The sequence below is a fragment of the Narcine bancroftii genome, chromosome 1 (assembly GCF_036971445.1).
Source record: "Narcine bancroftii isolate sNarBan1 chromosome 1, sNarBan1.hap1, whole genome shotgun sequence".
Lineage (NCBI taxonomy): Eukaryota > Metazoa > Chordata > Chondrichthyes > Torpediniformes > Narcinidae > Narcine > Narcine bancroftii.
In genome coordinates this window covers 362,194,561-362,482,918 of record NC_091469.1, presented here as the reverse complement: position 1 = coordinate 362,482,918, position 288,358 = coordinate 362,194,561, and the positions used below count along the sequence as shown (strand labels likewise).

Below are 288,358 nucleotides of genomic sequence, written 5' to 3'. Positions count from 1 at the left end.
TTTTTTTTAACATTTATAACTGATGCTCAAGGGAGGAAGCAGATGTAAAAGATCTGAGATTTCTTGACCTTGTGCAGTTCAAAACTTTTATAATCATGGCTGGCTTTGCTTTTCACTTCCATATATCCCTCTGCATTATCAATATTCACAGTTTTTGCAAATTACTTTTGTTTTGCATGTTATTTTATTTAGAGAATGATTTGTTAATTATAATTCACTGAGCGGTCTCCATTTTTTCGAGTGACATTGCTGTTCGACAGTTATTTGCAGTTTTTTCATCCACGTTTTTTTAATTTTTGCCAGTTTAGCTAAACATTAATTAGCCTTCGTCAAATCCAGAACCTGGACTATACTGTAATTCATGACACAAACAAATCCAGCAGGGAATTCAGGAGTAATTCCTTCATGCAGAAGTATAATTACTGGTAGATATGAAATTCTCCCCTATCAAAAATGGAGGTGATTATTACATAAGGAGTGATTATAGATGATATAATGATGGGATAAGATGAACAAAATCATAGGGAGATTAATCTTGAGTATGATTTTGAGCATAATGTCTGAGAGGAAACCGACAGTCCATGAACTCCTGTTTTTAGGCCAACAAAAGAACATGTGATTCTACCAGCAGAAGCCTACAGCACAGTGCAACTTCAAACATACGCACTGTGTCCAAAATTAAGGTTAAAAAAAAACAAGTATATTCCCTTTTTCTGCACTGCTGTAAAGAACAGAAGAAATTTCAATGAAGCACTGTCATTTCTTCTGCTTTGCATACTCCAGTTTGAACAGCCCTGAGTCCAGGTTAAATCACTCTGAGACACTGGCAGCTAATTGCCATTGAAACATTGTTGCTCAGGCCTGAATTTTCTTTATGTTGTAATCTTCACAGAAGTATAGAACAGTGGTTCTCAACCTTTTTCTTTCCACTCACATACCTCTTTAAGTAATCCCAATGCCATCAGTGCTCTGTGATTAGTAAGGGATTGCTTACGGTGGTATGTGAGTGGGAAGGGAAGGTTGAGAATTACTGCTCTAGACCCAATTGTTACTGAAATATTTTGCTTGAGAAAAATTGTCATTGGCTCATTTCCTTTGGAGTTATGAAACTGTGCACATAACGAGCCAATTAGGTACGATTAAGACAGTGGTTTTCAAACTTTTTCTTTCCACCCACATACCATCTTAAGCAATCCCTTACTAATCACTTAAGGTGATATGTGAGTGGAAAGAAAAAGGCTGAGAACCACTGCTCTGTATAGAACATAAAACTTGTCCAACTTTCAAAATGTTAAAGAAACTTTGACATTTTTTGAGACGTGTGCACCATCTCCTTTTGCTAATTTTTTGATTTAGTCTCCCCTGTTGCATGAACTGCACTTACCTATTCCTATGATTTTCAATCAGCTTAATTTTCGATAATGTCTTAATGCATTTAAGTCTGTTAAATTCATCTTTTTCATTAAAATTTGCTGCTGTACATTCCTTCATACTCTCTTTTCAAATAACCTTTATTAGTCAATGTAAAATGTGCACTTTCATTCTCCATAGGCCACTATCTCTTATTCACTCAGCCTCTTCATTCTACGTTTACATCCTATCTAAAGACATCAACTCTTTCAGGACTTACAGCGGTTTTCATCCCTTTTCTTTCCACTCACATACCACTTTAAGTAATCCCTATGCCATAGGGGCTCTGTGATTAGTAAGGGATTGCTTAATGTGGTATGTGGATGGGAAGAATAAGTTTGAAAATCACTGTTTTAATCATACCTAATTGACTCGTTTTGTGCACGGTTTCAGAACTTCAAAGGAAATGGGCCAATGACAATTTTTCTCAAGCAAAATATTTCAGTAACAATTGGGTCTAGAGCAGTGATTCTCAACCTTCCCTTCCCACTCACATCCCACCTTAAGCAATCTCTTACTAATCACAGAGTACTGATGGCATAGGGATTACTTAAAGTGGCACATGAGTGGAAAGAAAAAGATTGAGTCCCACTGACTGAGGGTTTTGTTTATGTTCTAGGTTGGTATAAACACTTGGGGGTGCTACAGATCATTAAAAAGCTTTTTCATTCTTTGTCTCCAGAAGTCAGCACTAGGAAAGTAACGTGAAAATATTTTAAGTAGTTTGAATTAAAAAAGGATCTACCAGAAAATAGAACAGAATTGCTTTAAACTATCAATAGTTACTGTCATCAGTGTGGTTTACTAAGGAGATTCAGATCTGAGAGAAATCTCACACATGTAACTAAGTCTTCTCTTACAGAAATGATTGAACATTACAGTTGATGAATATCCTAGTGCTTTACATAAACAAATACATTTTTAAATTGTGTTATTCATGATTGGTTGTAGTTAATTTGTATTAATCATATTTTCATCCAATTACTTCCCACTCATGTTTTAAATGACCAGCTCATCTTTTAAGTATTGCTCGGTAATGTAGTAATCGTTCTGAATTTATGTTACTCGTAACAAAAATGAAGGAAACATGTGTTAATTCCTCTACAGACATTCCCAAATCCCTCTGCACAACATGATGCTGCAATCCTTCACCATTTAAAGAATAATCTTCAATTTTTTCTTCCAAAGTTGATGACCTCGCATTTACCAACATTGTATTCCATCTGCAACTCTTGTCCACTCATTTAACCTATCTTATTCTCTCCAAATTTAGATGCATTATACTTGGACCCCTTCTCCAAATCATTAATGTTACATCATGATTTTCAACCAGAGAAATGCTCATTTATCCCAATTCCCTACCTTCTATTGGTTAAGCAATCCTCTATCAATGCTAATACTTTACCTCCAGCTCCATGCATTCTTATCATATGATTAACAGAGAAACAATATCCAGTAAGCAGAGTAGGACAACAAGACCGAGGCAGTGAGAAGAAGGGAGGAGAGATTCTGTGGACTGAGCGATGCCAAGGTACAGTTAACTAAAAAGGACAGAGTAAAAGAAGGGATAACCTGGATTATTGGCATATATGTTTACATTATGGTACCTCATCAGTAATCTAGGTCTTCTTCTTCCTTTGGCTTGGCTTCGCGGACGAAGATTTATGGAGGGGGTAAAAGTCCACGTCTGCTGCAGACTCGTTTGTGGCTGACAAGTCCAATGCGGGACAGGCAGACACGGTTGCAGCGGCTGCAGGGGAAAATTGGTTGGTTGGGGTTGGGTGTTGGGTTTTTCCTCCTTTGCCTTTTGTCAGTGAGGTGGGCACTGCGGTCTTCTTCAAAGGAAGTTGCTGCCCGCCAAACTGTGAGGCGCCAAGATGCACGGTTTGAGGCGATATCAGCCCACTGGTGGTGGTCAATGTGGCAGGCACCAAGAGATTTCTTTAGGCAGTCCTTGTACCTTTTCTTTGGTGCACCTCTGTCACGGTGGCCAGTGGAGAGCTCGCCATATAACACGATCTTGGGAAGGCGATGGTCCTCCATTCTGGAGACGTGACCCACCCAGCGCAGCTGGATCTTCAGCAGCGTGGACTCGATGCTGTCGGCCTCTGCCATCTCGAGTACTTCGACGTTAGGGATGAAAGCGCTCCAATGGATGTAGAGGATGGAGCGGAGACAACGCTGGTGGAAGCGTTCTAGGAGCCGTAGGTGATGCCGGTAGAGGACCCATGATTCGGAGCCGAACAGGAGTGTGGGTATGACAACGGCTCTGTATACGCTTATCTTTGTGAGGTTTTTCAGTTGGTTGTTTTTCCAGACTCTTTTGTGTAGTCTTCCAAAGGCGCTATTTGCCTTGGCGAGTCTGTTGTCTATCTCACTGTCGATCCTTGCATCTGATGAAATGGTGCAGCCGAGATAGGTAAACTGGTTGACCGTTTTGAGTTTTGTGTGCCCGATGGAGATGTGGGGGGGCTGGTAGTCATGGTGGGGAGCTGGCTGATGGAGGACCTCAGTTTTCTTCAGGCTGACTTCCAGGCCAAACATTTTGGCAGTTTCCGCAAAGCAGGACGTCAAGCGCTGAAGAGCTGGCTCTGAACGGGTATACTTACATCAAACAACAAAGTAGCTTCTGATTAATAATATTAGTTAATGATCACACTAATATGATCAATTATATAAAGCATTGATTCAATGCTGAATGATAGAATCTTTAAAATACATAAGGATTCTTAAATTGCTCATGATGGGCAATTCAACTCTGGTGGAGTCTGCAAAGACTGCCATTTAATGTCTAAAACCCTTGCATGGATAACTACATCAGACAAACCTGAAGACAATATTTCAGCATTTTTAACCAGACAGATTTGGATCATATATGCTTTAATTTAGTCTACAAATGCTCATGAGTCTCAGGGCTAAACATTCCTCAATGCCTGAAAACATACATTTGGTAAGCATTGGCGTAAGCCTTGAAAACAAAAGAAATAGGTACAGAAGTAAGCTATTTGATTCTTTGAGCCTGTTCCGTCATTCACTAAGATCATGGCTGATCTTCTATCTTCATGTCATCTTCTTGCACAATCTCTATTTCCCTTGATTCAATTGAAATCCAGGAATCTATTGATCTCCATTTTCAATTAACTGAAGGACTGAGCAAGCACACTTCTTCAGATTAAGGAATTACAGAGTCACAGAAAATGTCTGGAGGTGAACCTAAAAGGCATTAAATCCCATGGACCTGATGATCTATACCATACAATTTTGAAAACAATACCAAACATTCTGGTAATGATCTGCTAAAATTATATGGATTCTGGAATTGTTCTGTGGATTGAAATGTACCAAATTGTAATTTAAAAAAGGGGGAGAGGAAAACTATGGGAATATTAATTTGAATGATAAGGAAAATGGTGAAATCTATATTGGTGAATGTAATTACAGAACACATTGAAACAAGTGATAGGATTTAGGATGACATTGCAGATTTGTGAAAGGAATATCCTGATTCTATTGAAGGGCCACAAGTTAGCTTGAGTGGTGAGTGTAACAATATTTCATATCTGATGCTGTCCGTAGGGACTTTGGTGTATTCTCCCCATGTCCACTCTGGTTTCCTCCAATACTCCAAAGTGTATGGTGTCTGTTGTGATGGAAAATTTGGGAATGATTTTGGGAGATAAATTGGTAAAATTAGAGTAGGTGACCTACACACGCTTTAAAACAGATCTTATTTGAAATACTGGAGAATTCATATCCACCGTACTTTGAAGAAGAACTGTGAGGAATGCTATGGACATTTCACAAATAGGTGTCAATTGAAATGATGTCATGAAATGAATGGACTTTTGTCTTGGAAGAAAAGCCAGAGCCAGATTATCTCTTTTGGACCTTTTTGCAAGACTTTTGAACTCTCTGTAAAGTGCTCACTTAGAGGTCATTGAGAGGTTATTATTTACCTAAAACAACAGATGGACCAGAAGACTAACTACTATTGTTTGTTGAAGAAGGTCAGGGGTCTTGCAAATGAGAGAGAGAAGGACATACTGCTGGCAGTTTTGTATCTCAGATAGAGAGAGAGAGAGACAGAAGGGAAACTTTGACTGTGTGTGACACAGGAAGCTATAACAAGCCAGGAGAAGTTTGCTGGAACTGAAACAGAAGCTCCAGAGTGGCGGATGGCTGGAAGTGCTATCTGTCTGATGTTTCTCTTGGAATAAGTTGAACAGAAAGGAACTCAGTGTAGCCTGAAAGAAAGAGGTTATCATCTGGAGAACCCTGATGGGGTAAGTTTCATCAGCAAGACATTGAGGTGACTAATGGTGGTACCTCAGCTGTGAAAATCCTGGAACAACACATCTCTCTTGGCAAACCTACAAGAACCTTTCTAATCGGTAACCATTTACCTTTCAAGCACCAAAGTCTGGTGAACTTCATACATGTAAAATTCTGTGCACAGTATAAGAATTGCCTGCAACCAGTGAACTTGGAAGAATGAGAAGTGAGATTGAACTGTGAACCAAAGAACTTTACTTAAATTTACACACACATTACATACACATGTGCTTAGAATTAGAAGGGGGTAAAATTGGGTTAGTTAATAATGATAAGTTATATTTTGATTCTGTTTTCATGTTTAAAGATAATTAAAATCAACTTTTGTTTAAGTAACCATTTGTCGTGGTGAATATCTAATGCTGCTGGGTTTTGGGGTCCTTTGGGCTCGTAACCCTGTAAGTTAATTGTATTTGGACGGCACAGGATCATGGATCAGAACACCCTGTAGCCATGCTGTATGTTTAAAAAAACTTTTAAGGAGACGTCTAGTAAACTGATAGAGGAAACCAATGGATGTGATCCATTGAGACTTTCACTGGCTTTCATGATGTTGACAATAAGTTATACAAGGTACATAAAATATTTTCAGATCAAAAATTTGCACACTGATCAAGAGATGTTTTAATTGTTCATGTCCATTTTGAGTGATTGCATCCATCTTTAATCATCTTCATTTCTTTATCTCTCTCAGCTCTTTATTAAGGGGAACCTATTCTTCTTTGGAACTCCAGAGTTCCGTCATTCACTATGTGACTAAGATGCCCTGCTCCCTGTTTATTAATTCACACTCAGTTCCACACCTTCCTTCTTTCTGTCCTTCGCTAGGTCTATCAACTATTTTGTTCTATTTACTATTTCCATTACCTAATATTAACTACCCAAAAGCAAAACATTGCAGATGTTGAATATCTGAAACAATGCCTGCACCTTTCTTTACGATTAAAACTTTCACTGGAACTATTGAATATTTCCAGCAATTTTGGTCTTCATATTTTCTGAGGCCTCACATCATAATGTAGCTGAAGATATTATGAAAGTCATAAGAATTAAAGTGCTGTGCACTCCTTTCTGGGCCTGGTGATATTTCATGCAGAACAGGCTACAGATTTCCTTGGCCTTTCTCTCATGTGTTCTCCCTTCCCCATTATTTGCCATTGGAACAAGAGATGAGAGGTACAGTAATGTGCTAATGTGTGCCCAAAGCATGTACATAGCCTCTCTATTCCCTAATATAGCTCTGCATGTTTACTTCAACTCCTCTGGAAATTGATGGGAAATTTGCACAGGTAGTTCAAGGAAAGACCATGGAATCCTTCTCAGAAAGGGTTAATTGGAATTATATATGCTATATTATTGAAATTACATCCAGTACTTCACAATAAGATTAAAAAAGCTTGGGAATTGGAACTTCAAGACCCTTATTGGAGGATATATGGGATAAGATTCTTAAACTGGTGAATACATCTTCACTATGTGCCCAACATTCATTAATCCAATTCATGTTTACATGTCCAAAGATAAGATGACTTGTATATTTTCTAATATTAATCCTATTTGTGACAGATGCAAATCTGATATTGTTACATTAACACATATGTTTTGGTTTTGTCCATCTTTAGAAATGTATTGGAAAGAAATTTTTAATATCTTTTCAACTGTATTTCAGGTGGAGATACAACCCAATCCAACAACTGCTCTTGTTGGAGTTGTTGAACCAGACATAGGGAATTTTTATGTACTTGTGCAATGGGTTGTGGCTTTCTCTACATCACACATGTCAAACTCTGGCCCGTGGGCCAAATTTGGCCCGCGATATAATTATATTTGGCCCACAAGATCATATTAAATATATATTAGAGTTGGCCCGCTGGCCGCCGCACCAGTATAACGCATGCACACTGAAGGTGAAAATTAAGACGCCAGAGGTGTGGAGGGATCTCAGAATCCCGAATCCCAGGGATCAGAGCGCCACACTCAGCCCGCCCGGCTCCCGAACACACAGACGCGGCTGGAGTTGAGGACCATCCTCACTGGGTCTGCGCTTCAGCGGCGATGCCGGACCAAACGTCTCGTTGGCGATGCCATCCCCCTCACTCCGTGCGCGGCGGACCCTGCCTCCCGTTCCTTTTGTTGGAGACGGGCCCGGCGCCATGAGATCGCAGTTTAATCCCTCTCCAACCATGGGAGGGGGGTGGGAGCAACGCGCTCTTCTCAGCCAATTCCTCCACCTCCCCAGACGCCGGTGTTTCAACAGGGGGTTCGGGTGCCCTCGTCAGGCGACCGACCTGTTGGTCCTAGACAAGGGGAGAGCATACAAACTCCACACAGACAGCACCTGAACTCGGGTGAACGTGAAGCTGCGACCCCACATTCCACATCAGGACTGTGTGTAAGATTGGGAGCAGTGAGACGGAAGCTTATTTTGTTCCTGTGATTTAAGCCTTTCTTGGGGTGGGGGGGGGGGGTCCTTCTCTGACCACTTGCCTAACAATTAACCTAATCAGATGTGGAGTTACCACAATACAACAGTTCTCAACCTTTTTCTTTCCACTCGCGTCCCTGTGCCATTGGTGCTCTGTGATTAGTAAGGGATTGCTTAAGGTGGTCTGTGGGTGGGAAGAAAAAGTTTGAAGACCACTGCTTTAATCATCCTTCATTGATTCGTCATGTGCACTGTTTCAGAACGCTAAAGGAAATGGGCCAATGACAATGACAATGAAAGAGTTTATCCAAAACTATTATTAAACATTTTTTTAATAAGAAAAAGTTTAACATTACATATGTTGAAAGAAGAGAAAACATGCAGATGTTGTTGAAAATTTTCAATAAATATTTAGTTCGGCCCTCGACTTAGTCCAAGTTTTTAATTTTGGCCCTCCGTGAATTTGAGTTTGACACCCCTGCTCTACATTATTGGCTTGAAGAACCATCTTATTCAAATGGAAAAACTCAACCTCTAACAGTGTTTCAGTGGTTCTCTCATATTATGTCCTGTTGAAGTTTAGAAAAAATTAGATATAATGTACTTGATTCATCAGTGAAATTTGAAGATAAATGGCGACATTTTATGTCTTATTTTGGCTGAATCTCAGATAATGACGTGACCAAATGCTGAAAGGTGATAGAGAGGCCAGGGGACATAGTGTCAACATAATGACCTCTCCCTCAATATCAGCGAAACAAAGGGGCTGTTCATTCATTTCTGGAAAAGAGAGAAGCACACATCCCAGTATATGCCAATGGTGCTGAGGTGAAGGTGGTGGACAGCATCAAATACTTGAGAATACATCAACAATCTGTCCTGATCTAACCACGTTGATGTTACAACCAAAAAAAGACATCAGTCTTCTAAAGTTCTACTTTAGAACCATCAAGTCATAGAACATTACAGCACAGAAACAAGCCCTTCTAGTCTGTGCCAAACTACTTTTCTGCCCAGGCCCACTGACATACACCCATTCCATAGCCCTCAATACCCCTCCTATCCATGTATATCCAAATTCATCTTAAAGGTTAAAATTGAGCATTTATTCACCACTTCACCGGGCAGCTCATTCCACACTCCCACCATTCTCTGAGTGAATAGGTTCCCCTTAATGTTCTCCCTGAACTTTTCCCCTATCACTTTAACCCATTTCTTCTCATTTTTATATCACCTACCCTCATTTACTCTGACTATACCCCTCATAATTTTAAATACCTCTATCAAATCTCTCCTCATTCTTCTATGTTTAACCTTTCCCTGTAAATCACATCCTCAGGTCTGGGCACATCCTAATTAATCTTCTCTGTGCTCTTTCTACATTATTATTATCTTTCCTGTAGTTAGATGTCCAAAACTGCATATAATACTCCAAATTTGGTCTCACCAGTTTCTTTTACAATTTTACCTTAACTTGAAAGAAGGAAGCATATGTTATATAAAGGAAGCAGGAAATAGGAAAGACTCATGAGAAATATATAGTAGCCAGGAAGGAACTTAAGAAATCAGTTAGGAGAGCTCAAAGGTGGCATGAGTAGGCATTCTATGCATATGTAAAAAACAGAAGAATAATGAGAATGAAGGTGGGTCTGCTAAATTATGAAGTAGAGGGCATATGCCTGGAGGCAGAGGAGGTTGGGGAGACCCTAAATAAATACTTTGCTTTGATATTCACCTTTGATCAGGGTGAGGTCGAAATAGAACTGGCCTGTACATTGGACAATGTGGTTATTAAGGAAGAGGAAGTCTTAGATCTTCTTAAAAACATCAAATTGATAAGTCCCTGGGGCCAGACACAATATACCCCGGGTTGCTGTGGGAAGTGAGAGAAGAGATAGCTGAGGTGTAGCAATGATCTTTGAATCCTCTTTGGCCTCAGGGGTTGTGCCGGAGGATTGAAGAATGGCAAATATAGTCCCCCATCTAAAAAAGGTGTGCAAACTATTGGAGAGGATTCTTAAGGATAGGATCTGTGAGCATTTGGAGAAGTACAGTCTACTCAATGATAGAATGGCTTTGTGAAGGGAAGGTTGTACCTCATGAGCCTAATTAAGATTTTTGAGGAGGTATCAAAATAATTTGATGAGGGTAGGGTGGTAGATGTAGTCTACATGGATATAATCAAAGCATTTGTCAAGGTCGCCCACAAGGCACTCATCCAGAAAGTCATGAGGCATGCAATCAGTGGAACCTTGGCTGTGTGGGTAAAAAAAATTGGCTTGCAGGTAGAGAGTAGTAATGGAAATATTCTGCTTGGAGTTCAGTGACTAGTGGAATGCTGCAAGGATCTGTTCTGGGATCCCTGCTCTTCATGATTTTTTTTTATAATTGACCTGTATGAAGACAAGTTGTGCATGACACAAAGGTTGGGGGAGTGTGGAGGGAGCTGAAGGTTGTCGTAGGTTACAAGAGGATATAGACAGGATGCAGATTTGGGCAGAAAAACGGCAGATGGATTTCAATCCAGATAAATGTGAAGTGATGCATTTTGGAAGGACAAACCAGAAGACTGAGAATAGGGTTAATACATGGTTACTTAAAAGTGTTGATGAACAGAGGAACCTTGGGATTCAAATCCATACATCCCTCAAGGTCACTGCACAGGTTGATAGGATAGTTAAGAAGGTCTATGGGATGCTGGGCTTCATTAATAAGGGGATTGGATTCAAGAGAGGTCATGTTGCAATGACAAATCTCTGGTAAGACCACACTTAGAATATTGTGTACAGTTCTGGTCACCTCATTATGATGTGGAAGCTATGGATAGGGTGCAGAGGAGATTTACTAGGAATTGGCCTGGATTCGGAAACAAGTCTTATGAGGCAAGGTTTGTAGAACTGGGACTTTTTCTTTGGACCATAGAAGGATGAGAAGAGACTTGATAGAGGTTTACAAGATTATAAGAAGCATAGATTGGGTGGTCAGCCAGCACCTGCTTCCCAGGGCAGGAATAGCAAACACCAGAGGACATATGTACAAAGTGAAGGGAGGGAGGTTTAGGGGAGACATCAGGGCTAAGTTTTTTTTCTTACACAGAGAGTTGTGGGTGCTTGGAATGCCTTGCCAGGGGTGATGGTGGAGGATGAAACATTAGGGCCACTTAAGAGACTCTTAGACAAGTACATGGATGAAAGAAAAATAGAGGGGGAGTTTAGTACTTTTTTTTAAGGAATATATGTATATATATATATATATATATATATATATATATGTATGTATAAGGCCAATATCGAAGGCCAAAGTACCATGCTGTAGCGTTCTATGTTCTATCCCAGCTCCTAAACTCAGTACTTTGATTTATGCCAAAAGCTCTCTTTACAAACCTATCTACCTGTGATGCCACTTTCAGGGAACTATGTATTTGTATTCTCCAATCCCTCTGTTCTACCACACTCCTCAGTGTCCTACCGCATATGTATTTTCTTAGTGTGTCCTTCCAAAATGCAATACTTCATACTTGCCTGCATTAAATTCCATCTGCCATTTTTCATTCCATTTTTCCACCTGCTCGAGATCCCTCTGCAAACTTTGAAAATTTTCCTCACTCTCCACAACAACCTCCAATCTTTGTGTCATCTGTAAGCTAGCTGATCTAATTTACCATATTATCAACCAGACCATTGATAAAGATGACAAGCAACAATGACCCCAACACCGATTGCTGAGACACACCACTAGTAACAGGCCTCCAGTCTGAGATGCAATCATCCACCACCAGTGTCTGGCTTCTCCCTCATGGCTAATGTCAAATCCAGTTTACTACCTCACCATGAATACTGAGCATCTTGAACCTTCCTGACTAACCTCCCATATGGGACTGTCAAAGGCCTTACTAAAGACCATGTAGACAACATCTACTTTCCTGATAATCTCCTCGAAAAACATGACCTACCATGCACAAAGCCATATTGTCTATCCCAAATCTATTCTTGGCTATCTAAATACTTGCATATCCGACCTCTTAGAACACCTTCCAATAATTTACCTACTACTAACATCAGGCTCACCAGCCTATAATTTCTAGGGTTACTATTAGTCTTTTTCAAACAATGGAGCAACATGAGCTACGCACCAAACCTCTGGTCCCAAAACCATAGCTAAGTTCATTTTAAATATTTCTGCCAGGATCCCTGCAATTTCTGCACTAGCTGCCCTCAAGGACCAGGGGAAAATCTTGTAAGGCCCAAGGATTCATCTACCATTATTTGCTTTAAAACAGCAAGCACTTCCTCCTCTTTACTTTGCATTGATTCCTTTAACTCACGGCTTGTTTTCCTTACTTCCCTTGACACTGTGACAGTTTACTGAGTAAATACTCATGCAAAAAGAAAACATCTAAAATCTGCCCCATCTCTTTTGGCTCCATACATAGCCAACCAAGAGGACAAATTTTGTCCCTTGCGATCATTTTGCTCTTAATATATCTGTAGAAATCCTTTGGATATTCCTTCACTTTGTCTCCCAAACCAACCTTATGTCTTCTTATAGCCTTCCTGATTTCTTCCTCGTTTTTTTCTTGCATTTATATACTTTTTAAGTACCTCATTGGCCCTGTGTTACCTATACCTGTTATACATCTCTGTCTTTTTCTGAACCAGATTCCCAGTGACACTCGAAAATCAAGGTTCCCTCTGCCTGGTAACTTTGCCTTTATTCTTGACAAGAACATATAAAATCTGTATTCTCAAAATTTCACCTTTAGAGGTCTTGCACACCCTTGCCAGAAAACAACTTATCCCAATCCATACATTCTAGATTCTTTCTCATTTCCTCAAAATTGGCTTCAACCTGAGGCCCAGACTAATCCTTTTCCATAATTAACTTGAAACTAATGTTATTATGATCACTGGACCTAAAATATTCCCCTACACATACTTTTATCACATTTCCTGTTTTGTTCCCTATTAGGAGATCCAGTTTTGCACTCTTGCTAGTTGGCACCTAAATATATTGATTTAGAAAATTTTCCTGAATACATATGACAAACTTCAAGCCATTGAGTTCTTTTACAGTATGGGAGTGCTAGTCAATATGTGAAAAGTTAAAATCTCCTACCTTCACAACCTTAGATTTCCTAAAGCTGTCTGCTATCACTCTATAGATTTGCTCCTCCAATTCTCATTGACTTTTGGGTGGTTTATAATATAACCCCCATGAGCACCTTCATACCTTTCTCATTCCTCAGCTCCACCCATATATGAGCCCTCTGGTCTGTCCTGCCTGAGCACAGCTGTGATATTTTCCCTGACAAGTAATCCCACTCCTCCCTCTTTCACGCCCCCTGCTATATCACAACTTACCATCTGGGATTCTCAATTTCTTCCACAGAACCTCTTATCTGTTCCCCTAATTATGCAATTCCCCATCATTACAACTCATCTCTTCTCCTCCTTTCCCTTCCCTTATTAGCCATAAGACCAGATTCTATGCCAGAGACCTGATTATCATGGATTGTCCCTAGTAGGTTGTTTCCCCCTCCCCCCAACAGAATCCAAAATGGTATACTTATTATTGAGGGGGATGACCACTGGGTGCCCTGCACTGCCTGTCTGATCCCTTTCCCTCTCCTGACTCAGCCTCTTCCTGCCTCCTAGGTCTGATAGCATCCCTGTAACTCCTGTCTATCACCCCCTCTGCCTCCCAAATAATCCAGAGTTCATCCAACTCCAGCACCAATTCATTTACTCACTTTGTAAGGAGCTGCATCTGACAGATGAAGTGGTCAGGGATACTGCTGGCTTCCCTGACGAACCACCATCTGTATATATATAAAAATGCCCTTACCTGTACGTACCTGTTGTATCCATTTTGTTCCACAAATAGAGTGGCGCTTACTTACTTCAACTCCTGCACCACCACCTCAGCCTCTTTTCGCTGGAGACCCTTGTGTCAAAGCCTTACCACTCTGATGATGCCCACTCTCTTAATGACCTTTCCACTACACAGTCCTTCACTTTACTAGTGATGCTTGGGTCACCTGACCTGGATTGCCCAATCAGGTTCTTCCTGCTGAGACTCAGAGATTTCAGAAAATTCGTCATGTAACAACTTTTACAGATGCCTCATCGAGAGGATTCTGCGTGTATTCATCACAGCTTGGTATGGGAACTGTTCTGCCTAAGACTAGAAAAATCTGCAAAGTGTTGTAAATGCAACTCAGGCCATCACGCAAACCCACCTTCCCTCCAGCTCCATCTACAGTTTCTTGCTGTCTCGGGAAAGGTGCTAAAATATTAAAGGAGTCATCCCACCCTGATCATACTCTTCTCCCTGCTTCCATTGGGCACACAATCTCCAGATTCAAGGATAGTTTCTTTCCTACTCTTATCAGACTCCTGACTGAATCTCACAAACTGGAAAAATACGATGCTTTACAGTGGAGTGAAATACAAAGATCTGCAGATGCTGCAATGGCAGTAAAAACACGGAAATGCTAGGGGAGTTCAGCAGGTCTTGCAGCGTCCTCTGAAAGTAAAGATAAACATTTCAGGCCTATGCCCTTCTTCATGGTATGAGTAAAAAGCACCCAGATATACTTGAATTGAAAGGCAAGTTAGAAGGAAATGGCAGGGGAGGAGTACAGACCAACAGACTAAAGATCTGAATTGGATCTGGATGGAGGACAAGAGAGAGGAAAGGTGAGTATTGATTGGGGGAGGGGGGTTGGCTCTGTGAATGTAGAGTTAGGTGAAAGGATTCAGAGAGAAGAGAGAGAGAGAGAGAGAGAGAGAGAGAGAGAGATTAAAGGAGATATAGGGAGAGATGAGGATGGGCTAACAGAGACTGGAGAAATCAATATTAATGCTATCCAATTGGAGAGTGCCCAGACGGAGTATGAGATGTTGTTCCTCCAATTTGCAGGTGGTCTCAGTCTGGCAATGCATGAGACTATGGACAGATATGTTGGTAAGGGTATTGGTTGGGGAATTGAAATTGGTGGCCATTGGGAGATCCCTGCTACTGCAGTGTTCAATGAAGCACTCTCGCAGATGCGTCCAGTCTCTTTGATGTAGAGGATACCATAGCGGGGCTACCACTTGCAGTAGATGACCACTGCAGATTTACAAGTGAAGTGGCAAATGACAGAGTGATCAGAGGGGAAATGAGATGGTGAACGGCAGACAACTTGAAGCTCAGGATTATTCCTTACACTCTACTCAGATGCCCAATCAGTAGTTGGTTTCTGCATTGTAGAGAAGATCTTATAATAAACTCTGAATGCAGTGCAATAGATTGTGGGAAATGCAAATGAACCATGGCTTCACCTAGAAAGACTAAATCGGTCCCTGGATGGTAGGAAAGGAAGAGGTCAAAGGCAGGGTGTTGCACCTCTAGTGGTTATACAGGAAAATGCTGTTCATTGGGATCTGGTTGAGGGGAATAGAAAAGCACACAATTGTTCATTAAAGAAGAGGTTAACACAATTGTAAGAAAGGACATCAATTTAGGTAATGTGGAATGCTTTCCTCGTTTTATTTTTGTGACTAACAGGAATGTCCAGTTTTTAAATTTAATTTTAGTTTAGACATACAGCATGTCTACATATAGGCCCTTCCAGACCACGAGCCCATGCCGCCCAATTGCACCCAATTGACCTACCACCCCTGTACATTGTGAAGAGTGAGAGGAAACCAGAGGACATGGAGGAAATCCACACAGACACAGGGAGAATGTATAAACTCTTTATAGACAGAGCCGGATTTAAACTCAGGTCACTGGCTCTATAATAGCATTACATTTACCATGCCACCCAAAGTTTTTTGAAGTTCCTTCATATGTTCTTTAAATACCTACCATCGATTATCTATCATAAACCCATTAAGTGTACATTGTCAGTCTATCCCAGCCAATTCATGCTTCATATCTGCATAGTTAACCTTTATGTTAAATTTAATTTTTAAAAATTCTCTGAATTGATGGCTTTATCCTCCATCCTGATATAAAATTGCACCATATTGTGGTCACTCTTCCCCAGGGGGCATCACACAAGACTGTTAATTCATCCTGCCTCATTACACCACTCACAGTCTAGGATAACCTGCTATCTAGTTAGTTGGAAAAAATGTAATGGTCGAAGAAACTATCCCTTCACATTGCAAGAAATCCTCCTCCACTCTACTGTTACCAGTTTGATATTCCCAAAGTATATGCATATTTATGTCACCCGTAATAACTGCTGTACCTTTATTACGTTTCCCTTATTTCTTGCTTGATGGCTTTCCCAATTTCACCACTAGTTTGTTGATTTGTACACCAGTTACAATCATGTTTTCAGCCCTCTGATGTTCCAGAATTCAACCCATACTACCCAGAATACTGTGAGGTGGCTCCAGAGATAATGGATGCATCAATGATTATTTTTCTACATTCTTTGCACTCTGGATGGAGGCTGGCTTATGTCGCATGACTGTTTAAGAAAGGAGGGAGAGAGAAATCAGATAATTATTGATTTCATTAATGGGGAAGATATTGGAATCAATTTTCAAAGATGTCATTGTTGCACATTTGGAGATTAATCCAAGTTAGCATGGATCTATGAACGGGAAATCATGCTTGACAAATCTTCTGGAATTTTTTTTATTATGACAAGAATAGAATGGACAACAATGAATCAGTTGATGTGGTTTATTTGGGCATACAAAAGACTATTGATAGGATCCCACACAAGAGATTAGTATGCAAAGCTGGATAACATTGTGCAGGATGTGGATAAAAAAATTGGCAGGCAGGAAGCAGAGGGTGGCAATAAATTAGTTCTTTTCAAATTGGCAGGCAGTTACTAGTATTCAGTGCTGTGACCTCAATCTTCTACAATATACGTAACTCACCTAGATGAAAGAATTAAATGTGATGTCTCTAAATTTGCAAATGACATTTACCTGAATGGCAGTGCAAGCTGTGAGGCAGATTCCAAAAGACTGCAGGGTGACTTGGAAAGATTAAGGAATGGAAAAATGCATAACAGATGCAGTACAATACTGACAAATATAAGGCAATCCACATTGGTGGATATTTGCCTGAATGGTGAGAAATTAGGAAAAGGGGAGACCTGGGTGCTGTTATGCATCGGTCATTAAAAGTTGGAATGCAGGTACAGCAGAAGAAAGCAAACAACATGTTGGCCTTTATTGTGAGGTTTTGAATATAGCAGTAGGAAGTTCTTACTAAAGGGCCTCATATTGAATATTATGCAGTTTTGGTCTCCAGAGGAAAGACATTCTTGCTATTGAGGGAGTGTAGACAAGGTTCATCCGACTGATTCCTGGGATGGCAGGACTGATGTATGAAGGACTGGCTAGAATTTAGAAGAATGACAGGGGATTTCATTGAGACATCTAAAATTCTGACAGGACTGGACAAGTTAGGTGCAAAAAGAATATTCCCAATGTTGATGAAGTCCAGAACAAGGGGAGAATTTGTAGTAGTCAAAGAAAGGGAGTTAGATGTGGCCCTGTTGAGAGAAGGTTCAAGACATACGAAAAGAAGGCAAGAATGTAACTTAAGTCACATGATCAGACAGATGTGGATTACTGTGGATTCCAGTTGAAGAGAACGTGTAAGCCACTGAATTACCCTTCATCAATGGGAAGTGATGCAGATAAACATCTAATACTTAAAGCAGCTATGCCTTCCTAAGAACCCAGTTGGAGGCGATTTAACAGTCATCCAAAAGGCAGTACAGGTTGTAACTCTTTAACCCAGCGATGTTGGGATCTGACCATTGCCAAACCACAGAAAATGCCGAAAAACAGAAATTGACCCCTAAGGGAATCCTTATTAGCACTCGCACCATCTTCCGCACCTCTAGGATGACATCTTGAAGGGCTAAAATACAGCTGAACAAAAAAAATTAACAGGGCTGTATCTCCAAAATCCTCGACTGTAGTATAAACAGATTTTGGTGCATTAGCACTGATAATTGTACCACCCCAGTGGCAGATCCACAAACTAATGGCAGCAGATTCAAAATGTGCCAGACCACAGGAGTTGCTGGACCACAGAGCACCAGATTAGAGAGGTACAACCTGTACATCCAACTGTGCAGAAGTTGCTCACTGTGGATTTGTAGCTGTGACGTGTATTTTTCTGCAGATTAATGGTGTGGCTGTAATATTTGTTCTTGCAGATCTGTCCTGAAAATTGGGTTGAGATATAAATTTCTGCAACAATATATTGCCTCACACGAAACCTCTTTCAAATTCTCAAATGAATATCTAACCTGATACTTCTGAGTGAAACAGTTAATAGGTACTTTTTCCACACAGTACTTAATTGGGCTTTTATTTATACCAGGAAATTTTTTTCCAGTTTTTCTGGCAATTTCCAGGCACAATTTCTTTGTTGATCTCCTCCCAGTTTTGTTTTCAACTAGATGACAATGGATAAATGCCAAAGACCAGTATTACCAGTTTAATAGCATTGAATGCCTGCAAAAAATCATTGTATCACAAAGCAAGATTAAGCAGTTTACCAACATTCCACATGTTTTATTTGTTCATTTCCTGACAATTTCAATATAAAATTCTCAATCTATCGAGACATGATCCCAGTGTTTTGATGTTTTTTACAAAATTAAATAAGATTAGCAGTGAAAGGAACTAAAAATTCTGTTCACTAGATCCCACAGGAGAACGGTGTTCAAAGGTAACAGAAGTCTTAAAAGCAGGTTACAATAGCGAGTATTAATGTTTCTAAGCAATGTTGAATTCATGGGTTAATGGTGAAAAGTTGATGGTGGGGCTTTTTCCTGCTGAACAGCTACAGTAGTGGGATCATATATTTTTACAGCATGGAAACACCCTTCAGCCCAGCTTGTTAATCAAAGTCGTCACATTTGCTTGGATTTGTCCCATAGCTCTCTAAACCTTTCCTTTCCTAAATGTCTTCTAGATGCTACAATTGTACTCCCCTTTACCATTTCCTCTGACAGCTTTTTTGCATATACCCACCAACCACTGTGTGAGAAAGATGTCCAAAAGGTCCCTTTTAAATCTTTTCCCTCTTACCTTAAATTTCTTCTTTCTAATGTTACATTTTTCTACCCTCGAAAAAAGATTATTATGATCATTCATCTTATCTCTGCCCCTCATGATTTTATAAAGCTCTGTAAGGCCCTCCTTCATCTATACTCCAAGAAGAAATGTCTCAGCCTATCCAGTCTCTCCTTATAATTCAAGCCCTCAAGTCTTGGTGATAATCCTGAGACTCATTTCTGCATCCTTTCCAGTTTAATTAAATTTTCCTGCAGCTAGATGATCAGACCTCGGGATGTCGCAGAAAACTTAAAGGGGTGATATCATTGCTGAATTTGTTGATGAAATAGAGTTTTATTTGGTTATTTACTTTTCAAAGGTGATGATTACACTCAAAAACAGGTGCACAATGAAATAAAATGACAAAGGAATTGTTTCCGTTTCTTCAACAAACCAGGAATTTTGTGATCAAATTAACATTTTCTATAATCAAAATGTTTTATATGACCTGTATAAAATCCAGACAACAGAAGAAAGTTAAAAAATAGAAAGTGGCATGGTTAGTGCACCACCATTACTGTGTTAGTGACCCGGGTTAAAACCCAGCACTGTCTGCAAGGAGTTTGTACGTTCTTCCCGTGTCTGCATGGGTTTCCTTCGGATACTCCTGTTTCTTTCCACACTCAAAAACGTACCGGGGTGTAGATCAATTGGGTGTATTTGGGTGGCACGGGCTCATGGGTCTACCATGCTGTATATCTAAATTTAAATATTTTTACTTTATATTTAAATTTTAAAATGTAAAATTTGAAAGTAGGGCACAAATATTGGGAGAAGTCATTGCAAAACAATTAATAAAATTGTGGAATAACTTGGGAGGAACCTCAGATAGGAGAATTATAAACAAACAGGAAAATCTTAAAACTGGAATTGTCAACAACAATTACTATTTATAAAGGAACTTTAAAATGAGAATCCCTCAGAAGGAGCATAAGAGCAGGTTTCAGACACAGGTGAGACGAGGCATGAGTAGAATCCATCAGTTATGGGTTTGTTTTGTATTGTTGGCAGGATCCCAGCAACTCCAGAAAGTATCCCTCTGAGGTAAGCTTTAATTTATTTCACAACTCAGTGGTAAGCCTTTCATTCTCCCCTCATCATCTCGTCTTCCCATTCTGATGTCCCCACCTGCTTCTAAAGGACATCCATCATACCGGTGCCCAAAAAGAGCAAAGCGACCTGCATCAACAACCATCAGGCCTGTGCTTTGAGAGAGGTTGTGGAGAGAATTAACTCCTGTCTCAGGCATGAAGCTCTTAATTATGCAAATTGTTCAATCCCTGGTCACTGGCTGGTATTAATCTCAGTGATTTCAGATTAAATTTGCATGGGTGTTCACAGTTTGAATTTAGTGAGAGTCTATATGTTCTAGACTGAGCTTTTACTTCCATTGGTGTAATTTATTGAGGTCAACAGATATTATTTGGTGAACATTGTTTAGCTTTTACTGAGTGAATATTGGTGGTGTTGGACAAACTGAGGTATTGGGTCACTCATGCCCATATGGCAGAAACTTGGTGAGCTGGCTGGCTGGCAGAATTTATCAAACCAAGCAGCATCTGTGGAGGCAAAAGAATGGTCAGCATTTCAGGTTCAGTTCCTGTATCAGGGTTGAGCATGCAGAGGAATCATAGCCAATAATTAGAAGTAAGAGGGAGGGGTGAGATAGGGGCTGGTAGGTGATGTGGGAAAGGATGAGTAAAAATTAATTAGGCTTGTATGTGCTGAGGGGTCAGGTGGCGGGGTGGGGGGGGGGGGGGGGGTGGTGGGTACGACCAAATAATCAGATGGAGGATGATGGGCAAATAGAAATAGGTGGGGAGAGGAATGGTCAACCAAGAAATCCACAAACTGGTCCATTTCTACCCATGGATGCCTCTGACCTGCTTAATCCTTCCACCAAAATTGTAGAATTTTACTCAGAATGTAGATAATGTCTTTGGTTTTGCCCTTAAGTCCCCAAATTTTTGCAAATGACACTGCAATTATTTATCACCCAATAAATTCTCGGGGTGGGGGAAGAGAGAGAGAGAGAGAGAGAGAGAGAGAGAAAGAAGGCTCACAACTTTTTTGCATATTATCACCAATCAAATTTTTTCCACAGAAAAAAGTTCCTCCAGCAACTCATGATTGCTTAAGATGCCAGAATCTACAGTTTTTATGTTCCTCAGTTAGATGGGTCTTTGGATGATAGGCAGATGGAGCATGGGGGAATAGGAACAAAGACTTTGGATGGACGAGTGGGAGTGGGCTACTAACACATGGGGTGTGGGTTCCCTGAGTGCATCAGCCTCATTTCGCTCTGGACAATAAGCATGTGCCTTGAACTGCGAGCAACCGCAGAACATTCTGACCTGGCTTATGGGAGAGTTCTGTTTTATTCCCGGACTTTGCAGGCACTTTATGGCTCTCGATAAGAAGCTTTCCTTCTGGCAGAAAGATGAACAAACCAAAATCGTAGTCTTTTATTTAGAATGCGGATAATATCTTCGGTTTTAACTTTCAGTCCCCAAATTCTTTGGGATGACACGGCAATTAGTTATAACCCACCAAATTGGCAACAATTGAAGCACTGGGTTTTAATTGGAGTGTTTTCAGGAGGTGTTTCTTTTAAGGGTTTTTTTTTCTGTCCCTCCCTCTTTCGCATGCCAAGATCCTGGGGTGAAGCCAGTGGACAGCTCTGGGCTTGTGCAACGGCTGCCTTAAGGCGATGGACGAATTGGACTACAGAGGTATGGTCATCATTCGGCAAGTGGCTGTCCCCATTTCATGTTTCTTTGGAACCTCCATGACACATAATGTTTAAACGAAGTTGATTTTGTGAAATGATGGTAACATGTATTGGAGAAGAATGTTTTGAAACTTTAAAGTTTAATGCTAAATTTATAATATTTCCAGGATTGTTTTGCTGCTGACGTCAATTAGAACCCCAAAATGTGCATTTTATTATTAGTCATATGATAGGTTATTGATTCACATTGGTCTGGACTGTGAACATTTATCTCGTGGACATAGCCATTAGTCTGAGATGACAGAGCAGCAGTAGTGGAGCTCACTGGAGAGAGAATGTACGGTACTGTACAGATGCTGTCCTCCTCTCCTATGAGGAAACCCTAGATGTAGTTTGACTGAGTGAAACCTACTAGAAAGTGTAAAGTGACATGAACATAGAGAGATTACAGGGATACTGGAAAAACAAGCATTTGGAAAGAAAGGTAATATTCTGGGAGATTATTAAGGGAAACACAGAAAATTAAAGATCAGATGGGGATTGAGGTCCTCCACATTCATAAAAAAGGTGTTGCTGAAATTATTAGAAATCAGAATCCCACAACTTGTACATAAGATGTAAATAAACAGGCTGTATTTTTCCTTTAAAAGCACAATGCTGGAGAAACTCAGCAGGTCATACAGCGTCCTTTATATAACAACAGGTAACATACATCACTGACCTTTTGGGCTTGAGGATACCTTGATGAAGGGCTCAAAAGCCCAAAACATCCATTGTGTATTTTTACTGTTGCTATATAAAGGACGCTGTTTGACCTGCTGAGTTTCTCCAGCGTTGTGTTCAACTATGGTGTCTTACTATTTTATTTTTTTCCCTTCCCAGTTTTGATGTTGCGTCTTGAATCTAATATGTTATCACGGTTGCTTTGTCTACAGTTGTTCCCTGATTTTTATGAGCATTTCCATCATTTTCTGATTTGAGATACTGGAACATTTGAAGTAAAAATAATTATGGAAATCCCCAGCAATCAGGCAACATGGAACAAAAATGATAATGCCTTTACTGTCATACACACAAGTACAATGTACATATTGCTGAAATTCTTACTTGCTGCAGCCAAACAGGTCAATAGCATAAAAATCTCCAATAGTATAAATTATCATACAAAAATGATAATAAATATAAAGATAGATAATATTCAGAAGAGAAAAAAAAAAGTGGTGTTTCAATAGTGTGGAGAGGTATGTTGGTGGTGCCGGAGTAGTTTACTATTAGGATAGTAAGGAGAAATTAAAGGCCTGATAGCAGTTGAGGTGGGGGGGGGGGGGGGTGGTGAAGTGTTCTTGAACATAGAGGTGCTTGACCAAACTTCTGTAGCTTCTTTTCAAAGACATCAGTGAGAAGAGAAACAATCTACAGAAAGTGAAACTGAGTTAATAGTCAGATCTTGCCACATGAATTTGCCATCTACCTTCTCTCCCTGCTATTTTCCAAGGTTGGCCTTGTTTTTGCAGCTACTCTAGATGTAAGCTCCAGGTCTTACTGTTGCTGTTATCTCATTGTGCAGTGGGTGAAGGCATAAAGTTTTCTAGCAGTGGATTAATCAGATTATCCTGAGATCCATATAATGGGGGCATAAAAAATGGCTGACAAATTAAATTATTTAAACATTTCAAACTTATCGTAAACAATAAAAGAAAAAGTACTTTCATATGTTTAAGTTACAGAAATTAAATATAAATATTTTAATATTGAAAGAGGGTGGGTAGATTAGTGCAGGCATTAGTGCAACATTATTGTTGTACCAGCGACATGGGATGAAATCCAGCATTGCTTGTAAGGAGTTTGTATGTTCTCCCATATGAGTCGGTATCTTCCATTTACTCTACTTTCCTCCCACCCTCCAAAAATCTATGGGATCCATTGGTATATTTGCATGGCACAAGCTCATAGGCCAGAAAGGCCTGATGCCATGCTGCATGTCTACATTTTTTTTTAATTAAATGAAATATAAAATCATTTAAAATGTAAGAACTAAACCATAATTTTCTGGTACTTTTTCAATATAGGTCATAATTCATACGCCAGCTGTGATCAGGTGGGGCTGCAGGCAGTGGGAGAAAAACACAAACAGTTGATAACAAAAGATTGTTCTGGGGAAAGGATAAAGAAGGGAGCAGGTGTCAGCATCTCTGAAGGAAATAAATCATTTGAATGGCTCAAATTCATCTACCTACCCGTAGTAATTGCAATTGTGAAACATAAACAATAAGTTGGAAGTCAGCCCTTGCTTAATGTCCCTAGTTGGTTGGAAATGTGTTGATAGGACCACTGCAGGACAATATTGAAGAATCACCAGTCTATCAAAAGGCTGATTTGTACAAATGCATATCTTCTACCTGTTAGGAGGGAAAAAAGAGAGTATGAATGAAATAGGATGGGTCTTTTAATATGTTGGTTGTTTTCTTGCAAGTTCCAAGGTCCATATATCCTGCTCTTCTTCCTAATCTTATTTTCATATTATTATAAGGAATGAATTATTTTCATCAATAATGCTATTTAAAAATGGTGGTGCTGTCGCTGGTGTGGACCCACAGGGAGTAGAGACAGAGATGCCCCATGGGTTCCTACTGTCCTGTCCAAACACCGACTGCTCCATATAGGCTTTAAATGGTCTGTTAAAAGAGCTGACGGAGTTTTATTTTGAAATTTTGTGACTGCCTGGCCAGGGCCGTGACCATTAGAGGTTGCAGACTCCAGGGAAGCAGAGAACTGGTGCAAGGCACCAGAAAACAGGGAGAGCACCTCCTGTTTGAAAAATAGGAGATGTCCCTACAGGATGGTGACCACGGCAGCAGACAAATAAACACAGACAGCAAGCTATTGCTGACTCAAGGTAAGACCCCATGCAGGTTGCTGGTGACTGCAATCAAAGGACTTACACCAGGCTGCGGGCTGCTAGAGACTGGATCGAGACTGGCTGAAGGGATACCATGTATCAGAACCAGGATGCCAGGAATGCTGAAATTTCCTGTCGGAGGTTTGGACCTGGAGTTCAGGTTGCTGATCCTTTGAACTGAAGTCTCAGTGGCTAGAGTGCTGGAGGTGAATCCATGGACACTCAGTGGTTCTGGGGGGACTCTATTTGCTTCTCTTTCTTTGACTTCAAGGGGCGCTGGACAATTTATGCTGATGGCAAATCTTTATCTTCCTTTAAAAGGTACAGGGATTGATAGGGACAGCATGGTTTTGTCAGGGGTAGATCATGCTTGACAAACCTGATTGAGTTTTTCGAGGGGGTTACAAAAAAGGTTGATGAAAGGAAAGCTGTGGATGTTGTCTATTTAGACTTTAGTAAAGCTTTTGACAAAGTTCCCCACAGGAGGTTAGGAAAAAAGGTGGAGGCATTAGGTATAAATAAGGAGGTAATGCAATGGATTCAGCAATGGTTGGATGGGAGGTGTCAGAGAGTAGTAGTGGAAAATTGTTTGTCCAATTCGAGGCCAGTGACTAGTGGAGTTCCTCAGGGATCGGTCCTCGGTCCACTATTGTTTGTTATATATATTAACGATCTGGAAGTAGGGGTGGAGAATTGGATAAGCAAGTTTGCAAATGATACAAAGATTGGTGGTGTTGTGGACAGTGAGGAAGATTACCGTAGATTAAAAGGTGATTTAGGAAGGCTGGAGGTGTGGGCTGAGAAATGGCTGATGGAATTTAATACAGATAAGTGTGAGGTGTTACATTTTGGAAAGGCAAATCTAAATAGGTCATATGCATTAAATGGTAGGGTATTGAGATGTGCAGAGCAACAAAGGGATTTAGGAGTGATGGAAAATAGTACCCTCAAGGCTGATACTCAAGTAGATGGTGTGGTGAAGAAGGCATTTGGAAAGTTGGCCTTCATAAATCGCAGTATTGAATTCAAGAGTAGGGAGGTTATGATGAAATTGTACAAGGCATTGGTGAGGCCAAATTTGGAGTACTGTGTACAGTTTTGGTCACCAAATTATAGGAAAGATATAAACAAAATAGAGAAAGTACAGAGAAAGTTTACAAGAACGTTGACAGGATTTCAAGGCTTGAGTTACAGGGAAAGGTTGTGCAGACTAGGGCTTTTTTCTCTGGAGCATAGAAGATTGAGAGGGGACTTGATAGAGGTGTTTAAGATTTTAAAAGGGACAGACAGAGTAAATGTGGATAGGCTTTTTCAATTAAGAGTGGGGGAGATTCAAACTAGAGGGCATGGTTTAAGATTGAAGGGGGAAAATTATAAAGGGAACATGAGGGGAAATTTCTTTAAGCAAAGGGTGGTAGGGATGTGGAATGAGCTTCCAGAAGACGTGGTTGAGGCGGGATCATTGGTTACATTTAAGGATAAACTGGATAGTTACATGGAGAGGAGAGGACTGGAGGGGTATGGACCGGGTGCTGGTCAGTAGGACTAGGAGGGTGGGGATTTGTTACAGCATGGACTAGTAGGGCCGAACTGGCCTGTTCTGTGCTGTAAGTGGTTATATGGTTATATGGTTATGGAAGACTAAAGTCAACTTTGGGGAAAATTTTATTACAAGACAATAAAGGAATCTTGAATTTCTTTGCATTACCTGTTATTTATATTGACTTGAATGTTAGGAATTCTTAAAATGAGCAGTAATCACAAAAGGCTGTTTGGCAAGAGATAAAGCATCTGTTGAACATGTAGATAAATTTTTGTTGGTGTGTAATGGAATAGATTGTGGTTCAACCAGTTCCATGCAAGACTTGATTTGAAAAATTCTCCAACCTATGACAACTAATTAAAGCTATCGCTATTTGAAACTAACTTGAAAACAATGTACTTTGCCATATAAGAAGAAGGATCAGAAGTAGGCCATTTAACCCAACAAGTCTGCTGCACCATTCCATCAGAGCTGATCCATTCTCCAATTCAGCCCCACTCCCCTGCCTTCTCCCCATAAACTACTGATACATTGACTATTTGGATATGTATCAATCTCTGCCTTGAATACACTCAATGACTTGGCCTCCACAGCTGCCAACAGTGGCAATTTCTAGAGGTTCTCCACACTCTGGCTAAAGAAATTCCTCTCCATCTATTTTAAATGGGTGCCTTTGACAGAATAGGTTGTGTTTTATATTGTATATAGATATGATTTTGGAAGATAAAATGTGGTAGGTTTTTTTAAAGTGTAGGTCACATACAATCTCTTCAAAACAGATCTCTTAAAATACTGGAGCTCAGTTCAAGCTAGACAGGCTGCTCTGAATGGTTTTGCAAAAGCTTTGGGGAGTTCCCAAGGGACTTCGCTAATGGATTGTTGTTTTGAAAAGCAGCAGATGAAATAACTCAGAGGATTAGGTTGGGAGCTGCAGTCTGTCTGAGGGGAGGTTGCTATTCTAAGGGAGTCATGTGGTTTTTCAAGCAGAGAGGGGAAAAAAGATGAGAGAGAGAGAGATTCAGTTCTGCAGTGCTACAGTCAGCGGACTGGATGAGGACAAGCTGGCAAGCTTGTGGAAAAAGCCCATTTTGAAGATGGGTTGTGAGTGCTTAGTTCAGCCTGGTCAAAGCCATTGTGGTCCATACAAGAGGGGACGACTGGCTGCCTAACATTTCACTTGAAGTAAGAGAAACAAAAAGGAACTCTGTGATGACCTGAAAGAAAGATGTTATATTCTGGAAAACCCTGATGGGGCAAGTTTCTTCGGCAAGACACTGATGTGGCTGATTAAAAGAGATCAGTTTGTATCCAGGAAACCAACAAGAACCTCCCTGAGCTGTAACCATTTATCTTTCAAACACCAAAGCCTGGTGGACAGAATAAGAATTGCCTGCAACCAGTGAACTTGGAGGAATGAGAAGTGAGATTGGACTGTGAATTAAAGAACTTTTCTAAACTTACACTCACATTACATCATATGCTTATAATTAGAAGGGGGTTAAGATAAGTAGTACTGTAAATAAACATGAATAATGTGTTCCGTGTATAATGCGACCCCCCCCCATTTTTGATGGGATAAAGGGGGAAAAATTTTACCCCTGTTTATAATACGACCCCCCCCATCATCCACCTGAGTCGCGCTGGCTTCTCTCCGCATGGCCGTTGATTTGCGATGTCGTCTCTCACAACCCCCCCCCCCCACCCCGGCTGAGTTGCACTGGCGTCTCTCAGGCCCAAATTGCGAGTTGCAGAAATTTTTTAAAAATTTTTTACTCATGTGTTTAATGCGATGCCCCCCCCCCCCCACCGGACCCTCCTATTTTTGAGGAGAAAAAGGGGGAACATTTTTCACATTATACTCAAATATTTATGGTAATTAGTTAAAGTTTGATCCTGTATTCATGTTTAAAGATCATTGAAAGCAACTTTTGTAGAAGTAACCATTTGTCTTGGTGAATTTCAGTTGCTACTGAGTTTTGGGGTCCTCTGGGCTCGTAACAGTGCCCTTCAATCCTGAAGTTATGCTCTCTTCTTCTTGACTCTCCTACCATGGGGTAACAACTTTGTCACATCTACTCTGTCCAGACCTTTCAACATTTGAAATGCTTCCATGAGATCACCCTCATTCTACTGAACTCTAATTACAACTTTAGAAAAGCTGTCAAATATTTCTAATATGCTAATCCCTTCATTCCAGGAATCATTCTTGTGAATCTTCTCTGAACTCTCTCCAATGCCAACACATCCTTTCTTAAATAAGAAGCCCATAACTGTACCCCATACTCCAAGTGAGACCTCACCAGTGCCTTATAAAGCCTCAAGAATATCATGAAACTCTTCTTGTATCCAATTTACCTAGATATCAATGCCACCTTTGTCACCAACTCAACCTGGAGGTTAACCTTTAGGATTTTGTGCAATAGGGCTCCCAAGTCCATTTTTACCTTTGAATTTTCTCTTTCTAAGTGCACGACCATACACTTTCCAACACTATATTTCATTTGCCAATTCTCCTAATCAAAGTCTCTCTGCAGCCTGTCCATTTCCTCGTCACGACCTGCCCTCCACCTATCTTAGTATCATCTCCAAACAGCTGGAAAGCTACTTATTCTGTAATCCAAATCATTAACATATAACATAAAAAGAAGTGGCCCCAACCACGTGGAAAACCACTGGTAACTAGTAGCCAACCAGTATCCGACCCCTTTATTCCCACTCCATTTCCTGTTGATCAGTATATTTCCTGTAATTTTATAGGGTCTTTTCTTGTGAAGCAGACTCATGTGCAGCATCTTGTCAAAGACCCTCTGAAATTCCAAATATACCATATGCACTGCATGTCCTTTATCTAGCTTGCTTGTTGTTTCCTCAAAAATTGCAGGAGATTTGTCAAGCAAGATATTCCCATAAAGAAAACCTGTTGACTTTGGCCAATCTTGTCATACACCTCCAGGTACTTTGCAACCTTATTGTTGACTATTGACTTCAACCACTTGACAATCACCGATGTTAGGCTAACAGGTCTAAAATTTCTTTTCAGCTGCCCTCTCCATTTTTAAATATAGAAGTTCAAATTTTCCAGTCCTCCAGAATCATGCAAATCTATTGATCTTTGGAAGATTATCATCAATGCCTCCACCTCTGCATCTTTCAGAATCTAAGGCTACATTCCATCTGGTCCAGGAGACTTATAACTATATAACAATTACAGTATGGAAACAGGCCATCTCGGCCCCTCTAGTCTGTACCAATTTTAGTGATCTCCTCTAGTCCCACTTACCTACACCCTGCCCATAACACTCCAATCCCCTCACATTCATGCACCTATCCAACTTTTTCTTAAATGACAAAATTTACCTTGCTGCAGCCACCTCTTCCGGAAGGTCGTTTCACTCAGCCATAACACTCTGAGTGAAGAAGTTCCCTCTCATGTTACTTCTAAATTTTCACCCCCTAACCCTTAACTCAATGACCCCTCATTACAATCTCACCTACCTGCAAAGAGAAGAACCTAATCACATCTACTCTATCAATCCCGCTCATAATTTTAAATACCTCTATCAAATCCCCCCTCAACATTTTACATTCCAATGAATAAAGACCCAGTCTAATCAATCTTTCTTTGTATTCTATATACTGTATCCAGGCAACATTCTAGTAAATATCTGTAACCTCTCAAGCTTATTGATATCCTTCCTATAATTTGGGGACCAGAACTGCACACAGTATTCCAATTCCTGAATAGTCTCAACATCACTTCCCAACTCCTATATTCTATGCCATGATTTATAAAGACCAGCATACCAAAAGCCTCCTTTACCACTCTATATTCCATGGATTGATAAATCCCAACTACTACTCAAGGAGAAGAATGCACATCTTGTTGCAGTGCTAGTGGTGGAGAATCTTACCCCATTCACACTGGCAATTTATCCCAATAATTAACTGCCTATCTATCAGTTAAGGTGCCAGTGTGAATGTTCATGAATCATCATGCAGGCATCAGATCACCCTGGGGATGGACTGCCTAGCGAGGGTGGTCTGATGCCTGGGTGCCAGTTAGCCTAGTGTGAAAGGGACATGGAGTATCCTGGGACAAATTAGTTGAGGATAGGTGCCTCTCTCCCCTGCAATGCCTGGTGGTAAGTGTGAATGGATACAGAAAACTGGCTAACAGTGGTCCAGTGTGAATGGCAAAACAGCTTCTTGAACCAGTTCGTTGAACAGCCAATTTACTGATTAGTTAACATGGTGAATGAGCAATAAATAAGGGAGGGTGATTCGTTGATGAATAAGGCAATACACTTGGCTGTTTTCCACTGGATAAAGCTTATTCGCTCTCTTAGATATTGCACTCTGAGTCACATGGAAACCATTTTCTAGCACCCTTGGAATGATTGGAAGTCTTTTTATTAAGACTCAAAGCCCTGACTGCAGAACATGTTCACATTGCTATAATGTGTTCTTGCAGCCAGTGTATTTTAGCAACACAAAATGTGAATTGCTGCTTTACCTAGAAAGAATACTGAGTCTCTTCATGGCTGGGATAGGAAGGAAAGGGAAGGCATAGAATAGCAGAATTTGCATCTGCTTTGCTTGCACGGGAAAGGTTCATGCCTCAGCTCTTCTCTGGTACATTGATAAAAGTATCAGTACTGATCTCTGCTTTCATGGATAATTCTTCAATGTTAATACTGAACCTCTTCTCAATTTCACTATCCATATCTGAACCTTCCTTTCCTTTTCTTGTCTTTTCTACTTCTGTCTTAAAGAGATAGTTTAGCACCAGTATTAATTACAACCTATATCTCTCCTTACTATCCATGCTATTTCTCTTCCCACTCTATTTCCTGTGAAGATTCCACTTCATTTGCCTGGTTCTCTGGCTCCTCTGAATCTATTCTGATGACTATCCTATTTTTTTTTCCTTAATTCTCCCCCACCATTCTTGGCAAGGCTCTCGATTCCATTTCTCCTATTTCTTCTCTCTATCCCCCACATCCTGCCCTTTTCTCACTACTAACCTGCCTACAGAATGGGAAAAATTGCAGGATAGGCTGAACCCGGCAACATTTCACACTGCACCATTATTTGCAGGTCTACACTTAACCTATTCAGCTTCCCAAGCACATTTCCTTTGGTGATCATGATTCCTGACACCCTGGAATATCCTGAATGCTATAGATGTCTTCCACAGGGAAGATAAGCAAACTAATAAGTATCCTCCATTTCCTTGTCTTCCATTACAATTTCCCCAGCATCATTTTCTATTGGTCTTATTATCGACTCCCACCATTTTTTTTACTTATAATATATTTTTAAAAATTTTAGTATCATGTTTTAAATATTATTTGCTTGCTTCCTTTCAAAGTTGATCTTTTCCTTCCTAATGGCCTTCTTAATTGTCTTCTGCACATTTTTAAAATCTTCACAGTCCTCTATCTTCCCAATAATTTTTGCTTCCTTGTATGCCTATTCTTTTGCTTTTACTTTGGCCTTGCCTTCTTTAGTCAGCCATAATTCTCATTTTTTAAATTCAAATACCTTTTTTGAATTTATAGCTGTCTTGTACCTTCCTTATTTCACACAGAAACTCCAGTCATTGCTGCTCTGCCGTCCTCCCTGCCAGTGTGATTTTTTTTTCCAATCAACTTTTACCAGTTCCTTTCCTCTCTCATACCTCTGTAGTCCCCTTTGTTTCACTGCTACACTGACACATCTGATTTTAGTTTCTCCCTCTCAAACTGCGGGGAAAATTCTATCATATGATGATCGCTGCCTCCTAATGGCTTCCTTACCTTCAGCTCTCTCTCTCATCAACTCTGGTTCATTCTACAATATCCAATCTAGAATTGCTATTTCCCTGATTACTCAGTCACAAACTGTTCCAATAAGCTATCTTGAAGATGTTTGATAAATTCCTGCTTTTAGGATCCAGCACCAACTTGTTTTTCCCAAATGTGCATATTGAATCCCCCATGACTATTGCATGCCCTTTTGCATGGCAACTCTATCTCCCTCTGTAATTTTCACACGGCATCCTAGATACTGTTTGGAGGCCTGATAACAACCCCCATCATGGCCTTTTTACCTTTACCATTTTGTATTTCTACCCACAAGGATTCTGTATCTTCAGATCCAATGTCTCCTCTCTCCACAGATTTAATTCTATTTTTGAAGAATAGGGGAGACAGAGAAGCAAAATAATGTTTTATCCCACTATTAAATATACAAGTGCTGAGATTGGCTTCCATTTGTTACCTTATCAAAAAGTCTATACCTCTGACAAAAATTATGGATGTCAGAAATATTATTAACTTGGAGTTGATCATAACCATCACAGTTATTAACTAATATCTTCGAGTATCCAGCAAGCAAGAAAACTGAATGGCATCATCCCAAAATTATGTCTCATTTCAAGAGACAAGGTAAGTTGTACACCTAAACAACTCGCCAGACTGGTATTTAAATGGTCACTTCCTTGTCTTTTTGGCCTCCGTTCCATGGCAAAACCTGCAGGAGTAGTGGAGTCCACTGAGTTGATAGGGTACGAAAGTTGTGCAGCAATAGAAAAATTACAGACACAAAAGACCACTACTTTATATCATGCCCTAAGTGAACATCAACTGTATGAAGAAACAATAGCTATGTAACTCTGTCGGTCTGTACTTTTTTTTTCATATCTGCATATTTAGGCTTAATAATGTCATAAAATAGAAGACGCTGATATTTGGTTAGCTTTATTCTGCGGTGTATAGTCATGGGTTGAACAGTTTTCCCCACAGTTCTAAAGATTGGTTTGATTGTCCTGGACAGTATATTGGAGGAGGGTTAAGGAAATATGAATATTGATTGTATAATCCTGCAGTGATGCAACTTTCAAGACCTCTGGTTTGTATCATGACTTAAATTGAGCACATACAAGATAAAGAGAACTTTCTATAGGCTGAATTAGAAAGTTGAGCATGGTTGAAGAAGGCCAAGTATGGTAGATGTTGGCTCCTGCATTTTTCTTGATGCATGGTGAAGCTTCGGTCCACTGCATCTGGATAGGTAGAATGCACACCACTGGGAGAGGGCAATTGAGGCTCAGACTGATGCTGACCGACTTTCACCATGGCAGAACCGGGGAAAACCTATCATCAATGCAATATTTATAATGATACATGAGGAGGCCTTTGGTCCATCAGGTGCATATCTCCTCCATGGGGTGCAAACCCTTCACCCCATTCCACTCTGTCCTTATTTCCATTTACCCTGGAAAAATCCCCTCTTAATCTTTTTATCATTATCTGCACCACCTATTAACAATACCAGGACATATTTCTGATACAACAGGAAACCTGAGCACCCAAAGAAAACCCATGTCTCACCATCAAGACATGCAGACCTGCACAGACAGCACCCAAATTGGGATCAAAATTGGAACCGTGGAGCTATTAGGCAATAGCATTAACTACTTTGCCAATCAGTCTTGTCTCCTTTATTGTAAATGATCACACATGTGGCATCTCTGAAGTCCCCTCTGATGTATTGTCCTAAATTGCATACAGTCAGTGGTTGATCAATTACAGAATTAAAGGTTTCAATGCCTTGACCAAGGGAAAGCTAGTTGTAATTTTACAGCTTGTGGATGTTATTTATGCATTGTTCTAACCAGCCAAATGTTAAATCCATTCTCTGGCTGAATAATGTACTACAAGACAGTAAGCTAGTTTGGCTGCAATTTACAATGATCATTTGCACGAACCACCCACCAAATGTACCATGATTGATGAGGGGTTATCTCAATTTTCCAGGTTAAGCCTTGGAGTGTAGAGCCAATGGATCTGGTGGAGTAAGAGGTTGTGAAGGTGACAGTTGGTGGGAGGGAGGATGTGGAATCCAACTAATTTATTTTCACAAAATATTTGTAGGAATTCATTTCCTCATCATCCTAGTGTTAATTCAGAATTGGTTGTTTTCATGAATCTTTTGGGATAAATTTCTGCAGATTCTTCGGGGGGGTGGGGGGTAGACTTGAGCAACATTTTTAACTTTTTCCACAGTTCTGCAGCTCCCCAAAGTAGAATCCCTGCAGAAATTCATCTTTTTATTTTCCCCTGACATGTTTGTTCCTGGTCCTAGTTTATTTCCTGCTGTTATCCATAGTGTGTGCATGTGTCAAAACAAAGTAATATTTACAAGAACTATTCCTTGAATGTGACAGTAAAATTGTTGCTTGCTTCTGGTAAGTCAACAAATATGCAGTGATACAAGAGCAGGTGTCTAAATCTAGTTGGGAAGAACATACTTGGTTACTATGTTAATTTGGAATGTCCTTTGAATAGGGGTTCAGGTGATTCAGAGTACTGGCATGTCATTTCAGGCTCCAGCTGGTTATATTTTTGAGCAACCAAGTGCAAAACTGTATTGTGGCATTTTCTTTTTGATACTTTATCTTGACTTTCTTATTCAATTTACATATAGAAAACAGAACTTGGAGCTATCTCAGATTTGGATTTATTGTCAGAGTACATACATGACATCACATACAACCCTAAGATTTTTTCCTGCAGGCAAGGCAAAATTATCACATTGTATTGCAAAAAAAAAACCACACAACATAACATGTGAACCATAAACAGATAACAAATGTAAACAAACTGCAATATGGAGAAGATAATGAAAAAAAATGCACAATTAAGAGTCCTTAAATGAATCCCTGATTGTCATTGAGGGGTTTGATGGTAGAGGGGTAGTAGCTGTTCCTGAACCTGATGGTGCAAATCTTGTGGCATCTTTACCTCTTTGCTGATGGCAGCAGTGAGAACATAGTGTGTGCTGGGTTGTGAAGATCCTTGATGATTGCTGCTGCTCTCCGATGACAGCATTTCATATAGACGTTCTTGATAATGGGGAGGGTTTTGTCTGTGATGTCCTGGGCTGTGTCCACTACCTATTTGGTGGGCTTTACCCTCAGGTACCAGACCGTGATGCAGCCAGTCAGCACACATTCCACCACACCTCTGTAGAAATTTGCTCAGTTCTGACTTTTTTAGTCTGTTTGACCCATTGAGTTCCTCCAGCAGATTGTTTTTTTTTGGCTCCAGATTTCATCTTGCGGTCTCTTGAGTGTCCTCTAATTTGTGATTTTTTTTGGATTGAACCCATTTCTTTCCTCACTGGTCTGATTTCACTTGCGCTCCATTCTATTCTGATCTCATTTGGGCTTTCAGCTTCTCTCTCCTATTATGACTGCCAATTCCAACTCCATCAGTAAGACATTTTTTTGCTCTGAAGAGGCATGATTTCCAAGATTTAAAAAATATCAATTTTGTTGTAGACTCCCTGCTTAATCAATAGTACTAAAATTCATCCAGGATGACGATGATGTTGTTGTCACCTTGAAAAATTACATTGGACAAATTTTATTCAGGGTTGAGAAACTAACAACAAATTTCAAGCTGCAAGTTCCTATCTACAGTAAAAACCTCTGGTATTTGGCACTTATGAGGGTAGATGTCGGATAAGTGAATTTTCCAGTTGCTTGAGACTTTGTTGAGAGATTGGTGAACTAACCACTAGGGACACCAATTTTAAACTTTTGTGTTTTTTACCTATTTATTTGACACTTTAATTTTGCTGGTTGCTTGAGGCTACCGGTTGCTTGAATTCTGGATAATGGGGTTTTACTGTACTTACATAATTGATAGCAAATAAACTGTATTTGTGGAAGCAAAATTCTGGGAATATTTTATTGAGTGGTGAATGAAAAGACACACCAGGAAAGGACAAGACAGCATGATTAGTTATTGATCCCATCATCAAAGAGAATCGGGGACTGGTAGTTTTTGAGCATTCATGATTCTCTGATGCAAATAAGAGAAGTTTCACATAGAAATATGCAAACATATGAAGACATCATAATTTGAAATATTTAAAGTAACAATTAAATGAAAATCATTACCCACCTTTCTTCAAGTTACCCATTTTACACATTTATTTCAAAGGGTCTGCTGTACATTTGCCTGCTTATCCCTGAGGGGGTCCAGTAGCTATAGCCATGAAGGTTGCTCTACACCTGATCGCAGAAGCTTAGATATTGGCATGGCTGCCAGCAGACCCCTGAGAGTCTTGGCGAAAAAATCATGGTGATTCATGGTTATTTACTGTGTATGGAGTGGCAGGGTTAGTCACATTGGGGGTGATGTGAAATTGACAGGGGATAGCATCAAATGGGGAGAAAATTTTAAGTCTTAGAAAAAGCTGATGAATGAGCTGAAAAATGTCAGATCTGATTTACAAAGTGGTGTATTTCTAAGAATGAACAAGTGTAGAATTATAGACATTTATGGCTAGGTTCCAGAACAATTCAACCATGAATTGACTTCCAGTATGATTTTGCAATGTTCACTAATTTTGCATTAATATCTTTTGACTGCCATTCCATTCTGTTGTACAAATGTCTGAAAATACCAGTCCAATCATCTTTTGTTTCTTATGTATATTAGATATGCAAGTTAATCTTGTTTAGAGGGAGGGGTCTGATTAATTGGAGGCTTCCTTTTTTCCCTTTTTGTTTTTTCTTTTGAGATTGTTTTAATAAAAGGGGTTGCATTGAGAAGGGTACACATAATTTACATTATGTATGATTAAGGTATTATTTAAGAAGTACAAATTATCTGTCTTGTATTTCAATGACAATCAGGGATTCATTTAAGGACTCTTAATTGTGCATTGGATCAGTATGTTTTTTTTATTAAACTCAATAAAGATACTTTAAAAGGAAAGAGTCTCTCAGTTCTGGTATGCAGGCATTTTGAGCTCATTTTTTTCATTGATTTTCACTTTCTTCATTTCTATTGCCCACCCTATAGGCACTTCCTTCCAATGTTTCATTGATATAGATAATATCTGTTATTTGAATTATGATATCAATCGTGGTAGAAAAATTAATTATTCTTTCCACTGCAATCACTTTCCACCCGATATCTTCAATAATCCCAATTTTGAGACCTATTTCCCTATAGATTAGCCCTTTTTCCACTGAGATCCCAGTTAATTGGTCGTGCAGTGTCCTGGGATAGGAAGCCATTTGTGCTTTTTCCAATGGGCCACCTTTACTCGGGGCACTGACTTCTTTTCCACTGAACACAATTTCTCCCTTGCTTTAGGAAAGTCTACCATCAATTGGAAATGGGTGACTTTCTGCTGTTCTTTTTCCATTGGTTTAATCAGCATGCTGGCATTAGCTGACACTGGGGATACGAATAGGGGTAGAGACCGTCAATCCCCAGAGTGATTTGACACTGGTGTGCTAATTGCTTTCTTTTTCCACTGGACTCTGTCCCAGTTAATTCCTGGGACAAGTTGCCCGTGGAAAAGGGACTAAATAAAGTACCCAAATCATATCAGAGTCACTTTTAAATGGAATATATTAATATTATAGTTCTGCTCTTTATGTGCTCATACTGCAGCAAACATTGAATATTTTGGATCCTCTCCTCCCCCATATGGTCTGAACACACCAAGTTATTCTGAGGTATTTTGTTCAAGATCTATTTCTACTCTTTCACTTGTAGTGTAAAATTTAAAGTGGATTGGAAAATTAGCATGTTTTACTGAAAAAAAATCTTTATAGTCAATGCAAGACAACAATTAAAAATTCTTAACCTTCAGACATAACAACATGGATATGCATTTTCATTATCTAAACCTACTAAATAACCCAGCATTCAAAACACAGCATAATTCTTAAAATATTATATATTAAGTTATAAGGACTAAATCTTTAGCAGGTTTACAAAATGTTTTTATTTTTGGTTGAATCAAGGTCCTATGAGGACAAAGCCATGACTTCTAGCTTCCTCCAGGCACTCATCTAATATTGTCACATTATGCAGAGCATAATTAAACATACTGATGCGATTTCTGGGTATAACATTAATTTAGCAATGTACATATCTAACCAAATTGCATGAACAATAAAATCAATGTTAATTTCATGAGGGCAATGAGAATGAGCCACATTTCAAGTAAGCAGATCCAGATGAAGGTTTTTTCCCCACTCCAATAAAGCATCCATCTCCCAAACCCACTTTTATTCTCCGTTTTGAGCCCTGTTTTCCTCTATATCTGGCACATTCAGTGGGGCTATAATACATCAAGATGGGCCTGTGTTGGAGTGAAGCTTGGTTTGTATCAAACGCCACTTTTTGCCTTGCTCCAAAATTTTGGATTTTTCTAAAAGAACAGGTCTTGACCCAAACTTGGATTATCTCCAGGCCAAGGCTACTCCATCAATATTCATTATATGATTTCAGTTAAACTTGGTATGATTATGATTAAAGCGGGAGATTGATCACAATAAATTTGAGAGCACAAGTTTATTTTGTACCATTATTTTTGTAATTTTTCGAGGATTGGTGACAATATTGGAAGTTTTTAGCACTACTTTATTCAGATTTTATTTTCAGATTACGATATCACTTACAATCCTGAAATTCTTTTTCCTGCGGTTGAGACAGAATTGCCACTTATCAGTAGTGCACAAAAAATTGTAAACATGTAAACAAATTACTAAAATTGTAAACAATTATGCAATACAGAGTGAAAAACAAACAAATAAACAGACCTTAAATGAGTCCGTGATTGAGTTTATTGCTGAGGAGTCTGATGGGTTTAGGGGTAGCAGCTGTTCCTGAACCTAGTGGTGTAAATCACGTGCACCTATACCTCTTTCCTGATGGTAGTAGTGTGAACAGAGTGCATGCTGGGTGGTGTAGATTCTTGAAGATTGCTGCTGCCCTCTGATTGATTAAATGATTTCTTAAACATTACTTCTGTTCGGGATTATATGAGATGCATTTATTAAATGCTGCACTGTTCACATTTTATTATTGAAGTTAACATTGTTTCTATGCATGGTAACAGCCAAAATAATTTACTGTGCAAATAGCTCAGGTGGAAGAACTGGTCCTCTATGGTTCCAGCAACCTTGGTTTAATCCTGGCCTCGGGTGTTGTCTATGTGGAGTTTGCAGGTTCTCCCTGAGACTGCATGGCTCTTTCCAGGTGCTCTGATTTTCCTCTCACATCCCAAAAATGTACAGGTTGGAAGGTAACTGACAACTATACATTGCCCCTAGTGGGTAGGTGAGTGGCAGAGTTTGGGGGTTGGGGGGGGAATTGATGGGAATGTAGGAAAAATGAAAGGGTTTTAGGTATGATGCTCCATGGTCAGAATGGACTCAGTGGACAGGAGGACTTGTTTCAGTACTGTATCTTCCCATGACTGAAATTTGAGTAATGAAAATTAAATTTTCTCATTTACTTTTTCAGGTTTCTCCTCCTTACCCTATTGAAATCCAGAGTGATGTGACTATTGGATATCAATCCAACTACCCATCATGTCCACAAGGACCACCACCCATGCCACATCTGCAAAGCTCACCATACTCAGTTAACTCACAACTTCCTTGTGCCCCTCCCCAATATTGTAATTACCCAAAGGTTATGTCTACTCAGTCAATGACCATCAAAAATATCAATGCTACTGTTCCACCTCAATTGTACCTTCCTTTGAAAAGCAGCAGACATTGATGTCATCATATGTGGTCGCCCAGCAGACTTTGGCACCACATGTGGTCGCCCAGCAGACTTTGGCACCACATGTGGTCGCCCAGCAGACTTTGGCACCACATGTGGTCGCCTAGCAGACTTTGGCACCACATGTGGTCGCCCAGCAGACTTTGGCACCACATGTGGTCGTCCAGAAGCTTCCTCAATCAAATTTAATGATGCAATCTACATCCAGCAGTTATCAAACTATAAACAACATCCAACAGCCTTCAAAAAGCCTCAGCCGAGAAATTGGAGGTATCATCTTGTCTAAAGTTACAGAGCATGTGATGACTCCAAAACCAAAATATAAAAAGGTAAAGGTTCCATTATTGTCATGTAACATAATTAGCTAAACTTCATTTTGATGTCTGATGCTACTCAAGACATTTCCTGAATTGACCCTTTCATTTAAAATGAGGTCAGAGTACTTTTAAAATGATGTCAGAGTACATTTAAATGACCTTTTACTGGTCCACATTCAGATTAATAAGCACTGAATTTGCCATGGTTACCTCTTGGGTTTCTATCTCATAACCTTCCAGAAACATTCAGTGTAGGGGAAAATACTATGAAGCATTACAAAGATAACGATTGAAACAGAATCAAATAAGAGGGGTGGAAAAGAGTATACTTTGAGATGGATCTTAATGATGCTGATAGACATGCAACTCTTTCACATAGGTTCAGGAAGGTAGTGAAGTGAGAAGGTGTGGCAGTCAGAATCTGGCAAGAAATTATTTGTTCATAGTTGGGTTAGTGTGTTGATTTAAATTTGGTGGCACTTAAGTTGTAAAAGTTGAAAATATTAGAGCCATGAAGAGATTTTGATTTTGATCCCAGACCTCTGCTTCATTTGTTTGACCAACTTTTGTCCCACATCACAAAAATGTGCCAATAAATAGGTGAGTGGCAAAAGAATCAGTAGGAATTTATTAGAGATGGGAGAGAGAATGAGATTGCTCTGTTGGGAGCCAGCATAGACCAAGTGGCCTCCTTCTCTGTCATCATCAGTAAGGAAAGACACAGATGGAACAGAAAACACCAATTAGTCAGTGTTTAGTAACTTTGTGAGATAGGTTTGGAAACCAGAGTTTGAATGTGCTGTGGTTCAGAGCCTTAAAAACTGCCTAGCATAGGTGATGGAATAGTCACACTGCAAAGGTGGTAAAGGCTAGAGGAGATGGTATTAGATTTGAGAGGAAGAGAACATGGAGCAAGCAGCAGAGATTGGAGGCCAAAGAACACAAGAGGTTATGAACAGTTTAACTGTCAGTGGCTGAAAATATAGGTGAACCCATAGCGAGGGTGCAGTAATCCTTGTGGAACCTGACCATACATCTTCAGTTTCTTTCCGTTGGATTCCTGACAAAGGGCATAGGAACAAATTATTGGTTACCTTTAATTTCCTATGAAATTAACATGTAAACAAACATGTCCTGCTGAGATTTTCCAGCATTTTTGTGTATTGTACTCAGCCCAAATATCTGATGCTCTTGTATTGCACTTCAGCTGATGTCACAGGGCCTTCATGTAGCTAGGGAAGAAGGGGAGACCCTGAAAGGATCCTTGGAGTCCAGGTTCTGGTGCTATGTAATTACACCACTAGGTCACCAGGGGTCATCCCAGTGACCTTGTATATAAAGCAGTTCAGAGCTACAGTCTAGCCTTCCAGGTTCGTCTTGCAGAGAGAAAAGACTTCTTAGTGTACATATTAGTTTATTAAAGCTGTCTTATACTCGCACTGTTGGTGTGGTTATTGTCAGCACATAGGTAGCTAGGATTAGAAGTAAATAAGAAAGCCTGGCTTAAGACGTGCCAGGTAATTGTGGGTAAAAGACCAATATGCAGCAAGAGTTCCAAGCTGCTCTCATTTACCAGTTGAGAGATTAACATGATTCTGTTGGCTAGGGAAGATGATATGAGCTAATAGGTCATATGTGGGCATGTTATTTATGATTTCTTGTACATTGTTACTACAATATTAATATTTATCTCTGTCATACTCCAGAATAACCAAGTAACAATCATAAATGGAGGAAGCAGTTTGATCATAGATGAAGATGGAATTGGCCATATCATTTGAATACATCTCTACAAAGAACAGTGCATGATACTACAATAGCTGTCATAACTGTTACAGTAAGCATCTACAATCTTATTATCTATCCTTGACACTCATTAGCAATATCATGACTGAATCCCTCATCATCAGTATCCCAGGCATCACTAATGGCCAGATGCTAAAATGAATCAGCCATATAAATCCCATGACTATGTAAAGGCCAGGTATCCTGTAGCAATTAACAACCTACAAAATTAAAAATTTTAAATGTATTTTCTGTAAATTTTATTTAAAGAATGATGGATGAAAATCTTTAATATGCAGAATTTATTAGGAGTCTTTTATTAGGAGTCTGTGTTATTTTTAACATAACGTGAAATAGAATTGTTTTTCTTAGTGGATAATTCCTCTTGTATTTTTAAATTCTAAAGATAGCACCAAATCTTTAATACACAACTAACATGGACTGATAAATGGCAAGCAAAACTTAAAATTCACAGGCAATTACCAGTTACACCAAAAGAACACCTACCTTTCACATTAAATGGAAATGCCATCACTGAGTGCTCCATCAAAAATATCCCAGGGTTCACCATTGAACTGAACTAGTGATATTGATTACTACAGCAGGGTGAATGACTCTCTTCCTTACATATCAATGCCTTTCCATCAACTATGTGACTGTAATGGAAAACTCTGCATGTGGCTCGATGATTGCAGTGCAAGCAACTCTCAAGAACAGTGACACCACCTAAGACAAAACAACCATGCATTCACATGCTCACTCCTGCACTGTGGCTCCAGCAGGCATCATCTATAAAATGCACTGGAGTTACTTTCCCAACATTTCCCAAACCCTCAACTTCCACCACCAAGAAAGAGAAGGATTTGGAGTGTATGAGAACATGGCCATTATAAGCCCCCCTTCAAGTTCATGGCAATCTGAAGTACATCATTTTTTTTTTAATAGTTGTAGGGTCCAAAAAATCTCTCCACTCCCTATAATTCAGCAGAATACAGTAAAAGGCCCATTATCAGGAAATCAAGCAATGGCAAAAAATGCAGAAAATAAATAAGTAAAAACAAAAGTTTAAAATTGATGCCCCTAATGGTCAGTTCACCAATGATTGAAAGTGAAATCTCATGACTGGAAAATTCATTTATCTGGTGTCTACCAATCCCAGAGGTGCCAGATACTGGGAGTTTTACTGTATCTTTTTTGAAGGGCAGTTTAGGCCCATCTATGGCCCTGCCGATGTGTAGGGATGTGGAGGTTCTAATTCGAAAGGGGACCATGCGTAGATACATTTCTGCAATGTATCTCCTGTTCCAAAATGAGGACCTGAAAATGGGACTCCATAAATCAAGGCAAAGATGGGAGTCAGATTTTGGAACATCAATCCAGGAGCAGTGCTGGTCCAACTTGTGTCAGGACAGCGTTGACAGCAATCATTAATGCTAGATATAGGCTGGTATAATTTAATTTCCTGCACCAGCTACACCTCACACCACAAAAATTGCATAAGGTAAAGTCAGAGATTTCAGAATTGTGCTTTAGATGTGGCATGGAGCCATTCAACATGGCTATGCACCAAGGTGAAACCCTTTTGGATAGAACTAGGGGACATTCTGAAGAAAATTATGGGGGGGGGGGGTGGAATATCAAAATAGTATGTAATTTTTTTTGTAATTGATGATTCTAAAATATTCACAATGAATACTAAAATACCATCCAACTTCATTACCTTTTTCTCTTCATAGTGACCTCAAACTTCTGAATCCTTTGGGTCTTGAATTTTCTATTGAGCAACATTATTCTCTGATCCTCCTACCCTCACTCACATCTCCCTCCTGTCACCACCAGTTTTCCAAGGCTTCTCTGCTGAGCAGATGAGTGGTTTAGACTACCAGAAAAGGCTGACAAAATATCATTCAAGGATAGAGCCTATAAACATTGATCTAAGATCAAATTGAATTGTTTGTTGTCACATTGTCCAAAATAACTTCCTGTAACCTCCTCCAGATCAGTGGTTCTCAGTCTTTTCATCCACAGGCCATCTGCTACTTAACATGGGCTGGGGGAATGGAGGTGTGTGGATGAGCTCAAGCCTTCCAACTATATTTTTGTCTGGGTTTGGCAGAACAATTCTGAGAATTTTCACTTTTGCATTGTAAAATTTACATATTACCCATTTATTATATTCATAAAATTTGTGTTTGCCATTTCACTCTAGCACACTTACAACAAAACCTTAAACCACAAATAATCCATGGATCAGGGTAAGAAACATTGCTCCGGATAATGGAAGTACAAAATGAATTTTTTTTAAAAAACCTTTGAGTATACAGCCTTTCCAATTTTCCTCACACTTCTAAGATCTAATATAGTTTTTGATCTCCAAATAAAGATCCCCAACATCAGAATTTTTGCTGAAGGTCTGAAGAGCTCTTTTTCTGGATACACAAAGGAGACAGCAAATGCTGAAATGTGGAGTAACAATCTGCTAGAGGAACTCAGCAGGTGGAGCAACATCAGTTTGGAAAGATTTATGGATATGATGGGCTTGGAAGGTACAGATCAGAATACCATATTGTTCAGCATGGACTAGTTTTTCTATGCTACCTGACTCTGCAAATGGGAGAAAAGGATTTGTCAACACTTTGGACTGGAACCCCTTAGCAAGACAATTAAAAATTCTATTGCTTTATCAAACTTTTTTTATATGAGAAGCTAACAACTGATACCAAGACAGATGGGTTACATCTCATTATTATATCATAAATTCTGTCTTTGTGTCTGCATTGCGTGATTTCTTCCAATTAGAATAGTACATTTTTGGTTGGCTCTTAAGTTGCATTTATGTCCCCCTGCATTTTAAATAAGATCTGCAGAGTCTCCAAAGCTTCTGTTTGCTTCAGGTAATAATCCACAGTAAATGTAAAGATCAGGATCATAGTTTCCAAAATGCTCACAGGCAATGAAATTCAACAAGTCTACCAAACTGATTAGACAACAGTGCTCTTCCAGATCTTACAAAAAAAACCTGCCCTCTGACTTCAACTCATCACAAATTCTTCATAGGCATTCCACTGAGATTGATGATGACATAGTTATTCTCTAGTTTCATGGCTTCCAAGATTGCTCATGAGGCCAATGTGAGAACTCCAGATTCTTCAACAGATGGTGAAGTAGTGGCTGATTGAACAGGTGATGGATAGTTTTGGAAGTGATTCATTTCTTTTGCTATTGACACAGGCATCTATGTCTTCCCAATGCATGGCTTTGAGATCCTCAATATCATGTTAATTACGCCTAATCGACTTTGAGTGATCATGCACCACATCTTTCCTGGAGTGCTCCAATGGCAGACAATAGAGGTTGCAAGCTTAAACAGCCTACATCACTTTCAACAGACCATGGAAGCAGGCCCTTTGGCTCATTGTCTATGCTGACCATCCACTTACACTCATCCTCCATTAATCTTTTTTTTAAAGAATTCTTCACATAAACTCCCCCAGATTTTCTTTGATCAACATTGCTCTCTCTTTAAATACACACCAGCATGTTCTTAGGGATGTAGGTGGAAACTGGAAGAAGTCCATGTGATCCAGAGAACATGCAAGCTCAACACATGGTATCTGAAATCAGGAAATGAACGCAGCTCTATGGTGCTGTAAGGCAGTGGCTCTTTCAAAAGGCATTTGGACAGATATATGGATAGGAAATGCTCAGAAAGATAAGGATCAAATGAAGGCAAATGGGACTAGCCTAAAATTCTAATTTGGTCAGCATGGCAAAGGTTCTATTCCATGCTGTAAGACTGTAATTCTACTTGCCTCACCTCTGTGGCAGACTGGAGAGCTGAGAGGATGGTCCATGTACTACAAGACAAAACTCTTCTTCCTGCCTAGTGCTGCTGTGCAACACTGCTCTCTGACATCACTGCCTACTATGTTGAATCAATTTTGAGGGCTCACTCTGACATACTGCATCAGGATGACTTCATGGTACCCACTGGCTCAATCTTCAACTTAAATGAGACGGGAGACACAGCATTAAGTAAGCTTCATCACTACCTAAATAAGTGATGACCAGAGCCCTTCTTTGAATGATCACCCAAAACTCAAAAATCAACATTGTTGAATATGCTAAAGATACTGCTCCAATAAGTGGGACTGCAGTTCATCACACTGACCGACACATTGCAGTGCTCTGACCTGAGTTCAAAGCCTTCCCTGTTTTTACTTTCACATGATTTTCCTCTGGATGTTCTGATTTTGTCCCACAGTCCAAAGATGTACAGGTCAGTAGGTTAATTGGTCACATGGTTGTTATGGGGAGGCACGGGTTTGTGCGCAGAAGGGCCTGTTACTGTTTATCTCTTTAAAATAAAACAACCTGGTATAAAGTCAAACATGAACAAAGCTGTAAGCTTAATAATTTTGCAGAAATCCATATTTCCTCACAACATAATTTGGCCCATTGAATTTAATTCTGACTCACTGAGCAACCCCAATTCACCCAGTGATTTCTTCCATAAATTATTCTCTTTGCCTTTCCATCAACTTCCCCGAAATTCTACCGCTCACCATTATTAGCATTTCATTAATGATTCAAAATAATCATGTTCTACCCATCAATGTGTAGACTTAAGCAATTTTGGTGACGAAACCTATGACCCACCTAGCTTCTGTGCATTGTCTTTTAATTCATTCCCAGGATGTAGACTTGTGAGCAAGTCCAATTATTATAGACAACAATTAGTTTTGACAGTTGAGCGACTTGTAAGTCATTTGAGGACAGTTAAGCATCAACACTTCGAATTAGCAACTTGGTAACCATATGAACTTTTGAAGGAGCAAGCTAAACTTGGAACATAGTTTTACAAGATTTAGAGATTTAAAAAATAGATTTGAATATGCACCAATGCATACACAATGTTATCTAAATATTTGATTATCTTTTATCCTTTACTTTCTGCTTAATTATTGGGGAAGGATTTTACAAAATCACATTTCTGGCATGCAATAAAAATGAAAAGTTACATGTACATATATACCAATTTGTGTGGTGGCTGAGGTAGCAGCAAGCAAGCAGAAACAGACTTTATTCCAGTAAAAGTCTGAACATAGTTCATGCCTTGGTGGCTCCCTGTGTAACTGGCTCAGGAGAAGCCAGCTTAGGTTTATATTCAGGTCAGCTAATTGACAGCTGGCCAGCTGGAGTCAGTCCCTTAGGTGGTCTTCCTGCAGGTACAGAGATCACCCCCTGTAGTAGCTGGTGGTCGTATCACCACATTCACCCCCTTAAAATTAAGTCCTGGGGGGGGGGATATAAAATGGTGCTGGGTGGTATTTACAGATTCAGGCAGTCCAGCGGCCATCGGAGTCTCTGGGAATGTCGCAGGGTCAAAGGTTGGCAAGGGCGTGGTTTCCTGAGGGTTGGCTGAGTCCAGTGTAGCTGTGGAGGGCATTGGTGTGGGTAGAGTGGTGTCTATCTGTACGTCTGTCTGCATGAGGGTGACCGGATGGGTCTGGTCCACTAGGAATGGGGCCCCTCTGGAGGAGAGGAGGGAAGAGGTCGGCCCCCGCATCCTGGGTGGGGCAAAGGTACCCATGGTGAGGAGGTTGGGCCGGTTAGTCATGATGCTGGAGAGGTGGGGCCCCTGCTGGTGCCAGATCCCTGGTCAAGATGGTGTCCTCACGGCCACTGGGGTACCTGACGTAGGTGTCGTTCTAGTTGGCGTGGAGGAGGAGCTGCTCGACCAGCGGGTCGGACTTGTGGGCCCGCAAGTGTTTGCAGAGGAGCACCAGTCCTGGAGATGTGAGCCAAGTTTGGAGGGAGACTCCAATCACTGATTTCCTGGGGAACGAGAAAAGGCGCTCATGAGGGGTCTGATTAGTAGCCATGCACAAGAGCGACCTAATGGCATGGAGTGTTTTGGGGAGGGCGTCTTTCCAGTAGTCAATGGACCAGCCTTTGGATCTCAGGGACAGAAGGAATCCCTTCCAGATCACCCTGTTTTCACGCTCCACCTGCCCATGGTCCCTCAGGTTGTAGCTAGTCGTGTGACTAGCTGCAATGCCTCGCGCTACCAGGTACTGGTGTAGCTCCTCACTCATGAAGCCGGACCCCCAATCACTGTGGATGAATCATGGTAAAGATCTGTGCTAGTGCCCTGATAACGTAGCTCTCGAGGTGTCAGGGCAAGGGATGGCCAAGGGCAAGTGGGAGTATTCATCTACGACTGTGAGGAAGTAGGCATTCTTGTTTATGGAAGGGAGGAGGCCCTTGAAGTCAATGCTAAGCCATTCAAAGGGCCGAGTGGCCTTGATGACGTGGGCCTGTGGCGGGTGGAAGAAGCACAGTTTGCACTTTGACTTCATGGTCCTGACTTCTTGTACGGTGAAAGGGATGTTCCAGGATTTAATGAAACGGTACAGGCACGTGACATCCGAGTGACAAAGGGTGTCGTGCAGCGCCTGCAGTTGGTTGGACTGCACACTGGTGCAGGTCTGGGATAGGGTGTCGGGAGAGTCGTTGAACTTCGCCAGTCTGTACTGGATGTTGTTGCTGAACATGGCCAGGTTGATCTTTTACAAGATCATTCTTGATCTTGCCCTTATGGGTGGTGCTGTACATGAAAGCCACTGCACTCTGGTTGTTGAGGAGGGTGAACCAGTGGCGGACCGCTTCCACAATTGCCTAGGCTTCCTTTTCAATGGCAGAGTGTCCGAGCTCAGAACTGTAGAGGGTCCTGGAGAAGAAGACTATGGGTCAGTCCCCTTGGTTGAGGGTGGCCACGAGGGCAACATCAGAGGCATTGCACTCCACCTGGAATGGGGTGGTCTTGTCCATGGCAGGTATCGTGACATCAGCAATGTCTTGCCCGGTGTGAGCGAAAGCTGCTTGGGCCAGTAGGTGGACATTGACCAAAAAATGGGGACCCACTGGGAGTAATAGGAGAAAAGCCCAAGGCACCTGCAGAGGGCCTTAAATGTGTGGGGGAGGGGCAGTTCCATTAGTGGATGCATGTATACTGGGTTAGGACCAATGACACCAGGTTCCATGATATACCCTAGGATGGTGAGGCAGGTTGTGCTGAAAATGTACTTCTCTTTGTTGTAAGTGAGCTTCAGCTCCTCAGCTATCCGGAGAAATCTCTCCAGGTTGTCATTGTGGTTCTACTGGTCATGGCCGCAGATGGTGACATTGTCCAAGTACAGGAAGGTCGCTTTTAGGTTGTGCCAATATACCATGCGGTCCATCTCTCACTGAAAGGCAGAGACCCCATTAGTGACCCCAAATGGGTCCTGATGGAACTAGTAGAGGTGCCTGTCTGCCTCGAAGGTGGTATGTGGCTTATCCCATATATGAATAGGGAGCTGGTGGTAGGCCGACTTTAGATCGATTGTCTTTGCATGAGCGCCTGTTTGACCTACACCGGGATCTGCAGTGATTTTAGGGGTGAGCTGTGCTGGAGGCTGCAGTTGACTCCTCCTCATACGGCCCCTCAGTGACGGTGGTCATGTGAATTGGTCAGGCAGAAGGTTGGGAAAGTCAGGCATTGAAGACCTCTGCACGATGAGCTGCAGCCTCCAGGAAACGGACTACCTCCATTGTAGTGAGCTATCTCATTGACCATGTCGACTGTTCTGGGTAGGAGGTAGGCATCCAGTTGGGTGTACCAGTTTATGGTCTGGCTATAATCGACGAACATCCTCGGTTTGCTACCCCCTTTTACCACTAGGACATGGGCTCTCCAGGGACAGGTACTGGGCTCTATGATACCTTCCTCCAGAAGCCGCCTCACTTCTGCCTTAATAAGGACCCCGTCGGCCGTACATTAGCACCTGCTCTTGTCAGCTATGGGCTTGCAGTCTGGCATAAGGTAGTTGAAGAGGGATGGAGGGGTTACCCATAGCATGGAGAGGCCACAGGTGGACTGGGGGAGGTCATTGGGCTGTGTGCTATGGAGTGTGAGTGGGCGGGAGGGGGCCACCGAATGCGAGGCTGAGGCTTTGGAGGTGACACTGGAAGTCCAGCCCTAAGAGGACTGGGGCACAGAGCTGGGGCATGACCAGGAGCCTGAACTCTTAGTATTTTTCCCCTCCCCCCCCAAACTGTCAATTCCACTGAGCAGAGCCCAAGGGCTGTGATGGAGCGGTCCTGGGCAGTGAAGGCGATGGAAGTTTGTGGGATAGATTTTGAGTTTTAGTGTCAGGGCTGCATTCGGGTGCACGAAGCTCTCAGAACTACCGCTATAGAACAGGCATTTTGTTACCTTCCCATTGACAGCGATGTCCATCAGTGAGGACCCGAGTCCACAGGAAATGTCCTCCTTAAGGTGGTAGATGCTAGGTTCATCTCGGGGCCTGAGTCACTAATCCCCAAAGGAAGTGGCAAGTATCAGCCAGTGACTTCCTTCTGGGGTGTGGGGTGCGCCCATGTTGACCATGTCATCCCATCAATGTGCAGCAACAGTTGGGGGCAGGTTGGCCAAAGATGGTGGCACCTGGTGGACACATGTGGCATCGGTGTGATTGGGTGACCCATCCGGAAGTGAAGCTGGAGATGATGTCATCCGTGCAGGCAGAAGTGATGTCTTTGGTGCATGTTGAAATCCTCTAGAATAAAATGGTGATGCCCAAGGTGAGCACACTGCCTGGGTGTGGGCTGGTGTCTGGGTCGGATATAACATCAGAGATGAGGGAGGAAGTAATGGGATGAATAATGGCATCGCCCGGACCTCGCACGTGCTGGTGTTCAGGAGGGCTACTAGCTTGTCACAAAGGGAAAAATGGGCTTTATTCCCGCATCGGGAGCAATGCAAGTTCCTCGCTGGATAGTCTTTGCATGAGCGCCTGTTTGACCCACACTGGGATCTGCAGTGCTTTTAGGGGTGAGCTGTGCTGGCGGCTGCAGTTGTCTCCACCTCATACGGCCCCTCAGTGACGGTGGTCGTGTGTATTGGTCAGGCAGAAGGTTGGGAAAGTTGGGCATTGAAGACCTCTGCACGATGAGCTGCAGCCTCCAGGAAACGGACTACCTCCATTGTCCTGGTAAGTGAGGCAATGTTTTCCTCCAGAAGATTCTGCCAGGTGCTCCTCGATCACAGACCTCACATGCAGGCATAATGTATCAGTGGCTCCACTTCCCCTTCAGTCACCCCAGTCTGGGCCAGCCATGGGCAGGCTAGCTCATGCAAGGTGCCCAGGTAAGCATCTGCCATCTCACCTGGCTGCTGGATCCTGATGCTGAGCAGGTATCTGGCATAGACCACATTTGTCGGGGACTTGTACATGATCTCCAGTACTGCCATCGTGGGTTCATAGTTGGTGCAGTGCTTGATGGCCTGGAAAGCACATGGGCCTGGCTTGGTGTGGAGCACCATGAGCCATTTCTGGTTGGTGTGTAGCGTGAATAAAAGCTCTCACGACAGGAGGTAGAACAAACACTTTTATTAGCTTATAGCTATGGGTAGGATTTCACAGTAGTTTTCAGAAGGGTTTTGGGTTTAGGCAGGAAACCAGGGTTTTATGTGAGCAGATGGGGGTGGAGCCAAGAGGTGAGGCCAGCCATCAGCACAACACACTACCAGTGAATCCCAGTTCACTGCATTCACCCCTTGCTGCAGAAGTTAGAGTCTGTGAATGAAGGCAGAGAACATGGGTTCAGAAAAAAAATTGAAAAATACAGTTATTTACAAATTTAAGTGATTCAGGGGTCTGTAGATCCTGGTGGTGTGCCTTAGCATCAGGGGGCCTTGGACTCCTTGGGTCTCCTGGTCCCCTTATGAGAGAGGAGAGGTGGGCTGGGGCTCCGGCTCAACAGTAGAGAGGGATGCACTTTCCACCTGAACCGATCCCCCAAGGCCCTGACTGGGGATGGCAAAAATGAGCTCCGTGGCTCGCAGGGCACTTGAGGCAACGGACCCTCTGCTCCAGCGGGTGCCAGGTCCCTAATGGAAATGTTGTCCTCCTTGCCATTCAAATACTCCACATAGGCGTTTGTGGAATTGGCATGGAGCAGTTTCACCCTTTGCACCAGGGGGTCAGTCTTGGTTCTCCTCACGTCCTTCCTGAGAAGGATCAGACCAGGAGTGGTGAACCAGGTTGGGAGTGTAGTTCCTGATGCCAACCTTCTTTTGAAATTGAATATGAGCTTGTGAGGAGTAGCATTGGTCGTGGTACATAGTAGTGACCAGATGGAATGGACCGCCATAGGAAGGACTTCCAGCCAGACTCCAGACTCGTGTCTGGAAGGCCTTTTGACTTCAGGGCCAGTTTGACAGCCTTCCAGACCATGGCATTCTCCTTTTCAACCTGCCCATTACCCCGGGGGTTATAGCTAGTAGTCCTGTTGGATGCGATGCTCCTCACCAGCAGGTACTGACGTAGCTCGTCACTCATAAAGGATGAGCCCCGGGTTACTATGAATATAGTTGGGAGACCTGAACAGAGAGAAAGTGGAATCTAGGGCCTTTATGACTGACGAACTGAACGTTGTAATGATAGTGATCATATTTGCATGGCCACTAGCAAGACGCTCAAGATCAGAGAGAGTACAACATGCTTTTATTCAGTAAGAATAACACACAATAGTCTTTGGACTGAACTGGGGTTTTGGCGTGGATCCAGGGTTTATATTGGGATATGCGGGGGTGGAGTTGGGGGAGGAGCCAGTCCTTCAGACATCAGATCAGTCGTGATTTCCCAATTCACTACACCCAACTATCCTCTTCCCTGATTAATTCTCAGCTTTTTATCCTACTCTTCTAATCCATGTCCACCAATGGCCCCTTGCCCCTTTTTCCCTTCTCTGCCTGTCTTTTTATTTAGGCACCTTCCTTCTTCTTGGTCGATCTTTTCAAAAGGCCCAGGCCTGAAACATTGGTTTTCTATCTTTGCCTCCTATAGACGCTGCATGTCCTGTTGAGTTTCACTGGCACTTTTCAACTACAATCACATTAACCAGCATGCTCTGCCCTTCCGTTGTTTAAAAGGTTTTAAAATTCTTTAATAAAACAATCAGTGCATTTAACCTGGTGAATTCTTTAAATTTGTTTTGTTTGTGGTCCCTTTTTATAACAATTTGAAACAGATAGTCTGCTGAACACTTGGATGTGATGACCAACCGTAGAGAGCAAGGATTTTACATGGATTATTGAGTGATGTGAGATCGTTGAAGAACAAACATTTCCAAATTCCATCTGAACATTCTCCAACCAGACTTCACTAACATCAAGTTCTTAATTTTATGTTAAACTCCTCCTGGACTCACTCTCTTTCCATATCCCTCGGTCTCCTTTCCTCCACTTCTCCACCCACCTCAATTCCCTCCATTCAGAGAGCTAACCACCCCTTCTCAGCTTTCTTCTCTTCTTCCCTTCCACCCCTATCCACCTATGACCTCTCACCTGTTAGCCCGTACTCTTCCCCTGCCACTTCCTCCCCTCTTCCCACTTTTAAAATTGGGCACCTTTCTGCTTCTTTTGCTCATATCTCGTTGAAAGGCTCAGGCCTGAAATGCAGGTTACCCTTTACTACCTACAGATGTTGTAACACCTATTAATTTGGACAGAATTTTTTGTGTTGCATTTCCAAATTGTAGTAATTTGTGCATGTGTGAAAGGTGCTGAACAAGTCTCTCAGGGGTCAAACAGTCACTGCTTCCTCATCGGTTTCCTGTTATATATGTATGATTTATAACATCAGCAGTACGGTTATCAGGCTTCTTCGCATATTTTGAGATTTGTGGTTCTTCCTTAATTACAAAGTGTACTGCACACCAAATGATTCAAAGATACTGAGCACATCTGTAGGGGCTACTAAATTATTAGATGCTAATGGTCTCCTCCATTCTTATCCTAATCTGAATAAATACTTTGATGAACATCTTCCGCAACACCAGTGGATCTATTGAACTATGGGAATAGCAAATAACTCTTCATATTCAGTTATTAACGTGCACCCTGTGGTGGTAAGTTATTAGACCATTAGGTGACCTTGGTGCACCTGGTGACCTTGCATATATAAACCGGTTGCGACTCATCCCCCTTCATTCTGGCCTAGGCTTGCACAGAGGCAAGGCCTAGCTGTATATATTAGTCTATTAAAACTAGCGCTTTACTTGCACTCTATCTCATGTGGTTTGATGCTAGTCGTCATCACCCCCTGTACCAACTAAATTGTTAAACCACTGATAAAGAAGAAAATGATCCCTGAGCATCATGTAAATCACATTCAAACTACTGTGTCTTTCAATGGAAAGTAGCTACAGATTGGGAAATTAAAAGCCTTTGGCCTGTATATCTGAGATGCACTTGAAATTTATGCAATTAATTTTGAAGGCAACTCTGAGTAATTCAGCAATAATATATTTTAAAAATGGACTGGTTAATCATCTGTGTGGAAGCAGCATCATTTGTATGAATGGAACTGCCATGGCATGAGAGGACATTGATCTCCAGATGAGAGCGCTGCAAATTGATTGCTCTGCTCCCTTGTGGCTCCCTGGAATGACCCTCTAGCATTAACATTAAAATAGAATAAGTCTTATGCAGTTGGTGGGATTTTGATTAAGATGACCATATTTTTTTGTTAATTTTATGTGTAAATTTGTACTCTGGTATGCATAAATTCTGCTGATAATCATGTACATTTCCATAACATTGTTAGTTTCTTTGAAAATCATTTAAATAATTTCAGGATGACATAACAGAAAATAATTAAACAACTTATTTATCAAGACAGATATAATTATGCCATAGCATTCAACAGTTAATGCTGCTTTTCACACTTAACTATGGTTTGAAATAACCATTAATTTTATCACTATTGTGTTGCTAAGCAACAAGGTGCAAATACTGCCATGGTGTCTGCTCCTTTTGCAGAGAATACTTGCTGTGGATTCAGCAAACAGAATCTTACACAGTATCAAACCTCCAAAAATAGTTAGAGACTGATAACATCGTACCCTTTCTTTTACAAGAAATTTGCCAAATTATTTGGAAAAGTTATATGATGCTTAAATTTCTTAAATGACTTAATTTAAGTTGTTAGCCTGGAAATATTGCATGCTAATATTTAAAACACACATTTAATTGATTGGAGCTGAAACACTTAGGGAGCTTCCATTTTAAAGATGCTATAGAAATTGTTAAAAACACCATCAACTTCACTCTGCTTGCCTAATTAATTCAAAGTGCAGTGAGGAGACATATGGATTGCAACCAATGCTCAGTGAAATGAAAAAAAATTATTATCCACCAGTGTTAATTTGAAGAAAACTTTGCAGTGACAGCTAATTATTTCTACAAAAAGGTCCATAGATCAGTCAGAAAGAATTGGACAGACCTTAGGATTGTGAAGGGATAATTTTGACATATCTCCCACCTTTAACTTTGTTTCCTAATGCAGAAGAGAGAGAGAAAGAGAGAGAGAGAGAGAGGAGATGGAAATCATGGAACTGTATTTGTTCTAGTGAAAACACGCAGACAAGGAGAGAACACAACTTGATTTTAAATATATCAACATCAGCTTTGAATGGTGTATTAAAATGAAAATAAAATTAATTACTTTAAACCTCTGAAGATTCTCCCATACTGAAGAAAAAAATAGTCTAACCTTTTTGAACAATTTATGGCAATTCATAAATTATAAACTAGGTTCCAATAGCTCCAGAACTAAACTAGCATGTAAAGTTATTTGTGAAAATGGCATTCAAACCGAGTGCTATTAAGGGCAACAGCTAAAATATTATGAAGCATTGCGCTGAAATTTAGCAATACTAGAACTGATGCCGATCAGTCTCTTTTAGTCTTGCTCCCATTATTCTCTCCGCTGCTCTTCCTGCAATTTAAAACTTGCTTGGTTTCTAAGTTTTCTCAGTTTTGATGACAGGTCATCAGCCAGAATAATTGATTTTCTTTCTTTCTCACAGATGTTGCCTGCCACGCAGAGTATTTCCTTATCTCACTGGCCTATTGACATCTAAAAATATAGCATAATGAGACTAAAACATTAAAATGACTTATCCCTAGCAGCCCATTCGTTCTAATTTCTGAAGGATGCTGTCATTCAAACAGGTGTAATACATTTAAGGTGGTTGGTTTCTTCAGAAACACACAAAGATCAGCGTGTACAGAGCCGTTGTCATACCCACGCTCCTGTTTGGCTCCGAATCACGGGTCCTCTACCGGCATCACCGACGGCTCCTAGAATGCTTCCACCAGCGCTGTCTCCGCTCCATCCTCAACATTCATTGGAATGACTTCAACACCAACATCGAAGTACTCGAGCTGGCAGAGTCTGCAAGCATCGAATCCATGCTGCTGAAGACCCAACTGCGCTGGGTGGGTCACGTCTCCAGAATGGAGGACCATCGCCTTCCCAAGATCGTGTTCTATGGCGAGCTCTCCACTGGCCACTGAGACAGAGGTGCACCAAAGAAGAGGTACAAGGACTGCCTAAAGAAATCTCTTGGTGCCTGCCACATTGACCCCCGCCAGTGGGCTGATATCGCCTCCAACCGTGCATCTTGGCGCCTCACAGTTCGGCGGGCAGCAACCTCCTTTGAAGAAGACCGCAGAGCCTACCTCACTGACAAAAGACAAAGGAGGAAAACCCAACACCCAACCCCAACCAACCAATTTTCCCTTGCAATCGCTACAACCATGCCTGCCTGTCCCGTATAGGACTTGTCAGTCACCAACGAGCCTGCAGCAGACGTGGACATACCCCTCCATAAATCTTTGTCCGCGAAGCCAAGCCAAAGAAAAAGAAAAGAAAGAATACATTTAAGCAAATGAAAGTGAAAGAAACAATGTACAACTTCCAAATCCATTTATACAACTGCACGCAATGCTACCGCAAATTCCTCATTGTACTCACAAACAATGGATGGGTTGGTACCCATTTTTAGCCATGGTCATTTCAGAGATCTGTAGTAAGAGTTAGATATTGAGAAAGTTTTGAAAGTCATTACTTTATTGTTTTTGGATACATGAACATTTACATATAATCTTTACTGCCAGTAAAATGCAAATTTTAATGACTAACTTTATTAACAAAAGAGGAGAATTTTCTTTCTGATGATTACTGGCTCTGAAAACAATTACATAGCTGTATCTGTCAATCAAGGAGAATACTTAAGTTATGATTCAAGGTGCTTCAGAAAATTGTTTTCTTTATATGACCTTTGAAAAGTAGACCTCCCTTTAAATTGGCTCTGGCCACTCAGTTGAATGTTCTATCCCTTAAAATAATAAAGAATTTAATTATGTTGACAGGAGACCATCATTAAAAATATCTGAGCGCTAATACTGAACTGAATTGGATGGTGTAATGTTGATCCACCCTCTGCCAGTCCTCCTGCTCCCCAGTCTTTTTTCTGGCCGGGGTCTAAAACAAAAGAACATAAGTAAAACTTGAGAAGTGGGATATTTAAAGGAAACTTGAGAGGGAATTTTTTCAATCAGAATGTTTGGAATCTAGTATGCAATGCCTGAGGCACTGCTGAAGTAAGATTCGCAACAATTAAGAAGCATCTGGACAAGTATTTTAATCACCAAAGGGTAGTAAACTGTAGACCAAATCGGGGTAAGTGGGACTAGTATAGGTAAGTAGAAGAAGAAGAATCAGCATTTATTGCCATGAACATATGTTACGGTTCGTTGTTTTGCAGCAGCATTATTGTCATTACAGGTGCAAAATGGCCATAAATTGCATTTTTTTAAAATAAAAAATTGGTACAACAGAAGAGAAAAGTGAAGGAGTGTCTGTGGTTCACTGTCCATTCAGAAATCTGATGGCGGAGGGGAAGAACCTGTTTTGGTCATCACAATGGTTAGCATAAACATGATGGGAGGAAGGGCTCTTTCTCTGCTGTATGTCAATGGCACTAAACTATGCAAGATTTGACTCACAGCATCAATTATAAAAGAATGCTTTTTAAATGAGAAAATCAATGGAACCTGAAATCTGAATAGCTATGGCATCTGTAGACTGGTTACTGCTTTAAATATTGTGATGTGAGTGGAATCATGAAACTAAGGCATGCTACAATCAAATGACAAGCAATAATTATTTCCAGAGATGACAAATACTAATTTGCAGCATTCCTTCTTCCGCTCTCATTTAAGTTTCAGATTCCAGATTTATTGTCAGAGTAGATACACATGAAACCCAGAGATTCTTTTTCCTGCAGGCGAGGCAGAATTACCACTTACTGGTTGTGCAAAAAAAAAGTACACAGTTACACATGTAAACAAATGAAGAAATGTAAACCTGGAGAAACTCAGCTGGTCAAACAGAGCACTTTATCTTCCAAAGATAAAGATACATAAACAATGTTTCATCAAGGTATGAAATAATGAAGGTAGGCACCTGAAAAAAAATGGCAGAGGAGAATCACAGTCCCAAAGGCAGGAGGTAATAAGTGACAAGGGAGGTAGGGCACAGCAGCAAGCAGGGGGGAGGCTCTGTGAATGGAGAGGGAAGGGGGTGGAGAGCTGGAGGAAAGAAGACAAAGGGAAAGGGAATGGAGGGAGAATGGAGAGTAGGCTTGTAGAAACGGGAAAAATTTATAACAATGCCATTTGATTGAAGAGTGCCCAGATGGAAAATCAAGCATTGATCCTCCAATTTACAGGTAGTCTTGGTGGGATAGTTCATGAGGCCATGGGAAAAAAATATTGAACCAGTTGAGGTAAAGAAAAATAGTGGGGACGTAATGAAGCATATAAGGATAACCGAGGAGGTAGTGATGGCTGTGTTGAAAAAGATAAAGGTGGATAAATCTCCGGGACCGGACAAAAAAAGACACTCAGGGAGGCTAGTGGACAGATAGTGGGACCATTAACAGAGATATTTAGGATGTTACTGGCCACGGGGGTAGTGCCAAAGGATTGGAGGGTGGCGCATGTGGTTCCGCTGTTTAAGAAAGGGTCTAAATGTAAACCTGGGAATTATAGGCCCGTGAATCTGACGTCTGTGGTGGGCAAGTTGATGGAAAGTGTTCTGAGGGATGGTATTTACAAATATTTGGAGGGACAGGGATTGCTAGGGAGTAATCAGCATGGTTTTGTCAGGGGTAGATCATGCTTGACAAACCTGATTGAGTTTTTCGAGGGGGTTACAAAAAAGGTTGATGAAGGGAAAGCTGTGGATGTTGTCTATTTAGACTTTAGTAAAGCTTTTGACAAAGTTCCCCACAGGAAGTTAGGAAAAAAGGTGGAGGCATTAGGTATAAATGAGGAGGTAGTGAAATGGATTCAGCAATGGTTGGATGGGAGGTGTCAGAGATTAGTGGTAGAAAATTGTTTGTCCAATTGGAGGCCGATGACTAGTGAAGTTCCTCAGGGATCAGTCCTCGGTCCACTATTGTTTATTATATATATTAACGATCTGGAAGTAGGGGTGGAGAATTGGATAAGCAAGTTTGCGAATGATACAAAGATTGGTGGTGTTGTGGACAGTGAGGAAGATTACCGTAGATTAAAAGGTGATTTAGGAAGGCTGGAGGTGTGGGCTGAGAAATGGCTGATGGAATTTAATACAGATAAGTATGAGGTATTACATTTTGGAAAGGCAAATCTAAATAGGTCATATGCATTAAATGGTAGGCTATTGTGATGTGCAGAGCAACAAAGGGATTTCGGAGTTGTGGTAAATAGTACCCTCAAGGTTGATACTCAGGTAGATGGTGTGGTGAAGAAGGCATTTGGAATGTTGGCCTTCATAAATCAGAGTATTGAATTCAAGAGTAGGGAGGTTATGATGAAATTGTACAAGGCATTGGTGAGGCCAAATTTGGAGTACTGTGTACAGTTTTGGTCACCAAATTATAGGAAAGATATAAACAAAATAGAGAGAGTGCAGAGAAGGTTCACGAGAATGTTGACAGGATTTCAAGGTTTGAGTTCCAGGGAAAGGTTGTGCAGACTGGGGCTTTTTTCTCTGGAGCGTAGAAGATTGAGAGGGGACTTGATAGAGGTGTTTAAGATTTAAAAAGGGACAGACAGAGTAAACGTGGATAGGCTTTTTCAATTAAGAGTGGGGGAGATTCAAACTAGAGGGCATGGTTTAAGATTGAAGGGGGAAAATTATAAAGGGAACATGAGGGGAAATTTCTTTACGCAAAGGGTGGTAGGGATGTGGAATGAGCTTCCGGCAGACGTGGTCGAGGCGGGACCATTGGTTACATTTAAGGAAAGACTGGATAGTAACATGGATAGGAGAGGACTGGAGGGGTATGGGCCGGGTGCTGGTCAGTGGGACTAGGAGGGTGGGGATTTGTTAAGGCATGGACTAGTAGGGCCGAATTGGCCTGTTCTGTGCTGTAAGGGGTCATATGGTTATATGGTTATATGGATGTGAGCATGGGAGTGGGGCACAGAAGTGAAGTGGCTGGCCACTGATACAGACAGAGTGAAGGTGCTCAGCGAAGCAATCTCCCAGTCTGATGTAGAGGAGGAGCACTGGATGCAGTAGATGGCTTCTGTTGATATACAAGTGAAATGTTGCTTCACTTGAAAGGACTGTTTGGGACCCCAAATGGTGGTAAGAAATGATGTGAGTTCAAATGTAGCACCTCCTGCTGCCACAAGGGTAGGTGGAGGGGGAGGGCGAATGTTGAGGAGAGATGAGTGGAAAAGGGAGTCATGGAGGAAGCGGGTATGGAAGGTAGAGAGGGGAGGAGAGAGGAAATGTGTCTGGTGGTATGATCCACTTGTAGGTGGTGGAGATTACAGAGGATAATGTGCTGGATGCGGAGACTAGTGGGGTGATAGTCAAGGCAAAGGGGAATCTGGTATTTGTTACCTCTGGCGGTAGAGGGGGGGAGGGCAGGTGAGTGGGAAATGGAGGAGATGCGGGTAAGGAGTGAGTTGATGGTGGTGGAGGGGATGCCATATTTGTGGAAGAAGGCAGACATTTCAGATAATCTGGCTGGAATACCCCATCTTGGGAACAGATGCAGTGGAGATGGAGAAATTGCAAGGGAATAGAATCCTTGCAAGGAACTGGGTGTGAGGAAGTAGTAGGAGTTGAGGAGGTTGTAGGAGTTAGTGGGTTTGTAAAATATGTCTGTGGAAACCATGTCTCCCAAGATGGAAACAGAGAGATCAAGAAAGGGGAGAGTATTTCCAGAAATGGACCAGGTGAATTTGAGATCAGGGTGGAAATTGGCAGTGAAGTGAATGAAGCTAACGAGCTCATCATGGATGCATGAGGCAGCCCTAATGTGTCATCATTATTGAGGAGGAAGAGTTGAGAGGCATTTCCTGTGTAGGCTTGCAGCATGGATTGCTCCACAAAGCCCACAAACAGGCAGGCATAGATGAGATCCACACGGTGAGTGCCACTGCTTGACACTCTCCAACCAGATTTTGTTAATATCAACTTCTCCGGTTTCTGCTAGCCTACTCTTCATTCTCCCTGCCTTCCCTTTCCTAATGCCTTCTTTCCTACATTTCTCCATTCCCTTCCCACTCCAACCACAGATGCAACCTTCCTCCCCCTACTTGCTGGTGTACACTGCCTCTCTCATCCACCTATTACCTCCTGCCTTTGGGACAATGCTCCATCCTTTCAGTTTGTTCAGGTTCCTACTGACACTTTTTCGCACCTTGATAAAGGACTCAAGACCAAAACATTGGCTATCTATCTTTATCTTTGCTATATGAAGTTCATTGTTTGACCAGCTGAGTTTCTCCAGTATTGTGTTTTTACTTCAAGCATGGTGTCTGCAGACTTTTGTGTTTTACTTCAAGAAATCGACACTGACTGTGTAAAACAGAGCAGAAAAAAAATCAATAAAGTGAAAAAGAATCCTAAAATGTGTCCCTGATTGATTTTATTATTAAGGAGTCTGATGATGGAGGGGTAGCTGCTGTTCCTGAACCTAGTGGTGTGAGTCTTATGGCACCTATACCTCTTTCCTGATGTTAGAAGTGAGAACAAAGCTTATGCTGTGTGATGTGAATCCTTGATGAACGCTCTTGCTCTATGACGACAGCATTCCCTATAGATGCTCTCCATGGTGGTGATGAGTTTTGGCTGCGATGTCCTGGACTGTGTGAAACATTAAAGTCTGCAAATGCTGTGATTGTAGTAAAACGAGACTGAAATGCTGGAGGAAGTCAGCTGGTTTTTTCAGCATCTATAAGAGGCAAAGATATATTGCTGACATTTTGGGACTGAGCCCTTCTTCAAGGAATAAGCAGAACAGCCAGAAGCAGGAAATCTCAGAAAGTATCAGAATTCAAACAATGGGGGAGGAATCCAGACCAACAAAAGGTATTAATTGGATATGATAAGGAACAAGGTAAGAATTTATGATGTTTGTGCGAAAGGAGATGGAACGGAGAGACAGAAAGTGAAAGGCGATGGGGGTGGGATTGAGGAGAAGCTGGGGGCAGGGTTTAACAAAAGCCAGAGCCATCCGGTTGGAGGGTGCTCAGTCTGGCAGAGCATGAAACCATGGACAGACATATCAGCAAGGGAATGGGATGGGGAATTGAAATGGGTGCCCACCGGGAAATCCATGCTTTTGCCGCGGACAGAGCCGAGGTGCTCAACAATATGATCTCCCAGTCTGTGTTCAGTCTCTCCAATGTAGAGGAGACCACAATGGGAGCACCGGATGCAGTAAATGACCCCTGCAAATTAGAAGTGAAATATTGCTTTATTTCAAAGGACTGTTTGAGGCTTGTAGTGAGGGAGGAGGTGTAGGTGCAAATGGAACATTTCCTCCAGTCACACCCGTAAGTCCCAAGAAGATGATTAGTGGGGAGGGTGGAGTGGACAAGGGAATCACTGAGGGAGCAGTCCCTGTCGAAGGTAGGGAGGGGAATATGTCTTGTGGTGGGATCATGTAGTAGTTGGTGGAAATGGGGTAGGAGGATGTGATGGATGCAGAGGCTCGTGGGGTGATGGTGAGGACAAGAGGAATCGTGTCCTTGTTGTGCCTGGGGGTGGAGGGGGCCAGGGCAGATGCGCCTCATCCTGGGTGCAGATGTGATGGAGAAATTGAAAGAATGGAATGGAATCCTTACAGGGGACAGGATGTGAAGACATGTAATCAAGGTAGCTGTAGGAGTTGGCGGGTTTATAGAAGATTCTTGTCAAGCGTTTGTCTCCCAAGATGGAGGCAGAGAGATCGAGGAAAGGGAGTGTGTTGTTCAAGATGGATCAAGTTATGTCCACTACCCTTTGGAGGGCTTTATGCTCAGGGGTATTGGTGTCACTACACATCTGTAAAGATGGAGAAATTGAGAGAATGGAATGGAATCCTTACAGGGGACAGGATGGCAAGACATGGAGTCAAGGTAGCTGTAGGAGTTGGGGGGTTTATAGAAGATTCCTGTCAAGCGTTTGTCTCCCGAGATGGAGGCAGAGAGATCGAGGAAAGGGAGTGTGTTGTTCAAGATGGATCAAGTTATGTCCACTACCCTTTGGAGGGCTTTGTGCTCAGGGTGTCACTACACATCTGTAAAATTTGTCAGGGTTTCCAGTGACAGATGGATTCATTATCATTAGTAATATTAAAATTGAATAAAATCTATGTGTATCGTTATGATTTTGATCATTTGCCAGTCTTTGTGGAAACAGCTTAGAATCTGAGGTTGCAAGATTAAACGGTTACTGAAAATTGCCCCTCGTGTTGAAGGGAGAAGCAGAATCTGGAGGGAGCGGCAGAGCAAGTGTGGAGAATGGAATTCGATCAGAGTGGACGTGTGCATTACATGGTCAGCATGAATTTTGCCAAGTCGTGTATCAACTCGGGAGATGTGTCCCCCACCCAGAAGGGCGAACACAATTTTTATTGTTGGACTCCGCATCCTCGTTCTCATTTGGACGCTGATCCCGAACTCGTTCTTTCGGTGTACTTTAAAGTCATCCACCGAGTTTGTTTTCCTCAGCTGTCTGCACACTATTTGCTGAATGAATGAACTTGTCACTGAACGCCGACGTGTTCATTGATCACCACGGAACAGTTTAAAATTGGAAACTTGCAATGCAAAACCACCGTTATCGATAATTCGGGTTGTTTTTGTTAAAATTAAATTACGCTGGAGTTTTTTTTTAAATCCCACCAAATCAAACGTCAACAAACAGTAGGCGCAGCTTCTCTCCAACGCTGACATTTCGCGCTTGCTTCGCACACTTGTTACAGAAAATAAACAAGCGGCATCGCAGCTCCAACTCGCGGACAGCGAAAGGCGGGAGGCTTGGCAGCAGCGGAACTCTTGTCTGGGGAGCTTGTTGCCGGCGGAAGGCGGCGAGTGTGCGGAGCGGAGGTGTTGGGTCGGTGAGAAAATTAAACCGCTGGCGAAAAGCGGGGAAGCCGAGGAACGATGGTGAGTGTCCGGCTGGCGGGAGAGGACGAGCACGACGACAGCGGGTCAGGGTGGCGGGGAGTTGGCGCTCTCAGCCCCCCCCCCCCCCCCCCCCGGCCCGATTTCCCCCTGACTCACGGCTGACTCGAGCCGCCGCCATGTTGAGCTCGGCGGTGCCGGAGTTCCCAGCCCAGGAGCCACCGGCTGCGCCGCAGGGCCTTGTTTATTCTCGGGCTGAGAAGCTCGTGGAGCGACGGGGCCAGTTGATCATGGCCGAGGTCGGAGTCGCTGGGGAAAGGGGGGGGGGGGGAGCAGGAGGTCCTGGTGGAGGAAGCCTAGGCCCAGGCCTTCCTCGTGTCTGTGGCGCATTAACGAGCAATCGAGTGGCTGCCTCGACCTAGTTTCCACAACATTTGTGGATCGTTCTGGAGTTTTTATTTAAAATAGTCCCCGTCCTACAGGCCGCATCTCGGCTTTTGTTGACTCGGCGGCCTTTGTGCCAGAGTGAGCTGTGGGAGGAGATCCGCCTGGAATGAACGGATCGCTGGTGACCCTGCTAAGCCAAGTGAGGTTTCCAAATCTCCGGCCTTTCATTTTAAACCGAGAATTGAATGATTATAACATTTGTTCAGTTGCTGGGATAACAAATTAAGTTGTGGCTGAAAGAGTTCAACTATTTGTCATCTCGTTGACTAAGTATTTTTGTCTTGCTATTGCTGATTTCAGAATCGTTTTCCTGATGCAGCCTTGGGATTTAACCCCCCCCCCCCCTCCATGTTTGCTTCATACAATATTAATGTGCACAATGTTTTTGTTTTTACGTTTTAACAACTTAATCAGGTGGCTAGAAGTGACTTGATTAATCATCCCAGCTCTTTTAGCTAGTGTTTTTTTTTAATGATACTTTATTGTTTAGTTATCTAAATCTTGCAAAAGAACGTTGTGCCACTGTACTTCAAACTAGCAACACCTATAATTTTTAAAAAGGAAATGCTGGAAACCATATTAATCAAGAGAGAAACAGTTAACTTTTTCAATTGGTCGCCTTTCATCAGACTGTGTGACAGTTTTTAAAAAAATGCTGATCAAGGTTCAACCTAAAGGTTAATTCTGTTTCTCTTACTGCTGACCTGGATGTGATGGTTTTCAACATACTTTCCTTTTATTTTAGATCTCTAGTATCAACAGTAGCCCATGTATGCAAAGTTGTTGAATTTGGAGCTACTATTTTTCTCAATCTTTTTTTCTTCGGGACCGTTAAAGGTAGCAGAAATGTTTGGGATCAGTGGATTCAAGATGATGCATGTGCTGATTTTTCAGACGGTATCTCTGCACCAGATTCAGTGATCTGATCTGTGTGGAGAAAAAAAAAACTGAAATGGCAAAAAAGACTTGGAAAAGGCCGTGTCCATGAGGAGGAAAGATCTGATTTTTCACCTTTTACTGGTGATGTGGGTCTGCTTGTGAACCATTCGGCTCTATCACAACCTCCGTGTTCAAATAAATGAAGGATAAAGCCAAATATTGCATTCAGACCCAACCTTAACAACCTTGCAAAATCCACAGAGTGAACATCTGGGAACTGGTATTTATGTTGATCCCACAGGCTAGTTAAGTAACAACCTGATGTAATCATATTCACAAAATTGTAAAGTTGCATGCCAGATTTGTTCACAATGCTGGAGTACATCCTGTATCACTCCAATGACAGACTTGCCAGAGTAGTAACATTTCAGCAGGAGAAATGGGTTCTAGAGTCTGCAATATTGATTTCTGATCCCTTGATATTTCAAGTCATCCAGCTAAATGTAAGGCAAGAAATCTTGATAACTTGTTATTTTCCCTCAGCTGATTGTCTTAATCATTTAAGTCCATTTTGAACATCACTTGAAAGAAGCACTTTGTAATATCATTTGAAAGAAGCACAATGTAAGATCATCCAGGTTGGGGAATTTCAGTGTCCATCCCCAATAATTGACTGACACACCTGATTAAATCTGCATTAATCCCTAGATTCCATGAAGGTGAAGAAATTTTGTTTAATCTTTGTTCTGAATGGCTGATTTATTCTAAAATCCTTGTCTTGATATTCCAACCAAGGGAAAAATCAACCCCACTTTTCATTTGTCAAGCCCTGTTAGAATTTTGAATGTTTTAAATTAATCACTTTCATTCTTTTAACTTGAATATAGAGCTGATTATTCTAAACTCTGTGTGACAACCTTGAGGGGAGGGGGTGTCAATCTAGTCAACCTTTACTATGCTCCATTAATAAGCATTTTCTGAAAGATGCAAGACAGTATTCTGGTCCACAGATCTACTGTGCCTTTTAAGAATGGATGTAGACTTACCAGACCCTATGTAATTAAAAAAAAATTCACATAATGAAGGCCAGTATTCAATTTCCATTCCTATTTGGTTGTTATCTGTGCATGTTAATTATCATTGATTCATGTGAAAGGATATCCGAACCCTCTGAACACTCCATACTTCAAGCTTGCATCATTTAAAGAAAATGCTCCACCTTTCTGGTTTTTCTGCTAAAGTAGATAACCTTGCATTGCATTCCATTTGTTGTGTTCTTGTCCATTTGCACTAATTGGAGTTTGGGGGAAAATCTTGGAGAAACAAAGTTATGAAAAGAATAGATAAGGTAGAAGTGGAGAGTTTGTTTCCACTGGCAGGTGGTACTAGAACTGAAGGACATAGCCTCAAGATTTGTGGGTGTAATTTAAGGCAATTGAAGAGGAACTTATTCTCCCAGAGAATAGTAAATCTGCAGAATTCTCTTGTGGAGGCTGCCTTATTAAGTGTATTTAAGAAGCATAGATTTTTGAATAATAAAGGAATTAAGTTTTGTGGGATACGAGGTGAGTAAGTGGAGTTGGACATGATCTTATTGAATAGCGGAGCTGGTTCAACAAGCCAGATGGTCTACTCTTGCTTCTTCTTTTGTCTTTACATTTACTTAACCAGTCGATTAGCTCCCTGAAGTCCTCAACATCGTTCTCGCAGTTCATAATGCCACTTAGCTTTCCACAATCATCTGTGTACTTGGATATTTTGCACTCCACCTTCACTGGTTATAACTGACCAAGCTGAAAAAGAACTGTTTATTCCATTGCTTTTGCTTGTTTTTTTCACCTGCTATATTGTCAACTTTGTGCTTTCTTAACACTTAATAATCTTGTATTGGATATTATAACTTATAAACCTTAAAAAATCCAACATGTGAGTCAAATATGAGCCAACCCACATTATAAATAAACTTATTGACTTTGTCCTTATCTGCCCAATTATTATGGTTGCATCGGTTCATGCAGCAATTGATGAATGATTGCCATGTAATCTTTGTGGAGGAACAGTCCTATTTACCAACTGAGGGCAGCCTCCATGATGTGTGGTGCAATCCTTTTGATAAATGGGCTAGCTTCAGAACTGATTGGTTAGCTCATAACTGGACATGAGGCTCTGTGGACCAACAGTAGCAGCAGAGAGGTATTCTACGACCCTCTGTATTCTTGTGATGCAGCATCTCTTACTCTAATATCTGTATCAAGGCAATGGATCAACCATGATTCAATGAGGATGACTGCAAGGTATATTGAAAGCAGTATCAGGTGTATCTGAAAAATTGATTATTGCTAGTGTTTAATAACTAATTCTAAATGGATTGGATCTAAAGACTGCAGTCATACTGTCCCAAGTCATGAACTCTGGCAAACAATAATGGAGGAGAGGATCCAAGAGCATAACTGTCATAAGTGATAGTAGGTCCTAACAATAAGCTAAGCATTTGTAGCCATGTTCTATCAAAAGTGCCAAGTGGATGATCATCTCGGCTTCCTCTTCATAAAGGCCATTCCTAAATTGGTTTGATTCACTTAACGGGATTACAAAAATATCTGACTGTACTGGATAGAGTAAAGACTATCCAGACAATATCCTGGCTATTTATTTGAAATAATGAATTAATTAAAATAACTGATTTCTGACATCACTGGAAATTGATCAGTATCTCCTGTCTATAAAAGCAAGACCAATCTATTCCAGTCAAACAGTTTTCAACCATTGGGAAGGTTAGTGAGGGCATCCTGAAATCAATGCTTTGAATCAGCATGAGTCCTATCACCAATGTACTGTGGATTTTGCAAGGATCATTGATGTAACTTCTTCACAGCCTTAGACCAAACCTTGTCCAGAGTTCCTTGCACCTCAACTCTCCGCCCTCCACCTATCTTCATATGATCTTTAAACATGCCCATAAAGCCATCAGTTCTCTCATCTAAATCATTTGCATACAACGCGACAAATAGTGGGCCCAACATCGACCACTGTGAAACACCATTGTTCACCAGCAGCCAGCCAGAAAAATCCTTTTTATTCCCACTTTCTTCTAGTCAGCCACATTTCTCTCCATGCTAGTACCTTTCCTATAGCACCATGGATTCCTATCCTGTTTGATGGTCTCGTGTGCCATTCAAAAATCCGAGTAAACAATATTCATGGACTCTTTTGTTCATCCTGCATTTTTTTTTACATGTTGAGAGGCCATGGCAAGAAGGGAAGCAGCCCCACAGCAAGTTTGTCATCAAGTTTGTACACCTTGACGAAACGGCATTCTCTGGTCCTTGGTGTAAAACATGCAGACACAAATCAGACATAACACACATACGGACAAATAATACATACAGTATACAGGACAAGTATTTTATTTATAAAAAAAATAAAGATTATTTTGTACCAATGAGAATCTCAGATGGTTAATGTGAGGAGCTCCTTTGGTCATTCAGCATTCTCACTGCCTGTGGGAAGTGACTTCCTCAAAGAACAACAGATTGGTCAGGCAAGATCTCCCTGAAGGATACAAAATGCTGACTTCAGCCTATTTTAGTTTTCAAGCTCTAAGAGATATTATCCTTGATAATGAACTCTAAAATTTTGCCAACCACTGAAATTGGGCTAACTGGCCTATAATTTCCTGACTTTTGTCTCCCTCAAGAGTGGAATGACATTCACAATTTTCCAGTACTCTGAAACTATTCCTGAAAAATCACTACTAATGTGTTTACTATCAATCACTTCAGCTATTTCCTTTAGAATCCTTGGGTGTAATCTGGTCCAGGTGACTTGTCCATCTTCAGCTTCACAAGCATCTTCATCTTCTAATAGCATTAATGATCTCTTCTACCCACCTCACTGGAGATTAGCAAAATTCCTATTAGGTTCATCTATCATTTTTTTTTGTTCCCCTTTGCCCTTACCCCCACACCATTTTCCAGAAGTCTGATTCCCTCTCTTTAACCCTTTGTATATTTGAAAAAAAAATGTTTTACTGTCCTCTTCGCTACTTTCACATTCAATCTTTTCTCGCCTTGTTGGTTTTTTTTGTTGTCTTCTGTTTTTAAAACTGCCTAATACTTTGGCTTCCCACTCATATTATGCTCTCTTTTCTTTTATGCTGTCTTTGACTTCCCTTGTCAGCCACAGTTGCCTCACCCTCTTTTTAGAATGCTGCTGCTTTTGAGATGAAATTATTCTGCATCTTTTCAATTATTCCCAGAAACTCCTTCCTTTACTGGTCTACAGGTTTACCTTCTAAATTCCCTTTTGAATCATCTGTTACTTTTTTGTTCATTTAGTTAACCTACCTGGATTCTCTTGCTATTTTTGCTGCCTAGGGCACTCTCAAGCTTTGTGTCCTTTGAAATTATCCTGCACACTTGTGCATTAACGAAAATAAAAAGCTTGTCCTTGGTGCTGATTTCAGGGAGTACAACTATAACATCCACCTATCTGATTTACCATTGAACATAGAACATTGCAGCACAGTATAGGCCCTCAGCCAACAACGTTATGCTGACATATATAAACTTACTCCACAATAATTCCTTCCCCACTTCACATCCATAACCTTCTTATCAATTTGCCTAAGTTTTTTTTCTGTCCCTCTTGTACCAACCTCCTCCACCATCCATGATAATGCATTCCAGGCACCTGACGCTTTATTGGGGGGGGGGGGGGGGAATGCCACTGATGTCCATCCTAAAATACTTCATTCACCTAAAACAGATGTCCTCTGGTAATTGCTATTGACCCTCAGAAAAAAGGTGGTGACTGTCCACTCTATCTATGTTCCTCATAATCTTCTAAACTTCTATTAATTCATCTACCATCCTTTGTCGGTCCAAAGAGAAAAACCTCAGCTCTGCAAACCTTGCATCAAAAGACATTCTCCAGTTGAGATAACATCCTAGTATATCTCCCTTGCACTGTTAAAAGCTTCTATATCCTCTCTGTGATGCGGCAATCAGAACTGTATGCAGTACCTTGAGTAGTTTAATGAGAATTTTATAGAGCTGTAATGTTATTTCATGGGTCTTGAACTTCATCTCCTGATGAATGAACCTTCTTAACTACCATTAATTTAAGCAGTAACCAATTCTGGGACCCTATAGACTTGGACCCTAAGATCTCTTTGAATCATTCTTAAGAATCATTCCATTAACCATATAATCTGCCTTTTAAATTCGACGTTCCAAACTGCATTACTTCACACTTGTCCAGATTGAACTCTACTTCTCCAACCAAATCTGCATTCTATCTATATCTTGTAACCTGCAGAACTATCCACAACACCTCCAACCTTTGAGCCAACTGCAAATCTTACTAACTCATTTCTTTGTCAAAGTTATTTATAAAAATCGCCAACAGCAGGGGTCCCAGAACAGATCCCTGCAGATCACCAATAGTCACTGGTCTTCAGGTTGAATATGTTCCATCTACAACCACCCTTTGTCTTCTGATTCCATATCCAAGGATTCCTAATTCTCATGTCTCCTGACTTTCTGAATGAACCTACCGTGGGGGACTTCGTCAAACACTAAAATCCACATGCACCTCATTCTCCAGCCTACCTTTATCAATTTGTTTTGCCACCACAAAAAAAAACTCAATTGAGATTGTGAGGTGTGACCTGCCCCTCACAAAGACAAGGTGACTCTTCCTGAGAATACTGCTTCTCTAACTGCTCATAAATCCTGTCCCAAATAGTTCTCACCACCACTGACTCATTTAATTATAATTCCCAGGATTCTCTCTTGCCTTTCTTAAACAAGGGATCTACATTTGCTTTTCTCCAATCCTGTGGCCAAGGGGGTCACAAAGATAAGGGCAAATGCCCCAGCAATCTCTCCACTTATTTCCTGTAGTAACCTCGGGCTTTGAATGTCAAGAAGATCCAGCACTTTTTCTTTCATAACTTTGACATGCTACAACTCATTAGCCTGTTTGACACCCCCCCCCCCCCCCCCCCCCCCCCATACCCTGATCCTTAATTGGTCTTCTCCTAACTGAAGTCATCCTTCTGTTTTCGGGTTTGTGTAGAATGCCTTTGGGTATTGCCTTTGCACCCTTAATTTTGTTAGCAATTCTTCTGTATGCAATTAACATGGTGAGACAATAAAAAAATAATCAAGGATAAATGTTTTTTCTTTCAAAATTGAAGTTGTACATAGATTTGTCTTGGGGAGATATTCTTGTTCAAAGTAGAGGTGGAGGTGAGGTTGAAGAAGAGCTCAATATCATGGAATTGTAGCGGCAGCTACCCTGCTACTGAAAGAACAAAGGGTTGAGCTCAGTGAACAGAAAACTGGTTTATTGCTGGCTGCCGGGCTGGACTTGTACTCCCAGCCTGGACCTGGCTGACAACCGCGCTGGGGGGCGCCGATGTCACTCGGGCTTCACGTGGTCCCCCAGCGCGGACTTCTGAGCCCGGTGCTGAGAAGGGGAAACCCATGACGGCGCCATTTTGGCTGGCTGCCCTGCCGTGTGGATTACAAGCGGGACCGGTTCGCCTGCCTAGTGGCATGCTGCCACAGAACAAAATTTGCAAGAAAACGACGTTTTTAAATTTAGTCAAACATACAGCATGGTAATAGGTAGGCCCTTTTGGCCCATGAGCCCATGATGACAATTGACCGACAACCTCTGATATGTTTTGAATGTCAAGCCTTTAGTTTTTATTATAACCAATGGCTGAGTAACTGCTTAGCTCCAGTTTGCTGCTGTTCATTTGATTTTCAGTAACATATGGGGTTCAATTTTAGTGACTTCAATATTTTGTCAGGGGTTATCAATTTGCTAGGTTTGATTGACCACATCTAATTTGAAATTGACTTTTTTTTCTCTCCCATTTACTTTGTTTAAACATGATCCTTATATAGTGGTTTCAGCTTTTTGATAGAACCCAGTGGGAGAATCAGAGGAAGAGAGGGTGAGCAAATTTAAGTTCTTGGGAGTCACTATCTCAGACGATCTTTCTTGGACCCAATTCACTAAAGGCATATCTGTGCCTCTACTTCCTCAGAAGTTTGCGGAGGTTTCGTATGATACCAGAAACTCTGGCAAATTTCTACAGATGTGTGGTGGAAAGTGTGCTGACTGACTGCATCACGATCTGTCATAAAATACCGAAATGCTGGAAGAACCCAGCTGGTCCTTTCAACGCCTATAGTAGTCAAAAATATTTTGCCAATTTCAGGACTGAGCCCCTCTTCAAGGAATAAGCAGAATAAGCCAGAAACAGGCAATCTCAGTCTCAGATCTGAAACAATGGGAAGGAATCTAGACCAACAAAAGGTGTTAATTGGATATGATAAGGGATGAGGTAAGGATTTATCATGTTTGTGTGAAAGATAGAATGAAGAGACAGATAGGGAAAGGTGATGGGGAAGAAGGGGTGGGGTTTAACGAAAGCCTGCAAACCAAGTATGGCCATAATGTCATAATTCCACGTGACAATCTAAGCTCGTCTGCCTAAACTGTCGGACTCTGGCTTTACCTTACTCTTAATTTAGTCTATGTGTGGTCTGAGTCCAGCGTGTTCTTTGAATGAAGTGATAGGAGAAGGTATTCGGTTCAACAGTCAATTTATTACACAGCACAAGAATAAAACTTAACAGAGCTCTGGGTCAGTCGTTAGTTCATAGGTCATCTGCACAGTGAGCTATTCCCCAAGACTGACCCCTGTTGTCCAGTTGGCTCAGTTTATATAGGTCAACCTTATCATACAGAATAAAAGTTGGCTTCCTTTGCTAGATTTCATTATCATACAGAACAAAAGTTGTCTTCCTTTGCTCGATCTTTTTGCATAAGGGTTATCACAAGTCATCTCCTGTTTTGCAGATATCTGGGGTGTAGCGCTCCCATCTTAATCCTCCAGGCCAGACTATCCTGTTGTTTTGATCAGAAATTAATTCATCCCCAGATATTTCTAATCACCATTCTGTTCCTGTCTGGCCAATTTCTGCTGTTCTCTTTAACACCTCCTCATGCCTTAATCTTCCTCATAGACTGGTTTTCCATTCCCTTTGTTTCTTGCAGGCCATTCTTTGTTCTGGTCTGGCCTGTGTCTCCTGTGCTACTCACCACCTCCTTCAGTTTGAGCATTCCTCCTAAATCGTTTTATGCATTTCCTCTCCCTGTATTTGGGAGCAGACCATTTTGCTCAGCCAACTTTGCTCCATGCTGTGATTGCCACTTAATCACATTCCTCTTTTCCCCTGAACCATGCAGTAAATATAAACTTATTAATTAATCATTTCTTTCATAATGTTTTAACCCCTACCCGGTCCCGGAAACTGGTGCCCCGTTTGTAGTTCATATGGAGTAAATCCTGTCACAGAACTTACCGAACTCCTTATTGACATTAATGCCAGGGGCAACGCATCCACCCAATTTAGTTTGGTCCGTGCCTGTACTTTCCCGATCTTACCTTTTATTGTTTGGTTCATCCTCTCCACTTTCCCTTGGGATTGTGGATGGTACACCGTTCCAAAGGCATGTTTCAATCCCAACATTGCTTCTACCTCCTGTAGATCGTTATTCTTAAAATGACTTCCATTATCGGTCCTAATTTTTCTAGGAAATCCATGTCTCGGAATATACTGGTTGATCAGGAATTTACTTACCGTCCTTGAATCTTCTCTTTTGGCAGGGATTGCCTCTGGCCACCCTGTGAACACATCTACTGCTACTACGAGGTATCGATAGCCACTTACCCTCTCAATCATGTCTGTATAATCAAATAAAATTTCCTGCCCTGGTAACTTAGGTAACGGGAACTGTCTTTCATGTGGCTTTACAGTCGCCTTGACATTGAAAGTTATACATACCTCACACTCTCTAATATGGTTCACTCCCTTTTTTCTGAAAAAGAACACCATCAATTGTGTGTGCTTTTTCAGAAACATCCAAAAAGAAAGGTAGTTTATAATTTGGAATCGCAAAATCTATAGCTGTTGTAAGAGCTTGCTTCAACAGAATAAAACTCATCTCAGCCTGTGCAGTCCAATCAAGTGTAGCTCCCAGATTCCTCATCCCCTGCTCATTCACCAAAGTTCGCAGTGGATGTGTCAACTCACCTTACGATGGGATAAACTGCCTACTATAACCTGACAAACCCAAAAACGAAAGCATTTCCTTAACTGTCTTTGGTTTTGGATGATGTAGTATCGCTGTTCGATGTGCAGGGGAAATCCCTGTGCCTTTCGACATTCTACCTAAAAAGGTGACCACCTGTCTGCAGCATTGCAGCTTTGAGCGAGAGACTTTAAAGCCTGCCTTGAACAGCTGCACTAGCAGGAGACAGGTGGCCTCCAAACAGGAAGTATGATCAGGTGCTGCTAATAGGATGTCATCTACATAGTGGATCAGAACTACCCCACCTGGCAGTGCTAGCCCCCCCAGCTGTTCTTTCAACACCTGATTGAAAATCCCTGGAGATAAGATAAAGCCCTGCGGAAGCCTAGTATACCGTAACTTTCTACCTTTATACGTGAAAGAAAACACATCTCTTAATTGTTCTGCCAGTGGCAAACAAAAGAAAGCATTCTCTAAATCTATGCAAGAGAACCACTTGTGGTTAGGGGTTAAAGCAGTCATGGCAGTATATGGGTTTGGTACTGAAACTGTGGGCGTTCTCACAATACCATTGATGCGCCTTAAGTCATCCCGATATTTGCCCGTGTCATGTTTAGGAACAGGTAAGATGGGTGTATTCCAACTAGAACACGAATGTTCCAACACCCCTGAATACATAAGGCTATCAATGGTATCTGCCAAACTTCCCTCAGCTTCAGGTTTGTGGGGATACTGCATCTCCCAAATTGGGGTGTAATCTGACAGTTCGAAGGTTATGGGATCAACCTGCTGACAAAAACCCACATCTGCTGATCCCACTGACCACAGGTTCTCAGGGAGAGAATCTAGCATAGGGGCCGAGTCGGGGTGATCCATCTTCTCTCTACCATGAAAGCGTTCAATCTGTTTATGCTCAAGGAGGACTCGATCATATATTGGGGCCAAAATCCTGTATGCCTGACACGATGAGGAGAACTGCACTGTCGGTATTTGGGTATCGGACCAGTCACTTAGGGACATCAAGTTCTGACACATCGGTCCCAAATCTTTTGCCTGGTGAGTAGTGCCAATTGCAAGGGTGACATGAGGAATGGCCTCACCTGCCATCACATACCATTCCAGCTGTTCAGATGTCAGTGCTACTGTAGCGGCCACTCCCTCCTTTCCTACCACTATGTAGTCCAAATTAATCTCCCATTGCATGCCCTCTACCTCTTCATAAAAGGCATGCTGATACATTTCATCCCCATCCCTATCGTAAAAGAGGGCCATATGGGGGGGGTCCGAGGGAGGGGTATACGGGTGTAACGTCTGGATCCACGGCTTCCATTGATTATAAAGCTTTAGCAGCCCTCCCTTCTGTAGGTCTTCTGGTTCCATAAGCCCCCAGTAAATGTCAGCCCATTGTCCCTCAGACGCAGATTCTCCAGCTGCCGCCAACAACATCTGAGAACCGGAATGAAGTGTAGTTAATAAACAGTTCATAGAATGTCCATTTGGAAAGGTGACCTCTATTCCGCTGGGTCCACAAAGGATCGATGCTCCGCACCTCACCAGCAGGTCTCTGCCCAAAAGATTAGTAGGGCACCTGGCTGACAAAATGTATTGATGTGTAAAAGTCTGTCCCGCCACAGAAGTGACTAGTGTTGTAGAAAACGGCAGATTTTCTGGTGTACCCGAGAACCCTATCAGCTGGACGCTAGAGGATGATGTTTTAGCTTGAAACTCAGCGCCAGTGAGTGTTGAAAATCTGGCTCCCGTATCCACTAAAAAGGATACTTCCATGTCCATTACTTTAATCTGCAGGAAAGGGTCTGCCAACCTAGCCTGCTCGTGGGTGCTCGGGCTCTGTTACTGTGGGCAATATTGCTCCTCCTCTGTCAGCAAAGGGAATTGTCTCTTCGGAGCTAGAGCCACATGGGGTGCCTGATGTACCGGGGGTGGCACTGACGATCTCTGGGGCTGGATCCAATGCTCATTTTGTGGTGGTCCATATCCCCTTCCCCCAGTGTCCTGAGGACCCCAAACTAGGGGGCAGTCTCTCTTCCAGTGTCCTGGCTGACCGCATACAAAACATACGGCTGGCTGCATTCGTGGAGCACCCCGACCTCTCCCTCTTACACGGAATCCCCCCCACTGGACCTCCCGTTCTACCCACATAGGTGGGACCCGGTGCCCAATTTGGGGCCAGGTGCCAACTCGTATTATTCCCTTGTGGTGGCTGCTGAATCATCTGGTTCGCACCCTTTGAGGAAATCTTTTTTGCCTCGTTTGCCTTTTTCCTAGCCTCATCCAATTGAAGTTTAAGGAGTTGCACTTGTGCCGACTCCGTAGTTTGTTTGACCTCCTTTTGCTTAGCCCTGTAACGTTTCATGTGATGGGTCAAATGTTTTTCCCATTGCTCATTCGAGCAGCCAGGAATATCAGGGTTATTCTCTAACGCCTCCCTAACTACAGCTGGCAGTCCGCTCGTTACTGCAGCCCTAAAGAGTGTAGTCTGCAAGGGATCTGTGGCTGGGTGTACTCCTGCTTTATCCGTCCAACTCTCCTTACACTGACTCAAAAAAGTCGAGATCTCCTCATCCTCCTTTATGGAAAAGGTCAGGGACTGCATGACACCGGGGGGAACGGGAAACTTATCCCGCATTGCCCCTCCTACTGCAGTAGCATGTTTGGCAAATGGCTCGGCATCGAGGCACCTAGTGATTCCTGCGATCATTTCTACCTGCTGTATCTCCCACAGCCCAAGCTGTTTCCCCAATAATGCTCTCCAATCCCCTATGGCTATCTTATGTCCCATCGTATATTGGCAGAACTTTCCCATCCATGCTCCACCTCACTCAGTCGGAGGTGGCATTTTGTCCAAAATACAATTCATGTCGGTGAATGAGAAGGGTTGATACCTTTCCCCAATTTGCGGACCCTTATAAATTAGCGGCATTTGTCTATACCTTTCTGGAAGCCGTACTTCCTCCCTGTCCCGCAACACATATCCCAAAGGGGAGCAAGGGTTCTCCTGACCCTGTCTTCTGTGTGTGATCATGCTTCCCCTGATCGTGACTGGCTGTTCCTCCTCTTCACTCTCAACACTCACACTAGCTATTTCAGTTTCCTCGTTCTGCTCTCTCTCCCGCTCCCATCTGACACTCGCTGGGTCATTTCCCTTCCTATGTTCCTCTTCTTGTCCCAGCTCTCTCTCATCTGTTTTTCCCAAGCACCTATTATTTTCCCTTACTGCACATATATCGTTCTGTATTTTGTGCACCCATTCCTTGGTTTCCTCCACTCTCTCCTGTGCAACTCTCTTAAGTCTCTCCTTCACCTCGTGTAGTTCTGGACCTGTTAACTCAGTGACATTCACTATTCCCTCACTTATCTGCATTGTTGGCATCTGGGGAATAGGATAAGATGGTGGCAATGTCTCTGGTAACTTTGGATATAGCGGGGCTGACGGCTTAACCTCCCCCGTTTTCTCCTTTGTGATAGGGGATCCCTTTTTAATATCATGTTGAAGGTTCGCTTCCACAGCCATGTAAGCCAATGTCATATTGTGTAAATCTGCCCTTCTCTGTTCCTTCACTTCTTTCTGCTGTTTAAGCCTTCTTCTATTCCATATAGATCCTTGTCCCTTTGCCTCATGTTCCCGTACCTCCTTTGCCGCTTCCCTCTCGGCTTCTCCTAAGTACATTACCAGCTGGATTTTTTCAAACCCTCGCAGTACCTTCCCCTGACTCTGCAGCTCTTTACATATCTGTTCGTACCGTGGCATAGCCTGTACCTCCTCTCTCTTCGGTAATCCTCCCAGTAATTGATTCCTTGTTTTTTCCCCACTGTCGGTTTACAGATGGGAGAACCCATCTGTCTTCCCCGAACTCTTGCCCTACATCCCTAATTACTCCTTCCATCTTATGTTCCGATTTTTAACCCTTTAGACTTCGTACTTCACTGGGTCTCTCCCCTGGTAGGATTTTTCCACCCTGCAATCTACTTCGACCCTTCCCACATTATTATAAACACCAGCGGCACACTGTACACAATTCTAAACAAATACTTATTATAAACAATTATGATACACTACACGATTCTTAAACAGATACTTATTATACACTACTATGGTACACGATCCTTAAACAAATACTTATTGTACACTATTATGATACACTATTCTTAACCAAATACCTATTATACACTATAGAAACAAATAACTATAACACAATACACCTTATTCTATTTGGCCAAGTGTCTAAACCTATATCTCGAGATCGCTACGAGGGGACTCTAACCTCGTTCTACTAGGGCGACTCTAACCCCCTTTTTCTACAGGGGACTCTAACCCCATTCTACTAGGGGGACTCTAACCCCATTCTACTAGGGGGACTCTAACCCCATTCTACTAGGGGGACTCTAACCCCATTCTACTAGGGGGACTCTAACCCGCTTTTCTTGCAGGGGACTCTAACCCCAGTTCCTTACGGGGGACTCTAACCCCCGTTTCTTCCAGGGGACTCTAACCCCCGCTTCTTACAGGGGCTTCTAACCCCTGAAGCTTTATTCTTTGGCTTTAACTCGGACTTTTGCAGAATAGTGACAACACACAATTTTATCGTTGCCAATAGCAGAACTTCGTTTAAACAGGCGTCTGCTTACCTCCTTTTGTTGAATGGCCACTTGTTGTTATCACCACACCACAATCGACCGGTGTTTCGTATCTTTTTCTTCTGTCACTTCTCCATCTTCATCACGTCGGGGTCACCAAATTGTCGGACTCTGGCTTTACCTTACTCTTAATTTAGTCTATGTGTGGTCTGAGTCCAGCGTGTTCTTTGAATGAAGTGATAGGAGAAGGTATTCGGTTCAACAGTCAATTTATTACACAGCACAAGAATAAAACTTAACAGAGCTCTGGGTCAGTCGTTAGTTCATAGGTCACCTGCACAGTGAGCTATTCCCCAAGACTGACCCCTGTTGTCCAGTTGGCTCAGTTTATATAGGTCAACCTTATCATACAGAATAAAAGTTGGCTTCCTTTGCTAGATTTCATTATCATACAGAACAAAAGTTGTCTTCCTTTGCGAGATCTTTTTGCATAAGGGTTATCACAAGTCATCTCCTGTTTTGCAGATATCTGGGGTGTAGTCTTCTTTGGCTTGGCTTCGCGGACGAAGATTTATGGAGGGGGTAAAAAGTCCACGTCAGCTGCAGGCTCGTTTGTGGCTGACCAGTCCGATGCGGGACAGGCAGACACGATTGCAGCGGTTGCAAGGGAAAATTGGTTGGTTGGGGTTGGGTGTTGGGTTTTTCCTCCTTTGCCTTTTGTCAGTGAGGTGGGCTCTGCGGTCTTCTTCAAAGGAGGCTGCTGCCCGCCAAACTGTGAGGCGCCAAGATGCACGGTTTGAGGCGTTATCAGCCCACTGGCGGTGGTCAATGTGGCAGGCACCAAGAGATTTCTTTAGGCAGTCCTTGTACTTTTTCTTTGGTGCACCTCTGTCACGGTGGCCAGTGGAGAGCTCGCCATATAATACGATCTTGGGAAGGCGATGGTCCTCCATTCTGGAGACGTGACCCATCCAGCGCAGCTGGATCTTCAGCAGCGTGGACTCGATGCTGTCGACCTCTGCCATCTCGAGTACCTCGACGTTAGGGGTGTGAGCGCTCCAATGGATGTTGAGGATGGAGCGGAGACAACGCTGGTGGAAGCGTTCTAGGAGCCGTAGGTGGTGCCGGTAGAGGACCCATGATTCGGAGCCGAACAGGAGTGTGGGTATGACAACGGCTCTGTATACGCTTATCTTTGTGAGGTTTTTCAGTTGGTTGTTTTTCCAGACTCTTTTGTGTAGTCTTCCAAAGGCGCTATTTGCCTTGGCGAGTCTGTTGTCTATCTCATTGTCGATCCTTGCATCTGATGAAATGGTGCAGCCGAGATAGGTAAACTGGTTGACCGTTTTGAGTTTTGTGTGCCCGATGGAGATGTGGGGGGGCTGGTAGTCATGGTGGGGAGCTGGCTGATGGAGGACCTCAGTTTTCTTCAGGCTGACTTCCAGGCCAAACATTTTGGCAGTTTCCGCAAAGCAGGACGTCAAGCGCTGAAGAGCTGGCTCTGAATGGGCAACTAAAGCGGCATCATCTGCAAAGAGTAGTTCACGGACAAGTTTCTCTTGTGTCTTGGTGTGAGCTTGCAGGCGCCTCAGATTGAAGAGACTGCCATCCGTGCGGTACCGGATGTAAACAGCGTCTTCATTGTTGGGGTCTTTCATGGCTTGGTTCAGCATCATGCTGAAGAAGATTGAAAAGAGGGTTGGTGCGAGAACACAGCCTTGCTTCACGCCATTGTTAATGGAGAAGGGTTCAGAGAGCTCATTGCTGTATCTGACCCGACCTTGTTGGTTTTCGTGCAGTAGTGCTCCCATCTTAATCCTCCAGGCCAGACTATCCTGTTGATTGGATCAGAAATTAATTCATCCCCAGATATTTCTAATCACCATTCTGTTCCTGTCTGGCCAATTTCTGCTGTTCTCTTTAACATCTCCTCATGCCTTAATCTTCCTCCTAGACTGGTTTTCCATTCCCTTTGTTTCTTGCAGGCCATTCTTTGTTCTGGTCTGGCCTGTGTCTCCTGTGCTACTCCCCACCTCCTTCAGTTTGAGCATTCCTCCTAAATCGTTTTATGCATTTCCTCTCCCTGTATTTGGGAGCAGACCATTTTGCTCAGCCAACTTTGCTCCATGCTGTGATTGCCACTTAATCACATTCCTCTTTTCCCCTGAACCATGCAGTAAATATAAAATTATTAATTAATCATTTCTTTCATAATGTTTTAACCCCTAGATTCCAACAAAACTCTAAGCGACATTTCAGGCTTGAGGCCTTCATAAAGGTATGAACAAATTGAGACAAACACCTGAACAAAATGGTGGCGGGAAGGTCGGGGGAAGAGCACAGTCCCATAGGCAGGAAGGATAAGGGAGGGAGGGAGGGCACACCAGCAAACAAGGGGATGGGAATGGCTCTGAATGGAGAGGGAATGGATGGAGAGCTGGAATAACAAAGAGGGATGATGAAGAGAGGGAAAACAGGGAGTAGGCTAGCAGAAACCAGAGATTGATGTTAATCCCATCCACTTGAGTTATGAGAAGTGGAATAGGCTGGGACTTTGTTCCCTGAAGTGTAGGAAACTGAGGTGTGGTCTTTATAGAAGTTTTTAAAATGTAGAAAGTGAGTCAGTTAGTCTTTTACCCAAGGCAGGAGTGTGTAAATCTAGAGGGAATGTATTTCAGATGAGAGGGGAAAGATTTAAAAGGGATCTGGCGAAGGACCCATTTTAACATAGGCAGTGGTAGGTGTGTGGACTGAGAGGCCAGAGGTAATGGTAGAGGCAGATACAGTTGCAAAATGCAAAAGACATTAATGTGTAATGAGGAAAGGTTTTGAGTGATATGGGTAGATGCGGACAGATAGAACTAGTTTAGGTAGACAACTTAATTGGCGTGGAAATGATAGGATAAAGGTCCTATTTCTGCACTGTAAAACTCTATTTCTGTCTAAATCCAACCTTGCATAAATTCTCCCATAATCTTTTTTTAATCAATTTCAAGATAGTGGTAACAATAAATTAAGAAAAAATGGTATTAATTTAGAACTGTATACAATATATATTTTTGTTTAATTATGCATCATGTTTGGACGAAATGAAAGAATTGTCAGAAGCATAAGCAGAGCTAATTATACAATATGTGTTGCTATTAAAAGTGGATGTTTCTGACCCCAAAATGAGCTTTTTGATAGATCTTGGGAATACATCCCTGGTGTTACATAGGAACTGACTGTACCTCTGTTTGATAAGATAATTGGCAGTTTCCAGATTACTTAAATAACCCTCAGCATTGTGAAGAACACAATATACAAATTGTTAGTACTGAGAACCTGGGATAGGGGAAAAAAATCAAAGTCAGTTTTGCATAATGAAATGTTTTCTTCTGAAATTAGTAAAATAATCATATTAATGAAAATAATCACTATATATGTGAATGCAGTATTTAAATCTTGGTGCAAAGATTTTGGAGTTTCAGGCCATCCATTAATAAAACTGTATAGCAGTGGTTCTCAACCTTTTCTTTCCACTCATGTACCACGTTAAGTAATCCCTATGCCATAAGGGTTCTGTGATTAGTAAGGGATTGCTTAATGTGCTATGTGAGTGGGAAGAGAAGGTTGAGAATCACTGGTCTAGACCCAATTGTTACTGAAATAATTTGCTTGAGAATTGGCCCATTTTCTTTGGAGTTATTAAACCGTGCACATAACGAGTCAATTAGGTATGATTAAGACAGTGGTTTTCAAACTTTTTATTTCCACCCACATACCACCTTCAGCAATCCCTTACTAATCACAACACTTATGACATAGGGAATACTTAAAGTGGTATGTGAGTGGAAAGAAAGAGGTTGAGAATCACTGAGGTATAGCTTGACATTCTATCACTAGCTCTTTGGAAACTAGTTTAGGTTGCAGTATCTGTGTCTTTACCCAGATTCTGCTCCCTTTTGGGAAGTTACTAGATCTCGTGTTGTGTGAGAGAAACCTACTTTATCTGTGCCAATTGATCTGTGAAAAATGCTAATTGTTAATGGCAATTTTTGGAAAGTATTCAACTAGCAGTCTTTATAGAAGCTAAAGTCAAATTTTCTTGATGAGGCCATGCTAATGAGAGAGGCTTCAAGACCCTGCCACACTTGCATCCCAGTAAATTGGCCTTTCACACTAGACCACTTCTAACTGGGACACTAAATGCTTTCACACTTGCAAGGATTTATCCCCAGTGTTTGGTCTATCCTACCTTTAATTGGAAGTGCCTGCAATGTTGAGGCCGGCAATCCCCTCTGTGAGATTATGTCATATGATGCGGGCGTTAAGCAGATTTTGCCTTCACACTTGCTACTTTAAAGGCCGATTGGCGTTCGATTCCTGGGATCACTGGGAAGTGTGAAAGGGGCTTCAGATAACTTCAGCAACTCAGAACTATGTAAATTGAGGCTCTAAGGCAGGGGTGTCAAACTCAAATTCACGGAGGGCCAAAATTAAAAACTTGGACTAAGTCGAGGGCTGAACTAAATATTTATTGAAAATTTTCAACAACACCTGCATGTTTTCTCTTCTTTCAACATATGTAATGTTAAACTTTAGGATATAACTTTAGGAGGATAATGTTACAGGTCAGGAGAAGGTAGCTCAAGTTCACCCTTTGCTTGAACTGAGGGAAACCTATTTGGTCCCTGTGGAGATGTAGTCAGCATTCACAGGCTGTGTCCATTTTGGCCTGCATCAGGACTCAGCATTTCCTGCTCACTCCTCAGGCTCTAGGCCTCTATTCACCCTCGACCCACCATCCCTCTACCTGACCAGTCCTTTACCCAACCTCTACTCACCCCTCACTCCACTCACTCTGCCTCTACCCACCCCATCCTATACACGCCCCTCTACTGCCTCTCCCCTCAATCTGTTCCTCCCTCTACCCGTCTCTCACCCTCTAATCACCCCTCCCCTACTCGCCCTGCCCCTCCCCTTTTATCCACCCCTCCTTCTACTCATCCCTCCCTCTAACTGCCCCTCGCACCACCATAACTTCCCCTGCCCATTACTCCTAACCTACACCCTCTGCCCACCCCTGCTTATCCACCCACTCAGGCCCAGCGCGCTGCCGATCAGCCTTTGCGGACAGCCACCATCTCTCTCTTCATGTGCAGGGGCCGAACCAGCCGTCCCTGGGGTCCGTGCGGGTGCAAGCGCTAAAGGCCGTGGCGACCGGGAGAAGTGCGCTCGCGCTGTGGAAGGGCCGTTTGGTGCCAGTCGCGCGGGGCTCGCGCTGCCCGGGGGTCGTGCACAGCCTGCCATGCCCGTCGCGCTGACAGGAAATCACAGGCGCTCGCCCATCCACCGCACCGCTCGACAGGTGGGAGAAGTGACTGGTTGTGCGGGGAGCCTTCCAACTGGCTTGCCGGCTGATGACATCGACAGACTTCTCGTGTTACAATTTCTCGTGTTACAATGGGGAAGGATGTGCAATGAAGGGGGAGGATGGTGAGGGTGACATTACCAAAAAACAGCATCGGCTCTCGCTTCAGGACGGGCCACCTCTAATACATTTTTGAAATAATCTTGTGGGCCAAATATAATTATATCGCGGGCCAAATTTGGCCCGCGGGCCAGAGTTTGACATGTGTGCTCTAAGGGCTATCAGTGACATCGTGATTGTACTTAACTGGAATCTTTATTCTCACAGTACAGGACATCCCTCGATTTACTTCAGTAAGCATCCTCATTTGATGAATGAGCATGATAGGTATATCTAAAAGTGAGATTGTGAATGTCAACACTTGTTTTCAAGAGTTTAAGCAACAGTCTGCACATAAAGTAAAAGGATCCTAGTTTTAGTTGCTTATCCAAATACCATCATTGGCACAGTGTTAAATCTAGTATTCATGCACCCCTGGAGTTTTGGAGTTGTTTGTTTTGCCCCTGTAAATCACTTTGGGCTTTATTCCATCACTGAAGATGCTTGTTGGTTACTGTGCCTGAATACTGCAGTGCTTTTCACAAGGAGCGGACATGGGATATACATCAGGATATCTGCAGCCATTTTGTTTTATTTGTGTGAAAATGAAGTCTGGTGATGCTGGAATTGGAATCTAAAGCAGAAAATTCTCAGCAGGTTGTGCAGTAGCTCTGGTGAATCAGTCACATTTCAAGCCAGTTATGTCTCGTCACCATTTCTAAACAAATGGATTAAATAGCTATTTAATCCAATAGCTATTGGTTCTCATGTTGTCAACATTAACTTCCTGTATTTTGCGAAGTGAAGAAATTTCTTAGAAATGTTGAATGTGCACAATGAGATTCCTATAACTATTGATTTTCATTATTGTCTATTGTATTACATGATTCAGCATTTTACATATTTTCCCCTTGTAGCCATTTGCATCATAAAGGCTCTCACACTGTCATTTTTGTCACATCCTTTTACTTATGCATTTACCTATATAGTGCCTTGATAAGTAAGTTTTGGCAAGCTGCCATGGTTCATTGATCCTAATTAAGATTGTGTCAGTTATTGTATGTATGGCAGACTATGTTTCTAAAGTATCTGATGCAGGTATCCTGAAAAATGTGTAATGTCATTCTTTGTATATGTCCTAGGTACGTAATCTAAAATAAATCTTGTATACAAGAATTAAATGTTGACTACCACTGATGGCCGCACTATGAGTTTTGTATATTGCTCTGTCCTTCTAATTGTGACATCATTATTAAGTCTGAAGAAGACTATGTCTTTGGGCTGCTATAAAAAGCTTAGATACCAAAAATGGATCCATCCCTCCCTACTAATTGCCCCCTTTGCACCTACTTGTGGTTACAGGAAATGCTACACTCACCCACATTTCCTCCCTCACCACCATTTGGGACCCCAAACTGTCCTTCAAAGTGAAGCAGCATTTCACCTGTGAATCTGCAGGGGTCATCTGCTGGATCCAGTGGTCCTGTTGGACCTCCTCTACATTGGAGAGATTGAGACACAGAATTGGAGATTGATTTGTTGAGCACCTTCGCCCTCTCTCTACTGCAATAACAACCATTTCAATTCCCAAACTGACATGTCCATGGCATTTCCAAACTGAGGTTAGCTGCAAACACCAGTCTGGGCACTTTCCAACCAAATGGCATTAAAATTAATTTCTCCAGTTTGCATTAAATCCCTCCCTGAGTCACTTGCTTTCACTACCCCTCTGCCTCCTTACCACCAGCTCTCCACTCCCTTCCTTCAATATTTAGAGAGCTACCCCTTACCCTTTGCACATCAGTTTTTTTCTCTACTCCCCTCCCACCCATATGTACATATGACCTCTTATCTACCTGTACTCCTCCCCGCACCTTTTTGTGCAGGTGCCTGCCTGCTTTTTGCTCATATCTTGACGAAGCACTCAGGCCTGAAATGTTGGTTACCTTTCACTTCCTATGGATGCTGTGTAACATGCTGAGTTTCTCCAACTCTTGTGTATTGCACTGCAATCACAGCTTCCTGTTTAACGTCTACTCATTCGTGTAACATAACACAGACATAAGGAATTATCAAGAGAATGATTTGACATTTTTTTCCTCGTGGCAATTGAATCATGAAAAAAGTGGCTACTTGGAAATGTACCATTTTTTAATCTATGAATAATGAAATATGGAATAATATTTGCAAACTGTTGCACAAAAATGAGAAGTGGTTATTTGGATGAATGAAAGGAAAATATTCTGTGAAAAATTAGTAATGTACTAAGCAAAATGAACAAATAGAGAGGTAAAGAAGGGGAATGGCAAAGGCAAACTTTGAAATGGGGGGAAAAACAAATTGGTGGAGTTAGGTAAAGGCTCTTGACCTTCACATGTGACCCATTTCTCAATCAATGTTGATTTGATTGTAGAAGAGAGATTAGATTAAAAGATAGTTAGAACTTCCATATGTATGGAGTATGTATGATTCATTTTAGCAGTGCACTTTTATCCAAGGTAACTTGAGATGCCTATAAATAGATCTTAAAATAAAATACATCAATGAAAATGCCTTTTGCAGTGTTCTTGAATATTGAGAACAATGATCTTTTTTAAACAAAAGGTATCTATGTTAACAGGAAAACACAAGGATTGCATATGCTGGATCTTTGAGCAAAGAGCTGGAAGGACTCAGTGGGTTAAGCCAGGAATCGATGGAGAGAAATAGATAGCCATTGTTTTGGGCCGGACCCATTATTGAGTCCAAAAAGAGATGGGGAGAAGCCAAGAGGTGATGATACTGGACATGAGGAGGGAGAGATGGAGAGTCAGATTGGTGAGGAGAACCACTAAGATATGGGGGGGGGGGGGTGGGTAGAGGGCAGGATAGGGGAGGCATAAGAGAAAAGTGAGAACAGGAGCAGGTAAAGGGTAGATTTTATAAACTCCAATGTTGACTATATATACTTCAATGTTGACTATACCAGAGGTGCCACTTTTTCACACAGAGGATAGTGCATATATAGAACAAACTACCAGATGAAGGGTACAGTTGTGACATTTCAGACATTTTGGACAGATACATGGATAGGGAATGCTTAGAGAGATATGGACCAAATGAAGGCAAATGGGACGAGTTCAGGTTGATATCTTGGCCGACCTAGATGTGTTGGATTGAAAAGCCTGTTCCCGTGTTGTACAGATCTATGATTACTTGTCTTTCTTGGCAACTAATGGCATTTAAGTTTAAAGAGATGGGGGTACAGGGGTGGGGGGGGGGAAATCAAAGTAAATATTTTATTGCAGGGTTAAGATTAGTTTCCATGCTCCTTTTCTGATCTTTTGATGTTGAGTGGCATTCAGAAACTTGACTCTTGTTTAAACTCCAGTCCTGTTTACAATGTTATGTCAGTCTGTGTATATCAGATGCAGTAATTTTTGAGGCATGAGAGATTAAATAGCAAATTGATTTTTTTTGGCATAGCTTACTGCAGCTGCAGTAGTATAATTCATCCAACAAATCGTGATTTTTTTTTGTGCACTGACAGAACATCTCTTCTTTGCTATGTATATTATGCCTGGTGCACTTTAACTTGTTATTATTCCCCAGGCAAAGTCTGTGTTTCTATTTGATAATCCTCTTTTGAATATTTGATCAGCATTACAAATCCTCATTGGGAACACAAGCAAATCTTATTTGTGAAATTTTAATAAAAATCAATCCAATTGTTAAGGGCATAAATTGGTTTGAAATATTAAATAGTTAATATATAGTACTGTATTATATTTTGTTAACACCATAGTGCATAAGTTGGATTAAAAACTTAGACCATATTAACTTGTTAGTTATGGTACTTGTGTTATGGGGGGAAAAAAATCTTTCTCTCTTAACTGTTACAATTTGTGTACAGTAGTAAATTTAATTTTATTAATGCAGGATATTATAATTTGGTTTAAAACAAATGAAAATGTACTGGTAATTTTAGAAATATTTTTGTAACAATCCTAAAACAATAAAAATGCTCGGTTATAATTTCCTTGTTTGAAACTTTTATTTCTGTTACAGGTTTGAAGAGTCTGCCAAATTTTGGAGGAAGTAAAATTCATTGGCTTTTAACAGTGGGAACTTGACAGGATTTTGTACAGCTACATCTCATGGAGGAATAGCTATAACTTGCTATAGAAATCTACAAGGAAACAAAATGTCATCAAACAAGAGCCAAAATCCACATGGGCTTAAACAGATAGGCTTGGATCAGATATGGGATGATCTTCGAGCTGGCATTCAACAAGTTTACACCAGACAGAGCATGGCTAAATCGAGATACATGGAACTCTACACGTATCCTATTGTATTGTTATTGCCATCAGTTTGTTTCTTCTAGTTTATTCTCCAAGAGTTCAAGTATGGCAGCGGGATCCTCAAGGTAGTATAACTGAAAATATTTTGATTTATAGAGTGCATTCTTGCACTTTTTTTGCTTTACAGAACTTGCCTTTGAAGTACAATACATTTTAAAATGTATCCATTCCAAGTAAAATATTAAATGAACTGAAGCACTTTTATAAGCTATTTGTCCTCCAATGCCATTTTGAGGAGGCTTTTGCGGTTCTGTAGTTGCGATGCAAAGTACGGAATAGTTCATTATCATTGCTCTTTACTTTAAAGCTGTTGATGACAGCTGAACATTTGTGATATCAGCAGCGGCTAGAAACAAAAATAAAGTACTGCAGATGCTGAGACTCTCAAATAAAAATGAACAAAATGCAGAAAATAATTACAGAAGAGACACCATCTGTGAAGAAATAGTGAATTAACAACTTGTGAATTAAGATCAGAAGTAGACCACTTAGCCCCTCAAACTTGTTTTACATTTCAATAAGATCATGATTGATGTATTGTAACTTTCATGTTTTAACTTGCTTGTGGTAATCTTTCATTCCCTTGCTTGAGAAGAATCCATCTTCTGCCTGAAGAAATATTCAAGAACTCTTCTTCCACCAACTTTTGATGGTATGTTCCATACACTCAATCTTTAGAGAGAACATTTCACTTCTCCTTGTCTTAAATGGGTCACCCATTATTTTCATGTAGTGACCTTGAGTTTTAAATTCTCTTTCAGCAAGGCATTAATTCCAAACCCACCCATCAAGACCCATTTTGGATCTTGTATGTCTCATTCTCATTATTTGAAACTCCAGTGGACACAAGTCTAGCCTGTACCACCTTTGACAATTCACATACGACACCTCATCTATTCTAAGGATTTGGTCGAATTACTTCCAAGAATTAACAAAGTTTCCTTAAATAAGAAGATCAGTTTTGTACAGAGTACTCGTGATGAGTACTTTTGTCTGTGCCATACTTAGATGAAGCTTAATCTCTCTACTTTGTCTTCATTTTCCTTTAGTTTAAAAATTATGATGTTTTGGCTTTCCTAATTAATCATTGTATCTGCTAACTGACCATTTACAAATTATATATGAATATATACAAATTTCACTGCACTTCAGAACTTTGTAGTCTCTCGTCAGAAAATATGTTGTTTTTGTGTCACATTGGCTGGTTTTACTTTTCAGGCATTGTACTCCATTCACCAGATCTTTATCCACTTGCCTAACCTACCTATATCATATTTTCAGCTTTAACTCGCTTTGTAATAACTATACAGTAATTACAGCCCGAAAACAGGCCATCTAGGCCCTCCTAGTCTGCACTGAACCAAGTACTCTCCTCTAGTCCTACCTACCTGCACCTTGCCCATAACCCTCCATTCCCTTCCCATCCATGTACCTATCCAATTTTTCCTTAAATAACCAAATTGATCCTGCTGCCACTACTTCTCCCAGAAGCTTATTCCATACAGCCACCACTCTGAATGAAGAAGTTCCCCATCATGTTACTTCTGAACTTTTGCCCTTTAACTCTTAACTCCTGACCTTTTGTATCAATCTCTTACCTTCAAGGGAAAAAGCCTATCCACATCAACTCTATATATCCTCCTCATAATCTTGAGCTGCTTTCAGGTGCAATCGCTCTGAGAATGCTCCTGCAGAAGCGGCTGCGGGTGTGCCCGAATGGATGTTCAAGTGGCAGCGCTGAAGGTGCTGTTCTGGCAACTGAAAGCGCCGGCTGCAGGAGAGGCACCTAGGAGTGAACACCGGCTCCTGTCGACTCTGGCCATTGTCCTGCCTGCTATCAGGGCTGGGGCACCCAGTGCGGGACTTGGGGGCAGGGGCGACCGGCGCAAGACGTCAGGGCCAGGGTGGCCAGCACGGGACTTCGGGTCAGGAGCAGACACGCCCCAGCCGCGAAGTCCTGCGCCAGCCACCCCAGCACCAAAGTCCTGGGCAAGGGCAGCGGGGAGGGAGGTGTCAGGCGCGGGGAGTTGGGTCGCTGGCTGATTGACATCAGCCTACACCCTAGCAGCCACTTTTAGGCTGCCTCTTTTAGGTCCCTCAGGGGACTGCTCGGATGCGGAGATTATACCTCCCCAAGGAGGGTTGGGCGAGTACTCCTCGGGGCCGGGCTTTGCGCTTTCAGGTGGCCTCCCGACCGCCGCACTCGGGTAGAATATGCGGCTTTACATCGGAGTATTCTGGCCACCTGAAAGTGACTTTAAATACCTCTATCAAATCCCCCTTCAACCTTCTACATTCCAAGGATTAAAGGCCTAATCTGCTCAATCTTTCTTGGTAATCTAGATTCTGAAACTCGGGTAACATTTTCGTAAATCTTCTCTGCACTTTCTCTACTTAGTTGATATTCTTCATATAATTCAGTTACCAGAACTTCACACAGTATTCCAAATTTGGCTTCACCAATGCCTTGAACAGTCTCAACATCACCTCCCAACTCCTGTATTCTATGCTTTGATTTATAAAAGCCAGCATATTAAAAGCCTTCTTCACCACCCTATCCACATGAGATTCTACCTTTAGGGAACAATGAACCGTTATTCCTAGATCTTTCTGCTCCACTGCATTCTTCCATGCCCTCCCATTTATTGCTATGCATGTCCTGTTTTGATTATTCCTTCCAAAATGAAGCAATTCACATTTCTCAGCATTAAACTCAGTCTGCCATCTTTCAGCCCACTCTTCAAAGCAGTCCAAATCCTTTCGCAATCTTTGAAAACCTTCTTCATTATCCACAATTCCACCTATTTTGGTATCATTTGCATATTTACTAATCCAATTTATCACCCCCATCTAGATCATTAATGTAAATGACAAACAGCAAGGGACCCAATACAGATCCCTGAGATACACCGCTTGTTACTGGCCTCCAGTCTAACAAACAGTTAACCACTTCGACTCTCTAGCATCTCCCTTCCAGCCTCTTTTGAATTCATTTGACTATCTCAAAGTTAATACCTAGCACCTGAACCTTCCTAGCTAATCTTCTATGCCAGTGGTGGTCAAACCTGCTTCACATAAGAGCCGCATACCATGAACTTCAGATGTTTGAGAGTTGTAACAATCACGCAATCGAAAGCCACACCCACTAACACTATCATTAGCCCCTTTCAGGTGGCCATATTACCCGAATGTAAAGCCGTCTTAAATACCTGAATGCGGCTGTTGGGAGGCCACCTGAAAGCAGAGAACCCATCCCCGAGGTGTACTTATTCAACCCACTTCAGGGAGGTATATTCTCCGCTTCCAAGCGCTCCCCCTCAGCACCTGAAAGCAGCAGCATGAAAGCAGCTTGCCACTTTCAGGTGCCTAGCAGGGGGTGGGCTGACGATAATCAGCTGGTGACCCAACTCCACGTGTCTGACAGCCCCACTACCCGTTGGCCGGCGACCCAACTCCCCACTCCCTAACAGCCCCCTGGCGTGGGACTACGGGGCTGGGGCGGCCGGTGTGGGAGGTTGCCCACCCCAGTATAGTTTTGTTGGGGAAAGTATTTTCCAATCCTTGTCTTGCAAATCATCCATTTGCAAAATACTGATACACTGCAGATAGTGAAGAAGCACTGTTTCAAAGGGAGCAATTTTGCAAAAGATTTTTTTCTAATCAAGTCAACACACCAAATGTTCCCCAATGGTACCTGAAAGCAGCAAGGTGGCTTTCAGGTGCCTAGTAGCTGCAGGCTGCTGACAGTCAGCTGGCGACCTGCTGACAGCCACCCTTCCCACTGTGGACAGCCACTCTCCCCGCGAGCCGCACATTACATGTCAAAGAGCCACATGCTTTCCTCTCATTAAGATTCCTAGTCACTTCTTCAAAAAATTCAACAAGATTGGTCAAACATAACCTTCCATGCACAAACCCGTGTTAGGTGTTCCTGATCAGACCCTGTCTCTCCAGATACTTACATGTATTATCTCTAATAATGCTTTCCATTAACTTGCCTACCACAGACGTCAAACTTACAAGCTTATAATTGCTCGGCTTGCTCCTTGAACCCTTTTTAAACAAAGGAACCAAATTAGCAATGCCCAATCCTCTGGCACTAAACCCATCTCTAATGACATTTGAAAAATCACTGTTAGAGCCACTGCTATTTCCTCACTAACTTATTTTAAGGTCCTGGGGAAAATCCCGTCAGGACTTGAAGATTTAATCACCTTTTATATGCTTCAAAAGCTTCAATACTTCCTCTTTCTTAATCACTACAGTTTCCTTAATTACCCTCTTTGTTTCCTTTACCCCACACAATTCAATATCCTTCTCCTTAGTGAATACCGAAGAAAAGAACTTGTTAAAAATCTCCCCCACCCCATTTGGCTCCACACAGAGTTATCCGTTCTGATTCTTTAAGGGACCAATTTTATCCTTCACTCTCCTTTTGCTATTAACATATTTATAGAAACTTTTTGGATTTATTTTCACCCTGTTTGCTACAGCCACCTTGTACCTTCTTTTAGCTTTTCTAATTTCTTTCTTAAGATTTTTTTTTTTTTTTACATTCAATGTATTCTCCACACATCTTTATTCCTTCTTGTATTTATTGTAGGTCTCCCTCTTTTTTCAAACCAAATATCCAATATCCCTTGAAAGCTTTTGACTCTGCCTTTCATCCTGACAGGAACATAAAGATTTTGGACCCTCAAAATCTCACCTTTTAAAAGACCTCCATTTCTCTACTACATCCTTCCCATAAAACAAATTGTCCCAATCCACTCCTCGTAAATCCTTTCTCATCTCCTCAAATCTAGCTTTTCCCCCACTCAAACCTCAATCTTAGGTCCATAATTACATTGAAGCTAATGGCCCTATGATCACTGGACCCAAAGTGCTCCCCAACTTATAAATCTGTCACCTGACCTATCTCATTCCCCAACGGTAGACCTTTCTCTAGTTGGTACCTCTACATATTGCTGTATAAAACTATCTTGCACACATTTTACAAATTCCAATCCATCCACCCCTTTCACAGAATAGATTTCCCAATCTATATTTGGAAAATTAAAATCCCCCATTATCACAACCCTGTGTTTATTACAAATATCTGCTAGCTCACTACACGTTTGCTCCTCTAGTTCTCATTCCCCATTAGGTGGTCGATAATACACCCCTATAAATGTGACTATCCCTTTTCTCAATTCCACCCATACTGCCTCTCTGGACAAGCCCTCTAATCTATCCTGCCTAAGGACCACTTGAGACCTTTCCCCTGGGGCAAGAAAGGCTCAGGCCCGAAAGGTCGGTAATACATCTTTACCTCCTATGGATGCTGTGAGGCTGTCTGTGTTCCTTCAGCATTTGTTTTTTTTTTACATTTATGCTTTTGCAGTTTCCTGTTGGCCAGCCATTTTTTTAAACCCTCTCCAAGATATTGATCTCCTGCTCTGACCTTCAATTTTTCACAATAATCTTTGATGCAGCACATTATCAAATGTTTTCTAGAAATCTTTAGTATCCACTGGCTCATTCCTATTATTTACAGCAAGATACTTCTGCAAAGAAAACCAATATATTGTTTAATCATTATTTCCCTTTTGCAAAACGGTGTAATTTTTCTTCATTTAGAGATGCAGCATGGTAACAGGTTTTTCTGGCCCACAAGTCTGTGCCACCCAAATATACTATTTAACCTACAAACCCCATATGTTTTTGGAGGGTGGAAGGAAACTGGAGGACCTGGAGGAAACTCATACAGGTCATGGGGAGAACGTACAAACTCCTTACAAACAGCACCAGATTTGAACCCAAATCGCTGGTGCTGTAATAATATTGCGTTAACTGTGACGCTAACCATGTCGCTTATTGAATGCAGAATTATTAAGAAAATTCATGGTAATTGGGCAAAGTGGCCTCCTGTCTTTGGAAGTAATAACTTTTAACACTTTTAAAAATATTAAATAATTAGCAGGTAGTTTCTTGCTTTGTGTCTCCTTTTTTAAAAAAAGAGTTGCATGTCTTTTTCAATAACATGGAACCATGTCCAAACATAAGACATTTTGGGAAATTGTAATCAAAGGATAAATTACTACTTTTCACATGCTGGTTCCTCCTTTTCAGTTTCAGGCTGATAGCATATAATCAGAAGTTTTCAACTGCATACATTGGGTAACAGAAGAGGAGAGATCAAATGGCAAAAGTGATGCTCCCTTTTTAGAAGGGATAAGATGAGAGAATTGTTGCATCTGTGATTGAAAAAGTTTGTATGTGATGCAAATGCAGGATAATCATGTAAAATAGAAAGATTGAGGGGGAAAAAATGCAATTACAGATAAATTAGTAGAGTTTCGGCACTACTGGTCCTATAATTCATGTTCAATCATTGCTTCCAGTGCTGTTTGTGCAGAGCTTGCATGTTCTGACATTGTCTGCCAGGCTGTCCTCTGGATGTTCTGGATTCCTCTTGCATGCCTGGCATGTAGATGAGTGGTGAATGTGGGGGTCTTTGCTTAAGAAGTGTCCAGATGAATACCTGAATTGCTTAGGCACGGAATGCTATGATCATAGTGGGAGATGGGATTAATATGAAAAGAAAGGGTGCATTGGGTTAGATATCCCTTTCCATGCTGTATGATTCTATGACTCCATAATTAAAGAAAGAAAATGGGATTATTGCATTTATGTGCTTGATGATCTGTGAGCTGAGGGCAATTTTCTTGCAGGGAAGTTTCTTGTGAGAATTTTGAAACTAATTACCACCCCATCTACAAAATGGAAAATAATTTGAATGCAAGAAATACTTAACAATGTTGACTTGAGCCCTTCATGGTTAATTGTATTCAAATCTATCAATTTTTAAATATGCGGTATAGGTCTTCATGCATTTCGTGTGGTATCTATGTATTTTAAAACCCCTGGTATCTGGCATCTACGGAGATTGCTAGCTAGATGGTTGATGTGCAAATTTTCCAGTTGCTTACAATGCCAAACTAATACACCAGCATTAATAAAGACAAAGGATGGTGTAAAATGTAAAGTAATTAAAAAAAAACTGTATTGTAGTCCTTAATTATGTAAAGTTCGCTTTAATTCCTGTAACCTACAACATTTAAATTTGAACCTCAATTGCTGGTGCTGTAACAGCATTGTACCAACTTCTACGCTAACTGTGTTGCTGTCATAATTAATTCCCCCCTCCCCCAAGTTTACAGATAAAGCCTTACTAATATACTTAATAATACATTAATAATGATAAAGACTCTTACCAGGCAGGGATAGGGAGACACTTTGGGAGAGTCACCCCAAACGGCAAGTGGCAACAATTAGCTCTTCCTCCTGGCTGATGCCATTTCATTCAAACAACTTTATTCAAAAAGATACTATGAGCAAAGCATGAGCAGGGCACTCTGCTGGGTGAATGCTTGCACCCATCGTCACCAAGGATTTGTATGTTTTTTTAAAAAATTCAACATTTTATTAATTATTATTTATTTCCTTTGGGGTTTTTTTTTGCCAGATGTTTGTGGTTGCTTGAATTCCGGATAAGGGGGATTTTACTGTATTTAAAGTGCTAAAATTTACTGCTGGCCTTGAGAAATAGTGCACTTTCTAATTTGGTGTTTTAATGTCAGCATCATGCAAATTAAATAGAGGTCAATGCATAATACAGGCTGACCCTCAGGATTCAGTTCCTCAGAAATAAACAAGATCATTGAATGTTGATTAACATGGTACAGAATCAGAATGACCCACATCCAGTGGCTAGTTTTGATGGCCTTAAAGTTTCAGTTGATGTAACATTGTTCATTAAGGCAATTTGTTCTATTCATAGTTAAATGACATCAGTTTTCAAAGTAAATCTTTTAAGTTCCCTCCCTCTGAGAACTGCCATCTAGATTTTCAACAGACAATTGATTCTTGGGAGTCTTATTTATCTTTCAGTTAACTAATTTCTACCTTTGATAACTCCTAAAGATATTTGCATTTCTTATCTTGAAATTTCCATAAAGTTGCAATTCTGTAAGTTTGATCTTTTGTAACCCAGAGAGCCTCTTGTAAAGCTCAAAGCTTTATAAATACTATAATTCCATTACATCGACAGGACATGTTTTAGTATGGTACGGTTGCTGAAGAGAAATGGATTGGCAGTCAATCCACAAGACCACAGTGGAAGAGAGGATCACTGAAGTCTCTCTTTTATCCAACCCTCCCCCCCCCCCCCCCATCCCCATCCCCATCCCCCTCTCCACCAATTGAAATGATCCACCAGGATTGTTGTCTAAAAAGGGCACTGAAAATCATTGAGGACCCCCTTCTTCCCTGCACACAGCACTTTTTAGCTGCTCCCATCGGGGGCTGGGTGGGTGGGAAATAAAGATACAGGAGTATCATAGCCATCACCACCAGGATGAGGAACTGCTTCTCCCTACAGGCAGTGAGACTCCTGAATGACTAAATCACTCGCACTAACCATAGGAGACTCTCATATTCACAAAACTATTTATTTGTGTATGGGTGTTATGTTGGATTGTACATCAACGTGTTTTGAACCGAAGACCAGAGAATGCTGTTTCGTCGGGTTGTACTTGTACAATCAAATGTCAATAAATTTGACTTGACAACTTTCCTCAGATCCTATCTCAGCACACAAGGGTCAAATTAAAGTGGCCAATTAACCTACGAACTTGTACATCCTTGAATGTGGGAGAAAATTGGAGCACCAAGAGAAAACGTGCCTTGTTCCAGGGAAAGCATGCAAATTCCATGTAGAGACAATGGCCAAGGTCACAATTGCCCCTGGGCTATTGGAGCTGTAAAATGGTTGCTCTACTAGCTTTTCCACTATGCTATTCCAGTACTATATGTGCAATTAACCTGACCCAATCATGTTAATGTTGAGATGTTGTAAGAATATCTAAATGTCTCTGATGCACGAAACAGTGAAATTTTGAAACTGCTTTCAATGCAGTATTTTTAAGTACAATTTATGAACAAGATTTAAACTGATTTATAACATCAAAAATATAATAAAATAATTTAAGATAAAGAAAGAAGTTGTAATTACCTCCTCTAAATTGCTTGGTCAGGAATCTTGGATTACAGGAATAGAATTGCATGGTGATATCATGTGGATCCCTGTCATGCATTGATTGGATTCTATCAACAGGTTTCATCCCAGTTCCAATGTTCAGAATCATTTGCAATTTTCACTTTAGTATTGCCTTATTTTTTAAACATTATTTCTGAAATTGTAAAAACACTTATTTTTTAATTATTTTAGACCATTGGAAAACTTTTTTTAAAAATCTAATTTTAATGTAAGTTAATAAATTCTTGGATATTTGTAAATACGCTAATAGAAGTTTCTAAACAAATATTTTAACTGAAAGTTTCTAAATTAAAAAACTATTTTCTTGGCCATTTTTGTTTTAAATAAAATTAAAAAAGAGAGTATAAACAAAGTGCTAGAGATGGAGTAAGCTTGACAGCATTTGTGGAGAGGGAAATCTGAAGAGTTATTCAAGAGGACTCTTCACAATTATATTGGCAGGGAAGAAGGTCAGTGGAAGATCTATGATGGGATAAAAAGATATTAGTGTTCATTTAATTTTTTTCTGCAAAACTATCTTCTATTTAAATATTAGGGAAAAGAAAATAAACCCAAAGTTTTTGGTTCTCTTCGTGAATTCAGTGGCAGCTATCTGAAACATAACTGGGCCATTTGTAAAGGTTGAGTCATATTTGAATTTGAGATCAGTTTTGGTTAATGTACTGAATAATCAGCAAAATCAGGAATTTCCACTTGTAATCACGAGTTTTGCCATCCATCAGCTCTCCTGTGACCCTCCTCTGCTTTTGGAACAGTCTTGCATGGACCATACAATGGACGACAAGCTGGTTTCACTTATTCTGCTTTAATGCTCCTCGGTAACTCATTGAGTCTCCTGCATTTGCTAACATACATCAGATTTTAGTTAATCAAACCCTTGAATTTGTTTTCATTTTTATTCAAATTCTCCATGTTGCGTAACTGTAGAAATTATTTCTATTAATTTAACTCTGAGGAATCATTGCTGGTTTAATTCTAGTATCTTGATCGTTCTTGCTTTTAATCATTCCAGCATATACAGCCATGCCTTCACCTGCCAGTTCCATAGGATCTGGAATTTCCTTGCTAATCCCTCTGGCTCTGCACCTCTTTCCACTTTTAAAGTATTAAAATCGGGGGGCATAGCGTGATAGCGTAGGGAGAAGATGTGGAAAACATACCCTCCTGGCAGAATTTTAAAAAACCCATATTAAAGTGCTTAAATGGTTTTAAAAATTACAGATTATGTTGTTGAAATACCAAACTCTCAATAATGAGGAAAACTAAAGCTCAAGCAACTAAGAAAATGGCTACCAAATCAGCTACAATGTCGGAAGAAACGTGGCCTACCTCAACATTGAAGCCTGGGGACTTGATTTCTTTACAGCCCCGACCTCAATGGCAGTCTGTGGGTAGGGCCTTTTCACCCTATTAAACATAATTTTCAGCTTATCACTTTGAATACAATGATTTATTTTGCATCAAGGCTAGGCCTCTGACAGTCTGTGATCAAAACAAACAGGAAGATTAAATGTTCTTGGTACACAGATGTCCTTTCTTCAGATAACAGCATCTCTGGCCCCTCGGTGGAATTTAGCTTATGTCTGCTGATTCTAAAACACAAGCAGGTTCTCAGCCTTGCAAAACCAAGAGCAGCAAATTAAAAAAACAGGTTAGAATCTTCCATTACACCATCCTGTAATAGGAACATAGGAACTAGGAACAGGAGTAGGCCAAAAATGGCCCATCGAGCCTGCTCCGCCATTCAATACGATCATGGCTGATCTAATTTATGACCTAACTCCACCTACCTGCCTTCTCCCCATATCCCCTAATTCCTCTATCATTTAAAAATTTATCTAACCGAATTTTAAATATGTTTAATGAGGCAGCCTCAACCACTTTATCAACTATTTTATCAAGGCCCTCCCCAACATTCGCATCCTTAACTCCGCACTTGGGCATGCAGGACGTGTCTTCCACTGTGAAGACTGACACAAAATATTTGTTTAATGCCTCAGCCATTTCCTCATTTTTTGCTACCAGTTTTCCTTTCTCATCCTCCAAGGGTCCTATGTTAACTCTGGCCACCTGTTTTATATATTTATAAAATTTTTTGCTTTCTGTTTTTATATTTTGTGCCAATTTACTTTCCTAATCCTTTTTCCCATTTCTTATTACCTGCTTTGTAACCCCTTGTTGTCTCAAAGTTTTCCCAATCTTCCAGTTTCCCACTGCTCTTTGCAGCTTTGTACACCTCCGCCTTCAATTTTATACTCTCCTTTATTTCCTTTATTAACCACAGTTGATTTTTCCCTCCCTTGCAGCCCTTTTTCCTGACCGGAATATACTTTTGTTGAGCATTACAAAATATTTCTTTGAAAATCTTCCACTGTTCTTCAACTGTTTCATCAATTAGCCTGTGCTCCCAGTCCACTCTGCCCAATTCCTCCCTCATCCTATGGTAGTCACCCCTGTTTAAGCATAATATATTAGTTTTAGATCTAACTATTTCCCCTTCCATCTGAATGAGAAATTCAATCATACTATGATCGCTATTTCCCAGATGGTCTCTGACTATTACATCATTTACTCTACCTATCTCATTGCACAACACTAGATCCAGGAGAGCATTTTCACTTGTGGGTTCCTTAACATTCTGCTGGAGAAAGCTATCGCGGATGCATTCTATGAAGTCCTCTTCCAGACTCCCATGACCAACTTGATTTTCCCAATCTATGTGGAAGTTAAAGTCCCCCATGACGACTGCTGTATCATTATTACATGCCTCACTTATCTCTCTATTTCCTGTGCCACTAAACTATTATATGGTGGGCGATTAGATAACACCCACCAATAATTTTTTCCCTTTGTTATTCTTTATCTCTACCCAAATGGACTCAACATTATGCTCTTTAGATCTTGTATCATTCCTCACTACTGCCTGGAGCTCATCTTTGATTAAGAGTGCAACTCCACCTCCCTTACCATCCTGTCTATCTCTTTGTACCACCTGATACCTTTGAAAGTTTAATTTCCATTTAGGATCACCTTGTAGCCATGTTTCCGTGATGGCTACCAAATCATAGGCATGGGTACCGATTTGCGCCTCAAGTTCACTAACCTTATTTCTAATACTGCAGGCATTCAGATAAAGTGCCCTTATGCTCTTTGTCCTTTTAATTTCTAGTGACTTCTGTAACCTTTTCTTTTGATTTTTCTGCCCACTATTTTTCTTTGTAATTTTCTTAACACTATCATTGACCCGAAAACTCACTGCACCATCTGATTTTTTTATTTTCTCCTCCCAACATTACTTTTCCTATTTTACTTTTCCTGGCCATTACTTTATCTTCCCTACCCTTTTTCCTATCACTCTGGTTCCCATACCCCTGCCAAATTAGTTTAAACCTCGCCCCACTGCTGTACCAAACATACTTGCCAAAATGTTGACAACTTTTGGATTTAGGTGCAACCCGTCCCTCTTGTAAAGATCATGTCTTCCTCAAAAGAGATCCCAATGATCCAAGAAGCCAAATCCTTGCCTTGTACATCAGCACCTCAGCCACACGTTCATTTTCCTTATCCTTACATTCTTTTCATCACTTGCATTTGGAACAAGTAGTAATCCCGAGATCACCACCCTAGCGTTCCTGTCTTTCAGCTTTCGTCCCAGCTCACTGTAATCCCTTTTCATTACCTCCTCCTTTTTCTTGTCAATGTCGTTTGCACCCATATGTACCAAGACATCAGGCTGCTCTCCCTCTCCTCTCAGAATATTTGGACCCGATTTGTGATATCTCATACCCTTGCACCAGGGAGGCAGCACACCATGCGGGTATACTTATCTGGCTCACAGAACCTCCTGTCCGTACCCCTGACAATGGAGTCCCCAATAACTACTGTATTTCTCCTTTTCCTTTTCTTTTGCACCACTCTGCCAGGCTCATTGCCATTGACCTGGTGCCTGTGGCCATCTTCTGTCCGGTCATCTCCCTCAACAGAATCCAACACAACATAACTGTTGCTGAGTGGGATAGTCACTGGTGTGCTCTCAGTTTTTCTCGCTTTTTTCTTCCCCCCCCCCCCCCCCCCCGACGGTTTCCCACTTACCTGACACGGATTCTGGAGTGTTTATCGCCCTGAAAGTTGAGTCGATTAACTCCTCACTCTCCCTTATAAGCTGCAGGTCATCAATCTGCAACTCCATATCCCTAATTCGCTCCCTTAGTAATTGCATCTTGGTACACCTGGTGCAGATGTGGCCATTTGGGAGGGTGGAGGTCACCCATTGTTCCCACATCTGACACCCAGTACAGAGCACTAACCCTATTGGCATGACTCTGAATACGAAGGCAAATAACTCAGCTTACCTTTTCTCCTTGCCTGCTTTCGCCAAAGCCTGATAAGCCAAAACCAGGAAGTCTCACTCCTTCACTGCTCCACTCACTCACTGAGCCACTCCTCGCTGGCCGCTCCCTCCCCTTTCACTCCTTTTATTGGCCCCTTGACCAATTAACCCTGTCACTTTCAGCAAGCTCCTCCTTCTCTGATTTACACCCCGACTCTCTCCAAGCTCCTCTTCCGACTCCCAGCCGAACCAAGTAGGCTTAAGCCCCAGTAAGCCCCCAACTTTAATAGCTTATCTTCTCCTCACTTTCAGCAAGCTCCTCCTCCTCTGACTCACTTTCAGCAAGCTCCTCCTCCTCCTCTGACTCACTTTCAGCAAGCTCCTCCTCCTCCTCTGACTCACTTTCAGCAAGCTCCTCCTCCTCTGACTCACTTTCAGCAAGCTCCTCCTCCTCTGACTCACTTTCAGCAAGCTCCTCCTCCTCTGACTCACTTTCAGCAAGCTCCTCCTCCTCTGACTCACTTTCAGCAAGCTCCTCCTCCTCTGACTCACTTTCAGCAAGCTCCTCCTCCTCTGACTCACTTTCAGCAAGCTCCTCCTCCTCTGACTCACTTTCAGCAAGCTCCTCCTCCTCTGACTCACTTTCAGCAAGCTCCTCCTCCTCTGACTCACTTTCAGCAAGCTCCTCCTCCTCTGACTCACTTTCAGCAAGCTCCTCCTCCTCTGACTCACTTTCAGCAAGCTCCTCCTCCTCCTCTGACTCACTTTCAGCAAGCTCCTCCTCCTCTGACTCACTTTCAGCAAGCTCCTCCTCCTCTGACTCACTTTCAGCAAGCTCCTCCTCCTCTGACTCCCAGCCGAACCAAGTAGGGTTAGGGTTAATATTTGAGACATAACTGAAATATAACCCTTGTCTGGTACCTTCATAAGAAAAGTCTCAAATTTAGTCATTTCAGGTAAAATCGTATCTCTACCAAACTCATGCTTTACCAAGGATCGAATTTGATAATAAAGAAACAAAGAATTCTTATCAATACCATAACTGTCCCTCATCTGATCAAAAGATAAAAATTGACCTTCTTTAAAACAATCTCCCAAATTTTCCACATCTTTAAATCTCCAATATAATGAACTTCGATTATGTATTGAGAAAGAAATAAGTTGATTATTATACAACGGAGTCAAGGCCGACAATTCACCACTAGAACCTATCATTTTCTTTTCCTTTGTCCATAGCTTCATTAAATGTTTTAATATAGGCACATTATGTTGCTGTAACAAATTTACATTCCATCTAAACAAAAATTGATGTATTTCAAATACAAAAATATTTGCCATCTCAATTTTGGCCCAACTAGGGGGCCGTTCCAAATCCATCAATGAACTAATAAATTTAAGTTGGGCTGCTTCATAATAATTTCAAAAATGTGGTAAACGTAGTCCCCCTAGGTCATATTTCCAAGTTAATTTATTCAAGGCTACTGTTGAAAATTTACAGCTCCATTTTAAAAACTCCCTAACCATTTTATTCAAATCTCAAAAGAAATATTATCAAATAAATATGGAATAGATTGATCTGTATTTTTCATTTTGGTAAATATTGTCCCAATCTATTAGCTAGCACGATTGCCAATATTTTATAATCAGCATTAAGAAATGATATAGTGTCGCATCTGCTGTGGAAGCGCTACCATATAAAGAGACTTCCACACAAGGTGAGTGTAAAACAAAGACTGACTTTACTGGTTTGAATTCCCCGTGTGACCGTGTTGGCCATTCCACTTCCAGTGGCGTAGACTCAGACATCTGGAAGTGACTTCATCGTGTCGCGGTGTCACTCTCCGGCCGGGTGGCCACTACACGAAAGTGAAGGGCTCCTTAGCCCTCACATGGCGCTAGGCGTGGGCTCCTTGTTGGCAGTAAAGCGGAGCCCACACCATCTTGGACCGGCCGCGTGTTGCGATGATTCAGCCCATTTACTCGCCAGGTTGCTCAGCCTACTACACTAACCCCCTCCCCAGAATCGCCGCTGCTCTCTGAGCAATCTGACAGTCTCTGGGTGGTCTACCTCTGCTCTTGACCAGGGGGCCAGGGCTGGGGCTGGCAGGTCGGTGTCCAGGTGTGTGTTACTTTGAGGCGATTGACTGTGAATCTGTCCTATCAGCCGCTGATATCCAATGTGAACACCATGCCATCTCTTCACAGTACCTTGAAGGGGCCTTCGTATGGTGGGGGGGGAGGGGTCCCTGGCTGTCCTTTGCGTATGAAAATGTAGTGTGTGGATTGTAGATCCACTGGAACCTGGCTGGGTGGAGAGCTGTATCTGGCCGGTGGTGGGGTGGGGGGGGGGGGGGTGGGGTCGTCCACTTGCTTGCTCTCTCAGCCTCTGCAGGATGTCTAATGTGCTGGTCTGTGGGTCAGGGATATTGAAATATAGGTCCCCTGGGAAGATAAGCAGTGCGCCGTACACCATCTCTGCAAACGATGTCGGAAGGTCCTCCTTCGGTTTAAAAAAAAATATATAATTTTTACTTCGACCCATTGCAAACATTCTTCACAGTCTTATTTGGCAGCCTTAATCTTTTCATAAACCTTGCAGGAAGTCTTCCACCTTGTTCTTAGTCTTGGAAAAATCACTGATTACCTTCTGCTACTATGGCCCTCAGAGTCCCGGGGTATATCATCAAATATTTCAAGTTTTTGGAATGCAATTGTCTTTTTGCATTGTCAAACTCCATCCTCTGCTTTATCAAAGTAGGACTAAAATCTTGAAAAAAAAATAGTACATTTTCATGGTCAATCTTAGGCAGGCCATTATTTTGCTTAGAGTATTCATGCTGCTCCTGGATTTGTCTCCCGTTCCTGGTAACTCAAAAGTCTTACCAGGTCCGTCCATAATTGTTGATCGCCGGCTCTCCTAGGTCCGAGGGTCCAGTGACCCCTTTAAATATATAATTTTTCTCTGAATTTGTCTTCTCCCCACACTTGTGGGGTCCATGTTTCAAAAAGTTCACTGGACCTCTTCCCTCAATCCCTTCTTTCACTCTGATAATTCAAACATTATTTCATCTGCTAAAATTCTCTATGTGGTTGATCTTGTCCAGCAGACCTTGTATGTTTGACTCCCATTTCTTAAGTCTTCAACGATTTCTTTAATTTCAGTCATTCTTTCAGTCATGTGTCTCATTGCATTTTCAACGCCTGCAAATTGATTGCTCAAGTTTTCCATTTTTTTCCAGAATAATATTTAGTTCTTGTCTCGACTCCCCAAGTTCTGCTGGGGTCAACCGGTCCTGAGGCCACTCTTACGCTGCTCCTTTTTAGGCTGTCATTTGATGTTCCTGGCTGAATAGAAACTTTCTCGATATTTATTTTTTGTTCTCAGCTGTCTTGGGTTCTTAGTACTTGCTTTGTCCATTTTTTTTAGTGAAAAAATTCTTAATTTTAAGATTGTAACTGTCTTTTTAATAGTCTTCATGGAGAGCTCGATCAAAACACTTCTTAAGTCCTTTGCATGGCCGTGCCCCCGAATGTGATCAGTTTAGCATACACTTATTGGTGTTTTAAAAAATATCATTACCTTGAAATAAAGTGGTTGACATGGTAGAGATGTCCAAGCAACTTTCAGAAATGATATACTTTCAGATGAAGCAGTTGCCTTTTTAAAATGTAGATGAGGAATTTCTTCTTTCAGACGGTCATGACTCTAGAATTTGCTATCCCAAAGATCTGTGGCAGCAAAGTCAGTGAATATGAGATTCACAGATACAGTACAACTCTGGTGATCCAAAGTCGGATTCTCCAAAATAGGATTCTCGAAATCCTCATTTATCCAAAATTTTTTCAGAACCAAACTGATCTTGCAGGTTAAAAAAAAGATTCAGTCGGCATGAAATTAGAACAATTGTCCTAGTTTCAGGTAACCCTCTCCCCTCGCTCTTACCATTTCTTCTTTATCTTCCCCTATTGACTTTTCTCTCCAACTCTCCCTCTCAATCTATGTGCCACTGTCTTCCAGCCACAAGGGTTTGGAATAATCCCTTGTCCTAGCGTCATCAAGGAGAGTGGCCACCCAGGCAGGAGCAGGATCTCCTCAGTGGCCTCGTGTCCCCTTCCCTCCCTCCTCAGCTCACCGGAACTCCTGATGCTGAATCAGAACCTTCCCCTCGCCTACTGCACACACACACACCCACACACACATACACACACACACACACACACACACACACACACACACACACACACACACACACACACACACACACACACACACACACACAAATATTATTTTAATGCCTAAAACGTCTTCCATTGTTGTTTGTTGTTTAAACATTTTAATGTCAGTGATTTACTGTTGCTACTGTTTATTTAAGTTAATTTAAATAGCACATTTAAAACCATTTGCATTGACCAAAGTGCTGTACAGATCAAAAATTATTTCTTAACTTAAGCAGTTATTTAAAGCGCAGTATAAAACGGGTACCTGAGGTTTAGAGTTGTACATAAAAACTGACACCAATCACTTCCAAACACTTGTGAGTAAAAATACAACTTTAGCCTGGATTTAAGAATTGAAGGGTATTTAAAAAAAATGACCAGTTATTTGGAAAAAAATCAGGCCCGGACCTGATCATTTTGGATAATCGGAGTTGTACAGTATTTAAATTGCAAAGGGAATTGAAGGGTATAGTGTGTAAGCAAGAAACTTTGATGTTGCAGCCAAAATTGAATCCGCTATGATCTTGCTAAACAATGGAACTGCACCAGTTTCTGATTTTTCTCAGTTATTCCCAGAATTATGAGAATGTCCTCTACCAGTTTCGGTAAGAACATAACAAGCATAAGAAATGAGAGAAGGAGTAGGGTCATTGTCCTGTTCAGCCGGCTCCACTATTCAATAAGATCATGGTTGATGTAGCAGTGGACTCCACTCCACCTACTCACCTTTTCCCCATAACCCTTAATTTCCCTACTGTGCAAAAAATCTATCCAACTTGAATCTATTTTAATAAGGCAGCCTCAACTGCTTATTTGGGTAGAGAATTCAACAGATTTAAAAAAAAAAAACAATCTCCTCCTGATCGCCTTGTGATGTCAAGATTGATACCAAATTATCAGAACTGTTTTAAAATTACCGTTTAATGATTTGCTATAATGAAATAGCTGGCTAGACATCTGAGTAGTGGTTTAAAAATCAGTAGAACAAATTATTTTCTGTTTGAAGCAGATTTTCTGAACCAGATGGATTTTTATAACAATTTAGAGATACTGCACAATAGCAGGTCAATCTGGCCCATTACCCTGCACTACCCATGTGACCAATTAACAAATTAACAATGTACACCTTTGAAACGTGGGAGGAAACTGGAACACCCGGTGGAAACACACGCAGATATGACAAGAAAGTGCAAACTAATTACAGACAGTGCAAGATTTGAATGTGTGGTCGTTGGTGGTGTCTTCTTTCTTTGGCTTGACTTCGCGGACGAAGATTTATGGAGGGGGTAAATGTCCACGTCAGCTGCAGGCTCGTTTGTGACTGACAAGTCCGATGCGGGACAGGCAGACACGGTTGCAGCGGTTGCAGGGGAAAATTGGTTGGTTGGGGTTGGGTGTTGGGTTTTTCCTCCTTTGCCTTTTGTCAGTGAGGTCGGCTCTGCTGCCTTCTTCAAAGGAAGTTGCTGACCGCCAAACTGTGAGGCGCCAAGATGCACGGTTTGAGGCGATATCAGCCCACTGGCGGTGGTCAATGTGGCAGGCCCCAAGAGATTTCTTTAGGCAGTCCTTGTACCTTTTCTTTGGTGCACCTCTGTCACGGTGGCCAGTGGAGAGCTCGCCATATAACACGATCTTGGGAAGGCGATGGTCCTCCATTCTGGAGACGTGACCCACCCAGCGCAGCTGGATCTTCAGCAGCGTGGACTCGATGCTGTCGACTTCTGCCATCTCGAGTACTTCGACGTTAGGGATGAAAGCGCTCCAATGGATGTAGAGGATGGAGCGGAGACAACGCTGGTGGAAGCGTTCTAGGAGCCGTAGGTGATGCCGGTAGAGGACCCATGATTCGGAGCCGAACAGGAGTGTGGGTATGACAACGGCTCTGTATACGCTTATCTTTGTGAGGTTTTTCAGTTGGTTGTTTTTCCAGACTCTTTTGTGTAGTCTTCCAAAGGCGCTATTTGCCTTGGCGAGTCTGTTGTCTATCTCGTTGTCGATCCTTGCATCTGATGAAATGGTGCAGCTGAGATAGGTAAACTGGTTGACCGTTTTGAGTTTTGTGTGCCCGATGGAGATGTGGGGGGGCTGGTAGTCATGGTGGGGAGCTGGCTGATGGAGGACCTCAGTTTTCTTCAGGCTGACTTCCAGGCCAAACATTTTGGCAGTTTCCGCAAAGCAGGACGTCAAGCGCTGAAGAGCTGGCTCTGAATGGGCAACTAAAGCGGCATCGTCTGCAAAGAGTAGTTCACGGACAAGTTTCTCTTGTGTCTTGGTGTGAGCTTGCAGGCGCCTCAGATTGAAGAGACTGCCATCCGTGCGGTACCGGATGTAAACAGCGTCTTCATTGTTGAGGTCTTTCATGGCTTGGTTCAGCATCATGCTGAAGAAGATTGAAAAGAGGGTTGGTGCGAGAACACAGCCTTGCTTCACGCCATTGTTAATGGAGAAAGGTTCAGAGAGCTCATTGCTGTATCTGACCCGACCTTGTTGGTTTTCTTGCAGGAGAATCATGTGGAGGAACTTTGGGGGGCATCCGATGTGCTCTAGTATTTGCCAAAGCCCTTTCCTGCTCATGGTGTCAAAGGCTTTTGTGAGGTCAACAAAGGTGATGTAGAGTCCTTTGTTTTGTTCTCTGCACTTTTCTTGGAGCTGTCTGAAGGCAAAGACCATGTCAGTAGTTCCTCTGTTTGCACGAAAGCCGCACTGTGATTCTGGGAGAATATTCTCGGCGACACTCGGTATTATTCTATTTAGGAGAATCCTAGCGAAGATTTTGCCTGCAATGGAGAGCAGCGTGATATTGTGCTAACCCAGAATCTTGACATGTTATTAATTTCTCCAATGCTGTATTGCAATTTGAACATACTTCAGTCCTATGGTCACATAGTAGTTTTAGTAAGCTTTTTTTCACAACTGCAATGTGATATTTGAAATGTATATTCCAATGGATTAGTTTATAAGACTGAACATGCCAATGTGTGAGAAAAGTTTGAAATCTATATAGAAACTGACAGCTCTGCTAAACTGGTCTTTGCTTTATTTGTGATCTATCATGATTTGAGCTTTTAAACTTGGCATTGTATCTTAAAATTGCTATGCTTGTAGTTTAAAAGCAAACTAATATGATAATTCTGTGTTACATATTGTTATGTAAACCAATAAAAGACTAACTGTTGTATAACCTAATAAAATTATTAAAATATTAATCCCAAAAAATTTGAACTAATATCTTTGTTTTATAGTTTGCTCTCAAGTTTTTCAGTTTTTTATTTCTTGAGTCTAATTGGATGACTTTATCCATGCAGTATGAAATGAACAGTGTTCAATTTGGTTGTGAAGTTGTAAGGATGGGATTTTTATTCTTTATGATTCACTCCTCTTTCAGTTTAGAATTTTAAAAAATTATAGTTAATAGTTGGTGATTAATCTGTTTGCCATTTTCAATTTATTTTCACACCCCTGAAAGTGGACTGTTACAATTACTGCTTATTAATTTCACACAATAATGAAGCATCCCTATGTTATTGCAGATTATTACTGAGGATGTTAACTCTTTATTAAAACCACCAAATAGTAATTTCTTAATGTAATATCTTGGCTATTTACATGCCCATATCCTGTTTGTGGTAGAATCTAGGTTCACAAACTTTAAACCACCTTGCATTTAACCTTGATCTCAAATGTAATTTGAATAGGATTATCTTGTCAGATGTAGCTACAAGAAAAAAAAAATCCAATATTTCAATACTGTTGTGTTGACTTTCCATGAATATTTGCCATTATTTATGAAATGCTAATGAATGAGTTAAAGGAGCTGAACATATTGTCCAATTTGTTAAGATGGAGAAAAAAATTGTTTCTACTGCCCTTAACCTCTACTGCAGCCACGTCTATAACTATTGTACCAGTGTCCATCAGTCAAATCAAGCACGGGGAGGAGGAACAACTGCTACCAAAAAACAGAAGGGTCAGACCCCAGGGGGTGCTCAGTTTGTAGGGCTGGAACTCTACAAACGTCTAAAAGAGTTTCTGAAAAATTACTTGACAAATCTTCTAAAGGTAAGACTTTTTTTTTGTGCAAAGCTGTAGTTTAAAAAAAACTTGATTAATTCATGTGTTATCCTGTCATGAGTAGCCAAAGAATACAGATCAAATTTGCAATTTAGAAGAATGAGAAGTGATCTTATTGAACATGTAAGACCCTGAGGGAACCTGATGTGAGTTGTTTCCTCTTGTATGGTCTTGAATGAGGACATTTATTAAAAGTTTAGGGGCAGACTCGTACCAGATGGGTACAGGCCCTTGAACCCAACCTGTCCATACTGACCAAGTTGGCATTCTGAGCGAGTCCTATTTGCTTGCATTTAGTCCATATTCTTCTAATCCATTCCAATCCAGATGTCTTTTGAACAATGTATTGTTCGTGCTTCTATGTACTTGTTTGGCAGCCCATTCCGGGTATGTAAAAGTGTCTTAGTGGAAAAAAATTGTCCCTCAGCTTCCTTTTAAATATCTTGCCTCTCACCTTGAACCTGCATCCTCTTGTCTGCAGTCATTTTTCCTGGATGTCATGGCCATTGTAAATCTTTATAAGGTCGTCACTCAGCCTCCTACTGTTTAGGGAATAAAGACCCAACCTCCCCCTATTACTCAAGCTTTCTAGCCCTGTGAACTTCCTGGTGCATCTCCTCCACACACTTTCCAACTTACTGATCTCCTTCCTATAGCTAGGTGAGTAGAACCACAATGAGAAACTTTCTCTGTCTTTCCTTATCCCTCTGTCTCCTTTCTTCAGCTCCCCTCCTCTTCCCTCCCCTCTCCATTCAGAGTTATTCCCTCCTATAATTTCTCAGCCTTTTTTTCTCTTCTACCCCCCAACCCAACCATATCCACATAACTTCTTAACTTTTAGCCTGTACTTCTCCTCATGCCCTGTCTTCCCTCCTCCTCCTCTCCTCTCTTCTGCCACCTTTTTATTCAGGTGCCTGCCTGCTTTGTTGCTCATACCTTGACAGAAGGGCTTGGGCCCAAACCCTTGGTTACCCTTTACTTCCTATAGATGCTGCATGTCCTTCAATGACACTGTCTAAAGACTTTCCTATTCACTTAAGAGATAGAGGTAGGGATGGAAAAGACAGGGAATATCAATGATAAATTGTGTTAATGGGAGCAGTCAAATGGTGATTACACTTTCTTGTGTTATATGTTACTGTTGGCAAACTATAAGATTTTATTCTGGTTAGAACTATTGATGCACTTTATTTGTGGCATATTTCTAGTTTCCCATACCCATGATTTACTGAATTGATCTAATTTGCTTCCTAAAATGGCACAATTTTGTCACTGCACCACCCCATGAAGAGTTAGTTCTATTTCAAATATTTAGTTGTCTGGATAATGTTGAATACATAAATGTTTTAATAAATGCGTGCTAAAATGATGTAGTTATCTATAACTTTGTCTTTGAAAAGTAACAAAATTACTGTAGGAATAAGCTGTTGAGGGGCTTTGAGAGGATGCATATGGAGAGAATGTTTCCTCTTGTGAGCAAATCTAGAATTAGTGGAAAGTTTCAGAATAAGGGATCACCCATTTAATTTGGGAATGAAGCAAGGTTTTTTTTTCTGAGAAATTGGGCTTTTTTGAAATTCTCTTCCTCTGTGTGGTCAAGGCAGAGTTTTTACATAGCTTTTAGACAGTTGTCTATTGGTTCCAGCAGCAAGGGAGTGAAAAGTGATAAATAGGATGCATATTTGAGGTGGTATTCAGATCTTATTAAATGGCTGAGTTGACTTTTGCTTGTAATTTGTAAGTTATTTATGCATATTATCAAGCAATTGTGATGACATTTCAGTGGAAAATAATTTATCAGATCTTAAAAATGTTTAACATTTGACATTAAGATGATTGTGTTTTGTGAGGAAGTAACAGCCTAGTTTGATAAGATTAATTATAGAAGGTCATCTGATTTGTTAACTGGTTATTCAGATGCACCTTCCCATAGCCCTGTACCTGAATAACTGTTGTTTACAAAAGGGATTATTTTGTCATCTCCTCCTCTAGGATGGTGAAGATTTGATGGATGAAAGTGTATTGAAATTTTATACCCAGCAGTGGGAAGATTACCGGTTTTCTAGTAAAGTATTGAATGGAATTTGTGCCTACCTCAATCGACATTGGGTGCGCCGTGAATGTGATGAAGGACGTAAAGGAATTTATGAAATATATTCAGTAAGAAACCATTTTATTTGGTTTGCTTCATTCAGTCTAATTGATTGCTTGTATTAAATTTGTCACTTTAGGCTTTGTTGTAAACAATAGATTATAATAAAATTTAAAATGATAAATATAGCAACGTTTTCTAGGTATTGCCTGTGTAAAAGCTAGTAATTCTTAAACATTATGTGACAATGTGCTTTATTCAAGGTTCCTTTTTATTGTAACATAATAATACATAAAAATATAATATACATGATATACTGTACTTCAATTTTTGTCTGCCATAAGACAGAGTCCAGAAGTGCCTCCACTAATCCTTACCTCCTCTTTTCCAGTGTGCACAAATTTTATTACATAATGGAAACATAAATTTGTAATGCATAAATGTTTAGATGAAGAATCATACAACTCAGAAATGGGCCCTTCAGCCACCATTCATGCAAGCTATCAAGCACCTATCTATTCTAAAACCATATTCCAGCAGATGATATTGGCTACTCCAGTACTCAATTTCGCAATGGCTATTTAAGTACTCATCCAAATAATTCTCAAGTGATGTGAGAATACCTTCCTCTGTCACCCAGTTGGACGGGAGATTTCAGATTTCAACCACTTTCTTGGTGAATAAACTCTTCCCTGATCCTCTCAAAACATTCCTTCGCATAAAACTATGCCTTCCAGTTTTAAATACCTCTGCAACGGGGCAGGTTCAATACTACCTATCCTATTTATAGCAATTGCCAACTATGAGAACTTGTATTAAGAACCTGTCTTCCATGTGGGATTTGTTAGAAGCCTTATTTGAAATCCATGTACCCTACATATATTGCACTGCCTGAATCAAGTTTTTTTTTGGTTACTTAAATAAAACACAATCAAATTAGTCGGATATGATTTTTACATTTTAAATTAATTTTTTAAAAAAATTTTAGACGTGCAGCACGGTAACAGGCTATTTTGGCCCACAAATCCGTGCCGCCTAATTTACACCAAATTAACTTAAAACGGTGGATGAAACCCAGAGCCCCTGGAGAAAACCCATGCAGACACAGGGAGACACATACAAACTCTTTACAGACAGCACGGGATTGGGACCCTGGTCCCAATCGCTGTGCTGCTAACCACACCAACTGTGCCACCCATGACCTTCCACAAGCAAAGCCTTGCTGACTCTCCTTGATCATTCCTTGTGTTTTCAAGTGCAACTTAATTCTATGCTTCAAAGAAATTATTCAACAACCGTCATACTGCTAATGTTAAACTGTAATTACCTGCCTTTCTTGAATAAGGCTGCAACACTTTTTTTTCCAGTATCTGGCACCTCCTCTATGCCAAAGATTTAAAGGTCTTTGTCAATACCTCAGCAATCTTCTCCCTTGTCTCCCATGCCATCTTGGGATTAGATGAGGCAAAATTTCTTGTGTATCCAGGAATGTTTTTTCATGCAATTTGTAGATGGCTTTGGGAAATGAGGCTAGTCAAGGAACTGAAGTGTAATTGGAAGAACATTTTGGGACCAGTGAACAAAATTCTATTAGTTTTAAAATCAATATGGAACATAGTAGTATTTGTTCACAAATTGCAGTCCAAAGTTGGGGCAAAGTTGATTTTGATGGCATTAGACAGGAAGTTCCTAAGGCTAATTGGGATGATTGTTAGAAAGGTAAATGTCAGGTTGGGCTTTTAAAATTGGCAAGTGGGAAACTTTGAAAATTGAGATAGGAAGAGTTCAGGGACAGCATTGAAATAGGTGGCAAAACTGGCAGGATTAGACATACTGGCTGATGAGGGATATTGAGGCTTTGCTCAGATGTGGGAAGAAATTGCAAAGGTCCTTGCAAGGATTTTTGTATATTCCTTAGCTGTGGGTAAGGTACCAGAACTGGAATATGACTAATATCATGGTTTCATTTACAAAGGCCTGCAAGGACAAGCCGGAGTACTATTGAATGTGTGTCTAACATCAGTGGTGGAAAAGTCACAAGAGGGATTTTTGAAAGATTGGATCTACCTGCATTTGGAATGGCAAAAGATGACTGAGAGGAATAATGAGAGCACAGCAGTTGATGTGGTGGAGATGGGCTTTAGTAAGGCTTTTGTCACAATCCTGCCTGATAAACTGGTCCAGAATGTCAAGTGAAATGGGGTCCAGGGTGAGCTGACCATCTGGATACAAATTTGGCTTTGTGGTGAGATTCAGGATGGTAATGGATGGTTTTTTTTGGGATGGAAGCCTGTGACTGATAGTATGCTTTAGGGATTGATGCTAAGTCTCCTGTCATTTGTCAAATATAAATAATTTGGGTGATAATGTAAATGGCATGGTTAGCAAATTTGTGGATTACTTCAAAATTGGTGGTGTGGTATAGTGTGAAGAAGATTGATTAAAGATACTACATGACCTAGATCAACTGGGAAAGTGGTAAAGGAATGGTAGATGGAATTTAACTTGGACAAAGTGCAAGGTGGATGGTTTTTGGGAAGTTGAATAAGGGCAGGACTTGCACAGTAAATGATAATGCCTTTAGAATGTTGTAGAACAGAGATACTTTAGGCTACAAATATATAATTCCCTGAAAGTGGAGACTTGGGTAAACAAAGTACAGAACAACTCCGATTATCTAAAATCCTCAGTTATCCAAAGTTACAAATAGGTGAAAATTCACCCAACATGAAATTAGAATGACGGTTGTCCTTGTTTCAGGAAACTCCCTCCCCTCTCTTTTGATTTCTTCTTTACCTTCCCCTATTGACTTTTCTCTCCCTCTCAAACTGTGTGCCACAGTCTCCCAACTGCAAGTGGTCAGGAATATCCCTTGTTCTGGCGTCATCAAGGAGAACGGGGATCTTGGGCTCCCGGGCAGGAGTGGGGACCTTGGTGGGGTGGTGTCAGCAGGGATGTAGCTAGGGGGTAGCATGGGGAGTGACAGCTTCCCCTGCCTTTTCAGCCCAACAGTACCCCTGACCCCACAACCCTCCCACACTGCATATCTTTGAACTGTGCTGAGAAACCATAGCATCTGCCACAGATACTGTGGTTGCACAGTATCACCGGAGCTCCTGACATCCATCTGGTGTGCAAATGCAGTTGGCTGAGGGGATGGTTTGGAGTCTGTGGCGGTTGGGAGGTCTTGGTGATTGGCGGGGGTGTTGGGGATGTGTCAGCGGTGGCCAGTATTTTTTTTTTGGTGAGAATTAAACATTATTTTAATGCATAAAAAGCCTTCCTTTGTTGTTTGTTGTACAAGTGGTTTGCTATTGCTACTGGGTTTTAACAAATGACTAGTTATCAGAAAAATTCAGTTATGCGACATGGGTCAGGTCATGACCATTTTAGATAATTGGAGTTGTACTGTAGTAAAGAAGGTGAATGACATGCCTGCTTTTCAGGCAAGGCATTGAGTATGAGGGTTGGGATTTAATATAGAGGAAATTGTTGAGATTGCACCTGTAATGTATGCAGTTCTTTCACCTGGCTATAGGAAAGATATGATTAAGCTAAAGTGTCAAGTTAGGAAAAGAGTAAGTACAATAAGATCTTAGGTGTCCATGTTCATCAGTCACTGAAAGTAAGCATGCAGATACAGGAGGCAATGAAGAAAGCTAATGGCACGTTGGCCTTCAAAACAAGTGGAGTTGAGTATAAGAGGAAAGAGGACCTTCTGCAGTTGTACATGGCTCTGGTGAGACCACACCTGGAGTATTGTGTGCAGTTTTGGTCTCCAGGTTTGAAGAAGGACATTCTTGCTATTGAGAGAGCACAGAGTAGGTTCACAAGCTTAATTCCTGGGATGGCAGAACTGTCCTATGTTGAAAGATTGTATACATTGTAATTTAGAAGGATGAGAGTGGATTGAAACATATATGATTATTAAAGGATTGGACATGCTAGAGGCAGGAAACATGTTCCCGATGTTGGGGGAGTCCAGAACCAGAGGCCACAGTTAAGAATAAGCGATAGGCCATTTTGAAAGGAATTCAGGAAAAACTTTTTTGCCCAGAGTGTTCTGGACTTGTGGTATGCTCTGCCTCAGAAGCCAGTGGAGGGCAATTCTCTGGATGCTTTCAAGAAAGAGTCAGATGGAGCTCTTAAGGTTAGCGGAGACGAGGGATATGGGGAGAAGGCAGGAACGGGGTACTGATTGTGGGATGATCAGCCATGATCTCAGTGAATAGCAGTGCAGTCTATAAAGAGTGTGCACAAATAATTCACAAAAATGGTGCCAGAACTGATGGGCTTGAATTATGAGGTTGGATCAAAGAGTTAGTTGATTTTATAGATGTTTAAAAAATCATGAGAAGCAATGGAAAAGTGGATGGTCACAATTTTTTTCCCCCCAGAGTAAGGGAGTCCAAATCTTGAAGGTATACTTCTGTGGGAAAAGATTAAAGGGGACTTGGGAGGTGTTTTTCCAGAAAGTGGGTGTTGGTATGGGGAAAGGGCTGCTAAAGGGAGTGGGAGAGGCAGATACAATTCTAATTTTGACCAGCATTTGTGCAGGTTTATGGGTAGGAATGGTAGAGGGATATGAGCCACATGCAGACAAATGGGAGCAGCTCAGGAAGGCATTTTGGTTGGTGTGAGTGAATTGAGATGAAGGGCTTGTTTCTATATTATGTGACCTTTTACTTTATCAGGCCTTGGCCATTTATCCACTAAGATATCCAATTGCTTTTCCTTTTACTTTTTCAAATTGGAAAACAAAACTGCCATGAAGAGCTTGCAGCAAGGTATACAGACTAAAATAGTCTCTCTGCTTTGAAAATAGCAGCATTAAGATCTTGAATCAGCACTTTAAATTTCTCGTAATGTAAAGATGCATGTGTTTATTAAGGTAAGCAATATTGTTGCAGTAAACAAGCCAACAATTGCACTTCATAAAGTTTAAAAAAACCTTCTAAACTCAATTCATGCCTATAGATCTGTAATCCTACAGTACAATATCAATAGTGTGTCCTTCAAAACCAAAGAACTGCATTTATTTGCATTATAACATGCTTGGTATAGTTGGATCTATTGAGGAAGTGACCACAGTAAAAGTCCAAAAATCCGGAAGCCAGAAATCTGGATGACCCGAGAATCCAGACTCTCAAACTTTTCCAATTTAGCGGACTTTTAGTGTGCTAAATTAATGCATGCGTAAGTGCCACAGACGCACAGTAGCAACAAGTGACTACCCTTAAAGCAGGTAATCTTGTCACAAAGAAATTAATTTGTATACTGTATTTTTTTATACAATGTTCATTTTTAATCATAATTTCAAGCATTACACTTTTGTTTACATTTTTGTCAAGTATTGATTTTTATCTTACTTTAAAACTTAATTTTGATAATCAAAGCATAGTGCATTTGTTAATGAATAAACTATCAAAATTTACCTGTACATCTCTTTATTCCTCCTTAAATTTGAATATTAAAAGTTCATCTTGATAATCCAGACCAACCCAATCCTCAAGCAGCCTGGATTTGATTTTTACTGTATTTAAGTATTGTGGTATTAAGTAAAATTTACCAAAATTCAGCTATGATGAGTGAGTTCCTTCAGTTGTCTTGTTTCCCTGTCAACAACTTGCAGGGTTTCTGGGGCATCCCAGAAATGGATAAAATACATTTAAATGCTGTCACTACACAAGAATGATGTTGTGGTACACTGCCTACCATTTAACCAGATTTCCCCATTTAAAGGCATGATCAGCCATGCGGATTGCAGTTTGAAAAAGGACAGTTGACATCCCTCTAGCATCTTCAGATAGTTGACATAAAGGCCCAGCAAAGATGATCAGCAAGACAGGAATCCATTGTGTGTTGGTTCCTTCCTTGTTTTAGTGATATTCTTCTTTAATGTTCTTATGGACAGGAATATGAATTAATTGAATTCTAAGTTCCACACATTTTGATGAGGGAGATGTACATATTTCCAGCATTTTGAAAAGGTTGTTGAGAACTCAAGATAAAATAAAGAAAAATGACTTCTAATGCTCCAAATTATATTGAAGGGAAAAGCACAAATTGCATACTCTAGTTTGACTGCAGAGCAAGTGGCAAATTATGTTAGTGTTAAACAAGCAGTATTGAAAGCTTATGAGTTGGTTCCAGAAGCATATAGATAGAAATTTAGAAGTTTGGTGAAAACATGGAACCAACCTTATATGGATTTTGCTCTGGGAAAATTTGTATGTTTTGACTGTCGGTGATCCTCAAAAGGAATAAATACTGATTTATTTTGACAGATTGAGAGAATTGATATTAATTGAGGAAATTAAAAAGTGTGTTCCAAATGAGCAGCCAGCTAGGATACTCTTTGTTATGTACGTGCAGAATGTTGTTAGGATGGTGACTGGTACCCTTACCCTCCTCAACCCCCTTAGAAAGTGTAGGTGCCTTCCTGACTAATGAGAGTGTTGTGGGTCCAGGATAGGTCATCATTTGACGCCAAGGAACTTTATGCTCCCACTCGCTCTAAGAGAGAGCCATTGATGTGAGATGGGGAGTTGTCTTTTTGTCCACCTGAAGTCCACAATCATCTCTTTGGTCTTGTCCATAATAAGAGTCAGGTTGTTCTTCTTAAACCTATGACCCTTTCATCCTCCTCTCTGTAAGCCATGAGGTGGCCCAGTGCTCATTGTGATGGGGCTTGAAGTTTTGCTGCCGATTTGGACAGAGTGGTCTTTCAATCAAGAAGTCTAAAATCCAGTTGTAAAGAGTGAAACTGAATCCCAGTGAGGACAATTTATTCACCGGTCACTGAGATATGATAGTATTGACCACTGAGCTGAAATCAATGAACAACAGCTTGGCATATGAGGCATTGTTCTCCAGGTGGTCAGGGCAGAGTGCAGTATCAGAACTATTGCATTATCTGTTGATTTGTCTGGCTGATAGGCACACTGGAATAGTCCATTCTCACTGGTAGGTTAGCTTTGCTGTGCTCAAAGCACTGCATGATCGTGGAGGTCAGTGCCACTGGATGGTAATCTTTTAGTCCAACTACCATTGGTCTCTTGTGCACTGGAATGATGATAGCTGCCTTGAATCCCGCGGGGACAATGGGCTGCTGGAGTGAGATATTGAAGATGACTGTTAGGACCTCCATCAGCTGATCCACACAGTTCCTCAGCACCTGACCAGGTATGTTATCTGATCCTGCTGCTTTTTGTGGGTTCATCCTAGATAGGATCCTCCTCATCTCAGCTCTTCCTCAGTGTTTAGGGGTGGGGGTGTAGAACAGAGATTTCTTAGGGTTATGTTGTTTACTGCATCAACCCTTTTAATTTATCCTGTTGACTCTGAGTTTAATTTGCTATTTTCTATTTATTGACATGATCCACTGAAATACAGCTACACTACCCCATATCTGAAATGCTTGGGACCAGACATTGTTTGGTTTTTGAGGTTTTTTTCTGTTTTCGAAGCAAACCAAAAAAATAACTGCGCAGTAGCATTAGCAGAATACTTGTATCAGCCTTTAAATAAGGACGATGACTACATACACATGAAATAATTATTAATACATTAAAAAAAAACCTTTGCTTACAAAATAAGATGAATGAAACACCAAATATTAGTCATTCCCCTTGATGGCTTTGTCACTTATTTCCTCCAATGTCATCTGCCTCATTAACAATGGTTTTTGTCTTTGAAGCTTCTTTTTGATTTTATAAACTGACATGATTTCTTGTTCTGTCATGGATAACTTTCGGTTCTATAGATAAACATAAATGCTTCCTCTTTTTCTTATTACTGTTATCCTTAATGCTATCTGCAAGCCTTTTTGCCATTTTAACTATATCTTTGTACACCAGAGCTCTATTGTTATCAAAATGGTGCCAGCAGAGCATTGGAGCCCCACATGGGCAAGTCAGATGGTGATTTTTTTTTTCAACTTGTGACGTCATGTTGGCACTAAAAAGAAGTTCGGTTTTTGGATCTTTTTGGTTTTCAGAACTTTGTATACGGGGTACTCGACCTGTATAATTTATTGATTTAACAAGAACTCTGTATGGAAGTACACATTTATCAGAAATGGCTTTACTCCTTGATCTAAATGAACAGCACTTCTCATAGCTAAAGTGACATTTTGACTGCCATAGTGAACCTATTCCAAAGTCATAGAAATTTGCAATATTCAAGACAGCTGCTCAATTTTGGAAATTTTATACTTTTTAAAGTTTTGCTTGAATGCTTTTTTTGCACTTTTCCGATTTTGTACTATTTGATGACGTTGATAATATTTGGAAGCCATTTATTTACAAACATAATTCATTTCAATCTTTCCTTAAATCTGTCCTTACAGCTTGCTTTAGTGACATGGCGGGATTGCTTATTTCGACCATTAAACAAGCAGGCAAGTATTTTATTAAAATACGTTTGATATATAATTTGGATTCAAAAAATGCTTTGTGGAGAGATGTGTTTAACATTTTATTTCTGAATATAAATTCCAAATGATGCTGTGTCATTGATATTTCTACTTCATGATATTTTTAAAAACTTTAATGTAGGGCATGATATTAATCAATGGGAAAATTGGCTTTCACCACCATTCCACTCTGAAATTAATAACATTTTTTGGAGGTTCTTTGCAGTTAAAGGTAAAAATCCAAATGTCACAAAGAGCACCCACCGTTATACTACTTACTCCAAGATGGCTTTCAGAAATCAGTGATCTGGCAGGCATTTAAAGTGTTTCCAGTCAATTCCCATTTGTTCTTGTTTATTACATGAGATGTCCATGAATTTTTGTTGGTCTCCTAAGTCATGTTTACTAGTTAACAATCTCTCCGGACTTTATTTAAAATAACAATCAATGATGACTTCTCAGCCCATCTTGGTTCTAAATCATTTTTTGAGCTTGCTTAAGGTGATTACTCAGTTTACTGTATATGAAAGTCCATCCAAAACATGTAGCAAACATTAGTATGTATTTGGGCTCCCAAAAATTGACACCTAAAATAAATTGCACACAAAATGTGCACCAATAATTGGCTTTCAACTCTCTTGGAGGTTGGAGCGCAGCCTGCTGTGTCACAGTACTGACAGTAGCTTCAGGATTTTCACATGATAAAATTATCAATGGAATAAATGTTTTCATTATTGTTACTGCTAAAATATAGTCTTTCTTTCAGATATTTGAGTTCAATACATATTAAAATGAATATTAATAAATATTTCTTGTGTTCAGCTTTTGTTGCAACAAGCACAATCCCTGTATCTGGATTATTTTTTTATTTTGGGCATATTAATGCACAGCCCTGGATAAGTGTACATTGATTGGAACTGCCATATGGGCACTGCCAAGTTTCTGTATTCAAATAGAGTTTGAATCAAGGAGAATCTTAGTTCTTAATATTGATTTCTCTTTCATAATTTCAATAACAAAGTCCTGCTTATCGTGATGTCTAAGATGCTTTTACATAGTCAACATGCGTAAGGGGTCATATCTAACAAACTAGATGTTTTTGACGAAAGTGATTGAGAGTAGGGCAATGGGTCTTATCAATATAGACTTCAGTGAAACATTTGACAAGGCCCCTCATGGTAAGCTGATCTAGAAAATAAAGGCACATGGGACCCCTGTACAAAAAGTAGATTGTATTCAAAATTGGCTTGTCCATGAAAAACAGAGTAGTGGTGAAAGGGTGTAATTTTGACAGGTCTATGATGAGAGGTGTTCTGCAAAGATAAGTACTGGGATTTCTGTTTAAGATGTACATGAATAATTTGGGGGAAAAGTAGGTAGGCTGATTAGTAAATTTGCAGATTACACAAAAATTAGTAGTTATGGATCATGATTAGTAATGTCAAAGGGTCCAGCAAAATAAAGACCAGTTGGAAATATGGGCCGAGAAATGGCAGATGGAGTTAAATCAGTGATGCAGTTTGGGAGGTCAAATGTAGAAAGAAGTGTACAGTAAGTGCCAGAACTCTTAGGAATACTGATGCATATATGGAATTGGAATTGTTTATTAGTGTCATGTGAACTATGTGCTATTCAGGCAAATCAACCCATACATAAATACTAAGGTGCATAAAAAATGAACATGCAGAATTTTGTGCTACAGAGAAAAGTGCAGGGCTATGATGAGGTAAGTTTGCAAGATCAAGAGGTAATTTACATAGAGGTCAGTTGAAAAATCTAAGGCCGATCATTCCTGAATACAGATTACCTGACCTGAAAATAGATTGTTAATATTTGTCATGGTCTTAGAATTGAGATTTGAAATTATAGACCAATTATAATAAATAATAGATGTAAGATATGTCTGTTGGGGACAGGTTGCTTTGGCACCTTCCTCTGTAGTGGATCTTGAGGTATTAGTCCATGGCTTCCTGAAAATGGCAACAAAAGCAGATAGGTTGATAAGAAGGCATTGATAAACTTGCCCTCAGGGATCGGAGTATAAAAGTAGTCAAATTATGTGGCTGCTGTATTTTAAAAATAAATTGTTTGGGCTATATTTTGAATGTTGTGCAGTTCTGGTTACATTGCAGAAAGGATGTGAAGCACTTAGAGAGGATACAGAAAATGTTCACCAGGATGTTGCCTGGACTAGAGTATTAGTAATGTTGAGGTTGGACAAATGTAATTTTCTCTGTAGGTTCAGAGGCTGAATAGGGACCAAATAAAAGTAATAAAAATTGAGATTTAGATTTCTTATTGTAGGATTGAAATTTGAAATACAGTTGGCATATGAAAATGTTGAGTGGTGATATTTTAAAGATTTGCAAGACTCGTTCTTTACACTGAGAGTGGTGGGTGCCTGGAACACATTCCCATGGGTAATGGTGGAAGAAGATATAATAGTCGGTTTAAAAGGCAGATACATGTACAGGCAGGGTATGGAGGGATATTGACCATGTACAGGCATGTGTACAGTGTAAATAGTATGGTCAGCAGAGGCATCAAGGGCTGAAGGGCTTGTTCCACTGCTGTACTGTTCTATGATGTTACATCTACGTAAATAAAGTTGAGATAGGTATTGTAATCATTTAAAATGTGATAATGGTATATGAGGCTAACCTGAAGACCATTACGTTTTCCGTCAGGTTACAAATGCAGTTCTGAAGTTGATTGAGAAGGAGAGAAATGGTGAAACTATCAACACCAGACTGATTAGCGGAGTGGTTCAGTCGTATGGTAATTTTGAACAACTTGTGCTTACAGTGTCAACTGATATTCTGAGTAGGTTTGTTAGCAGAATCTTTGAAAACTTTTCAGTCTGAATGTTTTCATTGTATTTATTTTAATCACAGTTGAACTTGGGCTGAATGAAGATGATGCATTTGCAAAGGGCCCAACATTGACCGTGTATAAAGAATCATTTGAATCTCAGTTTTTGGCTGACACAGAGAGATTTTACACAAGGGAAAGCACTGAGTTTCTACAGCAAAATCCTGTAACAGAATATATGAAAAAGGTAAGTAATTGAAGTTGGATAAATGGATAGTTTATGAAATCTTTTTCAAACATTAACTGAATTGGGTATTTGTAAAATAGTCCACATTTGAGTGCCTTTTTAGTAGACATCCTGCTGCCAATTGTTTTCTCATTTGCAATGGAGGCCTGACTGGTAAGCCTATTTTCTCTCTTGCTCTTTCAAGCTCATTTTACAAACTTTATTTGCTTCCTTGTCTCTCCTCCTTGTACAGAGTATTGCCTTCTCTTCCAATATTTCTCTGTTTACAACATTCCAATACTTTTTAAATGAATTTTATTTGTGAATTAGGCTGTGAATGTAATAAAATCTAAAACATGGGAATATTAAGAATTAAATGAGTTAGTAGAGATGTTAATATCCTGGGCTATGTTTTGGTTAGATGCAAGATACTTGGAGTATAAGAAATACAATAGGAGTAGTCAATATAGCCCCCAAACTGGCATTTCATAAAGTTATGTCTAATAGATTGTCAGTTAACATTTCACTATAAGAGCTTAAGAAGAATAGAAATCCTGATGATTTAGCTTCCCTATTCTTGGATAAATGATAGTTGTAGCTTTTGGCAATAAAGATCAGAGTTGCAAGCAGGCTTGTGACTGGGGTGGCATGGATGACATAGTGGTTAGCACAACGCCTTTGGGGTTCCAGTTCTGCACTGTTTGTAAGGATTTTGTATGTTTTCCCCATGGCTAGTTTTCCCTTGGAGGCTCCAGTTTCTTCTCACCGTTCAAAACATACTGGGGGTGTAGGTTAATTGTGTGTAAATCGGTAGGCACAGACTCATGGGTTGCATTGGCCTGTTACCATGCTGTATGTCTTTAAATTTAAAATTTGCCTTTACTGCTGATCATAATTATTTATACAGTATTATGGAAAAATGGAAATTCATAGTTGATGACCTTTCATCAGAACTAGGAAAAGTTAGAAATGGAACATACTCAGAGAGCTAGTTCTTTTTTTTGAAATTTTTGTTATGAATTTTACAAAATACATACAAAACAAAGTACAAAAAACACACTAAACCCTTACATCCCTCCCCCCCCCCCCCCCCCCACTTCCACTGTTGGACCAAATATGTATGTCAGGTAATTAACGGTTGCTGTGTGGAGTGCCAACCCTTTACATTGCAAAGAAAAATTTACCTTGTATCCAAACCCATACTCTTCAAATATAAAGTCCACATTTTAACAAAAAAAGGATAATTATTTTGTAGATTATAAGTTATCTTCTCTAAATATAGACACGATTGTAATTCATTATGCCATCTTTGTGTATTCAATTCAACATCATTCTTCCACATAACAGCTATGCATTTTCTAGCTAAAGCCAGCACCAGGCGTATAAATGCAACTTGGAATTTATCCAATCGCAAACCCGTCGTTAATGTATTAGTATAACCCATTAAACACTCTAACGGATCAAGTTGCAAATCCATCTTAAATAAATCTTCCAAAAACTTAATAATATTTTCCCAAAATGATTTAACTTTTACATATGCCCATACTGAATGTAAGAAAGTCGGGAACACAAATCCAAAGAACTAAAATTGTATTTTTTCAACTTCTCAGGAGTCAGATACAACTGATGTAAAAAAAATTATAATTAACTAAACTATATCTCATATTGATTAATTTCATAACACTATCTGCACACATTCATCCATTCCTTCTGAGATAATATAGATAAGTCCTTCTCCTATTTGTCCTTCATTTTATATACATCACATTAATCATCTTTTCCTGTAATAAAGCATACATTTTGGAAATAAACCCTTTCTTTCCCTTATTAACAATTAATATCTCAAATTTAGTTTGACCAGGTAACTCCAAAATTTTGTAACAATAAATCCCAAAATTGATAATAAACAAATAAAGAGTTCAATGATATCCCAAACTTCTCTCTAGTAAGTCTCATAAAAGAAAGAAATATACCTGCTTCAAAACAATCCTCCACCAACTTCACACCTTTCATTTCCCAATCTTTCAAATAGGGGTTATTAAAAGAAAAAGGAATTATTTTATTCTGATATAATGGTATCTTAACTGAAATTTTACCTTTAGTTCCTATAATTTGGTCTTATTTATACCAAATATCCATTAAATGTCTTAATACTGGCAATTTATACCTTTGAAAAAGAGAAGAATTCCATTTATATATAAATGATCTACATTATTCTCAGAAATCTGAACCAACTCAAGCGTAGCCCATATTGGGGGTTGATCAATATCAAACACCCTATTGATAAATTTTAATTGTGCTGCTTCATAATAATTCTGAAAATTTGGTAATTAAAGTCCACCTAATTCGTACATCCATGTCAACTTCTGCAGAGAAACTCTTGACAGTTTACTCTTCCATAAAAACAATTGAACCGCCCTATTTAATTACTTAAAAAAATTTCTTGGTACAGGACTTGAAATAGACTGAAAAAGAGATTGAATACGAGGAAATATATTCATTTCAATACAATTTACTCTTTCAATCAAAGTTAAAGGGAAGTCTTTCCATCTGCTCAAATCAGATTTAATCTTATTTAATAATGGTACATAATTTAATCTATACAAATTTTGATATTCTCTAACTACTATTACACCTAAAAATTTAATTTTATTAGGCCATCTAAACTTCATAAGCTGTTTACAATCTGAATAATCTTCGTCTGATATCGGTAATATCTCACTTTTATCCCAATTAACCTTATAACCAGAAATTTCTCCATATTGATTCAGCAAATTTTGTAGTGACCCTAAAGAATTTCTAAGATGTGATAAATATATCAACACACCATCTGCCAACAGATTAATTTTATATTCTTGCTCACCTACTTTAATTCCTTTAATATATTCTATAACTAATGCAAATAAGGTTGGTGATAATGGACAGCCATGTCCAGTTGATCTAGACCACACATGTCAAACTCTGGCCCGCGGGCCACATTTGGCCCGCGATATAATTATATTTGGCCCGCAAGATCATATCAAAAATGTATTAGAGGTGGCCCGCTGGCCGCCGCGCCAGTATAGCGCATGCACAGTAACCGCTGTGTCCCAGGATGAGAGAGAGAGAGAAAAATCCTGGTCCTTGAAAAGTAGTGGTGGGTGGTTTTATAAACACGCTGTCGTGTCCCCCCGCCCACCCCCCCACCGCAGCGCGGCCTGGCCGGTGTCAGGGGAAGCCAAGGCTGCTTCCCAGCACCCGGAACCCCAGTGGCACAGCATTTCTTGGAGCTGCAGATGGAGTCGGGATGCCGGAGGGAAGATTGGGGCTCCCCGCCGGGCGATGGGGCCGCCGGCCGCCCTGCGCCTTCCCACCGGACCAGCAGCGGGTGCCCGGAGTACACGTGGAGAGCGAGGCTGGTCGGGCAGGCAGGGAGGAAGCCCCCCCCGCCAATCTCGGGATTGGCGTGGGCTGGATCGGGATCAGCCACGCTTACCTGCTCCTCCACCGCTGTCCGGGATCCCAGCACGGTCCTGAGCGCGGAGTCTGCCCTGGAAAGGTCCTGGGACACCGGCACGGAAAGAAAAGGGGGTCCGGGAGAAACTCAGCAGGTCAAGGGGGGTCCGGGAGAAACTCAGCAGGTCAAGGGGGGTCCGGGAGAAACTCAGCAGGTCAAGGGAGGTCCGAGAGAAACTCAGCAGGTCAAGGGGGGTCCGGGAGAAACTCAGCAGGTCAAGGGAGGTCCGGGAGAAACTCAGCAGGTCAAGGGGGGTCCGGGAGAAACTCAACAGGTCAAGGGGGGTCCGGGAGAAACTCAGCAGGTCAAGGGGGGTCCGGCAGAAACTCAGCAGGTCAAGGGGGGTCCGGCAGAAACTCAGGGGGGGCCTGACCTCGCCAGGACCGTTGCCCACTCCCCCTCCCTGCCGCAGGCCGACCCACGACTCACGGTGACGGGGCCGCTGATCCGCCGAGATGCCACCCTGCAGCGAGAGCCGATGCCCCCGCACTGTCGTTGTCCAACCCGATCGCCCGCAAACCCCGCCCTCCCGCACACAGGCCTGAGTAAGTATTAGGAACTTTAATCTCAGGATAAAACGATCTTCCAATAGTTTCATGTCACAGTGATAAATATATTCCTGGTTAAAAATGGTCCTGCACCTGGATACAAGCTCATTAGGCATAAAACTTTAAAAGTGTGTAAATCAAAGGATATCTGTACCAATGGAAAAAGGGCATGGCAAATAACCCTGCTAGAGTTCATGGCCACAATCAGTCACCCATTTGATTGTTTCAGGAATCATGTTATTCTCCCACATTCTCAATAGCCCTCAGATATTACTATTCGACAGCACACTAGCAACATTTGACAAATCCTCTATAGAGAAATATTATTTATTGAATATTTTATTTCTCATTTGTTAATGCTTCTGGAAAGAGTTTATCCAAAACTATTATTAAACATTTATTTTAATAAGAAAAAGTTTAACATTACATATATTGAAAGAAGAGAAAACATGCAGATGTTGTTGAAAATTTTCAATAAATATTTAGTTCGGCCCTCGACTTAGTCCAAGTTTTTAATTTTGGCCCTCCGTGTTTTTGAGTTTGACACCCCTGATCTAGACAAATTAAATGCAGGTGATACCTGTCCATTCGCCACCATGAATGATTGCAGAAGGATTGGTATATAATGCCTTCACCCAACCAGTAAAGTGGTCCAAATTTAAATCTTTCCAGTACTTAAAAAATTTCACTCAACACGGTCGAAAGCTTTTTCCACATCTAGCACTACTATCATTGCTTGGTTGAGTTACTGTCCTGATGTATTGATTATTGTAATCAATTCAGTTTAGATAATTGTACCTTATTCAGTCAGATTCCTTTGAAATATCTTCTCTCACACCTCTAATTCTTTCTGCAAATTCTGACTCTCTGACAAATAATGTTTCTTAACTCTCACTGAAAAACTAATAATCTGACCCCTTAAATATGCTTTTACAGCATCCCATAAAATAAATTTACTTTGTACCGAACCATCAATTGTTTGCAAAAAAAAACTAATCTGATCTCTGACATATTCAATAAATTCAGTTTTTTTTAATAACGTTTCATTAAATCTCCAATGATAAGCAGTTTCTACCACCTCCGGACCAGTACATGAAATTAATAGTAAAGAATGATCGGACAGAATCCTACTCTTATATTCAGCATGAGTAATTCTACCATGTAATTGTGCCGATACCAAAAATAAGTGAATTTTAGATAAAGAATCATGCCAGGCAGAATGAAATGAGAAATATTTTTCGGTCAGGTTTAACAGTCTCCAAATTTCCACCAAATTTAAATCTTTCATAAACACAGCTATTCTGTTGGCCATTTAAGTTTTTTTCACAGTTTTTGGAGATTTAACCAATAATGGATCCAGGCAACAATTAAAATCCCCTCCTACCAAAATGTTCTCATTCGATTGATTCAGATTCAAAAATGTATATGTAACAATTTCTTCATCATCTTCATTTGGTGCGTACACATTCATCGAAGTCCAAGCTTCTGAAAAGAATTTACAATTAACCGTCAATACTCTACCTTCATTGGCAGAGAACAATTTCAGAATAAAAGGTAATTTTTTATGTATCAAAATCGCTACCCCTCTAGCCTTAGAGTTAAAAGATGATGCTATTACTTGACCTACCCAGTCCTGTTTCAGCTTCAAATGTTCTTTCTCGGTCAAATGAGTTTCTTATAGAAATGCAATATTAACCTTCAACTTCTTAAGATGGTCCAATACTCATTTCCTTTTTATCTGGTGGTTAAGCCCTTTAACATTAAATGTCATAAAATTCAAATAATTCATTTTTCCTTTTTGAGTGACATAGCTAACCCTTACACAAATTAAAAACTCCTTTTTAAAAAAAAACCCTTAGAAACACTAAACTAAACTTTAAATCAAATCAAAACTCAACACTTACTAAACTAAAAGTTAAAAATAATATATATATATATATATATATCTCTCTCTATCTATTTATTTATTTATTTATTTTTAAAATATATAAAACCCCCCCCCCCTTCAAAAAAATCTACTAGTGGCAGACGACTTCAAAAGTTTCAGAGTCGTCCATCTACCCCCAATCAATCAAAAAAAGCAAAATTATGACATTCAGCCCACAGATTCCATTCACAATCAGCTTGATCCTCTCCTCCTATCTCAGTCAATTGGTGTACTTCTGGTACCTTCTTTCCATTCCCATTCCCATTCTTCTTTAAATATACCTGCAACTTCGACTGCTTCTGCAACTCAAAACTTGGTTGGTTATCTGGCAATGAATTGGCAAAAGTTAAAACATCACTCTCATTTTCAAAAAATTGAGCCTGAAAGTTTCCATAGAACACTTTCAAATCTACCAGGTATCTGAAAGCAAATCTATACCCCTTCTTCCACAACACCGCTTTCGCAGGATTGAATTCCTTGCATCTCCTAATAGCATCTTGACTCAAATCGGCATAAAAGAAGACTCTATTGCCTTGAATCATACCGCAAGACGTAAAATCATCTCTCAATCTTGGTAGCGTAGGCAACAAATAAGAACTGCCCGTGGAGGTCGAACCGGAAAGGGTTTCTTCCTTATCGCTCTATGTGCTTGATCTAATTCCAACCCCGCTTCTTCATCCAACGTTTCTGGGATCCATTTCTGAAAAAATTTCACACGGTCCATTCCTTCGATATCTTCTGGTAAACCTACCATCTTAATGTTATTTTGCCGGCTCTGCTTTTCCAATGAATCAATTTTCTTCAAAAACTCATTTCTGTATATCCCAACCAGTAATAGAATGAAGGTTCAACATAGTCCATCCGTTCAGTACATCTCTCAACCTTAGCATTACAGTCACGAAATGCCCGCTCAATTTTTAAAAATTCATCTTGTACCATATCGACAGCTCTCAAACATTATTAACATCCATTTTAATTGCTGAAACTTCTTCATATATATTGTTCATTTTTCCTCTCAAATGAGCAAATTGGATCTTAACTTCTGAAAAACCTTAGATTACTTGGAACAGCCATATTATCCATTCCTATCATAAAATCTTCTGTTAAAGGGTTAGTAGATTCAACTTCAGCAGAAGTTTTAAAGGTTTGTAAATGAATAGGTTTATACCTTTGTGGCCTACCTTCTATGATTCTGGCTGCTTGCATCAAAATTACTTCCTCCTGTTCTTCCAGCGTTGCAATCTCTTCCTCCTTTTCTTCTGCTGTTACCACTTCGCCCCGAGCTACTTGGCTGTGGGTCTGACATTGTCGGCCTGGTGGAGGCTGGTACCACCTGCAGCTTGGACCCAGTCGGAAGTGGTGCGCATGGGCGAGTCCTCGCGCATGCTCAGATCTGTCAGGGCACGGAGGTGAATATCCTCCAACCCTGCGCTAGTGGCAGTGATGCTGCTGGCCACGCACAGGCATTCGTGCTCTTGGTTGGGGCACTTGCTCCCCGGCCTCGTCGGGCGCGTGTCGAGTCTTGCGCTCGTGCCCCCCCACTCCGTAAGTGAACTCACTGCACTGACGCCATCTTGTATCCCCGAATGCAACGAGGGCGCCAGTGTAATACTCAACTTTATCTGCAAGGTCCTCTGCTGTTTCGGGGCTTCTTCAGTCGACTCCTGTGGATCCTTCTAGAAGGTAGGCCTCAATTCTTCCGCACTTTCTGCACGTTTAAAAGTTAGTTTCTTCACTAGTTGACTGAGTTCGTTATTGCTGTGTACAAAGTTGGAACAACTTCAGAAAAAGTTTTAAAAGTACTGAATGTCTTTCAAATTCGGGCATTAATTATTCAGCTGGGGAGAGGTGTTTCTACATGTCTTCTTCCTATGCCATCTTGTCACACCCCACCCCACCCCCCCCACCCTAGAGAGTTAGTTATGATGAATGGTCATTGACTTGAAACATTATCGGTGGAGAGTGGAACAGCTTATGCCTGATCTGCTGAGTATTTCTAGTATTATCTGTTTTCAGTTCAAATACCCAGCAGCAAAATCACAGCAGAAGAAATTTGATGATGAACAATCCCTCACTGTATAACTGATAAGGTATATATTTGTCAGTTGAGAAAGGGTTCAAATTCAGGGTTGTACTATTGTGTACAATATCATGTTTGAAATAGTTGTATCCAAGAAGATGACTGTGTCCTTTGTCTTTCAGGCAGAAGCGAGATTGCTGGAGGAACAACGCAGAGTACAAGTCTATCTTCATGAAAGTACACAAGATGAGCTGGCTCGTAAATGTGAACAAGTTCTCATTGAGAAACATCTAGAAATTTTTCATACAGAGTTCCAGAACTTATTAGATGCTGATAAAAATGAAGGTACCTCTGTTTATTATGAAAAGAGGAACATCCAAGCTACAAATTTGTACGATTTTTCTATTTTTTTTCCTTGTGTTTTTTTGTACTTTTATTCAGAATCTGAGAATTCAGCCATGAGGACATTTGATGGATAGTTTATGATGCATCTATTATGTGACTGATCTGTAGTATGTCAATATATTTAGGCTTCAGCAAGCTCTTAAAGGCCAGAGAAACAATATATGGGAAACATAAAGACCAATGGTAGATTTCTGGGAAAGGATGAGCAAAGACAAGAAGGAATATGTGTAGGAAGAGAAACAAAGGTTGAAGATCCTTTGTAAATTGGGTAAATGAAAATAACAAGTTAGTTGGTTCAGAAAGGAGGATGGGCCGAAGTACATATCTCTGATAGGGTGAGGCCAGGATTACCCAGAGATCCTGGCATTCACAGGACTTTCTGTTTAGTAGGTTTTTGAGGTCAGTAAAAGAAAAAGAAAATTAGGAGACACAAAAACTTAAATGCAGGACAGCTGAAACCAAAAGGAGGGTGCTAGAAATGTCTAACGATTAGGTAGTATCTGTGAAGAGAAACAAAGTTAATATTAGATGCATAACCTTAAAATAATTTGGCCTCTTTTGATATAAAGACAAAAAGTGAGTTGTCTAACATTGTAATATTCAGTAGACTGAAAAGCTGTAGTCTGTCAAGATTTAAGATGAGCTGCTGATCTTCAAGCTTGTGTTGGGTCAGTAAACTGCAAACAAGAAGGTCAGAGTCAGATGGAGAACAAAAGTGATGGACAGCTGGATACTCGGGTCACCCCTGCAAACTGAGCAGGAGTACTTGGCAAAGCAGCTGCCTTTTTTTCCCTCATGTAATTGAGTAACCAAGAATCAAATGTAGCAAAATTGTGATTGGTTAGAGGATCTTACAAGATGCAAATTAGGAGCCAAATTTTCTACAAAACTAACATTTTTAGGCTGAAGGTAACATCAAAAAGAGGTTGTAGCCAAGATAATGGTGGTCCTTTATGACATTGGTTGCCTTCTTGACTTAGCGCCTTCCTCACATGACGTCTTCAGTGACTGCGAAATCGATGCCTGTGGCGACTCGACTAGTTTTACCGCTTCCTGCAGCCTTCTGTGTTCCTGGACATGCAAATTAATTAAAAAAAACAAACTGGTTTAGTCAGTATAGTTTCCACGGGGCAGCACAGTTGGCGTCGCTGTTAGTGCAACACCTTTACAGTGCCAGTGATCAGAACCGGGGTTTGAATTCCATGCTGTCCATGAGGAGTTTGTATGTTCTCCCTGTGACTGTGTGGGTTTTCCCGGGGCTCCAGTTTCACCCAATGTTCTAAAAACATACTGAGGATGCAGGCTAATTTGGTGTAATTTGGTGCAAGGGCTTGTGAGCCGAAATGGCCTGTTACTGTGCTGTAGTTTTAAATTAAAAAAAAAATCAATTTAGTACACTTGTAGACGTTTACTAGAGCATTCAATGACAAGCAAAATCTTCCCAGACTTCTCAATATGTAGACATTGGTGTGCCTTCACCATTTACTTTGATGTGCTGGCTACAGGAAAGGTTCTCTGATATGTGGATTCCCAGGAACTTTAATGAACCAGTCGTTCCTCCACTGTCTGGTCATTGAAGGCAGGTGCATTAGGGCCTCCTCTTCCTGGTCCACAATAAGCATCTTGGCTTCACTGATATTGAGAGCAAGATTGTTCTGGCACTACGCAACCATATTCTTGATCTGCATCTTATATTCTGACTCATCACTTCCCTTCATTTGGCCAACAATGGAGATGTCGTCAGTGAACTTGTAGATTGTTGGAGCCTTACATGGGTACCTAACACAGATTGGAGGGCCAGTGAAATGGTATCCTCTGTTGACCTGTTATGCCAATCGGCGAATTACTGTGTATGAAGAGTGACAACTGAATCTAATTTATCCATTTTAGGAATGAGCTATTTTTAAATCTTTCCACATGATCTGGAATGTTATGCTAGTTCAAGTTTATTTATCATCTGATTGTACAAGTACAGCCCAATGAAACAGTGTTCTCTGGTCCTCTGCAACACACTGTAAACACACATACAGACAAATGATACATATGCACAGTAGGCATATACAAGAATTAAAATAAATAAATATTATTGTTAAATAAATAGTTAAGTCACGGCGGGATTATATAAGCCAGTGGTTCTCAACCTTTTTCCTCCTACGCATGCCACCTTAACCATAGGGCACCTATTGCATAGGATGCCATAGGTTAGTAAGTGGTTAGTAAGGGATTACTAAGGTGGTATGTGAGTGGAAGAAAAGTTGAGCACCACTGGTATAAGCATTTTATCAGTCGTTCCGCAGTCTTGCTGCCTGTGGGAAGAAGCTGTTTCTCAACATGGTGGTTTTGGCTCTGATGTTCCTGTATCTCTTTCCCAACGGAAATATTTTATGAGCAGAGAGAAGATTCTGAGAATGATGAATTATAATTTGTTTAATATTGGCAGTTGATTTCAAATGTATTCAATTATGACAAAAGCTGGAGGGACTCAGCAAGGCATTCAACATCCATGGGCAGAAATGGTCAGTTAATGTTTTGGGTTGGGATCCTTTATTGAGACTAAATGGAAGAGGTGATATCAAGTGCACTAAGGCAATTAAAGATGGGGGTAGGAAGCTGTGGAGGGGCTAAGGGATAATCAGATATTTTCATCCATGAGTACTGCTTGACCTGCTGAATCCAGCTTCTCTTTGTGCACTCAGGATTCCACTATCTACATTTCTTGTAAGGGTGGTATTTAAATGAAATAACAGATAACAAAGTTCAGGTTCTCTAATATAGAAATCTTGCATTGTAGAGATGTAAAATTTATGTATGACTTGCACTGTGCTGAACATAATTATTACCATACTTGATGGCATAGAAGACCCACGTTTTTTTCCCCCCTAAAACGACTGAAAAATATCCCCTGGGTCAGGTATGCAAAGTTGAAATTAGGGTGATAATGGTGAGTAACACTGACAGTGATCATTCACTCACTAGCATCACTGCCATTAAAAAAAATCATTTAATTTCACATATGCATTAAAATTAAATTTCTTGTTTAAAAACATTAAAAATTAATGCAGTAATTTTTTTTAAAATTCCCCCACAGCCCGATAGAAAAGAAAGAAAAAAAGGAAGAAAAAGAAAATATGCTCACCCAGTAGTTTCAGTGGGATCACTGTCATCTATTGTTGAGGACTAGTGGTGGGCTTTTGGAGGGGAGCGGGGTGGTGGGATCAGTGTGGGGACTGGGCTGTGGGAGGGTGGGGGGAATCAGTTTTGGGACTGTGAAGGGCTATCGGGGAGGGGGGTAGTGGGATGGTGGGATGAGTGTGGGGGCTGTTGGGGGGGTGGGAATGGGGCAGTGGGATCAGTGTGGGGACTGGGCTGTCGGGAGGGGAGCATTGGGGCGGTGGGATCAGTTTTGGGATTGTGGAAGGCTCTCGGGGGGAGTGGGATGGTGGTGGGCTGTCAGAAGACTCATCCGGCGGCCATCTGTCGGTCCCCACACTGGTCCTGCCACCAGTCCCAACAATGATCCCATTTCTGCCCCCCCCCCCCTCCCCCCCCTTGGGAGAGAGCGGGGCAGTGGGACCAGTGTGGGGATACTGTATCTACATATTCCAATAACGTTAAATGTTTTCCCATAATACACAAAAATAAATTCTTAATATTCCCTGCTGAAATGGGTGGTCTTGTATGCCAGTGGGTCTTGTATGCCACCAAATACCGTAACTAAAATTCAATTTAAGGGTTGTATAATTTTTGGATTGGTATGGTTTTAAATACACATTTGCAACTATTATATAAATACTTTTTATAGAAACAGTTCATGATTTGTGCAACAGGATTATAAATGCTGATTTTTGTTCTTTCCACTAATCTTCAAAGGCATTTAGATTGATTTTCTTTATTAGTCTGAGCAGTCATGTCCTTTGATTCGTGGATCAAAAATAAATAAGCAGATTTTCTTCTTTTACTCGTACTAGATTTGGGTAGAATGTATAACTTGGTGTCTCGAATCCAAGATGGCCTTGGGGAGCTGAAAAAACTTCTAGAAACACACATCCACAACCAGGGCTTGGCTGCTATTGAGAAGTGTGGAGAAGCTGCTCTGAATGTAAGTTTTTTATTTTGTTTTAAAGTTAATTTATGTCCCTCTGGCTACTCTGCTTTCTGGAACACCAACTTTCTTTCATAGGAGCCACAAATTCACCTCCCATTTTGCAAATATTCATAGTTTCTCATCTAATCTCTTTTGCTGACAGACTAGATGGGAAAGTGAATATAGAACAACACAGAAACATGCCCTTTGTGTTGGACATTTTCACTCTGTGCGGGGGAAAAAACTATTCTGGCTACCCTAACCATGTCTCTCACAATTTTATAGTTGTCAGGCCTTACCTTAGCCTTTGATGCTCCAACCTCTCTTTGTACCATGTACCCTTAAATCCAGGCAGCATTTCTGGCACATATCTTTAGCTCGTTTCAAAGCCTTCAGATCCATATGGCAATGGGCAACAAGAATGCTATGTAGTAGTACTCTCAGAGATAGCATAATCAAAAGTTTTTATAGTTGCAACATGACTTCCTTACTCTTTTACTCAGTGTCCCATTCATGATGGCAAGCAGGCCATACCCTTCCTTATCACCCCATCTACTTACAGGAAGCTAAGGAGTGATTGAATTAACAATTCAAAGGAAGTGTATTCCACCCAATTTAAATTTAATTAGTAGCCAACTTTTTTTAATAGCCATTTTTAACAATTCACTCTTCAGACAGTATACACTGAAGTAATTTCATAATGGAATTTAGAAGTGTTGATTTGGCTATAGAATTGTTTTTGAGAAGTTGAGTGATTTGCACACATTTGTATTGTGGCGGCTCACCACTAGGCAGGCGAACTGGCCCCACTTGTAAGCCACGCGGCGGGGCAGCCGGCCAAAATGGCGCCAGAACAGGGCTCAGAAGCCCGCATTGGGGGACCATGTGAGGGCCGGGTGACGTCAGCGCCCTCCAGTGCGGTTCTCAGCCAGGTCTGGGCTGGGATTATAAGTACAGTCCAGCAGCCTGCAATAAACTAGTCTACTCACTGGGCTCAACCCGTCTGGTTGCGTGTGTTCTTTCAGGAACAGTGTAGCTGCTGCTACAGTATTAACTTTCTCACCTATTGTGTGAATGCACTGTGGAAGAAGGGCATGCAATTATCAGCCTATATTAAAATAAAATCTCCCATTCTTTTGGGTAACTTTCAGGTAAGTGTTTACAACTGGGCCAGGAACAGGAGTGTGTGTTCCCCCAGAGTGAGTCAAATTGCCACTCACTGAATTGACTTTTGTGTGGTATCAATCTCTGTCAAGTTCCCATTTCTCTGAACCCATTGAAGTTTTTGAAGCAATGAACTGTTAAGAAGCTTTTGTATCTATAAGTAAGTTTCAGCCTAGACATTCAAGGTTTGATTGAATCTATTTACATTGTGTTTTTTTTATATTCAGGATCCCAAAATGTATGTACAAACAATTCTGGATGTTCATAAGAAGTATAACGCGTTAGTGATGTCAGCTTTCAACAATGATGCTGGTTTTGTGGCTGCTTTGGATAAAGTAAGTATTATTGTATGGCAGCTGCATCAAATAAAATTGTTTCCATTCACAGTCAGTCGCAGCACAGGTTAAAAGTAGATGCAAAGCCTTCAGAAAAAATGCTGATAAAACTCCTCTGGAATTAAAGTTATGAACTGATGACCTATTGGTTAATGAAGTGTATAACCTATTGGTTAATGAAATGTTAACTATTTTACTGAGGACAAATGCCATCCTTGCCAACTGAGAATTTCTTGCATTTTCTGCATTTATTTCTGATTTATAGCATTTCTTTTAGTGTTATTTTTTGTTGCAGTTTGTGGGATGTCATATGCAGAGCTTATTAGAAATGCTGAAACAAAAAAAAGGAAGTATACTTGAATGGAAAGTTGCTTGTTTCCATAGTTACAACTCTAATTCCCCTTAATTCTTTAGTTGAAGAGGGCTATAATGGTGCTTACTGGTTTTCAACTGAAGTAGTCGTTGAATGTTTTTTTACTCATGATGACTTTTACCTGTACAATAGGTTTGGTGATTATTTTCAAGCAAGTGATACTTGGTGAAGTTTATCATCCTTTTGCATGCATCCACTAAGAAAGATTGTCCATGTGTCCAGAGTAATGGATAATTTATGGATTATTCTTTACATTAATTTTGCGTGATTTGGAAATAATCCATACGATAGAACTAATAGTAACAAAGATCAATTGCTCTATATTCAAGTGAATTGGATTACTGATGGCAAAGCGATACATCTGTTGACACAATCTCCTCTTTTGAAATATGGAAGAAACACAAAGTTGTTACCTTTTCAAACATGCCACTTGTCCATTTGCAGTATATGGATCTTCGCCAAAAATGCCTGATATAGAATATACCCTGTACAGTGAATTAGAAGGTTGTGGGCTCTAGATGCTTTATGCCATGGTGACGTTCTTGCAACATCCTCAAAATAGTGGTATCCAAGTGAAGTCTGCAAGATCATGTTCAGATGTTGGGGTATCCGACAAGTTAATCATCGTCACACTTGCACTGTTTATTCCTTCAAACCAATTTGCCAAAAGGACTATGGAAGTTGGAAATTTTTAATTTTTAACACTACACTCAGTAAAGTTTTGTTAGGAAGGACATTGAAGGACAGGAAATGAAACAAATGGAGATAATGAGTCACTTGATATCTGCATTGTTCTTGAAAAATGGTAAAAGGATGTCAGTGCCACATTATGAGGTTTTTGAGTTACTTGGTGATCCAAATTTTCCATGAGTTAAATTAGAATAGAATGGAAACAATAATTTTGGATGCTAAAAGAGAACATTGCATGAACAATAGAGAATTGAAATAAAAAATATAAAATGCCAAGATTAAGAAACATTATTTGTTATTTGGTTTAGTACACAAAAGTGCTGAAGCAACTCAGCAGGCCATGCAGCATTCATAGAAAACAAAAGACATTCAAAGTCTCGGGCTTGAGCCCTTCTTCCGGAGTGCCAAAGATCAGATGTACACCTGTAACTTAGTTATGTTTCAGTTGAAGGTATGAAGTGTGAGCAGCCATGTTCTCAGAGATATTGAAAAATGTTGTTTGCTTTTGTGCAGGCATGTGGCCGTTTCATAAATAATAATGCAGTGACAAAAATGGCTCAGTCATCAAGTAAATCTCCAGAGTTATTGGCACGATACTGTGACTCACTACTGAAAAAAAGGTAAGAACTTTAGGAAAAATAGGTAAAAAAATTCACCCATTGTTATGTGTGATCAAATCTGGTTTGGTGGGTTCGCAGAGAAAGGAGTCCAGACACAGGCTAAACAAATGAAGGATGATCTTTATTGCACAAACGGGGAAATAGTAACGGGGAAGACACATAACAACAGTCAGTACTTTAAAAAATGAAAGCAGTCACGTCGGATACATTGACCTCCGATACCCATGGCTCCTTAGTCTCTCTCAAACACATGTGCAGTAATATTCCGTAACAAGCACACTGTTATCATTCAGGGACTTCAACACATACTCCCAGTTCCCTGTTTCAACGGGGTACAACTCGATGCTAATTATTCCCACACAATACTACAGTCCTGCTCTAAGTGTAGTGCACACCTTACCAACAACTCCTCCAGCGATGTCCATAACTTGTGTGATCTGGCATCGAGCAGCATTCGTAGACGGGACAAAGAAGCAAAATGGCTATGCTGCTGTACGTGGGGGCCTTTTAATGTAAGTTGGGGAGTTTGGCCCTGGTAATCACTAAGTGTTTTAAAGGGACCAATGGTCAGGTGTGCATTAAAGGGTTGACCCTTTATATTCCCCTGCATACCCTTATATGTCCAGGGTAATGGATTATTCTCTAAATTAATTTTGCATGAGTCCAAGTTTAATTGGCAGGTGATGCGACTTCTGACTGGGTTCCAGACACAGAGGCCATGTGACCCTCCACAGTCCACATTCTCACCTGGTTCCAGACAGAGAGGCCACAGAACCCTCCACAATCTACACTACAGCCATACAAATTTTCTTTATAGTCTGAAATTGACATTCATAATTTCTCACAAACTGAAGAAAGAGTAAGGTTGGGAATGAGGAGAGTTTGTAATCCACTCGTCCCCTACCTGGCACACTTAAAGTTAGACACGCAACACAGACAAAAGGCCCTTTGGTCCATTATGGTCATGTGAACCATCTGGCACCCATCTCTACTAATTGCAGTTACCACCTCTTGATGCTCAGCCTTCTCTACCTTGACACTCCAAGTGCTTATATAGATAAATTTTAAATGTGAGGGAACAGGCCACTACCAATTTATTCCAAATTCCAAATTTTCCTCAGATTCTTGTAACTCTCTCACTCCTCCTCTTAAACCTCTGCCCCTAGACTTTGTAATTTCCATTAGTATAATAGTGGAAGCTTTTCACCATAACTATGCATCTCATAATTTTGTACAGTTCTATCATGTTTACCCTGTGCTTCAAGAAAAATAAATTAATCCTATTCTGTCTGCACATAAGGGAGCACACTAGGCTCCCACTGGAAGAATGTGCTCTGAGCAATATTAGAAGAATGTTCCAGTTGATTTTATTGAGAATTGGGTATAGAGCAAGATATCAGGACATCTGAGTTCTAAGAGACAAACTCTAAAAAAAAGACTGTTCTTTTGGTTGCACATGGGTTTTTTTCCCCCTTAAATTTGCAATTATTTCTCTGAATGTACTTTGTTTTAAGATTACCAGAGAATTTTAAACTACTTTCACTTCAAACAATTCTAGGCGAAGCCCCTCAGAAATGTTAAAACTGAAGATGGTGGAATTTTCAGCAAACAAGTTCAGATCAGGCAGCAACAATGGGTAAAAATATTTCATCAGTGTTTCAGGTTGGGAGTAAAGGAACATAGTCCTTTCATAAGGACTATTTTCATCTACCATTTTTATCCATGGATGCTGCCTGACCTTTTGAGTTGTTTCAGCTTCTCATTGTTGGCTAGGCAAAACGGTTCATTTAAAAAATAATAATTCTCTTTCTCCAACAATTAACTGTTTTAAACTAAAGGTACCTCTCTTATCCTGCACTCTGTGGTCCAGCAACTCCAGTAGTCCAGCAACTCCAGTGGTCCAGCAACTCCAGTAGTCCAGCAACTCCAGTGGTCCAGCAATTCCAGTGGTCCAGCACATTTGAACCTGCGGCTGATAGTACAAACTCTTCACGGACAGCATGGGACTTGAAGCCCGGTCCTGATCGCTGGCTCTGTAAAAGTTGAACCTGTCGTGATTGGGGCTGGGGTTTGAGGCCCGCACTGTCTGTTAAGGAGATTGTACTACCAACAGCAGAGTCAACCTTTACAATGCCAGCAGTCTGGACTGGGGTTCAATTCCCTCACTGGTGCTGTAAAGGTGTTGCACTAATTGCTGTTTTTAAACTTTGTTCTACCTTTGATTTATTTACATAAGGGGTTCCCTTAGGGGTCATTTTCTGTTTTCTGACATTTTGTGTGGTCCAGCAATGGCCAGGTCCCAATGTTTGGATTAATTTTCAATCAGTGACTTCTGATTTCTTGATTTATGATTCTACCAATGGATATTGTTAATCTGCTGTAATTCAAACCCCTCATAATTTTGTACTCTTCCATTTAAATTTAAATTCAATAATCACTGCTTCTATTCACATAACTGAACGTTGGCAAATTTTCCAACAAAATTTAATTTACTCTTTTTAAGGCCTTGACATTCTTAAATGTTGTACTGTGTTCTAATCAGTGATTTGTAAATATTTTTGATTATCTTCCTCAATTTTGTATTCTTGGGCTCTGTTTCTGAAACCAAGAACCTCATATGGTGCTTCTTTGAGTATGTTCACACTTTATCAAAGAGAAGCTGTTTATCCAAAAGACACTCAAGTGTTCTTCACATTATCAAATTGTTTTAAGTCCTAGAGTGGAAAGCAAATCTACAATGTATGATTCTAAGTCAGGAGTGCTCACACTAAGCTAGCTTTGATTCTAAATTCACATATTTGGAACTAAATCAATGGTTAAAGTATTAATGATAAGTTTATTGTGTTATCCGTAAACCACAATGTAGGCAGACTTTTTTTTGAGGATTCTGATCGAAAAATGAGGCATACGATTGTCATATTTTTAATAATGATTCTTGGGTGCTATTCAATTATGTCTGATTTTGCTGCAGAGGTAAGTTGCCCTTGGTCAGTGCTGGCCACAGAGGTAAGTATACTTACATTTTAAGGTCTATTCATAGTAAATTGTACAGAGCACTGCTGATCCTAAACACAAATGTTGTGCAATATTATCACATGGGTAGCCCAGAACAAGTTCCATTCACAAAACAGTAGAAGAATGCTGTCCTTTAAACACATAAAAGAGGTGATATAATAAAATGGGAGGGTTTGCTTTTTCTGCCTAGTATTTTTTACTGTTCTGGAAAATCTATGGTTATAACTTTTGTGTGCATTGAGTTAGTATTGGCACTTCAATTTGTGTTCTACAGCTCCAAGAATCCTGAAGAAGCTGAGCTTGAAGATACACTTAATCAAGTGGTGAGTACTTTTAAAAGCTGTTGACACACAGTTCATGTAGCAATATTACAATCAATAAAAGGAAAAGTTTTTTTTCACAATCCTAATAAACCTCAAATGTCTCCCTGTTACAGTTTTTCATGGACTAGCTTGTTCGTTGATTACAATACCTTGTCTACAGGCAGCAAGATTAAAAAGCATTCTATGTGAACAAATAAAATGGAAATTTTATTGATGTTGTAGAGTTACAGATAATAAAGTATTTAACCATCTCCCTATAACCATTGAATGGCTTGCCATGTTAAAGTTATTCAGTATATTGATTGGGTTTATAACACATGCCATAGTTAGTAGAAATGATCAAAGACTGGTTGTTCTATGAGTGGAAATCTGAACTCTCTTGCTCTATAGGACATTATTGTATATTAACAGCAATAAAGTCCCTTTGACTATTGAATCATCTATTACTGTCGCAGCAGCTGCAACTTCCTTCCGATAGATCTTTCCCCACAACCTCCCCAACAATACCCAAAACAATATACCATACTGAGGGAGTTGCCATAGAGGTTACACCCTCTGCCATTCTGGATAGTCACCCAGCTACTTCCTTTCGGCGAGATGTTACGAAAGCTCTTATTTGTGATGTCTTTAGCAACCCCAATGTCTGCTGTACTTCCAGATGCAACTCCAGCTACTTGATCTGGTCAGTCAGGAGATGCAGTTGTATTCACTTCCAAATCATCTTCCAAGTCATCAGGGACATTGGAAGGTTCCCTGACCACACTTTCTACGGGAGGGGTTGACCTTGCTGTACCTTGACTTAAACAGAAGAAAAAGGATGGTCAACATTTTGAGCAAAAGACCTTAATGTTCCATGTTATTGGAAGCTGTTGATTAGCTACTTAGCTAGGAAACACAGCTTGCTTTTTCAAACTGCACTTGCTTTGTCTCCTTGGAACTGATCCTCACAACCATTGGCAGTTGCCTTTTTAAATTGTTCTTGCTCCAACTTCTGTGTATGTTGCTTCCTGAGTGCCCGGGTCTGGGATGTCTCAACACATTCTTAAAGGGGAGAGTGAGCAAGCAGAAGACATGGTACATATTGGTACCAGTGATATAGGATGAGGTCCTGCCAAATGATTTCAGCGTTTGGACACCGATTTTTAAAGAGTAAGGCCTCCAAGGTGGTAATCTGTGGGTTGCTACCAGTGTTTCAGTAGAAATGGTATAGAGCACATGAAAATATGGCTTAGCAGTTGGTTCAGGAGGGAGAGTTTCAGATTTATAAACAGTTGAGATCTGTTCTCAGACAACACAGTGATCTGTACAAGAAAGAAAGGCTACACCTGAACCAGAGGGGGACCAATATTCTTGCTGGGAGATTCACCCAGGAGCCTTGAAACTAGACTGGTAGCAGTTGGAATGGGCTGGAAGGGCCTGTTACCATGATGTATATCTAAATTTAATTAAAAAAAAAGCACAGAAAGTGTGCTGAAGCAGAACAGGATGGTAGAGGACAAGCATCAAGGTTAGATAGGTAAACTTCATTGTGTTTTTTTTAATGCAAGAAGTCTGCTGGGGAAAAGCAGGTGAGATATTGTGTCGACAGGCACAGAACAAGGGGATGTTGTAGCTATAACGGAAGTTACTGTAATCACTGAGAGCTAGAGTTCAAATATGCAGAGAGATTGCTGATCTCTGTAAAAATTTAAATTTCAAAATTTAGACATGTAGCACAATAAGAGGCCATATTGGCCCACGAGTCCATGCATCCAAGTTATGACCATTTAACTTACACACCCAGTACGTTTCGAATGGTGGGAGGAAACTGGAGCCCTCGGGGAAAACCCATACAGACATGGGGAGAACATACAACTCCTTCCAGACAGCACGAAATTCAAACCCTGATCCAGATCGCTGGCACTCTAAAGGCATTGCGTTAATCGCTACGCCAACCATGCCACTCCAATAATAATAAATAAAATAACAAAGCTGTTGTTTTCAGTGATTTCAACTTCCCCAACATTGGTTGAGGAATGCCAAAGGATTAGATGGGTAAACTTTGTGTCGATGAGAATATTTTCCAGCAATATATGGATGGGCATATCAGGGAAGAGGACATTGAACTGGGAAAATGAAGCTGGCCAGATATCTTGAGGTATCAAAAGGAATTGAGTGGCCACAATTCTATTAACTTTAAGATTGTTCTGGAAAAGGTTAACACTGGTTCTCAATTTAGACTCCAAAATTGGGTCAAGGTCAATTTTGACATGATTAAGCAGGAGTTAACATAGTATACTGGCACAAGTATTGGAAAGAGCATGATGCCATTTAAGAGTGGGATCGTTTAACAGGTTCCTAGTAAGTTGAAGAGCAAGTAAGTTGAAGAGCAAGAACCTTGATTAATAAAGAGATATAGAGGCACAGATCAGAAAAGGAAAGGAGGCCTGTAAGTTTGACATCAGTGTATGATGTAAAGTAAACTAATAGAAAGTATTCTTGGAGATAATATGTATAAGTATCTAGAGAGGCAGAGACTGATCAGGAACACCCAACACGAGTTTGTGCGGGGAAGTTCATGTTTGACCAATCTTGTTGAATTTTTGGGGGAAGGTAGATGAGGGTAGAGCAGTAGATGTAGTCTATATGGATTTCAGTAAGGCCTTCAGTAAGGTTGCACGTGGAAGGTTGGTATGGAAGGTTCAGGGGTTAAATATTAATGTTGAGTTAGTCAGATGAGTTCACTGGTGGCTAGAAGGTAGATGCCAGAAAGTTATGGAGGATAACTGTCTGTCAGGATGGAGGCTGGTGGCAAGTGGTGTGCCTCGGGGATCAGTGTTGGGTCCCTTGTTGTTTGTCATTTACATGAATAATTTGGATGATGGACTTGTAAATTGGGTTAGTAAATATATGGATGATACAAAAATAGGGGGAGTTGTGGATAGTGGAGCTGGTTTTTGGGAACTGCAGAAGGATTTGAACTGCTTAGAAGTGTGGCCTGAAAGATGGCTGATGGAGTTTAATACCGATAAGTGTGAGGTGCTTCATTTTGGGAATAATAATCAAAACAGGACATATGCAGTGAAGGGGAGGGCATTGAGGAATGCCGAGGAATAGAGAGATCTTGGAATAACAGTTCATCGTTCTTTGAAAGTGGTTTCTCATGTGGAGAAGAAGGCAAATCAAAGCATAGAATATAGGAGCTTAGAGGTGGTGTCGAGACTGTTCAAGGCATTGGTGAGGCCAAATTTGGAATAATGTGTGCAGTTCTGCTCCCCAAATTATAGGAAGGATATCAATAAGGTTGAGAGGGTGCAGAGAAGATTTACTAAAATGTTGCCTGGTTTGCAGTATCTAGAATACAAAGAAAGATTCATTAGACTGGGTCTTTATTCATTGGAGCGTAGAAAGGTGAGGGGGATTTGATAGAGTAGATGTGAATAGTCCCTTCCCCTGGAGGGTAGGTGAGATTGGAACGAGGGGTCACAAATTAAGGGTTAGGGGGAAAAAGTTTTGAAGTAACATGAGAGGGAGCTTCTTCACTCAGAGAGTGGTGGCTGAATGCAATGACCTTCCAGAAGAGGTGGTTGCAGCACGGTCAATTTGCCTTCCGCCCCCCCCCACCAGCCATAGGGGTTTGAAGAGGAAAGATCATTGATGAGCCAAGGCAAAGGAAGAAAACCGAGTGTTGGAGCACGGAGGGGAAAACGTGGAATAAATGAAGTGTGTAAGAAACCGTGTTCTCACTCCAAAGCTCGATGTCCCGTTTGTCTGCTCTCTGGGCAGCTATTTTCCATCTGTCGATTTTAGTGCAGTTTCTTTGACTATAAATATACTGATACTTGCATTTTTAAAACTACTTAATGATTTGTCAATTTCTAGATGGTGGTATTCAAGTATATTGAAGACAAAGATGTATTTCAGAAGTTCTATGCCAAGATGTTAGCCAAGAGACTGGTTCATCAGAACAGTGCAAGTGATGATGCAGAAGCCAGCATGATCTCCAAACTAAAGGTCCGCGCAGCTTCCTCGAAATGAATTTTCCATTAATCTTCCTGCCTGCTAGCTACATTTTCCCATTGGGAAATTGTTCTTGGATTGTTGATGTGATTTCTACAGTAGGCAGCAATGCTATCAGTGAAGCTTCATTAGCTATTTTATTGTTATTAAAATGGAGGCATTTGAGTTGAATTAATAATTCAGAGTGGATGTTTTGAGTCTTTCCTTGCCCAGTCAATGATGTCTGAGCTTATGGTTATGTTGTTATTTTTTAATCAATTGTTCTGAAACTGTGGTTAGTGGCACTAATTGACAATTTGACCCAGGCTTTGTTTAGTGAAGCCTGCCACCTGCGTTTGCTGCTGAACCATGTCCATATGCAGAATGACCAAGACCAGTGAGGCCTTCTGTACTTTCATGTGGGCAAGCCTCAATAGACATTGCTTCTCCGATCAACTATCACAGCAAAGGCACTTTTCCATACATTTTGTCGGTCCTAAAGGGTATTATTTCTTCTGAATGCCCTGATGTTAAGAAACATTTAGAAGCTATTAACTATGAAATTATTTTGAAAAAGTTAACATTTTAAACAGAATTTATTAAAAAAAACCCCACAAAAGTAGCTTTCACATTCATGCAGATATAAAATCTTGATTTGGAATGAACAGGCCCACAGATTGTGTGTCGGGTTTAACCTGGAGCAGGATCTGAGAGTAGATTTTACAGCAAAAGCTCTTGCTCTATTGACGGGAGTCCATGCTATGTTGGGAAACTGCAGGCAAACCATGACGAATTAGTTCAGGATTTCCACATTTTTGTCAAGAGTCCCAAACTCGCCAGCAGATGTGAAAATAAACGCTGGCAGTTCCGGGTAGAACTGCTGGCAAAGTCCAGAAGAAACTGTGCCTTTTTGTATCATGAACACTTTAAACTCCAAGTTTGGGTTGCTTTGAAAGGCTTTGACAAGTACCAATTTTGTTTTTGAACACCTCTGTGGTGGCACAATCTCTTGGCTGAGAGACAAAGTTATTGCTGTTCTTGGTACTTTTTACTGTTTATTTTTAATTGCAAATTCAAACTTTTCAATTAGTGTTACAATGTGGATCTACAGATTTTATAGAACTATGATTCCATAACAATTCAAATTAAATAGATGTGCCCAGATTATTTTTATGGAGCAGGTCATCAGAACACTAGGATGAATTACATTAACTCTTAGTTCTTTCCTTTCCACTTAAGCAAGCCTGTGGCTTTGAGTATACCTCTAAACTACAACGAATGTTTCAAGATATTGGCGTGAGCAAAGACTTGAATGAACAATTCAAAAAACATTTGTCTAACTCGGAACCACTTGATTGTAAGTATAGTTGTGGACAGTGATCTGTAATTTGTTCATTTCAGAGTGAGTCTATACAGTTTCATTTTACAGTCCCACCCATCCCCACCAGCATTACAGAAATTTGCACTTTGGAATTCCCAAATCACTCGTAAGAGGACATTTTGATTTCATATTCCAAAGTTTATCTAACAAAAAGTTAAAACCATTTTTCCCCACTGGAATTTCTTTATTTGTGCGCAGGTCATGGAGCTTTGCCATATGGAAAATCCAGACATAGACAGTTTTGAAGGAATGCAACCTTCTCCCCTCCCCCCCCTCCCGAGGAATAATTTTCATTCACAATACATTTTTAAATAGTGCCCAGGCAGAGTTAGTAATGTGTAAACATTTTGATTTATATCAGAAATCATAATCATTGTTTAGCAGAGGGTGAGCCATTTGTTTTGAGTGGATGATTGGCACTTTTAAACACAGCAAGTGCAATTTATTTTAAACATTTATAAAATTTCAGGCCTACACATGGTTTATTTCCATGTAATTTTTATTGTTCTCTTCAACTTTGTTGTAGATTAATATTTTGATTCAACAAGACCATAAGTGTTTTTTTTAATTAATATATTTTTTCTTGCCCTTCAGTGGATTTCAGTATTCAGGTTTTGAGCTCCGGTTCATGGCCCTTTCAGCAGTCTTGTACATTTGCACTTCCATCTGAGGTAAATTTGATATGTTCAGAGCCTTAGTTCATGTTATTGTCAAAGCTTTATAAACAGTAAACAATTAATAAAATTATCAAATAAATCCCAGCTTTGTATAATTGCAGTTGGAACGGAGTTACCAGAGATTCACAGCATTCTATGCCAGTCGGCACAGTGGGCGAAAATTGACATGGCTCTACCAGTTGTCTAAAGGAGAACTAGTCACAAACTGCTTTAAGAACAGATATACTTTACAGGTGAGATATGATAAATAGTTTTAAATAACTATGACAATTTTGTATTGACACAATTTTTAAAAAATTTTAACTTGGAAAAAATGTCAGATAAACTAAATTCAAGACTTTCATCATTCATTATTTCTTTTCAGAGTGGAAATGTTCTAGTAAGGCGCATAAAGCATTTTCCTGTGTAGAAAGTCAGGAGGCTCAGGTTTACATCAATACAAATGGTTAGCAGAGGAGTTTTTTTTTGTTAGGATCCACTAACCTTGATAACAAGACAATGGAGTGTGATTTTTTTAAATAATGGTTGTCAAACTTTCAGTTAGAAAGAAATCTAATTATCAACAAATCAAATGCTTTCAGGGCATTGCCTATTGCCTTTTCTGTTGAAAGTACTTTTCATGTCCATCCAAGCCACTTCAGTAAATGTAAAAGAAAAGCACAACAGATGCTAGAAATTGAAATAAAAACAAAAAACTGTTAGAAATCTCAGAAGGTCAGGCAGCAATCATGGAGAAAAAATGATCAGCCTGGAACGTTGATTCTATTTCTTGTGCAACACATGATTAACATCAGGCTTCATAATGGTGTGGAGAAACAGAGAGATCCTGGGGTCAAGAGTTATAGATCCTTCAAGGTTGTTACATAAGATCATAAGGTGGTTAAGAAGTTGTACAGTATGTTGGACTTCATTAATCGGGGGGTTGAGCTCAAGAGCCATGAGGTATTATTGCAACTCTATAAATCTGATTAGAGCACACTTGGGAGGATTGTGTTCAATTCTGGTCCCCTCATTAGAGGAAGAATGTAGCTGCTTTAGTGGTGGTACAGAGGAGACTTACTAGGATATTGCCTGGATTGAAGAAGAAATCTTAGAAGCAAGGTTGACAGAGCTAGGGTTTTTTCCCATTGGAGAGCTGAATGATAAAAAGTAACAATAGGGGTAGATAAGATTATGAAGGGCATAGTTAAATAGGAAGAACAGCCAGCACCTCCTTCCTGGGGCAATAACAGTAAATACCAGAGAACATCTTTTTAAGATGAGTGGAAGTTGGGGGGTGGGGGGCAAATATCAGAGGTAAGGTTTATTTTGTCTGGAATGCTTTGCTAGGAGTGGTGGTATAGGCTGGCATAATAGGTAAATTCAAATGAAGGATGTTAGAAAAATAGAGGGATATGAGTGTGAGGTTGGGAAAGGTTTGATTGTTGTGGAGTTGGTTTATATATGTCGTCACAACATTGTGGGCTGAAGGACCTGTACTGTGCTGTAAAGTTCTACGTTTTAAATTTCTTAGCATTTCACCTAGTTTGGTAAATGTATTCCTCTTTTCAATAGGTTATCAGAATCAGGTTTATTGTCATGGATTTATTTTTGCAGCAGTATTATGCAGAACAAAGTACAAATTATGTAAATATAAGATTTTAAAAAAGTAATATAAAAGAAAGTGATTCATTGTTTGTTCAGAAATCTGATGGCAGAGGAGAAGAGGCTGTTTTTGTGACACTGAGTGTGTGTCTTCAGGCTCCTGTACCTCTTCTCTGATAGTAGCAAAGAGGAAAGGACATATCCTGGGTGGTGAAGGTCCTTGATAATAGATGCTGCTTTCTTTGAGGCACTGCATCATAAGGATGCCCATGATGGTGTTGGCCAAGTTTACAACCCTCTGTTTCCTCTACCTGCCCTGTGCATTGGTGCCTCCATATGATGTAACCAGTCATAATGTAGCAATTTGCAAGTCTTTGGTGATGTAGCAAATATTCTCAAACTCCCATTGACATGATGGCCCCAGGATCGGTCCTCAGAGATGTTAACACCCAGGAATCTGAAGTTTCTTACCCTCTCCACCTTTGACCCCTTGATGAGGACTGGTTTGTGTTCACTTGGCATCCCCATCCTGGTCCACAATCAATTCCTTAGTTTTACTGACATTGAGTGCAAGGTGGTTCATGTGACACCATTCAACTACCTAATCTATCTCACTCCTGTATGCTTCTTTGCCATCTGTAATTCTGCCACCAATAGTGGTATCATGGGCAAATTTGTAGATGGCATTTGAATTATGTCTTGCCATACAGTCATGCCTGTAGAGAAAGCAGAGCATTGGCTAAGCACACATCCTTGACATGCATCTCCGTTGATTGGCAATGAGTAGGAGATGTTGTTACCGATCTGCACTGACTGGACTTGTTAAATATTTGGCCATGAACATGAACATTCTTTGACAAACAGACTATGTATATCACATGTACTTCAGCTATAAATATTAGCTTACTTGCTCCATCATTATTAGAAGAGTCAATAGTTTGTAAGAATTCATTCCTTTGGATAGTAGAACAGAAGCAATAAATTGATACATCTTATGTAAAATTAGAAAATATGGTTTATTTTTTTGTGTACAATTTATAACTTTCCAAGCTTGTATTACTGCAAACTAATTCATCAAGTTAAGTCAAGTTTATTGTCATATGATATACAAGTACAACCCAATGCCTTTGGAAGACTACACAAAAGAGTCTGGAAAAACAACCAACTGAAAAACCTCACAAAGATAAGCGTATACAGAGCCGTTGTCATACCCACACTCCTGTTCGGCTCCGAATCATGGGTCCTCTACCGGCACCACCTACGGCTCCTAGAACGCTTCCACCAGCGTTGTCTCCGCTCCATCCTCAACATCCATTGGAGCGCTTACATCCCTAACATCGAAGTACTCAAGATGGCAGAGGTCGACAGCATCGAGTCCACGCTGCTGAAGATCCAGCTGCGCTGGATGGGTCACGTCTCCAGAATGGAGGACCATCGCCTTCCCAAGATCGTGTTATATGGCGAGCTCTCCACTGGCCACCGTGACAGAGGTGCACCAAAGAAAAGGTACAAGGACTGCCTAAAGAAATCTCTTGGTGCCTGCCACATTGACCACCGCCAGTGGGCTGATAACGCCTCAAACCGTGCATCTTGGCGCCTCACAGTTTGGCGGGCAGCAGCCTCCTTTGAAGAAGACCGCAGAGCCCACCTCACTGACAAAAGGCAAAGGAGGAAAAACCCAACACCCAACCCCAACCAACCAATTTTCCCTTGCAACTGCTGCAATCCTGTCTGCCTGTCCCGCATCGGACTTGTCAGCCACAAACGAGCCTGCAGCTGACGTGGACTTTTTACCCCCTCCATAAATCTTCGTCCACGAAGCCAAGCCAAAGACAACCCAATGAAATGGCTTTCTGCAATCCTCAATACAAACCACACAGACACAACCAGACAGAACACATTCAATACACATGCAGGACAAGTAATCGTCTATACAAATAAATAAATATTATTTCATGAATATGAGAGTTTTGGATGGTTCACGTGAGCAGTTCCTTTGGTTCTCCTGCCCATTCTCACTGCCCATGGGTAGAAGCTGTTCCTCAGCCTGGTGGTACTGGCTCAGATTTTCCTGTATTTCTTTGCTGAGACGAGGAGATGAAAGATGCTGTGTGCAGAGTGGAGGGGGTTCTCATGATTTTGCGTGTCCTCTTCAGCCAACGATCCTGGTAGATCACTTTGATGGTGGGGGGGAGGGGAGAGAAAGACTCCACTGATTCTCTCTGCCGCTCTTATTGTCCTGTGGATTGACCTCCAATCCATTTCTCTGCTGCAACCGTATCACACTGTGATGCAGCCAGTCAGGTTGCTCTCAATAGAGCTCCCATAGAAGGTTGACATAATGGTGGCTGGTAACCTTTTCTGCTTCAGCCTTCTCAGTAAGTGCGGTTGATATTGTACTTTCCTGACAAGTGAGGAGATGTTGAGTGTCTACAGTAGGTCACTAGATAAGTGAACTGCAATGAAACTTGGTGGGTTCCACTCTCTCTAATACAGAGTTGTTGTGTAGTGGAGGATGGTTGTTCCTGGTCCTCCTGAAGTCCACGATCGTCTCCTTTGTCTTGTCCATGTTGAAACAGGTTTTACCTCTCGCACCATTTCACAAGATTTTCCATGTCTTCTCTGTTGTGTAACTCATCATTGCTGTTGATGAGGCAAAGAACTGTTGTGTCATCTGCAAACTTGATGACACTATTGGATCTGGCGATACAGTCATGGGTCAGTAGCATGAACAGAAGAGGGCTGAGCATGGATTCCTGAGGTACACCAGTGCTCAGCGTGACAGTGCTCGATGTTCTGCTACCGACCTGGAGTGACTGGTCTTTCCATTAGCAGAAAGGGGTGTTGAGTCCCAGCAAGGACAGCTTCTCCACCAGCCTTTGCGGAATGATCATATTAACATCAAGCTGAAGTTAATGAACCCCAGCCTGGCCTATGAAGCATTGTTCTCTAGATGGGCCAGAATGGAATGAAGAAACAAGGCTATAGCATCATCTGTGGATCAGTTTCTTTTATAGGTGAATTGAAATTGGTCCAGCATCTCTGGGAGATGTGCTTTGATGCGTTCCATCACTTGAAGATTTTCATAATGGTGGTGGTCATTGCCACAGGACAGTAGTTTTTGAGGCCTGTTATTGTCACGTTCTTGGGTACTGTGGATGATGGTAATTGGCTTGAACCCTGTAGGAACAATGGACTGCAGCAGTCAAGTGTTGAAGATGTCCGTGAAGACCTCTGTTAATTGGTCTGTGCAGTGCTTTGGTACCCCACCACGTATGTTGTCTGGTCCCTCCTCCTTGTGTGGGTTCACCTTGGTAGAATTCTCTTCACCTTTGCCATAGCAAAGCAGGGGAACATTCGTCGGGGGATTCTGAGCTTTCTTTGGTGTCATCCTGTTCTTCTCATCAAAGCGTGGATAGATGATGTTTAGTATGTCCATCAGGGATGCATCATCATCATCCTTGACTCACAAGGTTGACTCGTGATCCGTTACAGTGTTGATCCCTTGCCACATATGCCTCATGTTGCTGGTGTCTCACAGCTGTTTGTGGATCTTCTGTGCATACCCTAGATTTGGCTTCTGGGTAACAGCAGAGTTCAGCCCTGGACTGATCTTAGTGCCATCCTATCCCCTGTCCTGCAGGCAGCATTGTAAGTTCTGAAAGGGTCCGGATCTCTGCATTCAACCCATGGTTTCTGGTTAGTCCTGGTTGTGAAGCATTTGATCTCGCTAACATCCTCAGTGCACTTGCTGATGTAGCCAGTCACTGAGCTCATGTACTCCTTTATGTTTACATGACTGTTGTAGGTGGCCACTTCACTGAAACAACTCCAGTCTGTGGTCTCAAAACAATCTGCTGCGGCCTTCCCCGCCTTGCTCCACCCCCTCACCCCTGTCCACGTCCTGATCTTTTTGCGACCTGCCTTGGTTTGCTTTGCCAATGGTCTTTGCTGGCATTAGCAGAACTGATGTGATCCAAGTTATCAAGATGGGGGCATGGTGCAGCTTTGTACGTACCACGGACATTGGTGTATGGCCAATCCAGGGGGTTCTCTCCTCTGGGGGTGAAGTTGACATGCTTTTGAAACTGGTAAGCCCATGGTTGACCACATGGTGAGAATCAATTGTTTTCATTGTTAGTAATTGGCAAGAGTTTGTGAACAAATTCTGATAAGAATTCTTCACTAGAAATGTGTAGCGATGTCTACTTGGATTATGCAGCTTTGAGTTTGATCAACTGCAAATGGAATGCTGTTTTCATAGAATATAGCAAGGCCTTTCCTTGGGTGAGGAAACTTTTCACAAGCCAAATTTTTGCTGGCAAGATCATTTGTCATTCTTTTCAAGAGTTTTTGGTAATTTGTTCTCGATGAACCTAAATCAATGTCAATTGAATAAGTATGGGATATCAAATGTTTTGTCCTTCATATTTGATGAGGCATTATAAAGATAAGTAAAGTCTAATATTCCTCCACAGGCAGCCATCTATCATCTCAAGTCATCTAATTGTGACTTGACTGTTCAGATTCATGAACTTTTGTATCTATTTCCATTTTATGACCTCCCCTTGTATTAGAGACTATTGAATTCTTCAACACTTTTAATTTGCTGTTTAAAAATGTAACACAATAGAGTAATAAATTCTCCATTGAACCAGTGCGTGTGAGAAATAAGCTCCAGATGTGTTTCAAGAGAGAGCAGGAAAAAGAATCAAATGAGTTCCTCATGCCGAACTATTGGTATTTCCAGATAGTCAGAGAATGGATAATTGGAGTTGTACTGTAGATTTTTTTAAAAATGAAGCTTGCTTTGTGAAAGTCTACAAAGTACAGTACAACTCCAATTATCTCAAATGGTCAGGTGATTGGATTACTGATTATTTTAAAAAAATACAGTGCAGAAGCAACAGCAAATCACAACGTGCATGTGCAGTAGTATGCTGAGGGGAGGGTTTGGCGCTGGGAGTTTCGGTGTGCCAAGGAGGGAAGGAAGGGGATAGGAGGGGAGGGGACGCAACTGAGCCAAAGGTCCTGCCCAGGAGGCCATTCTCCTTAATGACGCCAGGACAAGGGATTCTTCCGACCACTTGCGGCTGGGAGACAGTGGCACGTAGTTTGAGACAGAGAGTTGGAGAGAAAAGTCAATAGGGAAAGATAAAGAAGAAATGGTAAGAGAGAGGGGAGAGGGTTACCTGAAACTAGGACAATTGTTCTAATTTCATGCCGAGTGATTTTTGTTTCAACCTGTGAGATCAGTTTGGCTCTGAAAAAAATTTTGAATAAATTAGGATATCTGATTTGTTTTGGATATTCTCATTTATCCAATTTTTAAAAAAAAATTCAGATAAATGAGGATTTTGGAGAATCTGATTTTGGATAATCGGAATTGTATTGTATTTGGAACACAGCAGAGATCAATCAGGATATTTTTTGCCATGAACACTTAACCACTCAAATTAATTTTTTTATTATACACGTTTAAGCCAATATTTTGTCTATGTTTCAGAATTTGGCTCATCTTGAAACTAAGGTTAAGTTAGCATGTTCACTGGCTGCTTTATTTGCAGCAATCCCAAATCTATCTGGAATGTCACCTTTCAAACAGTTTTGCCTTGGATCATTTAATTCAACCCATCCCTTTCCTCAACTTTTATTAGATTAACACCATCATATGATTAGTGGGAGAAAATGGCCTGTTGCTATGCTTTAATTTCCATTTATCCATTCAACAAGTGCCATAAGCTCTTGGGTTTGCTAATATTAAAATGGAGGTCATCCTCTTAGCTGGCTTTACTGTTTCACCACCATGTTAATGCAGGGGCAATACACCTAGTGTAGAAAGAACTGAGAGACAAAGCTTTTTTTTTCCCCTGAATTTGAGCAGATTTCAAATTTTTATTTCTTTGCATTGGTACATAGTCCATTTGGAACAAACTGTTCTCCAAAAGAGCCAGTGTCCAAAATTTTCCAAAATTCCTGGATTTTATATTCCTGTGCAACTTCCATACCTGCATATTTATTAGAGTTGTTGTAAAGTGTTTTAGAATTGAAGCTATAGACTCTATCAGAGCAATGTGAGGCATGTAAGACATGAATGTTTATTTTAAGGTATAATAAATTCATCATCTGTTGTAACTTGTGATCCTGAAGGATCCACTTAAATGCAACAAGGAGCAATTAATAGTTATTTAAAGGACACAAGTAGTTAATTGTTTTGATTTTGAATATTGTACAGAATATTTGGAATAACAATTCCAATGAAACATCCCAAGTTGTTCTACTTTGCAGCAGTAGAATTTCAAAATTGGTTCACTGAGGACAAGATTGATGAGATTTTGTGTGGATAAAGCCATGAAGGACAAGAATTAAATTTGAGACCGAGAGAGTGAACTGAGGAGAAAGAAGCAAGTCCTTGGCAGTTGAGAGGCAAGGATGAGTGTTGGAGCAATATTACAGATTAGCTTTGAAGGCTTTGCTATAGCCAATAATTACGCAACCTGAACACAAGTGGTCTATTATGCTGGGTGTTGATTCAATGCCATGGCCGTGGAAATTAGATTAGATTTCTGGGAGGTGACAGATGAAGGTTCACATTTTTCTCTTGTTATGACCATTTGGCAAATTTCTGCCTAATGCCTCAGAATGGGAGTGATTTGTTAATTGCTTAGTCAAATTATTTTCTGTGTGTTCTTAAATGTACCTGTTGTGGGGGTGTGTTAGACTTTTATAAGTCATTAGTTGTTCATTTGATAATTTTGGTCCTAGGGAACTTGATCAGTGAGCAAAAATCTATTCCCATCTCCCCAGCTAATCAGTTTATTTGGAAATGGACACCTGGCCTAAATATCAAGGTATGACTTCTTACTGATCTATTTGGCAAAACACCAGGCTGAATATTATTTCATTTTCTGAACCTGTGGCATTTTTGTAATGTTTTGATGAGGTGGCAGTAAATTTTTGACATACTTTTGGACACTATCCATCAAATTTTCATTTAAACGTTCTGTTATTAAACGTCTTGAAATTTTCTGATGTGTTAGATGAGGAAGTGTGAGGCATTTTTAATTACAGGATAAATGGCTGACATTTTTTTGTCAAAAGTTGCAACCATTTACTTGCATTTTGAACACTGTTTCAAATCAGGATATTTCAATTATTATTTTTCAGAAAGGAGAAGAAATTATTTTTAAAACAGAATAAGTTGATCATGCTTAATTGATTCATGAACAAGAGTGGTGGAGCATTTGTTAAGCAACAAACTAATAGAATGGTGGAACATGGGAAGGTAGTGAGGCTGCCACCCTAGTATCATAAAGATGGGCACTAATAATGAATGTTATCCTCCTCATTTTATCTGTGGTATTCTCAGTTCATTTCTGTACTTTGTGAAATATTATGGTGCCCTGGTGCTGAAATGACAGGGAAAGAGACGAAAGTTCTGGAAGAGATTAGGAATGTGAATTAAGACCTACAAAATGAGTGGATTAATGTTGCAACTAGTAGGGCTGCAGCCTCCACACCAGCAACCCAGGTTTGTGACTTTGAGTGGTGTATGTGTGCAGTGTGAAACCCACACAGCCTCTGACTGTATGGGTTTCCTCTGAGTGCTTCAGCTTCTCCTTCAGCCTGGAGACATGGATCAATGGGATAATAGGCACTGTAAATCATTTCTTTGGTGAGTAGTAGAATCTGAGGAGACAAATACAATTAGTATGAATGGCATATTTAGTTGGTGCACTCAATAAGCTAAGGAACCTGTCCCTGTGCTTGTGTGATATTATGAAATATGAATGTGGGTTTGTTATTCTTGGATGAATTGGTCATTCTTTCCTTTTAATCCAGCATCTTTGGTGGTTGGAATATTCAGCAGCAATTATTTGAACACATAGGGATAAAATTTAATATCCTTTTCTTTTTATTATATGAAGCAGGCACGTGTGTGTAGATGCGTAATTAGTGTCTACACTGAAACTATGCAGCGGCACATTTAATCCTCTTTGTACAAAGACAGGTCAGCCCTATCCATTTTATGTATGTCCCTTGGCTACCTAAAATCAATTTGTGTAGATAAAAAAAAAGACCCCATGCCTATCTGAAGACCACTGGGAAATATGCCAGTACTAGGAGAATATAGCATTCAAGCCACAGCTGTTTTTTCCCCATTTTACATTGGGTTTTAAAAGGACATCCTTAACTTATATAAGAACTAGTAAGTAATGTTTTATAAACCATTCTAAATGGAAATGTGAATAGTATCACGATCACTCAATGCCTCAGATTTTATAGCTCCACAGCAATAAAACAAGCATTTACTTTTTATATGAAGTAATTTATGGTCCTGTTCGGGGACTTTAGATATTAAAGAGATTACATAGCAAGACCATGAAGGCAATAATCTCAGGAAACTGCCAGTCCCAATTTCTTAAGAAGTACAGAAATAGGAAGGTAGGGAAAATGAATAAACTGTTGGAGAGATGGTGCAAATGGGGATTTTAATTATTGAGGCATTGAGACAACTTGAATCAGTTTGGTCAACTTAAAAGCAATGAAGGGCAGAAAATAATATAGGCTACCATAGAGATGGAATATTTGGTATGGCATAAATTTGGAAATTAGTGATACATGTAACTGTGCATGCAACTAATCAATGGAAACATTAATATGTGTATAGACAGTCATTAAATTAGCAGACAAATTTATAGGATGCGTACAAGGTGGTTTTCTAAATTGTTCAGAAGCAAACTAACTTAATTAATGTTCAGAATCTTGTATTATGCAATGAGGAAGGGTTAAATAACAATCCATTTTTGGCAAGATATTTTGGTAAAATTACAAAAAAGAGGATTTTGTTAGGTTTGAAAATTACGTAGTTTTCATAGATCTAATAAAGGAAACTGAATACATGAGGGGCAAGTTGTCAGTGGCTGATTGGGGAAACTACGTTAGAGGGATCGATGGTGGACAGAAAAGGGCTAGTATTTTAAGAAATATTACTTGATATGCAAAAAAAATTACTTGAGGCATACAGAAAAAATGGTCCATCAATAGCTGACAGAAACCCAATCTGCATTTGGTTTCTCCAGTGTATACAATATCACAATGTGCATATCAAATACATTAAAGTAGGTCAGTGCAGGGAATTGTTGCATCACCTACCAACACTTTGCATCAAACATAATAAAAGGAACTGGGATTTCTTGCAAGTTCATGGAGTTGGATGAGTTTTTATAGGAATGAAGCTATGGACTTGAAAGCAAGAATGAAAATTTTAAAATTAAGAATTGTTTAACCAAGCTACTGAGCAAAATGGTGAAAGGTGAATTGGATTTGTACAGCTCTTAACAGTGGCAGCTTTTGTGAGTGGTTAGAATCCATCAGTGTTTTTGAACAGGAAATAGATGAGGATAGTGGAGATATGTGAGCTCATTGGTCTGATTTAATTTCAGACTTGCCAGTAAGTGGGATGTAGTTGTTGGTTCAGAATGAAGTTTGTGGTGGAGACTAAGCCATGCTTCAAGCAGTATTCAGGTGGAAGACATTTCCACTGGAATGAGTAATCTGTATAGTTACTTGGGTGATTTATTGTGATGGTGACATAGAGCTGGACATTATCACAAATATCTGACAACTAACAATATGATGAGGAATGGGAAGAGATCAGGAATACAGTGCCCTCCATAATGTTTGGAACATAGACACTTTTATATTTTATTTGCTCCTGTACTCCACAGTTTTAAATTTATAATCAAACAATTCACATGTAATTAAAGTGCATATTTCCAGATTTTATTCAAGGTTATTTGTATACACCGGTAGCTTGGTTTGACTATGTAGAAATTACAGCACTTTTTAATACCCTAACCCCTCATTTCAGGGCACCAGACTGTTTGAGACATTTAGCTTCCTAGGTGTTTGTGGTTAAACAGGTATGCTTAATTGCTTCATTGGTGCAGGTATAAGAGAGCTCGGCGTACTTCAAAGCTTTGGAACATCTTAAGAAGAAAGAGCGTACTGGTGAGCTCAGTAATCGCAAAGAGACTGGAATTCCAAGAAAGACCTTCACTGCTGATGAGAGAAGAATTCTCATCATAATAAAGAAAAGTCCCCAAATGTGTGTCCGATAGATCAGAAACGCTCTTCATGAGGCAGGTGTAGATATGTCAATGGCTACTGTCCTCAGAAGTCTTCATGAAAAGAAATACAGAGGCTGCACTGCAAAATGCAAATCACTAGTTAGTCACAGAAAGGATTCTGTTTCCCAGGAAATATTTTAAAAAAAACCTGTTCTTTCATCATAATGATGTTCTAGACTATTGAATTTGGCAATCCTAAAGTTTGGGAGATGTCTCTTACTGTTTTATTCTTGCTTTTCAGCCTCATAATGGCTTCTTTAACTTTCATTGGCACAAATTTGGTCCTCATGTAGAAAAATGGCAACAACAGACTCTAAACGTGATCAAAAGCTTAAGCCAACCTCTCTTATTACCTGCAGCAATTAAACAAACACCTGTGAAGCTAAATGTCCCAAGCATTATGGTTCCCTGAAATGAGGGGACTATGTCAAATTAGAAATCTATACAAATAACCTTCAATAAAATTTGGAAATGTGCATTTCAATTACAGATGAATTGCTTCATTACAAATGCAAAATTATGGAGCACTGAAGCAAATACAGGCAGTCCCCAGGTTACAAACGTCTGGGTTACAAACAACTTGTACTTACGAACAGGCTGTTCCTCAATTGATGCATGCGCATAAATGTGCGCCTCACAAACTCTAAATAAGAACCTTAAATACCTGTTCTGCCTTGCAAACAAATTTGGAGTGTGGACAGACCCAGGTAATGGAAATCACTTGTAACCTGGGGACTGCCTGTAAAGGAAAAAAGTTTCCTTGTCCCAAACATTATGTAGGGCATTGTAGATCCTTGGGAACACCAAAGATTTCACTGCAAAGAGATGCATTTTTGTTCGTTTTCTGGTTACAGCTGGATAGCTTGGGATGGAATAGGCAATCAGACAGCCAAACAATTGGATTATGCTGCTGAGTTGTTTGAAGAGGATGACACAATCAGCAACTCAGTCATGAGGATCGAGTTCGAGCTACAAGGACCTGTGTAAATCTGGTTAGACCAACTGAGAATATTGTTCAGGTTGCCTCATTATAGGAGGTTTGTGGAAGCATTAGGGAGGGTGTTGGAGAGATTTACCAGGAGGCTGCCTGGATTGGAAAATGCATCTCATGAAGAATGGTTGATGAACTGGTGGTTTTCTCTTTAGAGCAACGAAGGATGAAAGGTGACTTGATAGAGGTGAAAAGCTTGAGTTGCATAGATGAGATGGACAGCCAGCACCTTGTTCCTGGGGTAACAGTAGCAAATACCAGAGGTCATCTGTTTAAGGTGAGTGGAGGAAATTTTAACCAAGACATCAGAAGTTTTTTTACACACTGAGAGTGTTGGGTACCTGGAATGCATTGCTGGGAATGGCGATGAAGGCTGGTACAATAGGTACATTTAAGACTCTTAGAGAGAGGCACATGCGTGAAACAAAAATGGAGGGCTGTGAGGGAGGGAAGGGTTAGATTGGTGGAGTTGGTTTGTATAGTTTGCACAACTGTGGCCTAAAAGGCTTATACTATGCTATGTAAAGGTTAAAACCTTGTGTTTTTGATCCTTAGTTAATTTTGTGCTTGTCTCTTTAAGACTATTGTTTGTAGTGTTACCATAGTGACTATGATGTAATATGTCATAATATCTGCACAGACCAAGAGTTTGCATCTCATTTTTCGAGGAACTATGAAGGGGACACGAGCACAAGATAATTTTCATTGGATTCGTCTTATTTCTTGTATATCTCTTTGAAGTTAAATATCATTATATTTTTAAATACAGTATATGCTTTGTTTATTGGTTATTAAGATCTTAATACGAAGTTATGCAAAATGTTTATCTGTTTTATCAAATGAAAGCTACATAAATCTACAAAGTTTGGTTTATTGAATAAAAAAGATAGTAATTCGGAATATCGTAACCCACGTTGAATTGAAGATGACAGGTTTTGAAATTAGGAAATACTAGAACTTGGAAACTTGTTTGGAAGAAAGGCTCGTAAAATTTGTCTGAAAGAACTCAACTTGTTAAAAGCAAAGATACATCCTTGGTGTAACAATAGAATATTCCAATTCTGTGAGAATATGTCTGTGAATTGCGCAGTTTAAACCAAGCCAAGGACTGCAAGACATCTGTGACCTTGGAAAGACAAGATACAGCTTTGGTTTGCAGAATCTGGTAGGAAGCTCAGAATTTGTTGTTATAGACACCTGATAAGCCAGCTAGTGTGAAGTACCACAGATTCATCTAAGCAGCAATTCCCTTAAAGGGTCCAATTAAGATAAAATTTGTTTACAGTTCCCTGAAACCAAGATAAGCCAGGAGAAGACAAGGCTGCAGTGTGAAGAACCCAAGATGGATAAGAAGAAGTCTCGTCAGGCTAAAGAGTTCAAGCAAACAGCTCCTCTCAAAGAACTGTTTGGTTGAGAATTGAGCCAGCAAGGCAGACCAACAATGCTTGGCAGGAGGTTGGAGTCAGCCAACAAAGAAGAAGCAGATTCAACTACCAAGCAAGAAGAAGACTCTGATGAGGCACTGCAGACCTCATTAGCTGACTTAAGGTAAGTGGAACTGGAACAGATGAAAGTATGTTGCAAAGCCCTATTGGTGCTGTACCAAGCGAAATGCAGAAGATAGAGACTCAATCAGTGGTATCTGAACATTCAGATGTGAATCCTGATGATAGTATTTTTAAGGTTATGAGTTCAGGAAGATCCTCAAAGTCTTCAAAGGCATCTAGAGCAAGTACAGCTTTGCATGCTTCAAGCATATTAGCGTGTTAAGGCACAAGCAGACTTGGCTATATCTGTGCACAATATGAGTGGTTGGAGAAAAGATATGCTTTTGAAGATAAAGAAGCTGAAATCAGGGATCAGCAACTTAAGTTACAAATGGCTAATGCAGAACAAACTGGATTATTGAATAGAGAAAAGACTAGAGCTTGAGGAACAACGTGCTATGAACATGGCCAAAGTCAAAGCATTAGCACAGGCTTTGCAAGATTTATCACTCAAAAGTGAAATACCCAAAGGGTTAGCACCTAACATCAATGGGTAATGCAATCACAAGAAACAAATATACTCAAGCAAGGAGCCACGAGTGTCACTGCTAGTACTCAAATGACAATGACCAGTCTATGGTATTCATTCTCTCCTGAGAGGAGAGTATTTCATAAAAATTCAACTATGCGAGTTGATCATACTCATCCATTGATATCTCTTTGTGTTGCTGAAGAATCAGCGACAAGTCAAAGATCTCCACCAATGCCATCGCTTACTTCACAAGGATTCCTATCAATGCCATCACTTATAACTCAAGGTCCTGCACCTATGGCACCAGTTCAAGTTTTGTTTTCTCCATTCACCTTAAGACAACCAGACGTAAGCCATGGAGGACAAAACAAATATAATATTACTCGTAAAAAAAACAAAATGAAATCTATGCTATGTTAGCGCAGCAACATGGTTCCTATGGTTTACCCAAGAAGGAAATTCCAGTTTTTAATGGAGATCCATTACAATATATGACGTTCATGAACTCTTTTGAACATCACATTGAAAGTAATACTAAAAATGCTAAAGATCATCTGTATTACCTGGAACAGTATCCTGGAGGACAGGTGAAGGAGTTAGTCAAAAGTTGCCAATATATGAATTCAGACCAAGGTTTTAAAAGGGCAAAATAATTATTGCATCATCAATACAGCGATGAACATAAAATTGCAAGGGCCCACATAGACAAGATTCTTTCTTGGTCAGTAATAAAATTAGAGGACACAAAGGCTTTACAAGCATATGCACTCTTTCTGAGAGGATATTGTAGCACAATGGAAAGTAGTATGCATTTGTAAGAGCTGAATTTGCTTGCTAATTTGTTGATGATTGTAAATAAATTACCTTACAAGCTGAGGGAGTTGTGGAGAACCAAAACTGCAGAGCTTAAAATGATTCCTACAAGTGACATCACTTTTGAGGATGTTGTACAATTCTGGGAATGGCATGTTTATGTTTACACCATACCAGTATATGGAAATATTAAGGATACTTCAATAGTTCCTAAAAATTTAAAAGGATCTAAATCCTCGTTTCAACAGAAACCAAAGGAAAAAGAAGATCAGACTGCTTAGGAAAGCTGTTTGTGTTGCAAAGATAAGCATGCTTTAGAAAGATGTTCACAATTGGAGAAAAAGTCATATGGTGCAAAAGTAAACTTTTTAAAGAAGTTTGGAATCTGTTTTGGTTGCTTGTGTAAGGACACATCAGCAAAACTTGTAATAAGTGTCTCAGTTGTGATATGTGCATACTCGACAAAGTAAAGTTGAGAAGGAAATCAAACATTCTGAATCCAAGACTAAAGACACAGTCAGAGATTATGTTTCAGCTTCAGTTCAGACAAACAGTCTTACTGGGTCCAGTGACAAAGCCCTCTCAATAGTTCCTGTCCAGGTTAAGGCAAAAAAGGGGAGCTTCATACCGAAGACCTACTCATTCTTTGATTCATGAAATCCCACATCATTTTGTACTGTTGAATTAATGAATACACTTAATCTTCATGGTAAAAGATTACAGATCTTGTTGAAGACAATGAATGTTAAAAAAAAACCATTGAAACTAATATGGTTTCAGGCTTACAGATTGCTGGATTGAATAGCAATGAATTTTGTGATCTTCCAAGTGTATATACTCAGAAGACTCTGCCCGTGAATGAGGAGAATATTCCCTATCAGGATGATATCAAACAGTGGGATCATCTAAAAGATGTTTGCTTACCCAAGATTGATGCCAAAATCAAGATGTTAACACAAAACTCAAAACGGTCAACCAGTTTACCTATCTCGGCTGCACCATTTCATCAGATGCAAGGATCGACAATGAGATAGACAACAGACTCGCCAAGGCAAATAGCGCCTTTGGAAGACTACACAAAAGAGTCTGGAAAAACAACCAACTGAAAAACCTCACAAAGATAAGCGTATACAGAGCCGTTGTCATACCCACACTCCTGTTCGGCTCCGAATCATGGGTCCTCTACCGGCACCACCTACGGCTCCTAGAACGCTTCCACCAGCGTTGTCTCCGCTCCATCCTCAACATCCATTGGAGCGCTCACACCCCTAACGTCGAGGTACTCGAGATGGCAGAGGTCGACAGCATCGAGTCCACGCTGCTGAAGATCCAGCTGCGCTGGATGGGTCACGTCTCCAGAATGGAGGACCATCGCCTTCCCAAGATCGTATTATATGGCGAGCTCTCCACTGGCCACCGTGACAGAGGTGCACCAAAGAAAAGGTACAAGGACTGCCTAAAGAAATCTCTTGGTGCCTGCCACATTGACCACCGCCAGTGGGCTGATAACGCCTCAAACCGTGCATCTTGGCGCCTCACAGTTTGGCGGGCAGCAGCCTCCTTTGAAGAAGACCGCAGAGCCCACCTCACTGACAAAAGGCAAAGGAGGAAAAACCCAACACCCAACCCCAACCCACCAATTTTCCCTTGCAACCGCTGCAATCGTGTCTGCCTGTCCCGCATCGGACTGGTCAGCCACAAACGAGCCTGCAGCTGACGTGGACTTTTTTACCCCCTCCATAAATCTTCGTCCGCGAAGCCAAGCCAAAGAAAGAAGAATTGGATTAGACGTACTAAAGGCTCTCAAACCTCGAGATGTAATATGGAGTCAAAATGACAGACCTTATGCCGTGAGAATGTTGCTTAGATGGACAATTAATGGACCATTGGGAGGAAAAATGAATAATGATCAGGAGACATTAAATGTGAATGTCAACGGAATTTCAGTTGTGAAACTTCATGATCTATGGGAACAACAGCTTAAAATTGAATTTCCTGAATGTCTCACCAGAGATTCAAGAACCTTCAAAGGAGGATAAGGACCTTCTGGAGTTAGTTTCAAATTCTGTTAATAATGTTGATGATCATTACTGTACAGCATTACCTTTGAAGAAAAGTGAAATTTGTATGCCAGATAATATAATAATTGCAGAACAATGTATGCTGAATTGGAAAAGAGAATTCAAGAGAAATCCTTCCTTTCATTTGGAATATACCAATGTCATGTTGGACCTGGTTTTGTAGAAAAGGTAAACTTTACATTGGAATGTAAAGATGGTACAAAATGGTATTTACCTCATCATGAAGTTATACATCCACAAAAGGAGAAACTACATGTAGTATTTGATTGTGGAGCATCATTTCAGTAGTTTCATTGAATTCTCAACTTTTACAAGGTCCAGACTTAGCCAGTACTTTAAGAGACGTCTTGATAAGATTTTGTAAAGAGCCTATTTTAATTGCTGCAGATATTGAAACAATGTTTCATCAAGTGAAAGAACCATCAGAAAATTGTGATTTTCTATTATACTTATGGTGGCCTAAAGATATGATTGAATACAGAATGACAGTTCATCTATTTGGAACAATTTTGTTACCGAGTTGTGCAAAATTTGTTCTCAGGAAATGTGCTGAAGATAATGAAGAGCAATTTAGTTCTCAAACTATAAACATCATCAGAAATAATTTCTATGTTGATGATTGTCTCACTTCAGTGGTTTCAGATAAAGAAGCAAACGATCTTTATCATGAGTTAAAATAGATCTGTAATAAAGGAGGTTTTTCCCTTATGAAATGGATTAGCAACAGTCGAGATGTGTTGACTGTTATTCCTGAGGCAGAAAGAGCAAAGGAGATAAAACATCTTGATTTGGATTGTGACATTCTACCTTTTGAAAGAATTCTAGGGGTGCAATATTGTGTTCAATCTGATGTTTTCAAATTCAAAATTATTTTGAAAGAATTACCTGTGAAAAGAAGAGGTATTCTTTTGATTGTAAATGTGATTTGCGATCCTTTGGGAATATCGGCACCAGTTGCCAACAAAATTCAGCAAGAATTGTGCAAAGAAAATTTGGATGGGATGAAACTATACCAGATTCCATGACACAAGATTATATTGAGAGTCTTAAAATGTTGGAGAATTTTGAAGTCAACAGATGTTTTAAACCTACAGACTTTGGAATTATTTGTTTGGTTACACCTCTTTGCTGACGCAAGTGAAGGTGCATTATGGTCCTGTCAGTTACTTAGTATTGCGAAATAACCAGGAGCAAGTACAGTGTGGATTTATAATGGGAAAAGACAGAGTGGCTCCATTAAAATCGGTCACCATATCTCAAATGGAATTGACTGCTGCTACAGTGGAGGGCAAAATGGACACTGTATTAAGAAGAGAATTACAGATGGAGTTAGTTTCTATGTTTTGGACTGATAGCATATCAGTGCTTAAATCTTTGGCTTGGCTTCGCGGACGAAGATTTATGGAGGGGGTAAAAAGTCCACGTCAGTTGCAGGCTCGTTTGTGGCTGACAAGTCCGATGCGGGACAGGCAGACACGATTGCAGCGGTTGCAAGGGAAAATTGGTTGGTTGGGGTTGGGTGTTGGGTTTTTCCTCCTTTGCCTTTTGTCAGTGAGGTGGGCTCTGCGGTCTTCTTCAAAGGAGGTTGCTGCCCGCCAAACTGTGAGGCGCCAAGATGCACGGTTTGAGGCGTTATCAGCCCACTGGCGGTGGTCAATGTGGCAGGCACCAAGAGATTTCTTTAGGCAGTCCTTGTACCTTTTCTTTGGTGCACCTCTGTCACGGTGGCCAGTGGAGAGCTCGCCATATAACACGATCTTGGGAAGGCGATGGTCCTCCATTCTGGAGACGTGACCCATCCAGCGCAGCTGGATCTTCAGCAGCGTGGACTCGATGCTGTCGACCTCTGCCATCTCGAGTACTTCGACGTTAGGGATGTAAGCGCTCCAATGGATGTTGAGGATGGAGCGGAGACAACGCTGGTGGAAGCGTTCTAGGAGCCGTAGGTGGTGCCGATAGAGGACCCATGATTCGGAGCCGAACAGGAGTGTGGGTATGACAACGGCTCTGTATACGCTTATCTTTGTGAGGTTTTTCAGTTGGTTGTTTTTCCAGACTCTTTTGTGTAGTCTTCCAAAGGCGCTATTTGCCTTGGCGAGTCTGTTGTCTATCTCATTGTCGATCCTTGCATCTGATGAAATGGTGCAGCCGAGATAGGTAAACTGGTTGACCGTTTTGAGTTTTGTGTGCCCGATGGAGATGTGGGGGGGCTGGTAATCATGGTGGGGAGCTGGCTGATGGAGGACCTCAGTTTTCTTCATTACTAACAAAGCCATGAGGCTTCATACCTTTGTGACTAACAGAATTAATGAGATCAGACAGTTTTGCATGCTAATCAATAGAGATATGTTAAAACTGGATAATTCAGCTGATTCTGGCTTCATGAGGATCAAAAATTAAATCATTTCTGAAAGAGCCAACACTCGGACCTCAGTTTTTTGTGTGATCTCAAGATTGGCCTCAAATTTCTTTAATTTTTGAGGAATTAAATACAATTGATGTAAAAAATATATATTGTACATTTATAACCTTAAGTCATACTATACACAAATTTCTCCAAACACTTTCATCTATCTTTCTATTCAAATCAAGTTCCCATTTCATTCTTGATTTATGAATATTCAGTTTATGCATTTTATTTTGTAAAAACTTGTACATCTCAGAGATAAATTTATTTGAAAATTCCTTAGTAAGTAATAATTCTAAAGCAGATTGCCTCGGTAATTTTAAACTATGGCCTAATTTCTCCAACAATTTTTTAAAAAATCTGATAATAACAAAAAAAAGTATTATCAGGAACTTGAAACTTATTCATTCGATTAAATGTTAAAAACTTTCCTGCTTCGAAACAACCTTCAGCTTTTTTAATCCCCACTTGATTCCATATTTTCAAAAACTGATTATTGACAGTAAAGCGAAATAGTTTATTCTGATATAAAGGCATTTTCACTGAGATATTTCATTTCCCACCTATCTGATAATCAATTTTGTTCCATATTTCACTTAAATGTTTCAAAATTGGTGGATCTACACCAGCTAACAATTTTGAGTTCCACTTATAAATAAATTCAGCCATAAACTTCTCATCAATTTTATCTAACTCTAATTAAAGAAATTTCATATTTATCTTTTAGGTATGGACAAAAAAATAGGTACTTTTTTTTCATTCGACTTGGATTTATTCTAAGGTTAAGAAATTTTGGTTACAAGTTCAATTGTTTTTGATCTAATGTTATTTTTATTAGGGGATATTAAGTCGAGTGCTTTAGGGCTGAGATTGATTATGTACCAAATCGAATTTTTATATTTGGCTTTGGCTGTTTCTAAAAAAATGTTTGGCTATTACATGGAAATCTGATTTGGTTTTAGGAATGTAAAGATGGCATATTGAAATGAAATCTTGTATTCCTTTAGAAAAGATAATGTATAATTTGAGGGATGAATATCTTTTTCTTTGTTAAAGTATGGAGCCCATATTTAAAAATTCTTGGTATTAAAATTTGATCTCTTAGTCTGCTCAGGTGGACATCACAGTTTCCACAGCTCAAAGATTGATCATCTTTAGAGATGATCACCTTTCTTTCTTTGTAGATGGGTAGGGGAGGAGGGAGGGTGTTAGTGGGGTGGGCAAGGGAGGTTTTGGGGGTTTTATTTAATTATATAATGTTTGTATCAATATATTATAACTAATGTCATGTGATTTAAAATTGTAAATAAAATATTTTAAAAAAAACAAAAAGTTAGCAACAAAATCCAGAAGAGTTAAAAGAATTTTCACTGGAAAATCCTGAAATCCAAAACACTAATGTGAATACAATTCAAATATCTAATGAAAATGATCCAATCATTCAATTAATTTGTTATCACTTATCATTGGTTTCATTTGGAAAAAGGCTGTAACATGGGTTCTTTGGTTAAAAACTATGCTTTTAAATCATATCAAGAAAGAGAATCTGAAGACTCGAAAGCGCTGTTACCTAACAGCTGATGAGTTGGTGAATGCTGAATTGGAGATGATTTGTTTTTATCAGTAAAAGGCATTTGATAACTAGATAGCAAAATTGAAGAATAATCTGAATGTTATAAAAGCAAGTCATGTTTACAAGCTAACTATTCTTGTAAATGATGTACTGAGAGTAGGAGGAAGATTGGAAAAAGCTATAATCCCAGAAGAATTGAAACATCCAATTTTCTTAGCTAAGGAATTTCATGAAAAAAACAGGTCATGATGGTTGATATCACCTATTATCAGAATTACGCCAGAAATATTGGATACTTGGTGCTTCATCATTGATCAAAAGAATTGTGTCAAAATGTGTTAATTGTCAACATGCAAATGCTAAACCTGGACAACAACAAATGGCAGATTTACCACAAGACAGAGTTTCGCCTGATGAACCACCATTTTCATACGTGGGAGTTGATTATTTTGGTCTTTTACAAGTAAAACGAGGAAGAAGTGTTGAAAAACGATACAGAGCTATTTTTACCTGTTTGACTATGAGAGCAATTCATATTGAAGTAGCGTCATCACTTGATATGGACTCTTTTATCAATGTTCTTCGATGTTTTATTGCCAGATAAGGTCAAGTAAAAGAGTTACATTCTGATAATGGATCTAACTTTATAGGAGCTCATCTAGAGTTATGAAAAGCAATTCAAAATTGGAATCAACATCAAATTCATGATGCATTACTTCAGAAAAATTAATTGGATATTTAACCCACCCACAGGATCACATCATGGTGGAGTGTGGGAAAGAATGATTAGATCAATCAAAAAAATTCATAATTCCATTTTGATACTGAATGATGACAATCTTCAGACAGTATTGTGGAAATTGAAGCTATTTTAAATAGTCGTCCAATAACAAAAATATCTGTCGATTCAAATGACATCAAGGCACTTACACCAAATCATCTCTTACTTCTTAAATCTAAACCTTTAATGCCTCCGAGTCAATTTCAGAAAGAAGATATTTATGTAAGACACAGATGGAAATGAGCGCCGTTTATTGCGGATTTATTTTGGAAAAGATGGATTAAAGAATATCTTTCATTATTCTCTTTCTTTGGCTTGGCTTCGCGGACGAAGATTTATGGAGGGGGTAAAAAGACCACGTCAGCTGCAGGCTCGTTTGTGGCTGACAAGTCCGATGCGGGACAGGCAGACACGATTGCAGCGGTTGCAAGGGAAAATTGGTTGGTTGGGGTTGGGTGTTGGGTTTTTCCTCCTTTGCCTTTTGTTCGTGAGGTGGGCTCTGCGGTCTTCTTCAAAGGAGGTTGCTGCCTGCCAAACTGTGAGGCGCCAAGATGCACGGTTTGAGGCGTTATCAGCCCACTGGCGGTGGTCAATGTGGCAGGCACCAAGAGATTTCTTTAGGCAGTCCTTGTACCTTTTCTTTGGTGCACCTCTGTCACGGTGGCCAGTGGAGAGCTCGCCATATAACAGGATCTTGGGAAGGCGATGGTCCTCCATTCTGGAGACGTGACCCATCCAGCGCAGCTGGATCTTCAGCAGCGTGGACTCGATGCTGTCGACCTCTGCCATCTCGAGTACTTCGACGTTAGGGGTGTAAGCGCTCCAATGGATGTTGAGGATGGAGCGGAGACAACGCTGGTGGAAGCGTTCTAGGAGCCGTAGGTGGTGCCGGTAGATGACCCATGATTCGGAGCCGAACAGGAGTGTGGGTATGACAACGGCTCTGTATACGCTTATCTTTGTGAGGTTTTTCAGTTGGTTGTTTTTCCAGACTCTTTTGTGTAGTCTTCCAAAGGCGCTATTTGCCTTGGCGAGTCTGTTGTCTATCTCATTGTCGATCCTTGCATCTGATGAAATGGTGCAGCCGAGATAGGTAAACTGGTTGACCGTTTTGAGTTTTGTGTGCCCGATGGAGATGTGGGGGTGCTGGTAGTCATGGTGGGGAGCTGGCTGATGGAGGACCTCAGTTTTCTTCAGGCTGACTTCCAGGCCAAACATTTTGGCAGTTTCCGCAAAGCAGGACGTCAAGCGCTGAAGAGCTGGCTCTGAATGGGCAACTAAAGCGGCATCATCTGCAAAGAGTAGTTCACGGACAAGTTTCTCTTGTGTCTTGGTGTGAGCTTGCAGGCGCCTCAGATTGAAGAGACTGCCATCCGTGCGGTACCGGATGTAAACAGCGTCTTCATTGTTGGGGTCTTTCATGGCTTGGTTCAGCATCATGCTGAAGAAGATTGAAAAGAGGGTTGGTGCGAGAACACAGCCTTGCTTCACGCCATTGTTAATGGAGAAGGGTTCAGAGAGCTCATTGCTGTATCTGACCCGACCTTGTTGGTTTTCGTGCAGTTGGATAATCATGTTGAGGAACTTTGGGGGACATCCGATGCGCTCTAGTATTTGCCAAAGCCCTTTCCTGCTCACGGTGTCGAAGGCTTTGGTGAGGTCAACAAAGGTGATGTAGAGTCCTTTGTTTTGTTCTCTGCACTTTTCTTGGAGCTGTCTGAGGGCAAAGACCATGTCAGTGGTTCCTCTGTTTGCGCGAAAGCCTCACTGTGATTCTGGGAGAATATTCTCGGCGACACTAGGTATTATTCTATTTAGTAGAATCCTAGCGAAGATTTTGCCTGCAATGGAGAGCAACGTGATTCCCCTGTAGTTTGAGCAGTCTGATTTCTCGCCTTTGTTTTTGTACAGGGTGATGATGGTGGCATCACGAAGATCCTGAGGCAGTTTACCTTGGTCCCAACAAAGCTTGAAAAACTCATGCAGTTTGGCATGCAGAGTTTTGCCGCCAGCCTTCCAGACTTCTGGGGGGATTCCATCCATACCTGCTGCTTTGCCACTTTTCAGCTGTTCGATTGCCTTATATGTCTCATCCAGGGTGGGAACCTCATCCAGCTCTAGCCTTAGGGGCTGTTGAGGGAGCTGGAGCAGGGCGGAATCTTGGACTGAGCGGTTGGCACTGAAAAGAGATTGGAAGTGTTCTGACCATCGGTTGAGGATGGAGATCTTGTCGCTGAGGAGGACTTAATTATTAAAAGCAAGACAAAAATGGTATAAAGCTAAATGCAATTTTATATGCGGAGATGTTGTAATTATCATGGATGATTCTGCACCAAGAAATTCTTGGTTGCTGGGAAAAATCGTGGATTTCCAGACAAGAAAGGTCTCGCTCGGCAAGTGAGGATTAAAACCAAGACTAGTTACTTAAATAGACCTATTACTAAAATCTGTCTTTTACAAGATGCAGAAAGTTTTGATTTCTAATCTTATATTTACCATATTTATTTTTGTATCTGTAATAGTAATAGTGATTATATTATAATAGTGATATGTCCCGCATCGGACTTGTCAGCCACAAACGAGCCTGCAGCTGACGTGGACTTTTACCCCCTCCATAAATCTTCGTCCGCGAAGCCAAGCCAAAGAAAGAAAGAAGAAGTGATTATATATTAGCCATTAATGTCTATTATAATAATTAGGGGCCGGAATGTAAAGGTCTTTCTGATTCTAAGATAATTTTTTGCTTGTCTCTTTAAGACTATTGTTTGTAGTGTTGCCATAGTGACTATGATGTAATATGTCGTAATATCTGCGCTGACTAAGAGGAACAATGAAAGGGACACAAGCACAAGATCATTTTCTTTGAATTCATCTTATTTCTTCTTGTATATCTCTTTGAAGTTAAATATTGCTATATTTTTAAATACAGTATATGCTTTGTTTCTTCACTTGAAAATCTTAAAACAAACTTTTTGCATAACTTTGCATTATCAACAAATTAAAGCTACATAAAGTTGCATCTACAAAGTTTGGTTTACTGGATTAAAAAGGGTAATTCAGAATATCGTAGCCCACGTTGGCTTGAAGATGACACATTTTGAAATTAGGAACTACTAGAACCTGGAAGGTGTTTTCTATATGTTGTCTGTTTAGCTTTGTCAAAGGCTGCAGTCAAGTTAAGGAGAGAGAAGTTGTCTTTGTCACAATCAGGTTGTTTTGGAATTGTGACAGGCATTAATATGGAGGGCAATTCAAACCAGTAAATCTGGACAGAAGAGCATGAATTTGAGATGTCACAGCATCTTGGAAAGAAATCTGAAAATGGGATAATTTGTGAAAACAAGGTACAAATTGAGGACAAGATTGAGGTGGACATTTATGGAGACTAGTGGACATTAGATTTGAAGGATAAAGAGAAAGAACACTCATAATCGAGAAAATGAAATGGGAGTTTATTTTGGCAAGTCCTAGCATGAAGCGAGCTTTGGTTGTTTACATAGAACTGAATAAAGCCGGCATAATGCTGGGTTAGTGTGTCATTTTACACAGCAAGCTGGCATTCTGGGAGAAAAAGAGGCGGGACATGTAACAGAGCAGCGTTGGCGTCTAATGTCACGTGTAACGTACCGTATTTGACAGCGTGTTAGACCCATCTTTTTCCCCAAAAATGGCTGGTGGCAAGCTGTTGGGAGACTCCTGGTGGCCCACTGTCGCTATCTACACTAAATATTGTGTTGAGAAAGCATCATGTTCGAGAGAGACGAGTCTGGACACGAGGATTTGCAATCATACTTTACTTTTTATTAGCACATAATTAATAGAAGAGCACGGGAAAATAAAATACTTTTGTGCACAATTTAACAAAACGTACACAATTTGACAATGTGGGAAAATATGAGCACAATTTATAAGAAGAACATGAGAAAATCTACTGCAAGTATTGACCTATAGCAGTGTTTTTCCAACTTTTTCTTTCCACTCACAAACAACCTTAAGTAATCCCTATGCCATAGGTGCTTTGGAATTAGTAAAGGATTACTTTAAGTGGTATGTGAGTGGGAAGGGAAGGTTGAGAATCACTGCTCGAGACCCAATTGTTACTGAATTTTTTTGCCTGAGGAAAATTGTCACTGGCCCATTTCCTTTGGATTAATGATGAGTCAATTAGGTATGATTAAAACAATGGTTTTCAAACTTTTTCTTTCCATAATCACCTCTATCTATCACTGGGGGCTGGTGACATCTAAGGAAAGTTTGGGGGCTTCCGACTGTTCAAACTGAGGACAAACCCACAGACCAGCTGGCTCACAGCACAAGTTGACTCGAGACACCTGGGGACAGCTGAGAACAGGGTGATGGGATCAGCATGGGGGCTGGTCTTTTATCACAATGCCACTCCCTAACACTAATTTCCTCTCCCTTAATTAATATCTGAAGGTCTGTCAATGACGGTCTTAAATATATTCAGTAACTGAGCATTCACACCCTCCTTCTGTAGAGTTCTCGACTCAGTGCCCTTTGATATATACTTTTTAAAATTTTATTCTTATTCATGAATGATCAAGCCCTATTTTGAAAGACAAACTGCCACCCCACATCTGTCCTATCAAAACCATAAATGATGTACTTATGAATTAAATAATTTCTCATTCTCCTCCAGCAACACATCAGTGCTTCACCCACCAAACGAAATAGTGAATCTAGTAGAGGATGCATCACTATTTCATCTCCAGCTCATTTCAGACTTCTGCATTTATGACAGCATGCTCAGACATCAAGATGGGCTAAATCCCAAGTGCCTAAGTGCCTGCCAGTCAGGTATTCCCAAGTGAACTATTCACTGTCAGGCAGATTGACTCTGCCTTAACCTTTGCTGTATAATTGCAGGCCACCAGTAGAGAGCAGAACAGCAGTATTATTAAAAAGATTTTTCCTGTTGTCCCGGAATGACCGATTTGCCTTTTACACAGATGGCGTTCTGAGTCTGACTCTATGCCTGCTACCGGAAAAAAAACCTGGGGCTGGAATGATCCCACAATTCTGTGTGTTGGTGCTTTTTAGACATCAGGTGTAGTTATATGTCTATAAAAAAAACAAAATCCCCAAAGTCCCGGATCAAAGCAGCTGTGTAAAAGTCTCTATGGTTACTATGTTCTTGGAGTGCACCAGGAGCTGGGAGAGAAAGGTATGAGCAAAGTGGAAAAACTGGAGCTATGTCAGTCACAGTATGGAAACCCAGCTTGTCCATGACAAAAAGTTCCCTCTTGCTTTAGTCCCCACTTGCCCACATTAGGATCATACTATTCCAATTCCCTCCTATCCTTGTAGTTATGCATTTTTTTTAAATAAAGGAAGCTAACATATTTGCCTTCACCACTGTCTGGTAACTCATTCCATATGCTCGCCAACATCTGAATGAAAAACTATCTCCTCATGTCCCTGCTAAATCACTTCACAATGGAGCTATGCCCTAACTCCTATCACTGTGCCAACTATTTATCCAGTTGGCTAATTGATCTGTGCTGTGTGCCCTAACCTTCTAAACCAACCTACCACATTGGACCTTATCAACCACTTTACGAAAATGAGAGAGAAGATTCATTCTTGGCGTCTCTGATCTGAATTCTTCCACAGATGGAAAGGGTCTTTTAGGATTCGTCCAATCATTCTGTTACTGTTTGCTCATTGCCATGTAGGAAATGCCTGGCTCTAATTATACCCCTTTCTTCAGTCTGCTACTTCTTCCCAGATCACTTCCTTTCTTTAGAAATTTCTCTGCATTCATTCCCTGTTCTTCAATTCCCACCTCCCTTCTCTCTGCTGCTGCTGCTATATGAGTTATAACTCTGGGCTGTTATGGATGACCAGAAGTTGTACAGCAGGTAGTAGTATCACCATGTAGCTAGCAACCTGTCTGGGTGGTGTCAGCATGTATGTTGTACATTCTCCATATGACTACTCGAGATGCTTCAGTTTCTCTCAAAGCCATGCAAAGTAGTTGTCAGGAGATTCAGAGGTGGTTGATAGGTATGGGAGAGAGAACAGGTTATAGAGAAATATTTGGGAGAATAGGATTGATGGGTTGGCATCCTGTTACGCAAGAAATGTGGAAGATATTTGAAAAGGCAGCCTGGACTGTTTGGAACTGTGTCATGAAAGTCCTGTTTTATAAATTATTTCTTTTTTCTTTTGTGCAGTACTAGTTCTGGATATATTGCTTATCTTAAAATCCTGGAATTAACATTTTGTGAATTTTAAGCTGCTAAACAATTTGCCAGAAATTTTATAGCCAGAGGTTAAGGACAGGTTGATGAAATGTTTGTATTTTGATGCATTTTATTTTCAAGAATTGGTCAGAGTTTAATTAGGCAGTATTTATTTTGGTTAATGGAATACTGGTTCTACAGCAGTTCAAAGCCTTTGAATTAGTTTATGGCATAACCATGCTTTGTATATTCAAAGATTCCCAATTGAATATTAACATTTTGAAATATGAAAAGGGGGTGGGACATCAGTGAAGTGGTTGTGGAAATAATACAAGTTGTACCACAAAAAATAATGCAATGGGTAAGGCAGTTGGGAAGAGCCCAGACCTTACATTCACCAGTACAGCACAGGAATAGATCCTCCAGCCCACTAAGTCTGTGCAAAACATTATGCCAAATTAATCTAATCCCATTTGCCTTCAGATTCATATTCCTTCACGTTCTGCTTGTTCATGTGCCTGACTAAATGCATCCTAAACGTCATTATCGTATCTGTTTCCACCTCCCGCCCAAAAGTGCATTTTAGGCACCTATCACTATCTTATAAATGTATAAAGAAAGTGCCTAAAACATCTTTTAACTTACCCCCCCTCCCCTTGAAGCTCTTGCATATCACCATGGGAAAAGTTCACTCTCTACCCTATTTGCTTTTCATATTTTATAAACCTATCAATTCTGTTCTCGACCTCCACTGCTCCAGAGAAAAATATCCAAGTTTGTCCAACCTCTCCTTATAGCTAGTAGACTCTAATCCAGGCAACATTCTGGTAAATCACTTCCACACCCTCTCCAAAACCCCCACACTCTTCCTGCAATGTGGCAAGCAGAACTGCAAACAATTACAGAACTATAAATACAAGTTAGTTGTCTGGGTCTTTTGAAATAAATCCTCAGAATTTAATCTGCTTTTGTATTCAAAGGCATCAACATTCCAGATGGCAATACTGCTTCAGTATAACACAGAAGATGCCTATACGGTTCAACAATTGACAGACAGCACTCAAATCAAAATGGTGAGAAGATAATGTCATTAGAAAGTTGATAAATCGTTTCTTGCGTAAGGAATCTTTCTTCCCCCTGAATAGATGGTCTTTATTTGGTTCATTTTGTTCATTGTTCTTAAGTTTGCAATTTATTTATTTTTATTATTATGTTGATTTCAGGACATACTGGTGCAGGTTTTACAGATACTCTTGAAGTCCAAATTACTGGTAAGTGCTGACTTGTTATTTCGAGACCTTGGTTATTCAGCAATCAAATGGGTAATTCATTTTAATCCACAATTTTATTGTCATTCAGGTTCTGGAAGATGAAAATGCAAATGTGGATGAAGTGGAAATGAAGCCTGACACACTAATCAAACTATACTTGGGCTACAAAAAGTAAGAGATAAAAGTACTTGTGAAAATCAGCTGTTGAACTTGTGTTGGTTATTGTATTTCCTAAACTAAACTCTTTTGTAGTAAAAAGCTGAGGGTGAACATTAATGTGCCGATGAAAACTGAACAAAAACAAGAACAGGAGACCACACATAAAAACATTGAAGAAGATAGGAAATTGTTGATTCAGGTATGTCATTTCTAATTAGAAAAAATGTAATGATTCACGTATTTTACTTTCTTGGACTTTTGTAATCATGCCCAATGAACAGCAGGAATTTATTTTTAATGTTAGTTGTATAAATTCCAGAGACTTGACAGCGTATGAATAATTAAAACTAGGGGTCTTCAAAGTGGTTGATATCAATCCTCAGGCATCGACAGGACCATCCAGGGAGTTGATAACGTGGTGGGGTTGGGGGTAACTTAAAATAGCGCATCCCCCCACCTGATCCAGCATAGCCGCTTTCCCCCTCATCGTGTATTGCCAGCTGGCAGCACACAGCCTGTGGACCCCCAGAACGCTGCATTTAACAGGTAAGTGTCCTTTCTGCCCCTTAATTTGTCCTCCATTTGGGGGTGTGGATGGAAGACAGAGGGCTAAAAAGCTGGACTGTCGAACCTAAATCAGAATGTCTGGCCACCCACCTAGCTCCCCCCACCCCTGTAAAAAGCTAGGATTCCATTCCTGAAGGTCAATGAGGGACCACGAATTCCTTGAAGGACTTGATGGTCTAAAAAGTTTGGAGACCCCTGAATTATAACAAATTCTGGAAACGCTTCTATTGTTAGCTTCCGTCAGGAACATCAATCCCATTGTGCACCTCCAATTTTGTTAACTTTTTCATATTGGCAGTAGTCATACAGATTTGAAGAGATGTATCACATTATTCATATTCCACAAATTTAAGTTCTTCCAAAATGAACTATCTGGGTGAAGAGTTGAATTGAAAGGTATAAGAGGCCCCAGACCAAGTGCTGATAAATTGGATTAATGTCAATGGGTTTGATGGGCATCATGGATATAGTGGGATGGCAGGTCTGTGGCTCACACCAACTCTCCCTTGATGACCTGTTGGCTCGTGATTCCATGTTGCCTCACTTTTAAAATTCTCATTCATGTTCTGGCTTTGCACACTCGGTTGATTGTTTTTCATCTGTCCATGGCTGGCTGTTCTGCCTCAGCTTAGCCCTGGAATTCCTTCCCTAAGCTTCCAGTTTCTATCTTTCAATATTAAGGAAATGAAGGTAAGGAGCTTGTGCAGAAAAGTGGTCCTGAGATGAAGGAACAACCATGATCTTATTGAATTGTGTAGCAGGCACAGTGGTGAAATGGCCTTTTCCCATTTATGTTTTACCTTCATTAAAATGTACTAATTTGGTAAACATGTCATCCACACCTGCTTTCTTAAGCTTTGATGCAAGGTTACATACAAAATCTTCGATATATAGCAGGAGCTATTGTTGTGTTTGGAATCTCAAGTGTTCTTAATTGGCAGAGTGTAAAAGCAGAGAAGTTTCATTGAACCATATTAAGTCTTTAGTAACTGGTAGCCTGATAGGTCAGGCTATATTCTATATGAGGGAAGAGAAAGGTTTCTGATTGTGCAAGGAAACCCACTTTAACAAGTTTATATGTAGGTAATGTGTGCAAGGTTGCATTCACAGTAGTAAGGAGTCTTTATCCAATTTTTAAAGAGCCATGGTCAGATAACATCAAGAGTATAGTTTGAAATATTGTTTGACTTCTCTTTGAAGAATTCACTTAAGGATTTGACAGGTTCATTAATTTGATTTCTGAGATGAGGAGGATGCCCATGTTGTGAGATTTAATAGAATGCTAATTTTTCTCAGGAATTCAGAAAAAAATAGGTTTCTTTATTGACGTGTCAGTGATCTTTGAGGTAAAGTGAGCTCTGGTGAAGGTGAGCAATTTGTGAGCTATGAATTTTCATGAGGGCTAATTTGGTCATGCATTATTGAGCCAAATATCCCCTTTCTGTGCTGTATGGTTTTAGAGTTCGAATTTGCACCAATTGTAATTGTAATCCTTTCTTGAATATTTTTGCTATTCCAAGGCTGCAATTGTACGAATAATGAAGATGAGGAAAGTTTTGAAACATCAACAGTTACTGGCAGAAGTATTGAACCAACTCTCCTCCAGGTTTAAACCCAGAGTCCCCGTCATAAAGGTATGTTCTTCAAATATTTGAATTTCATCCATGTTGATTCTTAATCAAAATCTAGCAAGTGTTGGAGGAAATAAGATTTAATTGCTTTTACAATTTGGAAGAAAAATATGGCTTTTATTTAAAAATAATCAAGCTTATAAACTTAGTAAAAGTTTTGTAAATGGTTAAAGTAACTCAAGATTATTTGAAAAATACTATTTTTGCAAGCTGAATAGTCTTAAAATAGTTAGAAATATCTAACTTTGAAAATAATAAATTTATCTCTGAATATGTCTTGGATTTGTTTCCTGTCACATTGTTGTCATTCCTTGTGTCTTGAAATGTTATATTACAATTATTAAGGGTTTCCAGAAAATGAGAGACAAATTCTCCACTCCATTATATTAATGCTTAAAATTGTTACAATTTTTTGCAAATTGTCTTGGGAATCTGGCAAATTCAAGCCTCTTCCCAGACCATCAACATTTTTGTTGAATTTTGGTAGGAAAATTTTAATTTTTCTTCTAAATTTATTACCTTATTTTGTTATATCAGTTAGTTTGCCTTTGCTGTGAACCACTTGCCACAAACCCATGTGTCCAAAAAAATACTGATTCATCTGATTATTCCCGATAGACTAATTTCAAATTAAGATCACCAACTTGTCAATGATGTAAACCAGATTTAATGGTCATGTGATTGGAATTTGGAACAGAAAATTGAAAATCAAATTCTGAAAGGTTTATTAAATTCCAAAGATAGAATAAACAAATTAGAACCATAAACTGCAGGTGCTGTAAGCGAGAAAGCAAAATAAAAATAGGTGAAAAAGCTCAGCAGATCCACAGCAATCGCTGGAAAGTGATGCAATTAATAATGCAGTTTGAAGACCATGAGTTATTCAATTCTCATATCTTTATTTAAGCAGTCATTTGCAATATCTATTCTCTTCATTTGCATTGTCTTCACTCCTGAGTAAAAGTTCTTCATAGTCTGTTATTCTTTCTAAGCTTAAAAGTTTGTTGTGAACCACCTTTATCATTTTAATCATTTGTACACCAATCACTTTGAGTATCTTTTGACTTGCTGGTCTTTTGCTCGTCAGTGGCATCCCATTGCATAATTTACAATGGTTTACCCTGGACCACACACTTTTATGGTGTGAAAACTCCCAAACTTCTCTTTTGGGGATTTTACTTTGTAGCTTTTTTTGTACTTTTGACCAACGATATTCAGTTTCATTTAAATGAGCGTCTGATCTATTTATTCATTGCTTGTCCATTGAACTTTGTCATCAGTAAACTTTTGAAACTGATCTATGTGCTTCAGCAAATTTTGTGACGTCCTATGGGTTACTTTTGTTTCCCAGATATTTAATTACCGTCTATGAAAATAGTTCTCCACTTTGAAATTGGTTGTGTTCTGTTCATGGAGCTGGATGCTCTCAAGCATGTTTATTCAGAATCCGGATTTATTGTCATGAAATTTAAGTGTTTTGTGGCAGCATCTCAGTGGAAACCACATTTTATAACTATCTTACAACTTTACTATATATAAAAAAAATAATAATAAGAGCATGAAAAGTAAGGCAGGGTCTTTGGTTCATTGATTCAGGAATCTGATGACAGATTGTGCCATTGAGTGCTCGTCTAGATTTCTGTACATTTTCCCTGATGGTAGCAGAGTGAACAGGGCATGGCCTGGGTGGTGGGGTCTTTGAGGATGGAGGCTGCTTTTTTTTTTGGACACACCTCACGTAGATGTCCTCGATTATCTGGTGCCTGTGATGTTGCAGGCCGAGTTAATGAGAGTTGGCGCCTTCATACCAGGCAGTGATGCAACGAGCTAGAATGCTCTCCACAGTACACCTGAGGAAGTTTGAGTGTCTTCAGTGATACACTGAATCTCCTCAGATACCTCACAAAGTATAGTCAGGGATGTTGAGACCCAGGAATTTGTAGTTCTTGACCCTCTCCATACTGAGACCTCAAATGAGGACTGGCTTATGTTCCCCTGACTTCCTCCTGGTCCACAATCACCTCTTTGGTTTTTCTGATGTTGAGCGCAAGGTGGTTGTTGTTACACCATTCAGTAAGCTGATCTATCTCCCTCCGGTGTGCTTCTTCATTGCCATTTGTGATTCGACAACTGTGGTGTCATCAGCAAACTTGTAGATGGCCTGGACTCATAGTCATGGGTGTATAACGAGAAGAGCAGTGGGCTAAGCATGCATCCTTGGGGTGCATCTGTGTTATGATTAATGAGGAGACATCATTTCCAATTCATACTGAGTGTGGTCTTCCAATGAAAAAGTCAAAGATTCAGTTGAAAAGTGGGGTACAGAGGCATAGAGTTTGTAACATCATGACCAGCACTGAGGAAATAATGGTATTGAAGGCTGAACTGTAGTCAATGAACAGCAGCTGTATGTATGAATTACTGTTTTCGAGGTGCTCCAGAGGTGAGTAGAGAGCCAGCGATATTACATCTTCTGTGAGTGGTTGTGATGGTAAAAAAATTGCAGTGGGTCTAAATCTTAATTCTGGCCATAACCAGCCTCTCAAAGCATTTCACCACAGTAGTAGTGCTATTGAGCAGTAGTCGCTGAGACAGGCCATGCTACTCTTCTTGGGTACCTGATTGATTGATGCCCTTTTGAAGCTGGTGAGAACCTCTGACTGCAACAATGACATGTGGAAAATGTCCCTGAACACTCCGGCTAGTTGGTTGGTGCAGATTTTCAGAATCCTGCCAGAATTATGTTCTGACCTCTCCCTCAGAGACATATATCACAGGCTCCTCAGCCTTTTCAAGAATTCTAGTAGGCATTGTTTGGTTCTGCTTCTCAAAGCAGGCATTGAGTAAAGAAGCATCACAGCCATCTATAGTGTTCTCCTTTGGTTTGTAGGCTGTAATGGCCTGCACTCCCTGCTATAGCTAGTGTGTATCTGTCTCTAGTTTCCTCTGGAATTGCCACTTTGCTTCTAAGATGGCTTTCCACATGTCGTACCTGGACTTCTTGTAAAGATTTTCTATCCCTGGCCTTAAACCTCGTTCTTCTTACCCTCAACAAAAATAATATAGAATATTCTACTTTTTTTAAAACTCAGGAATATTTTAATTGTACAAAAGGCACTAGTTTGGAAAATAGTCAGAGCATGGAAACATGCCCTTTGGTCTAATTTGCCCACGCTGACCAAAATTTTTCACTCAAAAGTCCCACTTGCCTACATTTGCCCCATATCCCTCAAAACTTATCCTAACCATAGTTTCTGCCTCAACCATCTCCAGCAACTTGTTTCATGCACCCAGCACTCTGAATTATTTTTTTTTAAAGCTGTTCCTCAGATTCATTTTTAATCTCTCCCCACTCCCCTTAAACTTGTGTCCTTTGGCTATTGATTTCCCTACATTGGGTAAAAGGATCTGCATGTATCCAATCTATTCCTTTCATCATTTGTGCACCACTGAGATTACACCTTTGCCTTCTGTACTCTAAAGATAAAGACTAGGCTGTTCAACCTATTGCTCAAGCCCCCAAGTCCCATGACATCCTCGTAAATCTTCTCTGTACCGTCTAATTCCGTTCGCACCTAAACTGAACATGATTAACTCAAATGAAGGGAAATCGGCCATAGATCTGACTCCTGATGACTGCTGTTTCTTTTGGCCCTTTATTCCCATAAACAGCTATTTGCATGAGTAACTGGGCTTGTCGAGAAGTAAATGGGGAACATAATGAAATAAGTCCTTGAATGTCAGTTTTTAAATAAAAACAATTACCCAAGTGCAAGTTTATTGTCACATATACCAAGTTGCAATGAGAAAGTTCATTTTGTAAGCTCTCCAGTTAGACATCTCATACATTGTACAGCAGGTAAACAGTACAAAAGTGCAGTAAAAGGAAGAGATCAGTTACTACAGAGAAAAGGTTTTACAGATGAAGTTCATTCAGGAGTCTGATAATGGAAGAAAACAAACTCATTGAATCTGATGATGTGTGTAATCATACTTGTAAACCTTCCTCCCCAGTAGGAGGGGTCGGATGATTATTTTAATGTTGGCTACTTTTCCAAGGTGGTGGAAAGTGTAGATGAATTTGGAAGGGGAAAGAGGAGGCTGTTTTTATTTCCATATCATAGTCTCTTGTAATTAACCAACTTTAGATTGTTTGCCTATTAGCAAATGTTATAGAATTAAAGCATTCTGCATCTCAACTTCACAAATAAAAGGAATTTAAAAAAATTAAACCTTAATTTTCTTTCACATTTTATTTTGCTAACAATTATCAAGTTTTAATTATTGGTTTTACAAGAGATTAGAGTGTTTTTGGCCTTTTTTAAATGTTTAATATAGAACAAATGGAAACCTGTATGGATACAAACTGTGTACATCACCTTCTGATTAGAATTGCATCAATTCTAGGTTCTAAAGTATACGGCAAATCAGTGCTTTTTGAGTCTGGTACAAACATGATTATTTAATAAAGTTAAAGGTTGAGCTATTTGGAACATTTCTCTATTATGTTGGTATTTTTAAAAAGTTAAACCAATAGTATTTGAACATTTTAGTGGTTGATTTGGTTTTTATGAAAATTTGGATATTCAGTTGATGCTTGGACCATTAATAGTTCCAGAAGGATTTTACTGCATCTCACAAATACTTTAGAATATGTACTCGATGAATTGCCAATCTGATCCAAGCATAAAAATCGTGTTCACCAATAAACATGTTTGAAGTTTTGATGAATTCATATCTCCTCTATTGTGCTCTCAGGGAGTGAAATTTTATCCTATGCCCTCTCCTAAGGCAAGGATAGTAGGCAGATGAAAACACCATCTCCATGTCCTATACTATTCTAACAATGTAACAAATCCTTCTCTTTCATAAGGCCAGTACTGTACTTCCACTTCTTTAACACAATGGAAGTATCTATACCTACATGTGGACAACTTGCCACCACCTTTATGGGTAATTGAAGGACAATAAACTGTGGCCTTGCCAGCAATGCCTACATCCCATTTTTACATAAAGTGACAATGCATTTACAGGCTGTATGTAAAGCAAATCCTGACCCAAAAGAAATCCATTTGCAATTTGCTTCTTAGATTTGAGCTGTTCCTTTTACAACTTTGTTATCTGTTGCAATCTGCAAGTGTTTCTATTGTTGCTGTACTGGTTCAATGTAGAAAGTTTTATTCCCCTCCCCCCCCCCATACTGATGAAATTAATTTATTTTGCAGAAATGCATCGACATTCTGATAGAAAAGGAGTATTTGGAGCGTGTGGATGGCGAGAAGGACACTTACAGTTATTTGGCTTAAATGTTACACCAGTGTCTAAATAAAAACTTCAATCCTAAGATACACTGGCTCAAATACAGAGAATGCTATTAGTTTTGTGATAAAGATGGGAATGTAAAATACTGCATTCTTGAACTCCATTGCAGCTTATCTGCTGCCTGCTGGGCCTCCCTTTAACTGTGAGAGGAAACACCAGCCAGTCATATTTACTTTACTGAACTGTTCTCAGGATTGCTGCATTTCACTTTGTAAATATCAAAACCCCTTACCTTAATTCAGCAAATGATAAAGGAATTGAACCTTCTACATAGGGGTTGCATGCTACTGCCAATCTGCATTAAAAAAAAACTTACTTCAGCTAGACATGGCCTCCACTGCTCTGAAAATGACAGCAGGAAAAACTAATTTATGAATGCAATGTTGGCAGCACTTTCCAAATGCATACTAGTGAATTTGAACAAGCCCTTTAGAAAATGTGTAATCTGCATTATCTGCTACAAGAAACCATTTGTATAGTGTGGTTCATTTTTTAAATGTGTGATAAATAAAAAAATTTAATGATTTCTGTAATGGTTGTGACTTGGTGCAGTTTAATGTGGGATTTTTAAACTGAAGTTCGTAAACTCAATATAGAGTGTATTTATCTAATGTTATAATTAATTGAGTTTTAAAAATACAGAAGAACTCAACATTAATCAGTTTTTACTGCCACTGGTTACAAATTTGCAGGAACAGAACCTTTTCAGTAGAAATCAAGAGGATAAGCTAACAGTTAGCTTTGAATTAGTTTCCCTTTGTCGGTTTTTTTTGTATTCACTTTTAACTATTAGCCTCCCACCTGTTTTATGTATTGCTTAACAGAATTGATTTTGCGAGTTGTATGTGTGATTGCCTAAGGTTGCATATTTTTAGGTATCGTCATCAAACCAGCAACACATTAATGATTCAATGTTTCACAATTCTTTGAAAGCTAAATTTGGAGAATTTTTTTATGGAATTCATAGTACTAATAACTTAATTGTTGTTTCTGCCTGCAAGTTCCCCATTTTTCCACTGAAAAGATAAATGCTAGATCACATACTAGGAGAGTAGTTAATGAGTACCTGACAGACATCCAAAACCATGTCAACATAGCCATTGACAAATGTGCTATTTCTAGTTGCATATTAAGTTTTGAAATTTGTGTCAAAGAATGTATTTTTGGTTACTTTGCCTTTTTAAATTTCACCTATGACCTATTAATTTAGCCACTAGTAGGTTATTAATAGGCTTGCAGCTTCTGATGACATTGAACAATTGGAAGGTTATTAGGACCATTAAATTTCAAGTACAAGTGCAGAATGTTAAAATGTGGAAGTTCACTGAAAGTTAACTGTCATATCTAAAATAATTTTCATATATTGACTTCACCATAATATACACACATGTAATAGTCAAAATCATGTAAAAGTCGGCCGCCTGTCCACCCATCTGAGCATGTGGACTTACCATCTGGTCCCAGCTATACAAGCTCCCCGACGACGCAGGTACTTAATGCGGTCAATAGTAGTATGTAATAGTTGACCCCCTAATTTTACCCTAAAAATTGGTTGCAAAAACTGGACTATTACATGAGTATATACAGTAAGAGGAGTTTTTTAGATGAATTTTAGTCCTCTGCTTCTGGCAGACTGATCAGAATGTCATTCAAACAAGTGTAACATAATTATATTTTAAAACATTTGAACAATGGATCTTGCTTGACTTTTTAATTACTTAGCCAAATCTTAAGGATGTTTTATGTAGCTCCCGCAACTTTGTCTGCATCTCAATGTCAGATCTATTTTCAAAATGTATTTTATACATCAATCAAGAAAAATCTCAGAAACCAGGTTCCATCAATTTCAATTTACATCGTTGCGTTCATAAATTTATGCCTTTGTGATTAAAATAACAAAAATAATGACTGAATCAATAGAGATTGTCTGTTGAAACCTTTAAACATTGTAACATTAATAGTACAACAGCTAGTTTCAATGTTAGCACAGTAATACCATTTAGTTCTTTCTTTTGGCTTGAGTGTTTTGTCTCCTTTTCAATGAAGAGTTTATGAATATTTATGATACAAGCTTTTAAATAATGATGAGTAGTCTGCTGTATGATTTTAGTTTGGATTTTCTGTTGAATTTAAATGGATTATTGTTCTAGGACCATTAGATTTAAATTCATTACAGTACAACTCCAATTGTCCAAAATGGTTGGACCCGGGCCCATTTTGGATAAACATTTTTTTCAGAGAACTAGTGATTTTTAAAATCTGTCCAGTAGCAACAGCAAATAATTTGTAACAGTTCAAACAACAAACAGCAAGGGAAGGCTTTTTAAGCATTAAAATAATGTTTAATTCTCACACAAAAAATGCTGGCCACAGCTGATCACCGACACTTCCCCACCGAGGTCCCTGGTCATTTCAGCTCCAGAAAAAATTTGGAAATCCTCATTTTTCTGAAATTTCGGATGACTGAGGATTTTGGAGAATCCGATTTCAGATAATCGGAGTTGCACTGTAGTCATACCATCATTTAAAATTTGAAGTTAGGTATAGTTGTATATCATTTAGTTATGGGGAGACACTTTATTGGGCCTGGACTATTCTTTGAAAGTCATTTTGTGCATCACTCCAGCATCCAGATGGAGTACAAGACACTTAGTTAATCCAGTACGCTTCACATGGATCAGAACTTATTCCATCTTGTCAGCCATTGATTAAATTTTATTCCAACTTCATCTGAGAAGAGTAAAGTTTAAAACTTACAAGGCACATAAAAATTCAAGTTTTTAATTGATGTTATAATTGCACCAACAGCTCACCACACAGGTGTATAGCAAAAGTACACATATAAAAACTGGCAGCTTTTGAAAAGATAAGCTTAATTTTTTTTTACAGTATAAATTATTGTCACAGTTTTAAAATCAGTTGTCTCAAATGTCTGCATACAGTACATAAATCCTGAAATATAAAACCAGCTGCCCAAACTTTGAACTGAGGCAGTTTAATTTCAGGGAATTTCCATCTCTCTTTCTATGCCAACATATTTCAGGGCATCAGCTTGACTGTACCTAAAAAAAAAAGTTAAATAATTCGTAAATAAATCTGTTTTGTTATGCTCTGCCACAAAGCTGGAGCAGTGATTTTACTTGTGCTTCCTCTCATTCTTTAATAAGGAAAACTAGCATAATATGCAAAAGAATGAATGCTTTTTCAGCTGAATTCCATCATTCTTATGGTAAGTGGTTAGAACCAATACAATGCAGAAAAAAGGCTATTTGATCCTTCTAGTCTGTGCCGAAACATCATTCCACTAGTCCCACTGACCTGTACCCATTCAATAACTCCAGACTCTCCTATCCTTGTATCTATCCAATTTATTCTTAAAATTTAAGAGCGTCCACATTTTTGTTCCAGTTTGTTCCATACTCCCACCACTCGAGTGAAGAAGTTTACCCTAAAGCTATGTCCTCACGTATTTATCTCTCCTAATTTTAATGGAAAGACCCTACTTGCATTTATTGGCTATACTCCTCCTAATTTTGTTAACTTCTATCAAATCTCCCCTCATACCTCTACACTCCAAGGAATGAAGACCTAACCTATTTAATCTTTCTCTGTGACTCAACTCCTGAAGACCTGACTACATCCTTGTAAATCTTCACTCTTTCAATCTTACTGATATCCTTCCTGTAGTTAGGTGACCAGAACTGCACACAGTACTTCAAATCTGGCCTCACCAATGTCTTGTACAACCTCATCATACTTTGATTTATGAAGGCCAAGATGCCAAAAGCTTTCTTTACAACCTTGTCTCCCTGTGACACCACTTTCAGGGAATTATGTACCTGTATCTCCAGATCCCTTTGTTCCTCAGTGGCCCCTACCTTGGTTTGTCCTTCCAAAATGCAATTCCTCACATTTGTCTGGATTAAATTCCATCTGCCATCTTCACCTCAGCAAACTTGCTTATCCAATTTACCACATTATCATCCAGATCATTAATAGACAACAAACAACAATGGTCTCAGCACCAATCCCTGAGGCACATCACTATTCACAGTTCTCCAGTCTGAGAAGCAAACATTCACCACCACTCTTGTCTTCTCCCATGAAGCCAATTTTGAATCCAGTTTGCAAATCTCCTGCACCTTCTGAACTAACCTCCCATGTGGGATCTTGTTAAAGGCCTTAAGTCCATGTAGACAACCTCTACAGCCTTTCCTTCATTTACCTTCTTGGTAACCTCTACAAGGTTCGTTATGACCTACTATACACAAAGCCATGTTGACTATCCTTAATCAGCCCTTGGCTGTCCAAATACTTTTAAATCCGATCTCTCAGAACACCCTCCAATAATTTACCTATTACTGACGTCAGGTTCACCAGCCTATAATTTCAAACTGAATAACATGAGCTACCCTCCATCCTCAGACACCTCTGCAGTGACTAAGGATATTTTAAATATTTCTGCTAGAGCCCCTGCAATTTCTACACTAGTCTCTCACGAAATCTGAGGGAATATCACATCAGGCCCAGTGGTTTTATCTACTTTTATTTGCAGTGAGGTAGCAAGCACCTCTTTAATCTCTATATGTTCTATGCCACTACTGCTTGTTTCCCTTACACACCATGCCAGTTTCCTGAGTAAATAATAATACAAAAAAAATTGTTTAATATCATCTCCTTGTGTGGCACCACACATAGTTGATCACTCTGATCTTCTAGGGGACCAATTTTGCCCCTTACTATCCTTTTATTCTTAATATACTTGTAGAAACCCTTTGTGTTTACCCTCACATTATCTGCTAAAGGAACTTCATGTTTCCTTTTTGCCTTCCTGATTTCCTTCATTATTTTCTTACATTTTCTATATTCTTCTCATACCTCATTTGCTCCTTGTTACCCATACCAGTTATACACCTCTTTTTCTTAACCAGATTGCCAATATCCCTTGAAAACCATGGTTCTCTTTGCCTGTTAACTTTGCCTTTAATGGCAAACTCTGCACTCTCAAAATCTCACTTTTGAAGGCCTTCCACTTACTGAACTCAACCTTGCCATGGTTTAACCATATAACCATATACAGCACAGAACAGGCCAGTTTGGCCCTCCTAGTCCCACTGACCAGGACCTGGTCCATACCCCTCCATGTAATTATCCAGTCTTTCCTTAAATGTAAATAACGTCCTTACTTCAACTACCTCTGCTGGAAGCATATTCCACAACCCAACCACCCTTTGCATGAAGAAATTTCCCCTCATGTTCCCCTTATAATTTTCCCCCTGCAATCTCAAACCATGGCCTCTGGTTTGAATATCCCCCACTCTTAATTGAAAAAGCCTATCCACATTGACTCTCTCTGTCCCTTTTAAAATCTTGAACACCTCCATCAAATCCCCCCTCAATCTTCTATGCTCCAGAGAAAAAAGCCCCAGGCTGCTCAACCTTTCTCTGTAACTCAAACCCTGACATCCTGTCAACATTCTCGTGGACCTTCTCTGCACTCTCTATTTTGTTTATATCCTTCCTATAATTCGGTGACCAAAACTGCACACAGTATTCCAAACTTGGCCTCACCAATGCTTTGTACAATTTCATCATAACATCCCAACTCTTGAATTCAATACTCTGATTTATGAAGGCCAACATTCCAAATGCCTTCTTCACCACTCTATCTACCTGAGTATTAACTTTGAGGGTACTATTTACCATAACTCCTAAATCCTTTTGTTGCTCTGCACTCCTCAATTGTCTACCATTCAATGCATATGACCTATTTAGATTTGCCTTTCCAAAATACAACACTTCACACTTATCCGTATTAAATTCCATCAGCCATTTCTCAGCCCACTCCTCTAGCTTTCCTATATCTCTTTTTAAGCTACGCTAATCATCCTCACTGTCCACAATACCACCAATCTTTGTATCATCTGCAAACTTACTTATCCAATTTACCACCCCTTCCTCCAGATCGTTAATATATATAACAAACAATAGTGGACCGAGGACCGATCCCTGAGGAACTCCACTAGTCACCGGCCTCCAATTGGACAAACAATTTTCTACCACTACTCTCTGACACCTCCCATCCAACCAATGCTGAATCCATTTCCCTACCTCCTTATTTATACCTAATGCCTCCACCTTTTTTCCTAACCTCCTTTAGTCAAAAGCTTTACTAAAGTCTAAATAGACAACATCCACAGCCTTCCCTTCATCAATCTTTTTTGTAACCCCCTCGATAAACTCTACAAGGTTTGTTAAGCATGATCTACCCCTGACAAAACCATGCTGATTACTCCCTATCATTCCCTGTTCTTCCGAATATTTGTAAATGCCATCCCTCAGAACACTTTCCATCAACTTACCCACCACAGACTCACAGGTCTAATTTCTAGGCTTATATTTGGACCCTTTCTTAAACAGCGGAACAACATGAGCCACCCTCCAATCCTCTGGCACTATCCCCGTGACTAATGACATCCTAAATATCTCTGTAAATGGCCCACTATCTGTACACTAATCTCCCTGAGTGTCCTTGGGAATACTTTGTCCGGACCCAGAGATTTGTCTACCTTTATCTTTTTTAACATAGGAAGTAGGAACAGGAGTAGGCCAAAAATGGCCCATCGAGCCTGCTCCACCATTCAATACGATCATGGCTGATCTAATTTATGACCTAACTCCACCTACCTGCCTTCTCCCCATATCCCCTAATTCCTCTATTATGTAAAAATTTATCTAACCGAATTTTAAATATGTTTAATGAGGTAGCCTCAACCTTTTCCCTGGTTAGAGAATTCCAAGCATTCACTACTCTCTGGGAAAAACTATTTTTCCTCATCTCTGTCCTAAATCTACTCCCCTGAATCTTGAGACTGTGTCCTCTCGTTTTAGTTTCCCTGGCCAGCTCAAAAAACCCTCCTACATCTATCCTATCCATACCCTTCATAATCCTATATGTTTCTATAAGATCTCTCATTCTTCTGAACTCGAGCGAATACAATCCTAGACGATTTAACCTTTCATCATAAGTCAACCCCTTCATCCCAGGGATCAATCTAGTAAACCTCCTCTGGACCATCTCCAAAGCCAGTATATCCTTCCTCAAATATGGAGACCAGAACTGGACACAGTACTCCAGGTGCGGTCTAACCAGTACCTTATACAGTTTCAACATTACCTCCCTACTCCTGAATTCAATTCCTCTAGTGATGAAGGCCAACATTCCATTTGCCTTCTTAATAACCTGCTGCACCTGCAACCTAACTTTTTGCGATTCATGTACAAGCACTCCCAAGTCCCTCTGCACAACAGCATGCTGTAGCTTTTCACCCTTTAAATAATATTCAGCTCTTTTATTTTTCTTGCCAAAATGGATAACCTCACACTTACTAACATTGTACTCCATCTGCCAGACCTTTGCCCACTCATCCAGCTTAACTATATCCCTCTGCAGACTCTCCACATCCTCATTACAATTGGCTCTTCCACTCACTTCGGTGTCATCCGCAAACTTGGCTACACCACATTTTGTCCCCTCCTCCAAGTCATCAATGTAAATGATGAACAGATGTGGGCCTAACACTGACCCCTGCGGCACCCCACTTACCACTCTCTGCCAACCTGAAAAACTCCCATTTATCCCGACTCTCTGCCTCCTGTCAGACAACCAATTTTCAATCCAGGTCAATATACTTCCCCGGACTCCACTTTCATCTCATCACTACCTCCTCGGTTATCCTTATATGATTCATGACCTCCCCACTATTTTTCTTTACTTCAACTGGTACAATATTTTTTTTTCCCCGAGGAAAAGAAATACCGAATACCGAGGAAAAGAAATCATTTAAAATTCCCCCCATCTCCTCCGACTTTTCACATAGCCTACCCTCCCTATCTACAAGGGGTCCAATTCTATCCCTCACTAATCTTTTACTTTTAATGTACCTACAGAGACCCCTTGGATTTATTCTTACTTTGCCTGCCAAAGTCTCTTCGTGCCTCTTTTTGGCCTTTCTAATTTCTTTCTTAAGATTTTTTAACCATATACAGCACAGAGATTAAGGTGAGATTATGTCAGTGAGTGCAAGAATCCTTGGAAGATCCAACCCTATAATTAAGACTGCAAAAGGGAGTTCAGCCATAATTTTACAATTTACAGAATAGCGTTGAATGACTGTTACCTACTTAGTCTTGGAAAACAGACTTTCTTGCAACAATGATATCTGCCAAAACTTGTCCATCCTGGATGATCATTTATGAGTGATTGTAATCTATACCCTGGTTTAAATTTGGCAGGATGCTTCACTGCTCCCCTCCCCCCAATTATCCAGAAACCCAGAACTTGAAAGATTTCTTGACAGTACTCAACATCAACTCTTCATCAGTGAAACAAGAACTAAAATCAATAGTCAGATATGAGTAAAGCAGACCTGATTTCAGGTGACAGTGGTTACTAGCCAAAACATTACCAGCCCTTCACGAGGATTCTATGCACCATTTGGCACCATGGCAACAAGCCACTATCAGGATATGACTGCTTAGCAGAAAGGCTTGTCACTTGTACATTTCTGCTCACAACTATTACAATATTATCCATTATATCACAACAAAACTTACATTCAAAACTAAATTTTAGACAAATTTTAATAGAATTTGCAACACAATTCAGAAGTATTACTGAATTGAAATATTTAAAGAGGAAAACATCAAAATTATTCATAAATCCCTTTTACTCAAAAGTTCAAAAAGCTGTTCAAACCTGTAGTCAAAGAATAACTCTTCACCAGTCTGGATTGCCCTTTTGGCAAATATGCCTATTCGATGGTCTCCATTAACCATCATTACTAAAAACAGAGTTAAAAAGAAAATATTAACAACTAAATATTAACGACTAAATCTCCTGTTAATCCCAATTCTTCTCAAACAATGGTCACAGTCACATCCTATGGACTTTTAGAAATCTGATAATCTAATCATTTTCACAATCTTGCTCATTTATTAACTTGGCATTGGAGCAACAAGCTTCCTCATTTTTGGCCAATTACCACTATAAAGAATAATATGCAATTATTTTTATACCAATGATCTACTTGTGCTCTTCCTTGTGCTGACTTAACGGTTCCCACTAACCTGGAGACAATGATAAAACCAAAAAGTGAATTAACAAACAATGACACTTACCTTTGGCATAACAGTTGGGATTCACAGAATGGTTTGCAAAACGTATTTTGTTACCTTTGCGTGTTGCATCAACGACAAAGTCTGTGGTGGGAGTGGGAGGAGGAGATTTAGTTATTTCTGCAAGCACATTTCTCAGATATTACTTTTATTCATGCATATTTTCTGAATCAAGAATATTCATACCATTATTTAGGTTGAAGAGGAAGCTGCACATATATTTGTCGTAAACTTTGCCTCGACGATCAGCTTCATCCTGGGATATAATCTGAAAAGTTGACTAATAATTTAGATGATGGAACAGAATGAAACTGTTACATAAATACCTACAGATTTCTTGTTAACAGAAATGTGTCAAGAAGTCTCAGTTTTAAACATTGGCATGACATTTCAGAGTGCATTTCTGAAGTGGCCGAGATCTTATTTTTCAGCCATGGCCTCTATTTCTAATTGCTGCGACTTATCAGAAGATACTGATTATATTTCTTTTGGATTTCATACCCCAGCAGGAAAGGGGAGAATTATTTATTTTGTTGCTTCAGTAAAAGGCAATAGAAAGCACAAGGTTAAATAGAAACTGGAAAGCAAAGATGTCATGCGAAGCTTCAAGTTACACTGATTCATGACCAAGTTTTTAAACTTCTGAAACTATATATTTTATTTCCTTTTGTACATCATTTATATAGGATAATTGGATTGCAGAAACAAAATATTCAAATTGAGATGAAAATGTATTAATCTGAAGAATGAGGATTTTTAGGATAGGGTAATGAATAAGAAAAATAAAGATTTTTTTCAGCATTCTGATGGCTTTCCAATCCTGATGCCAACACGTGACAAAAATATATTTGTTACATCACATATATATGAAAATCACTGCATTTTACTAACTTCAGGGGTTATTTACTATACATCTTGGATGGCAAACTGAGCATCCTTAATTTTTTTTAAAATTGTCACAGAAGGACATAATGTACCATAAAAACTCATGTAATAGTTGAGTTGTTTGGACCTATTTTTCAGATCATATTTTGGGGGGGGGGTGTCGACCTTTACACAGATACTACTTTTGACCGTGGAAAGTACCTACGCTGTTCAAGGTGTCAGAAGCTCAGATGGCTGGGACCAGGTGGTAATGCTGCCTTTGGGAGCTCAGATGTGTGGGCGGCCAAGGCAAGGATCCATGTTAGGAGCTCCGGTGGTCTGGGCCTAGGGGAGTCTGTGGCTGGGATATAGGGAGCTCTGGTGGCCGAGGCGATGGTGCAAGGTCACAGCATCAGGAGATCTGGTGCCCGGGGTGTCAGGAGCTGGGACTGGCAGCTGGTTGAGGCAAAAAATGGGGGGGGTTTGGGTCTACTTTTACACAGATCACATAGAAACCATAATTTATGGTCCAAATTCGAGCAAATGCCTCCTACAGCAAGACAATGATCCCAAACATATTGCTAAAGCAACAAGGGAATTTTTCAAAGCAAAAAATTGGAAAATTCTTGAATGGTCAAGTTGGCACTCAATCTAAATCCAATTGAGCATTACTTCCCTCTGCTGAATAGAAAACTTAAGGCCACAAGCCCCTAAAATAAGCAGGAGAAGAAGATAGCTTCAGTAGAGGCTTGGCAGAGCATCACCAGAGAAGATACTCAGCACCTGGTGATGTCTATGATTCACAGACTTCAAGCAGTCATTGCATACAAGGGATATGCAACAATGTACAAAACATGACTTTAATATACAAACCATTGCTATGTCCCAAATATTATGGTGCCCTGAAATGAGGGCACTATGTATAAGAAGTGCTGTGATTTTCACATGGTCAAACCAAAATGTATACAGATGATCTTGAATAAAATCTAGAATGTGCATTTTGATTACAAATTTAAAAATGTGCAACACAAGAGCAGATAAATGAAAAAAGTGTCTTTGTCCCAAAGGTTATGGAGGGCACTGTATATTTGAAAATATTCAGAATAAAATTAATTTAAGGGCTGCATTTTCTTCTCACAACTCCCTGCCACCCCCAAGATAGTGGGAACTTAAGACCTCAAGAGCGACACGGTCAGCACCAACAACAGGAGTTTGAATCACATGCTGTCTGTAAGGAGTTTGTATGTTCTCCCAGTGTCTGCGTGGGTCTCCTCCAGTTTCCTCCCAGCCTTTAAAACGTATGGGGGTTGTGGGTTAATTGAAGTTATTTGAGTGCCACAGGCTCGTGGGATTGTGTTCGATGTCTAACAAAAATTCCTGGGCCTGGAGGAATCAAGCATTGCTAAAAGATGGACATCGTGAGCCACTTGCTCCAGCCTTCTACAAAAAAATGCTTGAAATACATTTAAAGTAAGAAAATATCCCAAAGTGTCTCAGAAGAGCAGTGAAAACAATTGTCAACCCAATGACAAAATGTACTGAGAAACCTAATTTTATAGGCAAATTGGTTTGCTGAAGGCCAACAGAGCTAAGAATCTTCATAGAAGGAACAACTGGTAATGGTTCATAGTTAAGAGCAATTACTCTCGAGGAGACAGAATGTACAAGCCTGTGTAGATCTTGTAATTGTTCCATCTTCTTTACTAAGTCAGCAAGTGTAGGGATAACAGGCAAGTTTAAATTCAACAGCAAATGGCTTCAAGCAACCTGAGGCTCAAGTTTGGGAGGCTTTCCAGAAATGTATTAGCCTGGAGATGTAAAGGATGAAGGTTTCAGCAGCAGGTGAGTTGAGATTTGCAGAGATAAATCAAAATTATAGCATAGAAAATTATGTCCATATTGATTAAAAGTCATCCATCCTAATATCACCTTCCAATACTAGTTCACTGAATGTCTACAGCCCTTTGAAGTTCAATCGTCCAACCACATTGTATATAGGCACCTCAGTTATGTCCTTTTTCATTCTTTGTTCCATAGAAAACAACCCCTGCTTAAAGCTATAATTTTTCAGCTCCAACAAAATACTCAATTCCTTCTGCATCCCTTCCAGTCCCATTACATTTTTCTTGAAATGAAGTGGCCAGAACTGTATGTACTACACTATTCAAGTGGGTCAAATAAACTCTTTGCTCCTTCATTCTAATAAGACTAGATAATGAAGAGTTTGCTTCCTGAACACCTTTGAGTGTATTTAATGGATCTTGGGCTGCTAATCACAAAAAAAATCTTATCATGTACTTTTTAAAAAAAAACTTTTTGTGACTTCATGTCGTATTTTAAACCTATGAAGTGCAACATGTAATTGGAAATTCATTTTCTGCATTTGCACATGGAGTTCTTCCCCGCTGATCTTGGTGCAGTCACTGACAAGCATGGTGAAAAGTTTCACCAGAACATTGCAAACATTGAAAAGCGGTATTAGGGCAAATGGAATCCATCAATGCTGGCTGTCTATTGAAGGACACTGACACAAGATGTTGAGTACAAACAAAAATCAGCGGCAGCAAAACATTTTTTGGTCAGTTGAACCCACACAATCCGTTAGCATCATTGTACAATCGATTAAACATGCTAAATTCAATAAAAGTTAGTTTAATGTTTCTCCAACTTCCTATGATATAGCAAATCTGAAATTATATTTGTGTTCATCTTAAAGTTGTCTATCATAATCTAATCTTTTGAAAAAAAATTGTCCAATGTAATGAATAATGGAAAACCTTATAATCCACCTGACTGAATAGCTCATGACCGTGAAGCATATCTGAATAATCATTTCAAGACCAACTGCACCATTCAAAATCTTCTTACATTTTCAGCATCCCTTTACACGATTGCTCCAAATACATTACCTCTGAATCAAATTCTATTTGGCATTTTATAGTCCAACTGACCAGAGACACTAAGTTTTACTGCAGTCCTTCTCACTGTTTATCACGTTACCAATTTTAATATTATCTTCAAAATTCTACATCATGTCCCCATATTTAAATTAAAACTTTTATTTGGATGAGGTGATCTCATAGAGATCATAGATTGGGTGAATGCAGATTCTTTGGCCCAGAAGTGGGGAAATTGCTAACTAGAGGCTTAAGGTGAGATGGGAGATTTTAGCAGGAACTTGAGGGTTGACGTTTCTCTCCGCCTCCCCCCTCCAGAGAGGATGGTGAATCTATAGAACAGGCTGCTGAAGGAGATAGTAGAGGTAGGTATTATTTTAATGTTAAGAAAAAATTGGCTGGACACATGGAAAGGTTGAGTTTAGAGGAATACGAGTCAAACTCAGGCAGGTGGGATTAGTGAGGATAGGACATTTTAGTCAGTGGGGGCAAGTTGGGCTATAGGGCTTGTGTCCTATATAACAGTTAAAATCTGTAATGAAAAGGAAAATGTTAGGAACTTCACTGTTAAGTTATTAATTGCAATCATTAATAGGCATTAATAAACCAGTAATCAGATTTGCCCTGTATTTATTTAGCTCTGAATTCAAATATCATCTAAATAGTGTTTTATGGTTGTTTTCAATCAACTCTACCACATTACATTGTTGGTATCATTGGTCCGACTATTATCTTTATTTTTTACCCCCTCTATATTAAGATGACCTGCCACCTATTTGCATTATTTCTAGTGCTCAGAGGTCTCAAGGGTTTGTGCAGTGTTGATTAAAATATATTTAATCATTCCTTTAGGCTAATTACAAATTATATGATCGCCACCATTTATGTTATTTAAAACGAAGTGAACATTTTGATGTAACCAAGTTTTACAATCCTAATTTCTTGCCTTTTAACTGGTTCATTACTTTGTAATCTGAAGCATTATTATACCACAAAATCTTACTTAAATCACACCAAAGAATATAGCTTCAAAAATATGCAAGTTCATCTCAGTATTACAAATCTGAACAAAGATAAAATTCAGTCTACCACAGAAAAATTAATAGCTAGTTGAAATTCAAAATGAAAAAAAAAAAGACTATTGGATGGATTAGAATTTGTAAAATGTGTGCAGGATAGTTTTTTTTGCAGTAACATGTTGAAGTACCCACTAGAGATGGGGCAGTGTTGGATCTACTGTTGGGGAATCAGTTAGGGCAAGTGACAGGGGTGTGTGTTGGGGAGCACTTCAGATCCAGTGATCATGATACCATTAGTTTCAATATAATTATGGAAAGGGATAGGTCTGGTCCAACGATTAAGGTTTTTGAGTGGGGGAAAGCCAGATTTGATGAAATGAGAAAGGATTTTCAAGGAGTGGTTTGGGCTGATTTGTTTTATGGCCAAACAAGGCCAAAAATTCGAGAGAGCCATGGTTTTCAAGGGAGATTAGAAAGTTGATTCGAGATAAAAGGGAAGGGTTTGTTGCAGCAATATGTTGAAGTATCCACTAGAGATGGGGCAATGTTGGATCTACTGTTGGGGAATGAGTTTGGGCAGGTGACAGGGGTGTATGGTGAGGAGCACTTCAGATCCAGTGATCCAGACTACATTAAATACCAGAAGCAAGTAATGGATGAGATGCTTGGAAAATACATGGATTGTAAAAAGCTTAAGAAAGAAATTAAGACAGCGAAAAGAAGGTACAAGGTGGCTATAGCAAGCGGAATGAAAGTAAATCCGAAGGGTTTTTACAAATATATGAATAGCAAAAGGAGAGTGAAGGATAGAATTGGTCCATTAGAGAATCAGAGCAGACAAATGTGTGCGGAGCCGAATGAAGTGGTGGAGATATTAAATGAGTTTTTCTTGTCGGTATTCACTAGGGAAAAGGATATGGAATCATGTAGAATAAGTGAGGCAAAAGGGGTAATTATGGAAAGGGATTAGGAAAGAGGGGGTGTTGGAACTTTTGAGGCATATAGTCTCTGGGTCCCAACGGATTATCCCCCAGGACCTTGAGGGAAGTCAGGGAAGAAAGAGAGGAGGCTCTGACAGTGATTTTTCAACAGTTAGTGGAGGGAGGCATGGTACCACGGGATTGGCGTATAGCAGGTGTAGTTCCTCTGTTTAAAAAGGGCTCCAGGTGTAGGCCCAGCAATGATCAGCCAGTAAGTTTGATGTCAGTGGTTGGTAAACTAATGGAAATTATTCTTAGAGATAATATGTATAAGTATCTAGAGAGGCAGGGATTGATCAGGGACACCCAAAATGGGTTTGTGAGGGAAGGTCATGTTTGACAAATCTTGTTGAATTTTTTGAGAAAGTGACTAGAAAGGTTGATGAGGGTAGAGCAGTAAATGTAGTCTATCTGGATTTCAGTAAGGTTCCACATGGAAAGTTGTTGAGGAAGGTTCAGGCACTAGGGATTAATGTTGAGATAGTCAGATGGGTACAACGGTGGTTAAAAGATAGACGCCAGAGAGTCATGGTGGATAACTGTCTGTCAGAATGGAGACCGGTGACGAGCAGTGTGCCTCAAGGATCGGTGTTGGGTCCCTTGTTTGTTATTTACATTAATGATTTGGATGATGGAGTGGTAAATTGGGTTTATAAATATGTGGATGATACAAAAATAGGGGGTGTTGTGGATAGTGAAGATGATTTTTGGGGACTGCAGAAGGATTTGGACTGCTTAGAAGAGTGGGCTGAAAGATGGCTGATGGAGTTTAATATTGATAAGTGTGAGGTGCTTCATTTTGGGAATAATAATCAAAACAGAACATATGCAGTGAAGGGGAGGGCATTGAGGAATAACGGTTCATCGTTCTTTGAAAGTAGATTCTCATGTAGATACGAAGGTAAAAAAGGCTTTTGGTATGCTGGCCTTTATAAATCAAAACATAGAATATAGGAGCTGGGGGGTGATGTTGAGACTGTTCAAGGCATTTGTGAGGCTAAATTTGGAATACTATGTGCAGTTCTGGTCCTCAAATTATAGGAAGCATGTCAATAAGGTGGAGAGGGTGCAGAGAAGAATTACTAAAATGTTGCCTGGATTGCAGTATCTAGAATACATGAAAGATTGAGTAGACTGGGTCTATTTATTGGAGAGTAGAAGGTTGAGAGGGGATTTGATAGAGGCATTATGAGGGGAATAGATAGAGTAGATGTGTATAGACTCTTCCCCTTGAGGGTAGGTGAGATTTGAACGAGGGGTCATAAGTTAAGGTTTAGTGGGTAAAAGTTTAGAAGTAACATGAGGAGAAACTTCTTCACTCAGAGAGTCGTGGCTGAGTGGAATGACCTTCCGGAAGAGGTGGTTGCAGCACGGTCAATTTTGTCATTTAAGAGAAGGTTGGATGAGTGCATGGACATGAGGGGATTGGAGGGTTAAGGACAGGGGGCAGGTAAGTGGAACTAGTGGTTCTCTTAAAACGGTGTGGATTAGAGGGGTCGAGAAGGCCTGTTTCCATACTGTAATTGTTATTATGGTTATAAATCTTCCATCACCCAAATCAAGTCAATTTTAAAATTGACTGGGAAGTTTAGAAGGTTAACTTGCCATAACAAAATCAATCAACACTACCTATGGTGCTTGAAAAGGAAAAAAAATATTCATACATCAAATATATTACTGTTAATGGAAATAAATGTTTGACTAACCTCTCCACAGTATTCAGAGATGAATTCATTTTTCTGTACTGGCTCTTTGATGAAGATGCCCCATCCAGCCACGTCAGATGGAGCTAGCAGTAAATGCTGGGAAGAGCAAAAATATAACCAAAGAAAAGGTTTTATACTTTGAAGATGACAAAAATTAGATCTTATTTACATTTAAATCTGGTACAATCAACAGAAGCCTAAAAATAAAATAGCAAATGTGAATGAAAATTACATTAATGCAAAGGAGCAAAGGTTGTTGACATCAAACAATTGGAAAATGACATAAGAATGCTTAATGGATTAAATTACACCTTCTAAAAGAGGGAAAAAAATGCTATTTGAAGAGCTAAACAATTGTAACAAGAGAAAGGCCAGATAAAGAAAAGGTGCAGGTGCTGTGATAATTAGAGATAACAATGAAGGTTGTAAAAAGAAATTGACAGCATTAGAAGTTATATGAAAAAATATGAATTAACATAATAATCAACTGATACTATTTTTATAGTTAAGTTCAAGACCAACTAATATTGGAATAGAAGTGAGAATATGCAAGCTTATTTGTGAAACTGGTAAAAGATTCTGACTTCAGTTTCGTAAAGTTCAGTCCACTTTGCCCACATCCATTATTGTGGTAATCAACACGAGACCCATTTCCCTGCAAGAGATCTGTTGCCTCTATCTTGGTAGTGGAAGTGCTTCGATACTTAAATGTTGCGAGTTATTGCTTCTATCACCTCCTCAGACAGCATGCTCCAGGTTCCAACTACTAAAACGACTCCTCCTCATATCTCCTCTTAACACTTGCCTTTCATCATATCTATGCCTTCTTGTTTTGGACATTCCAATGTGGGGGAACAAGATTCTTACCATCTATTCCTCTTTGTACATTCCGACAGATCACCTTCCAGTCTCCTTTGCTGTAGCAAAAACAAGCTCAACCTATCCAATCTGTCCTGGCAAGTAAAATCCTTCAAACCAAGAAACATCCTGATGACTCTACACCCTTTCAAGTGCAAACACAAATTCCGATTGTGCGACAAGAAATGGCAAACCAATATTTTAAAGTTGATACATGACATCCTTGTTCACATATTCCATGAATGCAAGCATCCCATATGTCTTCCACCAACCCATCTATCTTCTAATGCAGCCAATGTTCAAGAATTTATGAATTTGTACTGGAGGGGTGGGGGGGTGGAATCATGAAGTTCAATGCCAGCCTTGGCAGATTTGAACATTTCAAGAGTGCAAGAGAAAGAATAAGCCATCAACCCATCAATACCACCAATACAACTCATTATTAAGACTGATGGAGGCATTCTTCTACATTGAGAAAGTGTTCAACATTTTCAAAAGATGATTCCAATATAAAATACCACATTAGGTGTGGCTGCATGACAGAAAAGCTACTTTGAGCAAAACATCGTATTTATCAAAAAAATTAGCAAATTCTCAAGATTTTCACTGATGGCCTCTTTAAATCTCATTTATCAGCCACTAAGGTGCAGAAGGAGCCATCCACCACGCTTGGAATATGTGGGTCATTCACGTTGCCTAAACATGGGGAAGCTTGAAAGAGTACAGAAAAGATTCATAAACTTGTCACTGGGAATGGAAGGCTGGAGTTACAAAGAAATACTGAATAGGCTGTTTCTCCCCTCCACACCACCCCCCCCCCCCCACCCCACCCCACCCCCCCACCCCACCCCACCCCACCCCACCCTGGAGCGTCAGAGGCTAAGGGATGATGGTATAGAGGTATAGAAAATCATGATGACCATGGATAAGGTGAATGGCCATGGTTTTTTTTCTTCAAGGTAGCAGTCAAAAACTTGAGGGCATAAATTTAAGGTGGGAGGACAAAGATTTAAAAAGGAACCCCAAGGTCAAACTTGTACCAAACATGAACAGCTTGGTTGGCATAGGCAAGTTGAACCAAAGGGTCTGTTTCTGTGCTGCCAAATTATTTTTCCACAAAAGGATTCCTCCTCTCCATATTTACCCTGATGGTCAATGACCATCTAGATTGTGCACTTCACTTGGTGACAACCCAAGAGATACTAGATTGGAATGATTCATAATATTTAAATTCAAATAAAGTATCTGCAATATTTAATGTCAAGTGTTTAGGGTTTTTCTGACTGACCGCAAGACCTGGAATACAACCAACTTTTACATTCAAACCAATGGGAAACGTTATAAAGTTTTCCAAGAATGTAACCTTTAGCTCTAGTGTAGTGTGCAAAAAGCCATGAAAGAGAGGAATCACCATAATATCAATTTATAGGAAACAAAGCTAAGCAAGCAAGAGAAAACTGAGGTACACAAGTTAAGAGGAATGCAGTTTAAAATGCTGAAGACTGAAAGTTGAGGGGAGAAAACAATAATTAAGGAAATGAAAATGGAATTAGATAAACTGACCAACTGACTCCATAAAAAGTTAAAGCGACTTTTCCCAAAAAGTTTGGAATAATGAAGATATCAAAAAGAAAAATATTTACAAAAGTATGCAAGGCATAAAGGGAAGAAAGGATAAAGATTGAGAAAGCAAACTAAAATACAAATAGTCACAAAGGAAAATAATAGTGATAAACCCAGAGACAATAATAGAGAGACAGCAGAGGTCAGTAACTGACTTGGTATACCGACAGATCAAAAAGATGGAAAAGCCATTAAAAGAAATTCACAAGGATGAACATTTTTGATAAGGTCACAGAGTATTGTGCACAATTCTGGTTGCCTCATTTCAGGAAGGATGTGAAGGCCTCGGAACAGGTATGTGAGATTTAGCAGGATGCTCCCAAGATTAGTGGCACGAGTTGAGGAGAAATTGGACAAACTTGGGTTGTTTTCTCTATAGCAGTGGTACCTGAGGGAAGACTTGATAGAAATTTATAAAATTATGAGATGCATTGATAGGATACATAGTCAGAACATTTTTCCCAGGGTTAAAATGTCAAATGCTAGAGAGCATTTGAAATAAGGGGGAAGTTTAAATGAGATGTGCGGGGAATTTTTTTTTCCTTAATGGGCTGCCTGGGATCTACTGGAAATAGATATATTAGTACCATTTAGAAGGCTTCTAGATTGACACATAAATACAAAGGGAATGAATCAGGTGCAAGATGTGCAAGCAGCAGAATTTTAGTTTAATTTCGTCATTATGTTCAGCACAGATATTGTGAGCTGAAGGGCCTGCTGTATGCTGTACTGTACTATGCTTGCTTTATGTTCTTGCAGATTTGGGTTAAAGAACATGGTTAAACAGGAGACAACATTGGAAATAAATATAAGCACATGCAGATAAATTCATATGTAAACAATATAAATGCATTTGCACTGAGTGATTGTTTCTATTTTTGCACCAAGATTTTCAGTACCAATTTTTTATTGATTCCTGGCTATTTTGGCAATGCATTAAAATATACTTCAAATTTGATGCCAGATTCTCTTTTACACCAATGATCAGTGGCCTCATATATTTTATTAAACAGCTAAGCTACAGTAATGATACAGAATTTAAGTTTAGTATGAGGCAAAATAACATTTAAGAATTACCTTTTTAGATCCCCTCTGAATGCTGCAGTTTTTGCAGGAAACATTCTTACTATCCCAATGGTCAGCAGCTCCACAGGTTTGACACAAGTCAGGATCACATTCACGTACAGCAAGGTAACAAGGACATTGCTTGGTGTTACATTGTGCCTTGCAACGACAGCCAGGGAATCTGTTCTGACCTAATAAAAAAAAGATTTAGCGGAATTAAATATTTTGCTATGGAATTTAAACCTTATTAAGGCTGGCATATTCCATCTTAAAAGAGCTTCATTATACATTTTCACTTTCAATCAGTTTGAAGTTAACTGGTCAACTCCAAGCACCAGACTAGTTTCTCTGCTTCTAAACATAAAGTTATATAGTGAATAGGTTGCCCTCATCAACATTACAGAGGATTACAATCTAAGGATAACTAATAAATGGATAAAGATACAGCTATTTGATTTTTTAAAAACTGTTAAACATATTAAGTGAAGAGAAAGTATACGTTAAAACAGGTATTATTATTTCGTGATCAGAATCAATTCTACACTTATTAAAAGTTGTCTACATAATTGTACCAATGCCCCCTATCTGTATTGCATTAAAAGTTGGATGACTCATGAGAGTTATACTTCTGAGATTAATATGATGTTCTGAAGATTCATAATTAACTACAGATTGGATATCTGTAAGAGATCCATCTCTTCCATCTTTTTGATCTAAACAAACTGAAAGTATTACTCTGCATTCAAGGCAGAATTCAAATTTGATGGTTTTTACTTTATTTTTCCCTTCCGCAAGCAAATTCATTCAATAGTTTATGCAGTTTTTTTCTGCCATACTTTTAATCAAATGTTCTTTCTTGCAGAGAAAAATTCATGATGATCTAGATATCTTAGAATGTATTCTTTTCCTTCTCTCCCACCCTCTGCCTCTAAAGAAGTATTTTATTTATATTTAAAGCAAGCAGTAGGATTCTATTTGACTAAATCTAAAGGATGGAAATACAAAGACAATATTGGCTATATCTTCTGCTTCTTTTCCAGTGCCAAATGTAGGGACTGCATTGTCCAGTTATCCATTTAGAGGTCATAAATCATTATTTACATTTTCCACTGTTAACTACACTATGTGACTGCCCTCATACTTGGTAATATGATTAGAGAGCAGTCTTCAGTAGGCATCCCAGAAGAAATTGAAAAGCTTCCTATCTGAGCTTGCACTGGGTTAAATTTGGCAGGAAATAGAAGATGCCTTTTAAAAGATGTTAATGCTCAACTTCTCCTCTGGCAGTTAAAGTTTTAATCTTAGTTTCAATTATTTTAATCATAATTTTTTAAAAAAGTATGAACTTTTAAAAAGCTGAAGTTTAACGGAATTATTGTACCTATTAAAGACGTATTAATTTGCTAACTAACTAACATTGTTATCAGTCAGTATGGGGTTCTCATCAACTATTAAACTGATTATGTTGATGTGTGCCAATCTATGCTAGAAAAACTAGAGAGAATGCATGCCTATGGGCCATGTTAAAACAAAATAACACAGGAACAGTCAGTCAGCAATTTTGAGGCAATCTGTTTTGTTAGGAGTAAACCAAATTTAAGGTCACAAAGTTTTATTTAAGCAATAATTTAACTTTTGTGTGCAGGGAAATACATGGATTAAAATGGTTGGAAATTTGAGGCTCCAAGTCAACAATACACCATTTGACATAAGACTTTGTTAAGCCTCCATCAAAGAAAAACTTTACTCAGACCATGGTTTCTAAACTGGTACAGTGGAGGGCATGGAAATATAAAAGGTTGCAGTTTGCAAAGTTTGGGCCACTTTGCACTGAGTTTTATTTTCAAATAAAATAGAAAATATGCCAGAGAAAATGATGATCTGACTTTGACGGGAAAATTCATTAATCTGCTTCTAATTCTGCATTAACAATGTATTCAACAATATTAAATACTGCCCTGACAATATTAAATTCTTTTACATGCACCTCGATCTATCCATATCCTGCCCTCCCTTCTACCTACATAGGTTCTTGATCCAGCAAAGCCTCAATTTAAATAAAACAAATTGTACCAATTAGAAACAGCAGTTGGGCCACTCAGGCTTGAGAGACCAAATGCCTTGCCATTTAATAACATTGTCACTGATCTGACCAAACTCAACTCCACATACCCATCTAACCCCAGTGACCTTTCAGCCTACTTGCACTTGGAAAAAAAACCTTAGTCTTCCTCAAAGAGCAGAGTCTTTGAATATTTAAAGCAGAATTCCAATTACTTGCAAACCAGCACCAACATCTCCCAATGATCTAAACGACATATACTATTACCTGCTGAGTTTAACCCAACCAATCTCTTTCAACCTTGCAATCTTCCACGATAACGTCTCCAATTCTGACTTCTTGAGCATCCTGAATCTAACCACTATAGAGCTTTTTAAGCCTCTCAGGCTCCAGATTCTGAAATTCCTATTCAGTTATTTTTCCTCTTTTTAGACATAATTAAAGAACTTAAGATTTTTTTGTATTACATTGATAATACTCCTGGCATGTGTATTGAGACATTTAAGTCAAAGTTCTACATTCTGTTGAGTTCAGGCGGATCATTGCATTTAGTAAAGCCGAATACTGCAAAAGGGCCTAGAGACAAACATCCCCCTTATGCATTTGGAAAGAATCAACTGTCCATCCTGGTGTAACTTCTTCAAGCCTTTGCTTCAAGCCTCTAACACAGTGTACTGCATGCTGCTGGCATGGAACACACAGACAGATTGCCTTGCCATACTGGTCAGTAATGCCTCTTATGCCTACAAAAGGACTGTGTCAATGATTAGCAGAAGGAGTAAAAAAAAACTATAGCAAGAACATTAGATTTGAAATAGCACAGTAGTCATAAACAAGAGGGGAACATATGCACCATATACGATCAACATGGCCAGTGTAACCAGCAACACTGTTTCCCGACATCTTAGTCTTACTTCTATATATGGCGTAAAAAAAGCATACCCTGAAAACAATCCAGAAGCATGTTCCTAATTCTGGCAGTGAAGTTATGTATGGATAGCTGAAATTACACCAAAAGCCCGAGTAATTTTCTGCATCTCATGGGCTGTAACACCAGCAAAATGATTGCTTATAAAAAGAACATTACATAATATTCTGTTTTTCTGTTAGGTCACAACATTCCTACACTGATCAGTGACTAAATTAGTTGTTTAGAGAAATCCATTCCAGCTGCAACTTCAACAATCACAATGGAAATAAGCTATTATGTTTTTCTCTTTCAAGTCCATGTGCTAAAGCTGATTTGATCAGTTGTTTGAACACAATTGCCATTACTGCATTTGTCAGTCAGCTGAAGAGGGCTATTAGACAATACCACATCTCTGGTCTCTGCAACAAATACAGATGTATGAACAGCTGGTCAAATCAGTTGGCTCCTACAGTGAAGAGTTCAATATAGGCATGGTATTGCAAATTACAATGCATCAATGTTTTAGCAATTGATACAGCTTAGGTACTTTAGAAACAAAATCAACCACCATAAGGTTACTTAAAGAGGTGGTGTCCAAGCAATAATAAAAATTGTCATGCCCTGAACAATATTAAGAATTTGAATAAAGCTATACAGATTGATAATAATAGTCATAACATCATTTTGCCTATTCATGGCCATTGTTAGCCATGATCAAGGAACATTTAGGCAAGAGGGATTTGATAAAAACTATTATTGCCCTCCAAAATGATGTTATTGCTATATATTATACTTACATTCAGAGCTGCACTGACAGAACTTTTCACAGAAGTTTTGAGCCATGACACAAGGACAAGAGCTGTCACAGGGCTGACGTGGGTGATCACAAGGCTGGTAGTTGTAAACATGATTGGATGAACCATCTAGGTAAAACAACCAAAAAAGGGAATCAGCAAACTGACAAGGAAAAATGCAGATTGCTTTGGGTCTTTTTATTGATGAGGTCATACTTTATGTGTCAAATTAGATTACTAACCTTTTTTCAATTGTATTTTTCTACAGTGCGCTGCCCACAACCTGAAATAAGTAGAAAATCCTCTTTAGGTTGAAATATATATCAAAAAGATAACATAACACAGTATGCACTGTCATTCATTTTGTTTAGTTTCAGGTTGTGACATTTTTCTACGTGAATGGGTAAATGTTAAAAAGTCAAGTTTCCCAAGGCCGTTAAACAAAAGGAAAAACAACTTTTCACAATTCCCAAGTGTCTGGTTCCATCCACACAAACTAAGGCATTATAAAAAGTAACAAAATACTTCCTGGAAATGGCCAGCTGAAACAAAATTCAGTCCTTTGATGTCTGGAAATTAATGAACTAAATGCAAATGGATTACATTAATTATCCTGGCACTCAAGGACAAACCAACGGTTTTGATGCAACCTTTTATGGAGATCTCAATATCTACATCCTAAAAGTGAAACCCTTCTAACTAGGCTTGTCTCTCTTTTGGGATAATCCATGAAATTATAAATGAAGAGCAAGCACTGTGTCACATACGAATCACCATCTATGACAATAGGTGCCATTTAAGGTTGGCAAAGACTCACACTTAATGGGCCTGAGAACCAAGTCTTCCTGAGCCACTGTGGGGTTACAAGGATTACAGTCATCTCCTGCATTTGAATCTTATAAATGTTCCCAACTATGAAAGGAAATAGTGGAAATATGACAATTTATTTGTGTTGCCCATTGCTGCAAATTTGCAGTAATTCTTTGTTTTGAATCTTTCCTTTGATATTTGTGGAAAACTTTTGTGTTCAAAATTTCTCCAAGCAAAAAGATTAATTGCTAAGGCAGAATCTTGTAATAGCTTATGACAACCTTTTATGATCAACAGAATAATTAGCATTTTGAGCATTTTTTTTTTACACGAGAAAGTGAAAAATAACTGGTCTTGGACAACCTTACTAAAAATGCCACATTGTCACACATTTGAAATGCTTGTGGTAAATTTAAAGCGTGAGGTTGCTGTAGAATACAGCATCGTATAAAATCAGAGCAACAGCAGCAAGCAGAAATCCCCACAAGAACTTTATAGAATTGGACAGCACCTAAGGGAAGAGAGCATTTAAGTGGAGATTATGGGAATTGAAATGAAAGGAAGAGTTTGTCCAAAGGACCAGTTGACCTGGTGAGACAATTAAGATGGAAAAATTAAGGCTGAGGGAATGGACAATGCAGAAGAAAAAACTGAACACCACCATGAACTGGATGGCTTGAAGAAGAGCATATAAAACCTCAGAAATGAATGAAGGGCAACCAATTGGATAAGGGATTTCCCAGAGGGAAAACATGCATGGACAGAAATTAGTTGTTTAGCTGAGAGATTTTGTATGACATTAAAACTTTATTAATACATTTAGACATACAAGCCCTTCCACCCACAAGCCTATGCACCCAATACACCAATTAACCTACAAACCCCATACGTTTTTGAAAGATGGGATGAAACCAGTGCACCTACACAGACATGGAGAGAATGTACAAACTCCTCATGGACAGCACTGGATTAGAATCTGTGTCACTGACACTGTAATACTATTGAGCTAACCGTACAGCCAAGTTAAAAAAAAAAAGAGCAATTGAGGCTGTTGATTTTGTTCATCATTATTCATACATTAAAATCTTCATGCTCGCCTAAGCCAGGAAATTCAAAAGCCAGGAAATTCAAAATTATCAGGACTATTAATGACAGACAATGAGCATTCATGGTCAAATAAAGCATCCAAATTATTTTGGTCAATTATAATTTTTGCCTTTTGGGATAAAAAAAATGCAGTTCCAAGAATCTTCTTCAGCATGATGCTGAACCAAGCCATGAAAGACCCCAACAATGAAGACGCTGTTTACATCCGGTACCGCACGGATGGCATCAATCTGAGGCGCCTGCAAGCTCACACCAAGACACAAGAGCAACTTGTCCGTGAACTACTCTTTGCAGACGATACCGCTTTAGTTGCCCATTCAGAGCCAGCTCTTCAGCACTTGACGTCCTGCTTTGTGGAAACTGCCAAAATGTTTGACCTGTAAGTCAGCCTGAAGAAAACGGAGGTCCTCCATCAGCCAGCTCCCCACCATGACTACCAGCCCCCCCACATCTCCATCGGGCACACAAAACTCAAAACGGTCAACCAGTTTACCTATCTCGGCTGCACCATCTCATCAGATGCAAGGATCGACAACGAGATAGACAACAGACTCGCCAAGGCAAATAGCGCCTTTGGAAGACTACACAAAAGAGTCTGGAAAAACAACCAACTGAAAATCCTCACAAAGATAAGCGTATACAGAGCCACTGTCATACACACACTCCTGTTCGGCTCCGAATCATGGGTCCTCTACCGGCATCACCTACGGCTCCTAGAACGCCTCCACCAGCATTGTCTCCGCTCCATCCTCAACATTCATTGGAGCGCCTTCATCCCTAACATCGAAGTACTCGAGATGGCAGAGGCCGACAGCATCGAGTCCACGCTGCTGAAGATCCAGCTGCGTTTGGTGGGTCACGTCTCCAGAATGGAGGACCATCGCCTTCCCAAGATCGTGTTATATGGCGAGCTCTCCACTGGCCACCGTGACAGAGGTACACCAAAGAAGAGGTACAAGGACTGCCTAAAGAAATCTCTTGGTGCCTGTCACATTGACCACCGCCAGTGGGCTGATATCGCCTCAAACCGTGCATCTTGGCGCCTCACAGTTCGGCGGGCAGCAACCTCCTTTGAAGAAGACCGCAGAGCCCACCTCACTGACAAAAGACAAAGGAGGAAAAACCCAACACCCAACCCCAACCAACCAATTTTCCCCTGCAACCGCTGCAACCGTGTCTGCCTGTCCCGCCTCGGACTTGTCAGCCACAAACGAGCCTGCAGCTGACGTGGACATTTACCCCCTCTATAAATCTTCGTCCGCGAAGCCAAGCCAAAGAAGAAGAAGACTAAGAAAAGCAGAGTGGATGATAATAGCATTCTCCTCCTCCAATGGTTTAATGATTCACAGCGAATATCAACAAATTGCAATTCTTGGCCTCCTGATTAGAGTACAGAAACACATCGAGCTAAGATTTTAGCACAGTATATCAGAAATACTATGCAAAATGATGTTTAGAGAAAATAAAATTTCTACCATAAATCAATCCACTGAGCTAATGTATTGATCAACAAAATTACGGAACCTTTCAGTAATCTTAAATACAAAGGCACAAAAACATTTTTGCAGAAGAGAATGTGAGTTTAATTTAAAACGGTAACAAGCAAGTTCCTGTCATCTCAATTTAATTTAAAGATCAAGAATGATGAATAAAGATCCCCTTTACCTATGCTTTCTCTTCTTTTTTCTTGGAGGCGTATCAGCATCCTCCGCAGGCACACGAGCAATAATGTTAGATTCTTTCACTGCAAACTCGTATACCTAAACAAGAGAGTAATTTTTTTCTGAACCCAGGAATATAATATAGAAATAATGTTTTTTGCCATCTATTCCTATACAGGTATATGATGATAAAACATAACCGTTCAGATAATACTAAATCAAAACAGTGAGAAACCAATAAATTTTTCTCAAATCAGAACTTTAAAAATAGGCTGTTTTTGAAAATATGCTTCCATTTAAAATATGTATCAAGATGGATCATTTTTAGAGCTATTTTCTGTGTTGAGAGTCAACAGCTCTCAACCCATTAAGTCTCCTTATTTTACAAAATTAGATACAGTATATAAATCTTTAAAATAATCATTCATATTCACGATCACAGGTTCCAGTTGCAAGTGACTAACTTCTCAAAATTTCTGTATTTCACAAAATGGACCCAATTTGCTTTGTTTCATCAACTTTGGTGACTTTCTTTCCATAATGAGGAGATAAATTATTCATCTGTGGCACCAAAAGTACCTCATACTGACTAGTATCCCAAAATACTGTATTTCACCTGTCCACATGTTTTGGTTCCTAACAATTTGGCTATAGCACAGAAGTTATTGTAGTAAGTGCCATGCAGAACTCTGAACAGCGAGGCTTCAGCTCCACTCCATTCCGCATCAGAAAGATCAGAAGCAAGCTTCATCTTAACAGGAGTTTGACATCTGGAGTTTGCCTCTGAAGCCAAACAGAAAAATAAGAAAAAAAAAATAAGGTCCACAAAATTAAACCTTTACATATTCAAACACATATTTAGAGACAGGGTTATGGAGCATAGAAACAGTCCCTTAGGCCATCAATTTATGTATATACTTTGGTTCTTTGACATAATGTCAAGTCAAACTAGGGGTGTAATTTATCAAGCTATTTGTTTTCAACTGAGATACACAGAATAGTTAAGACATATCCCAATTTCATTGGGTGTTTAGCCATTCCTGCAGTAAATCCCTCCCTTTTACCTTAAAAAAAAAATCAAAATCAATCTCCACCTTGAATAAAAGGCCTGAGTGAAGCCCCAGGGCCCTCTTGGTTAGATTCTGATGATTCACTACTTTTTGAGAGAATATTTCTTATCTGGCTTGAATGACTAATCTATAGAATTTGGAGGAGAGATGATCACATTAACTAAAAGCTTCTTTCAAGGCTTGAAAAGATAATTGCAGAATGGTTGATTCCTACGCTTGGGTGTCTGGAATTGATTTGAGAGCATCTGATTTCTCTCTATAACTGCATTGTGCTTTTATTGTTGTGCTATATGTGGGTCGATTAGGTAGATTGTCCACAAAATAAACTTTCTCACTGTAGATTAGTGTGAGTGAAAATAAACTTAAAACTTGAAATTACTCTGTAGTAATTCTCCTAGCCTCAGCCTTTGCTCATTTACTGTGATACTGTTTCAGGTAGTCGCTACCATGGACAATCTGCACCACAATCTTTACTGTTAACTTTCAGATTTAAAGTCCGATTTTATACAACATTTAACCAATTTTGATAGTAAACAAAATTTTACAATATTATGATCATTGTACTGTTCTTTTTGAAAATTTTACTTTTCATTTGCATCAATACGTACATATAAATTCTTCATCGTATAACACAATATAATAAAAATGATACAAAATTATATATAATTTTTTTATCCCCCCTCCAAAAAAAGGGAAAAAAGAGAAAACACCTGAATTTATTTATCATTCACTATTCATATATTCCTAGCATATTATTCTATCCTGTACATATTAATTGGGTTGAGTGGGTGGATGTGATGTGGATGGACTCTTACTAATGAAATCCATATATGGTTTCCAAATCATATAAAAATTCTCAGGTTGATTCCTTAAATTATCAGTAATCTTTTCCAATGGTATACAATTTTGAATTTCCGTATGCCATTCTATCCAACCTTAAAATTATCTGACTTCCATGTTACTGCTATACATTTCTGTGCCATTGCTATTGCTACACTCAAAAGTTTTTGTTGATATTTGTCTAACTTCAATTCAGAATCAAGGTCATATAAATTGACCAACCAAAATTATTCTGGGATCCTTTGGTATCTGGATCTTCATAATTTGTCCCAATAATATATTCTACTTTTCCCATTTTTCAAAAAACCAAACTGCATGTAATAAGGTTTCTATTTTTTTTGTTACATCTGAAACATTTGTCAGAACAACTTGAATTGAGTCCATTTAATTTTTACAGAGTGTCATACAAAAGATGTAAAAATTATGTTGTACCATTTGATATCTCACATTAATTGTATTAGTTACACTTTTCTGCCACAATCTTGACCAGGCCTCGTCATGAAATTGAATATTTAAATCTTTTTCCTATTTTTTTTTACTTAAATAGTTCTTTTTTCTCCATTATGATCATTGCACATCATACACTTCAGCAAAATACGCAACATAGTCCATAATGACATTCCTTTGCTGTTTACTTCTACGTGCCAACTTAAATAAATCTCATCCAACTCCACAAACTCATCCTACACAATTTTTTGCAGTTATTAAATGTGGGACAATTAAGGCTGACAATTTAAATTTGACATCAATTATCAATGCAAGACAGCTCAAATGAAATATTATGCACATATACATAATACACAGCTTATACACACATTATCATTTTATTTTTACACATCATTGGAAAGAGCATCACATCTGGGATTAATTTATTAAAATAAGTATTTATTAAAATAATTTCAAGAAGTCAGAAAAATAAAAAGATGATAATGTCCAGCCACAAGCATCTAGGGCCAATATATAATGGGATAAACTATCCCCATCTCTCCAAAGAGGCAAATTGGCATTTCAAGACTTGCCTGCCAAAATATTAAAACCTCATTTGAGGCTGATCTGTCAACACAGCAGCCAGTTAATTTATACACCACGTGTTAAGAAACACATCATACACATCCAAAGGCTTAACTAAACTCATGACTGCAACTCGACTGTGAAAGCAGTGACTATTCTTGTAAGAGTCAGGAAACTGCTTTCAATAGAAGTATAAAGAAAAGTTTCTGTCTCGTGTATTTATGAAAGTGAATGCATCAATAAAAATGACATTATCATCTGCTGAAATCCCCAAAATTTGCTAATTCCCATTTTGTACATTTAATCATTTTTTTTTTCACCTCAAGCAATTCTGCAATCTCTATCCTAACTACATTCCATTTATTCATTAGCCCAATGCTCATTACCTTACATTGGCTTTCATTCTAATATTTACTCAAATCTTTAAGACTATTTCACAATGTCTTTTTAAATAAAAATATTGATCAAAGTCAATTCAGTTTTGCTCACCAGAGGAACTTGTGGTATCATCCTTTTTATCTTCTTCATCTTTGTCATTTATCTCACCCCCAGTATCTGTCCCAGCCTCTCTGTCACTATCTGTATCCTTAGCCTCAGATGGGTTTATTGTTGGTGTGCTGGGTCGGCTCGTGCCATTTGGATGGCGCCCTCTGCGACGGCCACCTGGACGTTTAGGAGGTGTTTTTATTCGCTCAGCTGTTAAAGCCACTGCAAAGTCTTTTGCTCCATCCTAAATATCACAAACATATTACATATTATGATTGCATGTTAATTGTTAACTGAGGATGTGCTATGGTGAACTTTGAACAAAAATATTGCATTCATTTAGTGCTTTTAGGACATAAAATCCCCAGCATCCAGAATTCAAGCAACCAGCAAAAAAAAAGATTGAAAATAAATAAGAATTTCAATAAAAGTTTAAAATTCTAAAAGTAAATGTTCTCCGAAGCAACATACAAGCCCTTGGTAAAGGTGAGAGCAAACATTCAGCCAGAGGAACACCCCAGTCCTGCTCCTCCCGTAGCAGCTGCTTGAATAAAGTTGTGTTTGAATAAAATGTTGCCACCCAGGATGAAGAGCCAGCTGATGCCACTTGCTGCTGGGGTGTCTCTCCCAAAGTGTCTCCCTATCCCTACCTAGAAAGTCTTTATCTTTATTAGTAAGTATATTAGTAAGGCTTTATCTATAAAGTTGGGGTGGGGCTATGAGTGTTGATTATGAGTTTGGTACAGTTAGTGCAATGCTGTTACAGTGCCAGGGGTTCAAATTTAAATTAATAATTTTGTAAATTACGGGAATTATCTGATTAAAGTGAACTTTATGTAATTAAGGAGTACAATACAGATTTTATAAAATACTTTACATTTTGCACTATCTTTTGTCTTTTAAACTGTTTATTCTTAATGTAGGTGCATTAGTTAGGCATTCTAAGAGTTTGTCTTAGGTAACTGGAAAATTCACATATTCAACATCCATATCCTTGTAGGTGCTGGATACTGAGGATTTTACTGAATTACCCAATGAAAAAAAGTGATGCCACGTGATGTCAGAAATTATATCTGCAGAACTTGTGATGGTTGTTCTCGGGATTGCAGGAAGTGGGGGATGGGGGAGTAGGATTTCCTAAAACCTATTGCAGAGGTCTGCATCTGGTGAGATGCAGCCTAGCAAATTCAGGTATGGCTTGAAAGCACTGAATGACAATAAAATTCTTCAGTCACGTGACTATAGCTGGAGTAATAAGCTGACTTCACTGGCACAAACTGGATCAAGCTACTTCCCTTCAACATGCAAAGATTAGTTTAATCAGAAGTGTTGACAACAGAGCTACAATACATGTCATCCGGCGTCAATTTTGAAATCAAGGCATTGATTCAAAAGGATGACATGCACACAAAAGGATCCACAATAAATTTTCCCATCAATCAGGGCAGCAAAACAAATAAATAACTTCACATAGCCAACAGAGAATATTGTGAAACAACAAGGGTTATTTAGTTTCTATCATATTTTTGGTGATAGTCCCTCACCCTATAAATTCTTTCCTTAGACTATGACTGGGTAGTACTTCCAACATTTTCACTGAGGCTCATATAACTTTTACTTCAGAGAAGTTATACAAGTTGGAAATTAAAATACCATTTTAAATAGGAAGTCACAACTTTTAAGAGGATTCTTCCACATCTTTTTCAGAATATCAAGAAAATTTAGTCAATGAAGGATTTTTGAAGAGTATTCACTGCTATAATGCAAGAAATATGACAGCCAACTATCAGTAAACCCCCCCAAAACAATGTTCAGATAATGTTTAAGTAGCATTAAATGTGGGGGAACATTAGGGATAAGACCACTTTAAAATCCTATGACATTGTTTTGATGTTTAACATAGCATAAAATTAACATTTTGGTACTGTACTAAAAGTAAGTTCCAAAAGAGCTCACTCAAAACATAATACAGCAAAAATCCCCATTTTCTGGAATTCAAGCAACAGGCAAAGAAAAAAAAAACACAAAATAAATAGGTTAAAAATACAAGTTTAAAATTGGCGTCCCCTCGTGATTTGTTCGCCAATCCACGTAACATGCAATCTCAAGCAATCGAAAAATTCACTTATCCGACATGTACTAATCCTGATAGGTGCCGGATACTGAGGATTTTTCTGTATTCCCATTCAGAAGTACCATTATAGGAGACATTCATTTTAATACTACAAGAGTGAAAGGTGGATAGAAAAGCTTCTCACCAAAAACAAACAACAATCTGGTCCACATTGTTCTGTCTCTGCCCTGGTCTCAGGAGTTTTTCGTTTATATGTATTCGGAGTGGCATGAAAAGCTGAATTAGAAATATAACCACAGTGACTTCAATGAACTTCAAAAAGCTTCATTTAAAATAGTGGTTTTCAAAACTTTTTCTTTCCATTCACATACCACCTTAAGTAATCCCTATGCCATAGGTGCTCTGTGATTAGTAAGGGATACTTAAGGTGGTATGTGAGTGGAATGAAAAAGTTTGAAAACCACTGTTTTAATCATACCTAATTGACTCATTATGTACACCATTTCATAACTCCAAAGGAAATGGGCCAATGACAATTTTTCTCAAACAAAATATTTCAATAACAATTGGGTCTAGAGCAGTGGTTCTCAACCTTCCTTTCCCACTCACATACCACTTTAAGTAATCCCTTACTAATCACAGACAACCTATGGCATAGGGATTACTTAAGGTGGTATGCAAATGAAAAGAAAAAGTTTGAAAACCATGGATTTAAAATATTCAAAGATAACAACAATTTTTTTTCCAACAGAGCACATAACAAATAGCAAGAATAACCCACAGGGCCCCTCAAGAGTCTTTTGCCATTTGGTGGGCCAATTAGGTATTAACTACTTTACTAAAAGTACCACAAGAGTATTAAAGTGGCAGCGATCAGGGTTCAAATCCAACACTGTCTGCAAGGAGTTTACATGTTCTCCCTGTATCTGCATGGGTTTCCTTCAGTTGCTCTGGATTCCTCACACCCTCCAAAAATGTACAAGGTTTGTAGATTAATTGGTGTATTTTGGATGGCATGGCTCATGGACTGGAAGCTGTATTGGATCTCCAAATTAAAAATAATCAATAAAAGTTTGGTCTGGAACCTGGGTCCCAATACCCATCTACATATTCCCAGTTTCTTTCCTCTTTATTTATGTAATTTCTATTCTGTATTAGTCCTGACAAAGGTTCATACCCAAAACATTACCTGACTATCTCTACCCATGGATTCTGCTACGTTCAGTCAGCAATTCTTTTATTTGGTCAAGATTTCAGCATCTGCAGTTTTGTGTTTCTCTTTTGTTAAAAAAAAAATCTATATTTCCTGGGCAATGCCAATGAAAACCAATCATGTTGACCTTCGACTTTGTGAAAGACATTGAAGGACTGAAATGCCTTGCCTCACCCTTCTCAACCATCCCTGTACATTGTGCCCTTACAACTCTGCTCTTCCCAGTTGTACAGCATAAAAACACCACATCTGCACCAACCACCAAAACCATGCCTCCATTAAATTCATATCTCTCCATATCTTTCTCATTCAAATACCTATCCCGCTGCCATCTTACCATTTCTTTTCTTACCTCTGCTGCCTCCTCTGGCATCTCAATCCAGAGAGCAATCACGCCATGAAAGAAAATGATCCTTAAATCTCTTTAAGTCTCCTCCCTTTACTCAGAGGTCCTTCTAGTTATTGATAACCTTACCATCGAAAACAAACACTGGCTACTCACTCTACACTCAAAATTTTATATATCTCTACAATGTTACCCCTTTGCTCAAGAGAAAGCATACGCAGTTTTTTTAATCTTTCCTGAGAACAAGCCCTCTAATTCAGACAAGACTCTTACGGCTCTTTTCTGCTCCCCTCTAGTTTAATCACAGTTTTCTTCTTCGACAGCAACCAGAACTGCAGACAATAATCCAAGTACAGTCTATTCTAAGGGTGGCCAACCATTTAATTTTTAATTGAGACATACAGCACGGTAACAGGCCATTTCAATTGGGTGTAATGGAGTAGCACAGGATGGTGGGGTGAAATGGCCTGTCACCATGCTGTATGTCTAAATTTCAATCCTCTTCGTCACCTCATCAAAAAACACACATTAGAGAGACTTGATGTCCCATGATCAAAGCCATGCTGCCTATCCATAATCAGTCTTTATAATTCCAAATGCATTCAAAACATATTGCTCAGAATCCTTCCTAATAATTTTCAAATGAGTGATGCAAGGCTGAACAGCATGCAGATCGCAGACTTAATTGCTGCTGCAATTTTAAATAAAGGCACATCAGCTATTCTTGAATCTTCCAGCACCTCACCTGCACATGTAAACTAGGTGACAGTGTCCTTTATGTAGCAACGGCAAAGATACATCACTGATGTTTTGAGCTTAAGCCCTTCATCAAAATATGAGAAAATGCCAGCAAGCATTCAAACAAAAAGGTGGGGGATGGGGAGGCAAGGCAGGAGAGAATAGGTGGAGAAAGGGGGGAGGAGACAGCAGCAGTGAGGGGGAGGGGGTGGTAGGGCTGTGTGGGTGAAAGAACTGGAAAGACAGGAAAAGGTGAGGGGGAAAGAAAAGGCAAGTAGGTTTAATGGAAAGCAGTAAAGTCAATGTTTATGCCACGTGGCTGGAGAGTGAACAGCTGGAAAATAAGGTGTTGTTCCTCCAATCTGCGGGTGGTCAGATAGGGCCATGGACAGATATGAAAGCGTGGGAGTGTGATCCAGAGTTGAAATAGTTGGCCACTGGGAAGCTGCTGTGGTTGTGAACAGAGCGGAGATGTTGAGCAAAGTGATCTCCCAGTCTGTGACTGGTTTCTCCAATGTAGAGAATTCTATATATAGAATAAATGTCCTTGAACACTCCAACTCTAGCTAGTTGGTTGGCACAGACTTTCAGTACCCTGCCAGGTATGCTACCAGGGCCTGACACTTTACAGCAATTCACCCTCTTGAAAGGTGTTCTGACGTTGACCTCTGAAACACATATCACCCACCCAGCCATATTACACCCCTCTTCCCCCCATTGCTGCTGTCCCCTCCCTCCTTTCTCCACCTATCATCTGCCTTGCCACACCCCTTTTGTTTGGATGCTTGCTGGCATTTTTTCATACTTTGATTGAGGGCACAAGCCCAAAACATCAGTTACGTACCTTTGCCTTTGGTACATAAAGGACACTGTTTGACATGCTGAGCTTCTCCAGCATTTTGTGTTTTTATTTCAACCAAATAAAAATAGAATTTTGTGATTTACAAAGTGTCTTTTTAAGTATTCCAACTACTTTGTCTGCTTCTACACATTCATTGTGCGTATTATCTGCGTATTACCCTTATTCTTAGGGTTCACCTTAGGAACACCTTTTGAAAGTCCTCTCACTCCTCGATCATCTTACTTTGTGTTCACTTCCCCATACCCCTTCTCAGCTAACTATTTGTCAGGGACAAGATGTATCCAAAGATTATTTTGGAGAAAGCTTGGAGTTTACAGAATGATGTAATGATGAGAAATCCTTCAAACATTTCACAAGACAGTTGTGCCACACAAAATGATCAGTTTATTTACTGTGCAGATTTATAATCCAATGCTTTCAGACAGCAACTGTTATTACACAAAATTTCAGCCAACAAGATAATACTATACTCACGATGCAGGAAACAATCATATTTGAAGCAACGCCTGCAGAAGAGAGTATGGAAAGAGTGCAAGCTCTGTTCGCGTTGGACTGATTTAGCATTTGGTCCATCAATATTTGGTGTGCACTCTGGAGGAAGTGCTCCAGGAAGTTGCTGCTCGGTTAGTTCTTTGTACCTTAAAACATAACTAATTAATAAAATTCCAGTCCTTGCAGTGTAAAGCTTTATCCTTCCAATGGATTAATAACAGTGACAAATTGATATTTCACATATTTTTATAACATTGTGTGATAACAGGATGAACTAATTTCCTTTGGGAAGGAGATAGAATGCAATGTCAATTATACATTATTTTGGGTAGACAACTGTTGAAAAAAACACCACCAAACTGTGCTTAAATATTATACTTTCAGGCATTCTTTACTGGGTGATTGGAAGAATTTCACTATTGGAAGTAAGTAATCCAATTGAATGTGCATGTAATATTCAAAGATTTACAAGAATTAATATAAATATATGGTTTTTTTGTTAATTAGTCCATTTTAACATCTTTATTTATAGTTTCTTAACAAAAGAACTAAGTGCCAGCTGGGATATTGATATTTAAAAGGTCCACTTGATGCAAGTGGTAAAATATTGCCTTGACTAAATCTAATTGAATTACCACATTGTAAATGTACAGTAAAATTCTTATCCAGCATCTTCTGGAATATCAAAATTTCAAATAATGCACAAACATGCTTATTTCACTTTAATATAATGTTGAACAATACACATTTGGTTTGATGGTTGGAGTCAGTGTGGTTATTCAAATTGGAGGGTTGGCACCAGTTGTGTGCTACAGGGATGCATGCTGGATCCACTCTTGTTTGTCTTCAATATTAATGACTTCTATGACAATGCAGTTAGCATGGTTAATAAGTTTGCAGCTAACACCAAAATTGGTGGGAAGATGGGCAGTAAAGAAGGTCATCTGAAATAACAATAGCATATAGATCAGCAGGTCTCAAACAGGTCAGGGCCCACTGAGGGGCCACACTGTGTTTCCATGTGGGTCTTTAAAAATGTTAAAAATACTTTAAAGTAGATAAAGACATGTTTCTTACAGAGCTGCCTTTGACTTGTTAAGCCAGAAGCCAAGTTGTCCTTAGATTGAAAAAGGCTGAAAACCACTTTCTAGATTCATCTAGATTCTAGATGAACTGGGAACATGGGACAAGTGCTAGGTGCTGCACTTTTCTTTAGGTTGAACCAGGGCAGGACTTACACAGGAAGTGGTAGGAATCTGGAGAGTGTTATAGAACAGGGACAAAGAACCATGAAGATGATTAAAAAAGGTGTTTATCATGCTTGCCTTCATTAGTCACACCATTGAGTACAGGAGGATAGTCATGATAAAACTGTACAAAACATTGATGAGACCAGAGTTTGGTGCAGTTTTGATTGTCCAGCTATAGGAAAGGTATCATAAAGCTGGAAAGGACAGAAAAGATTCATAAGAATGTTAGTGGGACCAGCAGGGCTGGGATTTTACTTCCTGAAGGACTGGAGCTTAGGGAGGACCTTGTAAAGGTTTGTGATACGATGAGGAGAAAAGAGAAGGGTAGTCATATTTTTTCCCCAGAACAGAGAAACCTAAAACTAAAGGGCATAGATTTCAGATGAGTAGGAAAAGATTGAGGAGACTTGCGGGGTACCTTCATCACACAGTATGATGGATATATAGAATAAGCAACCACAGTCATTTCTTTTTAAATTTAAGCATACAGCACAGTAACAGGCCATTTCGCCCACGAGTCTGCACCGCCCAATTTATACCCAATTAACCTACAAACCCCCCCCAGTACATTTCGAATGGTGGGTGGAAACCAGAAACCCTGGGGAAAACCCATGCAGACACAGAGAGCAAGTAAAAACTTCTTATAGAGAGCCCAGGATTCTAACCCCGGCCCCGATCACTGGCTCTTTGAAGGCATTGTACTAACTGCTATGCCATCCGTGCCACCCATGAGGATATCGGTAACATTTAAAAACATTTAGACAGTTATATGGATAGGAAATATTTAGAGATATCTGGTTCGGATGCAGGTATATGGAATAGCTTGTATAGATGACTTGGACTGCATTAACAAGTTGAGTCAAAGGGCCTGTTTCCCCACAGTAAAATTCTACGACTCCGTGATAATAGTTTAACAAATTTCCCAGTGAACACCAAGCTAAAAGTGAGTTGGATGAAAATTTGGGTGGGTGCATTTGCAGATGATATAAAAATCTGTGGAATTGTACACGTTGTAGAGGGCTATCAAATAACACAACAGGATATAGATTCAGGCAGCGAAATGGCAGATAGAGATTAATAAAGACAAGGGAGAGAAGCAAAACAGAGGAAGTTTATAGGTCAGTAAGCCCAACTTCAGTGGTTGGCAAGATTCTCAAGTCTATCACTAAGGAGGGACTTGAAAACACATGATAAAATAGGGCAGTCAGCATGGTTTCCTTCAGCAGAGATTTTGCCTGACAAATCTGTTGGAGTTCTTGGAGGAAGTATCAAGCAGGACATACAAAAGGATGTATTTTATTTAGATTTTCAGAAGGCTTTTGACAACATGCCACACATTAAGCTGTTGAGCAAGATAGGAGCCTATGGACGCAGCATGGTTTTAGAAAGGGAAGAATTGTTTTCAAACTTGTTAGGATTCTTTGAGGATATAATGGGTGCGTTGGATAGAGGGGAACAGGTTGATGTTGTATATTTGGATTTCCAGAAAGCGTTTGATAAGGTGCCGCACAAGAGACTTATCAGTAAGTTACAGGAAAGTGGAGTCCGGGGAAGTATATTGGCCTGGATTGAAAATTTGTTGTCTGACAGGAGGCAGAGTGTCGGGATAAATGGGAGTTTTTCAGGTTGGCAGAGAGTGGTAAGTGGGGTGCCACAGAGGTCAGTGTTAGGCCCACAACTGTTCATCATTTACATTGATGACTTGGAGGAGGGGACAAAATGTGGTGTAGCCAAGTTTGCGGATGACACCAAATTGAGTGGAAGAGCCAATTGTAATGAGGATATGGAGAGTCTGCAGAGGGATATAGTTAAGCTGGATGAGTGGGCAAAGGTCTGGCAGATGGAGTACAATGTTAGTAAGTGTGAGGTTATCCACTTTGGCAAGAAAAATAAAAGAGCTGAATATTATTGAAAGGGTGAAAAACTACAGCATGCTGTTGTGCAGAGGGACTTGGGAGTGCTTGTGCATGAATCGCAAAAAGTTAGGTTGCAGGTGCAGCAGGTTATTAAGAAGGCAAATGGAATGTTGGCCTTCATCGCTAGAGAAATTGAATTCAGGAGTAGGGAGGTAATGTTGCAACTGTAAAAGGTACTGGTGAGACTGCACCTGGAGTACTGTGTCCAGTTCTGGTCTCCATATTTGAGGAAAGATATACTGGCTTTGGAGACGGTCCAGAGGAGGTTTACTAGGTTGACCCCCGGGATGAAGGGGGTTGACTTATGATGAAAGATTAAATCGTCTAGGATTGTATTCGCTCGAGTTCAGAAGAATGAGAGGAGATCTTATAGAAACATATAGAATTATGAAGGGTATGGATAAGATAGGTGTAGGAAGGTTTTTTGCACTGGCCAGGGAAACTAAAATGAGAGGACACAGTCTCAAGATTCGGGGGAGTAGATTTAGGACAGAGATGAGGAAAAATAGTTTTTCCCAGAGAGTAGTGAATGTTTGGAATTCTCTAACCAGGGAAGTGGTTGAGGCTGCCTCATTAAACATATTTAAAATTCGGTTAGATAAATTTTTACATGATAGAGGAATTAGGGGATATGGGGAGAAGGCAGGTAGGTGGAGTTAGGTCATAAATTAGATCAGCCATGATCGTATTAAATGGCGGAGCAGGCTCGATGGGCCATTTTTGGCCTACTGTTAGGTCTGCTTTGTTCATGAATGAGTGAGTCAGACACCAGACTGAGTCGAAATCAAGGTTCTTTGTTCTTTATTGCCGGATTGTAACACTTGCAACTAACAGTGTTAGTTGGAGAAGGCGCATTCTGCCGTTATCAGCAAGTGGTGTTTTTTATATACCTTAGGATACGTACTTAGTAAATTATCATACCATGACATTGTCCAATGAATAAACTGTTGCTGTCCCTCTCTGCTAGCCTCCTGCACATCAATTTGTCATCCCCACTCTTATCTTGAGAGTACAAGGTCACAACTGCATCTTCTTACGGCCCAGCACTGGGTGACTCCCTCTACATTTCCAGCTCATGATGTTTTTACCTAACACTACTCCTGTTCCTACTTCCTATATTCCTATGGTACTACATGAAAGATAATAGCATTGATAGAAGATTGGCTGATTAGAAGAGGACAGAGTAGAAATAAAAGGGGCTTTTCTGGCTGGGTGCCATGAGGGTTGCCATTACGTCCATGACTTTTTGCATTGTATACAAATGATTTTGACAAAGGAATTGATGGGCTTTGTGGCCAAATTTGTGGATTGCAAGATGGCAGAGGGGAGGGTAGTGTTGAGGAAGCAAGGAGTTTTGCAGAGGGTCGTGGACATGTTGGAAATTGGACAAAGAAGTTGCAGATGGCTTACGGAATAGGGAAGAGCCTGGTCATGTGCTTTGGTCAAAGAAAAAAGTAAGGCTATTTTCTAATATAGAAGGCAAATGCAAAGTTAGCATTCAAGAGGACTAGAATGCAAAAGCAAGGATGCAATGCTGAGGCTTTACAAGGCATTGGTCACACAACATTTAGAATAGTGTGGGTAGTTTTGAGCCCCATATCCAAGGAAGGATGTTCTGTTATTAAAGAAGATCCAGAGGAGGGTTACAGAAATTATCCCAGAGATAAGATGTTAAACATATGAAGACCATTTGATGAGCAGGTGCAGAATATTCTTAAAGGGGAGGGTGAGCAGCCAGAGGTTATGGCACATGCTACAAATGACATAGGCAGGAGAGGGGAAACTGTCCTTCAAAGTTAGGAAAGAGGTTGAAGAGCAGGACCTCCAAGGTGGTAATCTCACTCAGGACCCAGTGCCATGAGTTAGAGGTCAGAACAGGAAGATAGCACAGACAAATAAGTATCTGAGGAGTTTATGCAGGGGAAAGGGTTTCAAGTTCTTGGATCATTGGAACCTTTTCTGAGGAAGCAGTGACCTGCCCAACTGACATTGGTTGCACCAATATCCTGGCAGAATGGTTTGCTCATACTGTTTGGGGAGGGGAGGGGGCAAGACCCAAAGTGAGGAGGAAGAGGCGACTGACACACAAGTAGAGACAGTTGGTGGGTATTTTTTCTGGAAGGACAGGCAGAGAAGCAATATAAAAAAACCCAAATACATGGCTTAAGGTTTTGCATTTAAACGCACACAGAACAAGAAAAAAAATGGATGACCTTTTAGTGCAGCACAGATTGGCACATAATGATGATGTTGCAATTACGGAGTTGTGACTTAAGGATGGATGTCATTGGGAGCTGAATGCCCAAGGTATCAAAAGAACAGACAGGTCAGCAGAGGGAGCAACATGGCTGTTGGTAAGGAATAAAATTAAATCATTGGACAGAGGTGACATAGGATCAGAAGAAAAAAAATCATTGTGGGTTGAGCTAAGAAATGGCAAGTGTAAAAGGACACTGTTGGCAGTTACAATATATACAGACCTCCAAACAATAGCCAGGATGTGGACAACAAATTAAAATAGCAAACAGAAAAGTTTGTCAGAAGGGCAATGTTATGGTAGTTATGCAGGATTTTAACATGCAAGTAGATTAGGAAAACAAGATTGGAATTGGATCTCAGAAGAGAGAATTTGTAGAATGCCTAGAAGTGCATTTTTAGAGTTGCTTGTGGATGAGCCCATGAGGGGAGTGGTTGTACTGGATTGGGTGTTGTGTAATGCACCAGACACAATTAGAGAGCTTATGGTGAAGGAACCATGAGGGGGCAGTGATCAGAATATGATTAAATTCAATTTGAGATTCAAGAACAAACTAAAACCAGATATGTCAGTATTTCAGTGGAGTAAAGGGAATTACCATGTTACGAGAGAGGAACTGGTCAAAATAGATTGGAAGGGGATACTAGTAGGGAAGACAGCAGAGCAGTAATGGATGGAGTTTCTGTGAGAAATGAGGAAGGTGCAGGTTAGATACATATCAAAATAAAGAGGAAATATTCAAATGGAAAATGGAAGATTTCACAACTGTTCCTGACAAAGAAAGTTAAAGTAAAAGCAAAAGAAGGCAAACAAGGAAGCAAAAATCAGTGGGAAGATAGAAAATTGGCAAGTTTTTAAAAACTTTCAGAAGACAACTAAAAAACTCAGAGGAAAAAGTATGAATGTAGGCTGGCGGGCATGGGTTGGCCACCCTTGTTGAGAATAAGAGGTTTGGGCTTGTGGGCCACAGGGCCTGCTACTGTGCTTCATTTCTATTTAAAAAAAAATTGAAAGTAAGTTGTTATGATGTTGTGCAAAAAGATGACCTGCAATAAGATAAATTTGTATGGCAAAACACAGATCCTGCATTTGGCCAATATATCAATGCCAGTCCAATGAACTTTACTAGTTTTAATTTAACTTTAGACGGGTCTTGTGTGCAGAAGAAAGAGCAATTTTATCAGAGACCACCTGGTGCCATGGAGAATGTATTTGAAACCAGATAATTTTTCTTTCAGTGAATAATTACATGATAATTGCCTGTAGTAGAAGTTTGGCATAAATCTTTTATGCATATTTTTGCCAGCAAAAATAACATGTCAGGTCAGATTGTGGCAACACTGACCTACAAACGCTATCACGTAATAAGCTGCAGGAAGTAAATTTCGATATGGGGACTTCTGCCTTTATTATCCATATTAAATACAAATTAAAATGATTAAAAACTCCTGAGAGATTGGAATACTTCCGTCTAATAATGGCAAGTCATTCCAGTAAACTTGCTTATTTATCATAATGGAGAAGAGATTGGGAGGGACAAAAGAAAAACAAAAACTAAAACTTTATTGTTCATAATTATTTCTGGAGTTAGGATCAAAGAACATTATGGCACAGAAACAGGCGCTTTGGGCCTTCTAGTCTATGCCGACCCATTTTTGTGCCTAGTCCTACTGATCTGCACCCAGTCTATAGCCATTCATACCTCTCCGGTCCACGTACCTGTCCAATTTTAAATGTTAAAATTGAGCCCGCATTCACCACTTCAACTGGCAGCTCGATCAACACTCCCAGTACTTTCTGTGTGAAAGTGTTCTCCCTTATGTTCTCCCTAAACATTTCCCAATTCACTCTTATCAAGTCTTCTGGTGTATATTTCACCCACCCTCAGTGGAGAAAGCCTCCATATATTTACTCTGTTTATCCCACTCAATTGTAAATACCTCTATCAAATCACCCCTCATTCTTCTACGATCCAGGGAATAAAATGCTAACCTGTTTAACCTTTCCCTCTAACTCAGATCCTGAAGTCTGGGCAACATCCTAGTAAATCTTCTCTGCACTCTTTCTATCTTATTGAAATCTTTCCTGTAGTTAGATGACCAAAACTGCACACAATACTCCAAATTTGGCCTCACTAATGTCTTATACAACTTTACCATAACATCGCAACTCCTACAGTCAAACTTTGATTTATGAAGGCCAATATGCCAAAAACTCTCTTTACAACCATATCTACCTGTGATGCCACTGTCAGGAAACTATGTATATTTATTTCCAAATTCCTTTGTTCTACCACACTCCTCAGTGCCCTATTATTTATCATGTATGTCCTTTCTTGGTTTGTCCTTCGAAAATGTAGCACCACAGACTTCTCTACTTTGAATATCATCTGTCATCTTTCAGCCCATTTTTCTAGCTGGTCCAGATTTCTCTGCAAGCTTTGAAAGGCTTCATTGTCTTCAACACTTCCAATCTTAGTATTATCTTCAGCTAGCTGATCCAATTTACCATATTAACATTCAGATCAATTATATTGTTTACAAATAACATTCCCCGAATTCTGAGAAGCAATTATCCACCACTATTCTCTGATTTCTCCCCTCCAGCCATTGTCAAATCCAGTTTACAAATTCACCATGAATACCAAATGTCTGAACCTTCCTGACTCCAAAGGGTCCTTGTCAAAGTCTATGTAGACAACATCCACAACATTTTCTTCATCAACTTTCTTGGTAACCTCCTTGGAAAAACTCCTTAAGATTTGTTACACACCACCTATCATGCACAAACCCATGTTGAATATCAGTAATCAGTCCCTGGCTATCCAAATACTTTTAATCCGATCTCTTAGAACACCTTCCAATCATTTACCTACTACTGATGTCAGGCTCACCAGCCTGTAATTTCCAGGGTTATTCTTGGAGCCTTTTTTAAACAAAGGTCCAACATGAGCTATACTCCAATCCTCCAGCACCACACCCGTGGCTAAGGACATTTTAAATATTTCTGCCAGAGTCCCTGCAATTTCCGTGGAATATCTTGTCAGGCTCTAGGGATTTATTCGCCCTTCATTGCTTTAAAACAGCTGTCACCTCCTCCTCTAATCTGTATAGTTTCTATGATCTCACTGCCAGACTCTGTGCCAGTTTCCTGACTGATGCACAAAAACCAATTTAAGATCTCCCCATCTCTTTTGGATCCATACAAAGCCAACCATTCTGATTTTCGAGTGGACCAACTTTGTCCCTTATTATCCTTTTGCTCTTTATACCTATGGAAACCCTTCGGATTTTCACTCACATTGTCTGCCAAAGCAACCTCAAGTCTTCTTTTAGCCTTGCTGATTTTTTTTTCTGGAATTTTTTTCTTGGCTTTTTTTAAAAAATACAGGTGTGTGCCACTTAACATCTAATCGGGCAACTTCCGACTGCATGCATGTCTGTCATCTAATAGTGTTATGGAGTTCAGTCAGAATTCCCAATTGGAGAACGCAAGAAGGGGACTTAGCAGACATAACCAGAACTGAAGAAGAGGTGAGGGAAAAGGAAACTGCAAGAGAAGACCAGGTGCAGAAGAGGTTCACTCTTAAGGAGTTAGCCAAATTCTTTGCAGTCCTTAACAGCTTGCTGAAGAGTGCTGAAGAGATGGACTCAAACACAATGCTTTTCACTGATAGAGAGGAATGCTCATGCAATGTTTGCTACATATAAAGAAATTTACAAATAAAACAAAAAGCACACTAGGCAAACAACACTGGACATATTTCTGCAGAAGCTAAAACCTCCCCAAGTAGAGCCACAGCCAAGTCCTTCAGGCATTACATAAGGACAGTTCGTCAATGGAGGTTATTCGATCTGAAACTCTTCTGAAACACTGTGAGGAAGTTGAGAAGAGTGATGTGGATGATCCTGATCCTCTGTTAAATTGTGTGTGATATAGGCTAAGAAAGTGTTTACATAAAAGTTTAAAAAGTGAAAAAAAAGTTTAATTTAGTGTAAGTTCAGTAACCCATATAGTTTTGCTAAGTATGTACAGTAATATAGTGTTTGCACAATGTCCACATCACATTATGCCCAGTTTCACAGAACACATTGTGGACATTAAGCAGCAAATACCTGTACTGCTCAAGTACCTCATTTGCTGCATGTTATCCTATACTTCTATATACTGCTCTCTTCTTCTGAACCCCAATATTCCTCGAAAACCAAAGTTCTCTATGCCTGCTAATTTTGCCTTTAATGCTAATAGGAACATAAACTGTGTACTGTCAAAATTTCACCTTTGAAGGTCTTCCACCTACCTCTCATATCCTTGCCAGACAGCAACTTATCCTAATACATAATTTTAAAAAAATATTTTATTTAAATTTTTAAAGCCAAACACACAATCAACCTTGAAAGAAAAATAGTGAATCTATGATACATGATGGCTATAATTCCCCACCCTCCCATGAAAAGTTAGGAAAGGAGCGAGGAAAAGAGGAAAGAAAAAGGAAGGAAAAGAAAAAGAAAGAAGTAGGGATTATTGTGGATCCGTCACCTACCCCACCAATTTCACATTTCCAAATTTACCAGATCTCGAGGGGATGCTAGCATTGGTTTTGTGGCTGAGATGGGGTGCAATTAAAGATTTGCACCTACATGTTGTAAATATGGTTGCCATATTTTTAAGAACATGCCATACTTAGGTTACAAGTAATCTTCTCAAGGGGAACACACAATTCAATTCTGCATTCCAACAGGCGATATCTAGTTACCACTGTACATTTTCTGCCCACTGCCAATGCAATCTTGACAAATACTGTCTGATATTGGGATAACCTCATTTTGGCTCTTATACTGTTAATATTCCTCAATAAGAATAGTTCTGGGTTCTGTGGAAATTAAATTCCTGTTATTTACTCTAAGAATTTCCCCAGATCTACCTAAAAGGGTCTTACCTTGGAACATGCCCAAGTTGAATGTGAAAAAAAAGTTCCTATCTCCTTACCGCACCTAAAGCATTGATCAAAAATGTCTGATTTTAATTTATTTAATTTTTTGCGGCGTGAGATATAGCTGGTAAAAAAAATTATATTACAACAAACTATACCTTACCTTTCTTGTATTTGTCATACAGTTCCGGCATAAGTTGGACCAATTTTGATCAAGTCTGATTAATTGATTAAGTCTGATTCTGATCTCTAACTAGATTTATGTATCCCCTGTTTAGGGGTTCCCATTTGAAGTAATGAACACATTGCTGAAGTAAATTTCTTTGTTTCTTTTTCCTTTTCAAATAAAAACCTCCACATCACTATGCTTTGATAAATTCATTGTCGGGCCCAGTTGATCCCTTAAAATATGCTCTTAACTGAAAATAGCAGAATATTGTATTATTAACAATTCCAAAAATTTTTTAAATTGTTCAAATGATACAATCCTCGATAAACCAGATCCCTCTTCTAAAATCTTATTACCCATTGTTAAGGGTATAAGTCTATTCTGAGTCAGGGGTGTTTTTGGAGACATTCTCCTCTTATTCCCCCATTTGCGAATATTAATTATGTTTTAACAAGGGGCCTTCTTTCTCACTGGATATTAATTTTGAGTCTTATTTATATACAAAATCCTATGCTATCATCTCTCCTACTTTACACAGTTCTAGTTTTACCCAGGAAGACTCATCTCCTCCCTCAAATAAGGAGAAAAGAAATTTAGTTTGAGCTGTCCAATAATAATTCTAAAAATTTTGGAATTGTAAACCTCCCAGCTCATATTTCCATGTAAATTTCTCTATAGAGACTCTGGTCATCTTAACTTTCCAAAGAAATTTTCTGGCATGTTAATTTAGTTCCTGAAAAAACTGCTGAGGCAATGTTATGGACAGTGTCTGAAAGAGATATTGTACTCTTGGAAATGTATTCATTTTTACACAATTGACTCAACCAACTAGTGCTATTAGGAGAGCCATCCACCTGTTCAAATCTTCTTCAACCTTTTTAAGCAAGGGGAGAGTTTAATTTATATAAATTCTGTAAATTCTTATGTTTTAATCCCTAAATATTTTATCCCATTTAGCGACCATTTAAATTGAGTATTTCTTTGCCACTGATTATAATCCCCACCAGTGACATAATTTTGCTTTGATCCCAATTTATTTTATATCCTAAGACTTTCCCATACTCTTCCAGTTTGAGTACAATTTCTGTATCTGCAAATAAATTAATCTTCTATTCCTCCTGGTTAACCCTAAATCCTTTAATGTCTGGATTTTGCCAAATTGTTTCAGCTAACGGTCCTATAGCCAATATAAAGGGAGCCAGAAATAGCGGACATCCTTGTTTACTAGATCTAGTTAAAGGGAACGCTGGAAATTTGTCCATTAGTTACAACTTTGGCTTTGGGTTCATAATATAGTGTCCTAATCCAGTTTATAAAAGTTTGTCCTTATCCAAATCTTTCTAGCACTTTAAATTAAAAAAATCCCATTCAAGTCTATCATAGCTTTTTCTGCATCCAGGGCCACAGCTACACTCAAATCATCTCTCGTTTGAGCTAAATGGATAATACTAAGCAACCTGCTTACATTATCAGCAGACTGTCTCTTTTGCTCAAAGCCCATTTGATCCATATTTATTAATTTCAGCAAAACCTTTGCCAATCTATTTGCCAAGGCTTTGGCAATAATTTTATAATCTGAATTCAATAATGAAATAGGTCTACAAGATGAGGGTTTCAATGGCATCGGTGCTCTGTGATTAGTAAGGGATTGCTTAAGGTGGTATGTGAGTGGGAAGGGAAGGTTGAGAAACATTGCTCTAGACCCAATTGTTACTGAAATATTTTGCTTGAGAAAAATTGTTATTGGCCCATTTCCTTTGGAGTTATAAAACCGTGTATATAACGAGTCAATTAGGTATGATTAAAACAGTGGTTTTCAAACATTTTCCTTCCATCCACATACCACCTTAACCAATCCCTTACTAATTACAGAGCACCTATGGCATAGGGATTACTTAAAGTGGTATGTGAGTAGAAATAAAAAAAAAGGTTGAGAACAACTGTTTTACCCCATCCTGTCCCCTCCACCCATGTGTTCCCCTCACAGATTGATAAATTCTCAACCTCTGGGGCAAAATACACGGTCTACAACAATCCTAATAGAAAAAAAAAGTAATAAAGTAGAAATAAAAGAAATTGCTTCAGAATTGCTGGATGGTGCAGGACAAAATTATATCCTTTTTGCCAAAGGGATCTTTGTACTGGGTTGAATTCCCATCTGCGTTTCAACAATGCTGCACTTATATCTGGATAGAACAATGCTTTGCCTCTCTTGGCTTTTAACGGTCCTCCTCTTGCCTTTGCTCCCTTCGCTGCTGAGTGAGCATGTTTTCTCTGCATTGATATCGTAAACGTTTAATCATTACAGAACGTGGCTTTTGATCCAATATAGCATGGGGCATAAAGGACCTATGTGCCCTCTCAATCTCAATATGTATTCCAACATTTACGTAGCCAAAACCTTAGGCAACCATTCCTGGAAGAAGAGTATGGGTTCCATTCCTTTCACTCCTTCTTTGAGACTAGCAATTTTGATATTAGTTCTTCTGGTGAAGTTTTTAATATGTCCATTTTTTTCCCTATATATTATTTTTCTGCAGACCATCCATCTATTTCATTCTCCATTTTATTGTTCTATCCATTATTTTCCATTTTCTCTTCCACGTCCTCTACTCTATCAGTAGGCTTCCAATAGCTCCTTGCAATTGAGCCACAACTGATAAAATATTATTACGCTTTTTATTTGTATATTTTTCTTTCTTATCCAAAACCTTCATTACATCTTCAATAGTGTATTTAATTCTCCTTTTTTGCTTTATATTTTCTTTTACTGGGTGCTGTAACAGTTTGTTGTTCATCTTCTTCTTCCAAACTTCTGTAACTTTCTTCACTCTCCATGCTATCATTGTCAGAATCCTCTTCTTCCGCCTCCAGGTCAGATTACTGCCACTTTCCTTCAGTGAGGCTAGTGGTACCTTCAACCTTGGCACCTCAAACCAATTTGGTAAGGTGTCTGCCTCTGTGCATGCACATGAGCACATGCTCATCTTCAGCGGCATCTGTGCATTCCTGCAGTGAAGACGCATCACCGCAAACCACAACAGGCGAACTGTTTACAAGGGGGGGCCAGGCCAAGCCTCAGCCCCAGCCCCAGGCTTCCTTCTTCAAGCAGGACTTTGCTCCCAACTGCCGTCTCTGACCCATTGGACTCCAGAGGTCATTGCTGCAGGTTTGTTTTTATTTGGTGACATTCTGGTAAGGTTTAAATGCACATTTTCTTCAAAGTTGATTTGTTAAACATTATTTTTCTTTTTAGTCAATTCTCCAGAAGAGGCGGGACTCTGCTTCCTGTCTACCACATCATGTGATGTCACACCCCCAATCCACACATTCTAAATCCATTCTCATTTCCTCATAATTGGTCTTTGTCCAATTTAGAATCTTAACCAGAGGCCCAGACCTACCCTTCTACATAAATAACTTGAAACTAATGCCATTATGATCACTAGACCCAAAATGTTCCCCTACACATACCTCTATTACCTGTCCTGTCTTGTTTCCTAATAGGAGATCCAGTATTGCACTCTCTCTAGTTAGTACTTCTATATATTGATTTAGAAATCTTTCCTGAACACATTTGACAAACTCTAAGCCATCCAGGCTTTTTACAGCATGGGAGTCCCAAATCAATATGTGAAAAGATAAAATCTCCTACTAACATAACTTTATGTTTCCTGCAGCTGCCTGCTATCTCTGCAGATTTGCTCCTCTAATTCTCGTTGACTATTGGACCGCCCATAATACAACCCCATGAGTGTGGTCATACCTTTCCCATTCTTCAGCTCCACCCATATAACTTCAGTACTCGAGCCCTCTGGTCTGTCCTGCCTGAGCACAGCTGTAATATTTTTCCTGACAAGCAATACCTCCCCTCTCCTTTCATCCCCCTCCCCCCCCCCACCACCACAGTCTCAACAGAAGCCCAGAACACTGAGCTGCCAGTCCTACCCCTCCTGCAACTGTTTCACTAATGGCCATAATGTCATAACTCCACGTGCCAGTCCACACTTTAAGCTCTTCCGTCTTCCCTACAATACTTGCATTGAAATAGATGCACCAGAGAACATTTCCACCATGTACAACCCTGTTGATTTCTAACAATATATGTAATTTTCACATCATCTTTTCCCTCCTCCATTCCTCTATCTGCTCTGGCACTGTGTCCATCCCCTGCCAATCTAGATTAAAATCAGCAAACTTTCCTGCAAGGATATTAGTCCACCTCCAATTCAGATGCAACTGTCCCATCAGAACAGGCCCCACCTTCCCTGGAAGAGAGCCCAATGATACAGAAATCTGAAGTACTTCTACCTGCACTGTGTTTAGACACATGTTAAGCTGTATTATCCTCCTATTTCTAACATCACTGGCATGTGGCATAGGCACCAATCCTGAGATCTCAACCCAGTGCCTAATTCCCTGACCTCTGCAGAATCTCCTCACCCTCCCTACCCACATAATTAGCCCTACATTGACCACAACATCTGGCTCCTAACCCTCTCTCTCAAGAATGTTGTGAACTTGACTGAGATATCTCAGACCCTGACATCAGGAAGACAACGTACCATTTGGGATACTCAATCTCTTCCACAGAACCTCTTATCTGTTCCCCAACTATGGGATCCCCTATCACTTTATCTCGCCTCTTCTCCCTTCCCTTCTTAGCCACAGCACCAGATTCTGTGCTAGAGACCTGATCACTATGGCTTGTCCCTAGTAGGTTCCCCTCATGAGTATCCAAAATGGTATACTTGTTATTGAGGGGAACAGCCACAGGGGTGCCCTGCACAGTCTGCCTGTTCCCCTCCCCCTCTTCCATGTACCCTCCTCCTGCCTCGTAGGTGTGATAGCATCCCTGTAACTCCTGTCTATCACCCCCTTTGCCTCCCAAATGATCCGGAGTTCATCCAACTCCAGCTCCAATTCATTAACTCGGTTTGGCAGGAGATGTAGCTGGATGCACTTCTAAAAAATGAAATCATCAGGGATTCTGCTGGCTTCCCTGACAAACCATATTCTGTAAGACGTGCACTCCCCTGCCTTGGCTGCCATTCCCACTGTCTATGACTACAAGATAAAAATGTGTCCTATATAAAACCTGCCCTTACCTGTGCCTAACTGCTGAATCCTTTTTGTTCCTCGAATAAGGTGGCCCTTACTTAATGCACTACCACCTCACCGCCTATTCGCCAAAGTCTCTTGAGCAAGCCTTTCCATTCTGAATTAGGCCATTCCGACAATGACTGCTCTGCTACACAGTTCCTCACTTGTTTAGTGATGCTTGATTCATCTGACCTCATCTACCCAATCAGCTGCTATCTGCTAAGTCTCTCCTTTTCAACCCTTTGTCTTCAAGAGTTGAACTCTATTGCCCAGTTCCTGAATAGAAACTAAAGTGCCACAAACTTAAAGTTACTTAGCCTCATTAGGAACCACAATTTATAACAGAATAGAGCAGCACTGAAACAGACCCTTTGACCCACAATATCAGCACAAAACATGATGCAAATTTACCTTGTATTTCGATGTATAAGTCGATTTTGAAACCCTCAAAAAAAAATTTGGGGGTGGACTTGTACACTAGATTTAAAAATTAGAACTTAAATTCAACTAAAAAAAAAACATGCTTGACATAGATCTGGCATATACGATGACCTGGAAGCACCTTCCTACCCCTGGTGCTGCCGTTCCCTGACACCTGGCCACTGCGAGGCACCATCATAACCCACCCAGACGTTTTACAATTGTAGAGCCCGACATCCCTGCTCCTGCCCGGGAGCCTGACATAGCTGTGGTTCCTGCACCCAACACACTTGGACAGCAAGGCTACTTTTTTTGATGCGTAGGGCACTGCCCCCGATTCAACAGTGAATGGTGTCACTGTTGCCAACTCCGGCTGCAGCTGATGCTGACTTGGATCCAGCACCATCTCTTATTTTCTCGACCAGAAGTAAAGGTTTTATTTACTGTTTTTTTTTAAATTGCTTGCTCAATTTAAAGATTTGTTACTTGGTGACTGGGGTGTTGTTACAAAGTTTGGGTTGTTGCTAGAGAGACCCGGACACCAGTCTCTGGCACGTTGCTTGCAGAAGAATGGGCGGGGGGGGGGGGCTCGACTTGAATGCCTGATATATGATAAAACCGAGGCTGAAAATGGGGACCCAACACCTGAAGGTTGACCTATATGCCCAAATGTACAGTAATCAAAATCTTCACTATCCGCACAATTCATATCCCTCCATTCCTTGCGTCTTTCTAGAAGTCGCTTAAACGCACCAATCGTGTTCGCTTCCAGCTCTGATCCAGGCATCCAACACACTGTGCAATAAAACTGGTTTCACACATCTCTCCTCAACTTCCCCCACTTCATCTTAAATGCATGAGAAAAAAAATTCCAGTGGTATACCTTATTCATGCTTCTCATAATTTTATAAACGTATCAGGACTTATCTCAGCCTCTAATTTTCCTGAGAAAACACGTTTGCCCAATCTCTCCTTATACTCAATACCTTCTAATTCAGGAAGTATCCTGGTAAATCTCTTTTGAACTCCTTTCAAAGCTTTCCTGTTATAGCATGATCAGAATCACATGCAATATTTCAAGTATGGCCTAACCTATTATATGGCTGCGACAAGACATTCTTACTTTAATGCTCAATGCTCCAACGAAAGGCGGCAAGGCTGCCATGTTTCCTTTCAACCTTAACACAGGCTACTTTCAGATAGCTTTTGACTTAGGAACTTCCCCACCTCCACCCCGATCCCTCTTTGCATTTATGCTGTTAAGGGTCCTGCCATCAACTGTGTAATTTCCCCATACATCTGACTTTCCAAAATGTAACCTCACATATCAGGATAAAGTTTCATCTGCTATTTCTTTGCTCATACCTGCAATTGCTCTATATCCTGCTGGCTCTGATTGAAAATTTTGATAGCCCTCTACATTATCTACAACTCAACTAATCTTTGTGTTATCTGCCAACTTACCAACTCAGCCATCCATTTATTCATCCAAGTCATTTATATACTGTACTTCACAAATAGCAGGGTTCCCTGCAGAACACCATTGGTCATGAACCTTCAGCCAGAATAACATGCCATTCTGAATCAAAACTACAGCTCCTGGAACCATGTACCATGAGGAACCTTATAAAATAAACAACATCCAGTGCCCTATCCTAATCAACCACCTTTTTGCTATCTCATCAAAAAAAATTTTATGATGTCCTAACTCTCACAAAGCCATTCTGTCTCAAATTTGACTATGGATTTTGAAATATGTGTAAACCTTATCTCTCCAGTTACCTTACCGCTGACATGGAGTTCACCAGTCTACAATTTCCTGGATTATTGCTATTTTTCTTCTTTAACAAAACATTGGCTAATGTCTATTCCTCCAAGAACTCACCAGCTGCCTACGAAAGTACAAAGATATCCATTAAGGCCCTATCAATCCCCTCTCACAACAACCTGGAATAATTTAAAATGACAGACAGACTCAATAGCACTTACTTTTCTTTCAGCTCCTCTGGTGTACCTTTATCTGGGAACATGGATGAAATTGCTTCAAAGATCTTGTCACAGGGCTTTTTTTTCCCTTCATCACATTCTTTAACTATGGACAAAGGAACTAACAATATAAAACTCCATGGGTGACATAAGTTTAGGTACTGTATAAAATGTCATAACATCAAAATCACAAAGTTCCTCTATACTTCTGCACACCCTCCCTCTTGTGTTGCCAAAAATTGTTCTTTAGGAAGGAAAATTATTTCTGCTTTAGGCACCAAGAAACTAGGGAATATACAAAATGTATAAACCATAATAAAGATTTGCAGATGTACACTCACAAAACCAGACTTTGGCTTGGAAGATATTTTCTGTTACAGTCCAAAAGTAATCCCACCGATCCTGCTCACTTCTTAATATCTAGTTTCATTTGTTTCAAATACTTGATCAAATTTCCTGATAGCATGCAGTCAATTAAGTTCATAAACTGTCCATTTTTATCTCATATGATTCTTTTCATCAAATGACAACTTGAACTCATGCAGCTTTTCAATATGCTCCAAAATGCTTCAATCAAGAATTTGAGATGCAAACATTCTGATCATACAAGTCACAAATCAGCTACATTGCTCACATCAAGAGGTGCCAGTTATATAAATGACCATTTAACTTGTTCTTATGCTCAGTGCTAAGTCATGAATCTTTATTGCCCACTTCTTAGTCAGAGAAAAAGGACTTCCTGGCTCCAAAATCATTTTGATTTTTCTTCTGTGGAACTGGCGTCTCTTGTTATCGTCACTGGGCTCCCAGTAGAGTCAATTTGCATTCTTTCCCAATTCAACTTAACTTAGGTGAACAAATACTTTGCATAACTTTACCACTTTACTCTCATTTTAATCTGTCATTATTTAGATAAAAGTACTACTGTAGTGTATGTAACTGCAAACCATCTAGGATTTACTTATTTGACCCTACCCACAACCATTGCCTTTCTAATTTACTTCATCAACATTCACTTCACTTTTGTATTCTTGAGAGGTCTTTCTCCCCTGCCTTTCTTAAAAAAAAAGTTCTCTAAATAAACAACAAGGGTTCCTTTTTTCCTCTTTTTATCCAACCCTTCATTCTGTTCACAGTTCTCTGTACTTATTCCCCTTGGCTTTCACCCTTAAAGGAACATGGTGGCCTGAAAGTTTTGCAGTTTTTCCTCTTGAATTCTTCAGCACTTCATAATGCACATTAGTTCCTTATTTTAATTACTAAAATGCATTTATTATATACATCTTCTCATTTCCAAGTTCATTCCTCTACAGTTTGGCAACACATCCCCTCCCTACTCCAATCTTCAACCAATTTTTCAATACCATGGGATTTAGTTTGCTCTCCCAATACTCAAGTACAAATAATTTAGATAAACATTTCAAGAATAAAATTACTATCACTGGAAAACAACAAATTTGTTGAGTTAATTTCCCAATTGTGAACTAACAATTTCCTCTTATAATGAACTATATTTCTGAATTTATCATTAACACTTCTATTCAGAAACAACAATAAAGTACTCTCTTACCATCCATATTAATCTCCTGATAATCTTTTCTTGATTCATTGCTTTCTTCTTTGATATCACTTCCATCAGTCTTCTCAGATTTATTCTCCTGATCCTCCTCCTCCTCGTCATCCTCCTCTTCATTATCACTGTACTGGCTCAGAGCATTTACCAGCTCAACAAAGATCTCATCATTGATAAAGCCACATTCTATAACAATTTAAAAAAAAACATTTACAATAGTTGTGTGAGCATAATGGCAAAGACCAATTCAAAATCCTGCAATAACTAAAATGTTCCAATAGGCTTTGCAGGAGCATCAAGCTAAAACAAAAAGAAAAACTTAGCGACATTAGGAGACACCAAGACAGATGACAGCTTGGTTAAGGGTTAAAGATTGTGAGAAACTATAAGCAAAGAAAATTGAAAACATCTTCAGAAAAAAAATACAAAACTTGTAGTCTTGGCAAATTAAGGAAGAGACCAATATTAGATGATTATAATATATTTCTAATTTTTCTTCAATTTTCCCTCTATAAGCTTAGTTATCCTTGTACTCATTTGTGTATCAGCAATTATAATTGTCAAGTCTGCAGAACAAGGCAAGGATTTCAATTTGTTGCAAGTCCAGATTTGGTTGGCGTCGGGGTGGTGAAACATAGTCTTTGGTGAGAAAAAAAATCTTTAAAATAGCATGGATAGAAGTTCAGAAAACTGAGGCCATAAATGGCATTAAAGATGCAAATAGGCAGCTTTCAATCCAGATGGACATCAAGAAGGCAAATGGATTCTATGCTTGAGGAGCACATAATTTGTCAGAAACTGAGTGAAGCAAGTACTTCATTTTTTAAAAATTATTAATTAAAGGGGCTTTTTATAGTTTTTGAATTGTCAGACATTTGATTCAATCAATCGAGGAATTAGAAGAGGAGGCAAAAATTTGAAGTTCTGAATCATTTGTATGCAAATGAAAACTACATTTTCTTCACACGTACAGCGTATACATGATAAACCAATAGATACTTGGGGACAAGGCAACAATTAAATTTGCCACGAAACTCAGCACTGGAAATTCTTTAACTATCATAGATATGGAACCAGAATTAGAATTTATTCTTATGAACAGGTCACAAAATCAGTGTTTTGCAGCGGTGTCATAGAGCAGATATTCATATTATAAACCATTCTACAAAAAGAAATATTAAAAGAAATAGTGCACAAAAAGTAAGGAAGTGTCTTTGTTTCATTGATTATTCAGGAATCTGACGGCAGTGGGGAGGAGGCTGTCCCTGTGCCATTGAGTGGTTGTCTTTAGGCTTCTGTATCTTTTCCCAATGGTAGCAAGAGGGTGTGGCCTAGGTGGTGATTGTCTTTGAGGATAGAGGCTGCTTTTTAAAAAAAAAACGAAGATACTGCCTCATGTAGATGTCCTCAATGGAGTGAAGTCTTGTGACTGTGATGTCGCAGGCTCCAGGACATATGTTCGGTGATGTTGACACCCAGTAATTTGAAGTTCTTGACCCTCTCCACTACTGAGCCTTCGATGAAGACTGGGTCATGTTCCTATGACTTCCTTCTGAAGTCCACAATCATCTTGGTTTTACTAACGTTGAGCACAAGGTTGTTGTTGTTGCACCATTCAATGAGCTGATCTATCTCCCTCTGGTATGCTTCCTCCTTATCATTTGTGATTCTGCCGACAACTGTGGTGTTGTCAGCAAACTGGTAGACAGCACTGGAATTCTGCCTGGCCACACAGTCATGGTGTATAATGAGTAGAGCAATGGGCTAAGTACGCATCCTTGGGGGGGGCGCCTGTGTTGATAGTCAGTGAGGAGGAGACGTTTCTAAATTCATACGGTGGTCTTCCAATGAGAAGATCAAGGATCCAGTTGCAGAGTGGGATACAGAGGCCTAGAGTTTGTAGCTTCTTAATCAGCACTGAGGGAATAATGGTATTGAAGGCCAAGCCGTGGTCAATAAAGAGCAGTTTTCAAAGTGATCAAGAGCTGAATTGAGACCCCGTGATATTGCATCTGCTGTGGAGCAATTGTGATGATAGGTGAATTGCAGCAGGTCCAGATCTTTGTTTAGATACATGTTAATTCTGGCCATGACCATCCTCTCAAAGCATTTCATCATAGTAGAAGTTAGTGCTACTGGGCTGTAGTCATTGATGTAGCTCACACTACTCTTCTTGGGTTCTGGGATGATTGATGCCTTTTTGAAGCAGGTGGGAACCTCTGACTGCCACAATGAGAGTTTGAAAATGTCCGTGAACACTATAGCTAGTTGGTTCATGCAGATTTTCAGTACCCTGCCAGGATGCTGTCAGGGTCTGAATCCTTGTGACAGTTCACCATCTTGAATGATGTTTTGACGTCACCCTCAGAGACAGATACCACAGGGTCCTCAGCCTTTTCAGATATTTTGTTTGGTCCTTCTTCTCAAACCAGCCATAGAAGGTGTTCAGTTCATCAGGTAATGAAGCATCACAGCCATCTATAGTGCTCACCCTCACTTTATAGGCTTTAATGGCCTGCACTCCCTGCCATAGCTGGCATGTATCTGTCTCTAGCCTCCACTTTAATTCAGAGATGGCCTTCTGCAGGTCGCACCTGGATTTCTTGTAAATATCCCGATCCCCGGCCTTAAATGTCATTGTTCTCGCCCCTCAGCAGTTTGCAAATTCTGATTCTTCCAGGACTTCTGGTTGGGGAACACCAGTAAGTGCACATGGCCACACACTGATGCATGCAGGTCTTGAAGTCGGTGATACCTGTTGCAAATTCATTCAAGTCTATGGATGAATTCTTGAATATGGTCCAGTCCACCGATTCAAAGCAGTCCTGCAAACGCTCCTCTGCTTCCCTCAACCATAATTTTGCCATCTTCACCTGGTGCTGTGGTCCTCAGTCTCTGCTTGTACACTGGAAGTAGAAGCACAGTCAGGTGATCAGACTTGACAAAGTGCAGTCATGGTATGGCTCAGTATGCGACATTCATGAGATGTAGCAGGAGTCTGTTGGTTCCCCTGGTCTCGTATGTGACCTGTTGGTGATAGTTTGTCAGATTTCTTCAGGTGGGCCTGATTGAAATCTCCTACAATGATCGGGAAGACATCAGGATGTGCTGTATCATGGCTGCTTATCACAGTGCTCAGTCCCTCCAGTGCCATCCTGACATTAGCCTGGCACAGAATGTACACTGCAACTAGGATGATGGCAGTGAATTCCCACAGCAGGTAGAATGTGCGACACATGATTGCCAGATGTTCCAGGTTGGGGGAGCAGGACTGGGACTGTTCAGTTAGCGCAATGGAAGGGTGTAGCCCTTGGGCTGAAGCGCCATGTCCAGAATGTCCAGGTTTAGCCATGTTTTGGTAAAGCACATCAAGCAGCACTCGCTAATGACTCTCTTGTAACAGGTTAATCTTTAATTGTTAATCTTTAATTTAATGTTCAACTAAATTTCTTTTATAAAAATGTCTTAGTAATTTAGAGTTAAAATATTGTATGTATTCTCAGTAAGTTAGCTGTGGGTTGGTACAGGTCACACACAGGTCACAGCATATTTATAGAGAACCATCATTTTCAGAAAGGAGCGTTCATTCTCGGAGTCGCAGCGTCTTGGACAGACGAAGCTAATGGATTTCAAGTGGATATTAATTATTCAAGAACTGCTGAAGGAAGCCATCTGTTTTTAATCAAAGCCACTTAAGCCTTTTGAACAGAGATGCGGTCAGAGTTTGTTATGGTTATGGACCATCAGTTTTATACCAAAATTCTGTTCATATGATTTCCAAGAATTGGGACTCACCTCAGTGATGATGTAACAGTCACATGATTTGGAAAAATATATTACCGAATTCAATTTTGGAAGAGTTCAATTTGGAGAGTACAAAAGTCAAAACCCCTGTAACGCAGGGGTTGAAACCTTGTGAAAGACAGGGTTGAGTCACAATAACCAGAATTGGTGCTGTTGTGTGTTACTCCTGGGAACTTTCGAATTAATGAAGACCACTTCGCTGTCTCTTTGGAAAAGAAGACAGAATTCAACTGGATCCATTTTTGTGGTTGGCCATTTCATTTAACCCTTCTCTGGTTTGTGACTTCATCATGGAAGAAGATAACCACTTTGTTTAAGGCTTGTCTGAGTTTGTGAATTCATAGTGGAAGAAAATAGCCATATTGTGAGTAAAAGAGGTCTGAAGATATTATGATTAAAAGTACTTTATAATTATTTCTGAACTGAGAATTTAAGACCTTGAAGAAAGACTAAACTGATGCTGAACTTTTAAAGATTGACTTTTCAGAGTGGGACTTTATTTTACACACACACACATACATTTGCACATAGTGGGGTTATGTTTAGAGATAAGTATGAAATGTTATGTTGTTAATAGTTTAATTTAAAAAATTATTATTTTGAATTTACCATTGTCTGGAAAAATTTCCATTGCTGTTCCTGTGTTAGTGCTAACAAAGTCCCTTTAGTCCCAAAAATAATTAAATGGGTTGTTAGTTCATAAAACTCTGATGTTGAAGTCTGGCTTGGAGTTTATCAACTCTTCTTCTCCAAGGATTGTACACAGGATGGTAGGGAGAGGAAGCCTTAGGGCCCAGTGTCTTAGTTTGGCATGTACCCCCTCTCTGCATCCATGTGGTTGAGTCTTCTTTACCTGCCCATGGGTCCATTGCTGGTATTTCCAGTAGAGTTTATATGGTCCATATACTGACCTTTTAAATCACCCACGATGATTAAATGTACCGATCATCTACTCTCTGCAACTCCCGCCACAGAAGGCATAGCCTGGGTGGGGATGGGGTCTTTGAGGATAGAAGCTTCTAAGACTCCTCCTCTTGTAGATGTCCTCGATGGAGTGAAGTCTAGTGTCACAGGCCGAGTTAACACCTTCTGGAGATGTTTCTTGTCCTGAAATTTGGCACCTCCATACCAGGCAGTGATGCAACCAGCCAGAATGGACTCCATAGTACACCAGTTGAAGTTTTTGAGAGGCTTCAGTGACATACTGAATCTCCTCAAAGTATAGCCATTGGCAACCCTTTTTCGTGATTGCCTCAACATGGAAGCTCCAGGATAGATCCTCGGAAATGTTGACACCCAAGAATTTGAAGTTCTTGACCCTCTCCACAAATGAGCCCTCGATGAGGACTGTGTCGTGTTCCCCTGACTTCCCCCTGAGGTCCACAAACATCTCCTTGGTTTTGCTAACGTAGAGCAAAAGTCTAGTGTAATCCCATCTAACTGAACAACAATGGAGAATTACTAAAAAGGATGATGTGGTGAAAGAATGAGATCTCATCGAAAGAAACACACCACATAGGAAAGCCCCTTCAGCTTACTTCAAGAGTGCTGACAATGCCCATCTATACTTGTCACATTTTGGCTGTATTAGGCATGCATCCCTCTGCATTTGCTGTCCAAGAATCTGTCCAAAAGTCTTTTTTATATTTCAATTGTGTATCTCCACTACCACTTATGGCAGTCTGTTTCAGATATTTACCACCCAGTGTGAGAGAAACTTACCCCTCAGACCTCCTTTAAAATTCTCCCCTCTCACCTTAAACCTATGGGATCTAGGTTCCACTGCCCTGAGAAAAAGATTCTAATAATCAATCCTATATATGCCCCAATTTTATACACCTCCATTAGGCCACATCTCAGACTCTTACATTCCAGTAAGAATAAACCCACTCTATCCTTAAAACTGCAACAATTTATTCAAGGCAATATCCTGGTGAATCTCTTCTGCAACCTCTCAATTGCAGAGAGAGAGAAAAAAAAATCACATTTAACAGAGTCATACAAGCTATCATTGGATCAGAGCTATTTTAGTACAAGCAAAAATCTGAATGGAGGGATACAAAAAAAAAGACACGGTGGGACAAATTTGGGTTCCTTGACATACCCAAGAACAAGGCTGAGAAAAGTAAGGTTCCATGAGAGGAAAGGTGACTTGCATTGTTCTTAATATTAAGACTGAAAACAGCAGGTTTGAAAGGTGGTACACGATGCCAGAGGAGAATGAATTATTAACAAAGTGGTCAAGAATGGAACATAGAGAGACATTACTCTAAAGTGAATAAGAGTAAAAGAAATTTGCAGACAGTGAATGGGGAATTAAGTTTTAAAAAAGGAACCAAATTTGGAATAGTGTTCTGGCAATTAATTTACAATTTGGTCAAGTGGAAAATGTGAGAGAAAGTGTGAGGCAGAAGACAGATACTCTCACTCTGGTCATTTACAAATCTACTGTACATTATTAAAGATGAATTCTTTTTAAATCACAAATTTGTGCTTTTTCTCATAAGATATCCCTTCATTTCTGCAAAAGATTTTGGCTTGTGTAAATGAGATTTTTTTTGAGAAAAAGGCTGCATATTCTGGAATCCAATATCACAAATCAATCCCATAACCAGATTAAGATATCAAGTGATATCACTGTGAATAACAAAGGTTGGATACTTTAACTGTAATTGCTTTAAAAAACAAACTGTAAGAGGTATGATGTTAGTTTAGATTTCAGTCTTTATTGTTGTGTATGCACTCACACAATTAAGAATCGGAGACGTGATGCTTTCTCATCCTTTACTTCTATTAGACTAACATGGCTACTGACATAAATATATACATATGGAAGGGTGACATCATGACGTGGGCATCATGATGTCCAGCAGAGGACAGTCTTATACTAACACACATTCCCGCACCCCCCCCCCTCCCACCCATACCGTGCAATAAATGCTGACTGGGCCCCTTCGAACTAATAAGATTACATCAGGCCCAGGACCACAAATGAGAATTAGAAAACATCTCATGAGAAATTATAATTATAAAAGGGAAAGTATTTAATAATAATATGGGCACGTAGTCCTTAAAGCGTTCAGGTGGTCTTCTTTCTCTTTTGGACCACCTCAGCATGGTTTGCTGTGCCGGTCTTTGTTCGGAACCTATAGATAGTTGGGTCGGCAGTTGAGTCGGCGGCGACTGCCCATCTTCACTGCCCTCCTGGCTGCGTGTCTCAGTTACTAGACTCCTCACTGGACTGTCCCCCTCACTCGGTCTGAGGGGTGAGATGGTCGGGGCAGGCCACATCAGGTCTGGTTCCACCTCCTCTAGTTCATGAGGCAGTTCATGGACCTCAGTGTCAGTCAATGCTCGTACTTGGTCAATGTCTCGCTTCCACAATCTGTCCCCCATTAGAACAGAGTATGACCAGGGGCTCAATTTTTGTAAGATTATTCCTACCATCCATGGGTCTTTATATTGTCTATAATCTTGTACCAGAACTCTCCGCCCAATTCCAATGTTTTAGGTGAGGCCTGTGGCAATTCTGTTTGTTTGTTTTTTTTTGCAATTGGAGACCTAGATCTGGATGAGCCGTGGACAGCCTGGTCCACAGGTTGCAGCTAAACATTAGTTCTGCTGGAGTGTGTTTTGTGGTAGAATGCAGCATGTTTCTGTAACCTAATATGAAATCTGTGATTTTGTGTGTCCAGGAGGCATTTAGAAATTTCAGGTTTTTCATTACTTTTTTGAATGTTTATACAAAACGTTCTTCCTCCCCATTAGTACTTGGGTGATAGATGCAGACAAAATATGTCTGATATTGTTGTCGCGTATAAATTTTTAAAAATGTTCTGATATAAATTGAGGCCCATTGTCTGTAACTAATTCATGAGGCAATCCATAAGTAGCAAAGATAGCTCGTAGACAGTCAATCATGGGATCTGCTTTGGTATTTTTTAGCTGTGAAACAACTGGTCATTTGGAGTGTGCGTCCACAGCTATTAGGAAAGACTCATCCCTGAATGGTCCAGCAAAGTCTACATGAATCCGATGCCAGGGTTTCGATGGCCATTTCCATGGGTTAGCTTCAGCTTGTGGAATATTTGGCTGCATTGACTAACATACTTTGCATTCTCTTACTGTGTTTCAATGTCTCTGTCCATGGAGGGCCACCAGACATGCATTTGGGCCAGTGCTTTCATTCATACCATTCCCGCATGGTTGTGGTGTAGTTCTGATAATATGGTAGTTTTCCATTTGGCTGGAATAATTGAACGGGTACCCCATGGTAAACATCCCTCTTCGACTGATAGTTCATGGCAGCATGTGTGGTAAGGTTTTAGATCTTCTGGAATGACTTCAGATTTGGACCACCCATTAAGGGTGAAGTATTGGATCTTGCTTAATGCTGCAGTTGTTCTTGATTGACGGTGGCTGCCTCTGCTGTCCATTTAATAATTTCTTCTTGTTGTTCTGTCTCGGGTAGCGGTATGAGTGATAAGGCATCTGCATGGCTGTTGAGTGTTCCTGGTTTATGTTTTAGATCATAGTTATACCCCGCTAGTAGCATGGTCCATCTTTGAATTCTAGCCGCAGCTAATACTGATATATCTTTATGGGGCCCCAGGATTAAACTCAGAGGCTTGTTGTCTGATCAGGATGAATTTTTTTTCCCATAAAAATATTGGTGGAATTCTTTTTTAAACTCTAAAAATTATTACCAATTCTTCTTTTTCTAGTTGGACGTAATTGCGTTCACTTGTGATTAATGTTCATGAAGCATACACTACTGGTTGCTCACCTTTTTCTGTGATTTGGGATAGTACCACTCCTAGTCCCATGGGTGAAGCATCCGTGGCTAGTGTAACTTCTTTACTAGGGTCATAGTGGATCAGCATCTTATTTACTGACATTAGTATTTCCTTTAGTTGTTCGACTGTGTTTTTGTGTTTCTGTGTTCCAATACTATGTTTGATCTTTCTTGAGTTCAGTGTGTTACATAGTGTAGACATATTAGGGAGCTGTTTTTGGTAGTGATTAACAAGTCCTAGAAAGGAATGTAATTCCAATCTGTTGGTTGGGTATGGGGCCTTGCAAACGGCTTCTGTTCCTGCTGGGTTCATTCCCACCCCATCGTTGTTAATTGTAAACCCAAGGTATGTTACTGAGGGGCGCATGAAGACACATTTGTCCTTTCAAATCATATTAGCCTGTTGTAGTCTGGTTAAAACCTTTTCAAGATTTTGTAAGTGTTCACCATCTTTCGGCCCATGATGATGATATCATCTAGGTAACACCCAACTGAGACTCCATGTAGTAATTTGTCCATTGTTGCTTGAAAAATCACAGGTGTTGCTGAAATACCTTAAGGCAGGTGTGTATAGTGAATAGTCCCAGATGGGGATTGATTGTCACATAGTTTCTTGATTTTTTTTGTTCAATTCTATCTGTTGATATGCTTGTGAATTTTTGCCCTCCATTTAGTGCTTGGAACAATTCTTCTGCCTTGGGCATTGGGTGTTCAGGTATTTTGAGTGATGGATTGCTGGTGATCTTTTAATCGTCGCAAATACAAATTTCACCGTTTGTTTTTCATACGGGTACGAAGGGTGCTGCCCAATCACTGTATTGTATTGGTTCTAATGTGCCTTCATGATTTAGTCTGTTTAGTTCAGCCTCAAATTTTCCTTTCATAGCAAATGGGACTGTTCTGGCTTTGAAGAAATTTGGTTCTGCATTATCTTTTAATTGCAGTTTGGCTTGAACACCTTTGATTTTCTCCAATTCTTGTTGGCAAACCTCTGCGTGGTTGTTGAGGACTTGGTCGAGTTCTGGCTGGGAGGTCCGTGTGGTTTACATTTAGTATTGAACTGATTTCCAGCCAGTCGAGGGGAATGTGTTATAGCTAGTTTTTTCAGGTGTCTATGATGCAGAGAGAAAGTTTTTGGTTACTGTTGTTTGTATTGTACTTGCACCGTACCTTTTCCAAAAACTTTGATTCTAAGATCTAACAGATCTTAGTTATTTCAGTTGTTTTTAACCGGGTGGCATGGTACCAAGTGTTCCTTTACATGTAATGGCATTAGGGACACCTCTGCCCCTGTGTCTAACTCCATCTTCGGGGGGGGGTGTCTGTTTATTTTTAGCTCTATATATAGATTGCTCGGTTTCATCCACCTATTCCTCAGATGTGTAATATTTCAGGAGCTGAAATTTCAGGAGCTTGAAGGTCAGCCGTTGGGCTGTTATCATCGTTGTGGCTAGGTTGCCTTTCTCTCTCTCTGCAATTATTTTGACTTTAGCTGCCTGTTTATTTGCAGGCCATCTGCATTTTAGAAGTGGACATTTAGCTTTGATATGTCCTTCTGCTTTGCAATGGTTGCATTTAGAATTTTTGAAGAAAGTTTTTTTGGTCGGTGGTTGTATTTCCCACAACGGAAGCATTGCTGGCAGGAAAACCTCCTGACCAGTAGGTCTAGTTGACCCACATCCAAGTTTTTAATCTGCCATTTCAGAGGTGCAATCTGTAATGTAACGTCTCAATCCATTCCTAATAATTTTTGCCTTGCTTGGCAATTTGCTATAGCCCCATCACTAATCTGTCTTGCAGTGCCTGATTTAGAAACTGCTCTAAATGACAGTTTGCACAATGATGCCAGGTATTCATTTACTATTTCCACTGGTCCTTGTCTCCTTACATAGGATTGTTGCCTTTCTGCCATAAGTGGTGGTTTGGGGCTTAAAAAAATCATTCCTTAGACTGTGCATAATTCGTTGAATGTCTTCGTCCCTGGATTGTCCAGGAACAGCAAGGTCTTAAGGAGGTCGAATGTTTTGCTGCCCATTATACTGAGGAAGAGGGCCCATTTGCAGTTTACTGGACCTTCCACAATATTGTGGGCTACGCAGTAGTAGTTAAACCTTTCTACGTAGTTATCCCAATTTTCTTCTACTTCGTTGAATTCCCCAAACTTTCCCTCCGCCATCTTGGCGTGCTTTCACCTTGATCATTTGGCACAAATTTTTTGGAGTTGTTAGGTAATTGTTTTCTACCTTTTCGTCTGTTGTTTTCCTTCTCATAGTTGGTGCCTGGAGTAAGTGTAGGGTTTGTTTTGTTCCTCATCGCCACCATTATGTATGCACTCATAATTAAGACTCAGAGACATGATGCTTTCTCATCCTTTACTTCTATTAGACTAACATGCCTACTGACACACAGGGTTATATATATGGAAGGGTGACATCATGACATGGGTATCATGATTTTCAGCAGGGGGCGAGCTTACACCCTTGATCAACTTGATCAAAAAGCAAAAAGACAAATAAAACAGGATCCTATTGCAAAGTAGTAAATGCAAACCTTACCTCTGTCTCCATGCACTTTTCCATCATAGTTTTTTATGAGTTCTTCAATGAAAGTCCCATCCTGGTCCAGGATTTCATCACCCATGTAAGGAATATTATGTAAAACAGTTTCATCCTCCACCTTAAATTTAAGAGAAGATTCCTTTGGCACAAATGTAAAAACAGCACACCAAGCATCCTGTTAATCTCATCACTCCTAATTAATATAAAACTCAAAAATCTTGTGTGTACTCCTCCCCTTCCCACCAACCCTCATCCCCATGTCATCAAATATCTAAATTCAAAAGACAGTGAAACATGAATTATATCAAGTGTACAAAGCTTTATGAGTATTGATTTAGTAATAACATCAGATCTGTTACCTAGAAAATTTAAAATATTACTGAAAAAAATACACTACTCCAAGCTTTGTTCTCCTGTTCCAGTAATTTTCATTACAAACTAGTCCTCACGTGAAAATGTTCAATTATTAATGGTTAATGCATAGTATTCAAATGTAATAATTCTGAATAAAAAGACTTTTACAAATCATCCCTAAGTTTGAGTAGAATTTATGAATACAATAGAAAATTGTAGAAAGATTATTCACACATCTAAATGACGTACCATGAAATTTTGCTGAAGAGGAGACCAGGAATACATAACTGGGATTGAGGCAACTGCATTCAAGGTCTTCAGGGGGATAATCTGTTTTGGAAAATCAGGGAACCCACTCTCCACAGCACACTGGAAATGCACAGGAAAATTAAAGTGATTAAATTACTGTTGTTTCAACCAGCCAAGCATTTTAAAGATTATGCTCAATTGTTAATCATCCCAATGCAATTTTATTTTTGAAAAGCACAAAAATATCTATCATTTGGCCCTATTAACCAAAACTAATTTTGCTAAAGTCTAATCTCAGTTTATGCTCTCCCCATAATTCTGCATCAACCATCCCATAATTAAAATGTTTATCACTTGTTCTGCCTTAACCACTCTATGAAGCAATGCCATGCTGCACAATATATAAAACAATTTGCTCCAAGTTCTTTCGAAGTAGCAAAAGTTGGTAACATTATTCCTCATGTTTGCTCTGCCATTCAACAAGATCACTGAATAGCCCACATATGCAAAGTTTCTGGTTAAATATGTAAAAATGTACTTCCAGCCTCTTGAGAACCATATTAATTTTATTCCCTAAAACAGAGAAGAAAACTGACCCATTGAGCAATCCAGGAAACTATTTTCTTTCTTTTCTATACTTCATAGAACTATATATCTCATTTATATATTTTTAGTAGAGTTTTTCTGCAGGAAGGAGGGTATATGGGGGGAGGGGGGAAGAAAGAGAGAGAGAGAGAGAGAGAGAGAGAGAGAGAGAGAGAGAGAGAGAGAGAGAGAGAAAGAAAGAGAGAAGGCAAGGGTGGGGTAAAAAATCATCATGTAATCATTGTAATTTTAAAAAAAAATTAATCACAACTGTTTTATTTAAAAGTTTACCAGTTACATGTATGGAATTTTTTTAAAATAAAATATTTTTTAAAAAATCACTGAATAACCATCTTCCCTTTCAATCCCTTCTCTTCCTTTTCCCCAATACCCACAGATCAATTTCAACCTTGCATGTATTCAAATGGAACAGAGGTATAGATCATGAAACACTCAACACTCTGGGAAATTTTTTGTTCAACTCAGCCCTAATTGGCCAACCCGGCTATAGCCCTGGTTCTTGGATGCCATCTTCTGTAGATCCAATTGTCCAGCTCCTGTAAAATTCTTATAAAATAATTTTTCATTTCACTAAACCTCCATTGCCTCTTCTTAATACAATGCTTCAAGTAATAATTGAGTCATGCTTTTTAAATGGACAACCTTTTTCCAAACTGCCCATGTGGGTAATAATTTAAAAATATGAACAAATTTTCAGGGTAAAATTTAGGGGATTGACTATTACATGCATACATTTTGAGTGCAGTAAGTACCTGCGTTGTTCAAGGTGTTGGGAGCTCAGATGGATGGGGGTGGCAGGGACCTGGTGTAAAGTCTGTGTTTAGGGTGTCAGGAGTTCAGATGGATGGGCAGGTGGCATGTCTTCGGTCTGGCCATTGGGATCTCAGATGGGTGACAAGCTGGGGCCTAGGCGGGAGTCCACAGTCAGGGCGTCGGGAACTCAGATTGGCAGGCAGCCAGGGCCCAGGCGAGAGTCAGTGGTCGGGGTATCAGGAGCTCAGATGGACAGGAGGCAGGGCCCTCAGCGAGAGACAGCAGTTGGGGTATGGAAAGCTCGTATGCACGGGCAGCCATGGCCCAGGTGAGAGTCTATGGTGGGGGCATTGGGAGCCCTGGTGGGCAGGCAGCTGGGAACAAAAATTGTTGGGGGGGTGTGGGGGGGAAGAAAAGAGAACCAGGACTACTTTTACACACGATAAATAGAAAATACTAGATTTTGGGCCCAAAAATAGGAGGGTGTCAACTTTTACATTGTATCGATTTTTACACATTCATTCTGACATTAAACTGTCATTCTGGAAACAGAGACTCAATTAAATCTCAACTTTTCCCACATCACTGGAAATAGTTTTGAATCCAATTCATTCCTAGAATAAGCATCATCTAATGAAGATACTTTAGTAAGATTTTTGACTGAATGTCTTTCCATTACAAAATCTTCAATTTCACCCGTGCTTCCTGAAAAGGATTTATAATCTGTTATGATTACAACCCATCACACCAGCAATGAATAATTGAATTAACCAATATTTAGTTCCATTCTAAAAACAATACTACCTTTCCACTTATAACCTAGAATTATTATTTTTTTTTTGTTACAGCAAGCCTTCTATAGATATATTTCAAAATCTTTTTGAAAATTCCATTTTTAATCTCTTAGTTATGTAAAACATGGTAAAAATAATAATAAGTAGCGTTACAAGAAATGCAACAAGTAATGTGCCATGGCATCACATCTGAAGGCAAAAGGGTATCAAACATTTAAAGCTTCCTATCAGAAATTCAAACTTGCTGCAAGAGAATAACTGGGAAGTTTCACAATGCACAGGTCTACAAAGAGCAGAAACAAAGTACAGAATTAAACTCTTCAGCCCACTGTCACAATAGCAAACAAGTGCCCATCTAGCCTTACCAGCTTTTGGCTAGTTATAGATGAGTATTTGATCAAAATCCCACCATGCCTTGATGATTCAAGTGCACAACAAAATATTTTAAGATGTCATGATCTGCCCACACCAATTTCTTAGTATATTCTGATTTAATTCTCAAAGGGAAAAAATCTGATCAAATCCCCTCTTAACCTTTTGCCCTTCAGCATAAACCTACAACTCTTAGTTTTAGATGCTTCTGTTGCAGTGAAATCTTTCCTTTTGTCTACCCTACCTATATCCTCAGATTTTGATGTTTTATTATGACGCTCTCAGCCACCTTCATTCCAAGGAAAATTAACCTAGTGTCTCCTCATAACCGAAAAGCTCTGCCCAAGGCAACATTCTAGTGAGTTTTCTCTGCATCTTTGCCATTACAATCTTGTCCTTCCTATACTGCAGTGACAAAAATATGCAGAGTTCTGTAACTGAGGCCCAACCAATGCCCTACAAGTTCATGATACAAAGTTATTACTCCTTTATTTAATTCCCAGCTAATTAAGGCTTTCATGGATCCTTGGACTTTTATATCCCAATTAAATCTTTTTCCCCCGCCACAACACTGGCAATTGTCCCAGAACCTAATCATTCATTATGTCGAACACTTAAAATTTCTCCCAAGATTCACCACTTTGCACTTATCAGTATTAAATTGCACATGCCCATCATACCAAATATCATCCTCTAGCTTATGACTCCCCTTCTCATTATCAACACCACCAAAAATTTTCTAATCATTGAAACAAATAGATCGATAGGTGCCTAATTCTTTAATTTAAAACACTTCTCACATTATTATTTTCCTTTAAAAATACACGCAATATTATTTTGGCTGGTCTGATTTCTATCTGTGGCTTTGGATTTAAATTTTTTTTTTAATTCATCTGTTCAAATGGACAGATTACAAATATTTTGTATTTAAGCAACTTATGAAGTTTGAAGCAAAACAACCATGAACGACCAAGTAGTACACAAATGAAGGCAGCGTATCCATGTTTTCTATGTACTGCACTATAGACCCCAGCATCTGCAGATTTTCTTGTTTACCTCCTATGAACTACAAATATTAGAACACGGATTTAAAATAATAGACAACAGACACAAGGGATGCAAGAGAGAAAAAAGTTTTGATCTAGAACTCATTTTTTATACAGGAATAACTCTGTTTTTAACAATCAGGGCTTTCAAAAAAATTGCAGTGCCACAAAGAAAGAGTATAACAGGTCTGATTCAACTACTCAACATAAAGGCAACTTCATAATTCTAAAGCAACATAGGAAAAAAGAAATATATCAGAAAGCATCTAGTCAATTATGGTACTCCTATCTACTTCACCACTTTAATGATCAAAGCTGATCCATCACCTCTGTGTCATTTACCTACACTAATGCCATTTCCCTTCACAAACTGGTAATTTCAACCTCCTTCCAACAAAATTTCAACTCTTTTAACATTTGTATTATATCTGCCTTTCCGTCTCTCTGGTATCATGCAACCAGTCATTTACCCAATCCAGAATGCCTGCAACAAACAACATTACAAATAAAAGTAATTAATATTTATTTGTATTTATTGGAAAACTCGCAATGGCAGCCTAGATATTTTATTATTCTTGTTGTAGGAGGGTGGGAAGACAAAGCCAGACAGAATGTGGTAGTTGAAAAAGAGAAAAGAAAATAGTATTATGCCAAGCAGGAAGGAAAAAAGAATGATGTGACAAATTTTTTGTGAATGATTAAAATAAAACATTAGAGTAGCAGTAATGTTGAAATACTGGAAGGAATTCAGCCACCACTCTGAACATTCACTTTAGCTGTAAGCTAACACGCAAATTTGTAGAGTTGAAATTCTACGAAAGAATGATAAAGACATGGTTGAAGCAGCACAAAGCAGTTCTTAGAAATGAGAAAGGCTGAAGATCACATCACGGATATGTTTTTCTGACATTTCTAATAGGAGGCCAAATGAAACCCATAGTTTGTACTACTTTTATGTTTGTATACCCAGTGAAATAATTGAGGGTACCAAATAAGTTTTGTATTATAGAATCACTACAGGTATACTTGACTGGGCAATACAAAGAAACAACCAAATAATCCCTCTAATCTTATAACAAAGAAGCAAAATATCTACCAATAAATGTGTTGTTTTATTTTTAAGTTTGATTGTACTTTTAAACACTGTACAATTTTAATTTATCTCCAAAATTCTAAATTACAATTAAAAGGTTTTCCTCAGAGCAAAATGGTACAGTTCACCCATTTAACTGTACAACAGGACGACCACTTAGATCACTTATAAAATGTAGGTAAATAAAATTAAGACCAACAATGAAAAGAAATCTCATGCAAAAATCAATTCATTGGTTATGAAATATTGCATGCATCAGCAAGCAATTGCTTTTCACAGAATGATGGTATTTATGGAGCTGAACAATCAACAACAAGCTATAATGATTACCAGATATCCTTCACCCTGTATTACAAATGTTTTATACCTCTCTGGTACCACGCATTGTGCTCACTGTCATAATGTGAACAGGTTGTATCCGATGCCGTTTCCAATCCTGATTCAATATTTCAGTTTTTTCTTTTATTTTCTGGCGATTGGCACTGAACATAGTCTGTGAAGAGAATCAGGGAATTAATTTTAATTCTATTATATTGATCCAGACCACTAATTAAACTATCCAAAATATTATTTGCACCCAGTTTCCTTGCAACTGAATTAATGAAAAATACTTGTACATACAAAAAGAAAATTGTAACAAAAAAAAAGATGTTGAAAAAAGTCAAGAAACTACATGCTAGAGAAAAAAAATAACCAATTCCAGCACAAATGTGGGTACGAGATGTAAATTAAAATAAAAAACTCCTGGAAGTCTGCCACAACTCACTCAGCAACAGTTCAGAAAGAAACAGAAATAAATGTTTCAGATTGACTATCATAACTGATTTCTAGTTCATGTTATCAAATTTTAGAATCAAGCTCAACTCAATTCTTTAAACCTAAAGTATGAAATTCAATGTAGCATAGCACAGTGGATCAGTACTTCTAATACACCTCCAATCCAGGCAACAACTCAGTCACTTCCTTTTACTACAAGTACCCCTCTCCTACCATGGGGTTCCTTTCCAACAAACCCATCGTAAGTTGAAAAAAAATATTCATAAAGAATACAGATATACCTTGTACTACACCGACAACGCTGTATCCTACTGCTCCACTCTCACCCCAGAGCCTTTTATAATTCCTAACACTGATTCCACTGCCCCGCTCTCTCCCAACAGCACTGTATCAGTCCCCACACTAATCCCACTGCCCCGCTCTCTCCCTACGGCTCTGTATCAGTTACATGTTGATCACAATGCTCAGCTCTCCTCTGACATCGCTGTATCAGTCCCCACACTAATCCTGCTCCCTCCCGACAGAGCTATATCAGTCCCTACACTGAACCCACTGTTCTGCCCTTTTCCAACAGTGCTATATCAGTCCCTGAAAGATTTCCGACTCTGATAATTCCTCTAAGGTGAATTCTTTGTAATGTTTATTAGAAAAACCATCATTGCTTGCAATTACCTTTCTTTAACATATTACAAGTAAATAATAACAGTCATGCTATGTACCATCATAATTTCTAAAAATCGTAAGTCAAGTCATCGAACGTATAGGAGCAAATGTTCACAGTCCAGATGAATAGAAATTACCTTTATCTTTTGTAAGAAGTTGTGGCAACAAAATTTTATTCCAGAAAGTTATATCCCTATGCGCTCATCAGCCACTCAGGAACACTAGCACTCCCCTATTCGCCCATTCTGAGTCATTGTTTGCTGGAGTTTAGTGAAATCAACTAGTGCATGGCCATATGTTTTTGTTTATTTATATGTTCACAGACTGATGATGTCAGAGGCTTGAATTTCTTTCCAGCCTCTACTTACCTATTAACAAAGAAAGTCATTAGGGGTCAATCACATTAGTGAATTTGAAGTGACATACAGGTAAGAACAGGCAAGGATAATAAATTTCCTACCCCCCCCAAAAAATCAATTTACAGGAGTACAATTGAGAGTTTCTGGCTACATTGTGTGGCATGGTAGCTGCAAAGCATCAAACCAACTCAACGCAGAGGATTATCAAAACTACCAAGAGCACTGGGGTCTCTCTTTCCCTTATTGATGACATTTACCAGGAGTATTGCTTAAATAGGTGTCAAAGAATTATAGAAGACCCTCCAGAAAGTGGTACAGAAGCATCAAAATCATGACTTCCAGGCTTGGAATTGGCTTCTTTCCGCAGGCTGCGAGATTGATAAACAGTATTCTGTTATCAAGTAAATCATCACAAAATATTTATTTTAAATTATATCTTTATGTACTGTGTGCGTATGTGTGCGCAAATGTTGTTTCATTGGGTTGTACGTGTACTGTTATGAGCCCTGAGGACCCCAAAACCCAGCAGCAATAGATATTCGCCAAGACAAATGTTTTAAACATTAAAACAGAATCATACTTTAACTTATCACTATTGACTTAACCCTCTTCTAATTCTAAGAGCATGTGTGTCCGTGTGCGTTGTGTGTGTGTGTGTGTGTGTGTGTGTGTGTGTGTGTGTGTGTGTGTGTGTGTGTGTGTGTGTGTGTGTGTGTGTGTGTGTGTGTGTGTGTGTGTGTGTGTGTGTGTGTGTGTGGAAAAGTTCTTTGATTCACAGTCCAGTCCCACTTCTCATTCCTCCAAGTTCACTGGTTGCAGGCAATTCTTATACTGTGCACAGAATGTTACATTTATAAAGTTCACCAGGCTTTGGTGCTTAAAAGGTAAATGGTTTCTGCTCCGGAAGTCAGAGAGATTCATTATACACTGACACTCACTACTGATTTATTTCCATCAGCCACTTCAGTGTCCTTCCGAAGAAACTTGCCCCCTCAGGGTTCTCCAGATGATGACCTTCTTTCTTTCAGGTCACCACAGAGTTCCTTTTTGTTTCTCGTATTCCAAGTGAAACATTAGACAACCAGTCCTCTCCTCTTGCATGAACTACAAGGGCTTTGACCAGGCTGAACGAAGCACTCACAACCAGTTTTCCAAATGGGGTTTACCACAAGCTTGTCAGCTTGTCCTGTTCCAGTTCCAGTTGCTGCTGGTGACTGTAAAACTGTAGAACTGATCTCTCTCTCACTCCCTCTCTTAGAAAAAAGCCTCTTTTACTCTCTCCGCTTGCAAAACCACACGACCCTCTTAGAACAGCAAATTCTACTGCAGACATATGCGGCTCTGACAAGCTTTTTCATCTGTTGCCTTTTGTAAACAACAATCCATTAGTGAAGTCTCTTGGGCATTCTCCAAAGCTTTTGGAAAGGCTCTGGGGCCCCGACATGTCTAGCATTAGCAGAGCTCCTGTATTTTAAATAAGATCTATTTTAAAGTGTTTGTATGTGTCCTACACTAACAAAACTGCCCCAATTTATCTCCCAAAAACATATCTATATACTGTCACAGTACAGTCAGATGGTGAAATTGAAATCAGCTTTTTTTTCCAAAATTATATTCCATGGAAAACTAGTTTAGGTTATTTGGTTCTTCAAGCTTGTTAGCCATTCTACACAATCATGGCTGATGCTTTGATATTATGTTCCTACCTTTTTACCATGTCTGCTGATGCCTACTGTGCAATGTCCTTAAATATATTCAGGGCCATGGGCTTCACAACCTTCCATAGTAAACAATTCCACTGCTTCATGAGCCTTCAAATTAAGAAATTCCTCCATCTCAATTCTAAGCATCATACAAACCATTTTGACACTGTAGTCATTCTTGTTCATCCAGCCAGAGGAAACATCCTTCCCATCATGTCCTTCTGTATATTTCAATTAATTCCTCTCTTATTATTTTAAATTTGAGAGTATACAGGCCAAGTTGACCCAATCTCCCCTCATACAATCATCCTGCCATTTCAACTCAATTTGGCAAACTTTTGCTGCACTCCTTCTATGGCAAGTATATACTTTCTTAAGGAAAATCGAAATTGCACACAATAATTGAGGTGTGAGCTCAATGCCTTGGATAATTATAGCAACACTTCCTGACTGCTTTACTCAAAACCTCTTCAAAAGGAAAGCCAAAATACTATTTCCCTTCTTTAACTACTTGCTTCACATGTATACTTCTAGTGATAGATGTGTTATAAAAGTGTGATAAGTATCAGTTATGATAAAAGTGCCCTTTTTCCACTGGCATCCTACTGGCCATGCAGTGTCACGGGATAAGAAGCTGTTTGTGCTGTTTCCACTGGGCCACCTTTATCTGGGACACTGACTGCTTTTCCACTGAACACAACTCATCCTTGGGGAAGGAAAGTCTATGTTCAACCAGAAACAGGTGACTTTCTGCTGTCCTTTTTCCACTGGTTTAATCGGCACCCCAGTGTCAATTGACACTGGGGTTATGAGTAGAGGTGGAGCTGTCAATCCCTGGCGTGATTTGACACCAGAATGCTGATTGTTTTCTTTTTCCACTGGTCCCTGTCCCAGTTAATTCCCCGTTAATTCCTGGGACAAGGTGCCAGTGGAAAAGGGGCTGTACAAACAGATGTGGGTGTCATTGGTCTCAATATTTCCTAATTTATCAATTAGCAGTCACCCTTTGATTTGATATCCAATGTTCATTTATCCACTGTGCATTTGTTCACTTACTCAACGCATCTGAAAATCTCCACAGTCTATTTATATTCTTATCATGACATACGGAAAAGATTAAGTTCACTAATCCAGATCTTTGATATACTGTAAACACAAGGTACATTTCTTGAGGCAGTTTTAAAATCAAGTCAAGCTTTCAAGTAATTTACCATATTTGACAACATACAAGACCACTGGTATACGTTCCCCCCCCCCCATTTTTTGCATGGAATTTTAGGAAAAAGTAGTTTTAGTGTATTTACAGATAAAACTTGGACAGAACATGTAACTAGGACATCGATAAAATTCATTTTAATAATACTGCAGATATTAACAATAGAAAACCTTTAGTAAGAGCAGATTAAAAGTAATTATCATAGACAAAAACACAATAAAACATCAATGATCTATAACAAAGACTTTAATCATCTTCACTGCCTGAACATTCATCAGTATCGCCACTGCCAAAGCCCAAAAACTCATCATCACTACTGCTGGTATCACTGTCTTCAAATAATGCCTCCACCTCAGTGCCATCAAGGACATTGCTAATTCCACACTTCTTAAAAGCCTTCACAATAATTGCAGCTTTTACAGTGTCCTAAGAAGTCTTCACCCACTCACACACCTGTGTAATGGTCAGACGTTTCACTCTTCCTGCTCGTGTTACTGCATGGTCCTTTTCTCCCATTCATTTGTTCCAGTGTTCCCTCATGCTATTTTTAAATGGCTTGTTTATACACACATCTGAAGGCTCCAATTGGCTCATCAGACCACCAGGAATAACATAACAACCATCTGGATTTTCAGTTTGCACGCTTTTAAAAAAAAAAAACACCTTCAGTTCTGTGTGCCCAGACCAGAAGTGCAGGTTTTTATAAGTGTCCACCGGAACACCTTTCCCATATTCTCTGCAACCATATTTGATTCCAGCTTCATTCATCTAGCCTTTTGGATGAACATGAACAAACAGTGTGGTTTTTTTCTCTTTGGGGTGAGTCTTTCTTTTAAATATTGCAAATGGTAGCAGTTTTGTGCCATCAGCACAACAAGGCCAGACCTAATGCATTGTGTGTATTTTCATGACCAGTGGTTTTTACTACAACGCTCCTTTAACTCTCAGTTTTGTTGGATGGTACATCGAATGAAACTGGAACCTCAACCATGTTCCCTATTTGACTCAGTTCAAAACAAGTTATTTTTCGTGCATGTATTATAACTTATGAAACGCTAACATTTTATCCTCATAGTCCGCTGGCATTTTCTGTACAATCGATGTTTCATACGCATTGATAAACTGCACTGTTTCATGAACTGGAAACACCAACCTTCTGTTCTGTAAAATCCTTATGCTTTTGTTCTTCTAAGCTCCTAGCCTTATGTATTATCATCTTAGTAGAAATGCATTTCCCTGCTTCTCCTTAATTTAACTCCTCCTCAAGTTGTGACAACAAGGGTTACATTTACCCTTTTTAGCAGCCTCTAGCCATTTTTCTTGCTTTCTCCATTCACGTACCATTTTTGCTGTAGGCAGTCCATTACCATGCTCCTTAGCATATGTTACGACTTTTAGTTTGTATGCACTAGTCTAGCTTGAGCGCTTTTTCCAGTCGCCATCTTACAATGCCCAAAATGGCGGCTCTAAAATGTCACCTTCGCATACATGACCCAGGGTCATTTTTGAAGCAATTTGGGGGGGGGTGGGGGGGGGGGGGGTTGGGCTTATATGCCATCAAATACAGCAAAATCATTTTCCTGAAATCCTTGAATAAGCAGACAGTCTTAAAGGAAAAGATGTGACAAATTATCTTTTGGAATTTAGAACAGCTAATGGTGCCTTGCCTGAAACAAACAAGATCCTGAAGGATCTTAAATGGTCAGATGTAGAGAGGCCATTTTTCAAGTGGGACAATATCTCATTAGGGCTACTGTTAAGAGTCAGTGTCACCTATTTAAGACAGATGAGGTGTAGTTATTTTCTGTAAGGGTTACAAGTCTTTAGAATTCTTTCTTGAAGGGCAGTGGAAGTTTTTAAAAAATATATTTTTAAGGCAAACAGAGAATATTTAATAAAGATACTGGTGAAAAGTATCTGCAGGTAGATGAGATATCAACAAGGTCAGGCAGTCTTATTAAATTGAAGAGCAGGATTATCAGGTCACATGGTCTATTTCTCTACCTCTATTGTATTTGAAATACTGTTTTGGAAATTATGTAGGAAATGAGGCATTATTTTCCCTCAGTTTTTTGGATCTGGTTGCTAGCTTAATAAACTGTGGAAGGTGACACTATAAACTTTAAATGAGAATAAAGACACGTATTTCAGAAGTACGACCTTACAGAATTGCAGTAAAAAATGTTGGACTATTGGGGGGTGGGTGCGTGGTCAAAACGTGATCTCAATGCCATGAGCCCTCCTGCACTGTTTCTATATTCAGACAGGTCAGGAAAAAAAAATAAGAGCTTAAACATTAAAAAGTAAATTGAGTCCTGACAATGATAGATGTGACACAGTAACATGTTCTCTAAAATGAAAAAAAACTTTAATCTTGGACCAACTAAATTGATTTGATTTTATGAATAATTGGTTTCCAAAAGCTATTTTTCTTACATTGTACATTAATACAGTACAACTGATTAGTTGAAATCGGATACTCCAAAATCCACATTTATCCCAAAAAATTTTTTTCGCATCTAAACTGACCTCATAGGTTGAAAATAAAAATTCAGTCAACATGAAATTAGAATGACAATTGTTCTTGTTTTAGGTAACTCCCTCCCCTCTCTCTTTCCATTTCTTCTTTACCTATCCCTATTGACTTTTCTCTCCAACTCTCCCTCTCAAACTATGTGCCACAGTCTCCTAGCCGCAAGTAGTCAGAAGAATCCCGGGACCTCAGGCTCAGTAGCATTCCCTCCCCTTCTCAACACAGCAGTGTTCCCGATACCGACTCCAAACCCTCCCCTTGGCCTACTACTGCATGTGCACAACAGACTCCCTGGTATGCATGTGCAATAGGCCTAGGGGAGGATTCGGAGTTGGGTCCCCTGGCGTCGGGATTGAGAGCTCCGGGGAGACAGGAGCCCACCGACTTCCAGTGAGTGTTTCACCGGCCCAGAAAGCCTCCGCAGTTATCGGAAACAGCAGTAGGGTTGTGTCAGGGATTGGCCACAGCCAGCATTTTTTGGTGAGAATTAAACATTATAAGGGAAGGCCTTTAAGCATTAAAATAGTTTGTTGTTTAAACACTATTACAAGTAATTTACTGTTGCCATTGGGCTGTTTTTAAAAAAATAACCAGTTCTCTCAGAAAATCATTTATCTGGCATAGGTCCGGTCCCGACCATTTCGTATAATCAGAGTTATACTGTATTTTATGATACAGTTATAAACAGTTTACGGAATTATTGAGATGTACAATTGTTGATTTTAAAAAATGGGCCTTGGTTTGATACAAGAAACAGTCTGCACATTCAAGATATGAAATGTTAAGATTTGAACACATACATTAATTAGGAATACCCTCACCTGGTCCTGGAAGAAATTGCAATTGAAGCCAGCTAGCGCTAGCATCTTTTCAATGTCAGTGCTCTGAAGAACTCTAAATCAAAAAAATACAGACTTTACCTTAACTTCATCAGCTCGTCTAAAACGTTTCAGTTGTCGTAGACGCATATATTCTGACTTAACCCGTCTTCGCCAGCAAATTGGTCCTTTCGTGGATTTCTTGCCAGCAAAACCCATAGTTATTATAGATATCTTTTAATCATGAAATGTTTGCTCTTCAATAAGGAAAACCTCCTGAAACAAAATTAATAAAAATATCATGATCACATATAACACTTTCTAACATTTTGCATATAAAACAGAAAATTACAACAGTACTGGCTTTTCAACCCATGATGTTGTGCCGACCTCTCAACACCTACCCTACTTTACAGCCATAACCCTCTATCTTTCTTGTATCCATATGCCCGACACTTTTTAATGTCTCTATTGTACCAGTCTCCACCACGATCCCTGAAATGCATTCCATATACCCATCACTCTCTCTGACGTCACTCCTAAACTTTCCTTCACTTACCTTGGACAGATGTCCTCTGATGTTTGCTACCCTCACCCAGGGAATAAAGATGCTTGCTATCCACCCCATCTATGCCACTCATAATCTTGTAGACCTCTATTAAGTCACCTCTCATCCTTCTTCACTCCAAATAGAAAATTCTTAGCTCTGTTAACCTTAAATCATAAGACACATTCTTCAAACCAGGCATCATCCTGGTAAACCTCCTCTGTGCCCTTTCCAAAGCTTCCACATCCTTCCTGTAATTAGGCAACCAGAAATGAATACAATCTTCCAAGTATGGTCTAATCACTTTTATAGCCTCACAACTCTTGAATTCAATCCCCTGACTAATGAAGGCCATTGTACCATAAGCCTTCCTAATCACCCTATCAATCTGCGCAGCAAGCTTGAGAGAGCTATGGATTTGGACCCCAAAGTCTCAGTTTTTCCACACTGCTAAGAATCATGCCATTAACCAGGTACTCTACCTTCAAGTTTCACCTTGCAAAATTCATCGCTTCATATGAACTTGATCTTTTTTCCTTGGAGTGATGGAGGATGAGGGGTGATCTGATAGAGGTGAAAAAGTTTATAAGAGACACTGATCTTATGGATGCCTAGAGGCTCCCTCCCCCCCCCCACCCCCCCACAAAGACTGAAATGACTAACATGGGGAGGGGCATAATTTTAAGGTGCTTGGGAGTTGGTACAGGGGGTGGATAAGAGGAAAGATTTTCACACATGGAATGCACTGCCAGCAATGGTATTGGAGACAGGTCCAATAGGATCTTTTCCACCTAATTCTCCACCATGCATTGTTGTACTGTACAGAATAATAAGGAAAATCCCCAAAAACATTGTTCATGAAAAATGACACCTGCTGCTGTCAATCTTTCAAATTATTCAGCACAACTTCCCTTTATACCCAATATTAGCTTTCAAATAATCCATAATAGTATCTCTCATCTTGCAGTCGGGGGGTTGTGGGGGGGGGGGTGGAGAGAAGGGGGCTGCTATAGGTAGTGCACAGCAATGTGAAGAAGTTAAATAATTGAATGTATAAAACAAGGTTGTAAATTGAATACAGAAAATGAAAATTCTCAAAAAAATGGTCAGTAGATTTGTTGATAGACAGTGGTAAGTAAAGAAATATTTAAGGTGGTCTGTGGGTTCAAAACGCCATGATGCATTGGTCTTTTATTCATTTAGTCTATCTGCATATTGAAGTCCGCCTTGGCCACCGCAATACTGTTTTTTTTTGTATACCTTCTCCAACTCCTGTTGTAATTTGCACCCTATATCCTGGGAGCTCTTTGGAGGCCCGTGTGGAATGTTTATCAGGGTCTTTTTGCTCTTGCAGTTCTCAACTCTACCTACCTTCAAGGATTCTACATCTGTCCCTTCTTGCTAAATATTTGATTTCATTTTTTTTTTTAAACCAAGAGAACCATTCCACCCACTCTGCAACTGCCTATATTTTTGATAGGATGTGAATCCTTGAATGCTTAGTGCTGAGCTGTGATCATCCTTCAACCACATCTTCATTATTGCCACATTGTACCTACAATTTCTAACTGCTTTAAACTTGCCTACCTTGCTTCGTATACTCTGTGCATTTAAATACAACTCCTTCAATTCGGTGTTGACTACCCTTCTTACATTTGTCGCCATGTTGCCAGGGTTTAAATTTTTGTCCTTTTGTAAACTTTGTCCTTTTTTTCTGGAGACGTCAATAATCTTTCCTGCACTCTACTTCCCTTTAACTTTATCCATTCTTTTGCAATCTGTTGAACCCATCCCCATGCAATTTAATTTAAAGCCCCATCCACTGCCTTAATTATGTCATTCGCCATGACCCTGGTCCCAACACTGTTTAGGTGGAGCCTGTCCCATCGGAAAAGCTCCGTCCTTCCCCAATACGGATGTCAATCTTTCATAAATTCAAACTCACTTGTCCTATGCCAGTCTATACGAATTTAACTCCTATCAATCCTGTACCAATTTGCATATGGGATGCTTGCCTTCATCAGGTTCAATTTAGAATACAAGAGCAGGAACTAACATATTACAAATTTATAAAACATTGGTTAAGATACACTTGGAACATTGAGCATAGTTCTGCATTAAAGGAAGTATGTGATTGCACTGAGGAGAGCATAGATGATGCACCAGGATGTTGTCTGGATTGGATAATTTCAATTAATTACAAGGAGTGACGGCATAGGGTAGGTTCGTCTTCCCTGCAGTAGAAGAGGCTGAAGGGGTGACCTGACAACAGGTATACAAAACATGAGGGGGTTACAAAGGATAGAGAGCAAAAATTTTTTCTCTGTAATCTAAAACAAGGTGAAAGGTCTTATGGGGAACTTCCCTTCTTCACCACACACACAAATTACCAAGGCAAAGAAGACTACAGACTAAATGCAGGCAAATGGAATTAATAGGGATAAGTATAATGGTCAGCATAGGCCTGTTTCTTTGCTGTATGACTTGGTGGTAAATAAAATTATCGGTCATTCAAGTACGCTTGCAAATACTTGAAAATTTTGTTTACAATACAAAAAAAGCTACAATAACTACTGTCTCCTGCAGAAAACTGTTGAAATTCATCTCTTACACATTATAGCCTTCTAATACTGCATAAAAAGAAACAATTGCAAATCACAAATCAGTCTTGAATAATTTAATACTACAAGACAGCCAACTGAGACCAGTCTTTAAGATATTTACTGTTCTTACAATTGTCCCAGTGGATGTCTGATCATTTACCAAACGGCAATGTCACTGCTTTTCTAATTGGCTTTCCCACTCATCAGATTTGGTATCATAAATTGGATCAAACACCATCAACCAATTGTTTCTTAGTTTAAACTTTAAAGGATCAAGTACACTCCCATCACATGACCTACCCTCACCTACAGATAAATCACTGATGGAAACTGATAATGGAGCTTCTTACCTTTCACTCTTCATCCAATTTACATCAACAGACAGATGAGGGGAATCAAAATAATGGATCTAACTTGTTGATATGGCTGGTGCCCCATCACCAATGCTCACAGCACTCATCCTGTCACAGCCCCCTGACACGAAAATGATTTGTTTCTAGTTTTTAATCTGATGACAAATCTTTAATACAAAATCAGCCCCAATAACTTGGACTCTAATTTAGGCTGAAAATCTTTTGTGTGACACCTTAAATGGATTGTAAAATTCAAATGTATACTGCAGAAGAATCTGGGCTTTCTTGTGCACAATCGGTAAAAGATTAGAATGCACGTACAAGAGGTAAATGGGAAAGCACATGAAATTTTATCATTTATTGCCAGGAAAATGGAATAGAAAAGCAGTAAAATTTCACTTCAGAGATCACATCTAGAGTACTATTTTCAGCTTTTTGGACTTATTTAAGAAAGGATGCTAATAAGTTACAAACAGTTCAGAGGTTTAATTTTTTTTTTAATTTATACATACAACACAGTAATAGGCCATTTCGGCCCACAAGCCCATGCTGCCCAATTTACACCCAATTGACTTAGAATCCCCAGTACATTTTGAATGGTGGGAGGAAACCAGAGTCCCCGGAGAAAACCCATGCAGACGTGGGAAGAATGTACAAACTCCTTACAGCACAAATTCAAACCCAGTCCTGATCACTAGTGCTGTAATAGGGTGGCATTAACTGCTACACTAACCATGATAACCTGAGAAAAAAAAAGCCCTGGTGGGGGGTGTGTGTGTGTGTTTTCTCCCCCTCATCTCTGAATCATGGATCTACCCATCTGCTTCTAAATGACTCATCTGAACTGTCCTTTGTCTCCCAAATTATCAGATCACTTTTCTGACAACCAATACCAGATGAAGATTTCTTCCTCAGTGATGACTGCCTAAAACTGAACCAAACTATAAAAACCAATGCACAAATTTAATCCAGAGATGAGCTTCAGATGAAGCAACACATCATAATTGCCATCTTTGTTTTCAAATCCTCATCTCTAATCTTTACAACCTGCCAAGTCATGACTGTCCAAATTTAATTGTCTCTGACATGATGGAAAACTTTCTTTCATTCCTATTTATGACCCAACTTTTGACTTGCTGCTCATAATCACCATCAGAATTTGCAATGTAGAGATAAAAAGTGTCTGCCCTACTGGACAAAATGTTCCAGGAGCCCAGAATAACAGCAAGACCTCAAACAATCCAATCCCAACAACTTTGATAAATCAACAAAGCCCAGACCAAGCTTTGCCAGCTGACAAAGTTGTCCAGAATTTTAAAAGGATAACCCGGAAAAGAAAATCCAGACAAAAATACCTATAGGTTTAGAGAACAAAGGCCATCTTTTCCTGACTTGAGCTAGGTTTGGTGCAGGCTTCTGATCCTGCATCAAACATAGTGACAATCAAAAAGCTAATTCCCCAGTGTAATATCTGGATTATTCAGCAAACTTCAGCTCAAATACTGAATTCCATGAAGATTCAACATCAGACAACATTGGAATGGTATGGTACCAACTAACATTTATAATAAGCTTTAGACATCAAGTAATCACACATGCACGTCCTGAACTTGCTGACATTTAAATACCAATTACAAATACTCACCTGCAAACACAAAATCATCAGAAAGTGGTTTGGTGAAGGATCTATTTGCTTATGTCTTTCTGAAAAACCTTTCTATAGCCCAGTATGTTTGTGCACAAAATCACTTCAGAAATCTATCATTAAACTTTTGGAATGTAGCATTGCTAGACTTAAATATTGCTATTAAACATCCAACTCTTTGTTAAAACCCACAATCTATGCCAAGGTGATCCACTAGTTTGAGATATGAAATCACTATCGACTCTGAGCACCAACATTAATGAAGCTTTAAATAAACCCACAATGATTGGTTCTTTACACCCACCTAACTAAAAGCCAGGCATAATCAAATGATCCCAGATTACACAGAAAATCATGAACAAAGCTTCTTGCACTATAAACAACTTCAGATAGCATTACCAATGCTTTACATGATCTCTTCTTCAGGGTAACAGGATAACTTGAATGTGTCAATTTATATGTGTCTTCTTCAGGGTAACAGAACAATTTGAATGTGTCATAGCAAAATCCTATGGTAACTGCACCCAAGTGTCTCCAGTTTCAATACCATCATAGAAACATATTCTACTTACAAAAACAATACAAGAACACTACAAGAGTTCAAATTTTCTCAACATCCAATTCCAAGAGGGTGGAGAAGTTTAACTTGAGTTGTTTCTAATTGTGTGATGCATCAAAAACATTTGAAAATGCCTACTTGGGAAATTGGAAACAGCCATTAATCTATAAAGCTCCAGAAATCGCATAAGCCAATTTTAGAGAAAACGTGATATTTTGATATTTTAAAAATGGTAGCTTGCACACTTTAAGAACTTCCTGTCTCTTCTTTGAAAGCCAACTTGGAACTTAACACATACTGTATATCTAGTAGACGAAATGGACAGCATATGAATGTTTTATTCTAAAGACAGCACCATTAAGATTGAACAAGTCAGTATGAATTATGCATTCAAGAATCCAAAAGTAGGCTTTAAATGTGAGCTATGACTAATAGGAATTCTGCCACTGAACTAGACTATAATGAGATGGATTATTTGACAAACATGCAGTAACATAATTATCATAACACACAGAAAATTGTTGTAATTACACCAGAGAGCATACACAGAATCCAGTTTGATAGAAGTTCAATCAAGAAAGTCAAATGAATAATATCCACTTGGACATACCTGAACATTAATTCAGCAGCTTCAGCATGCATTTGTTTTAATGGCAATACTCATCATCAATATTGAAATGTAGAAAAAATGAGTTTTAAATTAAACATTATATTTTCACATTTGTAACAAATGTGAAGCTATGCACAAATACCAAGTCATACATTTATAATCCTAAACCCACTTGATGAGTGCCAACTTGCACACTATAGGTGTGGGCTACAAGAACCAATAAAACCATAATGAGAAATTTAGGATATGGAATTCAAGATGTGTACAAAGAAAAATTAAGAATATTTCATTTAAGAAGCAGTTTTTCTCGTTACAAGGCAAGAGAGATTTAGTCAAGATTTATAAAACTACAATGGGTCTAGGTGAGGAAAATAGAAAGGAGTTATTGAGCAGAAAGCTTGATATCTGGGAAGCAAAATTTAAGGTAATAGGATTAGAATCTAATTGAGGAAATGTATCTTCATAAATGAAGTGGGAAAGTTACTATAGCTACTCTTCCATTTGCAAGTGCATGATTAGAATTTTCACAACAACACGTGCTTGATTGACACATTTATTTTTTTGCTACAACTCCCTGACCCTGACCATGGAGTTATACTAGATCAAAATATCCTCAGTGTATTTCACTCATCCTTTCTATTAATGTCATCTTTTATTAAATGAAATTTTACACTGTAGCCCTTTTATAAAGCCTATCTTTGCTTTTGAACAATTAGTATTATTTGAGAAATCAAGTAGAAGACAAGCTTTTTATTGTAATCAAGCCAAAAAGTGAAACAATGTCATCTAAGCAACCTTTAACATTGATTGAGGGTGATCCACACATGGGACCCTACCAACAGTAATAATAATTCAAAGGACTGGTGAAAAAAGAAATGTTGAGGAACACATCAGGTTTTATTTGAAAAGTTTCAGTAGCCAGCCTTCAGTGATGACACGTCATCAACAATCTCCTCTGCAACTCTGCAGGAGGAAAGCATTAACTGTGACTAATTGCGATATGAAAAAGCAATGAGTAGCATAAAACATTTTCCTACCTACTCAGAACCATGTCAGCTTGTTTCATTTTGAACCTTTATGCACTTCAGCAAAAAAAAACCTCTACACTGTACACCAACTACTAACCTAATAGGATTTCCTATTGCAGCATAATCTTAACTATGGTTTCCCATTCTTAAAAATAGCAAAAACGTATCACCTCAAATATGCCATATTCAAGAAACACTTGGAAAACCTATTCAGCTGAGCTTATTGGGGATAACAAGCAATCCTTCCTAAATATTAGGATATTAATCCAATAATTCTTTGGCTTGGCTTCGCGGACGAAGATTTATGGAGGGGGTAAAAAGTCCACGTCAGCTGCAGGCTCGTTTGTGGCTGACAAGTCCGATGCGGGACAGGCAGACACGGTTGCAGCGGTTGCAGGGGAAAATTGGTTGGTTGGGGTTGGGTGTTGGGTTTTTCCTCCTTTGCCTTTTGTCAGTGAGGTGGGCTCTGCGGTCTTCTTCAAAGGAGGTTGCTGCCCGCCGAACTGTGAGGCGCCAAGATGCACGGTTTGAGGCGTTATCAGCCCACTGGCGGTAGTCAATGTGGCAGGCACCAAGAGATTTCTTTAGGCAGTCCTTGTACCTTTTCTTTGGTGCACCTCTGTCACGGTGGCCAGTGGAGAGCTCGCCATATAACACGATCTTGGGAAGGCGATGGTCCTCCATTCTGGAGACGTGACCCATCCAGCGCAGCTGGATCTTCAGCAGCGTGGACTCGATGCTGTCGACCTCTGCCATCTCGAGTACTTCGACGTTAGGGATGAAAGCGCTCCAATGGATGTTGAGGATGGAGCGGAGACAACGCTGGTGGAAGCGTTCTAGGAGCCGTAGGTGATGCCGGTAGAGGACCCATGATTCGGAGCCGAACAGGAGTGTGGGTATGACAACGGCTCTGTATACGCTTATCTTTGTGAGGTTTTTCAGTTGGTTGTTTTTCCAGACTCTTTTGTGTAGTCTTCCAAAGGCACTATTTGCCTTGGCGAGTCTGTTGTCTATCTCATTGTCGATCCTTGCATCTGATGAAATGGTGCAGCCGAGTTTGGCCTGGAAGTCAGCCTGAAGAAAACTGAGGTCCTCCATCAGCCAGCCCCCCCACATCTCCATCGGGCACACAAAACTCAAAACGATCCAATAATTAAAGACACAGAGATTACCTTAACAAAAAATTCTACACCATATTCCCAGAAAAACTTAAACAAACAAAAATGTGATTATAAAAGAGATTACATACATGCAGCAGGACTGATGGAGAGCCAGACTCTGAGCCTCTGACCCCAGGAATGAGTCTGTGAAAGTGTCATGCAGTGAAACTCTTGAGGGAAATAATACTCCTGTTTATTCAGCTGCACTGCTTAAATCCAAGCTGCACTGGAAAAATTAACAAATTTAGTGCTGCATTTAAATTGTAGATGTTGAAATCTCAGATTGAGATGGCAAGTCTTTGATGGTGGAAGTCCTGTCCAATCACTTAAGAACCCAGAGAAATTTCAAAATATTTGAAGATAAATAATGACTTGTGATATAGGAAACAAAAATGGTTTACTTTATTTTTTTAGAACTGAGACAAGGCTTTTTCACGGTTTAGTCTATATATTATGCAAGTTTATAGACCAATTTAAAAATCTCCCACTTGTCTTATTAACTTTAAAATTATCTATTCTAGCAGCATTCTTAAAACAAAATGAAAATTCACCAATAATCCATCATTTGCCAGCATGATTTCTTTGCATTTATGTTCACTATTTTTAAAATTTTTTTTAAAATGCACATATATAGAGATTTCCAAATCTTTCCCCCCCCCCCCCCCCTATATTTTCCTTCTATAACATTGCAGTCTTCCTCAGTTTTGGCTATTTTCTTTCTTTGGTGCCATTAACATTGATATAGATTTATTACTCTTAAACATTGAAGCAAATTACAAAATATCATAAATGGCTGAAATGCTTCACTCCCCAATGAGCAAAACACCTTTTATGAGTGAAAGATGATCACCTTTTATGCTCGCTTTGAAAAGGAGAATTCAACTGTACCTGTGAGAATCCCTGCAGAAGCCATTGACTCTGTGATAGGTGTTTCAGAGGCCAACGTCAAAACACCTTTCAAGAGGGTGAACTGCTGCAAAGCGTCAGGCCCTGGTAGCATACCTGGCAGGGTACTGAAAGTCTGTGCCAACCAACTAGCTGGAGTTGGAGTGTTCAAGGACATTTACAATCTCTTCACTGCCGCAGCCGGAGGTTCCCACCTGCTTCAAAAGGGCATTAATCATACCCATGCCCATGAAGAGCAGAGTGGGCTGCCTCAATTACTTCTGCTTAGTACCACTCACATTTACCATTAGAAAATCCTTTGAGAGATTGGTCATGGCTAGAATTAACTCGTACCTAAGTGAAGATGTGGACCCATTCCAATTTGCCTTCTGCCACAATCACTCCACAGCAGATGAAATCTCACTGGCTCTCAACTCAGCCCTGAATCACCTGGACAACAGCAATACCTAGGCCTCTGTACCTTCCTCTGCAAGTGGATCCTAGACTTCCTCATCAGAAGACCACAGTGAAAAATCAGTAACAGCATCTCCTCCTCACAGTGAATCAACAAAGACACACCTCACAAATGTATGCTTAGCCCACTGCTCCACTCTCTCTACATCCATGACTGTGTAGTCAGGCACAATTCAAATACCCTCTACAAATTTGCTGATGACACCACTGTTGTTGACAGAATCACATATGATAATGAGGAAGCATACAGGAATGAGATAGATCATCTAATTGAGAGATGTCTCAACATAAACCTTGCACTCAACATCAGTAAAACTAAGGAATTGATTGGGGACTTCAGAAAGAGAAAGCCAGAACACAAACCAGTCCTCATCAAGGGGTCAGTTGTGGAGAGGACAAAAAACTTCAGATTCCTGGGTGGCAACATCTCTGAAGATCTATCCTGGGGCCATTACATCAATGCAATCATGAAGAAAGCATGCCAGTGGCTAAATTTTGTTAGCAATTTGAGGAGATTTGGTATGTCACTAAAGACTCTTGCTGGTGACTGTGGTTGCATCACTGTCTGGTATGGGGGTGCCAATGCACAGGACAGGAATGGGCTACTGAGGGTTGTAAACATGGCCAGCACCATCTTGGGCATTAAGACCATCATGGTCTTCCCTCCATTAATGACATCTTTAAGACGGTGGCTAAAGACAGCAGCATCTATAATGAAGGACCCTCACCACCTAGGCCATGCCCTTTATTCAATGCTATCATCAGGGAGGAGAGGGTTTGAAGCCTGAGACACACACTCCACATTACAAAAACAGCTTCTTCCCTTCCACCAGATTTCTGAAAAGACAATTAACCTAAGAACACGATCTTACTTTTTTGCATTATTGATTGATTTTTATAAATCTTGTATTTTATATAATTGTAGTTTTATAGTAATTTTTGCACCTAATTCTGTGCTGCCGCAAAACAACAAATTTCATGACATGTTCAAGACAACAAACCGGATTCTGATATAGATGTGGCATCAGAAATTATCTTTCTACTTTCCAATTGGAATAAAAAATCTTCCATCTTGTTCTCTATCTATTTTTCCATCTATTTAGCCATTCTACCTTATTCCTCTCCTCTTCACAAAGATCCATAAAACTGCCAGAGTGCATTTGTCATTATCATGACCTATTTTCTTTATTAGCTCTTCAAAGAATTCGACCAGTGTTTGTTAGCCCTTCAAACCTTTAAGAATCAGGATTTATTGTCATGTAATTCAGTATTTTGCAGCAGTATCATAGTGCAAACATACATATTATAACCAACTTACGACCTTCCTATACACACACACACACATATATATATATAAGAAACAATAATAGTGCACAAGTGTATTTGGTTCATTGATTGTTCAGGAATCTGATGGACGCAGGGAAGAAGCTGTCATTGTGCTGCTGAGTGCTCATCTTTAGGCTCCTGTACCTTTTCTCCAATGGTAGTAGAGTGAAATGTATTTCACATAAACAGCACTAAACTGATCTAATTATCTCAACCATTCAAGGAAAATCACACAACACAGTAGGGCATCAACCCTACAAAAGTTTTCCAAAACATCTATCCCCCACTCTTCGTTCATTCTAGTTGATTCATTACATCTCGTTTTTTGTCACTTCAGCCCATTCTAATTGGATAGGAGAAAGGTAGATTTTGGGTTACTAATGAGTAACAGGTCAACTCTCAGTGCATCAAGTTTATAATCAGTACAGATGGCAAAACTCGGCTGTTCATTAAAATGAGACTTCCCTGAACAGACCCCATAAATGTCTGAACCATTTCACCAGACCAGTCCACAAATCCTCTCTATTGTGTGTGTGTGTGTGTGGTGGTGGTGGGTGGGGGAGTCCATCACCCACTGTAACCTTGCCTCCCCCTCCCTCGCCCGTCAGTTCTGGGCAGGAGGCTCCCACCAGTGGGGGTGAGGGGTCATCAGAGATTCGAGCCGAGCATGACAGTGTTGACCGCGCGCGCGCGCGCGTGTCACTCAAACAAGCCGCGGGAGCAGCAGCCGCCGGCCGTTGGATTACAAAGCCGACCGCGAGCTCGGCAGATCCCGTCCCCCCGCCCGGCGCAAGCTCGCAAGGGTGACCGTACTTGGTAAAGATCGGGGGAGGAGGGGCGAAAGACTCTCGCCGCTTCCTTCTTACCGGCAGCGAGAAGCTGACCCGTGTTTTTTTCCTCCTCCTTCCCTGCCAACAGGCATCGGCAGTGGGGCCAACTTTGGAGCCGAAACTTTGCGAGAGTTTTATCGGGTGAGTTTGCTGCCCGGCTCCGTTGCGACGAGTATCGCAATCAGAATTTGTTGCTCTGGCTTTCCACGCGCCTATATCCCGTTCCGACTCAACGCCGGGTTTTTACTCTTTTCTTTCTCTCTTTTGTCTTCCTTCTCCGCCCGGCTCCACGGATAAAGCGCGAAAATAGCTTGACCAATCCAATCAAACTTTACTGAACCCCCTAAACAAGCTCTTTTTTCATTGGCCGAAAGGTGGCGACCTCCCTCCAACCAGTAGGTGCCTCGCACGGGAGTGTGGGATGTGACCATGTGGTGTTTCTTTGTGGGTTATCGGGTGCTTTCCGATTTCGCTTCGTTTAAGGTCGAGTGATTCGACTTTGAGACGTGAGGGCCGGGCAAGTTAGTAATATCCGTGCTCAGCTGCCGTTCGGCATGGCGTTACAGTCTCAGCGTGTGTGTGTGTGTGTGTGTGTGCGTGCGTGCGCGCGTGTGCAAAGCTTGGGCCACATGTAACGTGCAATTTTCTATTTATAGTGGATTGCCTGAAATCAAGACTCCGATGACCAATGGCTGCGGGCATCGACTATTGGCGTCGTTGTTTGTCTATTTGTGATCACATTTTCTCAAAGGTTGACTCGATTCGTATCGTGAAGTTGCACCATTTTGTACTGTCGGTGCTTTTACCTCATTTGGTGATTAGGCGGGAGGAAGTGACTCTTAGGACCGGATTCACAGACGGGGCTTAAGCCTAATCCCGGACTAAAATTTCTGTCGGAGTTGTCTTAACTCAAAGCGATTTGCACCTCAAAATAGTCGTAGATTTGGCCTGTTCTGGATTAAACAAAGCCGATTGCGAGAGGGAGGCCTAGAACTACTCTATGACTAAATGGAAGCTTAAATTAATCCTTCAAAGAGGCAGATTTAACTTCTGGTTAGTAATGTTTGTGAGGGAGCATGGAGTATTTGGAATATCTAAATGAAGACCAATACACAGACCAGTCAGGCGAGTAGTGGTAGATAGGAGTAAGCCATTAATTTACTTTACGAGACCGCTTATGTGGAGGGTACCCAAAGAAATGCGTTGGAGATAATATCTTTGCTTGAGCCTCGACTTTCCTCTCTGTCTCAAAGAGGAAGGTCTTTGCCCAATTTTCTCTATGTTCTGATCACTTTGAGGTTTTTGGCATCTGGAATCTTTCATCATGAAACTGGTGATTTCTGTGGTGCCAGTGAAGCAACTGTGTAGAATAGTTCACAAAGTCTGCAGGGTCATTTGTGAACTGAGGAGTCTTTACATCAAATTTCCTGATTCTGCTGGCCAAGCAGTGCAATTCTATGAATGTGGGCACTTGCCATCTATGTATGTCACGTTCCCATCAAGTGTACAACTCCTGATGGCAAATACTAGAGCGCATCGGATGTCCCCCAAAGTTCCTCAACATGATTATCCAACTGCACGAAAACCAACAAGGTCGGGTCAGATACAGCAATGAGCTCTCTGAACCCTTCTCCATTAACAATGGCGTGAAGCAAGGCTGTGTTCTCGCACCAACCCTCTTTTCAATCTTCTTCAGCATGATGCTGAACCAAGCCATGAAAGACCCCAACAATGAAGACGCTGTTTACATCCGGTACCGCACGGATGGCAGTCTCTTCAATCTGAGGCGCCTGCAAGCTCACACCAAGACACAAGAGAAACTTGTCCGTGAACTACTCTTTGCAGATGATGCCGCTTTAGTTGCCCATTCAGAGCCAGCTCTTCAGCGCTTGACGTCCTGCTTTGCGGAAACTGCCAAAATGTTTGGCCTGGAAGTCAGCCTGAAGAAAACTGAGGTCCTCCATCAGCCAGCTCCCCACCATGACTACCAGCCCCCCCACATCTCCATCGGGCACACAAAACTCAAAACGGTCAACCAGTTTACCTATCTCGGCTGCACCATTTCATCAGATGCAAGGATCGACAATGAGATAGACAACAGACTCGCCAAGGCAAATAGCGCCTTTGGAAGACTACACAAAAGAGTCTGGAAAAACAACCAACTGAAAAACCTCACAAAGATAAGCGTATACAGAGCCGTTGTCATACCCACACTCCTGTTCGGCTCCGAATCATGGGTCCTCTACCGGCACCACCTACGGCTCCTAGAACGCTTCCACCAGCGTTGTCTCCGCTCCATCCTCAACATCCATTGGAGCGCTCACACCCCTAACGTCGAGGTACTCGAGATGGCAGAGGTCGACAGCATCGAGTCCACGCTGCTGAAGATCCAGCTGCGCTGGATGGGTCACGTCTCCAGAATGGAGGACCATCGCCTTCCCAAGATCGTATTATATGGCAAGCTCTCCACTGGCCACCGTGACAGAGGTGCACCAAAGAAAAGGTACAAGGACTGCCTAAAGAAATCTCTTGGTGCCTGCCACATTGACCACCGCCAGTGGGCTGATAACGCCTCAAACCGTGCATCTTGGCGCCTCACAGTTTGGCGGGCAGCAGCCTCCTTTGAAGAAGACCGCAGAGCCCACCTCACTGACAAAAGGCAAAGGAGGAAAAACCCAACACCCAACCCCAACCAACCAATTTTCCCTTGCAACCGCTGCAATCGTGTCTGCCTGTCCCGCATCGGACTGGTCAGCCACAAACGAGCCTGCAGCTGACGTGGACTTTTTACCCCCTCCATAAATCTTCGTCCGCGAAGCCAAGCCAAAGACAGACAACAAGAAGATGTCACGTTCCCATCAAGTGTACAACTCCTGATGCTGAGGAGTATAGGAACTAAGGAATGGTTTTCCATCAATGTTCAGGGTGTATGTACTCCTAATTTAGAGTTTTTAAACATTGTTGCTTGTTGGAAAGGTGCAACTCGCAATTCAAGGATGTTTCTCAACCCTTCATAGTGGACTACTACTTGGTGACAGTAGGTATGGTCAGAGTACATTTTTATTCACTCCATCCACAAATCCCACAACAGCTGAGCAGTAAAGATACAAAGCTCATATTTGCACTAGAGGGATGGTCGAGTGTATGTTCGGAGTATAGAAAAATCAATTCCAGTGTTTACACAATACACTTCGTTTTAAGTAGCATTTTTTTTCCATACTCACTAAAGATTTTTGAACAAGTTCTTTTTTCCTCTGCCAATGTTTTGTCTCATGATTCACACCAGTAATTGTGTTTTCTATTCATTTCTGGGTTTTTATGGGTGTCATTAGATCAACAGCATGTGTTCATACTTAACCTAATCAGACTTAACCCAGGTGTTCTCATTTGGCCTTACTTACCTTACTCCAGGACTTCATAGTCTCCAACTAACAAAACCAAATTTAAGCCACGTTCATGAAAGCTTCTTAAATATCCTAGTTAACTAGTGCACTTTAAATCCTCTGTGAAACCAGCCGTTAATTTTGGCTTTCCCTGTATTTGGGAGTTTCCACTCTTCCTTGCTATCTGGTGACCTTCTGTCACAAGGTCAGGTTGTGTCAGCATTCAGCTTGGCCGTGCTCGAAAAGCAATTCCATGATGGAATAAATCGAAACTCCTGGGCCGGTAGATGGTGAAAGGCTATTTGTATCAGATGAGAGGGATGCTAGACATCCAGCTCCAGGATATTTCATTATTTGCAGGAGAGAAGGAAATAGTAAGTCTAAATGTTATATATTGAAATATCTTGGGTTGCCTACCAGCACCTTGCAGTATTGCACAATGTTTTGACTGTTTTAATGTCATATACTCATTGCTGTCTTTTAATACTATAATGTACCCTATGTGTAATGGATCATATGATGGGTCTTGTGTAAAAGTGAAAATTACAGATAAAGAAGAAATGGTTCCAGTGGAATTATGACTTCCACTAACAAGTAGATAGCAATAGGCTATTTAGCTCTCAAACTTGTTTTTCTATTCAACTAAATCATGTTAATCTTTTACCTCAAAACCATTTTTCTGCTCTGTGTTCATATCTGTAATTCTAATGTTTGGAAATTACCGTTCAATTTAAATTCATTCAATAGTTGAGTTTCCACATTACCTCCAGTGCAGTGAATTCTGAAGTTACAACACATTTTTGAGTGTAGAAATTTTTCCTCATTTCATTCCAAAATGCCTTTGCTTTATTTTGAGACTATGACCTCTTGTATAGTGTATTTGAATATCACCTCTTATTCTTCTAAATTCCTCAGAACCTTGGCCCACTTAATTGCTCCTCATCTGACAGACCTGTGATCGCAGACACTAGTCAAGAGAGTTTTCTCTGTGCCCTCTTACAAAGAATTTATGTAATTGTAAGATATTTTATTCTTGTACACAAATCCTCTTGCATTAAATACAATCATATTATTTGGTTTCATAATTACCAGCTGCACATACACTCAAGTCACTAAAAGTTAAAATATAAGAACACCCAGATCACTTTGCATATCAGCATTTTATTACAGGTACACAATCCTTTATCCGGAACCCTTGGGGAACAGTGTGTTCCGAATTTCAGATTTTTCTGGATTTTGGAAAGCCAGATTTAAGCCCACCCGAATTATGCTGCCGTATCCACCCCCACCCTCTTCCAGTTGCCCAGCCATCTCCCCTCACCCGTCTGACTCGCACTGCTGGTCTCACCAGCCTGACATGTGCTGCCAGTCTCCCGGCTACCCGACTCGCGCTGCCGCCTCTCTCCCCACTTACCGGATTTTGGAGCTTTCCGGATTTTAGATGTCTGGATAAAGGATTGTGTGCCTGCATTTCTACTGAAGGGGATAACCCCACACTTGGGTATATAATACTCTATCACGTATGTTGTTGCCCACTCACCTTATTCATAAAGGCTCTTTGCATCCTTGTCATTACTTGTTAGTTTTGAAAGTGTTATATGAATAGCTGCATTCATCATTCCCCATATGCCTTGTGTGAAAAGAGGAAAGGATCTATTTAACTCCTTTCCCATTTCTTTATTCTCTCTTATAAATTTTCCTTTCTCTACCTGAAATGAATATGCATTTGTCCTTGCTAATCATTTCTATTTTATTTTGAGTCACTGTGCCATAAAGGAATGTATGTTTGTTGGATGTCATGATTTTTTTCTTAAATGCAACCATTGCATGTCTCCACCATACCCTTTTTGTAGTTTCCAAATTCTTCACAGCCAATCTATTCTGTGTACGTTTATAGTTTATTTAGAAATGTAATTTCTCATTGAACGGCATTTTAAAAATTAATATGAAGCTTTATTATTTTAAGGGGAATCACTCTTTCCTATGGGCCCCTTTGTAACAAAATTATTAATTAACCTTCTGTCAATACATGGTAATCCGTGATGAGAAATCATCTCGTACAATCCAAGAATTTATCCTCAATGATCTTCGCACTAATTTGATTTGCCTAAATCACATGTTCATTAAAAGCCCCATTGATAACTGTTACACCAATGGTTCTCATCCCTTTTTGTTCCACTCACATACTACTTTAAGTATTCCCTTTGCCATAAGTGTTCTTAAGTAAGGGATTACTTAAGATGTTATGTGGGTGGAAAAAAAAGTTTGAAAACCATGGTTTTAATCGTACCTAATTGAATTTATGTGCAAGGTTTTATAACTTCAAAGGAAATGGGCCAATGACAAGCAAAATATTTCGATAACAATTGGATCTAGAGCAGTGATTCTCAACCTTCCCTTCCCATTCACATATCACCTTAAGCAGTCTCTTACCAATCACAGAGCACTTATGGCATAGGGATTACTTAAAGTGGTATATGAGTGGAAAGAAAAAAGGTTGAGAGCCACTGTGTTACCTTGCCTACATCATTTCTAATATTCTGAGGCCTAGAAATAACACTCACTGTTTTCCAGCTCCCGTTACTTCATTATTCAACATAAACTATTGTAATTCTAATTCTGTACCATTGGTCGCATGTAATTGAGAAACAACCATCTAAAATACTATGGCATCACTATCAATATCTTTCTGAGCCTGACTCAAAGATTCGTCTTCCACCCTTTAACGATTTCTGGGTTTCATGTGAAAATTTTGAGAAGGTATTGGAGGTCTCTGGTAGAATGTTTTACAGCACTTTGTGCTGCTTCAATTTTGAAACCAAATCTTAGCAGATTTGAGGTGTTTTGTGACTGAAGTCTCTGAAGGATAATGATCAATAATCATTACACCAATACAGAAGGGATAACAATTTTATCATACATCTCTGCTTATTATTTTCTGAAATGCATCCACAGATTTTGCATGCAGCAGTTTATCTGGATACCTGTCATTTGATTTTTGTGTGTCAATTAGCTTCCTATTTTTGGTCTTAATGATAATATTAATTTGAACCTATATTTCTTTGGCTTAAAATTTCACCTGTAGTACATATGTGTATTTACAATTTCACCTCTTCAGTACCTTTAATTCCAAATTGATATCTCAAATATTATCTATTGCTCCAGTATTTATTGATTATTTTGTTTAATGTGAACAGAATTGGAGACTGTACCAAAGTATAATCTGGTACTTTAATCAGGTAGAATCCTACCTTCCCAACCCTGACCCAACTGTAATAAGTATTTATTGTCTTCTGTTGTTACAAATGCAATGAATTGATAAGCTAGAAGTTTTTGAAGATAGAAATGTAATATAATGGAGGAAAATTGGCATATTAAAGTGTAGAGCTCATTGACGATAAGAAACAAACAATGAGAAATCTTAAAATGAAGCACAATGTGAAGTTAAGAGCTCAAGTTATCCAAGGTATAGGTTACAATAGATGCAATAATCTGACATTTTCTACAGCAACCTGTTCCAATTTACACTACTTTAAATGATCAGCCAATTCAACACACTGTATCTTTCTCTACACAGATGTTTGTTGATCTTTTAAAATGTTGGCTTTTATTTCAAATTAGCAGTATCTGCAGTAGTTTGATTTTTTGATTACATCACAGCTTTCTGTTTGAATGGTGTTTCAGAAGAAACTTTGTCAAACTGCCTTTTTGTAGTACATATTCTATCTTGTGAAAGTTGCCAGAGAACACTCTGAATATAATTGTTTCAGAAATGTCAAGTCATTGCATTAGATAGATGCATTCAGACTCTATGTTAATTATTAATTCCCTCAAATCCAAGTGCCACACTTGTATTGTCATAAGCACATTGTAAATTTTTTTTTAAGCATTCTGAGATAAATACCCAGGAACCTTTTTGCTTGGAAAGGTGAAATGACTTGTTTTTTGTTAGGAATTGTTTCAAATATTATCAATGTAGGATTATTTGACTATTCCTGAATTAAACTTCAGTTTAAATATTTGACATACAGCACACAAACCTTTTCCAAACATTAGAAAATGTAATAATGTGGAGGAAAATTTGCGTATTAAAGTGTAGAACTCATTGACGATAAGAAACAAACTGATAAATCTTAAAGTGACGCACAATGTGAAGTTAAGAGCTCAAGTTGTCCAAAAAAGAAACCTGTATTATCTGGTACTCTGTGGTCCAGCAACTCCTGTGATCCAGTACATTTTGAATCTGCTGCCGTTAGTACAAATTCCTTACAGACAATGCAGAATTCAAATCCTGATCACTGGCAGTATAAAGGTTGAATAATCTGCTGCTGTTAGAACAAACTCCTTACAGACAGCACGGGATTCAAACGCTGGTCTCCATCGCTGGCACTGTAAAGGCATTGTGCTAACCGCTACACTAATTGGGATTAGATTTGTGATATATTTGATTATTTTAGCTCAGAAAATGGGTCTGATCAAGGCACCTACCACACCTTTGACACCTATTTTCTGCTATTTTCAGTGGTACGGCAATGGCCAGGTTCCAACGTCACCGAATTAGAGGTCAAAGACCCTTTGTTAGATTTACTACTTGTTCTTGTTTCATCAGATGTAGAGGGGATGTTTCCTATGGAGGTGAAGTCTGAGACCAGTGGGTGGTGAATTTGTGAAATTCATTGCCATGACGGCAGTAGAGACTCATTGGGGTGGAGGTAGGTACATTCTTGATCAGAAGGGGAATCAAGGGTTACGAGGAGAAGGCAAAAAAATTGAGTTGAAAGGAGTAGTAAATTAGTCATGGAATGACGGGATATACTTAATGGGCTGAATTGCCCAATTCTGATCCTTTGCTTTGTGGTCTACGTTTTAATTTATTGCCCTGTCTGAAGCCAAGGACTTTGTATGTTTTAGCTGCTTCTCTACTTACCTTAATGTATGTTCTTTGCTGTCTTTAAAAATGTGCTATTTCTCTGTTTATGAGAGGCATAGATAGGGTGGACAGCCAGCACCTGTTTCCCAGGGCAGGATCAGCAAAGACCAGGGAGATATGTACAAAGTTAAAGGGAGGGAAGTTAAGGGGAGACATCAGCGGTAAGT

General features: G+C 39.9%; 2 protein-coding genes across 16 annotated transcripts; one reads left to right on the top strand and one right to left on the bottom strand.

Moving 5' to 3' along the window:
- Window positions 1-64,262: 64,262 nt before the first annotated feature.
- Window positions 64,263-187,626, top strand: cul1b (cullin 1b). Of its 8 annotated transcripts, none has more exons than XM_069912406.1 (22): window positions 64,263-64,463; window positions 88,960-89,235; window positions 110,788-110,962; window positions 112,967-113,134; window positions 121,417-121,467; window positions 124,170-124,260; window positions 124,377-124,540; window positions 132,693-132,855; window positions 136,884-137,014; window positions 138,391-138,498; window positions 140,075-140,181; window positions 143,471-143,519; window positions 147,381-147,512; window positions 148,737-148,854; window positions 149,473-149,549; window positions 149,657-149,788; window positions 179,124-179,216; window positions 179,367-179,414; window positions 179,503-179,585; window positions 179,667-179,772; window positions 181,661-181,774; window positions 186,997-187,626. In XM_069912406.1, the coding sequence occupies exons 2-22, from the start codon at window positions 89,096-89,098 to the stop codon at window positions 187,075-187,077; spliced, it is 2,331 nt and encodes a 776-aa protein (XP_069768507.1). In that variant the 5' UTR covers window positions 64,263-64,463; window positions 88,960-89,095; the 3' UTR covers window positions 187,078-187,626. The 8 variants fall into 8 exon arrangements, with proteins under 8 accessions (XP_069768507.1, XP_069768521.1, XP_069768515.1 ...); XM_069912420.1 differs by lacking the exon at window positions 64,263-64,463 and adding an exon at window positions 64,635-64,720; XM_069912414.1 differs by lacking the exon at window positions 64,263-64,463 and adding an exon at window positions 64,774-65,007.
- Window positions 187,627-189,858: 2,232 nt separating this feature from the next.
- Window positions 189,859-280,212, bottom strand: ezh2 (enhancer of zeste 2 polycomb repressive complex 2 subunit). 8 transcript variants are annotated; one of them, XM_069912432.1, is made up of 21 exons: window positions 279,915-280,212; window positions 268,888-268,969; window positions 267,961-268,134; window positions 260,157-260,282; window positions 255,126-255,245; window positions 254,520-254,640; window positions 243,363-243,551; window positions 241,796-241,913; window positions 223,741-223,916; window positions 220,292-220,383; window positions 218,037-218,277; window positions 215,243-215,409; window positions 214,631-214,725; window positions 211,291-211,331; window positions 211,052-211,177; window positions 207,295-207,473; window positions 203,737-203,832; window positions 196,457-196,538; window positions 196,274-196,354; window positions 195,852-195,936; window positions 189,859-190,155 (listed from the first exon to the last, which is right to left on the bottom strand). In XM_069912432.1, the coding sequence occupies exons 3-21, from the start codon at window positions 268,075-268,077 to the stop codon at window positions 190,095-190,097; spliced, it is 2,313 nt and encodes a 770-aa protein (XP_069768533.1). In that variant the 5' UTR covers window positions 268,078-268,134; window positions 268,888-268,969; window positions 279,915-280,212; the 3' UTR covers window positions 189,859-190,094. The 8 variants fall into 8 exon arrangements, with proteins under 8 accessions (XP_069768533.1, XP_069768532.1, XP_069768541.1 ...); XM_069912431.1 differs by lacking the exon at window positions 268,888-268,969; XM_069912440.1 differs by lacking the exon at window positions 268,888-268,969 and having other exon boundaries at window positions 223,741-223,904; window positions 279,915-280,211.
- Between the last annotated feature and the right edge of the window lie 8,146 nt (window positions 280,213-288,358).

Coding starts and splice junctions, on each gene's coding strand:
- cul1b (XM_069912406.1), top strand. CDS start 89,096: ATGTCATCAAACAAGAGCCAAAATCCACATGGGCTTAAACAGATAGGC. Junction 124,541..132,692: donor TAACAGAATATATGAAAAAG/GTAAGTAATTGA, acceptor TTTGTCTTTCAG/GCAGAAGCGAGATTGCTGGA. Junction 179,415..179,502: donor TCTTGAAGTCCAAATTACTG/GTAAGTGCTGAC, acceptor ATTGTCATTCAG/GTTCTGGAAGATGAAAATGC.
- ezh2 (XM_069912432.1), bottom strand. CDS start 268,077: ATGGGTTTTGCTGGCAAGAAATCCACGAAAGGACCAATTTGCTGGCGA. Junction 211,178..211,290: donor AAAAATACAATTGAAAAAAG/GTTAGTAATCTA, acceptor TGTTTTACCTAG/ATGGTTCATCCAATCATGTT. Junction 196,539..203,736: donor TCTCTGAATACTGTGGAGAG/GTTAGTCAAACA, acceptor TCAACTTTTCAG/ATTATATCCCAGGATGAAGC.